General features: G+C 42.9%; 3 protein-coding genes and 1 long non-coding RNA gene across 9 annotated transcripts; 2 read left to right on the forward strand and 2 right to left on the reverse strand.

Moving 5' to 3' along the window:
• The first annotated feature begins 2,123 nt into the window (after positions 1 to 2,123).
• On the forward strand, positions 2,124 to 139,644 carry LOC133463220 (protein kinase C epsilon type-like). The gene is made up of 15 exons (XM_061744621.1): positions 2,124 to 3,495; positions 52,455 to 52,518; positions 60,233 to 60,398; positions 71,336 to 71,370; positions 72,019 to 72,104; positions 74,023 to 74,155; positions 74,236 to 74,378; positions 75,525 to 75,621; positions 75,692 to 75,978; positions 76,057 to 76,230; positions 114,867 to 115,021; positions 128,869 to 129,007; positions 131,434 to 131,622; positions 137,670 to 137,816; positions 137,943 to 139,644. Exons 1-15 carry the CDS (start codon positions 3,148 to 3,150, stop codon positions 138,087 to 138,089), a joined length of 2,310 nt encoding a protein of 769 aa, XP_061600605.1. The 5' UTR covers positions 2,124 to 3,147; the 3' UTR covers positions 138,090 to 139,644.
• Positions 139,645 to 149,878: 10,234 nt separating this feature from the next.
• Positions 149,879 to 216,642, forward strand: epas1b (endothelial PAS domain protein 1b). Its single transcript, XM_061744629.1, has 16 exons — positions 149,879 to 150,226; positions 177,232 to 177,428; positions 183,009 to 183,211; positions 185,514 to 185,601; positions 189,002 to 189,120; positions 190,574 to 190,776; positions 199,256 to 199,362; positions 204,987 to 205,134; positions 205,214 to 205,422; positions 206,180 to 206,394; positions 206,665 to 206,775; positions 207,470 to 207,969; positions 208,611 to 208,707; positions 208,866 to 208,953; positions 209,026 to 209,205; positions 210,323 to 216,642. The coding sequence occupies exons 1-16, from the start codon at positions 150,201 to 150,203 to the stop codon at positions 210,469 to 210,471; spliced, it is 2,640 nt and encodes an 879-aa protein (XP_061600613.1). The 5' UTR covers positions 149,879 to 150,200; the 3' UTR covers positions 210,472 to 216,642.
• Positions 216,643 to 255,322: 38,680 nt separating this feature from the next.
• LOC133463646 (uncharacterized) lies at positions 255,323 to 258,622 on the reverse strand. The gene is made up of 3 exons (XR_009784357.1): positions 258,020 to 258,622; positions 257,104 to 257,183; positions 255,323 to 256,930 (listed from the first exon to the last, which is right to left on the reverse strand). It is a non-coding gene; the product is annotated as an uncharacterized LOC133463646 (long non-coding RNA).
• Positions 258,623 to 260,489: 1,867 nt separating this feature from the next.
• On the reverse strand, positions 260,490 to 279,984 carry LOC133463927 (tenascin-like). 6 transcript variants are annotated; one of them, XM_061745713.1, is made up of 15 exons: positions 279,715 to 279,956; positions 279,565 to 279,607; positions 278,838 to 279,002; positions 278,431 to 278,655; positions 278,190 to 278,289; positions 273,606 to 273,844; positions 271,802 to 272,056; positions 271,044 to 271,301; positions 270,176 to 270,433; positions 269,479 to 269,919; positions 269,068 to 269,319; positions 266,368 to 266,622; positions 264,479 to 264,736; positions 262,604 to 262,858; positions 260,520 to 260,972 (listed from the first exon to the last, which is right to left on the reverse strand). In XM_061745713.1, exons 2-15 carry the CDS (start codon positions 279,596 to 279,598, stop codon positions 260,695 to 260,697), a joined length of 3,273 nt encoding a protein of 1,090 aa, XP_061601697.1. In that variant the 5' UTR covers positions 279,599 to 279,607; positions 279,715 to 279,956; the 3' UTR covers positions 260,520 to 260,694. The 6 variants fall into 6 exon arrangements, with proteins under 6 accessions (XP_061601701.1, XP_061601702.1, XP_061601699.1 ...); XM_061745714.1 differs by having other exon boundaries at positions 279,565 to 279,620; XM_061745715.1 differs by lacking the exon at positions 266,368 to 266,622 and having other exon boundaries at positions 260,519 to 260,972; positions 279,715 to 279,960.
• Positions 279,985 to 288,358: the final 8,374 nt, after the last annotated feature.

The following is a 288,358-nucleotide window of genomic DNA, read 5'->3' on the forward strand; positions in this document are numbered from 1 at the left end:
ACACTAACGACTGCACCTCAGGGGACTCTTCTGTGAAGCTCCTGAAGTACGCGGACGACACCACCGTCATCGGCCTGATCCGGGAAGGTGACGAGTCCGCGTACAGACGGGAGGTGGATCAGCTGGTCCTCTGGTGCGGTCGGAACCACCTGGAACTGAACCCGCTCAAGACTGTGGAGTTGACAGTGGACTTCAGGAAAAACCCACCGCCACTCCTCCCCCTCAACATCCTCAACAGCACCGTCTCCTCCACAGACTCCTTCAAGTTCCTGGGGTCCACCATCTCCCGGGACCTGAAGTGGTCCACCCACATCAACTCCATCAGGAAGAAGGCGCAGCAGAGGTTGTACTTCCTGCGGCAGCTCAGGAAGTTCAACCTGCCACAGCAGCTGCTGATCACTTTTTACACTGCCATCATCCAGTCTGTTCTCTGCTCTTCCATCACTGTCTGGTTTGCATCAGCCACCAAACTGGACAGGCACAGACTGCAACGGACCATCAGGACTGCAGAGAGGATAGTTGGGACTAACCTCCCATCTATCGACGACCTGTACCGGTCCAGGACCCGGAAACGGGCAGGTCGAATCTCTGCAGACCCCTCACACCCGGGACACAGCCTGTTCCAACTCCTCCCCTCTGGACGGCGCTACAGAGCTCTGTACGCCAAAACCTCCAGACACAGGGACAGTTTCTTCCCGCAAGCGGTTTCTCTGATGAACTCCCACAAATAATAAGTCTCAGAGTAACCAAACACGTGCAATAAAAATCATCCAGCACCCTCTTTAATAATCATGTCTGCCTCACTCTGCTGCACCTCTCACTTTTGTACTTCCTTTTGTATAATTTGTCTGTTAAAATTGTATATAGGTTATACTTATTCTTATTCTTATTTTTATTCAGAACTATCCTTCTTTTATCACTACCTCAAACTGCTGCACCTTAAAATGTTAAAATGTTTATACTGTAGATAGTAATACCACATTTGTTTATTGTTTATTTGTTTATTGTTTATTTTTTTACTACCAAAGAGCGAAATAACCGAATCAAATTCCTTGTTGGACAATGTTCGAACCTGGCCAATAAAGCTGATTCTGATTCTGATTCTAATAGTTGCTATACAATTGAATTGAAATTGATTTATACTTCGTCTATTCTTGGTTTCTTTCTCTCTGTTTTGCTCCTGCTCTACATCCTATTTGGGATCTTATTTCAGGTATTGGTTTGGCTTTGGATATATGGAATATCTATATTATATATATATATATATATATATGGAATATCTATATCATATATATGAAATAACAATAATAAATAACTCATAAGAAATAACCTTTAGTATGGAAATAATATGAATGGTAAAACAAGAAATCTCAACAGGCAATGCATATATATTTAATGCACTCCAAAAAAAATGTGTTGTTATTATTCTTTTTGATATAAAGGTGTGATTTCATAACTCTGTATTAGAGCATATTCTCTCCTGGCTTGACAAAGATAAAACCTTCACGAATGACATGTTTATGAAATGATCATGTCAGTATGTGTGTAACACACTCTCTGTGATGTGTGATGTTTGTTGTTGGATGAGTATTTTAGTAAAATGTACACCTCTGATTTCACGAAGATGATCTTGTACAGTTGGAAATCCCAGTCACTTCTCCTCGGGCATTTTTGCCTCTGGAGAAACACTCTGCTGCAGCAAATCATTCTGTACGTGTAAAGCAATTACAGTATCCAGTATATGTGCGTTAGAATGCAGAAAATCTAATTAGTATCTGTCACATGTTGCCTCTGCCCTCAGACAAACAGTCTGGTGCATCTTCCTCTGGTTGGGCTCAAAAGCAAAGAGGTTCCACTCCAGTGAAGGCAGACATAACATTGTGTTCTCACAACATAAACCCAAAAGAGAAATGATCATTCTGTAAAAATGTGTATGAGAGCAGATATTGAATGTTTCTAGGCTGCCTTTGAGGTATATTTGGTTTACAGTGCAGCCCAGAGCTGCACAGAGCTGTGATCACGAGGCTGCTGCTGGACACAGGTCTGCAGACATCTCTTTGACATTCCACTCATGCTTCATATATCCCTGCATTCATCCTTTACGCTCCCATCTTTTATGGACTTGGCAGTTGGCCTTTATTGAGTGGATGAATGCTCATAATATTTCTGCACCTGGACTTCCAGCAGAGGAGAGGGAGGACATCTGGCTCTCCTCCACATCCCCGCTGCCTTTTTCTGACTTTATTTCTGCAGGCTGCGTGTGTGAAAATGAAAATTGCACAGAGCCTAGACGTGTGATGGGGTTTAGCTGGAGCACTTGAAGTCCTCCCAGCCTGCTCTCTCTGGCGGGGCTGCGGCGCTCCCCCTCGTCTGTCAAATCTGACGTGTTTTTCGCATTTCCTGCACCAAGGAGACCTAGAGGGATGTCCACGGGAAGTTAGGCTCAACAACAACAGCAGCAGCAGCGGCAGCAGCAGCGGATGAGACCAGGCCCGGCGGCTGCTGGAGGCGCATTATTCCCGCATCCAGCCTCCCCGCCCCTGCTGCGGCTGCAGCGGCTCCAGCGCCCCGCCGCGCCGTCATCTCCGCGGAGCCGCCCGGAGCCTCCCGCCGCCCCGCCCCGAAGCTCCGCAGCACCGTGCACATGGAGGTGCAAACCATGACCCGGCGGCTCACATCTGGGGCTCTGGCTGGGAGGTGTTTCTGCTGAAGACGCGTGTTTTTTGCTCCGCGGCGTCCCGAGGACGATACCGGACCAGCGGTCGCTGCTCCGCCGCTCCCCGGCTGCAGCGCCGCCGCTCCCCGGCTGCGTCTCCGCCGCTCCCCGGCGCTCCTGCTCGGGGGTCCAGCTCTCTCCATAATATCAAGGATTTACTGTCAGGACTCCACATATGTGACTGGCTCCTCCACACTTGACTTGTTCCACCGGGACCAGCAGACCTGTTGGTTTGATTTTTTTAAAATTTGATTTATTTTATTTTTGCACATGTAAAAAAAAAACAACACTTCATGAGAAGTTTAAGAAAAAAAAAAACAACAAAACAACGAATTTCATCCTTTAAAACTTGCTATCTTGATTTACATGTGCCAAAAAAGGAGTAGTCCTGTGTAAAGTTATTTAGTCCTACTATACCCCCATCCCTGACCATGGTGGTCTTCAACGGGCTGCTGCGGATCCAGATCCGGGAGGCGGTGAGCCTGCAGCCCACGGCCTGGTCCCTGCGCCACGCCGTGGGCCCCAAGGCCCCCGGCTGCCAGCTGGACCCCTACATGGCCCTGAACGTGGACGACTCCCGCGTGGGCCAGACCTGCACCCGGACCAAGACCAACAGCCCTGCCTGGAACCACGAGTTCACCACGGAGGTGCGGGACGGCCGCAGCATCGAGCTGTCCGTCTTCCACGACGCGCCCATCGGGTACGACGACTTCGTGGCCAACTGCACCATCCAGTTCGAGGACATCCTGCACAGCGGCGGCCGGCGCTTCGAGGACTGGGTGAGTGGGAGAGACAGGTGGGGGGTCCTGCAGGGACCCGGGGACCAGGCCAATACCAATGCCGGTACCCGATACTGATACCCGATACTGATACTGATACCGATGCCCAATATTGATACCGATGTCCGATATTGATACCGATGCCCAATATTGATACAGATACCCGATATTGATACCGATGCCCAATATTGATACCGATGCCCAATATTGATACCGATACCCGATTCTGATACCGATGCCCAATATTGATTCCGATGCTCGATGCCCGATACCGGTACCGGTACCGGTACCAGCAGGGGTGGCTCCAAAACTGTTTCCTAGGGGGGGGGCCAGATGGGGCCACTTAAATTCTTGCGGTGGAACCAAAACTCTTATTAGGCTCAGAAATACTTAAAGAAACGCCTACTGATATGCATTTTGCCCAAATGATTTGGGATGAAACTGCCTAACTGACGATAGAATCTATGTGACCGGCAAGTGTTGTTTTGTTTTTTTTTATTTGAGGCCAGTGGGGTGGCCAGCAAATTTGTAGGGGGGGCCATGGCCACCCCTGGCCCCCCCTGGTGGCACCACTGGATACCGGTACCGATGCCCGATACCCGATACCAATACCCGATACCAATTACCGATACCTGATACTGGTACCCGATACCGGTACTAGTGTTGGTGTTAGAGACCTCAGGTCTGACTGGTGCAATACTCTCCTGATCACAGGCTCCCAGTAGGCGATGAAGGCGCCCCAGCCAGGCTGTTGTGACCCGTGAATGTGGCGACATTCCGTTTGGCCATTTGTGTGTTCCTTACCTCAAAAGTTGGGGAATTTTCAACTTTTGACACTTTGACGTGACCATCAGCCAATCACATAGCATCAACACAGTTCTCTAGTTCAGAGGAAATCGTAAACACAAAGGTGAGAAATTGTCAGTCAGTACGTCTACATAAAAACTAACAGAAAGTCCAATTTTGGCATTAATCCGACCAATAATGAAGTTTTAAAAGCCATGTTTACACCTTAGCTGGGCTGTAGTTGAACTGAACTGAAGCTCTTGAGATGGAGCTGTTAGTGCCAGAAAATGCTCCTAATCCGAGTTATTCCGGCATGTAACCCATATAACCCACGCTTGGCCGAGCTAGTGACTGTCCCGGGACTCTAGGTTCCGGACATGACAACACCATGAAATAACAATTGTGTTGATGGAGATTTGGTTGATTTTGGAACCAGCTCCTAGTGGACTGAACTGCAATTTTTCCTACTTCCTGGTGCGACTCAACCCACAAGTCAGAATGTTGGTGCTTTGAGAACATCCCTGGCGCCGCCCTGATGTGCATCAGATTACACTGTAGTCTGATAATGGTCAATGCTGTCTGTAGTCAGCATCAGTGTTGGTTGTGCGGCATGTTTCCATGCCGACCGGCCTGAAGTGAAGACCTTAAAAGCATGCCCGTATAACAAATGCATGTTTTGACCCAGAATTGTCCATTTCTTGGTCTATATTGTTTGTTCCTATCACTGGGGTTGTTGTAGTATGGGAAACCCTTGAAATGAACTGCTTTTTATTTTTTTTGTAAAGAGCTTGGGATTGCCTGTTGCATTGTGGGGCACGGTGGGCATGATCGTAGTTCTGGAAGTTGAAAACAGGCAAGTAAAAAGAAACAAAAAAATAGTGAAACATGGAAAGAAAATGAGTGAAGATAAGGAATTAGTTTAGCAATTTGAAGTTATCACTCAAAGCAAGAAATTGTTATATGGAGAAGCTTGAGCTTTTGAGCTGGAAGACGGTGGTGACCGGTGTTCCCGGTTATCACCACTGAGACAGCCGATGTCTGTTCTGACCTTGTATGTGCTGTGAGACCAAATACGGCCGAGCCGTTCAGGAGATACACATCTCTTGAGTCACAACTTAGAAATGAGTGGGCACAGGACTTTCAAGAAATTCACAGGAATTCAAGAAAAGGTATGTGGGGTCTAACACGTCTCAGCATTTACAGTCTGATTTTGAAGTGTCACACAGTTTGATGGCATAACCCGATGCGCGTACACAAAGGAGGAAACTGTAGTAAAGATGAATGACAAATCACAAGCGCCCACAGCTGTACTTCAGTTCTTTGAATCATGACATTGTTATGCAGGAGGGCTTCAAGTTAGCATGATAAACAACGGAAATTGTAAACACAGAGCAGTAACACACAGTTCCAGTCTACAAATGACACTACGATGTATGAAGACCTCAAACGAACGCACTAAACTGGCCCACAGGAAGTACAGTGTTGCTTTACATGTTTAAGTTTATATGTTCCAGGCATGAAAGCAGAAAAGATCTGTTTTGTTAAGTTGTGGCTACGTGAAGAACTGCTGCACTCAGCTGCACAACAGCATCTGACCATCTAATCATTATTTATCCAATTTATACAACCAAAGACAAATAGTCCCGGAAGATAAACAGACACGAAGCTACAGTACTCTCTACTGCTGATGTACAGACCTTAACACATAGTTCTCAAGAGCGCCATGTGGCGAGACACTGGAATCTCCATCTCTATGAACTTACTATAAAGCGTGATCAGATTTCTTAAGTCTTCATTGAACTCAGGTATTAAAGATAAAACAGTGCTAGTGGAAAAAGCGCTCACTAAAGATGTGAAATTACTGTTGTTTGGTGTTGACAGCTTAAGCACATTGTGTTTACCCATTATTGGGATTAACTTGACGTTTGGATTGTCAAATTGTAGGGGTTCACATACTTTTTCATGTCACCATGGCTTGGCGTGCATTGGAGCGAGGGTTTGGGGGTTTGAAGGGAATAGATCAGCATGGATGTATTCTGTCATCAAACCACGGTAATACCTGTTATATCTGGCCCCATTATACATAGATGCAACCAAAAAAAGGTCTTTCATTTGGACATATTTATCAATTAAAGCCATTTTGTGTACAAGTAAAACTTCCCTTTGTCTTGCAAATATCAGAAAGCTAATATCATTATGCAATGATTTAAACCTGTAAAAGGCTAAAATTCATAACGTTCATACCATTTTTGGGCCTCCCATCACTTATGACTGTGTGCCACTACCAGATGAAGTGCATTTGGTGCCGTGTCGAAGTCTGACGCCTCCCCAGTCTTGTTGTATTATCCACGTTTCAATGATACTGATCTTTATTTTACTATGTCTTCAAAATGCAAACATGAAATAAGGGTACCTGCCAATCTTGGACCGACATAGATTGAAAACAGTAAAAAAAATACCATTGCAAACATCTACACTCATCGGCCGCTGGTAGCAGGTGTGGCTGCTCAGTGTAGATGGGACCGTCTCCTCTTGATTTGGAGGGAGGTCAGGTGAAATACTGACTTTTGCTTGAGTCATTTTATACTGATCATTGTGTGGTTTCATTTTGGTAGATTTTATCTTGAGGGCGTTTTTTTTTTAGGCTTATACTGATTATTGAAAATTGATCTAATCGACAGTTACGTCAAGTGATGAAATCAATTTCAGTAGACCAGTTTGCAGACAAGAGTAAAGTGACAGGGATGAAACCAGCACCTACAAATCATGGTTCTCAACCTGAAAGGTGCGGCTGCTCAAAGTGACATGCACACCGAACACAAGGCTTTCCAGGCCTTAGAGTGCCTTGCATGTGATGGTAGAAGCTGATGGACTTTAGGCTCGATTAATGTTTAATCACTAACGATGCACTGATTTTCAATTTTTAATTTTCAGCTCATACCATTTTTTGTCCAAGAGGTTCAGTCAATCACTTACAAAATCATTTTTGCCACTTTTGCATTATTGAACATTGAGCTTTAAAAAAATAAAAATCACTGAACATGAATACAGTTTATTTTTTCTCCAAGTGCAGCATCTTCTGTCAGTCGAAATCCAAAATATAAAGATGCTCTCAATTCCTGGACAGTTGTTTAAAACCGAACTGGAAGAAGTTAGACTGTATCCCCCTTTATGCACCAATTTATTGATTGCTCTTTTCTTAACTCATTGTCATATTTGCACTTGGAAGCAAATGGAATCAAGTCCATCAGATAATTAAAGCTGAGCAGGTAGGCTTAACATGGACAATAAGGTGTCACCAGATGTTTAAATGTCCAGTCTCAGGAATGTTATGACTTTTTGCCCTTATAGTTTTCAGAGGCAGTAGATCAGAAAATGAATCCTTTCTGGTCATGAGCTGATCAGTTGTGCGACTTCAGTTCCGATGAGTTAATTTGCTGTCAACTCTTAGCTTGATAAGAGCTTGTGTACTTTCCATGCATTTTCTTGTCTGTGTATCAAGTAATCCCGTCCTCCTTGCCTAGCTCAGCATAGTGGCTGGAAGGGGATTGATACACCGTGTCACCATGAGGCGGAGTAGGACCCGGGTGCAGGAGAGACGAGGTTACAAGAGCTCCCGAAAAAAGTGATTTACTTTAAAACAAACAAAAACCAAAGTGCTGCTGAGCAGAATTTACAAACGAAGCAAAAGCTTGAATGTGACAAATCCAAAAGCGTGGAGCAGCTTGGAGCCAGGGAAAGACAAGACAAGATATACACAGAAGGCTTGACGAGACACAGGTGCACACAATCAGGGCAGATGGGAACAAGGGATGTCAAGACGTAACTGAAACACAAGGACACAGGGTTTCAAAATAAAACAGGAACTAAACACCAAACCTGTGACAAACTCAAAACCCTGAAACACAGAGTGACAAAACAAACTTCATTATCACTCCAAAATGTTGTTACTTACATGTTTTGACTTGCACATTCACATTGTGTATAAATATTTGATGCATACACATATAACGGGGCTATATTTTGGTGAAGCACCACTGCAGCACTCTTAAGCACGATTGGACTAGATAATAGAGTACAAATGTCTTTGTCAATTATGCATCATGATGGCTTTTATAACCATTTAATCGATGAACAACTGTCCTTGAGGTCGGCCTGGCGTGAAGTCAGCCCCCCAGGAGGCAGGATGTATTAGAGCTGAAAAGTCTTCCATGGTTGTGACACAGCGAGTTTGTTCTCTTCTCCAGATATGTCAAGCGTTGCCTCGATAGCAACACTGGTCCCATTCACTGCAGCAAAGAGATTCAATTTCTGTCTTATTATAGTCTTTTATATATTAAACTTGTGTGTTACCTGGCAACAGTGCTGCTGCAAGCAATCACTGTGCCCAGATAGAGGGCCTTTCACATAAAATACATCCTTATGTGTATGTATATATATATATATATATATATATATATATATATATATATATATATATATATATATATATATATATATATATATATATATATATATATATAATGTGTGTGTGTGTGTGTATGTGTATTCTATTTTTCTTTTGGGTCTAATTTACATTTTAATTTCTGCTGAAGCTGTATAAGCCTCAACATATATGAGAACATTTTGAAGTTTACAAAGAGTTTATGAATTAGTTGCTAGTAAATAGAAGGCTGTTGACATTAATGGAAGAATCAATAGTTGCAACCCTAGCAGCAGCTATAAAATATCTAATCTGGTCTTAGTTTCTAATCAGTGTAAAGCCACTTGATTGAAAGTGGGTCATCTATTCCTCAGATCTTTGTACCTGCCTTGCATCACTCCCAGGCACTCTAGGATAAACACGTCGTGACTTAAGTATTGTCAAATGTTACATCATCTGAGACAAAGAAGAACACCATTTCATTTCCTCGGAGCTAAACGGCTTGTGTAATTTCCTGGTGAGTAATGCTGCAGAAGGGTAGAGAAAGAAGTCTGTTGTGGGATGGTTTTTCATCATCTTCGAGTACTGAGCACAGAGACTCTATTTGAAGCCTTCGGACTGTCTCTGAAGCAAAAAATCCATCTCACACGCAAGTAAAACCATGGAGGATATCTGCCGATTTGTAATAATCAGTTACCATGATGAGGCGTGAATTTCCTGTACAACAATGGAAGTTATCATTCAGTTAACATCGTATCATGCATCGTTAAACTAACTTCCGTCTGAAGTCGGAAGTTTGAACTTCCAGATGTGTTCGATTTTACTTCGGTAGAAGTAAATTTACCTAAACTCTATAAAGTTTGAATGTTATGTGTAAATTTGACAGTTGTGACAGCTGAAGGGTTTAATTTTTACATTTTTATAGAATAAATAGAATTAAATTAAGTATAATATATTCATATTAAATATAAATATTCTATTATATATTATTAAATTAAGCATAATAGAATAAAGAATTTGTGATATTAAAATACAAGTAAAATCAAACAAATACATTGCGTCGTACAAGTATACAATAAAAGTATGGATGGAAACAAAGAAAAATAGAGGAACCATTTTCCATTGTTGAGTCCTCATGATGATGTGTTTGAAACAAGCGTGGGTAACTTCATTTTTCTCTCCACATTTTCTCATGAATGGTGTAGCGACCACGAACTTCTGACCCCGGGTCCAGATTTAAACACCCTTTCTTTTCTTCTTTAACTTTATCATTTTTTCTAGGCATTTTAACTTTTTCTAAGCCATGATTTAATAAAGGCTTTTTATATTTTTCTAACTTCTTGAGTGCCTTGGTTTTTCTAAATTGTTTTTGAATCTTTTGGATCCCCATGCCGAAGAGCACCTGAAGTATACTTTTTATACACCCAGCATCACTCCATGCGTTTGTAGTTACCCTTTCTTTTGGACTTTAACAATTTTTAATTGCGCTTATATTTAAGTTATTTATTAATTTTTTTTAAATGAATATTCTAGACTTATATCATATTGTCATTTTGAAGGTGGAGAATTCAGCCCATCCAAACGTTTAATGCATTTCAGTGAGTATCAGCTCTGGACGGAACACTGCATATTTGGAGATTTGCAATAAAGAAACCCACCAGTTCCATCTGAACAAGCACTGGGAGACTGTGGGAAGGAAAAACACTTTGTACCTGGGACGTACTTTTCGGCAGACCAGGGAGGTCCACCAACTGTGCTGAGTAGTTGAGGGGAAGAGGAAACAAATAGAGGAAGAAAGAGAGGAAACATATAGAGGCAGGCAAAACTTAAATACTATGAAGGAGGTTTAAAGTAGCATGAGGCTCCTTTTAAGAAATGAGACTCTCTAGCGCCACCCTTCGCCATGACGGCCGTTGGGGGTACTGCAGCCAACAGTGAAGCCGGCACGGGAGAACGGGGAGAACGTGCATGCAGCGTCATGTGACGTCACATCCGCAGGACAGCGCGGGAAAGTCGGCCCCAGCACTGCAGCACATTTTGCAGCACACAGCCTGTTCAAGGCAATGGAGAGATACACTAGAGTGCTCATTCTTTTTGGTTTGGAAATGCTTCATCTGACATTATTAATAGAAAACTTAAAACGTATACGAATTCTTTTCATAAATCCTGCCTCCATTCTGCCTCAAGCTCCTTTAACAGTATTACAAGATATATAAATATACTGTATATCTTACAATACCTGTATGATAGTCTATTGAAGGGCCATATATATATATATATATATATACACACAAACAACCAGACACACTCACACCTACGAGCAATTTAGAATCACCAATTAACCTACTACACATATTTTTGGACTGTGGGAGGAAGCCGGAGTACCCGGAGAAAACCCACGCAAGCACAGGAGGGGAGAACATGCAAACTCCACACAGAAAGACCCTGCCGGGCCAGGGAGTTGAACCAGGAACCTTCTCGCTGTGAGGCAACAGTGCTAACCACCAAGCCACCTATGATGTATATTGCTTCATAGGTGGTAGGTATAGGTATAGGTATAGTATACGGCCTAAAAATATCAGGATCTGAATTTTGGGCAGTATTTTTAGCTGTAATCAGAGGTGCTTGTTGGTTTGTAGTTACTGGCCAGTAACTGCAGACTGGAACAGATACCTTCGGGAAAAGCTAAGCACAAACTTTGATGAAAACACACAGAGATGGTGACCTGCACTGTGTGAACCCTGGGAAGTCTAGTTGCATCAGTGTGTAGATGCATGCAGGAGAGATTAAGAGGTGCTGCCTGAATGTGTGCGAATAGCTGATGGAGAAACTTACGGTGAAGTGCTTTAAGTGTGTATTCAAGGTTAAAAGCAGCTTTCTAAACGTGCTCCATTTTCCATTTAACCCTCCCCCCAAAAATCAATGAGCAGAAACGTGCTGATCAGTTCAAAACCGTTATACGACACAGTTGTGGCTGGATTGAACAACAGAATTGGGCCATCTTTGATGTATTAGTGTGCAAATGCTGGCACGGCTTTCTGCAATCTACACTTTCCTTGCTGACATCAGTGTCATGAAACTGGAACGGAATAAAGTTGAATTAGGACTCAGATCAAGGTAGTAAATGAAAGACACGGCTGGAACACAGGCTTTTATTATTGACTGTCTTCTGGCATCCGTTTCATTCTTTGATCCAGGGATATTGATCTCATGCAAAATTCAAATGTAACGCCATTAGAAATGTATCCCTCCCTGTCGGGTCCAGAGTCAACATGTAGGCTTCCAGTTATGAAGCCGATGCCTTCATGTCTTTTCACTGATTTCAGAAGTTGAGAATATGAAAATATAATGTTAGGCCACAATGAAACACTCAATTGATTAAGTGAAAGGAATTTTAGACCGTAAAACTAGATTTTACCAGTAGGTTGACTCAGAATAACAGAATAACAAAACCCTGATTCAATGTCATTTTTGATTTGTTTGGGGAATACATTTGTGTGTTGTACAAAAATATAACCTTTTGGAGTATGTTATCCGTCAAGAATAAAGATGTTCAAGTTACGTACAAAGTCACAAAACCATGACCACAAACATAATGTGCTGATTTTGAACATGATTGAAACGAATGTTTCAGGTTGCACCGTGACTGGTCCACCTGTCTGACCTCAAAACAAGTCTTCCAGGAAGACACTTCTCGCTGCGAGTCAGCGCAATGCTTGAGATGTTAATGTTGCACAAGTCCTCACTTTATCTACGTCACATAACACAGTATCTGGTTTGGCAAAGACACATGACAGCCTGTAAACTCAGGCTCGGTGAGAAGATAATTAGTCCATTACATTGTAGTCACTGGCTCGAGGCAACTTTCAGCAACTGCAGAGAAGAAATGAACAAAATATCACAATCCAAAAATCTGCTAGTGCGTCCTGCTCTAAAAACGTTCACAGTCAAAATTAAATCAGGAATATTGGACGTTTCCAATGGCAGATGTGTCATAGATTGAAACATTAACTCTTGCTGCAGCATGGTTTCCCATTTTGAGTAAATCTGTTGGAGTGCAGTTTAGATTAAATTTAAAGGTTTAAGAACTTTGGAAATCTGCCCCTTTACCACAACTTTGACACGTCACCTTTTCCACGTCTGCACGGTTTCTTGTCGGATTCTGGTTAAAAAACCAAAAGGCAATGTGCCATCTTAAGGGAGAACCCTCCCACAAAAAAACTGTTATATTTTGAATTTGACATCATAAAAAAACTAGTTGGGACCAGGGCAATGTTTACGACAGCATGTCAACCCTCAGTCCGTACATGTCTGGGAACTGATTAGAGCATTTGCAGGAGTTTAGTGGAGGACTCTTGTCAGATGTAGGATCTGGCTTGCTCAATATTCCTGAGATATCTTAGTTAGTTAGTTAGTTATCTTAGTTTTTTTTCCTGCAATGTTTTCACCCAAATCCTTTGAGCTGGTGAAATGTCTGGACTCAGGCAGACCAGCTCAGCATCTGGACTTTTCCATTGTGGAACTCTGATTTAGTGTTGCAGCATTGTTTTGCTGAAAGCTGCAAATACTTCTTTGATAAACAGGATCTGGACGATGTTGCTGTAAAACCCAAGCTGCCTGTTTGATAGGCACTTATTTTAACTAACTAAGCCAATGATTCACGATCAGGTGATTACTGGATGTAATACTTGTGACAGGCCTAGCTATACTCTGCTCATGCTGTTATTTTGAGTACAACTTCTCAACACCGACAGGAAGTGCGTCACCAGTTGTTGCTTGTGAGCATCGCGTTTGGGCCCTAGTCCATCACATGTGGACACTTAACTCTCTCTTTTTATTGGCTCATGTTGGTGTGCTGTTGGTATGTAGCTCCCCACTTTTGGTACACACAGTGATCCTTCTGTCCAAGGCAGAGGAGCACCACATCATCGAGATTTTTGCCTTGTTTAGTCATTTGCCAAGTTTTCCCATGCAGTAATCCCTGTTTTTTTGTGGGGGTTACGTTCCAAAAAGAACCTGTGATAAGTGAAATCTGCAAAGAAGCAACCTTTTTTTTTTACTATTATTATACAAGGCTTCAAATTGCGGAGATCAGCCCCGCCCCACCGCGACCCCATTAATTGGATCTGAATGGGAGAAAATGAAAAATGATTATGAAAAAAATACAATAAGTACAGTAGGACAAATTGTGACCGTTGTGTATTTCACTGCTCTTCTGAGCCGCTGCATCCTGACTCGCTCTGTAGCGTCTTTTTCTCGTTGTTGTCGCTCTTTTTTCTTCTGGGCAAAAATATTCTTATAAACGATTCATCAAAGGCTCCCGTTCTTGAGCTGCTGCTGAAGCTCATTGGCCGTTCTCAGCATTGTTGCTAAGCGACCAATGTTATTGACACAGGAAATGAAGAAGCGGGGAGACTGTTTAGCCAATCAGAATGCAGAACACGATGCACAATGTATATCCGTGAAGCAGCGAGACGTGAAAGGTGAACGGCGTTATAGCGAGGGATTACTGTATTCAACATTGTCCTTCAAAGAAAGGTTGAAGAAGAACGGAAGCTGTTTGAGTCCACACAGTCTAGAAACATTGACAGATCAACGTCAAGTAAGACCGTAACGCTATGTTGCGACATGTGCTTACCACTTTCAGCAGAAAGATGATGATACAGACCAAGCAGGTCACTTAGCACATGTACACACACCCACAAACAGACACACACAGAGTCATCTGAGTGAAGCTGCGGCCCAGAAATTTGAGCTCATCATTCAAGCATGAAGAACAATATGTAATAATATCAAAGTTGTTGCGTAACAGGTTGTGCAGAGAGCTCTGCAGGCTCAAAGTTGACTCATTGAGATTAGAGCCACTGCAACCACTTACTGAATGAGTTCCAGCGTATCAGGCAGGCAGTCGTTGACCATTAATGGGGGAACGGCCCTCTTGTGACTTTTGGCTGGGGTGTTGGGGGAAAATGTGCAGCCTGACGTCCATTTGGACACGAAAAGGAGATCAGATTCCCACATCTGTCAGGAATTTGAGTTCCCCTCTGAACAGTGATTTGACGTGTTGGCAGCAGCCTTGTTGGAACTTGTCATTGACGGGAGAAGCTGTGAGAAAGAAGCGAGTGTTTGGTGTGGCTGTGAAACGGGCGGCGACTGAGACTGACAGCCAGAAGACAAAGAGCGTGTTGAAGTTCGCTGTCTACTTTGAATGGCTGGATGAGGACGGGAGAGACGAGGGGAGGACGGCTGGTGGGTGAGGCGGCGGCGTTTGAGCTTGCCGCTGCTAACCAAGTCTGACAAACATTTTTCCTTTTTCACACCAACAAATATACATCATCACCCTCTTCTGTCAGTTATATGTTATGTTTATGGGATAAACTCACTATATATGACCGTAATACTTCTAATATTGGCGCCAAAATACCATTACCTGCATGTCTGAGCATGTTCATCTTTTTTTTTAATTAATCACCAGACCGTTGAAACTTGTTCTATTTTTATAGCCCAGCAGTAGGACTGAACAACTGATCGCGTTCAAATTAAAATGATCATTTTGAGTAATGAAGTGAGTAAACTGCACATTACGTTATACATATCTAACAAAGGCTCAACCCTAGCTGCTCGCTGGTTTACTGAGTCTGTCTTGTGTTACAGTCACACCAGTTAATCAAGAACGGACAGAAACGTGGAAGTGAGAAGCTTAACATTTCATTACAATCTCAGGAAAAATGGCCTCGTTTCAACCTAAACTCACACATGAAACATTAGTGCCAAAGAAAAGAGGAACTTCATCCGTATGGGAGTTTTTGGGATTTGATAACAGAGATGTGAGGCTGACAATGAGGTTGTGTGAAATGTGTTCCACTCACTTTGCCACGACACACAACACACAAGAATCTTTAACTATCGTGGCCAACACCGGGACTTATCTTTGCTAACACATAACAAAAAAGTGTTTAACAATGTTTTCACAAAGATTTACTATGAGTAGGTGTCCTATCTCCTGTCTCAAGCTTACTAGAGGTGTAATACAGGGCGAGTGTCTCTTTGTCCGCGAGAAACCTGGAGCCATCTGGAGTTACATGGCGTTATTAGGCTACAAAATTCCCCCTTGTGCAACCAGACGTGGTACATTCGGTGGTCTTTTCAGACCCGGGACATTGAGCGGTCTTTTCAGGACATCTAGCAGGCCTTATCGGTATTGATGCTCATCCAGCTTCATGTCCACAGCAGTGAGGGAGAGAGCCATTTGCTATTTGGACATGAGCCTTAATGCTTTACAACGTGCGGTTAAAGTCATTTTTATTTCCAGTTTCAAGTCATGTTGCCATGACATTGCCATTATCTGTGTCCTTAAAGGTTGGGTAGCGGAAGCATTTTGTGTTGAACTTACCTGATATTCTCTTCATACACCGATAGCAAAATGCTAAGTAAAGTCTGTCACATCAAACCGAAGAAGGTGAATCTCCTGCAGAAGCAACGGCGCTCTAAAAATGCTACTAAAGACTATCAAAGTCACTGTACCTTTGTCTCCAGTGAAAAGACGTCTGCTGTTGGGGGTTTTTGAAGGTGTAGCTTTGAGGGCAGATTGGAGGTAAGGTGGTTGTACCTTTTTAATTGATTTTTTTTCGAAATCCTGCTGAAATCTATCCAACTGTTGTTCATAAGGGGCTACGGCGTCCTTCTCGTGGGGGTTTTAGCGCACTTACAGTAAGGGTGTTCTGATGGTCAGCAGATATTCATCACGTTATTCAATAGATGTTCACTAAAAAGGAAAATAACTTTAGAGGAAAACACACATACTCAGAACAGGAGGTAAATCCGGTAACTAAAATGTATTTTGATTTATGGTGTCGTAATTTCCTGGTCAGGTCACACAAGAGTTAATCATATAAACAACACACCTTGTGCCGTGGCCATAGAAAATGAGATGGTACCCGTGTTCCTCCGTCTGCTCCTCCGTCTGCTCCTCCGTCTGCTCCTCCGTCTGCTCCTCCGTCTGCTCCTCCGTCTGCTCCTCTTGCTTTAACGCTCATGTCCAACGTAGAACTGGTGGAACTGCTGGTAGAGGAGGAGGTTTTATTTTCTGACCTCTTCATCGGCTCATTAGAAGTATCCAGACCAAGTTGTCTGGATGCAGGAACTTCCTTGCAAACACTCGTCCCTGATTTGGCACTTTTCCACTAGTACCTACTCCACTTAACTCATCTCAACTCGGCTCTACTCAACTCGGCCAAGTTTCTTTTCCGTAAGAATTCACACCTGGAGCAGAAGTAGGAGGTTGGAGCGAAGCTGCTGTGATGTATTTGATTATGTGATCTGAACAAAGAAGACAACAACAACACTAAAGGGATGATAGATGTGCTGCTGGGTCTGTGGCTTGTGTTCGATATCAAGTTAGAATGAGAGTGAGAGAAGCTTCAAGCGGCGATGCTTTTTAATTTTTTTAGTTTGTCTCGGTGCTGCTGAAAAGTCAGCTGGAGCTGCGATCAGCTATGAAGAGACAGAGCTCCTGGTAGATCTGGTCGTTCCTTATCTCCCGTCTAGATCCCTTGTTAATTCTCTCCTCAGCACCAGGTTTATGAACATCTGCACCTCAGAGTCGAATCACGAAACAGTTTTGTGCTGCCATTGCCTGTTTCGCTGATGTCACATCCTGACTCAGACGTCTGACTCCAACCCCCCGACCAATCGGTGGCCTGTAGTGTGATGATGTCAGATACAGCCGACTCAGCAGCTTAGAACCTCGGCAGAATAGATACAGAAAAAGTATCTACTCGGCACGTAGTGGAGAAGTGCAAAACCGAGTGGAGGCGAGCCGAGTCGGGCTGAGTAGGTACTAGTGGAAAAGCGACAATAGTCACACTCAGGTGAGAAGAGATACTTCACATGCATGGTTGTGTTTTAAAAACACCGGTAATGATGCTTCTGAGTCCTCTCTGCACCGCCTCACTGGCGGTCAGGGTAAAGTGTGTAATGTGAGCCGTGTTTTTCAAAGATCTCAACGCTGACTCGAGGCAAGCGTATGATGGATTCGACTGCCACAACTGTTTGTCTCATACACTGTGTAAAAATGCGTATTTAGCTGGTTGAGCCCTTTTTCCTGAGTGGGCATGCTTTGTTAATACTTCATACCGGGTACAATATTCTGGATGCAGGTTATCTGATCATTTTATTTCCTTCTCAGCATCATTTTTATTGTTAATTGTCCATCCATTATTATATTTGAGCATTTTTGCACTAAAGTTTTTACCACTTTGTTTTATTGTCGGTCCTTCATAAAACACTTTGAAAGCGTTCTGGTGTCGAGGATACAAGTGATGAAGCTTTTTATTCCCCCATTCAACTTCCTCCAAACAGATATGCAAGATATGCAATGCGATGGGGTTGGCGTCGTTGAATCTTTATTTCAAAAGTTGTCAGGCCAGGTCGGTACCTGGCTTCCTCAGCTAAGTTTTTGTAAAATGTGCAGAATGTGATTCTTAAATTGCCGTGTTGAGAGAGTGTGAGCATCCCTGGAAGACGACATATGCTTCCTTAAAATCTGGTGAATTTCTGCATTAAAGCTGCCGTCAAAGTGAGCTTTGCCAAGGGCACTGGTGCAACCCCCCGTACCGCCACAGAGCCTGGCCTTTGAACTTGTTGCTGGAACTGTCTGGATCGTCCTTTTTGTCTGTGGTCCGCACCGCACAGCTTTCCATATATTCCCCAAAAAAAGATGAGGAGTATTGATTCAGACTCACATCTCCACTGTGTGAGGCCCATCTCAGATTCCTCTGAGCCCAGAGAGGATCATTTGACAATATCAACATCATTACTCTTTTTTTCGTGCAGTTCTTAAGTAGCATTTGTAAACATTCTTCCGTATTGTAGTTTTTGAACTAGGTTTCTCAAAGCAATCCCTTGTCCGTGTGATTATATCAGCTGCTGGTGAATGCAGCACTGAGGGATGGGAGATCAGGGGGGGCAGTTTTGACTTGTGTTCCTGCCCTTCATGCACTAAGTTACTCCATATCCCTTAAAAGGGTTGATGATAAAATCCACTGTAAAAAGAGAAATATGCAATGTGAACGACGCAAATCCACTCCATTCTTCCTCAGAAGAATCCTACATTTAAAAATGTAAATGCTTATCTTTGGCATTTGTTGAAATCATCAGTTCTTTGTTCCTTTGAATCAGCATTTCTTTTTTTTTTATCAAATCATCGTTACACTTATGTTAACGTCACCTTTTTGAAACACCATTTTAGTTCCTGTGTCTCCATAACAGCCTCAGGTTGCCAGCATGTATTTATGTATAAAATATGTTAATAACTTTTATTTAAGCAGGTGGTTAACTGAGAACCAGTTCTCAATGATAATGCCGACCTGGCCAAGAGGCAGCATAAAACACAACACAAAAACGATGAGGACTTAAAAAACAGAAAAAAAGAACGTTGAAGGCCTGACATGGAAAAAAAGGATGAATATTAAGAAATTAAACGACTTTGATGAGTGACATTGGTGGAAAAAACAAAACAAAACAGCTTTTTTTATGCATTTTGTGAACTATCTCAACTTCTTTTGTTTTTAGGGCCCGAGCACTCACAGTGCGAAGGCCCTATTGTATCTGTAGGAATTTTCCTTGTTTTTTTTCCTTCTTCTGACGAAAGGAGGGCCTTTTTGCCCCCCTAAACATGCCACAAAATTCACCAAATTCTCCACGCAAGCCAGGACTGGTGAAAAATTTGATATTTCATGATTTGCATTAATGGGCGTGGCAAAATGGCTCAAATGCGCCCCCTAGAAAACTTTGTGCCTCAAGCCCCACAATACGGTATGACGTACATGCACGAAAATCAGTACACACCTGTATTGTGTCGCAACTTAAAGAAAAGTCTCTTGGCGCCATGGCCGAAACCGAACAGGAAGTCGGCCATTTTGAATTAATCGTGTAATTTTGGTGCAATTTTTGCCATTTCTAAAGCCGCTTCTTCTCCCGAACCGTAACGTGCACCCAGGTGACACGCATTACTTTTCTCTTTCAAAACCGTGGCGACGCTAGACGCCAAAAAGCCCTTTATCTGATTGGTCCATATTTGATAGTTCCTACTTTCTGCCATAATTTTTGAATGGTTTGATATAGAGAGTCGTGGCTGGTGTCATCCGATAAATGTCCAGGCCTGAAGAATCTACATGCGAGTCATACAAGCGCTTCCACTGCAGCCTGAACGTGCACAAGGGTGCGAGGGCCCGTTCATCGCTGCTTGCAGCTTTAATTTTTGTTTATTTTGGTCCTAAACTAATGGTACGCTGCAGTCCGCACCATCAAATACATTTTAATGAAAGGACAAAAACAAGCAGGAGCTGATGCGTGTCATAGCGGTGGTCTTGCAGCTTCGAGCTTGTTCCCAGCTGTGGTTTTGACACTGCTGGTGTGGCGGCGGCGATGCAACCACACTCCTGCCGGCGGTCTGAAGCGTCAATGAATACCGCTGACGCCGCCAGGAGAGGCATAAAGAACAGGGTTTGAGAGCCAGAAAACACCAGCTCAGCTCTGACTAACTGCTTAACAAGTGTGTGTTAATAAGGGCTCCGCGTGTGGCCGTCTGGACGGCTGCGTACAGTATGTCCAGTCATCTGAGGAATGCTGAGCACTCCGCCGCTGCACTCATGGATGTATTTAAGCCTTTGTTCTTGTGAAAAGACATTAAGGCCCTGAAAGGTCAATGCACACAAGCAGATGTTTGCACAATTTGGTCCCTGGTAGTGGTTTAGTATTGTACTCGCTGACACGGTCAGCCAGATTCCTCAGCAGCCTTCCAGCTATTTACTACAGAACGCAATTACAATGACAACAGTGAAGCCATTGAGGGAAAAAACTAAACAAAACACAAAAAACAAGCAAGCAGAGCAGCAATTTGAGTTTGTTGAAATTATTAAAAATCGGATTTGGGCTGGCAGTCTAAACATAGCTCTCATCTCCTCCGTCCCCCTGCCTGTGACCTGGATCAATCCCATTTCCTAAAATCCACCAGGATTTTCAGCTGGCCGATTCTTGCCTTTTTACCCTGAATGAATATTTCTCCAAGCCAGATATCTTATCCACTTTTACAGAAATGGTAATGACTGCGTTAAAAAACCTGTTTCTCATGTAACACAGCGAAACGCTGTGTTACATGAGAAACGCTATCTATTTTTTTTTATTATTATATTTTGTTTTCCTTTTAAATAATGAGTTGTGGGCTCACTTATAGTTGCTAAGCTCGGATGAGCCGATGCTGCCGAGTATCAGCTGCACGGACCGGAGCTTGGACATCTGTCGCTTTCAGCTCCACTAAATAAAAAAGAAACCAATGAAGGATGATGTTGAACTCTTCCTTTTTCAACAAAGTCTATGCCGAACAGAAAACATGACCCAACATGAGTTGGGTCATGAGTTCCCAGTGTTTCAATTCCTTGGAATCGTTTGCCTTTTTTGGAAACGATTCCCTTATTGATTTCAGTGGGCGCCAATGACGTCACCACGCACATGCGCATTCGCGCCCAGCAGGAAAACATGGGGACAAAGCGGCATAAACGCTCGAAAGTTTGGTTACATTTTACCAAAAAGGATGACAACAGGGCGACAATACTTGCAATGTGGACATTTCAACAAAGGGGGGAAACTGTTGGACTCGGCCGGCTGGTGCTTTTCTTCCGCATCCTGGTCGGATGCGCGGAGTCGGCGCAGCGCTCGGCGACGAGGACGAGCCGGGCGCTCCGGCGGACTACTAGTCTACCGCTAGCTTCTCCTTTCATCAAGGCAGGGAAGAGTACCAGGCCAGAATAGATGAATGTCACCAAGCAGTGACTAAGTTTGTGGTGTTGAACATGTTACTGGACATTCTTGTGTAATTGCCACAGAATCATTTGTTGTATTTAGTTAATTTCTACAGAAGAATATTTATTTTATATTAAATACATATTTTATATTACAAATAATTTTGTGGGGACCCCCTGGCACCATCGAGGAGCCCAAGGCTGGGGGCGTCTTAACACCTCACATGTATTTTTTTGTTCAAAGATACAAAACAAAGTTGATGCTAATCGACCTGTTTGTTCTCCTTCTTTCCAAATGAGAATCGATAAAAGAATTGATAAAGAATCGAATCGTTAAACAGAATCGAAAATGGAATCAGAATTGGAAAAATCTTATCAATTCCCATCCCTAATGATGGTACGTGTGATTACACTTGGATAACTTTAAGTAATTGTAGCAGAGTTAAAAGCATTGCCAGTTGTATTTACCTAAGAATAAATGTAGACATCCTTGTTGATCTTCTGGACGTGAAGTTCGCAACTTTACACAAAGCAGATGCTCCGTTATGTTTGGATTTAGGAAATGAAATAAAATAAACCCTGTCTTCTCATTACTGATGTCCTCTCTTACTAATAGGACAAGTGTAAACTTAACTAAATGTAAGCAACTTTAAGGTACACCTTAAATACACCCTGTATTTTAAAAGACTCCACGGTGCATTCAAGTGCTCCTCATAAACAGAGGTGTCAAGTAATGAAGTACAAATACTTGTTACCTTACTTAAGTAGAAATTTTGGTTATCTATACTTAGAGTAATTATTTTTCAGACGACTTTTTACATTTACTCCTTACATTTTCACGCAATTATCTGTACTTTTTACTCCTTACATTTTAAAAACAGCCTCGTTACTCTATTTCATTTCGGCCTTTAAAATAAAACTATCCAGTTAAATTGCTCCATCCGGATAGGGTGAATTTGGTTGTGGTTGTTTCAGATGTTCTTGTCCAGTTTTGTTCTTACATCCGTTCCCTCAGATTCCTGCAACTAAACTTGGATGTACATTCCAATAAAGGTTAGGATAAATGATAATATGCCTCTGAAGTTTGACTTTTTGCACCATTACAATACTTATAGGCAACTAGTCATCATATCTCCTGCTCTCTGAAACACATGTTAATGCTCAATAGTACACATATATGGTTCTTTAATATATTTGCATTATACTAAGATGCATTCATTTTCAATGGCTTTTGTCCTTAATGGCTTTTTTCCCCCTTACATTACTTTTACTTTTATACTTTAAGTAGTTTTGAAACCAGTACTTTTATACTTTTACTTGAGTAAAAAACTTGAGTTGATACTTCAACTTCTACAGGAGTATTTTTAAACTCTAGTATCTATACTTCTACCTGAGTCATGAATGTGAATACTTTTGACACCTCTGCTCATAAACTCTGACATCTGTTCTTAAATGGCCACACTGCTGTTTAACATTGAAACATGTATTTCACTGTTATGGTGAGTAAATGAAACCAAAGTGACGTGGTGTAAAATATCCACAAAACAACATTTAGTTGAACCGCCGTAAAGCCTGAGGTTGTTTTGTTTGGTGAAAACGATCTGGTCTTCATTCTCAGTAGCCGTTAGCCTCCCTCCCCGTCAGAATTCCTTCAGACTTCCAGACATCTGTGAATGCTGTCAGCTCCATGACGCTAACTGTGCATAAGTACTTGTTAAACGTGACACGAGCCCCTCCAGTGCCTGTAGCGTGGACTGACTCTGCTTAAGAAGCTGTCAGCGTTTTCAGTGCTGTCATGTTCTCGACTGTGTGTTAATCCTCCGGCAGAGCAGAGGACGAGAGCTCAGGCCGGCTCTCCGTTGACCCCCGTCTCCCAGCGGGCCGCGGTGGAGGGCTGTCTTCTGCAGGGGCCCAAGGAAATTTGTGTGTTTACGTGTGTGCCAGACTAAAAATAGAGACAGTGTGTTTTGAGTCACACGGTAGGCCCTACTTCCTGTTTTCACTGTCCAAGTTTACTTCCCAGAGAGGAAGAGAGGGGAAGAGGAAGAGAGGGATGGCTCTCCCCCCCAAAAGTCTTCCCTTATCCTTCACGTATCTGCCGCGTTGTCTCCACAGCAACAATACAGCACAGTATAGGCACACAGATCCGTGAGGAATGCATGATGAGGGAATAAACTACAGTTGACGAAAGCTTCTCTGCTTCTGCTTCTGTTCCTGTCAGCACCACTTAGCTCAAATAAACTCTTCACAGCAGCAGGAATGAGACCAGAAATATACTTGTGTGCCTCTGGATTGTTCTACGAGAGATGCATTCTCTTCATGCCTTTCCTCTGCTCACTCCTCCAATGACCTGACTGACACAAATATCCAAACATCTGATGCAGTTATTTATTTGGTCACTGCAAGCAGGGCTGCAACTTACGATTATTCTGATAGTCAATTAGGCATCGGCTATTGAAACGATCAGTCGACTAATCGGATTATGAATCTCATAATTATTAGATGGCTCCTATTTAAGTCTCAGCTTTGAAATTTAGCATGAGGTTGTTTAAGGGATGTGCTGATTAAAAGTAAAAGTCAAGAAAGATGGACTCTTCATTCAAAAATCTTTTAATGAACTTTGCTGCCAGTTGCCATGGTGTTGGATCAGCAGCTCCATATTGTTTACCTGGTGCTGAACTCTATTGCACTTATGTGCGTCTCAGCAGAGATAGGGAGGGAGGGTGATGCCTCACTCTGTTGAAATCTTCTTTTTTAAGCCAAACAGTGGCAAGGAAAAACTCCCCTTTAGGAGGGAAGAAACCTTGAGCAGGACCAGGCTCATAAGGGGGGACCCTCCTGCCGAGGGCCAGACTGGGGGTCGGGGACGTCAACAGCACAGCAGGCAGGTGGAAGCAGCAACGGGATGACCGGGGGTGGGGGCCGCAGGCCAGCATGCAGCTCCCGAAGCTCCGGCCCAATCATCAAGTCCCAGGTTAGGTGCAGGGTTGGGGTAAGGTTGAGAAGGGGCAGGGCCAGGGAGAGGAGTCTTGAGGGACAAACCTTCTCCCCCGCCTGACCGGGCCGTTACCCTGCCCCTCTCACTCCCAAGCTGCAGGTTCCGGTGTTGTGCATTCAGAGATGCTCTTTGCCACCGGCAGAGGATGCTGCACCATGTACAAAAGAGAAAAAAGAGGAAAAAAAGGGGGGGCCAGCACAAGAAACTACAGGAGCGACTCTAACACACTAGAGTTTACACTACCTAGAGATTTACCAACACCAGCTAGAGGTTTACTAAACATTAACTATAGGCTTTACTAAACAGAAAGGTTTTAAGTTTAGTTTTAAAGGTGGAGGTGGTGTCAGCCTCCTTAACCCAGATTGGAAGTTGGTTCCATAGTAATGGTGCCTGATAGCAGAACGCCCGCCCTCCAAATCTACATTTGGATACTCTAGGGACTACGAGTAAACCATCACTCCGAGAACGGAGAGCTCTGCCAGGAACATAAGGCACTATCAGGTCTTGCAAATAATGCAGAGCTGAGCCGTTTTGGGCTTTATACGCAAGTAATACAATTTTAAATTGGATTCTGAATTTTACGGGTAGCCAATGGAGCGACGCTAACACTGGAGAGACGTGGTCTCTCCTGCTAATTCCTGTCAGTACTCGGGCTGCTGCATTTTGGATCAGCTGGAGGATATTCAGCAAATTACTTGGACATCCTGCTAATAACACATTACAGTAATCTAGTCTAGAAGATACAAACGCATGAACTAGTTTTTCTGCATCACTCTGCGAGAGGATTTTCCTAATCTTTGCAATAATACGGAGATGAAAAATGTTATTTTACAAACCTGATTAACATATGATTTAAACGACAAATCCTGATCAAATCCTGATCGAAAACAACGGATCTGTGTTGCGGTTCCTGGGCCCTCGTATGGATCTAAACTAGTCCAAAAATCTTATCTTCTCTTAATAACGTGCTCCCCCTGGTAACTTGTAATAGTAAACCAATTCGTTTTTTACATATATTTCTTAGGTTTTTGGCTTTTTAGGACTTGTCTTCTCTGGACCCTTTGTTTACTATCCATTTCCGTAGCTACCATCATGTCTGCCACACCCCACAATCCAGTCCTAGTAAAGTGCTGCTTCAACATCCCAACACTGCAATATCCGTTTTCTTCTTCAAAGAGTGTTTCAGGAACTGTCAACTCAGAGCTACTCACAAGTGAGATGGTTGCCATGGATACGGTGCTTTCAAGCCCTGGTTTTTATTTATTTGCATTTGGGAAAGTAACAGCTACTGAATCTCCTATGAATTGTCCTTTACTGCTGCGTATCTCTGTCTTCACCCCGCTGGGTCGCTGACACTGAACCTTTCTGTTAGTCAGAATGAGGTCATTCAAATGTAAGTGATGGTATCAGGATTGATGTGAGAACATGAGGCAGGACAGACTCAGGACAGACTCAGGACAGACTCAGAGTAACAGAAATATAAATACAGGGGTACGATCATCGCTGAGAAGGAATGTAGAAGAGCAGAGCTTACGTTACAGGGCTAATGCGGTCCATAAATCATTACTGGACGCGTGGAGGTTGAGCGTCTGTGAAATGTCTGTAATGTAAATCACCGGTGAGCTCATCACAGCAGAATTAAGCTTCGTAAGGAGCCAGCTTCATTTCCTCACAAACAGGATGAGAAAAGCGAAAACACCCTCTTATTTCACTCACACATTGGACACAGAAGAGCCCCAGTTAAGCAAAAACCATCTCTCACTCTGAGTTTAGGTGATATACGTGTGCAATATAAATATTCTCGACCGAAGGTTTGTATTTGAACTTTTGGAGGTTATCAGTTCTGCTGGGGAATGCTCTTGATTGTGAAAAGATACACTTTTGCACGCTTTAAAACATGTAACCAGCAACATTTCTCCACTCAACTCATTGATTACACATCAAAGTGTCTTCTTCAGTCAGAGACTTGTACAGGTTTGCTCTTCAGACTGCTATCGAACATCGTTAGAACCTTCTAGAGTGACTGTCTTTATTGACTGGAGCTGAATGATAGGAGGACGTATACTTCCTGGATATTGATAAAACAATATAACGTGTTATAGTTAAACAAATGCTTAAGTATATGACATCAGCATCTTTCCGCCCTGCATAAATAAGCTGCTTTAACGCAGCGCTCGTGCTGCGAAGACATGCCAGTGATGCCCCGTTCATTCCAGCTCTACATTCACACGTGTCGAATGCGAATGGGGTGGATAGGACCCAGAAGCAGGAGACCAGGAGGCAGCAAAAACGTGTTTTATTAACTTAAAGGGGACCTATTATGCTTTAACATATATAAAGTGGTCTCCCCTCAGCCTGCCAACTCAGAGAAGGAGGAAAGAAACCAAATTCTGCAGTGTCTGTACAGCCGCCCGGATGAGCCGTGTGATGTGGATCTACGAGCCGTTCAGATTCTGCTCCCGTCGTTACGTAACCAAAATGCAAACCACGCCCACAACTATAAAACCGTGTAACTGCATGTGAGCGTCCGACTATCGTAGCACTGCGTGACATCGGACGCTCTCTGTCCATCTCCCTCCAGCAGCTGCCACTTTATTGAGGTTTTTGTAGTGAAATGAGGAGGAATCATAGAGATAACTTCTCATTTCAACTAACTGGATCAACCGTTCCTCATCCATGACTGTTTCCTACAGCGCTTTCAACCGGCTATCAACGCGAGCGGCAGTCCAATAGAAAATAAAGCAATGGAATTTATTTTGTTGCTGACGCTCGCTCGCATCGCATGCAGTTAGGACACAGTGTAATAATAACTCCGCCGGCCGGAGCTTCCGGCATTTTTTCGTAGCGGTGTATCACGTCATTCAGGCAGCCAATCAGCACAGAGCCTCATTATCATAGCCCCGCCCACTCAGAATCCTGCATAGATAATGAGGTTAGAGAATGGGAAGATAAAGACATGGCTCAGTGGCTGAATTTCTAATTTATTTAGCAAAAACAATCAAAAGCTTGTTTTTAAGACATTCAAGGCCTGTTTAAAATTGGTATTAGATGCCATAATAGGTCCCCTTTAAACAAAACCCAAAGCGCTGCTGAGCAGGATTGCAAAAAAACAGAATTGCACAAAACCATACCGGAAACATGGAGGGATGGAACAGTACGGAGCAGCAGGGAGCAAGGGAAAGACAAGACCAGATATACACAGAAGGGTTGACGAGACACAGGTGCACACAATCAAAAAGATGCTGAGTTGACGGGGCTCTGAAAGCAGCATCCAAACATTTTGGGTGACCAACAGCATTGTACAGTTTTTGGCTTGTATTTTTGCATCTCTGATTTGTGTCTACGCTATTAGCAGTTCTGTCTGCAGCAGTCGCCAACTGTCAATCAAAAGAAAGGTGATTCCTGTTGGATCAGACACACGATAATTCTTAAATTGAAACACGGAATAAGCAGAAAGACATAACGTAAAATTACAGCCCGACCTGGAATAGCACGAGGTGGTGGGCCAATGGTCGTGCAAAATTACTCCTGAACGTTAGTCATGTGCAAAGAAAAAACCTGTCTTGCATGGATAGCAACAAGGATACTCACACTCCTGCTTTGTGTGGGTTTAGGCAACACTATTTATTCATTTAATGACATTAAAGGCAGGTTATTGGCCAAAGATTGTCTGACCAACCTGTAACATCATTTGCCGTATCACAGACTCAGCATTTGGTTTGTTTCATCTTCTCAGGCTGGGGATATGGTTTAATTTTATTAATGCTAATGACTTTAGCCTTTTCCTCAGATGTCCAGTTCACTGTGGGGCAGCAATGTCAGGATGCAGGTTCTCCCTGCAGGACATTACATTGTAAAACATGTGACGCTCACATTCATGTCAGTATTTGGAATATTTTGATTGATCGGTATTTAGAGGTGATTGGAAACAGTGATGATGATCATGTATAAACCATAAAGATGCTAAATAATTAGGATTAGGCGATTCTTTAGAAAATGTGACAGGCCTCGCTGCCAGTGCATATCTTTACTTCTTACCTTTTTTTTCCATTCTCACACACTAACAGTCCTTATTTGCTTCTTCCAGTTGTGCATTTTCAGTTTATGATTCTTTTGAGTTTTTTTTTATTATTATTTTTCTTCAGCTCTCTAACATCCCTATTTTATGTTCCCAGTGATTTGGAGTATCAGACCTGTTCCTAGGTTTTTGCTTTTTTTGTCTGACACTTTTCACTCAGGTTGCCTTGTTGACTTACTACCCGTTTTCACCCTTTATGTGTTTTTATTTTTACTTTTTCCCCTTCATTTGTTCCCTGGTTTGAAACATTCCCACTTCAGTACCAGTGAAGGCATCGTTGAGGGTCAGCTTTTCATAATGCAGCAGTAAAGCTTCAATCGGCTAGTCCTGGTATTCAGGACATGAATCTGCCTCTTACTACCTGTAATGACCTCTTTTGTAACCACACCTATTTCTGTTGAAGAGAAAAAAAAACCCTGTTTCTGTCAGTTTCTCTCACCGGTTTAAATCAGTCGAGCCCCTGCTGGAATAAATCTGATGTCACATGGTACACTAGTTATAAATAAGCAACACTTTTAACACTAGCCTGATGGCAACAAGAGCTGAGGCAGGCTTGTGAAAAGTCCTACTTTTCTCACCGTTCATCCTTTATCTACCCAATCTTGTAAATAAAGGTGAAGCTGCTCTCTGGAAAGCGTTTGTCTTCAGCAGATGCTCCGTGGCTGCAGCATAAGCGGGGCTTTGTAGCCGTAGGTCTCTGAGGATACAGCCAACCACATGACTCCAACTTGACTAAATCTCATGTGATACTTCCAAAGCTTTGGGACAGCTCTGTTCTTGTGTGTGTGTGTGTGTGTGTGTGTGTGTGTGTGTGTGTGTGTGTGTGTGTGTGTGTGTGTGTGTGTGTGTGTGTGTGTGTGTCAGAGGAATGCATCTCAGTGTGATTCAGTTAAAATAGAGCTCATTGAGTTGCAGTTGACAACATGTGACATTAATGATCTTTGAACGAACCTCAGTCAGAGGTAGAGAAGAGGATCCAGATGTTCAGATACCTCATAACCTTCTTTCTGGTGGTCTTGTTGTTCAGGTTACTGCCCAAACAACAAAGTAAGCAAACCAAACAGAATATTCATATTACCTTGAACGGATGCAGGTTTCTTCTCTCCAAGTCTTCAAGTCTTCTCTCATCACAGCGACTGATAGACGTGCAGCTACAGCAGGGTAAAACAGACTCCAGTCACAAGCTAACATGAATGTCAGACCAAGCCACACATGCACACAGGAAACATGTCAATCTGATTGGCCTGACTTCTGTTGGGAGTTCACGTTTGATTCTATCAAAGTCCTTACAGAGAAGAACAGGTTAAAGTTGAAAGTGAGTCTGTAAATTGTATCAGATTCCCAGTTGGAATCATTTGGCTTATCCATCAATCCATCCACCCATTGATGGCTTCACTTGGAGGACAACTGGCCATTCCCAAGTCAACCAAGAGATAAAGTCTCCAGAAAACCATGGGTCTGCCATTAGGCCTCCTTCAGATGGGACTTCTCCAAAACACCTCCTGTGGTTTCTTTTGATGTTTAGGAATAATTATTTATTGAGTCTCCTCTAAATAATTGGACTCCTCAAAATAGTTCTTGGTCCTGCCACGCTTTTAAGAAAAATCATTTAGGCAGCATGTATTTGTAACCTTATTTTTTCAGGTAAAATCTACAGTTCATGACCATAGGTGGGAGTTGAAACGTAGACGAACTGCTCAGATTCCAGTTTCTACATTTAAATGACATGCCTTTCTTCAAACACCAGGTTTAGTTGTGGTGTTCCACAGGGCTCTGGACTGGGACCCATTCTGTTCTTTCTATATGCTTATATTACACGTTATTATCTGTTTCTACCTTTATGCCGGTGACACACAGTTCTATTTAGCTATAAAACCTGGGGAAACTGATCAGTTACTGAACTGACTGATTACCTTGGAAGCATACTGGGGAGACTTGGAAAACCTGTAACGATCTGCTTTTCATTTCAGAGAAAAATCATTTCTGAGATTGAACTACTGGATGGCTTTGCCTTGGTTTTCCAGTTTGGCTGTTGGAAACCTTGTCCTTATTTTTGATATGGCTTTGTATTTAAACAGCTCTCTAGAACAGCCGTTCTTTCATCTGCCTAATGGATTTCTAAATCTGTCAGTTGATCCAGAACCCTGCAGTCAGAGTACTGACAGATACAGCCAAGAGACACCACACTTCCACTATCTTGACACTTCTCTACACTGGCTGCCCATTAAAATTAGAAAGAGATTTAATATCACTTTTTAACAACATACAAACCCCTCAAAGGCCTAGCTTCAACTTATCTGAAAGATCTTATTGTTTGCTGAGCCCTGTTACCCAACAAGGGCTCATCAGTCTCAGGACGCAGGCCTGCTTGTGGTTCCCAGAATCTCTCAGAACGTGGTGGGAGGAAGTGTTTAGTTTTCAGGCTCTTCTGCTGTTAAACCAGCTGACACTTTGTGTACGGACACAAACTCTGCTTAAAATTAACCTCTTCCAGACATCTTATATTTCTTTCACAGAACTGTATATGCCATAATTGTTTGAATGTGCTTGTTTTCCTTCTTGTGCACTTTTAAGCATTTCATTTTTATTCTAACCTAATGTTCAAATAACATCAATCTAACTTTTGATGCTAATTAACATGACTTTAAATTAATTCTGAACTGTTCAAACATCCTCATTTCAAGTATCATGTATGAAAGGGCATACAAAGAGCTGCAAAGAGGACCAGCAGAGATCTGCTGGGACGCTAACTGTCGCTCGGGCTGACGTTCGCAGGGCCAGACGCCTTTCATCCTGAAATGATCCAATGATGTCTTAAACCACGCTGCAAATATGTTTACTTCTCCTGCAACGTTGGGCCTTTAGCGTGAAGGTCAATTAAGATCCACTTGCGTACCGCTGGGCCTTCACCTCATCACAGAGAAATGAAATCATCGCGGAAAAAAGCAACAGTGCAATGAATTGAAAGGGTTTAACAAGTGCACCACTCTGCAGAGATTTGATGTTGGGACTTCATGAAGGCCTACCATCTTTTGTTTTATTCCCGCCCACTTGAAATCAAGCTGTGATTGGTCGATTTGCCCGTCACTCTCCACACATAAACACATAGCTTGGCCTTCCCTGGGATTTGGGAAATCCTAACCAATGAATGAGTTAACCGGGCCTTAATAGAGACATGAACTTGACAGGAAACTTAATGTTAGAACATAGATGAGAGAAAATCTGTTAAATATATTGTATTAAATTAAATGAGGTAGAAATAAAAAAAATATTAATATTTTTTATTTAATACTTTATTATTATTACCATTATTATTATTATTATTACATTTATTATTATTTCTTATTTTTTTTTAGGCCTTCTCTGAAGGCGTAGAAGGCCCTGAAGGTTCCCCATTGGTTCCAAGCAGCTGTTCTTATTCCACGTTAGCTTCAACCCCAAAGTTGGATTGAGGTTTTTCTCACATTACCAGCTTTGGTCTGCTTAGAGCTAGAAATGTGTTCCCAGAGTTATTTGACAGGCTTTTTTTCCCTTTTTGTTGTTGGCCTGTTGAAGAATGGTAGACGCCTTGAGAATTGCACTCTGCAATGTGTCGCTCATGAAGAACTAACAGCCGTAACAGAAAGGTAACCCCTGCAGGGAAAAACGAAGCCAGCCAGAGCGAACACCCTCAGTTCCTCAGAAGGCTCGCCTCTCCTCCTTCAGCGCCTTGCAAGGGTTAAGGAGTAAATGGTCATCGAATGCTTCAGGTATGCGTGAGTCATTGCTAAGGGAGGATAAAACAATGATCAGTGTGTTTATATGTGTGATAGATACAAGGTATTCCAGAGACAAGAAGGAAGAGATATTGAAAACCCAAACCACAGAATAGGCTTGTGCTTGTGCACGTGTGAGACGATACATGTATGGTACCGTCTAAGAGGAAATCCAAGTGGAAGATGAGTGTGCATGTGAGTTTGAGCGTGTGTTCGAGTTGCAGAGTGGAAGCAGATGGCCGAGTGGGCGGTCTCTGCCGCTCCACGCCTGCTGAGACTGTTAGAGCGGTAAAGATGAGCATTAAGGAGGAGATGAGCATTTGGACGGCAGCTGCCCTGTCCTGAAAACTGTCATCTTCCCAGTCTGTTTTCACCTCTCCACCTGTGTCTCTGTCCACTCCAGTCCCTCTCTGCAGCCTCCGTCTCTCCAGCAGGGCTGCACATATTCACTTATCACATCCTTCATTCCATATCTGATTCTCCACGTCACTATTTGATTAAAATCAAAGCTTACTCGAAAACACTTCCCACTTGAAACATTTCTAATATTCAAGTCCACTACGTGTAAAGACTACGGGAGAGTATTAGGGCCAGGCAGGAGATAAATAAAAATAATATTTTAGAGGAGGAAGATTTTTTTTCATTATGCACTTAGAGAAAAATGTCGAAAATGTCGAGAAAAAAGTCGAAATGTTGAGAAAAAAGTTGAAATGTCGAGATTAATGTTGAAGTACAATTTCAAGAAAAAAGTCAAAATTTTGTGAATAAAGTTGAAATGTTGAGAAAAAAGGCAAAATTTTGACTTTATTCATGAAATTTCGACTTTATTTTCTAAAATAGTATTTCAACATTATTCTCGACATTTCGACTTTTTTCTTGAAGTGCACAATAAAAAGAAAAATCTTCCCCTCTCAAATATTTTTTCTCCTGCATGGCCCTAATACTCTTCCGTAAAAGACTGATTATATTTAAGGTTTTGTTTTTCAATACAGATGCTGTTGCATAAACATAATTCAGTGGACTGAGACTATTCATTTGCAGCAATACAGGTTCTTGTGCACTGCCACGCTTGTTGATCTGCAGAAGAAGATTTCTAAACAGGACTTCCTCCCATATCATTGCATCATTGAACATGCCGTTTATTAAACTGTTATTATCTGAAACACACTTAGTTCACTTGCTGTTCTGTTCTGTTCAGCTGTGGTGTCGAGGCGGCTTCGTCTCCCTGGCTGCCGTTGGTTGAGACTGATGTGTATCTTCACCTGTGGGAACCACAACCGACTCTTGCACACAGATGCACATTTGTGCAGATATTGGCAGAGGAGACTCAGACAGATGCAGACACATAGGGATTTTGCTGTCAGACTGTTCCTCTGGAAGCTTAAACGCCGCTTTTATTCCTTTACCTTCCTCTCCTTTAAATATAAATATAAAACCTCAGGGCTTTTCTCTCCGCTGCCGCAAGGCCAAGAGTTTAACGAGGAGCAGTTCTCCAGCCAGGACTGCAGAGCCATCCTTCATCCCTCGCTTCTCTTCCCTGAGGACATCTTTGGCTCTCACCTGCAGTTTCACTCCCGTGTGGCGAAACCACAAACCAACATCAGCATCGTTTTCAACATAACACCACATCTGCTTCTGCCACTTGATTCAAAACAGAGTGCAGAGGCCCTTTTCTTCTTCTTTTCTGAAATAACCAGAAAGACGAAGCAGAAAATGTTTAAAAAGCGCTGGTTTGCAGCAGCGGCTCCTCTACGCTCTCCTGCTCAGAGGGGCCGGATTGTTTAATTGGCATACTGCATTACAGAGAGAAATACGTCCACGTTCCCAGATATTGATTTGACCAAACGCAGAGTAAGGACGTTTTTCTGTCTTCAATTATTCAGGCCTCTGGTTGCTGTTTCAGCGTACAGCTACTGTGGATTCTGTCATAACTCAGACTTTTGACGGTCACATCCGGAGGCTAAAGGTCTCAAAAAATCCATCTTTTGTTCTGCTGCTTTTGAGTTTTAGTAATATAATTTAAGGAAGACTGTTGATATTTTTACGAGACCCAAAAGCTCTGTGGTAAATGGCTCGTTGTGAAGTTCTACTCCGTCACACCAAACAAACAAACAAAGACTTCATTCTGACAATCATTTAAGTGTCTTATAGTATTATACAGTAGTATTCTTAGCAGTTCATGACACAGAAAACAGTGTGTGCGCGGTGTGTGTGTGTTAGTGTGTGTGTGTGTGTGTGCTCCATTTGTCCTGATCTGCTCTAATAAGTCATTTTCTTCAACATTAAATATAAAAATGAACTAACTTGACGGAATGTCCGCTCTGAAGAATGATCCTCTCTTGACATGTTACTAAAGGGTTTCAGCTACAACACACGGGGTGGGGGGGTCTCGTAAAAGAAACAAGACTGTCGTTGAAGGTGGACCGCATGTTGCAATCTCACAGAGTTAAAACGTTCAAATGTTCCAGATCGTCTAGTTCAGGGGTCGGCAACCCGCGGCTCCAGAGCCGCATGCGGCTCTTTAGCGCCACCCTAGTGGCTCCTGGAGCTTTTTCAAAAATGTTTGACCTCTTTTTTTCTTCTTTTTTTTTCTTTCTTTTTTCTCTTCTTTTTTCTCTCCTTTTTTTCTTTCTTTTTCCTTTCCTTTTTAATCTCGACATTTCGACTTTTTTCTCAACATTTTGACTTTTTTCACAAAATTTTTACTATTTCCTCGATATTTCGACTTTTGTCTCAACATTTTGCGTTTTTTCTCGAAATGTTGGCTTTTTTTCCACATTTCCATTTTTTTTTCTCTCCTTTTTTTCTTTCTTTTTCCTTTCCTTTTTAATCTCGACATTTCGACTTTTTTCTCTAAATTTTGACTTTTTTCTTGACATTTCGACTTTTGTCTCAACATTTTGAGTTTTTTCTCGAAATGTTGGCTTTTTTTCCACATTTCCATTTTTTTCTCTTCTTTTTTTCTTTCTTTTTCCTTTCCTTTTTAATCTCGACATTTCGACTCTTTTCTCAACATTTCGACTCTTTTCTCGACATTTTGACTTTTTCTCAAGATTGTACTTCAACATTAATCATGACATTTCGACTTTTTTCTCGACATTTCAACTTTTTTCTCGACATTTCGACTTTTTTCTTGAAGTGCATAATGAAAAAAAAAAATCTTCCCCCAGTCATAACTAATATAGAAACATGCAGCATGTGTTGTCTTCATTCTAAGGCTTATACAAGACTTTTCATTTTTTGCGGCTCCAGACATATTTGTTTTTTGTGTTTTTGGTCCAATATGGCTCTTTCAACATTTTGGGTTGCCGACCCCTGGTCTAGTTGATGCAGATGTGATGCAGAAATATGAGCGTAGATCCGAAGTTTAGTTTAATTTCACATGCACGTTTACTGCTTTGGCATCAGAACTATGAAATGATACCTGACCTTGTATGGGTTTATGTTCGGTGTGTGTATTAAATCATAGGAGTCTGGACTCTCACAAGTGTAGCAGTGCGTGTGTGTGTGTGTGTCCGTGTGTGTGTGTGTGTGTGTGTGTGTGTGTGTGTGTGAGTGTGTGAGTGTGAGAGAGAGAGAGTCTGTGGGTCTGCAGTGTGTCACTCTCTGTCACCGAGAACAGATAAAACACAATGTCCTCTCTGTTCTCTCTCTGGCTTTGTCTCATTCTCACTGCAGCTCCTCCCTTGTGGAGTTTGAGTTTGGACGTGTGATCACATCCTCCATCACACCCTCCATCAATCACATCACATCCTCAGCAGAGTGATCTAGAGTCACATTCAAGGCCAATTATCTCATATAACCGACCCTGGACCCCAAACACACCCACAAGACGATGGCTGAAATAGAGCAGCTGTTGGAACGGTCCAGTGAAAGACCACTCTTCCACCTGACTGAACTGCTGTAGTGGCACCTTCAGAGAACCTCGTAGTAGCAATCTTGCTGCTACCGGGGGTCACCAGACAGGACAGCAGACACGGGGTTTAGTGCAGAAATGGTGATTTATTTACTTTTTCACCCAGACACACGTGCCAGGACTCAGCACCTTCAGCAGCTCTGTGTCCTCTCTGTAGAGCTCCGCTCTGGGTCATTCCTCTCTTGTCTCCAGGGCCTGCGCACTACTGAAATACACAGAGAGTGATTAAACACACCTGTGCACCGTCAGCTGTTCCAGCTGCATCACCTGTGCGCTGCTCCCCCGCACTCCCTCTCTCCCCTGCAGACTACGCCCCAATCCTGCACCCTGCCACACTCGTCTAAACAAATGTCTCCAGATTTTAACTGAAGAAAAGTAGGGCAAATGTCCCAATAATGCAGCCAATAAAACATTTCTGGAGAATACAGTCAACAAAACAAGCATATTTGGTTCAATTTGTGTCTAAACTTACCAGAACATACCAGAATGGTATCATGGATGTGTTTTACTGTACATGGTGACAGCTTCTAGTGATTCATGCTGGCCCCAAAATAAAGACCCTTCAGCAAGTCATGACTCCTGTCCACCCCTGCCAGCGTTGCTCAAACACACACACGCACGCACGCACACACACACACACACACACATACACACACACACACACACACACACACACACACACACACACACACACACACACACACACACACACACTCACACACACACACACACACACACACACACACACACACACACACACACACTCAGAGAGAGGGGAACATACCAGATGCAGATCCACACAAACTTGCTCTCAGTCTGTCAAGGTTGAAGAGAAAAAAACGTGACATCGGTGAATTTATTCTGTGTAGACACAAACAGACACAAAGTAGACACACACACACACACACACACATACACACATGCTGGATGTCATGGCTCTGATCGGCTGTAGTTATTTCCAGAGCGGCTCGGTCCCCGCTGTGTGGGTGAGAGCGGGGAGACGCTGCGGGGTCTGTGGGGTCTGGACACGAGCAGCCGCACTGAAGCGCCGCAGCAGGTCTGGCTCGGAACCAGTATGGGGGTCCGTGGGGATGGAGGCGTCTCCATCCCGGCAAGGGCGTAGAGCGCCGGTGCGGCTGGCAGTGCGCTGCGGTGCTGTGCAGGCTCTATTGCCACGGCGTAGGGTACGCGTGACGCGCACCATTCTGCATTGGTGTAACGCGGAACCATAAATCAGCCTTCAGTGTGTGCTCTGTGTGCTGTTCTGAACTTTTCTGTTGTCTCATTTTGCTGGGACGTTGGGTCCCTCCACCGAGACACAACTTTTGCAGTATGCGTTCTTTGTTGTGTCTAAAAATGATGCGCAGTGCCGACCCAATCAGAAACGGTACAGATATTCTGTGATATTTTTTTATATTTATAAAAAAATAGAATTATAAAAAATAAAGGAAATAACTTTGATTGGGTGGGCAGGATGCACGTTTGGGTGGTCACAGCCCACCCCTGCCCCCCCTAAAACCGGCCTCGCTTACAGGTGAATGAGACATGGGGTAGTTTTGTTGAAAATGTGCTGTCCAAAATGTCCTGGAAACCTCGACTCCTGCAAATGCGCGTTCCCCAAAGTTTGTGGGGGCGTGGCTTTGGACGGAGCGCTGACAGGAGGGGGAGGAGGGGGCGGGGCTTAGAGGAGGTGCTGTCATTACCCGATGTGAGTCACACATGCGCAGTCGCATTATGAATGTAAAATGATTGTAATGTAATGTTAAAAATGTGTTAGTTTATACCATTCCCAACTGAAAAAATATGTCGTCACGCCTCTACCCGCCTCTACCCGTTTTGTCCCCGTGTGTTTTTCCACATCCAGGGGAGAAGTGTGCAGGTTGGGGTGAAGCTGCTGTGACGTACTCGATTGCGCAACCGCTTTGTTCATGTCGGCGCTGATGAGAAATCAGCTGGAGCGGCTGAGAGTAAAACAGCCCGTCTACATCCCTTTTTAATTCTCTCCTCAGCCACCAGGTTTATGAACATCTGCACCTCAGAGTTGGATCACCAAACAGACGTTTTGCGCTTTATAATAAAATCACCGCGAAAAAACATGACAGATATATGCATCTTTCTCTATCTCTATATATTATTTTTATTGTCTAAATTTTTGGGGTAATATTAAACTAATGAAAATGGTGTCTTCTCATTCATCATTAATAGATGTTTGATGATGAATTAAGTAATATCAAAGGGAACTTTTACTTATTTCATTAAAATTCAGACCAAATAGGAAAAGCAATCATGTAAATAATAATATACCTAACTTATTGTGAGTAGTGTATATCAAAACAAGTGTGTGTTTAGATCTTGTCTATCAAGTCTGGCGACGTAACTGTAGTTTGTCCAAGCGACTGCGCATGTGTGACTCAAATCGGGTAGCGACTCACATCGGGTAATGACAGGTGCCACTTTCAAATCTTGCTAGCTCTCCAACATCAAGGATTATACCTTTAAAGGTATTGTGACATGAAAAACACATTTTTCTTGATTTTTTGTGTTTTGTTGGGTGTCTTGACATCAATTACACCCAAAAAACAACAAACTTTTAACATTCAGTGTATTGTGTGCTTTCTGGGATTTTCCGCATAACTGTGCAAAAACGGCGCATCTGGTTTGGTGGCGGAACGTGACGTCACGCCCCGCTGAATCACTGCCCCCTCCACCCAGCTCCCTGCCTCCTCTCCTCTCCAGCGCACCATAAAGGCTGATTTATGGTTCCGCGTTACATCGATACAGAGCCTACGGCGTAAGGTTACGCGGCGACGCGCACCATACGCTGAACCCTACGGCGTAGGCTCTGCGTCGATTTAACGCGGAACCATAAATCAGGCTTAACACGGAGCAGTTTAGAGCCTCTTTTGTTCTAATCACCGGAGGAAAACTGCTAAGAAGACCTGCGGCCACTGACTGGACTTAAGATAAGGGGACACTGCTGCTTGCATGCCTTTATTTTTATGATTGTTTGCTGTGGTTCGCCGTGCTGCTTCGCCTGTCGCTCCCGGCTTAACTCTCCGACGCCGCTGTGAGCGTATGGCTGGAGGAGGAGGAGGTTTGGAGGAGGAGCGGAGCAATGATTGACAGGAAAGGGAGAAAAGGAAGCATTTTTCACGGCGCAAAAAAACACTGTAATAAAAAGCCAGGAATAGAGTACTAGAGTGAATATTTTCTTGTTACACTCTTTTAGACACATTTGAGGGATGTTGGCCAAGACTTTTAATAGTGTTAAAAGCATGTTAAAAATGATGTCACAATACCTTTAAGGCCTCGTTCCTCTAAAATGCGGTGGAAAGGTTCTTTAGTCTTGCTGTGATTCAGAAACTAACTTCAATGTTAGCAGACATCGCTCCTGCTCCATTTCAAAGTGGGACAGTTAAACTCACCAACAGATCTGGTGGTGTTACTCATTTAACCACCTCTTTTCAAGGGCACATAAATGACCAATATCTTAATGCCAGTCTGTGAACAGACACTGATGAGTGACAACCTCTGACTCACACAAAGAAAAAGGTAAATCAGCATCGTGCTGCAGAATATTAATAGTTCAACATTTTAGCCCAACATCCATCGTACATGGCTCTTATGTAGGTTTTTCTTAAAGGGATTGTGACATGAAAAACACATTTTTCTTGATTTTTTGTTTTGTTGGGTGTCTTGACATCAATTACACCCAAAAAACAAGGAACTTTTAACATTCAGTGTATTGTGTGCTTTCTGTGATTTTCCGCATAACTATGCAAAAACGGCGCACCTGGTTTGGTGGCGGGCCGTTACGTAACGATCCGCTAAATCACCGCCCCCTCCACCCAGCTCCCTGTCTCCTCTCCTCTCCAGTGCACCATAAAGGCTGATTTATGGTTCCGCGTTACACCGACGCAGAGCCTACGGCATAGGGTTACGCGGCGACGCGCACCGTACGCTGAACCCTACGGCGTAAGCTCTGCGTCGATTTAACGCGGAACCATAAATGAGGCTTAACAAGGAGCTGTTTAGAGCGTCTTTTGTTCTAATCACCGGAGGAAAACTGCTAAGAAGACCCGCGGCCACTGACTGGACTTAAGATAAGGGGACAGTGCTGCTTGCATGCCTTTATTTTTATGATTGTTTGCTGTGGTTCGCCATGCTGCTTTTCCGTGCTTGCTTCGCCTGTCGCTCCCGGCTCCGACGCCGCTGTGAGCGTATGGCTGGAGGAGGAGGAGGTTTGGAGGAGGAGCGGAGCAATGATTGACAGGAAAGGGAGAAAAGGAAGCATTTTTCACGGCGCAAAAAATCACTGTAATAAAAAGCCAGGAAAAGAGTACTAGAGTTAAGTTTTTCTTGTTACACTCTTTTAGACACATTTGAGGGACGTTGGCCAAGACTTTTAATAGTGTTAAAAGCATGTTAAAAATGATGTCACAATACCTTTAACATGCTGGAACAAGCTTGTACTTTTATTCTGAAGTAGCAACGTTAGCACGGCTTGCTCTGAACACCTGTGTTGCATCTTCCTTTTTCTAAAAACCCAAATAATCCTGCAGGATGGATGTGCTGCTCCTCTTCTGGACAGAGTTTCAGCTGATTCAGCTCCAGACTGCTCCATCTGGGCCGGAGACTCGTTGCCTCACAACCCTGTCATAGCTCAAAATCGCGATAAATGTGATTAATCGTTCAGCCCTATTTCATTACAGGTTACATTTTTTTAATTTAAGACCTGCTAATCACCAAATCTTATTCTTTTATCACATATTTGAGTTGAAGGAGGACATAGCCTGATTTTTATAGAACTGTATTAAATGAACCCCTGTATATGGGGCATCTGTGGCCATATTTATTATCCACCAGCCCAGTTACATATGCAACAACTATTTTTAGTTTGTTTCCTGGGTGTACCAGAATCTCTGAAAGGGTTCAGTCTTCAGGCGATGCCAACAGAGCCATCTATTTTATTATCATTACTATTATTGATAATGACTTTAAGAGCACAGACTGATTCCATGTGATGCCTAAACTTTGTTAAGCATCAGTTACATCCATAGTGGCAGCTGGTTTACTGCTGCTTTTAACAAAAACAGTTTTACTGCCGGTAATGGTTTGTTTTCCTCGTGTAACCTTTATTCAGGCAGGAGAAGACGCTCAGCATGCAGTCGGGAGGAATAAACAGTTGTGACGTTTCAGCATTGAGCAGAGTGACTGATAATCTGGAGCTGCACAGTAATGACCAACACAACGCTCAAACACAACCACACAGGGAAATTAAATTGAAGGCTTTAACTCAATTTAGCACGTTTCCCTCCAGCCGGCCTCCTCCGCCCTGATCCATCACAGTGGTGTGTGTGTGTGTGTGTGTGTGTGTGTGTGTGTGTGTGTGTGTGTGTGTGTGCGTGTGTGCGTGTGTGCGTGTGTGCGTGTGTGCGTGTGTGCGTGCGTGCGTGCGTGCGTGCGTGCGTGCGTGCGTGCGTGCGTGCGTGCGTGCGTGCGTGCGTTGGGGTGTGTGTGTGTGTGTGTTGGGGTGGAGGTTGTTCTCAAAAAGGTATATGAATTTAATTTGACTGCCTGCACAGAATCCATCGCGCTGGTGTGAAGGTGCACACCGTGTTTGCTCTCACACGTGATGACGACCATGTGAGGTTGGACCTGCGTACACAGATATGCAGACTGTTGTCGTTATCAGGTGTGGCTGAATGCCCGGAGTGATTAGTGACTTCTGCAGGACAGACGAGGAATGTCCACTTGTGACGGCTCGTCGTCGGTGGGGATTGATTCATAGATTGTACAAAGTGCAGGAATTCTTTGATCCATCGTAAGATATGGATTGTGGGTTTACAACAGAACCAGGCTGAGATGTTGAGGTATCAGTGTTGAACGCTGGATGGGATAAACCCTTCCTGCTCCGAGCACACACACACATACAGACACACACACACACACACACACACACACACACACACACACACACACACACACACACACACACACACACACACACACACACACACACACACACACACACACACACACACACACACACACAGACCTTTTCCTTCCTTTCCTACTATATTTAGTGACGTCTGCACCTGCAGTCTGAGCAGCTCAGTGAGCAGCAGGGCCTCACAGGAAGGAGCTGATGTGATCCATGAAGTCACAGTAGTGGCCCAGGTTTCAGTAGTGACCTGATGGATCCGGACCTTGCAGGACTTCTCACCCGGGCTTCTGTTGACCTCAGCCCTCATCTGTGTTCAGGGAAGCTGCTGGACAGCAAGTCGAAGACTGAGAGGATCTCATTCAGTTTATGAAAGTCCAAAACAAAATCATCTTCCAGTCCTTATCGGTACAGGGAACTGGAAACAGCCATCATTTTAAAGGGGACCTATTATGGCATCTAATACCTATTTTAAACAGGCCTTGAATGTCTTAAAAACAAGCTTTTGATTGTTTTTGCTAAATAAATTAGAAATTCAGCCTCTGAGCCATGTCTTTATCTTCCCATTCTCTAACCTCATTATCTATGCAGGATTCTGAGTGGGCGGGGCTATGATAATGAGGCTCTGTGCTGATTGGCTGCCTGAATGACGTGTTGCACGGGAGGACACAAAGACAGAATACAGACATTTGTGTTGGTTTTTACAACCAACAACAGAGCAATTTGCATGTCTAGCTCGAACAGACACCAGATACACCGCTACGAAAAAATGGCGGAAGCTCTGGCCGGTGGAGTTGTTGTTGTTGTTCCGGCCAGAGTTAGTTGTGGGCGTGGTTTCACGTATCGGAGGCCAACCGATGTAAATCGCTCCTGTTGTTACGTAACGACGGGAGCAGAATCTTATTGGCTCGTAGAAGTCACATCACACTGGACGGCTCATCCGGGCGGCTGTACAGACACTGCAGAATTTGGTTGCTTTCCTCCTTCTCTGAGTTGGCAGGCTGAGGGGAGACCATTTTATATATGTTAAAGCAAGAAAAAACCTGTTTTTCATAATAGGTCCCCTTTAATATCGTAGCCTTGTCACGTCAACAAAAACAAAAAGGATTGGCAAAGAGTGGGCGGATGTGTTGGAGGAATTCAGCATAAAGACCAAAACAAAGTGTGAACAGAATGCAGAAGCATCTGAATTCTGTGGCGCTGTTGTTACAGATGTACGTTACAGTCGTGTAACTGTTCTCAGCAAAGCGTCTGCTCTCACCAGATCACTCTCCAGGAGATCAGCAGAGTTACGACACATGAATGAACTCACAAGTCCGTCACATGAGGATGGACTGCTGGGCGCTCTGATGCTCCCAGAATGCATCGCTCTGACCTCGTAGGGGTCGTGGACACCGGTGGACGCACACGTTACATCAGCCCTGCCATTCACACGTCGGCTCAGCGCGCTTCACAATAGGCTTTTGGCTTCCTGCATCACTCTTATCAGAGCTTTCTTCTTCCAATTTATATATTCTCACTTATTACCTCATGTTTTGGTTGTAAAGTATCTCATTTTTCATTAAATGAGTTCTGTCTGCCTGAAATACTTCCAGGGACTTCACTGCGCTCTGACTGTTTTTCTCTACTCTCTCATTCTGCTGCATCAGCAGACTGTTTTTTCTAAAGGGAATACAAATATATTTCTGTATATATGAATGCAGTGACTGCAATTTTTAATGGCCAGAGAAACATCTGAACTAGAAGGAATCTGTGTGCAGGCGACAGGGCTGTCTAGACTGGACACTTATGATCTTTGCTATCAGCTTAGTTCAAAGCATTTCTGATGGTATGGGGTTGCATTAGTGTCGGCGGCGCACGCAGCTTCCACATCTGGAAAGGCTCCATCAATGCTGAAAAGTTCATAGAGATTTCAGAGCGCCATCTGCTTCCATCCAGACATCTTCACTTTCAGGGAATATTTCCATATTTCAGCAAGACGATGCTAAACCCCACACTGCATCCATCACACCCAGGAGGAGAGTCCCGGTGCTGAGCTGATCATCATCTGGAGCATCATCATACCCAGCAATCAAGGTCCAGGACTAGGCCTGTGTTGAAAAAAAACGATTTTCCGGTTCTAAATCGATTCCCATATTAATTCCTAAAAATCAATTCGTATGTCTAAAGAGCAAAATTTTTTTTCATCATTACATTACAACTTTTGGTATTTTTTTGTTTATGCCCAAAAAAGGAATTTTTCGTTGGACACGAGAATAACTGGTGCCATGTTTTTGCCTTTAAATATGTTTAAAGTTATGAAAACATTAAAGTTTTCAGTTATAATTGCATAAATTGTCTATATTCCTTTGCTTTATATACTGTCTTGGGGTTACATTTGCAAAAAATGCTAAAAACCAAATTCTCAAAAATGGGAAAAATAAAACCAATTTCATACGTCCTCTGTTTCCTCCCTGGATCTGTTTGGTAATTCTACACGATGTTTCTGAAAGCAGTTCTATCAGCATTCTGGGAGTTGATTGGTCCTTACAGCATCATTAGCTGCAATACTTGCTGTTGAATCTCAATATAATACTAGTATTAATATGTTGCAGAACTACAAAGTCATATAATTCATGCAACAGCTGAAAAAACTGTTTTAATAAAACTAACCCAAATCAATATCGGAATCGAATCGAATCGGATCGAATCAAATCATGATAATCGATTCTGAATCTTAAAGGGGACCTATTATGGCATCTAATACCTATTTTAAACAGGCCTTGAATGTCTTAAAAACAAGCTTTTGATTGTTTTTGCTAAATAAATTAGAAATTCAGCCTCTGGGCCATGTCTTTATCTTCTCATTCTCTAACCGCATTATCTATGCAGGATTCTGAGTGGGCGGGGCTATGATAATGAGCTCTGTGCTGATTGGCTGCATGAGTGACACGATACATCGCTACGAAAAAATGGCGGAATCTCCGGCCGGCGGAGTTAGTTGTTGTTGGAGCAAAATCTTATTGGCTCGTAGATTCACATCACACTGGACGGATCATCCGGGCGGCTGTACAGACACTGCAGAATTTGGTTGCTTTCCTCCTTCTCTGAGTTGGCAGGGTGAGGGGAGACCACTTTATATATGTTAAAGCAAGAGAAAACCTGTTTTTCATAATAGGTCCCCTTTAAGAATTGGAATGGAATCGATTCTTGACATTTGAATGGATGACCAGCTCTTTGCAGGACTGTTGAGCAGCTGGAACCCTGTATGGGACTAGAACGGGCCAGCATCCCTCTCCCACACCTCCACCGGCCTCCTCACTCTCCACACGTTTACATGCAGTTGCTGCTCCACGGTTGCTCCTGCCATCAAATTCACAATGAGCTAATATTTTCCATGAAATGTAAAAATGTCTCCGTTTCAACATCTGACATGTGGTTTAAGTGCTGTCGGGAATAAAATCGGAGGTTATGAGATCTGCAGACGTTGCGACGTTGCATCTTTTCGGGAATCAACATCCACAACCGGAGCAGCACAGAGGGACGGCCGGAGATCCTTCGTGCTTTCTTTATCATAACCGCTAGCATCGATGTGGGTGTATCTGACCAGTGGGGACGGCCTTTCTCCAGGTTGTGTGGAGGTAAAGTTCTCCTGAGGAACCAGAGGAGAGTCTGTGGGTCTGCTGCACTTTGGGCCCTCTGCAATTAGTCCTGCAAACCTTTTCTTTTATATCGAAAACAACAAAAGTGGGAACATCTGAAGACGTCGTCATGCCAACAGACTTCTGCTGAAGTTTAATGTGAGAAAATGCTTCATCAGTTTTGTCAGCTCCCTGACAGATCCTCCTTGTGCCAGTGACAGCAAGGAGACCGTCCCTTTCTTTTACTGACAACAACAAAACAGCCCAAATTTCAAAGACCTTTATCTCCCGGTTTATTGTGTGTGAGCGGCTCTGCCGTTGCAGCAGAGCGGCTCCCTCCCTCCGTCAGATTCATGGCACTACTCTGCCTCCTCCATCCTCCTTCATCTCTCCCATCTGCCAACGACTTCCTTCCTTCCGTTCCGTCTACCAGAAAATGCAGATGGATGAGAAAATGATCTTGTTAAACCTCCAAACGTTCACTCCACCGTCCCAATGGAAGATGCCGATCGATTCCGATGAAATGAAAAGAAAAACAACCCAACTCCGGCTGTGAAATGATTCTCTTAACATCAGTGAGAAGTCATCTGGCGCGTTCCCCTCCCTCCCTCGGTTGGAACAAACTTTCTCTGTCCTCCCCCTCAGCCGGCTCTCTGCTTTCCATCTCTGACTGTGTACGTTTCCGAACCCACGCCTGCTCGGCTTGGCTGCGGCAGCTCTCGCTGCTGCTGCTGCTGCTGCTGCTGCTGCTGCTGCAGCAGCTTCCTAATGTGTGAGTGTGTGTGTGGAGGGGGGACGGTGGACGCCGTGGGAGGTAGAAACGGCTGCTGGAAACCCGGGCAACCCCTCGCCAGGTACCAGCTCCTCGCTCCTGAAACCCGTCTCCCTTCCTTCGTGTGTGTGTGTGTGTGTGTGTGTGTGTGTGTGTGTGTGTGTGTGTGTGTGTGTGTGTGTGTGTGTGTGTGTGTGTGTGTGTGTGTGTGTGTGTGGGTGTGCGACAGGAAATGTGTCAACCTTCACTGTGAGTCTCAAACCACACTTGTTTTTTCTCTCCAACTATCTCTCGTCTGCATGTTGCCACGTCACTGGTGTGAGAGCTACGGAAGAATATTAGGGCTAGGCAGGATAAAGATAAAAATAATATTTTAGAGGAGGAAGATTCTTTTTTCATTATGCACTTCGAGAAAAAAGTCGAAATGTTGAGAAAAAAGTCGAAATGTCGAGATTAATGTTGAAGTACAATTTCGAGAAAAAGTCAAAATGTCGAAAAAAAAAGTCGAAATGTCGAGAAAAAAGTCGAAATGACGAAAAAAAAGTTGAAATGTCGAGAAAAAAGGTGACATTTCGAGAATACAGTCAAACTTGTGAGACTATAACAAACAGCGCATGTGACTGTCTTTACAAAATGCCTCGTAGGCCTATAGATGAACTGGTGAAACTGTACTTCAGAATCGGCTTCAGTAACAAAGAAATTCAGTCTAAATTCTGTCAGTCACTCGGATTTGATGGGCCAGAGGAGACATTTTGACTTTATTCACGAAATTGTATTTCAACATTATTCTCGAAATTTCGACTTTATTCACGAAATTTCGACTTTATTCTTGAATTTATATTTCAACATTAATCTCGACATTTCGTCTTTTTTCTCGAAGTGCACAATAAAAAAAAATCTTCCCCTCTCAAATATTTTTTCTCCTGCATGGCCCTAATACTCCTGTCGGCGTGAGGAGATGCTGAAGCATCTACTGACCAAATTGGGGCCCTAAGCGAAAGGTTATTTGGAGGCCCCCCCGACCTCAAACCTCTCCCCATCCCAAATGTATCATTGCTACAAAAGGACCTAATAACAACATGCTATTTTACTTGACAACCCGTCAATAACAACAAATGTACGGTAGATAAAGTAGTTTGACTGTATGATTCAAATGAACAACCTGAAATAATAAATACATATTCAATAAAAAACTTAAAACTGAAATAGTAAGTCACAAATAGCGATCAATTACTCACCAAAAGAAAGTTACTTCCACCACCTCAATCCCCCACAAAAATCTGAAAGCAGGTCTCGCAGGTCTGAAATCAGAGCTAAACACACGTGTGCCTTTTACAGATGCACATTTATCTCATTAAAAATAGTCAAACTTCTTAACAATAGAAATTGATATAAAACTATAGCCAATTTATTATATATTGGCTAAAGTTTGTAGCTTATATACGATCGACTGGTCATTTTACCACCTTTTTTCAACAGAGGTTAATGCATAGGATGTTAACAAGGCGTTCAATAAATGTTCATCAGGGCCGTTGGAAAAACACAATTCCCTCAGTTTATACAGAAACTGGAGACAGATTCATATCTGAGTGGCAGCTCAGGTGTTTGTGCTACAAAGTTTTATTTCAACAACATCCCCACCTTCACGTGAAGCACGAGTTTCCTCGTGTTTTGCCTTTTTCCCTCTCTTGCTCCTGATTTGTGATGTCTTTTGGATGAAAAGTTGAAATCTCTGCAAGAGCCTGCCTGCACCCTTCTGATTGGTCAGATTTCAGGTGCTGCCAATCAATGCACGGCCAGATTACTCACCATTCAGGTCTCTTTTCTCCCCTCCTCCTCACGGTAGCGCATACACGCACCCATTACGCAAATGTGTTGCCGAGCAAATGCGTCCCCTCGCGCAAAATGCACTGTGCTGAAGTCACTCTCTTCCATGTGAGCGCTGCACAACGTTTCAGGAAGAGGGAAAACATCAGGCCACATACTGACGATCCAGATGTTTACAGTTTTTCTTGATTGCCTAAGCATGATTTTCAAAACAGGGCCCGTGGTTTCAAAACACTACACACAATTAGCACAACAACACACCAAATTAGCAAAACACTACAGATCCTTTGCAAAATTAAACACGCTTGTAAAAACTATACACTTCTTTTTAAAAACCACACTTTGTTACCATATGAAACAAACACGTTTCACATTACTATACTCTGTTTGCACGAGTTACACTCTGCTGTGATAAACCTAAAACCCTTTTAGCACTTCTACGTCCCTATGATTAGAGTAGGCTACTATCAACAAAGTACAAATATACAGTTTTTCTTGATCGTTTTGGCCCATTTTTCCATTCACAGTTTACTTTTTCAAAACAACTCACACAAAGCCCTTAACAGAAGCTGAAATAACCAAAACACTTTATGATGTTTGCAGAATGACACCACTTTCTCAAAACTTCCACACATCCATCAAAACCAAACTTTTCCATCAAAACCTAGAATTTTTTCTCAATTGAACATGTGTATTTTCTCATTTATTTACTGTAACGATGGATAACAAAATTGAAACCACAGCTATCAATATCAACTTTTGTTCAACACCCTCATAGTATTGACTATTTTACAACTGACAACATACTACAATTTGGGTTTTGTATTGAGCACTCTAACTTAGTTATATAACTTAGAAATATACTGTCACAGGGTATTTACAGTAAAATCAGAAAATGTGTATACAGTAAAATATTGTAGATCTGTTTTTGTATTGCTGAAGTTCCTGTCAACACCATTGATTTACATTTGTTCTACTGTGTACAAAATGGCAAGATTCTGACAGAAAAATATTTATTGCAGTACTTGTCATATGCACGTAATCAAAATGACAGGGTTCAATATGCAGTACAACAAAGGTCAATTGTCAAAGAAAGTACTGTAAATGAAACACAATGAAATGAAACCCTGTAAATATGAACAAAATAAAAATACAGGAAAATTACGCATTGTCGACACGGGCCTGACGATCAGGCCACATGTCCTCGTCCACGTCCTCCTCGATCCATGCTTGGTGTCAACTTCAAGCTATTGACCTCTTTGATAGGTTGAGGACTACTTGCTTTGTTTTGCAAAGAGAGTTCACACAGGTGCTGATCATTTTTAGAATTGAGAGAGTAGTTCCAATTAGCTGCTACAAAGTGTCTGCAATGTGTTGCCATGGTAAATCAGTTATGTTTTGTGTCTCTTTGTGAGAAGTGTGTTAACTGTTTTGAAAAGTGTATTACAGTAAAAGTCAAAGAAAATTGTGTGAAAGCAATGAGAAATAGTTAACCGATTGGCCAGAGAGGACTCTTGCTGTGCAAAGAAGGTGTGAGCATTAGATAAAGTTGACCCATGATGTGCAAAATGTGTCAAAGCAATCGAGAAAAACTGTAGTCTTTCTCTGACTCTTGTGCTTGGAGACCAATGAGCTCACCTGCTGCTTTCTATAGTGTAGATACACCTGATTGGTGTGTCTACATTTAAGCAAACAAGTGTTTGCACACCTGATGACTGTGTTGAACCAACTGGTTGGACGGTGTGCTAATTTGACAGTCAGTGCTTTGGTATTGCAAAGAAGTGACTTTATGATAGATTTTTGTGTCTAATGTCGGTTTAGTGTGTTTAGTGTTTTGAAAATCACTGTGTGTAGAGTTTTGCAACAAGTGTGAGGTTGACAATGTGCTTATAGTTGTGCAAATATGGGCTGATGTTTTGCTTCTTGAGTGTAAGGTTTTGCTAATAGTGTACTACTTTTAATTTTAGTGTGTAAGCAATCGAAAAAAACTGTAAGTAGACCCCGGCTATCAGAGTGGTTTCTTAATTTCCTCTCTTATTGCGTCATGGGGGACCTGTATGTCTTGCAACAAGGAGACCAGCTCTGTGTCCGTGTGTCCGTCACAGAGACATGCCGTTGGCAGCGGTGTGGAGGACACTTCCTGCTCCTGAGAGTTCTCCCACAGAGCGTTTAGTGTCCACCTTTTTACTTGATTAATTAGTTGTAAAAGGACGTGGGTGTTGGACACGCTGAATTCTGCTCATCCGAGTTCACCTGGAGAAGATGTCCCTATTTATCCACCTGGACCCCTGAAGGCAGCGACCCGTTGCTCGGCTGTTTTAGGATCCTCTGAGGCCATGTTTACACATAGCCGGGTATTTACAAAAATGGATATTTCCCCCTCTATGTTTTGAAAAATACCATCATTTACACGAACCAGCATAAATACGTTGTTAAGGTGCTATGAGCAGTCAAACCTACAGGGGGCAGTGTAACGAGAAGATAAAGTCATGCTAGCCAATCAAAATCCTGGAAAAAAAACATCAACAAATGACACGAGTAACTTCCAGTTACTTCCAAGATGAACGAGAGTCTTTCGTTTGGAGTGACAGAGAAGTGGAGTTACTTTTAAGTGTTACTTTAGAATATAAAACAAGTAAAATACAAGAAAATATTGACGGTGGCCAAACAAATTGTAAACACAGGTCGCACACATGACGTTGCACTGCAAAAACTTAAAATTGCTTTAAAGCAGCACAACGTAACTTTCAGCTTTTCTGAGTTTGGCCGGATCTTTTGGACAAAAGCGGTAGTGCTTTACCAGAAAGAACACTACATTTCCCATGAGCACCAGCGCGTACTGCCGGAAAACTCCTGTCCCGTCGCTGCATTTGTTTTGATAGAAGACGGGATGCTTTTCTGTTTCACCAAGTGAACAGACGGAACGCAAAAAAAAAGATGTTAAACTGCTGGAAAGGAACTGGAATTTACCGGGATACCTTAAACAAGGAAGCCAGGGAGCGGTATATGGAGAAAATAATGATTATTAACGGTCTGGATCCATATGAAATCACTACTGAAGAGCCATGTGTTTCAATAAATTAGTATAATAGTACAACATACAGTACATGTTTTGTATTACTCTTAATTTTCTTTTCTTTTTTTTCGACTGCTTTGAAGAGGCTCTGAGGCGTGAGCAATATAAGGGAAGGAGGGGGAAGTGACGTATGCCGTAAAGCAGTCAAAGCCGTAAAGATTTGTAGTTTTTTAGTGTGGCAGGGTTCCTACCATGCTCCTCAAAGTTACATAGTGCCAGTGGAGGCGATACAGACCCCTCAGACCATGACAGAGGTTCATTAAACCTGTTGGAAGTTGATGTACCATCACAATGACTCTGGAAATATGATATTAAGGTGGAAAAGTTACATAGTGCCGCTTTAAGTGTAATGAGATTTTTTTGACTACAAAGGAAAAATTTTAACTAGAAATAAGACAAATATTCTTGTTAAGATTTTGAGTTTTTGCAGTTTGGTGACGTTTCTGTCAAATAATGTGACGTTCTGAAGCCTAAATGTCCGTTTCCCTCCGTTTACAAGCAAACGTGAAGACGGAGTTTTTGCAAATCTCCACTTTGGCCGGAGTTTTCAGAAATGATGGTTTTTGGTGACTTTGAGCTTTGTTTTCCTGTAAACGAACGGCCAAAACGCATGAAAACGCCACCGTTTTTGCTACGTGTAAACGGGGCCTTAGAGGTCTAATCTCCACTTCCCCGTCATCTTTCTATACAGTACAGGGAACAGCCTACAGCTGCATACAGCTGTGAACTGCTGCACATGCGTCTTCATTTGTCTCCATTAGCAGGAACTGTGGGGACCGTCTGCAGGGCTGGGACCGGTCCCTGCCCTGGGTTTGGTACTTCAGTTGGGAAATGTTCTCAAGTTGACTGGGTTTAATCTTCATATTCACTGAAACTGGATTTTTTCCCCCCACATTACAGGATTTGAGCTCCTCATGATTTCTCTCTCCTCATCTGTCTCTGCATGTGTCCTCCCTGTGTGCAGATTGATCTGGAGCCAGAGGGGAAAGTCTACGTGGTGATCGACCTCTCGGGATCCTCCAGTGAAGGTAGGAGCACAGAAAACCAGAGACGTCACCAAGACGGATGGCTCTCAGCTCGGGTGCGAGAGCCGCTGAATAATCGTCCGAGTATTCGCTCAGACGGCGTGATATCCATCTGCTGGCGTGTCTGGGTTATCTGCTGATGAAGTCGTGGACAGGAAGCAGCGTCACTGCTGACGTCAACCCCTCAGCTCTTCTTAGTGTTCACTGCAGATAAATAACCACCTTCAAAAAGGCTTAAACCTGCGGCGAACGTCTGCACGAAGGTCCTAAAAATGCTGCAAAATACACAGTTACATAATTTCCCTGTGAAGGGAACGCTGGTCTCGTCACCGGCCACATTTAATCAAAGTGTGAATACAAAGCACAACTGTTTTCTGCAGATGTCAAACCACATTTCCTGTCTGCTCCAATTTCTTTGAAACACAGTTTTGTACTTTGTAAAAGACAGTTGTGATGAAGCGCTCATCATTTATTACATTTTAGTAGCAGTTTATGCTGCTAAAAGTGTGCACAGATATCAAATTAGAGTTCAAGTCCAGACAGATTAAATCACATGCCTGACTGTTTATTTTCTTCCTCCATTGTTGTTGCTGCAGAGAGATCGCTTTTATGGGTCAGAAAAAAAGCAAAAATGCATCTTATAAGTTGTAAACAGGCAGGAAGACTGGAAGAGGGGATTACTCTCGTGGAGCTATTACACCAATAATGATGGTTGAAGTGAGGAAAAGGGAAGATAGTGATGCAGTTTTACTGCAGCCTCGTTGCTCAGCGCTAACGTACGCTTAGGCCTGTGTTGAAAAAATACATTTTCCGATTCTAAATCGATTCTCATATTAATTCCTAAATATCGATTCGTATGTCTAAAGATCGATTTACATTTTTTTTTTTTTCATCGTTACAACTTTTGGTATTTTTTTGTTTATGCCCAAAAAAGGAATGTTTTCTTGCACACGAGAATAACTGGTGCCATGTTTTTGCCTTTAAATATGTTTAAAGGTATGAAAACTTTGGTTTTCAGTTATAATTGCATAAATTGTCTATATTTCATTACTTTATACACTGTCTTGGGGTTACATTTGCATAAAATGCTAAAAAACTAATTTTCAAAAGTTAAAAACCGAAAAACACAGAAAATGGAAAAAATAAAAATGGAATGTGGGAAAAAATAAAACTGATTTCATCCGTCTGTTTGCTGCCCTGGATCTGTTTGGTAATTCTGACCCATGATGTTTCCTAAAGCAGTTCTATCAGCATTCTGGGAGGTGATTGGTCCTTACAGCATCATTAGCTGCCAATACTTGCTGCTGAATCTCAATATAATACTAGTATTAATATGGTGCAGAACTACAGTCATGTAATTCATGCAGCTGAAAAAACAGTTTTAATAACACTAACCCAAATCGATATGATAATCAATCAAATCGATTCTTGATATTTGAATCAATCCCCAGCCCTGGTAGCGCTCCTTTCCTAGACAAGACTATTAATACACTTTATAAAAACCTCTCATCAGGAGCAGCAGAACGATGACAGACCGGGGTTGGTGGCTCTTTTTGTCACTTTGTTTTAGGAGTTTGGGTCAGAAGATGAGAAAGCGAAGTAAGAAGTGAGTCGTCTTTGTCGCGTCAGGACCGCATGTTTCCCGTGTGTCCGTGTGAATATGTGTAGTTATCCATGCGTGCTTCGCCGTGAGACTGGCGGCTGCGTTGTTCCTGCAGCTAGCCGGCTGCCGTCGGGCCTTTCCTGGTTACTTTGTCTGCTGCTAATACACCTGGCTTTGGACCTTTGGGTCGGCTGGTGATGTTTTCTGAATTCCTTTGCCATAAAATGAATTTTTTCCCCCTGCAATGGACACGAGTTTCATTTCAGGGACAGAAGGTGATGATTAAAACCAAAACCAACCAAAACCAGCCTGTGGCAGGGTGGAGGGGCAGCCACTCAGACGATTGGGCACACCTGTGCCCAATCAACCTCTCCACCCTGCCTGGCTACATAAGAAGTGGCTGCACACCAGCAAGAGCTCTGCTGGAGAAGGTTCTGCTGGTGCACGTGTGGCGGTGTGATTGAATAAAGGAGTTCCTGCACTAAACCCTGTGTCCTCTGTCCTGTCGGTCGGCCCCAGTGGCAACGAGCTTGCTACACAGCCCAACCTAATCACCATGGGGTCATGAGCCCCCGCCAGAGCGGAACCAGCATCCTCCCCCCTGGATCTGAGGACCAGTCAGACTGTCCTGTGGAGATCTGACGGATATGAATCCTTGTTACAGGATGAAATACTGATGAAATCCATCCTGATGGAACTGGAGTCCCGCTAACATTTATCCTGTCAGACTTTTTAAACGGACTTGAGCCGGTGCAGAAATGCATCTAAACTCTTTAAACCTGCTTCACCTCAGTAGGGGGGAATGAGCCTTTCACCAGGAGAATCAGAGAACCAGACAGAACCAGACAGAACCAAACAGAACCAGACAGAACTAGACAGAACCCGACTACGTTCTCATTGCATGAGTCACTTCCTTTTTTCTTTTTTTCTGATCTGATTGATCTTCTTCTGTCTTCCTGCTCATTTTTTTCAGTCCATTGCAGGGTGTTAGTGCGTGTGTGTGTGCGTGCATGTGTGTTAGTGCACGTGTGTGATTTGTTGAAGTGACAGTCATTACTTACATGTGTTTGCATAGCAGAGACACACGGACCTGAGTGCTGCAATCAACCTATTAGCTTCAGCACACACACACACACAAACGTACAGCCGTGATGATGAGCACAATGATAACTGTCGCTCTGTCGGGAGTTTTCTTAGAAAGCCCTCAAATCTTCTCACATCATATTTTGAGTTCCATTTCTACGTTGTGTGTTTTTCTCCATTGTTCCATCATTCACCGTCTTGCTGCACGTGTTGGTCCAAGAGAAGCAGCCTCCACGTGGACAAATGATGAAGGTCAAGCTCAAGGTCAGGCCCCCCCCCCCAGGGAGCAGCTGGTGTCACAGCCAGCAGAGCAGCCATGAAGGACATGAAGGACGTGAAGGACATAGGAGACATAAAACCCATAAAACAACCTTCATGAAGTGAAGAGTCAGGACCAAATGAAGCTCTACTGCAGAAAGAGAAGAAGGAGAAGAAGCTGAACACAGTTGCTCGGTCTGGGCCGTCGGGGGGGAACGCCTCGTCCTCCAACCGCGTCGGTGCTTAAGAGCATCTTTGATACGCACGAGTACACGCTGACGTTGGTCAGGTGTGGAGAGTTTACACATGTGCACGTCACATGGGGAGTTGCACATCTGTAAACGCTGAATGATGAAAACACATCCACACGCAGCAACGCAAATCTAATGCTGCAAATATCAGCTGATCCAGCTCCGGCGCTGGACTGGACCCACCGCTCAGACTGACCCGCCATCCAGACCATCCAGACCATCCAGACCATCCAGACCATCCAGACCATCCAGACCATCCAGACCATCCAGACTCGCCGCTCGCTGGAGAGAAATGGGGATTTGTGAAGGAAAACTACTCAGAACTGGGCTGTAAACACATAAGCATAACTAACACCCCGAGTACATGCCACCGAGGTGCATTCTGGGAGACTGTATCACCGTGTCGTCGGGTGTTGAACAGGCTGCAGAGGTCGGCCGTCTGTGAGGGCGGAGTCAGCCATCGCCTGTGATGTCACTCGCTGTAGCGTAACTCAGTAAGAACCTGAAGCTCTGGAAACCTTAAAGGGAATCTATTATGAAAAACAGGTTTTTTCTTGCTTTAACATATATAAAGTGGTCTCCCCTCAGCCTGCCAACTCAGAGAAGGAGGAAATAACCAAATTCTGCAGTGTCTGTACAGCCGCCCGGATGAGCCGTCCAGTGTGATGTGACTTCTACGAGCCGTTAAGATTCTGCTCCTGTCGTTACGTAACCAAAATGCAAACCACGCCCACAACTATAAAACCGTGTAACTGCATGAGCGTCCGACTATCGTAGCACTGCGTGACATCGGACGCTCTCTGTCCATCTCCCTCCAGCAGCTGCCACTTTATTGAGGTTTTTGTAGTGAAATGAGGAGGAATCAGAGAGATAACTTCTCATTTCAACTAACTGGATCAGTCGTTCCTCATCCGTGACCGTTTCCTACAGCGCTTTCAACCGGCTTTCAACGCGAGCAACAGGAAGAAAATAGAAGCAGGGCGTCCGACAAATGTTCAGCTCAGAACGGCGCACCGTGTCGCGCTGCGGCCAGTTAGGACAGTCCAATAGAAAATAAAGCAATGGAATTGATTTTGTTGCTGACGCTCGCTCGTATCGCATGCAGTTATGACATTATAACTCCGCCAGCCGGAACTTCCACCATTTTTTTGTAGCGGTGTATCGCGTCATTCAGGCAGCCAATCAGCACAGAGTCTCATTATCATAGCCCCGCCCACTCAGAATCCTGCATAGATAATGAGGTTAGAGAATGGGAGGATAAAGACATGGTTTAGAGGCTGAATTTCTAATTTATTTAGCAAAAACAATCAAAAGCTTGTTTTTAAGACATTCAAGGCCTGTTTAAAATAGGTATTAGATGCCATAATAGGTCCTCTTTAAAGATTTTGAGACTGGGACATCAGAAGGCAGGAACGTGTCCATCACCACCGCCGCTATGGCTGACACTGTTGCTAGGCAGCAGCTGTCAGTTGCTAGGCAGCGGGGGTTGGCGTACAGCTGACGGGGCTGAGGGACTGAGGTGTGTTTGAAAACACACCCGGGGACGTGAGGAATGAGAGGAGGAATCTCAGGTGATGGATGTCACCCCCAGCCCCCCCACACCCCGGGCTGGGGATTTCATTATCCACGGTCCTGCTACCCAACGAGCTGCCGGGGGGGTTTATGGGGGATCTAAACTTCAACTTTCAGGGTCTTTAAAGAACTGTCTCATGGCGGCCCAAAGTAAGGGACAGCTAGAGGGAAGGAAGTTTAAAATTGGGAACTTATAATAAAAGGAAAATGTGAAAATATGTGAACTGCCGGTCGGGAATTTGGACACACTTTCTCATTAAAGTCAGTGGGGGGAGTTTGTTCGGGCTCTTGACTGGTAGGAAACAAATTAAAAAGAAAATTAAAAGGGAAAAGGAAGAAAAAAAAAGCACAAACAAATGAATGTATTTAACTCTGCTGCCCGGACCGGTCCTTTGTACTGTTTTGTTTGTCAGTTTGTTTTTGTTTGTTTTCTAGTGTCCCCTCTTGTCCTGTACCTGTATGCATTTCTGTTTTGATACCTGTTTTGTATTTTTAAAAAAAGAAAAAAAATTCACAGAAATAATGTTTAATTTTATAATAATAGTAATATTTTTTTAAATCACCCAAAAAAATGGAATTTATAATTTACAGAAGTAGTGTGAAGTTTAAATAGAATAATAGAATTTCAGTTTGAGTTTAAGAAAAATAAAGTATTTTAGTTTAAGTCATTCATCAGAAATAGGCTGCAGTTTAAATATTTTACAATGATTGTGTCATGGTCTTTTGTGCAATTGCTTTTAATTCATGCAACTTCATTCCTTTAGCACACGTGTAAACTATTGCACCCTACACTGAAAGACCAGAGTTTGATTCTGCTGCACCTCTGCTGTACAACATCAAAAACACTGCTGTTGCACTGCAATGCCAAATTTAAAGCCGCCCTCCTAACCGCTGATGAATGACTCGTTGGTTTTGCAGAGGAAACCTGTTGATCCAAGGTGTTATCACCCCTTCAGCAGCTACATGGGTTGTTTTGAAAAATTGCGCTTCCCATAAAGCCCTGCCCTGCCCGGTGTGATTGGTTCGGTACGTTCTGTACCAGTGCCAACCCCATCACAGGACGCTGAATCTCACGCTAGCCAGGGCATCTGACAGGCAAAACTGCTGCTAAATCATTATGTGGAATATCATGGATTAATAAAGTCTTTCACTATGACACAACATTCACACAAAAAGTGTTTTATAACACTATGCATCATGGTGGATACACGTTATTGATTTGTTGCTTATAATGATCCAAGTCACAGAGTCAACTCTGCTGCTTCTCTGTTGAGAAAGAGAAATCCGGATTAAACCTCTCAGAATAAAGGGGTTCACCCAGTGGTCCAAGTTATTGGAATCTCCTGTAGCGCTGGGGATCGATTCAAATGTCATGAATCGATCCGATTCCAATTCTTAAGATTCAGAATTGATTATCACGACTTGATTCGATCCGATTCGATTCCGATATCGATTTGGGTTAGTGTTATTAAAACTGTTTTTTGAGCTGTTGCATGAATTATATGACTGTAGTTCTGCAACATATTACTACTAGTATTATATTGAGATTCAACAGCAAGTATTGCAGCTAATGATGCTGTAAGGACCAATCCGCTCCCAGAATGCTGATAGAACTGCTTTCAGAAACATCGTGGGGCAGAATTATCAAACAGATCCAGGGCAGCAAACAGAGGATGTATGAAATCGGTTTTATTTTTTCCCACATTCCGTTTAAATTTTTTGTCAATTTTTGGTCTATTTCGGTTTTAAATTTTTTTGAATTTGGTTTTTAGCATTTTATGCAAATGTAACCCCAAGACGGTATATAAAATAATGAAATATAGACAATTTATGCAATCATAACTGAACACTTTAATGTTTTCATACCTTTAAAAATACTTAAAGGCAAAAACATGGCACCAGTTATTCTCGTGTCCAATAAAACATTCCTTTTTTGGGCATAAACAAAAAAATACCAAAAGTTGTAATGTAATGATGAAAAAAAAAAAAAGATCTTTAGACATACGAATCGATTTTTAGGAACTAATATGAGAATTGATTTAGAATCGGAAAATCGATTTTTTTCAACACAGGCCTGATCTCCTATCTATCTCTTTACTTGTACAAGGTTAATTGCTCCTTAAACATCCCGTCACTTCCCAGCTCTTTCAGCTCTTCTGTCTCACGTGTTTCAGGTGGTTCGTGTGTGACGGTGTGTTTAATCAAAGCAGAGTTGACAGCCACTCAAAGCTCTGCTGTTTTGGTGGGAAACTCCTCAGTAATGAACCTGAAAGAGGCTGAAGCTTCAGCTCAGGTTCACAGATTTCCTGCAAGGACACGCTCAGCCAAGCCGCGGTGCTGTCGCCATCTAGCGGCTGCTCCGCGTCACTGCAGGTGCAGGTCACTACGTCATGTTGGCGAGTCATGATGCTGCTTTTTTACCTCCAAGCTGCAATATGGAAAAGCTTGGATTAAAATCTATTGTATAATGAAAAAAAAAAACATTTGATGTCAATGCAATTCATCCACAATTCTCTACAGCGAAGTCAATAATTAAATGCTCTGATGAACTCTCATCACTCATAGAGTCTCAGAGTAATCAATAATATTATTAATGAGAATAATGAGAATCAGAATAATCAGAATAACCATAATCATATGCTGTAACAATGCACCTTTCAATAACCATGTCTACCTCATACTGCTACACCTTTCACTTTTTTTAAATTGTATATATTTTAATAAGAGCTGGCATTTGCCTATTTGCCTATTTACTGTACAGTGAGCGAAAATAACCAAGTTTAATTCCATGTCTTGTTTGACCTGACTTGGCCAAATAAACATTCTGATTCTGATTCTGATTCTAAAAACCCCTTCTCTACAACCTTCGTACCTTTTTGCCTTGTGCTGTTTACTAAATCATCCGGTCCATACAATAGCTTGTGTGCTCTGTGTTTGTTCTTTGTCACAGCAACGATTTCCAGCGACAATGAGGAGCGGGTGTTTCGCCAGCGAATGCGCCCCCGGAAGCGGCAGGGCGCCGTCCGCCGGAGGGTCCACCAGGTCAACGGGCACAAGTTCATGGCCACATACCTGAGACAGCCCACCTACTGCTCCCACTGCAGGGACTTCATCTGGTCAGAACACACACCTGCACCTGCACTCACACACATGACAGGGGACAGGTGATCTGGCCGTAGATTTACCCTCCCTTAATGCAGCGTGTAATGCTCCCCAGGGAGCCTCTGGAGTGTGAGAGCTTGTGGCAAGAAATAAGTTGAAATCCTACACAAGATTTGAAAACAGCTCGGTGATCGTGTAACATGATGAGGAGCTGCCGATCTGAGCCTCACGATTAGAGACATGGCCCTGCAGGAGCGTCCACGCTGAGGAGATCACACATGCACCTGTCAGACCGGTGTCAGCCTGATATATAAATGTAAATGTACTTTATTTATATAGCCCTTTACAGCCACCTCTAGGTGAGCCAAAGTGCTTTACGGAATAAAACATACAGAAATACAACATACAATCATAAGACAGAGCAAAAAAATAAATAAATAGAATAAAAAGAATGAAAAAGTGTCACCACACTACTGGGTATTAAAAGCCATTCTAAATAAATAGGTTTTAAGCCTTGATTTAAAAAGGCCCAGGTCAGAGATAGACAGTGAAAGTAAAAACAGTGACAAGTACCAACAGAGTCATTTAAAAATGTATTTGTATTTGTGCTTTAAAATCAGACAATGAGACTAATGTGTTTAGCTTCAGGTCTTTTTGGAGGCGATTCCAAGCAAGTGGGGCAGAACAGCTGAAGGCTTTCTTCCCTAGATTGGTCCTTGCACTTGATATAGACAGCAGGATAGCATCATTTGATCTCAGGCTATAACTATTGATGGCTTTCAACTTAATCAGAGAACAAATGTAAAATGGAAGTTTACCTAATATAGCTTTGTATATGAACAGGTACCAATGATTAAGCCTCTGCCATGTCAGTGAAGGTAAGCCAGCCTTGGAGTACAGAATGCAATGATGGGTTAGAGGTTTACACTTTGTAACAAATCTCAGTGCACTATGATACACAGTGTCTAACATATGCAAGAACTGGGCAGGAGCATTCATATACAATAGATCACCATAACCCAAAATTGGTAAAAATGTCGCAGAGACCAGTCTCCTTCTGGCCTCAAAGGAGAAACATGCCTTGTTTCTGAAGTAAAACCCTATTTTTAGCCTCAGTTTTTTAAAAGGCTAAAAATAGGGTTTTACTTCAGAAACAAGGCATGTTGCAGGGGAATTGAAAAGGCTCGGTCACCCCAGCGCTTGAACTTTGACCTGGGAACTTCCAAAACACAGTTGGTTTGAGGATCTCAAAGCCCTGCCAGGCTCACGCACCGTTAAAAGCTCCGATAAATAGGGCGGGGCAAGGCCGTTGAGGGCTTTAAAAACAAACATTAAAAGTTTAAAATCAATTCTAAAATGGACAGGAAGCCAATGGAGTGAATAGAGGACCGGAGTAACGTGCTCACGTCTTTTAGTGTTAGTTAAAAGACAAGCAGCATTCTGCACTAGTTGAAGGCTAATAGAGGACTTGGAGACGCCAACATATACTGCATTACAATAGTCTAATCAAAAATCACACCCAGAGTTTTGACATAAGAACTGAAAGAAGACAAGGTGCCAAAGCTAGATATGGGCTCAGGGACAGTCGAGAAATGTGTTTGTGGCAAAGTTTGACATCACATATTGGATTATAGCAAAAAAAAGACGGTGACACGTCAGGTTATGGTATTTAACAGCACACAAGGGAAGCTAAAGCCACGAACACGGCAGCTTGTGAGCCGTTACCCAGCCTGCACTTCCTGATCCCAGAGACCTCAGAGTAAATGAAGAGAGAAAGGAAAGACTTGCCAGGCACAAGTCCTCCCTCTTGTTTGTTGTTAAGGAGGTGTCTGTCAAGGCTCGTTTCCTCAGCTGCACAAACAGCACCCAGACACTGTCAGGAAAACAGCAGTCTCTGTCCTGGACGTCTGCTTAACCTGCACCAACAGAACAACCACGATGAACATGTTGAGTGCACGTGTCATAAGGTGGACTAAGGCCCAGTCCTGTTCCTGCCCCTTTAGCCCTTCGCCCTTCTCTTACCAACACTCCTGAGAAAGGAGGGTCAATGGTTCGGGATGAAAACAATGCCCTTAGAAAGGCACAGGACCAGTGATTGCAACGTCTAGAATCCAACTCCAGATGTGGTAACCTTGTGTGCCGGATGTTTATTTGCTTCTGACAATGACACAACGCAGAAATGTACGTTTTCTGCGTACTCTAAAGTTTGAAGTGGGCTTCTGGAAGATCTCCATTAGCAACGCCACCCTTCCCCTTCATCCAAGTGAGAATCGGGACGCTGCCACCGCTCTGGTCAAATGCCGGGGTCGGGCTGAGCTGTAGGAATGGGACAGGCCCTAAATGATGAAGTCATGCACAAAAGCTACCAGACACCCTTTTGTTTGCTGTAAAAACATAATAAAATCACCTGACTTTATAAAATGCATTGTATGTGCAACAATAATATTAATTAAAGCTGCAAGCAGCGATGAACGGGCCCTCGCACTCACGTTCACCGCCCCCCATAAGCATATCAGAAATGACACCACCCACGACTCTCTATGTCAAACCATTCAAAAGTTATAGCAGAAAAAAGGAACAACCAATCAGAAGAAGGGGCGGGGCTAATTCAGGCCAATGAAGGTCAAGGACTCCATACAGAGTCTGATGACACCACCCACGACTCTCTATGTCAAACCATTCAAAAGTTATGGCAGAAAATCGGGACAACCAATCAGAAGAAGGGGCGGGGCTAATTCAGGCCAATTATGGTCAAGGACTCAATACCGAGTCCCATGACACCACCCACGACTCTTTATGTCAAACCATTCAAAAGTTATGGCAGAGAAAAGTATTCTAGGGGGCGCTGTTGAGCCATTTTGCCACGCCCATTAATGCAAACCATGAAATATCAAATTTATCACCAGGCCTGGCTTGTATGCAAAATTTGGTGACTTTTGGAGAACTATCAAATATGGACCAATCAGATGAAGGGGACGCGTGCTTTTTCGCGTCTAGCGTCGCCACGGTAACACTTTTGAAAGAGAAAAGTAATGTGCGTCGTCGCAGGACAGAGGACATTTTGATGTAAAAAAAACACAAAAATTGCTGACAAAAAATTTCGTCGTGCTGCCAGGCTCGAACTCTCCAACTCTGGCACCAAAGACCGCAATAATGAGGCTGAGCTATGTCTCAGCTATACCTTTTGTTTTGACTTACTGCCTTAGGACAGACCAACATAGCGATAAAATGTCTGGAACTTTTTTTTCCTAATTTTTGAAATATTTGTAAGGTATAAATATTAGTAAAACACTACTATTTTTATTACTTTTTCTGTAACCATTCCACCGAGGTTCTAACCGGGCTGAGCACGGGTCTATTTCTGACGTCACCATATTACAGGCAGCTGATTGGTCGGGGAGCAGGGCCGTCATCACCCTACTCGCCACTGATTGGTCGGGGGGCGGGGCCGTCATCACCCTACTCGCCACTGATTGGTCGGGGGCGGGGCCGTCATCACCCTACTCGCCACTGATTGGTCGGGGGGCGGGGCCAGCAGACGTTTGAATCAGGAAGCGGGACTCTCTATGTCAAACCATTCCAAAGTTGTAGCAGAAAATCGGGACAACCAATCAGAAGAAGGGGCGGGGCTAATTAAGGCCAACTAAGCTTAAGGACTCATTACAGAATCCCATGACACCACCCACGACTTCCTATGTCAAACCATTCAAAAGTTATGGCAGATAAAAGTATTCTAGGGGGGGCTGTTGAGCCGTTAGGCCACGCCCATTAATGCAAACCAAGAAATATCAAATTTATCGCCAAGTCTGTCTTGCATGCAAAATTTGGTGACTTTTGGAGAACTATCAAATATGGACCAATCACATGAAGGGGGGGGGCGCGCCTTTTGGCGTCTAGCGTCGCCACGGTAACACTTTTGAAAGAGAAAAGTAATGCGTGGTGTCGCAGGATGTAGACGCACATTTTGATGTATAACACACCTGGGTGCACGTTACGGTTCGGGCTGAATTAACTGCCGAAGGAATGGCATAAATTTCGCCAAAATTACACAATTTATTCAAAATGGCCGACATCCTGTTCGGTTTCGGCCATGGCTCCAAGAGACTTTTCTTTAAGTTGTGCCATGATACAGGTGTGTAGCGATTCTCGTGCATGTACGTCAAACCGTATTGTGGGGCTTGAGGCACAAAGTTTTCCGGGGGGCGCTGTTGAGCCATTTTGCCACGCCCATTAATGCAAACCATGAAATATCAAATTTATCTCCAGGCCTGGCTTGCGTGCCAAATTTGGTGCCTTTTGGGGAACTATCAAATATGGACCAATCAGGTGAAGGGGGGGTGCGCTTGTTGGTGTCTAGCGTCGCCACGGTAACACTTTTCAAAGAGAAAAGTAATGCATGTAGTCGCAGGATGGAGACGCACATTTTGATGTATAACACATCTGGGTTCACGATAAGGTTCGGGCTGAATTAACCCTCGAAGGAATAGCATATATTGCTCCAAAATTACGCAATTAATTCAGAATGTTCAAAATGGCCGACTTCCTGTTCGGTTTCGGCCATGGCGCCAAGAGACTTTTCTTTTAGTTGCGACATAATACAGGAGTGTACCGATTTTCGTTCATGTACGTCAAACCGTATTATGGGGCTTGAGGCACAAAGTTTTTTCTGTCGAACCAATCAAATGAAGGGTGGGCGCGCTTTTTGGCGTCTAGCGCCGCCACGGTAACGCTTTTGAAAGAGAAAAGTAATGCGTGTTGTCGCAGGATGGAGACGCACATTTTGATGTATAACACACTTGGGGGCACGTTACGGTTCGGGCTGAATTAACTTTCGAAGGAATGGCATAAATTTCGCCAAAATGACACGACTAATTCAAAATGGCCGACTTCCTGTTCGGTTTCGGGCATGACGCCAAGAGACTTTTCTTTCAGTTGCGCCATGATACAGGTGTGTACCGATTTTCGTGCATGTACGTCAAACCGTATCGTGGGGCTTGAGGCACAAAGTTTTCAAGGGGGCGCTGTTGAGCCATTTTGCCACGCCCATTAATGCAAACCATTAAATATCAAATTTTTCGCCAGGCCTGACTAGGGTGCAAAATTTGGTGACTTTTTGGGCATGTTAAGGGGGGCAAAAAGGCCTTCACTTTGTCAGGAAAATAATAATAATAATAATAATAATTAAAGCTGCAAGCAGCGATGAACGGGCCCTCGCACTCACGGCCGCCGCCCCCCATAAGCATATCAGAAATGACACCACCCACGGCTTCCTATGTCAAACCATTCAAAAGTTATAGCAGAAAAAAGGGACAACCAATCACAAGAAGGGGCGGGGCTAATTCAGGCCAATGAAGGTCAAGGACTCCATACAGAGTCTGATGACACCACCCACGACTCTCCATGTCAAACCATTCAAAAGTTATAGCAGGAAATAGGGACAACCAATCAAAAGAAGGGGCGGGGCTAATTTTCACCAATTATGGTCAAGGACTCAATACCGAGTCCCATGACACCACCCATGACTCTTTATGTCAAACCATTCAAAAGTTATGGCAGAGAAAAGTTTTCCGGGGGGTGCTGTTGAGCCGTTAGGCCACGCCCATTAATGCAAACCATGAAATATCAAATTTATCACCAGGCCTGGCTTGCATGCAAAATTTGGTGACTTTTGGAGAACCATCAAATATGGACCAATCAGATTAAGGGGGCACGCTTTTTGGCGTCTAGCATCGCCACGGTAACACTTTTGAAAGAGAAAAGTAATGCGCGTAGTCGCAAGATGGAGACGCACATTTTGAGGTATAAGTCACCTGGATGCACGTTACGGTTCGGGCCGTATTAATTGCCGAAGGAATGGCATTAATTGCGCCAAAATTACACAATTAATTCAAAATGGCCGACTTCCTGTTCAATTTCGGCCATGGCGCCAAGAGACTTTTCTTTAAGTTGCGACATGATACAGGTGTGTACCGATTTTCGTTCATGTACGTCAAACCGTATTATGGGGCTTGAGGCACAAAGTTTTTTCCCTCTGAACCAATCAGATGAAGGGTGGGCGCACTTTTTGGTGTCTAGCGTTGCCGCGGTAACGCTTTTAAATGAGAAAAGTAATGTGCGTCGTTGCAGGACAGGGACGCACATATTGATGTAGAAAAAAAAAAATTGATGACAAAAAAGTCTGGATACTGCGGGAATCGAACTCTGATCTCTGACTCCAAAGACGGGAACGCTCTGGCTGAGCTAACACTCAGCTTCTCATTTCTATTTGACCTACTGACTTAGTAGAGACCAACATATCGATATTTAGTAATGTAAGTCTGGAGCTGTTTTTTCTAATTTTTTTAAATATTTGTAAGTTATAAATATTAGTAAAACCCTACTATTTTAATTATTACTTTTTCTGTAACCATTCTGCCAAGGTTGTAACCGGGCTGAGCTGGGAATATTTCTGACGTCACCACATTACAGGGAGCTGATTGGTCGGGGGGCGGGGCCGTCATCACCCTACTCGCCACTGATTGGTCGGGGGGCGGGGCCGTCATCACCCTACTCGCCACTGATTGGTCGGGGGGCGGGGCCGTCATCACCCTACTCGCCACCGATTGGTCGGGGGGCGGGGCCGTCATCACCCTCCGCGCCACTGGTTGGTCGGGAGGCGGGGCCGTCATCACCCTACTCGCCACCGATTGGTCGGGGGGCGGGGCCGGCAGACGTTTGAATCAGGAAGCGGGAGTCAGCGCGAGAGCGACTGGCGGCTCGTGGCTTTTATTATAAAAAAGGGACAACCAATCAGAAGAAGGGGCGGGGCTAATTCAGGCCAAAGAAGCTCAAGGACTCATTGCAGAGTCCCTTGACACCACCTACGACTTCCTATGTCAAACCATTCAAAGTTTATAGCAGAAAAAAGGGACAACCAATCAGAAGAAGGGGCGGGGCTAATTCAGGCCAATGAAGGTCAAGGACTCCATACAGAATCTGATGACACCACCCACGACTCTGTATGTCAAACCATTCAAAAGTTATGGCAGAGAAAAGTATTCAAGGTGGCGCTGTTGAGCCGTTAGGCCACGCCCATTAATGCAAACCATGAAATATAAAATTTATCACCAGGCCTGGCTTGCATGCAAAATTTGGTGACTTTTGGAGAACTATCAAATATGGACCAATCACATGAAGGGGGGGCGCGCCTTTTGGCGTCTAGCGTCGCCACGGTAACACTTTTGAAAGAGAAAAGTAATGCGTGGTGTCGCAGGATGTAGACGCACATTTTGATGTATAACACACCTGGGTGCACGATACGGTTCGGGCTGAATTAACTCTCGAAGGAATGGCATAAATTTCGCCAAAATGACACAATTTATTCAAAATGGCCGACATCCTGTTCGGTTTTGGCCATGGCTCCAAGAGACTTTTCTTTAAGTTGTGCCATGATACAGGTGTGTAGCGATTTTCGTGCATGTACGTCAAACCGTATTGTGGGGCTTGAGGCACAAAGTTTTCCGGGGGGCGCTGTTGAGCCATTTTGCCACGCCCATTAATGCAAACCATGAAATATCAAATTTATCACCAGGCCTGGCTTGCATGCCAAATTTGGTGTCTTTTGGGGAACTATCAAATATGGACCAATCAGATGAAGGGGGGGTGCGCTTGTTGGCGTCTAGCGTCGCCACGGTAACACTTTCGAAAGAGAAAAGTAATGCGTGTAGTCGCAGGCTGGAGACGCACATTTTGATGTATAACACATCTGGGTTCACGATACGGTTCGGGCTGAATTAACTCTCGAAGAATGGCATATATTGCTCCAAAATTACGCAATTAATTCAGAATGTTCAAAATGGCCGACTTCCTGTTCGGTTTCGGCCATGGCGCCAAGAGACTTTTCTTTTAGTTGCGACATGATACAGGAGTGTACCAATTTTCGTTCATGTACGTCAAACCGTATTATGGGGCTTGAGGCGCAAAGTTTTTTCTGTCTGAACCAACCAGATGAAGGGTGGGCGCACTTTTTGGCGTCTAGCGTCGCCACGGTAACGCTTTTGAAAGAGAAAAGTAATGCGTGTGGTCGCAGGAGGGAGACGCACATTTTGATGTATAATACACGTGGGTGCACGTTACGGTTCGGGCTGAATTAACTGCCGAAGGAATGGCATAAATTGCGCCAAAGTGACACGATTAATTCAAAATGGCCGACTTCCTGTTTGGTTTCGGGCATGACGGCAAGAGACTTTTCTTTAAGTTGTCCCATGATACAGGTGTGTACCGATTTTCGTGCATGTACGTCAAACCGTATCGTGGGGCTTGAGGCACAAAGTTTTCAAGGGGGCGCTGTTGAGCCATTTTGCCACGCCCATTAATGCAAACCATTAAATATCAAATTTTTCGCCAGGCCTGACTTGGGTGCAAAATTTGGTGACTTTTTGGGCATGTTAAGGGGGGCAAAAAGGCCATCACTTTGTCAGAAGAAAAATAATAATAATAATAATAATAATAATAATAATAAAAATTCCTGCAAATACAATAGGGCCTTCGCACTGCAAGTGCTCGGGCCCTAATAATAATAATAAAAATTCCTGCAAATACAATAGGGCCTTCGCACTGCAAGTGCTCGGGCCCTAATAATAATAATCAGAATAATCAGAATAATCAGAATAATCAGAATAACCGCAATCATATGCTGCAATGCACCTTGCAATAACTATGTCTACCTCATACTGCTGCACCTTTCACTTTTTTTAAATTGTATATATGTTAATAAGAGCTCTCATTTGCCTATTTGCCTATTTACTGTACAGTGAGCGAAAATGAGCGAAAATAACCAAGTTTAATTCCACATGCAAATACATAAAACCTACTATGATATACAACTTTTTTTCACAATGCAGTTATTTATTTAACAAAAACTAGGAGCTCAATACTGAGTACCCCCTGTTGCCTCCAGAGAGGACTTATATTGATATTGATGAATTAGCAGTTTGCATTAAAGCATTACAGTGTATATTATTCCTAAAATGCCGGCTGTATCAGGTATTTTAGGAATAATAAAGATATCAACAAAAGTAATGATTGGTGATGATACCGACAATTATTTAGAAACTAGAAGACAAAATTGGGCTATTTTTAATTTCATGATATAACACACACTTCTAAAAATATGGGTCTTCTGTACCATTTCATATGTCAGGATTAAAGGGGTTAACACAGTGCTAAGAAGGAAAGACATAAGCCACGGTCTTAGAAGAGGCAGCTCAGTCTGGAAAGACTGAAGATCATTTCAGTGATCATTGTAGTGGCAAAAATCTAATGATGAGTTTTCTTTTAACACATTCAGTATAGGGCTGTTCGATTAATCGATTTTAAATCGTAATCGCGATTATGTAATTAGAACGATGTTAAAACGTGAAACTCGTAAAATCGATTTTTCCCTTTTTTTTTTTATCTTGTCTGCACACATATTAATGATTGATACCATATTAATGATTGATGGAAATACCTGTCAATACCTGCGACAAGTGCCCCATCGGAGAGGCTCTTTAGTGTAGGAGGGGGCGTAACATGCCACCGGGCATCCCTCAAGCCAGATGCGGTAGACCGGCTCGTGTTCCTTGCAAAAAACTTGCAAATGTGAATAGCAAATGTAATGACTGACATTACACACCTCTACCTCCTTCATGGGTTGCATTATTATTTAGCATGCAAAGACCCAGTTTAGTTTAATTAGAAAATGTCTTGTTTTATTTAATTGGAAATATAACTTACTGTATGTTTGCAAGTGCTGATTTGCTGATTTTTTTTTTTCCAGAGATAAAACTTTATATTTTATTATGTTTTTTAAAACTTTTTTTCAACTTATTTTACAGAGTTTTGCACTTTATTCATTCATTTTTTGTTTAATAAGAGCAATGGGGCAAATGTTCAATAAAAAAACTGCATATTTGAAATCATTTCTTTGCCTTTTGTCAATTCACAAAATAATCGTAATCGTAATCGAAAATCGGATTTTGAGAGAGGAAAATCGAGATTTTATTTTTGGGCAAAATCGAACAGCCCTAATTCAGTACATTCTTTCCTACTGTTTTGCCACATGGAAAGGCTTACGCAGTGTGTGTCAGACTCCCAGCTGTCCTTTAAATAATCCAAAGAGCGTTGTGATTCACTGATGATTAGACTTTATTGTAAAAATAACAAACTTTAAATAAAGATGCAATTAGAGTCCTTGAGTTTTAACCGTGGTTGTCAGAGGGTCCCATTCCCCTGCTGATCCTGAAGCTGCGGTCAATGACGGTTTCGCTGCTGTCCCTGCCTTTCCCGTCATACATCACACCACCAGCTTAAAGACTAGCACCTGAGGAGGGAGGAAGGCGCACACTTAATATTTTAACTTAAATTAATATTATAACTTAAATGCAGTTCCTACAATAATTTTAATCTAATTTTTAGTTATATACAACGAGAGATAGGAACAATAACTCATGACGTTGTAAAGTACAGTAAACATTCACAACAGTTGCTGGTCTCCCCATCAAATTTAACCCCAGGTCCGACCGTCCGATGTTCATCTACATCTCAGAGCCTCTCCGAGTGCCTCAAGTATTGAACTATGTGGGAGCACAGGAGGAAAAGCCTCCTGGTTGGTGGCGATGAATAGCTGCTGTGTGGAATCACAGCACTTGCAGAGCTTCTAAATGCTCCCTGATTCCTGCGCTGACCTGTGAAGTGCAGAGTCATGAACAGCCAGCTGTGTTTGTCTCCGCTCCCTCTGGGCTCCCCGCGGTTCGGGCCGTCCGAGGTGAAGCCACTTCAAAATGTTAGCTCATTCTGCTTGTGGGTCAGCTGTCATATTGTACAATAACCATGGCAACCAGCCGGTTCCTAAGGGCTGCTTTGCTTGTCTGTGCATGGTTACATGTGTGTGGGCACCACGGTGATGTCTGACTCCCGTCTCTCTCCGCAGGGGCGTCCTAGGGAAGCAGGGCTACCAGTGCCAAGGTAAGGCTTTAGTGTGGAGCAGCTCACATCTCCGTGGCCTCTTCTACTTGAAATAAAACATCAAATAAAAACTGGAAACCCCCACAAATCTATCTGACAGATTTTCAAGTGATTTCTTAAAAAACTTACTTGTTGTTTTTTTATTCATCTGCATGAAAAGACTGAAAACTGCAACAAGTTTGCAGAAAATTTGTTGGCAGGGACCAAACCAGGATTTCTGTGTCTAAATGGTCCAAAATATTGAGAGGAAGCTCAGTTAAAGAGGGCAAAAATATGTTTTTGTATGAAAATATTCTACTTTATTTCTCTGCAGGGTTTGCCAGTTTAATTTGAAGGAATATTTTTTAAATTTTTTTTATATATTTTTATCCCCTGATTTTTTTTCCCATTTTTATCACCAGTGCCCTTACTTAAGTCAGTGCTGGGTATTGCTCCCTCTACCATCCCCGGGAGGGCCCTGGGCACTGAACCCAGGACCTTCTCGCTGTAGGGTCGTGACCAGGCTGGAATATTCCTCAAGCTTAACATTTATTGCTCTTGCAAACATATTGCAGCTTACAGAACAGGAGAAAATAGCATGTGCATGTCTCAGTTCAGTAGTTATGATGTCCAACCGTGTGTGTGTGTGTGTGTGTGTTCCTCCTGCAGTGTGCACCTGCGTGGTCCACAAGCGCTGCCATGAGCTCATCATCACCAAGTGTGCGGGGATGAAGAAGGACGACACGGTGGTAGAGGTACCACATTCTGAATGCTCCCAGGAATTCTGTGTGGAGTCAATTCATTTATATCGCGTCTATTACAAAAGAAATTGTGTCTAGGATCTTTCCAGAGACCCAGAACATGACCCCCGAGCAATTATTACATAAACATAACATAAACACTGGCAGGTAAAAACTCCCCTAGTGGGAGAAAAACCTTAAGCCAAACAGTGGGAAGAAAAACTGAAACAGAAACCTGGACCAGGACCTGGATGTAGGCAGGCATCAACCATACATCTACACAGACAGGTGGAAGCAGCAGTGGGATGATCAGAGGGGGGACTGCAGATCAGGATGCAGCTTCTAAAGCTCTGGCCTGCAAACATGCACAGAAGAGAAAAGGAAGGGGCAGATGATGAGAGCAATGATGGTTATGAAATACTTATAATTAATAAATGAGAAAGGAAAGAGAAGCAGGGGTGATGGGCACCACTCAGTTGATCATGTCGGTGTCCCTCTGCATCGTAGCTCTATAGCAGCAAATCTAAGATGAAGTTATGTTTCAGACTAACATGGATGAAAAGTGTGAGCGCCAAAACACTACGACGAAAAACAGAAACCCGTCAAGCCACACAGGACGTCAACAGAAATCAGTTATACTTGTAGCTCCTACGGGAAAGTGTAGCCTGATGGCTCTGACTAGGATTCCTTGAACATGTCGGGTTCTGGTGCCCTCCAGGGCTCTGGAGCTGGTCATCAGCTGCTTGCTGACATCCTGACCCACCTCTGACCACCTCAGTGTCTGCTGTCTACATCTGTTTATATAGTCGTCCCTGTACTGCACCAGTTAGCCATTGTGTCTGTGTCTCTCCTTCCTCTGTTCTTCATTCTCTCTGCCTTTTCTCACTTTTCCTGCTCTGTCCAGCTGGTCTCCAACAAGACGGTTCCCCCTTATGATCCAGGTCCTGGTCCAGGTTTCTTCCCTCCTAAAGGGGAGTTTTTCTTGCCACTGTTTGACTTAAGGTTTTTCTCCCACTAGGGGAGTTTTTACCAGCCACTGTTTATGTTATGATCTAATCCCGATCACTTGAGTTTGAGTATCTGCCGATCCTGATTTTTCCCGATCCGATCACTTTTTTTGGCTCCCGATACATTTCTGATACTTTTTCCCGATTAGATACAATTTGGCAATGAATTAAAAAAAAAAAAGAGGAATAAAACTAAATTATCCCAAGTTTCATTTATTGTCCATTGGAGAACAACATGAACATATATTTCAACAAAGCATTTTGTGGCACTGGTGCCACAAAATGTAAAAACATGAAATAAACTTAAACAAAAAGTTCAGAATAGTGCAATCACAAAAATAAATAAATTTAACTTCAAAAGAGGTAGTTGAATGACATCCAGTCAAACTCACAAACACAAGAAAATTAAAATACTTTTTGGCTTAACCTTAGTGCAACATTCTGAATGGATGAAATGAATAGCAGCAGCTTAATGCAGCATGAACATACAATATATAACATTTCACAATTCAAACATGTAAACCATGTTAGTTTCGCTTTCTTCGCCGGCCGGAAGTGACCTTAAATGCAACGATATATAAAACGATTTAATATATATTAAAAACATTAATAACTAGGTATATCTCGATACTTTTTTTGCCGATACTGATGTTTTGAAAATACCGTGATCGGGCCCGGGATCGATCGGGAGGCCAATCGATCGGGACAACACTAATGTTTATGTAATAATTGCTCATAATAATTGGTCATGTTCTGGGTCTCTGGAAAGATCCTAGAGACAACTTCTGTTGTAATAGACGCTATATAAATTGAATTGAATTGGTCACCAGCTGGTCTGGTGTAAATGATCACTGATGCTATTCCAGTCAGCCCTGTCCTCCGGGCTCCTGCAGCTTGGTCTCACTGTCCTCTGGTGCTTCTTCCAGTCAGTGGGCTCTCAGAGGTTCAGCGTCAACGTCCCGCACAAGTTCAGCATCCACAACTTCAAGGTCCTGACATTCTGCGACCATTGCGGGTCGTTGCTGTGGGGGCTGCTGCGCCAGGGCCTCCAGTGTAAAGGTAGGGCAGAGCCACGCTCCGGGACGCCGTCTGTGTGAGCTCCCCCTGTAGCACGCCTCTCCTCTGTGTTTACGTTGCAGTGTGTAAAGTCAACGTGCACCGGCGCTGCGAGAGCAACGTGGCCCCCAACTGTGGCGTGGACGCCAGGGGCATCGCCAAAGTCCTCTCAGACCTGGGAGTCACGCCGGACAAGATCTCCAACAGCGCCCACAGACGGAAAAAGGTCTGGAGAACTTAGCAGAGCCACACTTTTTCACACTGCAAAAACTCAAAATCTTAACAAGAATATTTGTCTTATTTCTAGTTAAAATGTCTAATTTTTAGTCAAAAAATCTCATTACACTTAAATCAAAGACTCATCACTGGAAAAAAATAACAATTTTCACCTGTTTCAAGTAGATTTTCAGTTAAAATTCTCATTACAAGCAAAGTCTTGTTCCACTGACAGATTTTTCTACTTATTTCAAGTGAAAATTTACTTGAAACAGGTGAAAACGGTCAAATAACCAGTCATTTTTCTGGTAATGACTCTTGTTTTAAGTGTAATGAGATTTTTTGAGTAAAGATTTGACATTTTAACTAGAAATAAGACAAATATTCCTGGTAAGATTTTGAGTTTTTGCAGTGCAGCTTTCAGTCTCGTACTTTCAGATTTGGCTTTTCTGTCTAAATTACTAGCGCTGGGGGTCGATTCAAATGTCAAGAATCGATTCGATTCCGATTCTTAAGATTCAGAATCGATAATCACGCTTTGATTCGATCCGATTCGATTCCGATATCGATTTGGGTTAGTGTTATTAAAACTGTTTTTTCAGCTGTTGCATGAATTATATGACTGTAGTTCTGCAACATATTAATACTGGTATTATATTGAGACTAAACAGCAAGTATTGCAGCTAATGATGCTGTAAGGACCAATCACCTCCCAGAATGCTGATAGAACTGCTTTCAGAAACATCATGTGGGTCAGAATTATCAAACAGATCCAGGGAGGAAACAGAGACGGATGAAATCGGTTTCATTTTTTCCCATTTTTGAGAATTTGTTTTTTTTAACTGAAAACTTTAATGTTTTCATACCTCTAAACATATTTAAAGGCAAAAACATGGCACTAGTTATGCTCGTGTCCAACAAAACATTCCTTTTTTGGGCATATACCAAAAGTAATGTAATGATGGGGGGAAATTATTTTTTTTTTTAAATCGATCTTTAGACATACAAATTGATTTTTAGGAATTATATAAGAATCGATTTAGACTTGGAAAATAGATTTTTTTCAACACAGGCCTATAATTGACTGCTGTTTTTTAAAGACTAACTGTGACAGTAACATGTGTGCGTGGAGATGCTGATGGGCCTGTCTGAACAGCTCCCTCAGGCTCAGGACCCCCAGCAGCCGTCAGCAGAGACGCCTCAGCCCGAGGACGACCGCTCCAAGTCCGCCCCCACCTCCCCGTGTGACCAAGGTAAAGCCCGGAGCTGCAGAGCACCCCGGAGGAGGCCTCGGCAGCCCTTCTCATCTCTGTCTCTCTGCAGATGTGAAGGAGCTGGAGAACCTCCGCAAAGCTCTGTCCCTGGACCACCGCGGAGACGAGCACAAGCCCAAGCCTCTGCCGTCCTCGCCCTCCGTCCCCGCGGTGTCCAGCAACTCCCCCGGGGGAGGAGACGGGAGGGGAGGAGGGGACGGAAACGGCCACGGAGTGGCGGGAAAGGAAGGCCAGGAGAACGGAGATGTGAAAGGTCACAGCGCTCCGGAGGCCAAGAGGATGAACCTGCACGACTTCGTCTTCATCAAGGTTCTGGGGAAAGGCAGCTTTGGAAAGGTGGGCTCCCCTGGGACGCCTGGGGAAGTTGGGGGTGGGAGCGCTGCTCGGGTTCTGATCTCCGTGTCCCGGCACCAGGTGATGCTGGCGGAGCTGAGAGGCACGGACGAGGTCTACGCCGTCAAGGTGCTGAAGAAGGACGTGATCCTGCAGGACGACGACGTGGACTGCACCCTGACGGAGAAGAGGATCCTGGCCCTGGCCCGGAAACACCCGTACCTGACCCAGCTGTTCTGCTGCTTCCAGACCAAAGTAGGTACACACACACACACACACACACATATACACACACACACACACACACACACACACACACACACACACACACACACACACACACACACACACACACTCATGTTCTATAGGCACACAGCCAGATGATCCTCGACCCAAGGCAGACAATAACGTCTTGATGGTTATCCAACTATTGTGTGCTCGCGTCTCCAAGGTTGTGTGTGTGTGTGTGTGTGTGTGTGTGTGTGTGTGTGTGTGTGTGTGTGTGTGTGTGTGTGTGTGTGTGTGTGTGCGTGTGTGTGTGTGTGTGTGTGCGTGCTCAATGCCACCATACTTGTAATGTATGTGAACCAAGTCTGAACTTGCAACCTACTGTATGCAAACCCAAACCATGAACTCAGGCTGCTGTTGCACACGCTCGGGCACATGCACCATTTACAAAACAAGTCAGACCTTTCAGAGAAAAAGATCAAACTCTTAAGGACCAACACAGAAGTTATGAGCAGAAGCTCAAAGAGAGAGTTTCCCTCCATGGTCAGGACCTAACAGGATACATAGCGTCTGTTTGTACAATAAAAGTCAACTGTGATTCAGCAGACGCTTTGATGAGAACTGATTACAACGGGACCAATGGTTTACAGCTCGTCAATGTGACGCCTTCAGAAAATGTCTTTTTAATCAGAAAATGAACCAAAGGTGTGTTCTGACATCAGTCTACATCTGCAACATTACTGAATTACAAGGATACATGTCTGATTAAAGAGAAAGTGGATACTGGATGTAAAAGCTCTGGAAGAAATCACTTTTTCCAACATCCTGCACTCATTTCCCCTCAGTGGGTTTTGCTGTTGAAACTAACTTAAAATATTCAAAGAAAATGTTTAAAAAATCATAAACTCTGAGCAAAATCTTTGATTCACAACACTTTAGTTGGAGCTGCTGGTTTCTGAAAATGTCCTTGGGTTCAAACTCTCCTGGTACTGTGACATCACAGGCCCAGATAATTATCCAGGTTCTCCGTTACGCCTTTTCCACCAAACTGGTCCCAGGGCTGTTTCTGGGTTAGCCCTGAGTTTGGAACCGGGCTTTCTGTTTCCACAGACAAAGAACACACACATAAAAACACAAACACACACACACACACACACACACACACACACACACACACACACACACACACACACACACACACACACACACACACACACACACACACACACACACACACACACACACACACACATATACATATATATACATACACACATACACACACACACATAAACACACACCCCCCGGCACCACCAGGGGGCAGCACCACACCAGAGGTTGGAACATCCCTCTCTGAGGTCGACACACACATCAGGTCTGGGAATAACCAGTAGATGAACTGGGTTGATGGTTCTGATCCAACATGAATCTCTGACAGCACTGATGGCTCCAACCCCGACACACGTCAGCAGAAACCCGGTCCTGGAGAGAGACGCTTCCAGGTTTCACTTCTCAGGGCCAGATCGGTGTTCTGAGCCACTGCTGTGCGGCTCTGCCCCCATATCATGATGTCATGGTGTCCCAGGTACCGGTACCTTTGAGGGCTCGTTGAGCAGTGGTTCTGGGCCCGACCTTTACTCCCAATCAGAACCTTTATACAACATTGTGGCCTCTGAGGTAAAGAGACCCGAGTGTCCGGGGCCCATCTGTGTACCTTTGGGGCCCGTTGGGCTGATCTCATGTGTGTGCCGCTCCTCTCCGTGATCAGGAATATTTTCCTGAGCCGTGGTCAGGGACGTGCCTGCCAGCGCTCAGGGACAGATGTCCCACCTTCACCCTCACCCTGCTGTCGTCACCTCCACCTTCACACCAGGTATCCATCACCGCGCCTGACAGGCACAAAGGGCACCCGTGGGTGGGGCGGCCGGCCCTTCCAGGCCCGGGTTTTGTCTATCGTATGTTCCTATCAGGAAATATATTGCAGCTTTTACATGTGCATGTACGTTCTGTACAATGTGTGTGTGTGTGTGTGTGTGTGTGTGTGTGTGTGTGTGTGTGTGTGTGTGTGTTTTTATGGAAGCAACAGGCTACATTTAGTGTGGAGGTGAAGTGTTTTCAGAGCAGCTGGAGCCTGACGGTGCTGAGACGGAGACACAGGTGTTGACTGTTATCAGTCAGACCTCAACGGTGCTGAGGCTGGAAAGGTCGCTGACTCACGGGACGAGTCTTTGGAGTTGAGCTTGTTTGTTAAGAGAAGATCTTCCTTATTGGAGATGTCTCATGCTGGGTCAAAGCTCTCCACAGAGCAGTGAGACGAGCCTTTCCCCACGATGGGTGGTGGGTTGACAGTCCACCTGTCTCCTTCTGCAGGACGGTCCCCGTTGGACATCCTGCACATCTTTGAGCTCCCATCTAGATGCCAATATAGACGTTGATTACACTCAGTAACCTGCCACGGGAGGAGTACCAGTTGCACGAGGACGTGTGGAGATGCAGAGCGTAGAGCCATGCAGGACAGTGGTGAGGTGAGAGGTAGGCGTAACTGATGGGTTTCAGGTGGAAGTGGGACTGCAGCAAGGATAATCCCAAAGCGGTTTGTTGTTTGGCAGGATGATGGGTACGGATGAGGTCACATGGGAGTCTGCTTGGACTGGGAGGCGATCAGAATATTGGGGGCCGATCACTGATCACAGCATGAAATCCATAAATTCTTCAATATTGTTGTCTCATGTACACAACACTGACATTGTCTCATTATTTATCAACATTAGGAGATGAGAAAGTATCGTGAATTGACTGTTTTATTGCAGGCTGGAGTAATGTGCAATATTTCACCCTCTAGAGACTCTTAGAGACGACTTAGACTCATGTAGCCTACTAGTTTAAGCTTTCTTGTGGCAGTAATTACATGTACAACACAACATGTGCACCAACACAGACAACAGTAGATATGTCACTCTCTTAGAGTTGATACAAGTTGTAAACTAAACCTTAATTTTCCTGTGGAAAAAGGAATTAAATCCTAAAATAAAAATGAATTATGAAAGCTTAGCGATAGCATGTGAGGAAACTCTTGTGAGTTTCACACTCTTCACACTCTTCACACTCCTGCCAGCGTTGAACCAGCAGCAGTTGTTAAAACACGACCCCACAGACAGGAGTGCTGTCGTACGGCCACCAGCCTGCGGGGATCAGACCTGTGGAGAGCCGGTCACATGACGGCTCAGTAACCTGGGGCCTCGCTGTGGGTCCGTTCTCCTCACGTGGCTTTAGGTTTTAGAGGCTTTTTAAAGTCAACAAGTGGAAGGTGGATGGATGTGAAGCAGGGAAGCAGTGCTCTATTTATATGGTGCTTACTTTGTGATTTTGGCTTCATGTTGTTCCTCTCAGTTCTCCCCATAAGAGTACCTGATGCACACACACACACACACACACACACACACACACACACACACACACACCGGCTGTCAGGGCTGATTGCCGGCCTGTTCTTGGACGAAACAAAGGGACTGTGGCTCTTATATAACAGCTCTGATCCTTATCACAAACGTGATGTGTATTCCATATGTAGCGTGACCCCTCTGGCAGCACCTGCCCCCCCCCCCCCCCCCACTTCCCCTCACGCCACGCCCCCTTCCCCCACTTTTCTTGGAATGGTCCTGGGAGGTGGAGGCTAGTGCGGTAAACAACCCCGTCTATACGTACTGTATATACAGTAAGGAACAAAGAGCCTGCAGCTGCGTCACGCCCTGACTCTTATGTAACACGGAGGTCAGTCAGCCCCCCCCCACCAGGCATATAGCAGCCCAGAGGCTGATTAAAAGCACACAAATACACACACACACGGACATAACACCTAGAAGTGTTTGTGTGGGTGAGACATTTGTACCCACAATGATTCAGTAGCTTGCAGAATCTCCTTTAACGTGAAGTAACAATGTTTGAGATGACTTAGACTCGTGTGGCTTTCCTGTGGTGATACTGTAAATGTGTGTGCAACACAACATGTGCACCAACACAGACAACAGTAGACATGTCACTCTCTTAGAGTTGATACAAGTTGTAAACTAAACCTTAGTTTTCATCGTTTGTACCATCGTTTGTACCCACGATGATTCAGCAGCTTGCATAATCTCCTTTAACGTGAAGTAACGATGATTGGTCCCTCACTTGAGACCGGAGGAGCCCGGTCCTGCTCTTCTTTGAGGTGTTGCTTCAGCTCACTCAGCTCACCACAACATTTAGGCCAGGCTGACATCTTGAATCAGGCAAACTATCGCTGTCACGGATGGGGTTGTTTAGGACCCAGATGCAGGAGAGCGAGAGGCAGGAGTTCCAAAAAAACAGGGTTTATTTCACAGAAACCAAAAACCAAAGCGCTGCTTAGCAGGATCAAAAAACTAAACACATGGAAACACGGAGGGAGAAAACAGTACGGAACGACAAGGAGCAAGGGAAAGACAAGACCAGATATACACAAGGGGGTAACGAGACACAGGTGTGAACAATCAGGGCAGATGGAAGACAGGCGGGGCAGAACAGAAACACAAACTGAGGGGAAATGTCAACCACTGACATAACCCGCCCCTCAAGGGATAGATCCCAGATGTCCCCATGGACAGATCACCCAGGGCGGGTGGAGGGGGCCTGGTGGAGGGCCCAGGCCAACACACGGCCAAAGTTCCGGGGGCCGTCCTCGGGACCGGGCAGACCGGCGAGACAGCTCCGGGGGGTCGTCCACGAGGCCTAGGCTTGGGCCTTGGCGTGGGGCTTGGGCGACTTTGCTTGGGGCTTGAACTCTGACTTGGCAGGGGACCTTGACTTGGCGGGGGACCTTGACTTGTTGGGGGACCTTGACTTGACGGGGAACTCAGGATACGAGGAGCTGGCTGAGGGGGAACCCCGAGCCAGGTGTGTTCCCCGGAAGGGAGATTCCTCCTCCGGGTGCCGCCAACCAGGAATCGAAAGTTCTGCCTCCCGGTATACGTATTCCCAGAAGGCAAAACTTTTAAACAGCTGTGATTTCTTAGCAGCGCTACGATGAGGCGAAACAATAATCGATAGATTAGTGGACTACCTAAGTAGTCCCATAAGTAAAATACACAGAGTTCATTGATCTCTGGTCTTTCTACTATTGTCATTTAGCCAAAGCGACTTACATCTGAGAGAACAAACACAGAGGAGCAATCAGGGTTAAGGGCCTTGCTCAGGGGTTCATCTTGGTTACCTTCCAGGGCTTGAACCTAGCTCCTCCAGACCAAAGCCCACCTCTGTAGCCACTACACTAGTCTTTTGGTTTGGCTGGAAGAAGTCCCAGAAAATGAGGCGTCCCCCTCTGTGCTCGACTGTTGGCACGAGCTGACGAGCCGGTTTTGGTGTCCTCCCAACACTCTCTGGATTGCGACCAAACATTTCCAGTTTGGTCTCGTCCGCAGCTGTCTTCCTTCCAAGATGTCGGATACACCACCTCCCGTTTGCCTCCAGATGATTCCGGTGTACAGAGGAGTTCATTGTTTTGGAAAGGGGCACCTTTAAAGTTGGTACCTGCAGGCCTTCATCCTGCATGTGCAGCGCACCCTCCTGTGTTTGGACATGTTTCTGCACACACCGGCGCTGCTGGATGGCTGCAGGGCGCTGGAGTCTTCCGAGCTGTTTGCGTGTAAGTTTGCTACTTTTCTGAGGCCTAGGAAACACAGCTTTCAAGTTCACCATCAAATAAACACTAAAAAAGCTCTGGCATATTCTTATTTTAGTCTTTTATCAATGTAATTAAAGAAGATTGTGTTGATTGATGCCAATCCGTGCATATATTGGTGCGTTACGTGAAACATGAGCATGTTTTTAAATCGGCCCACTCCTTTGAAGGAGCCATTTTTTGCCCGATGACATCACTCGACTTAAAAGAGTCTTTGTACTTTGGGTGACCTATGTCCTACCTACAGCCTCCCTCCCTCCACGCTCCTCCTCCTCCTCCTCCTGCTCATTCTTCTTAATCGACTGTGGGATCGCGGCCGTTCCCCTATCGGCCCAATTACCGCAGAGAAATGTAAATAACATTATACAACAGCAACGCCGGGCCCCGTTCTGCAGCAGACACCGGGGCCGGGCAGGGGACCGACGCTGCCGAGGAAGACGAGACGCAAATAGAGAAAAGAGGGAAATGGGATGGGATTCAGAAAAACAGGGGAAACTGAATTGTGTTTTGTTTTTTCTCTCTCTTTGTGTTATTTTTGAAGTAAGTAAGAAAAAAAGAGATGATGAAAAGCAGAGGAGTGGGAGCTGAAAGGCACAGCGGGCGATATGGAGGAGAGGGAGTGTTTTTAATGAGCCGTAATCCGTGAACATCAGAGGGAGCAGACAACCAGACAGGTACACTAATGAAGCTTTGTTCTGGCGCGTTCAGGACGGGGAGAGACTGACGGACCAGGGAGGGACGGAGGGACGGACGGACAGCGAAGGGCAGGCTCAGTCAGAGGGCTTCAGGCTGAGAGCAGAAGGGAGTTACACCTCCTTCTTTATGAGAAAAACATCCATCCAGTCATCTTCATTTCAATTATTATGACATTTACGCCCACGAGGAGGAGAAACACCAGAGTGGAGAAAGATCCCAGTGCATCATGGGAGGTTCCCTAGCAGTCCAGGCCTCCGTCAGCACGACTCAAGGACGGGTCAAGGTCACCGGAGTCATCTAGGTAGAAACTTCAGGAAAGGGGAAGGTTTTAAGCTCAGTCTTAAAGAAGAATATTTAATTGATCCATCAATCCATCCATCCATCCATCCATCCATCCATCCATCCATCCATCCATCCATCCATCCATCCATCCATCCATCCATCCCTCATCCATCCATTCCTCCATCCATCCATCCATCCATCCATTCATCCATCCATGCATCCATCCATCCATCCATGCATCCATCCATCATCCATCCATCCATCCATCCATGCATCCACCCATCCCTCCATTCCTACATCCATCTTCCATCCATCCATCCATGCATCCATCCATCCATCCATCCATCCATCCCTCCATCCATCTTCCATCCATCCATCCATCCATCCATTCTTCCATGCATCCATCCATCCATGCATCCATCCATCCATGCATCCATCCATCTTCCATCCATCCATCCATCCATCCATTCTTCCATGCATCCATCCATCCATCCATCCATGCATCCATCATCCATCCATCCATCCATCCATCCATCCATCCATCCATCCAACCATCCATCCATCCATCCATCCATCCATCCATCCATCCATCCATCCATTCCTCCATCCATCCATCCATCCATCCATCCATCCAACCATCCATCCCTCCATCCATCCATCCATCCAACCATCCATCCATCCATCCATTCTTCCATCCATCCATCCATCCATCCATCCATCCCTCCATCCAGCTCCCTCTCGTCCTCCGTTTCCACTCTCATCCCCGTCCAGAGAGAACACACGTCTGAGTGAACAGTGTCATCAGACTCTGCGTTGCTAAGGGATGTAAAAACCTGCACACATCCTGACCTGAGCACACACAAAAATACACAAGAAAATAACCGGCCTGCTTTCTGCAAACTCAGACCCCACAAGCTTCTCGTTACTTCACTTGTTCGTGACCTTCCTGCTGGTCTGTTTCTTATCACATCAATTACTGTTTTGGTTTTTACCAAAGAGAATCAAGTGTTCTCTTTTGTTTGTGCAGGAAGTTCGGCTACGGTGATATAAAACACACATTGGACATCTCTCAAAGACTGTAATGAACTGCAGGGAAGAGAGTTTAGCATATGAGAACAATAAACATCTTCACTTCTACACATCAACCCATTACAGCCCATTTGGTCAAATATGTGTGTCAGGCCTGACCCAGTGAAGTTTTGCAGCTATTTTCATAGCTCCAGTCATTAGTTTAAAACTGCGTGTTGCAGGTAGGGCACACAAACACAATTTTGTAATTTCATACTTGACAGGGCCCTTATTGACATAATGCGTTCCTTAGACCTGAACATTTACTCAGACGTTTCCTTACGTAACCACCATCCAGCTGGCAGATCAGCGCGCGTTCATAGAAATCATTCCTGCTTTTATACGGGTTGTTTTTGAAGGAACTGCCACACATGATGACATATTTGTGATCTTTTCTATTTCTACTCCCGTACCTGAACATTTGCATTTTTACCTGTGCGTTCCCACAGTCACATGCAATAAATGTTCATGTCGTGCCTGGCAGAGGTTTGTGGGCAGGGGTGAGTGTGGGAGGGAGGTGCATTTGCCCCATGGTGTCTCATACAAAGCAGATGCAGTATATGTTGCACAAAATCAAGTTTCATGTAGTCATTTCGGCTTTAAAGAATCGTCCAGATGCAGCGTTTTCTGTGTATTGACAACAGCGCCCTCTGTGGTCAGACATAGCAATTACAGCTATGTCCTTATACATGATGGAAAATAAGTTGTCTCACTAGTAAGCAGACGTGGGTAGAGGAGCCAAAAATTGTACTCAAGTAAAAGTACTGTTACTTCAGAATAATATGACTCAAGTAGAAGTAAAAAGTAGTCATCCAAATAATTACTTGAGTAAAAGTAAAAAAGTAGTTGGTGAAAAAACTACAAGTACTGAGTAACTGTTGAGTAACGTCTGATTTATCTTTTTAACACAACCATTCAAACAGACAAAAGTACAAAATAATCATCTTCAGCCAAATTAAATCAATAAAATAATAAAATAAATTAAAATAAATAAAAAATAAATAAATAGCTTAAATCAAAATAATCTTAAAGTAAATTAAAGTACTTTAATAATAAAACAGAATAAAAAAATAAATTAAGCACAAGTAGCACAAAATGTCAAGCCTTTGTACTTTTCTTTTTTAACCAGCAGAACTAGAACAAGCCCATGAACTCATAGAAACTCTGTGTGTGTTTGAGTCTGTGTAAATGTGACAAAACATGCAAAAACAAACATTTTTCCCAAAGAATCACCCAGTGATGTCATGAGTACGCGTATGCGGATAAAAGGGATAAAAGAAAAGAGCTCAATGTAGCCTAATGTAGCGGAGTAAGAGGAACAGTTTCTTCTTCACAAATCTACTCAAGTAAAAGTAAAAAGTATAGAGATTCAAAACTACTTCTAAAAGTACAAAATTTCCCAAAACTTACTCAAGTAAATGTAATGGAGTAAATGTAACTCGTTACTACCCAGCTCTGCTAGTAAGTGGGGATATTATAAGTTTTAAATTCCCCGAACTGAATAAAACTAGTGATGACTGATAGTTTGTGCAGGTATTCTCTCTTTGAATCCAATTGAAAAGCTTTTCTCAAGTAGGCAGAATAGTGGACTGTTTCTATTCAGGCTGTTGGAGCCGAACAAATTCATTTCAACACTATTCAATTCAAATTCAAAATCACCTTATTCATCCCCGTAGGGAAATTGATTACGTAGTGTCTGATTTTGAATAATTATAAATACAGGGTCTGTGCTGGCTGTTTGAAGGGAGATTTAAGGGAACTGGAACTGTAAGATAACCAATGCTACTGACCGCGCCGACACAGGGATGTGTCTAACTTCAGCTTCAGCAGGACCCCTGCCGGCCACCGGACCACGTCTTCCAAGCATCTGTGCTTCCTTAAGACTCCCATTCAAAAAGCATCAGCTTCCTTTATGAATTACTAAGCTGTTACGTTCTTCTGTCATGGCGGTGTCCTCAGCTAGATCCAGTCCTGATCAGGGCATGTGAGCTCCTTCTGAAAGAAAAACATAATTAAACAGGCACCAGACTATTTTCTGAAGTCATGTTTCCAGGTTTAGCTCCTGGCTTTTGTCTAAATATGGAAACTCCTCCAATCCTGAACTGGAGGCTTCAAGACATCTGCTCCGTCCTCCGACTACATGACCTCTGGTCGCTGGCAGACATTGCCAATAATTAAAAGTAACTTTGCAAACACAACCAAACATCAAGTAGGTGACGCAATTAATTGATGTTAATATGGTGCTAATTAATGCTCAAGTTTACGTGAATCATCCACCTTTGTTTGAATATAAAGACGAAATGTACAATACATCCTCATCTCCTTTTGACTGCTCAGCTGTTGAGGGTTTGGTTTCATTATGTACAGAAAAATGAAGGTTAAACAGAAAACGGGATGAAAATCCAACGTTGTTGTGGTTAACCTTGATTTGACCTCTTAAGCTTGTACCTTTTTTGCTTCTGTTTTAGTCAGTTCAGCCAGTTTGATCCACCAGCCGAGGACCCAGAGGGGAGGATAGTTAGGACATTCCCTGTTTTATAGGCCACTGTATCATTGAAGATGCAGGTAATCCCTGCAGATCAGCAGGAGAGCAACAATGAGGTGATAAGCCCTCACGTTCTAGCGTCTGTCTGCAGATCATCCCCCCCCTGTTGGCCTGTATCGGCCCTGTGACCCTGTGGCCCTTCACAGGACTACTGTCTGCACCACACATCATTATCCTTCTTCACCTGCTCCAAATAACTTACAGAAGATACAGAAATAAGAAAAGTTCATACTTTTCAAGAAGATGAAATCAGGTGCTTATTATGGTCCGGTTGACGAAGACTGGACACTTCCAGCTGGAGGAGTCGCTGAACTTTTATCTGCTGTACGATCCAGCACATACAGCTGAATGTGTCTAGTTTCAGCGAATTTCCCCATTGAGGGAGAAATAAAGGACAATCTGATCTAATCTAATCTTTCACTGCTCAAACCTTCCTGGTGCACTTCAGCACGACTGGTAACGTCACATAACATTACCTCCCGTTACACGCACACAACATTGAGCCCTTTCGTGCACTTAAGGATGTGCGTTTGCAGGATTATTCTGTCTTGCTCGGGCCAGTACCGGCATGTAAAAGCCGCTACTGGCCAAGTGGTGGCAACTTCTATGTAAATGTTACAGAAGGCCAGCATGCACCTGCATGCACGCGCCTAACGAAAGCTCCGCTTACATTTATTATTATTATTAGGGCCCGAGCACTGACAGTGCGAAGGCCCTATTGTATCTGTAGGAATTTTTTCTTTCTTTCTTCTGACAAAAGGAGGTCCTTTTTGCCCCCCTAAATGTTCCCAAAAAGTCACCAAATTTTGCACGCAAGCCAGGCCTGGCGATAAATTTGATATTTCTTGCTTTGCATTAATGGGCGTGGCCTAATGGCTCAACAGCCCCCCTTGAAAACTTTTCTCTGCGATAACTTTTGAATGGTTTGAAATAAAGAGTTGTGGGTGGTGTCATCGGACTCGGTATTGAGTCCTTGACCATAATTGGTGAAAATTAGCCCCGCCCCTTCTTCTGATTGGTTGTCCCTTTTTTCTGCCATAACCTTTGAATGGTTTGACATAGGAAGTCATGAGTGGTGTCATTTCTGATATGCTTATGGGGGACGGTGGCCATGAGTGCAAGGGCCCGTTCATCGCTGCTTGCAGCTTTAATTAGGGCCCGAGCACTTGCAGTGCGAAGGCCCTATTGTATTTGCAGGAATTTTTATTATTAATATTATTATTATTTTTCTTCTGACAAAGTGATGGCCTTTTTGCCCCCCTTAACATGCCCAAAAAGTCACCAAATTTTGCACCCAAGTCAGGCCTGGCGAAAAATTTGATATTTAATGGTTTGCATTAATGGGCGTGGCAAAATGGCTCAACAGCGCCCCCTTGAAAACTTTGTGCCTCAAGCCCCACGATACGGTTTGACGTACATGCACGAACATCGGTACGCACCTGTATCATGGGACAACTTAAAGAAAAGTCTCTTGCCGTCATGCCCGAAACCGAACAGGAAGTCGGCCATTTTGAATTAATCGTGTCACTTTGGCGCAATTTATGCCATTCCTTCGGCAGTTAATTCAGCCCGAACCGTAACGTGCACCCAGGTGTGTTATACATCAAAATGTGCGTCTCCCTCCTGCGACCACACGCATTACTTTTCTCTTTCAAAAGCGTTACCGTGGCGACGCTAGACGCCAAAAAGCGCGCCCACCCTTCATCTGGTTGGTTCAGACAGAAAAAACTTTGCGCCTCAAGCCCCATAATACGGTTTGACGTACATGAACGAAAATTGGTACACTCCTGTATCATGTCGCAACTAAAAGAAAAGTCTCTTGGCGCCATGGCCGAAACCGAACAGGAAGTCGGCCATTTTGAACATTCTGAATTAATCGCGTAATTTTGGAGCAATATATGCCATTCCTTCGAGAATTAATTCAGCCCGAACCGTATCGTGAACCCAGATGTGTTATACATCAAAATGTGCGTCTCCATCCTGCGACTACACGCATTACTTTTCTCTTTGAAAAGTGTTACCGTGGCGACGCTAGACGCCAACAAGCGCACCCCCCCTTCATCTGATTGGTCCATATTTGATAGTTCCCCAAAAGGCACCAAATTTGGCATGCAAGCCAGGCCTGGCGATAAATTTGATATTTCATGGTTTGCATTAATGGGCATGGCAAAATGGCTCAACAGCGCCCCCCGGAAAACTTTGTGCCTCAAGCCCCACAATACGGTTTGACGTACATGCACGAAAATCGCTACACACCTGTATCATGGCACAACTTAAAGAAAAGTCTCTTGGAGCCATGGCCGAAACCGAACAGGATGTCGGCCATTTTGAATAAATTGTGTCATTTTGGCGAAATTTATGCCATTCCTTCGGCAGTTAATTCAGCCCGAACCGTAACGTGCCCCCAGGTGTGTTATACATCAAAATGTGCGTCTACATCGTGCGACTACACGCATTACTTTTCTCTTTCAAAAGTGTTACCGTGGCGACGCTAGACGCCAAAAGGCGCGCCCCCCCTTCATGTGATTGGTCCATATTTGATAGGTTCTCCAAAAGTCACCAAATTTTGCATGCAAGTCAGACTTGGCGATACATTTGATATTTCATGGTTTGCATTAATGGGCGTGGCCTAACGGCTCAACAGCGCCCCCTAGAATACTTTTATCTGCCATAACTTTTGAATGGTTTGACATAGGAAGTTGTGGGTGGTGTCATGGGACTCTGTAATGAGTCCTTAAGCTTCGTTGGCCTTAATTAGCCCCGCCCCTTCTTCTGATTGGTTGTCCCGATTTTCTGCTATAACTTTGGAATGGTTTAACATAGAGAGTCGTGGGTGGTGTCATGGGACTCTGTAATGAGTCCTTAAGCTTAGTTGGCTTTAATTAGCCCCGCCCCTTCTTCTGATTGGTTGTCCCGATTTTCTGCTATAACTTTGGAATGGTTTGACATAGGGAGTCGTGGGTGGGGTCATCAGATTCTTTATGGAGTCCTTGACCTTCATTGGCCTGAATTAGCCCCGCCCCTTCTTCTGATTGGTTGTCCCTTTTTTCTGCTATAACTTTTGAATGGTTTGACATAGGAAGTCGTGGGTGGTGTCATGGGACTCTGTAATGAGTCTTAAGCTTCGTTGGCCTTAATTAGCCCCGCCCCTTCTTCTGATTGGTTGTCCCGATTTTCTGCTATAACTTTGGAATGGTTTGACATAGAGAGTCGTGGGTGGTGTCATCAGATTCTGTATGGAGTCCTTGACCTTCATTGGCCTGAATTAGCCCCGCCCCTTCTTCTGATTGGTTGTCCCTTTTTTCTGCTATAACTTTTGAATGGTTTGACATAGGAAGTTGTGGGTGGTGTCTTTTCTGATATGCTTATGGGGGGCGGTGGCCGTGAGTGCGAGGGCCCGTTCATCGCTGCTTGCAGCTTTAATTATTATTATTATTTTCCTGACAAAGTGAAGGCCTTTTTGCCCCCCTTAACATGCCCAAAAAGTCACCAAATTTTGCACCCTAGTCAGGCCTGGCGAAAAATTTGATATTTAAAGGTTTGCATTAATGGGCGTGGCAAAATGGCTCAACAGCGCCCCCTTGAAAACTTTGTGCCTCAAGCCCCACGATACGGTTTGACGTACATGCACGAAAATCGGTACACACCTGTATCATGGGACAACTTAAACAAAAGTCTCTTGGGGTCATGCCCGAAACCGAACAGGATGTCGGCCATTTTGAATTAGTCATGTCATTTTGGCGAAATTTATGCCATTCCTTCGAAAGTTAATTCAGCCCGAACCGTAACGTGTCCCCAAGTGTGTTATACATCAAAATGTGCGTCTCCATCCTGCGACAACACGCATTACTTTTCTCTTTCAAAAGCGTTACCGTGGCGACGCTAGACGCCAAAAAGCGCGCCCACCCTTCATCTGATTGGTTCGACAGAAAAAACTTTGCGCCTCAAGCCCCAGAATACGGTTTGACGTACATGAACGAAAATCGGTACACACCTGTATCATGTCGCAACTAAAAGAAAAGTCTCTTGGCGCCATGGCCGAAACCGAACAGGAAGTCGGCCATTTTGAACATTCTGAATTAATTGCGTAATTTTGGAGCAATATATGCCATTCCTTCGAGAGTTAATTCAGCCCGAACCGTATCGTGAACCCAGATGTGTTATACATCAAAATGTGCGTCTCCATCCTGCGACTACACGCATTACTTTTCTCTTTCAAAAGTGTTACCGTGGCGACGCTAGACGCCAACAAGCGCACCCCCCCTTCATGTGATTGGTCCATATTTGATAGTTCTCCAAAAGTCACCAAATTTTGCATGTAAGCCAGACTTGGCGATACATTTGATATTTCATGGTTTGCATTAATGGGCGTGGCCTAACGGCTCAACAGCGCCCCCTATAATACTTTTCTCTGCCATAACTTTTGAATGGTTTGACATAGAGAGTTGTGGGTGGTGTCATGGGACTCTGTAATGAGTCCTTACGCTTCGTTGGCCTTAATTAGCCCCGCCCCTTCTTCTGATTGGTTGTCCCTTTTTTCTGCTATAACTTTTGAATGGTTTGACATAGGAAGTTGTGGGTGGTGTCATGGGATTCTGTAATGAGTCCTTAAGCTTCGTTGGCCTTAATTAGCCCTGCCCCTTCTTCTGATTGGTTGTCCCGATTTTCTGCTATAACTTTGGAATGGTTTGACATAGAGAGTCGTGGGTGGTGTCATCAGATTCTTTATGGAGCCCTTGACCTTCATTGGCTTAAATTAGCCCCGCCCCTTCTTCTGATTGGTTGTCCCTTTTTTCTGCTATAACTTTTGAATGGTTTGACATAGGAAGTCGTGGGTGGTGTCATGGGACTCTGTAATGAGTCCTTAAGCTTCGTTGGCCTTAATTAGCCCCGCCCCTTCTTCTGATTGGTTGTCCCTTTTTTCTGCTATAACTTTTGAATGGTTTGACATAGGAAGTCGTGGGTGGTGTCATTTCTGATACTTATGGGGGGCAGTGGCCGTGAGTGCGAGGGCCCGTTCATTGCTGCTTGCAGCTTTAATTAGGGCCCGAGCACCTTCAGTGCGAAGGCCCTATTGTATCTGTAGGAATTCTTCGCGTTATTATTATTATTATTAGGGCCCGAGCACCTTCAGTGCGAAGGCCCTATTGTATCTGTAGGAATTTTTTTTTTTCTTTTTCTTTTTCTTTTTCTTCTGACAAAAGGAAGGCCTTTTTGCCCCCCTAAACGTCCCCAAAAAGTCACCAAATTTTGCATACAAGTCAGGCCTGGCGAAAAATTTGATATTTAATGGTTTGCATTAATGGTCGTGGCAAAATGGCTCAACAGCGCCCCCCAGAAAACTTTGTGACTCAAGCCCCACAATACGGTTTGACGTACATGCACGAAAATCGCTACACACCTGTATCAGTACACAACTTAAAGAAAAGTCTCTTGGCGACATGGCCGAAACCGAACAGGAAGTCAGCCATTTTGAATTAATCGTGTCACTTTGGCGCAATTTATGCCATTCCTTCGGCAGTTAATTCAGCCCGAACCGTAACGTGCACCCAGGTGTGTTATACATCAAAATGTGCGTCTCCATCCTGCGACAACACGCATTACTTTTCTCTTTCAAAAGCGTTACCGTGGCGACGCTAGACGCCAAAAAGCGCGCCCACCCTTCATCTGATTGGTTCAGACAGAAAAAACTTTGCGCCTCAAGCCCCATAATACGCTTTGACGTACATGAACGAAAATCGGTACACACCTGTATCATGTCGCAACTTAAAGAAAAGTCTCTTGGCGCCATGGCCGAAACCGAACAGGAAGTCGGCCATTTTGAACATTCTGAATTAATCGCGTAATTTTGGAGCAATATGAGCCATTCCTTCGAGAGGTAATTCAGCCCGAACCGTATCGTGAACCCAGATGTGTTATACATCAAAATATGTGTCTCCATCCTGCGACTACACGCATTAGTTTTCTCTTTCGAAAGTGTTACCGTGGCGACGCTAGACGCCAACAAGCGCACCCCCCCTTCATCTGATTGGTCCATATTTGATAGTTCCCCAAAAGGCACCAAATTTGGCATGCAAGTCAGGCCTGGCGATAAATTTGATATTTCATGGTTTGCATTAATGGGCGTGGCAAAATGGCTTAACAGCGCCCCCCGGAAAACTTTGTGCCTCAAGCCCCACAATACGGTTTGACGTACATGCACGAAAATCGCTACACACCTGTATCATGGCACAGCTTAAAGAAAAGTCTCTTGGAGCCATGGCCGAAACCGAACAGGATGTCGGCCATTTTGAATTAGTCGTGTCATTTTGGCGAAATTTATGCCATTCCTTCGAAAGTTAATTCAGCCCGAACCGTAACGTGCCCCCAAGTGTGTTATACATCAAAATGTGCGTCTCCATCCTGCGACAACACGCATTACTTTTCTCTTTCAAAAGCGTTACCGTGGCGACGCTAGACGCCAAAAAGCGCGCCCACCCTTCATCTGATTGGTTCGACAGAAAAAACTTTGTGCCTCAAGCCCCATAATACGGTTTAACGTACATGAACGAAAATCGGTACACACCTGTATCATGTTGCAACTAAAAGAAAAGTCTCTTAGCGCCATAGCCGAAACCGAACAGGAAGTCGGCCATTTTGAACATTCTGAATTAATTGCGTAATTTTGGAGCAATATATGCCATTCATTCGAGAGTTAATTCAGCCCGAACCGTATCGTGCCCCCAGGTGTGTTATACATCAAAATGTGCGTCTACATCCTGCGACTACACGCATTACTTTTCTCTTTCAAAAGTGTTACCGTGGCGACGCTAGACGCCAACAAGCGCACCCCCCCTTCATCTGATTGGTCCATATTTGATAGCTCCCCAAAAGGCACCAAATTTGGCATGCAAGCCAGGCCTGGCGATAAATTTGATATTTCATGGTTTGCATTAATGGGCGTGGCAAAATGGCTCAACAGCGCCCCCTAGAAAACTTTGTGCCTCAAGCCCCACAATACGGTTTGACGTACATGCACGAAAATCGCTACACACCTGTATCATGGCACAACTTAAAGAAAAGTCTCTTGGAGCCATGGCCGAAACCGAACAGGATGTCGGCCATTTTGAATAGATTGTGTCATTTTGGCGAAATTTATGCCATTCCTTCGGCAGTTAATTCAGCCCGAACCGTAACGTGCCCCCAGGTGTGTTATACATCAAAATGTGCGTCTACATCCTGCGACACCACGCATTACTTTTCTCTTTCAAAAGTGTTACCGTGGCGACGCTAGACGCCAAAAGGCGCGCCCCCCCTTCATGTGATTGGTCCATATTTGATAGTTCTACAAAAGTCAACAAATTTTGCATGCAAGCCAGACTTGGCGATACATTTGATATTTCATGGTTTGCATTAATGGGCGTGGCCTAACGGCTCAACAGCGCCCCCTGCCATAACTTTTGAATGGTTTGACATAGAGAGTCCTGGGTGGTGTCATAAGATTCTGTATGGAGTCCTTGACCTTCATTGGCATGAATTAGCCCCGCCCCTTCTTGTCATTGGTTGTCCCTTTTTTCTGCTATAACATTTTAATTGTTTGACATAGGAAGTCGTGGGTGGTGTCATCAGATTCTTTATGGAGCCCTTGACCTTCATTGGCTTAAATTAGCCCCGCCCCTTCTTCTGATTGGCTGTCCCTTTTTTCTGCTATAACTTTTGAATGGTTTGACATAGGAAGTCGTGGGTGGTGTCATGGGACTCTGTAATTAGTCCTTAAGCTTCGTTGGCCTTAATTAGCCCCGCCCCTTCTTCTGATTGGTTGTCCCGATTTTCTGCTATAACTTTGGAATGGTTTGACATAGAGAGTCGTGGGTGGTGTCATCAGATTCTGTATGGAATCCTTGACCTTCATTGGCTTGAATTAGCCCCGCCCCTTCTTCTGATTGGTTGTCCCTTTTTTCTGCTATAACTTTTCAATGGTTTGACATAGGAAGTCGTGGGTGGTGTCATTTCTGATACTTATGGGGGGCGGTGGCCGTGAGTGCGAGGGCCCGTTCATCGCTGCTTGCAGCTTTAATTATTATTATTATTTTTCTGACGAAAGGAGGGCCTTTTTGCCCCCCTAAACGTGCCCAAAAAGTCACCAAATTTTGCACCCTAGTCAGGCCTGGCGAAAAATTTGATATTTAATGGTTTGCATTAATGGGCGTGGCAAAATGGCTCAACAGCGCCCCCTTGAAAACTTTGTGCCTCAAGCCCCACGATACGGTTTGACGTACATGCACGAAAATCGGTACACACCTGTATCATGGCGCAACTGAAAGAAAAGTCTCTTGGCGTCATGCCCGAAACCGAACAGGAAGTCGGCCATTTTGAATTAGTCGTGTCATTTTGGCGAAATTTATGCCATTCCTTCGAAAGTTAATTCAGCCCGAACCGTAACGTGCCCCCAAGTGTGTTATACATCAAAATGTGCGTCTCCATCCTGCGACAACACGCATTACTTTTCTCTTTCAAAAGCGTTACCGTGGCGGCGCTAGACGCCAAAAAGCGCGCCCACCCTTCATCTGATTGGTTCGACAGAAAAAACTTTGTGCCTCAAGCCCCATAATACGGTTTGACGTACATGAATGAAAATCGGTACACTCCTGTATTATGTCGCAACTAAAAGAAAAGTCTCTTGGCGCCATGGCCGAAACCGAACAGGAAGTCGGCCATTTTGAACATTCTGAATTAATTGCGTAATTTTGGAGCAATATATGCCATTCCTTCGAGAGTTAATTCAGCCCGAACCGTATCGTGAACCCAGATGTGTTATACATCAAAATGTGCGTCTCCATCCTGCGACTACACGCATTACTTTTCTCTTTGAAAAGTGTTACCGTGGCGACGCTAGACACCAACAAGCGCACCCCCCCTTCATCTGATTGGTCCATATTTGATAGTTCCCCAAAAGGCACCAAATTTGGCACGCAAGCCAGGCCTGGAGATAAATTTGATATTTCATGGTTTGCATTAATGGGCGTGGCAAAATGGCTCAACAGCGCCCCCCGGAAAACTTTGTGCCTCAAGCCCCACAATACGGTTTGACGTACATGCACGAGAATCGCTACACACCTGTATCATGGCACAACTTAAAGAAAAGTCTCTTGGAGCCATGGCCGAAACCGAACAGGATGTCGGCCATTTTGAATAAATTGTGTAATTTTGGCGAAATTTATGCCATTCCTTCGGCAGTTAATTCAGCCCGAACCGTAACGTGCACCCAGGTGTGTTATACATCAAAATGTGCATCTACATCCTGCGACACCACGCATTACTTTTCTCTTTCAAAAGTGTTACCGTGGCGACGCTAGACGCCAAAAGGCGCGCCCCCCCCTTCATGTGATTGGTCCATATTTGATAGTTCTCCAAAAGTCACCAAATTTTGCATGCAAGACAGACTTGGCGATAAATTTGATATTTCTTGGTTTGCATTAATGGGCGTGGCCTAACGGCTCAACAGCCCCCCCTAGAATACTTTTATCTGCCATAACTTTTGAATGGTTTGACATAGGAAGTCGTGGGTGGTGTCATGGGATTCTGTAATGAGTCCTTAAGCTTAGTTGGCCTTAATTAGCCCCGCCCCTTCTTCTGATTGGTTGTCCCGATTTTCTGCTATAACTTTTGAATGGTTTGACATAGAGAGTCGTGGGTGGTGTCATCAGATTCTTTATGGAGTCCTTGAACTTCATTGGCCTGAATTAGCCCCGCCCCTTCTTCTGATTGGTTGTCCTTTTTTTATAATAAAATTGCCGCGAGCCGCCAGTCGCTCTCGCGCTGACTCCCGCTTCCTGATTCAAACGTCTGCCGGCCCCGCCCCCTGACCAATCAGTGGCGAGTAGGGTGATGGCGGCCCCGCCCCCCGACCAATCAGTGGCGAGTAGGGTGATGACGGCCCCGCCCCCCGACCAATCAGCTCCCTGTAATGTGGTGACTTCAGAAATATTCCCGGCTCAGCCCGGTTACAACCTTGGCAGAATGGTTACAAAAAAAGTAATAATTTAAATAGTAAGGTTTTACTAATATTTATAACTTACAAATATTTAAAAAATTAGGAAAAAAAAGTTCCAGACATTTTATCGCTATGTTGGTCTGTCCTAACCCAGTAGGTCAAATAAAAGGAATAGCTGACACTTAGCTCAGCCAGATTATTGCGGTCTTTGCTGCCAGAGGTCGAGAGTTCAAGCCTGGCTTGATATGCCAAAATCTTTGTCAGCAATTTTTGTGTTTTTTTTACATCAAAATGTTCGTCTCTGTCCTGTGACGACGCACATTACTTTTCTCTTTCCCCTTCTTCTGATTGGTTGTCCCGATTTTCTGCCATAACTTTTGAATTTGAGTGGAGTTTGCGCGCGCAGCTCCCGCGGGGGGAGGGGCTGATGTTCAGCGCGGCCGCCATCTTGGTCGAGGCGCCGCATTGACTGCCTGAGAACGTCGGGCGTGGCCGCCATCTTGGATCGGTATCGCTTTAACTCTAAAGCGTTCACTTCTATTGTGGAAGGAGGTGTCTGCATAAGTAAAATAACTATAACTCACTTGATTTTCAACCGATTTTCACGCGGTTTGCTTTGTTACAAACGGCAGACATGTAGCTATGATACAGGATGCTTGATGTACGTTAAATATGCAAGCTTTCATGCTAAAATACGTTCTGCAGGTAGTCACACTTCAGGTATACACACACACACACACACACACACACACACACACTATATATATATATATATATATATATATATATATATATATATACACACACACACACACACACACACACAATATACACAATACAAAATACAGTATAGCATATTAATGAATGTATTAATATATTTGAATAACAGACATAACAAGCTTAAAAACAAAAAACATAACGGATGACAGCATACAATTGTCATAATGGAGAAAAAAAAGAAACATTTGGAAGGAGTGTGTGTGTGAGGAATTGTATATTAGTGTTATAAATTGAAATTATATAATAATGCAATCGCTATGATATATCATTTTACAATATAATACAGTCAAAAATATATGAAATGAAGCAACATACAATGCAATAATACAATATGCTATATTACTGGGTACGCTAATATGAAATAACAACATGTAATATAATATGGTATAATAGATTAATATAATATCATACATTCTGGACCATGAGATACAGCTGTACTGTATGATCGTCGTTCATTTGAGTGATCTGATTTTTTTTTTCATGGTTTGCATTAATGGGCGTGTCCTCACGGCTCAACAGCGCCCCCTAGAATACTTTTTTCTGCCATAACTTTTGAAAGGTTTGACATAGAGAGTCGTGGGTGGTGTCATGGGACTCGGCATTGAGTCCTTGACCATAATTGGTGACAATTAGCCCAGTCCCTTTTTCTGATTGGTTGTCCCTATTTTCTGCTATAACTTTTGAATGTTTTGACATAGAGAGTCGTGGGTGGTGTCATGGGACTCTGTAATGAGTCCTTGATCTTCTTTGCCCTGAATTAGCCCCGCCCCTTCTTCTGACTGGTCGTCCCTTTTTTCTGCTATAACTTTTGAAGGGTTTGACATAGGAAGTCGTGGGTGGTGTCATTTCTGATATGCTTATGGGGGGCGGTTGACGTGAGTGCGAGGGCCCGTTCATTGCTGCTTGCAGCTTTAATTAGGGCCCGAGCACTTGCAGTGCGAAGGCCCTATTGTAATTGCAGGAATTATTCTTCTTCTTCTTCTTATTGTTCTGACAAAAGGAAGGCCTTTTTGCCCCCCTGTACGTGCCCAAAAAGTCACCAAATTTTGCATGCAAGTCAGGCCTGGCGAAAAATTTTATATTTAAGGGTTTGCATTAATGGGCGTGGTAAAATGGCTCAACAGCGCCCCCTTGAAAACTTTGTGCCTCAAGCCCCACAATGCGGTTTGTCGTACATGCACGAAAATCGGTACACACCTGTATCATGGGGCAACTTAAAGAAAAGTCTCTGGGCGTCATGTCGAGAAACCGAACAGGAAGTCGGCCATTTTGAATTAATCGTGTCACTTTGGCGCAATTTATGCCATTCCTTCGGCAGTTAATACGGCCCGAACCGTAACGAGCACCCAGGTGTGTTATACATCAAAATGTGTGTCTACATCCTGTGACAACACGCATTACTTTTCTCTTTCAAAAGCGTTACCGTGGCGATGCTAGACGCCAAAAAGCGCGCCCACCCTTCATCTGGTTGGTTCAGACCGAAAAAACTTTGCGCCTCAAGCCCCAGAATACGGTGTGACGTACATGAACGAAAATCGGTACACACCTGTATCATGTCGCAACTTAAAGAAAAGTCTCTTGGCGCCATGGCCGAAACCGAACAGGAAGTCGGCCATTTTGAACATTCTGAATTAATCACGTAATTTTGGAGCAATATATGCCATTCCTTCGAGAATTAATACGGCCCGAACCGTATCGTGAACCCAGATGTGTTATACGTACAAATGTGCGTCTCCATCCTGCGACTACACGCATTACTTTTCTCTTTCAAAAGTGTTACCGTGGCGACGCTAGATGCCAAAAAGCGTGCCCCCCCTTCATCTGATTGGTCCATATTTGATAGTTCCCCAAAAGGCACCAAAATTGGCATGCAAGCCAGGCCTGGCGATAAATTTGATATTTCATGGTTTGCATTAATGGGCGTGGCAAAATGGCTCAACAGCGCCCCCCGGAAAACTTTGTGCCTCAAGCCCCACAATACGGTTTGACGTACATGCACGAAAATCGCTACACACCTGTATCATGGCACAACTTAAAGAAAAGTCTCTTGGAGCCATGGCCGAAACCGAACAGGATGTCGGCCATTTTGAATAAATTGTGTCATTTTGGCGAAATTTATGCCATTCCTTCGGCAGTTAATTCAGCCCGAACCGTAACGTGCACCCAGGTGTGTTATACATCAAAATGTGCGTCTACATCCTGCGACACCACGCATTACTTTTCTCTTTCAAAAGTGTTACCGTGGCGACGCTAGACGCCAAAAGGCGCACCCCCCCTTCATGTGATTGGTCCATATTTGATAGTTCTCCAAAAGTCACCAAATTTTGCATGCAAGCCAGATTTGGCGATAAATTTGATATTTCATGGTTTGCATTAATGGCCGTGGCTAACGGTTCAACAGCGCCCCCTAGAATACTTTTCTCTGCCATAACTTTTGAATGGTTTGACATAGAGAGTTATGGGTGGTGTCATGGGACTCTGTAATGAGTCCTTAAGCTTTGTTGGCCTTAATTAGCCCCGCCCCTTCTTCTGATTGGTTGTCCCGATTTTCTGCTATAACTTTTTAAGGCTTTGACATAGAGAGTCGTGGGTGTTGTCATTTCTGATATGCTTATGGGGGGCGGTGGACGTGAGTGCGAGGGCCCGTTCATCGCTGCTTGCAGCTTTAATTATTATTATTATTATTTTCCTGACAAAGTGAAGGCCTTTTTGCCCCCCTTAACATGCCCAAAAAGTCACCAAATTTTGCACCCTAGTCAGGCCTGGCGAAAAATTTGATATTTAAAGGTTTGCATTAATGGGCGTGGCAAAATGGCTCAACAGCGCCCCCTTGAAAACTTTGTGCCTCAAGCCCCACGATACGGTTTGACGTACATGCACGAAAATCGGTACACACCTGTATCATGGGACAACTTAAACAAAAGTCTCTTGGGGTCATGCCCGAAACCGAACAGGATGTCGGCCATTTTGAATTAGTCGTGTCATTTTGGCGAAATTTATGCCATTCCTTCGAAAGTTAATTCAGCCCGAACCGTAACGTGCCCCCAAGTGTGTTATACATCAAAATGTGCGTCTCCATCCTGCGACAACACGCATTACTTTTCTCTTTCAAAAGCGTTACCGTGGCGGCGCTAGACGCCAAAAAGCGCGCCCACCCTTCATCTGATTGGTTCGACAGAAAAAACTTTGTGCCTCAAGCCCCATAATACGGTTTGACGTACATGAACGAAAATCGGTACACACCTGTATCATGTCGCAACTAAAAGAAAAGTCTCTTGGCGCCATGGCCGAAACCGAACAGGAAGTCGGCCATTTTGAACATTCTGAATTAATTGCGTAATTTTGGAGCAATATATGCCATTCCTTCGAGAGTTAATTCAGCCCGAACCGTATCGTGAACCCAGATGTGTTATACATCAAAATGTGCGTCTCCATCCTGCGACTACACGCATTACTTTTCTCTTTCGAAAGTGTTACCGTGGCGACGCTAGACGCCAACAAGCGCACCCCCCCTTCATCTGATTGGTCCATATTTGATAGTTCCCCAAAAGGCACCAAATTTGGCACGCAAGCCAGGCCTGGCGATAAATTTGATATTTCATGGTTTGCATTAATGGGCGTGGCAAAATGGCTCAACAGCGCCCCCCGGAAAACTTTGTGCCTCAAGCCCCACAATACGGTTTGACGTACATGCACGAAAATCGCTACACACCTGTATCATGGCACAACTTAAAGAAAAGTCTCTTGGAGCCATGGCCGAAACCGAACAGGAAGTCGGCCATTTTGAATAAATTGTGTCATTTTGGCGAAATTTATGCCATTCCTTCGGCAGTTAATTCAGCCCGAACCGTAACGTGAACACAGATGTGTTATACATCAAAATATGTGTCTCCATCCTGCGACTACACGCATTACTTTTCTCTTTCGAAAGTGTTACCGTGGCGACGCTAGACGCCAACAAGCGCACCCCCCTTCATCTGATTGGTCCATATTTGATAGTTCCCCAAAAGTCACCAAATTTTGCATGCAACACAGACTTGGCGATAAATTTGATATTTCATGGTTTGCATTAATGGGCGTGGCAAAATGGCTCAACAGCGCCCCCTACAATACTTTTCTCTGCCATAACTTTTGAATGGTTTCACATAGAGAGTCGTGGGTGGTGTCATGGGACTCTGTAATGAGTCCTTAAGCTTCGTTGGCCTTAATTAGCCCCGCCCCTTCTTCTGATTGGTTGTCCCGATTTTTTGCTATAACTTTTGAATGGTTTGACATAGAGAGTCGTGGGTGGTGTCATCAGATTCTTTATGGAGTCCTTGAACTTCATTGGCCTGAATTAACCCCGCCCCTTCTTCTGATTGGTTGTCCTTTTTTTATAATAAAATTGCCGCGAGCCGCCATTCGCTCTCGCGCTGACTCCCGCTTCCTGATTCAAACGTCTGCCGGCCCCGCCCCCTGACCAATCAGTGGCGAGTAGGGTGATGGCGGCCCCGCCCCCCGACCAATCAGTGGCGAGTAGGGTGATGACGGCCCCGCCCCCCGACCAATCAGTGGCGAGTAGGGTGATGACGGCCCCGCCCCCCGACCAATCAGCTCCCTGTAATGTGGTGACTTCAGAAATATTCCCGGCTCAGCCCGGTTACAACCTTGGCAGAATGGTTACAGAAAAAGTAATAATTTAAATAGTAGGGTTTTACTAATATTTATAACTTACAAATATTTAAAAAATTAGGAAAAAAAAGTTCCAGACATTTTATCGCTATGTTGGTCTGTCCTAACCCAGTAGGTCAAATAAAAGGAATAGCTGAGACTTAGCTCAGCCAGATTATTGCGGTCTTTGCTGCCAGAGGTCGAGAGTTCAAGCCTGGCTTGATATGCCAAAATTTTTGTCAGCAATTTTTGTGTTTTTTTTTTACATCAAAATGTTCGTCTCTGTCCTGTGACGACGCACATTACTTTTCTCTTTCCCCTTCTTCTGATTGGTCGTCCCGATTTTCTGCCATAACTTTTGAATTTGAGTGGAGTTTGCGCGCGCAGCTCCCGCGGGGGGAGGGGCTGATGTTCAGCGCGGCCGCCATCTTGGTCGAGGCGCCGCATTGACTGCCTGAGAACGTCGGGCGTGGCCGCCATCTTGGATCGGTATCGCTTTAACTCTAGAGCGTTCACTTCTATTGTGGAAGGAGGTGTCTGCATAAGTAAAATAACTATAACTCACTTGATTTTCAACCGATTTTCACGCGGTTTGCTTTGTTACAAACGGCAGACATGTAGCTATGATACAGGATGCTTGATGTACGTTAAATATGCAAGCTTTCATGCTAAAATACGTTCTGCAGGTAGTCACACTTCAGGTATACACACACACACACACACACACACACACATATATATATATATATATATATATATATATATATATATATATATATATATATATATATATATATATATATATATATACACACACACACACACACACACACACACACACAATATACACAATACAAAATACAGTATAGCATATTAATGAATGTATTAATATATTTGAATAACAGACATAACAAGCTTAAAAACAAAAAACATAACGGATGACAGCATACAATTGTCATAATGGAGAAAAAAAAGAAACATTTGGAAGGAGTGTGTGTGTGAGGAATTGTATATTAGTGTTATAAATTGAAATTATATAATAATGCAATCGCTATGATATATAATTTTACAATATAATACAGTCAAAAATATATGAAATGAAGCAACATACAATGCAATAATACAATATGCTATATTACTGGGTACGCTAATATGAAATAACAACATGTAATATAATATGGTATAATAGATTAATATAATATCATACATTCTGGACCATGAGATACAGCTGTACTGTATGATCGTCGTTCATTTGAGTGATCTGATTTTTTTTTTCATGGTTTGCATTAATGGGCGTGTCCTCACGGCTCAACAGCGCCCCCTAGAATACTTTTTTCTGCCATAACTTTTGAAAGGTTTGACATAGAGAGTCGTGGGTGGTGTCATGGGACTCGGCATTGAGTCCTTGACCATAATTGGTGACAATTAGCCCAGTCCCTTTTTCTGATTGGTTGTCCCTATTTTCTGCTATAACTTTTGAATGTTTTGACATAGAGAGTCGTGGGTGGTGTCATGGGACTCTGTAATGAGTCCTTGATCTTCTTTGCCCTGAATTAGCCCCGCCCCTTCTTCTGACTGGTCGTCCCTTTTTTCTGCTATAACTTTTGAAGGGTTTGACATAGGAAGTCGTGGGTGGTGTCATTTCTGATATGCTTATGGGGGGCGGTTGACGTGAGTGCGAGGGCCCGTTCATTGCTGCTTGCAGCTTTAATTATTATTATAACCTTTATTTAACAAGGAAAAAAAAGTCTCATTGAGATTAAAAATCTCTTTTACAAGAGAGTCCTGGCCAAGTCACGCAGCAGCACAAACACAAAGTTGCACAAATAAACAATGACAAAACTTTTTAAAAACAAATCAGAAATACAGATCACGAACAAAATCAGCAGTCGAAACATCTACAGCCAGGTGTTTTTGCTTCCAAGTCTTTCAGAAGAACCTTAAAAGCATCAAGTGACACCAGATTATTCAATTTTTTATTCAAGATTTTCTGCAGCTCATTCCAAGCAGAGGGGCAGCAGAGCTGAAAGCCCTACTACCTGGTCCAGTACGAACCCTTGGTACAGTCAATAAAAATAAGTCCTGAGACCGAAGATTCTGACTCCCAGTGCTTTTTTGAGAGAGATACCTCCCCAAAAAAACTGGAAGCAGGACCAGATTGGCCTTATAAACAAAGACATGCCAAGGATAAAGTCTCCGGGTGGCCAGAGCAGACCGTCCGACTGTTTAGTTTACCGTTACCATGGCAACCTCAACACATAGGTGAAATGACATTTTCTGATTATGTTTTTTTTCTCTCAATATTCCAAGTTAATGTTTAATAAAAGCTAATTGTTTAGTAAAAAGAAAGGCCTCAGTGTCACTTCTGGGGATCAATGTCTGTAAATGATATGTAATTTTATCATTACTGCAGGTCCAGAGGTCATTTTAGTCCAGTGAGATTAGCACATAATGTGTTATTATTTACTTTAAGTTTACATAATTACTAAACCTGAAAAAAAACAAGCAGTATTTTAAATGATTTTGAATGTTATGTTACTCGTTCCACTGCAGCCATCTGGGATCAGATGAAAACATTTTTTTTTGACGTTTTGCACACGTTTTGCATGAAGATGCAGCAGAATATTTTTAGGAAGGATCCCCTTCACATTTTTTGGTTTCCGTATATTTGCTTCCTATTATTGTGACTCTTGTTTTAACTGCAGGGGTTTTTTTTAGGACAAACACATGCGATGTAGTCCCACGGCGACACATTAACACAACACAACATCCACCAGATAAAACATTTCCTGCTTCCATCACTAAACAAGAGTTCTTAAACTAAAACACACACACACAAAAAGAAAAGTCCCAAAGTTGGAGCCTTTGAACAGTCTTTGATTGTAAAGTTTACAACATTACCATTACCACGGTGACTGGACAGTGTGTGGATGTGAAGTAAAGCAAAGACAGACTGGTTGTGTTTAATGAAATGGCTCTGTGCTGGTTCCCTCTGTGTGGTAATGGCCGGCCGCCAGCTGGTAATGGCTCGTAATGTTCCGAGGAAAATAGGCCAGCAATTCACTTTCCCCCCCCCCCCCCCCTTTTTTTTTTGTACATGGACAAAAGTTCAAACCCCCAAGTTGTTTTCTGTTCTCGGTTTTGCCTGATTATGACAAATGTATTCATTGTAGGCCGGTGAAGCGTGCTCGTACTTTCAGGTGAGGAGAAGCAGGCCGTGACTCTCAGAAGCAAACGCAGATCCACAGACGATCCGGGAGGCTTTGCATAACCGAGCACCCACTACGTCACTGTTATCTAACTTATTCAATTCGATTAGTTGCACATTTTTGACCACTTAAACCCTTAAATTGCTTTTTGTGACTTGTACTCGATGAATATCCTCTGATTCGGCCGGTCACAACTCCACATCTGCAAACGCGGCCTCCTAAGAGGCCCAGACGTTTCCTTATCAGCTCAGCTTATCAGCGGGCCGCTTGGAGTTGAAAAACCTTTGTGTACATTTTTATTTCCACCTGGTCGGAGCTTTTAATTACAGTTAGCATTGAAACTGATGTTTTTTAAACCTGCTTTACTTCTTAACAGCAAATTACTTGCCACATAAACATAGAACAATAAACACTGCAGTCACTTCTGGACTCTGGACTGACTGTCCCGTGACAACAAATCTCTGCAAAATGAGAGTGATGACTAATGCAAACAAACACGGTTCACTGTCCTTCAGAATAAAAGCCTTGAAGGATTAGTGATTACACACAAATGTACAGTATGTGAGTTAATAAAATTAGATACAGAAGGAATTTATTATTCAAAACATAAATCAAACCATTACTAGAACTATTTCCTCATTTATTTTCCTTTCTTTTGTCGTTCCCCTCACTTCTTTTCTTGGCACTACTTCTTTCACTCTGAGCTTTTATTTTTCCATGGCGGTATGTGAACGTCTCTCCTCATTTTCTTCTGTCCTTCCTCCGGTTTTCTCTTGAATAATAAATATTAGAGCACATGAAGGGTGGTGTTTACCCGGCGGTGAAGCTGATGCTGCATTGCTGAAGCCACTACCACAGGTTGATCAGGGGGTAAAGACGTCCTGAAGATGCTCCTCCTCTCATTCTGCCCCCACTCTCCAGCTGTGCATTCACGATGGCAGAAAGGCGCCATATTCCCTCTCCCGCGTGTGCTTTCACAAAGCATGGTCACTTTCTGCAATCTAAAGACGATCTGGTCCCTCATGCCTCTGGTAAACCGGCAGTTTTATTCAGTCGGCGCTGAATAAAAGACAACGCTGAAAAAGCTCCAATAAAAAGTTGTTGCTACCTGGTTGTTCTGGTGAAATGCACCCGGCTCTGCTGGCATCAGGTCCTCAGTCACCGATGAGGTTTGCAATGCTTCAGTATGTCTGGTTTCACCTGGTGGGGGCTCCTGCAGGTGTATGAGCATGGCAGCAGGATTTCCTCAAATAGAGTACAGCGAAGGTACGACCAATGCAACATGGTAGGAAATTGGAGGGGCGTAAAAATGTACCCCTTTTCACCAAACCGGTTCCTGAGCTGGTTCTGGGCCAGTGCTGTATGGAGCCAAATCAAGGCCAAAAGTTTTGCTAATTTGAAAATAAAATTGTAATTGAAAAACTAAGATTTGAACCGGAAAATTCAAGTCTGACTGAAAAAAAGATCTGAAACTGAAATAAAAAATTTAAACTGTAAAAAAATAAGTTCATGATCAAAACTTGAATTTTCAGGTTCAAATCTTAGTTTTTCAATTACAATTTTATTTTCAAATTAGCTAAACTTTTGGCCTTGATTTGGCTCCATAGTGCTGGTGCTGGTTCACAACTCTTTCAACTAGGAACCAGCTGAGAACCGGTTTGTTTTTCATAGCTCGGGTGCTGAGGGGAGCCACGTCAGTTACGTCACTGCAAGCGTCAGTTACATCGCTGAGTTTGCATTGGCACGAACATTGAAGCAAAAACGAGGTATTTGCTCTAATACGGACTTGGTCCACGTAGCTCCTCCGTGGACCGTATCTCTAAAAGACAGGTTGTCTCCTCCTCAGACCACTGCTGCTTTGCTGCATCCATGTTAATTCGTCGCTTTTTGGAAAATGTCTCCGTCTCCCAGTCTTGCTCTCGCCGTTGGTCTTAACAACTCCACCCCCTCCGCTTACGTAAGCGGTTCTTTCCTCCAGCCCAGCAAAGAGTTGGTGCTACCTTGGAACCACTTTATCTAGCCCAGAGCCAGTTCTTTGTCTGTGGAAACAGAAAGCCCGGTTCCAATCTCAGCTCTGGCCCAGAAACAGCCCTGGAACTGGTTTGGTGGAAAAGGCGTAACGGAGAACGTGGATAATTATCTGGGCCTGCGATGTCACAGTACCAGGAGAGTTTGAACCCAAGGACATTTTCAGAAGTCAGCAGCTCCAACTAAAGTGTTGTGAATCCAAGATTTTGCTCAGAGTTTACGATTTTTTAAACATTTTCTTAGAATATTTTGTTATAGTTTCAACAGTAATACCCACTGAGGGAAAATGAGTGCAGGATGCTGGAAAAAGTGATTTTTTACATCCCGTATCCACTAAGCCTTGTAATTCAGTAATGTTGCAGATGTAGACTGATATCAGAACACACCTTTGGTTCATTTTCTGATTAAAAAGACATTTTCTGAAGGCGTCACATTGACGAGCTCTAAATCGTTACGGTTGTAATTGTTTCTCAGCAAAGCGTCTGCTGAATCAGTTGACTTTTATTTTTACAAACAGACGCTACGTATCCTGTTAGGTCCTGGTCATGGAGGAAAAACTCTCCCTTCGAGCTTCTGCTCATAACTTCTGTGTTGGTCCCTTAAGAGTTTGATCTTTTTCTCTGAAAGGTCTGACTTGTTGTTTTGTAAATGGTGCATGTGCCCGAGCGTGTGCAACAGCCTGAGTTCATGGTTTGGGTTTGCATACAGTAGGTTGCAAGTTCAGACTTGGTTCACATACATTACAAGTATGGTGGCATTGAGCAGGCACACACACACACACACACACACACACACACACACACACACACACACACAATCCTTGGAGACGCGAGCACACAATAGTTGGATAACCATCAAGACGTTATTGTCTGCCTTGGGTCGAGGATCATCTGGCTGTGTGCCTATAGAACATGAGTGTGTGTGTGTGTGTGTGTGTGTGTGTGTGTGTGTGTGTGTGTGTGTGTGTGTGTGTGTGTGTGTGTGTGTGTGTGTGTGTGTGTGTGTGTGTGTGTGTGTGTGTGTGTGTGTGTGTGTGTGTGTGAGCAGTGGGAAGCCTGTATCTGTACATTCGTAATTACAGTCAGGAAATGTTTATTCATGTTTGATTGGGTGGGACCAGCCGGGACTCTGAGTACATTTAAACAAACTATTTCAGCATCCTGTTTAAAGTGGCTTACAGGGGCAGCGGGTGGGGGTGAGGGGGGGTTCTGTGGTGGAGCATTGGCCGGTTATGTAACACACGATCCCGAAGCTCCTTTCAACTGATAGCAGAGGAAAGAAAGGAGTCTGCGGACGGCTTTAAAAATAAGCTGCAGAATGCCGTCGGAGCAGCCACGCGGACCTGATGAGTCAGGACCTGCAGGAAACGCTCAGATCGCCTCCCCGTCTGATTCCTCAGCTGGGCTCTGCTGTTCACTGAAGGTTCTTCCAAAACATGAAATCAAATTCACTGTTTCTATTTGTGTTGCTATTGGGCTGTTTCATGTCAGAACTTCCCCTTACCGGGTTTGTGATTTAGGTAAAACTGTTGATTATGAGTCGCGGTTTGAAACTGCTTTTATAATTTATAATATTCGCTTGTGTCATCTTTACAACTCCCAACTTGAGTTGTTTCAGTAATCCGAGAACTTCTACCTTTGATATTGACCTGCAAACCGAACTGTACCCCCCCGGAACTTCAGGCTTATCTCATCAATTAAATTTTCCTCTTAGGCTTCTGCTTATTTTAGATCATAAACCTGCATCACCTTAAGCTCAGTCCACTTGTCCACGCTAGCAAACTTGTCGTAGACCTAGAAACTTAAAGAGTAATGTAAGTAATGTTAAAAGCAGTGATAATGTGCTCTATGGTCACAAACCTTCGGATAAACTTGTGGAGTGAGAAACACTGAAACACAATAGGAACCCAAGGAATCCACTTCATGACATTCCATGTCCTTACTAGGGGTTTTGGTCCAGGGATTGGGTCGTCGAAGGCACCCTGCCATGACTGCCAGGCGCTCGCCTTCGAGCCCCAACCCCAGGCCTGGCTCCAGGGAGGGGCCCCGGTGACGCCAATTCGGGCGACATAACGGTCCCTGATTTTTTCCATACCATGATTGGCTTGTGAACCGCTCTTAGTCTGGCCCGTCACTGTTGTGCAACTCAGGTAGCTAAGCTGGTCAGTTATCGAAGGCTAATGATAATTCTATTAAAGAATTATTAATAATTAAGTTGACTATTTATCAAATTGAATTACCAAAATGATAATAATTCTCGTAGGGGCACCACCCCGGGGCCTTAATCCAGGGAAAAATGATAACTTCACAGCAGAAAATCAGTCTCAGATGATTAGGATTATCCTGCATAACAGTAAATCTTACTATCACTTACAGAATAACAATTGAAGGAGTGCAATTCGAGCTCTGGTTCTACTCAAACAATCAGTTTGTGACCAAATCTTGCATGAAATAACAACAACCACTCATTAAAAATCAATCAGAATTTATTTACATACGGGTATTAAAAAGATGTAAATAAATACCCAATAAATCCTGATGGCACACTACGTATTATAAAACCATTAATTAACTAGAAAAACAACAATCAATAAAAATGAAATGAAAGTTAAATGCATGGAATGGAAAAAAAAGAATCAAATGTAATAATAAACATGGTATCAACGAACATGTACGGTTCAACAACGTGGTCGCCAGCCGGTCCACATGTGTTTTGTGGATCTGGAGAAGGCATTTGACAGTGTATCTTGTGCCATTCTGTGGGGGTTCCTCAGTGAGTATGGAGTCCGGGGCCCTCTATTAAGGGCTGTCCAGTCTCTGTTACCCCTTTTACACCAAGCTGGTTCCAGGGCTGGATCTGGGCTAGAGCCAGACTTAGCACCAGTTCTTTGGTTTTACAAAGCCTAAGCACCGGCTCCTGGCTCTCAAAATTGGTGCTAGACAAGAACCAACTCTTCGCTGGTCTAGAGGAAAGAACCACGTTACGTTGGGAGCTACGTGCTTACGTCAAGGGCTGGGGGCGGGGCTGGGCGCGGTGTTACTGAACAACCAAAGCAGAGTAAACACGGAAGAGCGCCATTTTTAAACAACGGAGCGTTGAAGATGGCGGTTAAGTTAGCAGACTCTTTTATTATTACATCCATTTATTTAATAATGGATGTAAAACAGAAGCAGCAGTGGTCCGTGGAGGAGACAACCTGGCTCCTGGCGCTAGTTGTACCGGGAAATGGTGACGTACACAGACGTATACAAAGTAACGTGATGACGTGGCTCTCTGGCGAGCTGCTGGCCAGCACCAGCTTGTGTAAAAGCAAACGGTTCTCAACCGGTTCTTACTTAGAACCAACCGCGAACCGGCTCTAGCACCAGCATTAGCACCAGCCCTGGAACCAGTTTGGTGTAAAAGGGGTATCTATGATCGGAGCAGGAGTCTGGTTCGCATTGCCGGCAGTAGGTCAGACTTGTTCCCGGTGCATGTTGGACTCTGGCAGGGCTGCCCTTTGTCACCGGTTCTGTTCACAATTGTTATGGACAGGATTTCTAGGCGCAGCCAGGGGCCGGAGGGGATCCGGATTGGGAACCTCAGGATTTCATCTCTGCTTTTTGCAGATGATGTTGTCCTGTTGGCTTCATCAGACCGGGACTTTCAGCATGTGCTGGGGCGGTTTGAGGCCGAGTGCGACGCGGCAGCAATGGAGAAGTCCTGCCTCAGGTGGTTCAAGTATCTCCGGGTCTTGTTCACAAGTGAGGGAAAGATTGAGCGTGAGATTGACAGACGGATCGGTGCAGCGTCCATAGTTGGGGTCGGTGTACCGGACCATCGTGGTGAAGAAAGAGTCGAAAGGGGAAGCTGATGATTTACCGGTCAATCTATGCTACAATCCTCACCTATGGTCATGTACTTTGGTTTATGACCGAAAGGAGATAATTGGGAATACAAGCGGACGTCTGGGAAGTGTCTGGGGTTAGGGAAGTCTGGGCATCGCTGCTAAGACTGCTGCCCGGTAACGTATGAGTGGAAGAAGATGGACGGATGGATGGATGGAGTCCACTTCACTTCACTTTATAAAATGTACTTTAATTTAACTGTAACTTAGTCAATAATTAATATTGCAAAATTTCAATTTGGATCTGAAATTGTGGGCAACACATGAAGTCACAACCTTGAGTCCTGCCTTTGTCCCTCTATTACAGACTCATTTGTTCAGTAAAGTGATTGGAGAGACTTATCAAGCTATGTCCTTACTGTAATGTGAAAGCATGTAAAAGGGAAGAAATGAGTGAGAAAACGGTGTGAAACGTGTCAGAGGGTTCTCAAACGGTGTTCTTCAGATTTTTTAATGCTCCCAGCTGCGTCCAAATTAGTAGGATTCCACGACTGTACGTCATCACGTACAGTAACGATATACATGAAGACATTAATCTCCATGAAGACTGAATGTGTGTTTTCACACCTCCGACGTCTTTGTGAAGGTCTACAAACCTTTCATGTACATCACGACAAGGGGGTTCCCCTTTGTTGAAGTCTATACACACACATCCACATGCAAACATACATGTAAACCTACAGTCTACACATGCACACATGCCTTTAGAGCAGTGTCTCCCAACCTGGGGGTGTGTGAAACTTTGTCTGCTTTGAGGATATGCAGTTGTAAAAATTATATTTGCGCATGTTAAATAAATAAAAAATAATAACACACCTAATGGAATATGTAATCCAAGTCTGTATAAACCCACGTAGTATTTTAAAAGGACTAAAATATATTTCAAATATATTTAAAATAATTGCTAAAAGTTATTTAGCAGGATAAAAACTTAAAAACTTATTATATCATTATTCAACAATTAATCATACTACTTCTCCAACAGGTTGTTAAAGGAAAAATGTTACAAATTTTTGCTCTCATATTAAAAGAGACATTTTTCAGACATTATTTTATGTCCTTGCAATTATTTTTTGTGCGTATTTTATACATTGGTGACACAAAATGAAGGTGAGATAGACAAAGTCATATGTATACAAGGTAAACCCAAAGAGAAATGTATCACAAAACATAATTAATGTTCATTTTTTCAATTAAAGATTTGTAACAAATCACTTTACTCTTTTGGTGCCAGTACGTACGGGTCGGGGGGACTGGCTGGTCTTAGACACAAGTAGGGGGGTAAAAAAGGAAGGAAAAACCACTAAACCACTGATTTAGAGCACATGTCATCCCAACAGCCAGCGGTGCAGAGTCTGAGTCACACTCTGACTCTGACCGACTGTTTTCTTATATATGCTGCTGTTTATATCACAGCTCTCTCTCTCTCTCTCTCTATCCACATACACGCTCTCTCTTATTTCCTATATGAAGAAAGTGAGCAGGGTTCCAGGAAGTTTGTTTTCTCCGGAGGTTTGGGAGAGCTTGCAGGGCGTCGCAGCAGCAGCAGTGTTTTCTGAGTGGGTGTCACAGGAAGGTCCAGTGAGGGGGGGACTATACGTGTTTGCCACTCATTCACACGGAGGAATGTCTGGTCATGGTTTCATGTGGCTGGAAATATTAAATGTAGTATTCTGTTGCTTTTGTGGAGAAAAATAAAAAAAACATTGTTTCCAAAGTCAATCTGCCTTCCAATGTTTCAATGAAAAGTTTTGATGTTAAAAAAACAAAACGATCAGAAATAATGTTTGATAGCAATCAAGATGTAATCTTAGGAATAAATGACATTTTCATAACAAATATTAAACTGGCATGTATAAGGTAAACAAAAAAGACCATTGCAGTATAAAATCATCTTAACAGCAACATTTCTGTTTAAGTACTTCCTGTTAAGCTGTATTTTTCTACGTCTACACTATGAATATTTGCTTAGTAGTGAAAGTCTTTGGAAAAACAAAGTACTTCTCTTCTGAACCATGTTTTACTCACATTCTCACCAACTTCTGCTCAAATACATTTAGTTCAATTCAGTTTCAATTACTTAGTTTAGAGAGAGTTCACAATGAAAGTCATCTTGAGGCAAAAAAACTGGTTTATTCAGGTTTATCCAGGTTTATCCAGACCATTTAACCACATTTAGCCCAGTTATACTCCGGTTTATTAGAATTCAGATGTGGAACCGGGTTGTTTCAGGCGAGGAGGCGCTGGGCTCTTCAGGGTATCATGCCACCCAAACCTGGATGTACCACAAAGCTCAGGGATGAGAAATATGATGCTAACATCCATGAGAGCTGCAGCTGGAAGCTGCTGAATCCTCTTAGGACATCCTCGGAGGAAGGATTTGCACAAGTCCAGTCTAGAAGTGAGATAAGGTTCTCCTTATTTTTACCATATTACCAAGGTGGAAGACGGTAATTCTGTTTCAATTGTGACTTAATGAAAAATCTCACAGTTTTATAAAATAAATTATACGATTTAATCAATTTCAAGACAGCAATAACAATGTACAAGGCACACAACCAGATGCTCCCACGCTGTGTCCTGGAGTTGTTCCAAGTGAGGGGAAGTAGCTACAACTTAAAGAGCATATTGCAGGTTAGAATTTTTTCAAAAATGATACCTGACCTTATGTGAAAATGACTATGTGAGAAGTTAATGTAGGATTTAATATGTTTTACAAGACATAAGGGCACGTATTCAGAGGAAAAAGTGGCTGATTTTAGCCAAGCTCGTACAAACGCTTTTTTTTCCGAACACCGCGTCATATGACGTCACACCAGGGAGCAGTCTCCACAGTTCTGCCCCATCTGACTGCCCAGACCCCGTACACACGTAGCCCCCTCCCGGGGGGCTGCGCCGCAGAGGCGGCCCGGAGGCCGGATGACCAGATGATCTACAGGTTTGGAATGCTTATGAATGTGGTCGAAAACGCAGATCTTCACCGCGCTCCCTGATGTCACGTCACTTCCGGTTCAACTTTTTCAGATGCGGAAGTAAAATACTCTCACAAAAACAACTCCGGAGGTCACTGTAGTATATATTTATGCGTATTTCAATGAAAATTCAGTTCCTACATTATTTTCCTACACATTGATTCACAGGGGTCTCCAACCTGCAATATGCTCTTTAAGGGGCTATGGTATTTTTGAGCAGAAATGGCCAAGAACAGTAGCTCAATTTACAAATTAAAAAAAAAGTATAAATCTAAAATAATAGATAAATATAGAATACTAGTATAAATTATCTTGATATTAAATATCCAACTGTCTAAATTATGCTGTCCTCAATCGTGAGTGACCACATTTATTTTCTTCTCTTCTTTGTTAATTTTCTTTGTTTTGTTTGTTTTTTTTTTCGTTTTCTTCTTATTTCTTTCTTTCTTCTTATTAATATCTTTTTTTCCTTTTCTGTAGTCTGCCTTTTGTTGAAAAGGATAGGCAAAATAAGCCATGAGGCTTCAGCCTATACCTTTTTGGTCTAAAAAAAAAAAATGTGTACATATATATATATATATATATATACCTGTGTGTATACATATACAGTGTGTATATGCAAACATCTTTAATGTAAATGACCGAAATAAACTAAACTAAACTAAAACCTCACAGTTGTACTAGATGCTTGTGGTCAAGCAGAAGCAGCGGTCCTGTTAACCTCCTAAGACGCGCTGCAGGCTTGTTTCCTGCTGCTGTTGCCCCGGTTACCAGGTTGAATATGATGACGTCCACACGTGTGTACGGCGGGTCTTTGGAGGTCAGACTCGCTCACCGTGGTGGTAATAAATAATAACTGTCCGTCTCCTCTCTGTGCAGGACCGGTTGTTCTTCGTGATGGAGTACGTGAACGGCGGCGACCTGATGTTCCAGATTCAGCGGTCCAGGAAGTTCGACGAGGCCCGGTCTCGTTTCTACGCCGCCGAGGTCACGTCGGCCCTGATGTTCCTGCACCGGCACGGCGTGGTTTATAGGTGAGCGCGCCGTTCCAGCTCCGGCGGGAGTCGTGGGAGGTCAGGCCGCTGTTGAGTGGACTTTAGTAGTAGATGGTCTCCATGAATCAGAGATGAACTCCACGTAAACAAGAGGTCACGGCTTTGCGTCGTGTGTCAGGAGTCTAAATTTAGAGGCTGCATTCACTGACCACAGGACATTTGAGCTTCCTCGGTGGAGAACATATCATTTATATAGTAGTTAGTGCTAGGACATGATTCATTGCTAGTGCAGCTCAGACGGTGCAGCTCAGATGATGCGGTGCTGCAGCGGTTTCGGTCAATCAGAGAAGTAAAACTCATCCTGCACAAACTGATATTTATTCTTGTACTTTATTTAATAACCAAGTATTTCCAAAGCTGAACTCCCACCATCCTGCGGTGCAAAGACAAACTCCATCCATGCAGCTGCTTGTCTGCATTTAACCCAGGGGTCGGCAACCCAAAATGGGGTCGGCAACCCAAAATGTTGAAAAACTAATATTTCTGGAGCCGCAAAATTTGAAAAGTCTTGTATCAGCCTTAGAATGAAGACAACACATGCTGCATGTATCTATATTAGTTAGAACTGGGGGAAGATTTTTTTTTCATTATGCACTTTGAGAAAAAAGTCGAAATGTCGAGAAAAAAGTTGAAAATGTCAAGATTAATGTTGAAGTACAATCTTGAGAAAAAAAGTCGAAATGTCGAGAAAAAAGTCGAAAAATTGAGAAAAAAGTCAAAATGTCGACAAAAAAGTCCAAATTTCGAGAAAAAAGTAAAAATGTTGAGATTAAAAAGGAAAGAAAAAAGGACGAAAAAAAGAGAAAAAAAGGAAAAAATAAGAAAAAAAGAGAAAAAAAAGGAAAAAAAAAGAAAAAAGAAGAAAAAAAGAGAAAAAAGGAAAAAAAAGAAGAAAAAAAGGAAAAAAAAGGTCAAACATTTTCTAAAAAGCTCCAGGGAGCCACTAGGGCTGCGCTAAAGAGCCGCATGCGGCTCCGCGGGTTGCCGACCCCTGATTTAACCCATGAAACTTCATAGCTTTTTAAAAATTTAAAAGCCTTAAAACTGGGAGACACAATGGCTCCTAAAGGGGTTTGAGTTGTTCAGTGTGACCCAGCGTGGGTTGCCGGCGTGAAACCCATGGGCCATGACGGCTCCCAGAGCTCCCAGAGCTCCCAGAGCTCCCAGAGCTCCCAGAGCCCCCAGAGCTCAGGCTGCAGAGCCTCTGCTGGTTCCAGTCCCTCAGGAAGTGTCCTGACACTGGGGCTAATTGCAGCACAAAGTGATGTTTGTCGCCAGCCGCTCGCCGCGCGTTCCTGCTCACATTCACAATGAAACGTATTTCTAAATATTGTCTTTGGTCATGAAACTCTGACTGGACCCGGGAGAGTCTCCGTCTGCACGTGGGGGCTGCAGTGACCTCACGGTCCCTCTGCCCCAGGTATTATCTGTCTGCGTGGACTTGCTCAGTCATAATATCATTGTGAGTCAGCCGCGAGCGCTCGGCTGAACCATAACACCATTGTGGGGGGCTCGGCCTGATTCCTCCCAAAATATCTGCAGATGAACAAATGTTTTTTCCTGACCGGTTTTCATCAAATGAAGGTTTAATGACATGTTTGGATTTTCTCATCGTGCACCGTGAGCGTGCGTCTGTGTGCGGCACATCTGTTTCCATGTTGGGAGGATGAATTATCACCACTGGGGTCTAGAAATATCTTCACTTTCCGGTAAAGGCCTTTGCGTTAAGGCTTTTTATCCTTTGTTTCCCCGAAACACCTCAAGTGGCTCCTCTTTGATCGGCCACCTTATAACGGCGGAGGGGGTTTCAGGTCCTGGAGACGAGCCAGACTAGGACCATTTAGACTTTGATGGAACTTGAAACAAGGAGGACAGTTTGGCCGGGCTTCCACCCGCGGGGCTGCAGATGGACCTGGTGGGACCACCGGTACGAGTTAAGTGCTATGTGAGCCTCAGCATCCCAACCCGGGATGGAAAATGAGACATTGTTCTCCTAAATGACAGAAAACAAGACCCTAAATATCCCACGTACATCTGCTGTGGTCACCATTAAAGTTGCTTTCGTCATCGAAAATTATGACTAAATATCGTCGTCAACGGACCCTCATCACCTGAGGAAAATGCTGGTCATGTGATGATAACGAAAATTAAATATATAATGCAATATTGTAGAGGAACAAAAACGAGACTAAAAGGTAGATTACAAATAAAAACTCTGCTAAAATGTGTCTTCATTTTCGTTGACCAAAACCAGACGAAATGTTCTAACAAAGATTCTTAATGTCCATGTTTTTTCAGTAGTTTCCTCTGGTTTAGTTCTGCTGGGTGACGTTAGTCCTCAATCCCAGTCGCTGCAGCGGGGAATCAGATCCAGAAGATGCAGCTGCAGAGTTAGAGGCTGATGCCGTTAACGCAGAGCTCTAGGTTCACGTTAATTAAAAACAAAGTTACATAGAGAAACGTGGGGATCTGCTCTAGGGGGGAGAAGAAGAAGATCCATCTTTGGATACTCTTTCCTACATAGACGTGGAAAAGACAACCCAATGTGTCGTTCAAAAAGACAAAGATGGGGAGAAATGCGGAAAAATAAATATGTTGTAAACTCAAATTAGAGTCTTCTGTATCTGGAATGAATGTATTATTGAGTCTATAAGGTAACAATAATATAATAACAAGATAACCTTGTTTGAATTGTAAAATAGGTTTGGATAAATACAATCTTTGACTAAAACTAGAGTAAAATGGTCCGGGACAATTCTGACTAAAATAAGAGTAAAATGCTCAGACTTTTAGTCGACTGAAACTTGACATGACTAAAAGGAGAATGAACGTGACTAAAATTAATAAAAACTAAAATGATAGCTTGACCAAAAGACTAGACTAAAACTAAAACTAAACTAAAATTAAAAACAGGCTGACAAAAACAACAATACTCTCCATCTTGTTAGAGCTGCGTTACATGTGATGGAGGAAGGTCAACTCCTCTACTTTTCCTGGGACTTTGTCCTGATTTTGTCCTGATTTTATGCTGATTCTCAATTTTTAACAGGTGATATAACAGTTGAAATGTCCTGATATCTCCCTCCATCTTGTCGCGTCTTGTTTTATGTGATTACAATATTGTCGATTCATTATTTTGATTTTCAGACAACATGAAATATAAACGCCAGCCGTCGCCTCAAACTAACAGCCCCAAGACAAATGAACGCCTGTCAGTTTTCTGGATAAAAGCCAAGCGCAACATGTCTGCTGTGATTCACCTGCCAGATATCAGCTTGGATGAATATTTGAAACTGTGAGCTGTAAGACAGTTAACGTAGGAACAAATGAAGACTGAAGTGTTAAAAAGACAACTTGTGTTAAAGATGGTACAAAAGTATAAAAATGTCAGTTGTGGGATGACGTGCAGGACCTTGTTGCAGGACTTTGTTGCAGGACTTTGTTGCAGGACTTTGCTGCAGGACTTTGCTGCAGGACTTTGCTGCAGGACTTTGCTACAGGACTTTGCTACAGGACTTTGCTACAGGACTTTGCTGCAGGACTTCGCTGCAGGCCAAGCTCTCGCATGCTGACAAGAGCGTGATGAAAGAGGCTTTTCACTGATTCATTCTTTCATAAAAACAGAAAAAAGCTGCAAAGATGACGGTGCAGTTTATGTTTTCGCAGCTTTTTTGTTACTATATAAAGGAGAAGGGGAGAAAAAGAGCAGCTGCAGATGTGCGGAGAAAAGCTATTTAAAGGAATGAAACTCAGAAAATAAAGCATCACATTATAAATGCTAAACATCCGTGAATTTGTTTTCATTTCTTGGTCTGGGGAAGTTTTGCAGCCGTGATCTCGGAGCAGCAGGTCCAGTCCTGCTGGCACCGGCGGACCGGGTTCATTGTTGTGTGACAATGGTCCCATTAATGAAGGAGGAGGGCCTTGCTTGGAACGTTTCAGCAGTGAGAATATCTCCATGTGGTTTTTTTCTTTCTTTCTTTGGTTGACAATTAAAGTCAAATTAGTCACAGAGTTACAATCAGAGAGCTTTATTGTTTATTGTTTTGTTTTGTTTTTTTTAACTGTTGCCTTTGGCTTCCCAATCGGGGTTTTAAAAGAAACTCGGCCCAGAGTCCATGTCTGGGTATGACACGCCCCTCTTTGTGACGTCATAAAGAGAGCACCAATGAAAACCCACACTGCAAAAACTCATTTCGGCACTTATTAAAATATTACTTTATGAATTTCAGTGAAAATAACTTAAAATACTGTGAATAAGATATAAATAACAACTAACACACCACTTTACACTGCAAAAACTCAAAATCTTACCAAGAATATTTATCTTATTTCTAGTCTCTAGTCTCATTTTTAGTCAAAAAATCTAATTCCACTTAAAACAAGACTCATTACCAGAAAAATAACTTTTTATTTGACAATTTTCACCTGTTTCAAGTACATTTTCACTTGAAATAAGTAGAAAAATCTGCCAGTGGAACAACATTTATTTTCTCATTACAAGCAAAAAAATCTTGTTCCACTGGCAGATTTTTCTACTTATTTTAAGTGAAAATCTACTTGAAACAGGTGAACATTTTAGTTTTTTCCAGTGATGAGTCTTGTTTTAAGTGTAATGAGATTTTTTTTTACTAAAAATGAGACATTTTAACTAGAAATAAGAAAAATATTCTTGTTAAGATTTTGAGTTTTTGCAGTGCAGCTTCCAAAACAACCAAGACAAAATGTAAAAGGTCCTTTAACACAAGTCTGTTTACAAGTGATGCTGTGTAGTTAAATGCACTGCAAAAACTTAAAATTTTAATAAGAATATTTGTCTTATTTCTAGTTAAAATGTCTCATTTTTAGTCAAAAAATCTCATTACACTTAAAACAAGACATCACTGGAAAAAACTAAAATGTTCACCTGTTTCAAGTAGATTCTCACTTAAAATAAGTAGAAAAATCTGCCAGTGGAACAAGATTCTTTTTGCTTGTAGGAGAAGATAAATCTTGTTCCACTGGCAGATTTTTCTACTTATTTCAAGTGAAAATGTACTTGAAACAGGTGAAAATTGTCAAATAAAAGTTATTTTTCTGGTAATGACTCTTGTTTTAAGTGTAATGAGATTTTTTGACTAAAAATGCGACATTTTAACTAGAAATAAGACAAATATTCCTGGTAACATTTTGATTCTGCAGTGTGACAACGTATCAAATGTTGAAACATTCGTTTTTGATCCTTTGACTTGCTGAAATAAGCAAGTCCTTCTATGGAGAAACGTCTGGAGCACCGATCCAGACCGTCTCCTGACCCCGGCGACGCTGGTTTGGATCTCGGTGTTTCTTTCCTCTGGAAAACCCGCCGGAGCTTCTGGATCCAATTAGCACTGAGGTCTGTTTTCTTTGCGTGTTACATCTTTGAGATGAAAACAGCTTTGGAGGATTCTTGAGCCCCCAACTCCTCCGCTCTTATTTCCCCCTCAGCTTTCGCCCCACATCTACCTGCCCTCCGTCATGAGGGGGTGTTTGTATTTTGCAGAGTTCCTACCGGCACCTGCAGGAGGAATCCAGCTGGCTGTGGAGCTTCCTAATGCGCTGAGTGCATTTGGCGTTTTCAGCCTCTGAGATTAATGGTTCAGGCTCTCAGCGGTGTTTTCTCAGTCACGCTGTTTCAACTGTGAATATTTCTTTGTCAGAGGCCGCAGGGGAAACACACACACACACACACACACACACACACACACATACTTGTGATTGCGTGTTAATTCATGATGGCTCAGTTGAGCGAGCTACCTGATCCGCTCTCCCTGCGCCGATGCCTGGCGCTCCCTCCTTCCTGGCCCACTTTGTTGTCCAGAGGAGGATGAACAAGTGCTTTGGGAACGTTGTGTCCCAGCTCCCCCCCTCCCTCCTGCAGCTCTGATGCTTGTCTCTGCTGCTGCCAGCGCCGGGCCACCAGCCCTCCTTCCACATGGAAACGGAGGAGCGCGCCGCGTGTTCCAGTCCTTTCAGCTCTGCTATGTGACCGAACGTGGCCCGGCGTGATGTGTGCAGGTGATACAGTTGACAGAGCAGGTTGGGACCGGTTTGGGGGCAGATGTCGGTCTGCGTAAACACACACACACACACACTGATGCAGCGGTTGTTGCACCGGTCGTGTGTCACATCAAGAGGTGTGTGTTTGAACCAAATCAAACTCTTAGTCTTTGTCTTGTCATTTCTCCGTCTGAACTAAACTGGATCTGCTTCGTACTTGTACTTGTACTTGTATTTGTGTTTGAGTTAAGGCTGGGATTGTCGTGGTATCAGATCTTCATGCGAGGTTATCGTGACCAAAAGAATTTGCGATAAGGTTCAACCACAATATCTATGGAAAATGAGAATAAATAAACAAATAAATCTATCTGCCCAAAGCATCTGTAACACTGTTGTATGTTCTGCAGTGTTGTTTTTGGCAGCCTGTTGCAATTTTAGTTTTAGTCTAGTCTTTGGGTCAATTTAGTTTTTATTCGTTTTAGTCACGTTCATACTCCTTTAGTCTTTTCAAGTTTCAGTCGACTAAAAGCCGGAGCATTTTAGTCTCGTTTTAGTCAAAGATTGTATTTAGCCAAACCCATTTTACAATTCAAACAAGGTTATCTTATTATTATATTGTTGTTACCTTATAGACTCAAGAATACATTCATTCCAGATAGTGGGAGAAAAGCCTTAAGCCAAACAGCGGCAACTAAAAACTCCCCTTTAGGAGGGAAGAAACCTTGAGCAGGACCAGGCTCATAAGGGGGGACCCTCCTGCTGAAGGCCAGACTGGGGGAGTCAGGGACCTCAGCAGCACACAGCAGGCAGGTGGAAGCAGCAACAGGATGATCAGAGGGGAGGGGGGGGGGGGGGCGTCAGTAGCACACAGCAAACATTCACGTAGGCAGGTGGAAGCAGCAATGGGATGACCGGGGATGGGGGGGGGGGGACTGGGGCCGCAGGCCAGAACGCAGCTCCCGAGGCTCCGGCCTGCAAACATGCACAAAAGAGAAAAAAGGGGGGCCGGCACAAGAAACTACAGGAACGTTGGACAAAAATGGATTAATTACAAATCAACTGAAATATTGCAAGCCTTTTATTATTTTAATATTGCTGATCATGGCTTACAGCTTAAGAAAACTCAAATATCCTATCTCAAAAAATTAGAATATTCTGGGAATCTTAATCTTAAACTGACAACCATAATCAGCAATATTAAAAAATAATAAAAGGCTTGCAATATTTCAGTTGATTTGTAATGAATCCAGAATGTATGACATTTTAGTTTTTTTAATTGCATTACAGAAAATAAAGAACTTTATCACAATATTCTAATTTTCTGAGACAGTCCTGTATAGTACCGTAACTCGGTAGATATCTCAGCAGCCAAATACACAGTCATCATGTGTGACTGCTTTAGTTTCTTCTCGTTCTCCTGCTGTTTCGAGGTTATTTTGGGATATTTTAGCCTACAGTCTTACACAAAGCTCCTTCAAATATTTGGGCCTCCCTGAACTGATATATGACATTTTTACAAACTCATGAAATGTGCTCATGCTTTTTATGTGGAACCCCCCCCCCCCCCCCCCCCCCCCCACTGAGGAGCTGGATATGCAGTGGGATCATGGTTTCACCTGAGTCCTGCTCTACATCCTTCTGCCATTTATGGTTTTACTTCCAGTATCTCAAACGTCTTTTCCTAAAGCTGCTCGTGATAACAGCTCTGGAGCAGTTATACGCATTTTAAAGCGTTCCAGGGCGACGGCGGAGTAAATAACATCCCGGTTTGTTTCAGCGTTTGTCGGTTCACAACTAATATAACACAAACAAACTAATACTGGAGCCCTGCAGTTTGCAGTTTGTTTATTTGGATATCTTCCCAGCCTGATCTGCGTCTCACGTAGAAATACACCAGCAGCAACGGTCTGAGTGTTTGTGTATTTGACCAGATGTGTGTTTGGATCACTTGGTCACCCAGGAGGAGGGATGGAGGGAAGGAGGGATGGAGGGATGGGAGGAAGATAGAGGGTGCGGGGTTAGCTGTCACGGAGCACAGGGGCTACCGTGGAGGACGTCATGGAAAAATCTTACCACGAAACACAGGAAATGCTCTCCGTCGCGCCTGATTGGCCTGTGTGTGTGTGTGTGTGTGTGTGTGTGTGTGTGTGTGCTCCTCGGTGCAGCAGAGCATCGTCTGTTTATTGACGGAGTTTATTGAGCGATATTAAAGCTCCTGCGATTCCCCTGGTGGTCACAGCACGCCGTCCCGCCACCGCCATCAGCCAGTGTCGCTATCTCTGCCCAGATCTGGGTTCTCTGCACAAACGGCTGCCATCCCTGCGTCTCTCACTTACCAGACCTCCCAGCTGCTGCTGCACGCCGCGCCCTGGGAACGTCGCATGTTTGGCGTCGACACGTTTCATCTGGCTCTCAACAGGCTGAACCACTTTTGGCCGTTCCCGGCTGCAGAAGCTCGGAGATGCTTGTCAGCTGGAGGATCTGCGGGAGCAGCTCAAGGCCCGCTGTTGATTGAATGTAGACGTTTGTAAAAGTTGTCAACAATATGCACGAGCTACGTCAGAGCGGTTGTACACGTGACCCACGGTTGGTCTGGATCGTGCAGGATCGCAGCACACACCCATACTGACACCTGTCATTGAAGGTTTTTGTAAGGGGGCTGACGTGTGTTGGGTTTGATGCCTGATTGTAAACTATAAGCAGAAACAGTTATCAAGCTAAAGGCAAGGCAAGGCAAGTTTATTAGTATAGCACAATTCAACACAAGGTCATTCAAATTGCTTTACATCAACATTAAAAGCAGCGAGACACAATTTAACAGTAAATAACAAATAAAATGATAAGAAAAGAGGTAAAATAATAAAAAGCACAAGTTGTTACAAAGTAAGGGCAGTAGAGTCCAGCAGGTACATCTCATTCTTACAATGGCAAGAATTACGTTTCTATACGGTCAAAACGTACAAAGACCGGGTCAAATACAGTATTACGAAAGTAATCTAACATTTAGTACGGTGAATTAAACCAATTCACCATACTAAACATCACTGAAGGCCCCAAAGCTGCACCGTAGTTGGAGCACGGCTTGTAGACGGCTCGTAGCACAGGTGCAGCTTCATGGACGGAGGCAGAACCTGTCAAGACCTACCAAAGACCTACCAAAACCCACCAAGACCTACCAAGACCCATAAAGACCTGCCAAGACCCACAAAAGACCCACCAAGACCTACCAAGACCTACCAAGACCCACCAAGATCTGCCAAGACCTACCAAGACCCACCAAGACCTATCAAGACCTGCCACGATCCGCCACGACCCGCCAAGTCCCGTCAAGACCCGCCAAGACCCAACAACACCCGCCAAGTCCCGCCACGACCCGCCAAGACCCAACAAGACCCAACAAGACCCAACAAGACCCAACAAGACCTGCCAAATCCCACCACGACCCGCCAAGTCCCGCCAAGACCTGCCAAGTCCCACCACTGAAGAAAAAACAAATGTATGAGAAAACCCAAGGGTCCGACGATTCACTCAGGTCACACATGATTGGCTGGTTTCAGACACGTGTTGCTTCCATGGGGTGGTTCATATATTTATTGCTTAGTGTGTGTAATTTGGGGAACATGGCAAAAGGAAAAGCTTCAGAATAAGATTCAACCTTTAATCAAAGTGGCGTCTCCACAGTGACGGGGCGGGGACCTGAGGACTCGGCAGCAGAGATGAGGCTGAAGCCCGGCAGGTTAAACCACAGACACAAACGGCGGAGCGGCGGCTTGAGGAGCCAGTTCAACTCCAAACGAAGCCCGCGGCAGCTCGCTCACAAACAATCCTGTCAATAAAGTTGCACAACTAACGCACGTGCAGTTCTGACGTCAGACATTTGCAGAAGGCAGATCTTACCCACTCATGCTTCACATTTCTGGGTGCATCTCAGATTATCCACTGCTGCTGACGTCCGTGTCTTCTCCCACCCATAATATCCTTCCATTAGCTCACCTAAACACCTGCAGCCACCTAATATCCGGCCTTGCAGCGCAGGTGATTTGTAATACAAGAATTAATGTCAGCAGCTGTTTAAGCTCAACCTGCGTTAGATTCATCCGTCTGTCTGACCTGCTGCAGGTTAACGTCCCAGGAGTGGCCCCGGGGTGGGGGGGGCTACGCAGGCGGGCGGACACGGAGTCCGCCGTCTAATCTGTCATCTGCAGAAACTCCGAACAAGTGCCGCTCTTTCCCATGTCAATGTGCCTTTTAGCAAGGCAGGGTCCCCCAGCTGCTCGGCAGCACAACGCGGGGTTGTTCTGGGCGGCCGCGAGAGATGGCCGTTGGAGATTTCAGGCAGAGTTGAGAAAAATGAGAGCAAACATGTCTCAGCTGCGTAAAAGCACTGAAAATGTTGTGAACTTGAACCTAAAAAGCGACATGAGTCAGCACATTTCTTCTCTCCTTCATTTCTTTTTGGCGGCCCAGCCTTCAGAGGCAGGGACAACCAGGAACTGATGGTGTTTGGTATTTGCCGTAACCTGACCTCAGCGTGACCTACCAAACCAGAACCTGCGATGACGCTCACACCGTCCTACCAGTTGCTCTTGTTTACGGCTCCTTCTGCAGACGCTGTTACCCATCTGAAAAGAGCTGTAAACGAGGTAAACCACTTGTTTGGAAGCCGGCCGTGCAGCTCTACTGCTCGTGAGGAGTCCCGTTGTTCATACACTGGGTGGCTGAGGAGATAATTCAAAAGGGATCAGCAGCGCCAAGATGAGTTAAAAAAATTTAAAAGCGTTGCTGCTTGAAGCTTCTTTCACTCTCATGTCACGGAAGGGGTTGTTTAGGACCCAGATGCAGGAGAGCGAGAGGCCAGAGTTCAGCAAAAACAGGGTTTATTTTAAAAAAAGCGAGAACCAAAAACGCTCCAGAGCAGGATTAAAAAAAAACACAAGAGCAAAAAAACGAAAACTTGGCAGGACACATGGAGGAAGGAAACAGTACGGAACGACAAGGAGCAAAGGAAAGACAAGACCAGATATACACAAGGGGGTAATGAGACACAGGTGTGAACAATCAGGGCAGATGGAAGACAGGCGGGGCAGAACAGAAACACAAACTGGGGGAAATGTCACACACTGACATCTCATTTTTTAACTTGATATTGAACACAAGCCACAGACCCAGCAGCACATCTATCATCTCCTCCAGGTTCTACATCTTTAGTGTTGTTGTCTTCTTCATTTAGATACACAATCAAATACGTCACAGCAGCTTTACTCCAACCTCCTACTTCTGCTCCAGGTGCTGAATTGTTATGGAAAAGAAACCAAGTTGGGATGAGTAGAGCCGAGTAGGTGCTAGTGGAAAAGCGCCATTTGTGAGCGTGAGAGCGGACACTCCAGAGTTTAGTCAAAGCAGCACGAACAGGAAGCAGATGACGCTCTGCAGGCTGGAGTCCGAGCCGCCGCTTCGTACCAGTAATCAGACATCTCACATTTGATCTGGAATTCAATTAACGGAATTGACCCAATCATTTATGTAACATGTTTTCATGGGGGGGGGTTCAGCGTTTGGTTGTACTCAGCCTGTCGCTGACATTTTCTTCCCATTGGTCCTAAATTACCGCGTTAGAAATCCCCGTCGACCAAACACGTGACGGAAGAGAAAACCTTTTCATCGTCAGATCACGGCAGCCCAAACACCCCACCCGCTTATTTTTTGTATTTTTTTGTATTTTTGGTGCTTAAGAAAACAGAACACTTGCATAAGCGCTCGGCTTCAGAAACGTACACGCTCCGTCTCCTCGCCCGCTTGTCGGGGCGGCTGCGTTTTCTGGAAACTCCTCAGGCTCAATGGCTGCAGGGGCCGCGGCCGGGAGATGTTGACATTTTTGTTGCAGCCAACCATCAAACTGAGAGCGGCCGCATTCACGGGCAGCCCTGCCGTCTGTCAGCGCCGCGGCTCTTATCTCTGACTGCTCCCTGTCTCTTCCTTTCTTTCCTCTTTGTGTCGTTCTCCCGCTCAGACCTCCACTTTCTCTCCGGCAGCTCTGATCCCCGTGTACGTTTCACCTGGAGAGCCCGGGAGGTTTGGGAAGGACTTGACTTATTACTGCAATAACTAAAGAAAGGTGTTGAAGTTTGGGGAAATGCCTGTAAAACATATATTCAGTCAATTTTCATTTTGCAAAAAAGAGCCATAAGAATAATCAGTATAAAACGATATAGAGATTCAACAAATCCATTATTCCTTCAGTTAAAATTGTTGAAATTTCATGAACTAGTAGACTATAGTATTCTGCAAATTATGTTTAAAGCTCATAAAAAAAACTTAACCAATTAACATTCAGAAAAGATTCGAAAAAAGAGAAAGCAAGTATAACTTTAAAAAACCAAGATTCAGGACTAAATTGATGGAATGTTGTGTTTCAGTGAAAGAAATCAGTTTATGGAACAATCTGAACAAAGAAACCAAAGATTCCAAATCAAACATTACATTCAAAAGAACAATTAAAGCCAATATGTTAACGACATATAATGATAAATGTTAGTTAAGTTTGATTGACATACCCATAGCCGGCGGCTATTTGATTTTATTTTAGTATTTTTTTATTTACTTAGTTGTTGCTTTTTTAATTTTTAATTTACGTTCTTTGTAATTTGACTTCTTGGAAAAAAGGGGCAGAGTAAATAAGATTATTCTTCTTCCTCCCTCCTTTCATTCATGGGTTAGGAATGTTTGTGTTTGTGTTGAGTTGTTTGTTGTATTATTTTGAATGAAATAAAGAATAAAAATAAATAAATAAAAGATTCAATCCTTTATTGACTTTAACATGTTGCATTTACATACAAATGTAATTCCCACTCTCTTGCCTTCATATGTATACGGTACATCTTTAGATTCTGGAAAATGACCTTGTGCATAGACGCACATTTAACAGACAACAAACAAAAAAAACAAGGGACACCTCTGAACACAACAACAGCAATATTGTTAGCAATATTTATGGTTGATCATATTATTTTTAGGTACTTCAATTTTGCATTGAATTTCAGGTGAAATGGCTTTGAGATTTGGCCACTGCAGAGAGCCACATTAATAAGATTCCCCAGATTCATCCATCAGATGATCCAAATGAGTAAATGAGAGGCCCCCAAACACCGTCAAATAATGCCTGTTTGCCCTTTATCGTGTTCTTAATTTTTTCAAGTGGCATGGTGGAAGAAAGTTCTGAGATCTATTTTCCTGTACTCGGCCCGCAGATGTTTTTCCATGAGGGCTATTACTCTTTTCGCTAATAAAAGGCATACTGTATGTCTATACGAATTTGGTATTTTCGTGTAATTTTATGTTTAGCTGCGTATATACCTAGTGTAATAATCTTTGGGTCAAGGGGTATTTGTATGGAGAAGTATACCTTGAATACACAAGATCCATCTTGATTAAAATGAAACATTCAGAGCAAATGAGCCCAAGACTTTATCTTCTTCAGTTAGGCCTTCCTTTGTACGTTTTGACCGTATAGAAACGTAATTCTCGTCAGTTGTGTGAAATAAGACCTGGAAACAGACATTGTGGCATAGAATTGTCAAATTGGTTTAATTCACCGTACGAATTGTTACAGATTACTTTTGTAATACTGTATTTGACCCGGTCTTTGTACGTTTTGACCGTATAGAAACTTGTCATTGAAGAATGAGATGTACCTGCTGTACTCTACTGCCCTTACTTCCTAACAACTTGGGCTTTTTATTATTTTTCCTCTTTTCTTATCATTTTATTTCATTTTATTTGTTACTTACTGTTTAATTCCTCCTCTGCAGAGACCTGAAGCTGGACAACATCCTGCTGGACGCAGAGGGACATTGCAAGCTGGCCGACTTCGGGATGTGCAAGGAGGGAATCCTGGACGGAGTCACCACCACCACCTTCTGCGGGACGCCGGATTACATCGCACCGGAGGTAACCAACCGAACGGGGATTTCCCCCAACGTTCTGGCACAAACACAGCTCAGTAGCGTCTTCCTGAGGGCCGACGTTACACAAGGGCGTGTTGGCGGCAGGTCTGTTCCCTCACCTGTCTGCTCAGGTCCAACTGTGCTGTCTCCATCCAGCTGTGGGAGAGACAAGACACATTTGCTATTATATGTATTAATTCTTTGATTTATTAATACTTTGGATGGTATATTTATTATTTAGTGATTATTATTGTTTTTTTTATGTTATTGATTTATTGTTCTGCTGTTTTATTTATTCGTTGATTTGATTTGATATCAAATCAAATTTATAATTAAAGCTGCAAGCAGCGATGAACAGGACCTTGCACTCATGTCCACCGTGCCCCCCCCCCCCCCGGGTTCCCCCCTCATTCCTAGGCCAATAATACTATAAAAAGTGCCTTTGCTGTTCACATAAAACTCAACTTATCATTATAAGCATATCAGAAATGACACCATCCACAACTCTCTATGTCAATCCATTCAAAAGTTATGGCAGAAAATAGGAACTATGAAATATCAACCAATCAGAAGAAGGGGCGGGGCTAATTTGCACCAATTATGTCCAAGGACTCAAAACCATGTCCCTTGACACCACCCACGACTCTCTATGTCAAACCATTCAAAGGTTATGGCAGAAACTAGGAACTATCAGATATGGACCAATCAGATGAAGGGGGGGCACGCTTTTTGGCTCCTTTCGTCACCACGGTAACGCGGCATTAACGGCTGAAGAAATGGCATAAATTGCGCCAAAATTACACGATTAATTCAAAATGGCCGACTTCCTGTTGGGTTTCGGCCATGGCGCCAAGAGACTTTTCTTTAAGTTGCGACATGATACAGGTGTGTACCGATTTTCGTGCATGTACGTCAAACCGTATTGTGGGGCTTGAGGCACAAAGTTTTCTAGGGGGCGCTGTTGAGCCATTAGGCCACCATTAAACATCAAATTTTTCGCCAGGCCTGGCTTGCGTGCAAAATTTGGGGTACGTTTAGGAGGGCAAAAAGGCCCTCATTTTGTCTGAAGCTTGACAGTATGTAGAGATGACATCACCATTTACCGACAAGAGAGTTAAAAAAAAAGAAAATCCAGCTACTGAGTCCTCAATAGATTTATGGGAACATTTCCAGTAGATAACTTAGAACTTTTAACATTATTTTGCATTCAATGAGAGAAGTTTTTGATAATAGTTTTCGACGGCAGCACCTGGTTGTCATAAAGGTTGTTTCACTTCCACGTTGGCTTCACTTCTCCGTCCTGGAGTCAGATCCATATCAGAACACAAACACACTTGTGTTTTCTTGGACAGAAACTAGTATTTATGAAGGAAAAAGGAGAAGTAAGAATGTGCCGTGCTCAGTGGTAGTGACGGGTTCAGATCCCTGTAGGCCTCACCTGGGGATGTGAACACTCATCATCGTTTTCAGATTGATCCGCTTGACTTGCACCAGATGATAGTTGGTTTCCACCTGTCAATCATGCTGCAGACGCCTCCCCCTACGACTACGACACGGATCACTGGTGGTAAACGAGGCGGGGAACACTGGTCCTCCTTCCCTCCCAGGCCTGCTGGGAGTCACGGCCTCTGCTTTCAATCACTACAACTGATCACTTTCTGTTCCTGTTCATGTTCAAATGAAACTGACAACCATTTTTAGCCATTTGATGACAAAGGTGTCAGTTTCACATTTAGTGAAAGGTTAAATTGATTGTCATGTTTGTTTGGTTGTATGATGCAGTGTTTTATATGCAAATATCCACATCTGTTCTCGTGCATGTGCATAACTTTTCTAAAAGAAAGCAACAAAGATTTTAGTTTTCTTTAAATCCTTGTAAACAGTCTCCAGACTCAGTCCTGGTGCAGTACATGGATTCAGCAGGTTCAGAAAAGAATCAGCTTCGCCCCGAGGCATCTATTGTTATCCTGCATGTTTTTTATTATTTTTTTTTTTTCATTTTCCGGACAGATTTCGGTTCGCATTTCAGAGGACCCAGGCGAATCATATATCAAAACGTGTGTCTCGGTCAGGAATAGTGTTCCATGACTTTTGGTGTTGAAATTCCCATTTTTCCCAAAGTTATTCCCAAAAGACGGCCAAAAAACCCCATTTAAAGTGGATGGGAGGACATGAAAAAAAAAAAATCACCTTTTTTCTGAGTCAACTAACTCTCTCATACCTGCACGTAGAAATGTGATTCAAACTTCAAAACGGAGGAACACTTCTGTTCTCTCCAAAACACCAAACAGTTTTTTCCTAAGATGTAGACTTTTCAAAATATGAGCACACAAGCGAGGACTTGAAATCACTTTTTTCTAGCGGGTTCAGACAGTGATGGTGGAAGCAGTGTTTCTGTGTTTTCTGACCAATCCAACCTCCTCCGTTCAGATCCTGCAGGAGCTGGACTACGGCCCGTCGGTGGACTGGTGGGCGCTGGGCGTGCTGATGTACGAGATGATGGCAGGACAGCCCCCGTTTGAAGCCGACAACGAGGACGACCTGTTTGAGTCCATTCTCCACGACGACGTCCTCTACCCGGTGTGGCTCAGCAAGGAGGCCGTGTCCATCCTGAGAGCGGTCAGTCAGCCCCTCGGCCCAACCCTGTTCTCTGGAACCGGAGAACCCGGTTCCAGCGCAGCATCTGCTCGGTTTAATCCAGATAAAAGCTTTTAATGACTTCAACATGGAGGGGAAGTTGGAGCAGAGCAGCATCAGGTCACTCTTCTCAGTTTCTGCTCCTCTGATGTTTTAATCTCGTTAGGTGATGTTCGCCGATGCAACTCTGTGGGCTTCATGCATTTTGTTACCATAGTTACCATAGGTGCCATAGTTACCATGGGGACCATAGGGGCCATAGGTGCCATAGTTACCACAGTTACCATAGGGACCATAGTTACCATAGGTACCATAGGGACCATAGTTACCATAGGTACCATAGGGACCATAGTTACCATAGGTACCATAGGGACCATAGTTACCATAGGGACCATAGTTACCATAGGGACCATAGTTACCATAGGGACCATAGTTACCATAGTTACCATAGGGACCATAGTTACCATAGGGACCATAGTTACCATAGGGACCATAGTTACCATAGGTACCATAGTTACCATAGTTACCATAGGGACCATAGTTACCATAGGTACCATAGGTACCACAGTTACCATAGGGACCATAGTTACCATAGGTACCACAGTTACCATAGGTACCACAGTTACCATAGGTACCACAGTTACCATAGGTACCACAGTTACCATAGTTGCCATAGTTACCACAGGGACCATAGTTACCATAGGGACCCTAGGTGCCGTAGTTACCATAGGGACCATAGTTACCATAGGGACCATAGTTACCATAGGGACCATAGGTACCACAGTTACCATAGGGACCATAGTTACCATAGGTACCACAGTTACCATAGTTGCCATAGTTACCACAGGGACCATAGTTACCATAGGGACCATAGGTGCCATAGTTACCATAGGGACCATAGTTACCATAGGGACCATAGTTACCATAGGGACCATAGTTACCATAGGGACCATAGGTACCACAGTTACCATAGGGACCATAGTTACCATAGTTACCATAGGTACCATAGGTACCACAGTTACCATAGGGACCATAGTTACCATAGGTACCACAGTTACCATAGGTACCACAGTTACCATAGGTACCACAGTTACCATAGGTACCACAGTTACCATAGGTACCACAGTTACCATAGTTGCCATAGTTACCACAGGGACCATAGTTACCATAGGTACCACAGTTACCATAGTTGCCATAGTTACCATAGGGACCATAGTTACCATAGGGACCATAGTTACCATAGGTACCATAGGTACCACAGTTACCATAGGGACCATAGTTACCATAGTTACCATAGTTACCATAGGTACCATAGGTACCACAGTTACCATAGGGACCATAGTTACCATAGGTACCACATTTACCATAGTTGCCATAGTTACCATAGGGACCATAGTTACCATAGGGACCATAGGTACCACAGTTACCATAGGGACCATAGTTACCATAGGTACCACAGTTACCATAGTTGCCATAGTTACCACAGGGACCATAGTTACCATAGGTACCACAGTTACCATAGTTGCCATAGTTACCATAGGGACCATAGTTACCATAGGTACCACAGTTACCACAGGGACCATAGTTACCATAGGGACCATAGTTACTATAGGTACCATGGTTACCATAGTTACCATAGTTACCATAGGGACCATAGTTACCATAGGTACCACAGTTACCATAGGTACCACAGTTACCATAGGTACCACAGTTACCATAGTTGCCATAGTTACCACAGGGACCATAGTTACCATAGGTACCACAGTTACCATAGTTGCCATAGTTACCATAGGGACCATAGTTACCATAGGTACCACAGTTACCACAGGGACCATAGTTACCATAGGGACCATAGTTACTATAGGTACCATGGTTACCATAGTTACCATAGTTACCATAGGGGCCATAGTTACCATAGGTACCATAGGTGCCATAGTTACCATAGTTACCATAGGTACCATAGTTACCATAGTTACCATAGGGACCATAGTTACCATAGGTACCATGGTTACCATAGTTACCATAGTTACCATAGGTACCATAGTTGCCACAGGGACCATAGTTACCATAGTTACCATAGGGACCATAGTTACCATAGGGACCACAGTTACCATAGGGACCATAGTTACCATAGGGACCATAGTTACCATAGGTGCCATAGGGACCATAGGTACCATCGTTACCTTAGTTACCATAGTTGCCATAGTTATCATAGGTATCACAGTTGGAATGATTTTCAGTATTAGTGTGTGACACTGTCACTACGTCTGACTGCGTTTTTAGCCTGGAGTGGATGCACTTTGCGTGAGTTTAAACGTTACAAAGCTCTAGAAGCCTATGAGCGGCGACATGATGGAGCTGAGTTAAAGTCAACCACCGTTTCTGACTCAATTTTTAAACTAAAGACGTTATGAAGCTTCCGAAAGCATCGAGTCGGAATCTGTTTAATGAACTCTCTGAGTCAGAGGTGTCGGGGTTCGTCAGCCTGGCTGCAGCAGCTCTGCAGCAGCAGCTCTGAGGCTGAACCACCACCGCACCGCTTCCACTCCTCTTCTCCACTCTCAGTGGTGGAGTGGGCTTTTGCTGATTCAAAATAATCTGGCAGACGTTTTCGTCTCTCGCTATCGGTCGTCCGGTTTCTCTGCGTTTGTCACATGTGAGAGAGGATGCAGCTTTTTTCTCAGAGTCATTTGTTGATCCACGTTTCCTGTTCTCCCGCTGGAAGAACGTCAGATAATTCCTTGTCTTTCACTTTCATCTGAGTGTGTTTGTGTTTTTTTTGTTGGCGTGTGTATTTAACGAAGCTTGTTCACTTGTGTATTTGACTGTGCAATGTTTCCATCACAAGCCCCGAGTTTACCTTGGCTGATGCTGCAGTTTGACTGCAAAGCCTTGTGGGAAAGCGTGTGTGTTTATGTTGGAGGACGTGTTGGACTTTGACCAGTCACTTGACTGGAAGCCTGGACTCTTATTGGTCAAGTGGTCCAGCTGAAGGACTGGCGGGTCACGTGAGCGTCCCCTCCCGGCCCGGAGTGACGTCAGAGCGTCGTGTTGACGGCGTTAAAGCACATGAAAACGCCCTCCACTGCGGTCGCAGAGAATCCTGCAGCAGGTTTATGGACATTTCTTCCTTTAACTTCTACAAGTCAGCCAATGTTTCACACACGCGTCTTCAACACCGTCAACAGACACAGTGGCTCAAAAATCAGCACATTAGTCCATGGGCCAGACCAGATATCAGCACCACTCAAGGTGACGAAACTTGCTTATCATTTTTGAAAAGATCCATGTCTGTAGATGATATTTTGGTATGATAACCCTTCCTGAGTGGCAGCTGGATCAGAGTTATCAGCTCATGAAGTTCAGAAAATTACATTTTAGATGCTGCTGCATATCCTGGTTTAGACTCATGTACAGGATATCTGTTAATGTTTCACTATATTGTATTTGGTATCATTTTAAGCATCCATTCAAGCTAAGATGTGAATCTTTCTGACCAACATCGAGGTCACTGCAGCTCTTTAAACTATAAACAACACACATTTTTACAAAATTTTTGCCTATACTATCTTTTATCCCTGTGTCATCTAGGAACAACAGAGACACAAAATACAAAAATTGGAATACTCATAGGAGCATAAGGATTCAGGAAATGTATCACATCTTAGCTTGAATGAATGCTTTAAAGGTCCTCTTTAAAATGATACCAAAGACAATATTGTGAAATATTGACAGATATCCTGTACATGCACTGCAAAAACTCAAAATCTTACCAGTAATATTTGTCTTATTTCTAGTTAAAATGTCCCATTTTTAGTCAAAAAATCTTATTACGTTGTTACCAGAAAAATAACTTGTTAATTGACAATTTTCACCTGTTTCAAGTACATTTTCACTTGAAATAAGTAGAAAAAACTGCCAGTGGAACAAGATTTATCTTCTCATTACAAGCAAAAACATCTTGTCCCACTGGCAGATTTTTCTACTTATTCTAAGTGAAAATCTACTTGAAACAGGTGAAAATTGTAGTTTTTTCCAGTGATGAGTCTTGTTTTAAGTGTAATGGGATTTATTTGGACTAAAAATGAGACATTTTAACTAGAAATAAGATAAATATTCTTGTTAAGATTTTGAGTTTTTGCAGTGTGAGTCTAAACCAGGATATGCAGCAGCATCTAAAATGTAATTTTCTGAACGGGGTTTTAACTTCATGAGCTGATAACTCTGATACAGCTGCCACTCAGGAAGGGTTATCATACCAAAATATCATCTACAGACATGGATCTTTTCAAAAGTTATAAGCAAGTTTGGTCACCTTGAGTGGTGCTGACCAGTGAAATTTTGGGCTCTGGCCCGTGGACTACATGGACTTTTTGTCGTTTAGACGTTTAGGACCCAGGAGACGCTGATATAAAACAGTACAGACGTTCCTGTACAAACAGTCCTTTTTAATGGCCTGTCTGACCTGTGTTTTATTGTCGGCTGCTCATCCACACGATTCCTTAACTGGAATTGCATTTCAGGGTCTTTTTAAAGGATTCAAATATCAGTTCATATCCAGATTGAGCTCGGCCTTAGATTAATGGCCGTTTGGCTGCAAAGGTTTCGTCAGTTCTACCTCAGGCTCCTCTCATCCAGCAACAGACGTGGGGTTGTTACAACTCTGGGATTCCTCCAAGTTTCACATTCTTTTGCATACAGACGCTAGAAAGGTGTCGGCGTTAATCAGCGTCAGATTAAATCAGTGGGAGCTGTTGACAGATGTGAGTGGAAGTCTGGGTAAATAGAAGCTCAGGTGAACGAGAGCACTTGACATAATTGCCCTGCGTCATTGTTTGTTTAGCTCAACGCCAGCCGAAAGCGTCTGCTTGCGCTTGAGTGACGGATCACGAGTAAGTGTGAGGCGCTTTGCTGGTCTGGAGCGTTCAGGGGCGCTGACACGTGACCAAGGAGACAAGACATCAGCGCAGATCTTATGGCCCTTTTCCACCAGTACCTACTCGGCTCAGCTTGACTCATCTCGGCCTGGTTTCTTTTCCATAACAATTGAGAGTGAAGCTGCTGTGACGTATTTGATTGTGTATCTAAATGAAGAAGACAACAACACTAGAGATGTAGAACCTGGAGGAGATGATATACAGGACTGTCTCAGAAAACAAGAATATTGTGATAAAGTTCTTTATTTTCTGTAATGCAATAAAATAACAAAAATGTCATACATTCTGGATTCATTACAAATCAACTGAAATATTGCAAGCCTTTTATTATTTTAATATTGCTGATTATGGTTTACAGTTTAAGATTAAGATTCACAGAATATTCACATTTTTTGAAATAGGATATTTGAGTTTTCTTAAGCTGTAAGCCATGAGTACAATTTCGAGAAAAAAGTCGAAATGTTGAGAAAAAAAAACGGATTTTGTGAATAAAGTTGAAATGTTGAGAAAAAGGCAAAATTTCGACTTTATTCTTGAAATTGTATTTCAACATTAATTTCAACTTTTTTATCGACAATTTCGAGAAAAAAGTCGAAATGTTGAGAAAAAAGTCCAAATTTGATGATGATATTGATTTGAAACACATATCATACATATGCAGTTGCATAACTTCAGAAACATACCCTTACGTTACACAGTCACTCTCCTTACTGGGTTTGATGGGCCAGAGGAAACATTTCTACTTTATTCACGAAATTGTATTTCAACTTTATTCACGAAATTCCGACTTTATTCTTGAAATTGTATTTCAAAATTATTCTCGACATTTTGACTTTTTTGTCGAAAGAGAATCTTCCCATCTCAAATATTTTTTCTCCTGCCTGGCCCTAATACTCTTCCGTAGCTCTGCAAATTCTTGAAATGTCTTGTTTAAACCAGAGTCTGGTCTGAGGGAGGGATTAGCGCCGCCCATCCCCATCACATAGGGAGGTTTCACATCACCACTAAATCTAGTCTGTCCATTTAATCCAAAGATGAGAAATAAAGTGCTCTTTCTTCCCTTTGTCTCGTCATTCTTTCGCCACTTCTCAGTTCATGACGAAGAGTCCGGCCAAGCGTCTGGGCTGCGTGGCGGCTCAGGGTCTGGAGGAGGCCATCAAAGTCCACTCCTTCTTCAGAGAGATCGACTGGACGCTGCTGGAGCAGAAGAAGGTCAAGCCGCCGTTCAAACCTCGCATCGTGAGTCCACACGCACCGCAGGAAGGAACACAGACACGCTTGTTCCCAAACTCTGGTACCAGAGGTGATTCTCCTGATGCTGCTGCCCGACCGTCACACGGCACTCTGTTGTTTCTTTTCTTGCAGAAAACCAAAAGGGACGTGAACAACTTTGACCAGGATTTCACCCGTGAAGAGCCGGTTCTGACGCCCGTGGAGGACAGCCTCATCAAGCAGATCAACCAGGATGAGTTCAAAGGATTCTCCTACTTTGGGGATGAGACTGCAGCTTAGGCCCCGCCCACCACACCACACAACCCCTCCAAAACAAAAAAACCCCACAATATCTAAACGAACACAAGCCCCTCGACTGTCCTGCTTCCCGACTACTCCAGGAGTTATACTAGCCCCCCTGCGTTTGTCCTGGACCCGTGTGCTGTTGCTTCAGCAGCATGTCTGACTGCAGGTGGAGAACCAGGCAACGCTGTCAGCGTGTGTGTGTGTGTGTGTGTGTTAGTGTGTGTGTGTGTGTGTTAGTGTGTGTGTGTTAGTGTGTGTGAGGCGGAGAGAGAGCGCGCGTGCATGTGCTGTTGCAGAGTCTCCCACAATGTGCTGTATCCTATCCGTCTGTGCATTTCAAGAATGTCCTTTCTTCCTTAAACATGTATGTGAATGGAAAAACTCATGGAACCGATGATTGTATGTAAAGATAGGAAACAAAAAGTCTCGAAAAAGTACTTGATTCACCATGAAAAGAGAAGCCGGGATGAGGCACCTTTTACTTTTCAGAAGAAGGAGGCTCCATCGCTCCATCATTTATCTCTCACCCTCTGATTCCAGTTCTTCATTTAAAGCCAAATGGTACCGTTAGACCAATAGTAGCTCTGCACTGGGAGCGTTCAGCTGTCCAGCGAGCCTTTCTCAATCTGACGTGATGCTCGAGGCTCGTTTGATGAAGTGAAGCAACCGCCCGAGACCTGAGTTATCATCCAAGCCCTTTAAGAAGTCTGTTTATTTTAGTTCAGGGGGTAAATCTTGACAGGTGGCCTGTACCGCGGAGCAGGGCTCGCGTCTTGCCCGAGTGTATCGCCATGGCAACCTTTGCTTGAAGCCCAAACCGGTCTGGATAAGGGAGGTCTGAGGGATACACTACAACAGCTCCAGTTTCCCAGGTCTGCACATGCCTGTTCACAGCAGGCGGTTTCAGAGGGCGGAGTCAGGTGTTCCAGATGTTTGGCAGGGAAATCAGTGTCACAACTTGACGCGTCCCTCTTCAGGGGAGCAACGCAGGCAGTGGTCTGATGATAAACACGAGGATATTGGAATAGATAGATAATTATCCTCTAATCTGAGTCTGTCATGTCACATTGAACCCACCCACTGAGAGACATTTTCTTACACTTCAGCAGCCCCTAACTAAGAGTGCTTTCAGACCTGTGGCCCGTTTGTTTTGTTCCGATTCAGGGGATAAATCGATACAGTTGTTTCGTTTTTCATTTCTGGCATTTGTGTTCACAAGGCAACCGTCTGCAGCGGTTCAAAGCTGTTAACAAATGCCATGAGAACAAACTGTTCTCTCATTGGTCAGAAATTAACACGAAGGAGTTTCCTCTTCCGCACCCCGGGAAAAACAACAACTACACTGCAAAAACTCAAAATCTTACCAGGAATATTTGTCATATTTCTAGTTAAAATGTCTCATTTTTAGTCAAAAAATCTCATTACACTTAAAACAAGAGTCATTACCAGAAAAATAACTTGTTATTTGACAATTTTCACCTGTGTCAAGTAAATTTTCACTTGAAATAAGTAGGAAAATCTGCCAGTGGAACAAGATTTATCTTCTCATTACAAGCAAAAAAATCTTGTTCCACTGGCAGATTTTTCTACTTATTTTAAGTGAAAATCTACTTGAAACAGGTGAAAATTGTTGTTTTTTCCAGTGATGAGTCTTGTTTTAAGTGTAATGTGTTTTTTTTTAGACATTTTAACTATAAATAAGACAAATATTCTTGTTAAGATTTTGAGTTTTTGCAGTGTATGGAGCATCGTAAGCGAGTGTGGCTAGTTTGTTTGTCGGTTGCTGTGTGGATTATGTTCTCACTGCAAACGAACCGCTCCAGGTCTGGAATGGAAGCGAGCAGAGACCACCTCTCCTAGGAGAGGTTCACATATACCAAACAAACCGATCTTTATGGGGAAACGCTCCCTCCAAACGGGACAGGTGTGACAGCACCCTAAGTGACAGCATCCTGTCAAGTAAAAGCAATGTCTCCCGACTGAACGCTCCACAAACCAGGTCCTGTGTGTCTTATCTAGCCTTCTTCAAATGGCTTGGAAACATATTTATGTCCAATGATTGTGTAAAGACATTGAGGAGGTTTAACGAGGGGGCGGTGGTGACACTGATGAGCCTGTCAGACCCATTTCCAGCCGGGTGGGACCACCGGGGTGGACTAATCGCTCCGCTGATCGCTGACACGCCTGAGTGTGCTGAGTCTGCTCCGTGGTACAGGCCCCCGGAGGACCCCTGACGGGTGAAAGGCCTGTGTGTGTGCGTGTGTGTGTGTGTGTGCGTGCAGTAACTGTGATCCGTTAACGTACTGGACCTGCAGTCTCCAGCAGGGCCGACCCAGCGCTGACTCAGCAGGCGGTCCTGCAGCCCCGGAGGAGAACGTGTGGACTGGTGTAACTGAATAAGGTGTTAAACTGAATGTATTTGCTCTGCGGCGTGTTTGCACCTGCGAGGAGCGTCTCCATGTCCTCATCATGTGTTGTTTTGATATTTAAAGCATCTTCCTGTGTTCTTTAATATGAAGTGTGTTTACTGGATTGTCTTCTCATCACCGTCTGTAGAGTCTGTGTGAGTTTTCAGTGATGTTCACCATGATCAGACCCTCCTCCTCCTCCTCCTCCTGTACCGAACTGAAAGGATTCCAGATATCTCCGTGTGCAATATTCCCAAAGAGTTTGGATTGTTTTAGCCGCCTCGGTGTGTTTCCGCTGCTTCCTTTCCCTCTGAACTCTGGCGTTCCTGCCTGCGAGTGAGAATCACTGGTCAGGATCAGCCGTGGATCACTTCCATGTGCAAACGTCCTGCTGTTAATACGATGTTGTTGAGCATCCACAGCCGGTACTGTGAAGTACTGTAGCAATGACGCGGTTTGCACCCGGTAGCACTTCTGCCACGATAGATTCAATGGAAAGAAATGTATTAAAAATAGATTTCTGTACTTCCAAAAACGACTGCAACAGCAACAGTAGCGAGAATATGGGTGCAGAATATCCTCATGCTTCCACCGGAGTGAGCTGGAGCCAGGTGTGACTCGGGAGGAAGTTCATTCTTCAGAAGTGACTTTAGTCGTCTGAGTCGTCAGCGCTTCATCCATGCAATTCAGACTTTAACAGAGATTTTGTTTCTGTAATTCGTTCTCTTCTTTCCCTTTCTTCAGGGGAAACGATGAGAAGGATTTAAAGTATTTAAAAAAAAGACAACTTAACAAATATACTAATGAAATAATTCAAGTTGATTGGGAAATAAATCCTGAAAAATACAGATTGGTTTTATTTTTCATTTTTAAGATGACATTTTACTTAAAAAAACTGCACTTCGAGAAAAAAGTCGAAATGTCGAGAAAAAAGTCGAAATGTCGTTTTGTGTTGACGTCACATCAGTCACAGAGCAGATGATGAAGCACTGACATGCGCAGTATCAGTGGCCGCTGAAAACGATTGGCAGCATGGATAATGATACGACCCCTAATCAGTAGGAGCCGTACAGTATTGGAGTTCCCTTATCGCTTCCCATTTGGAAAAAAAGGACAACAATGAGGCAAATGGCGTTAATATGATGGGGAGTGTTGACTAGTTAATTAGTTACCTGCAGTATTATTAGCCAAGGACATGCTAATGTTGCTGATGCTGCTGGAAAACGCAACATTCCTTGACCATTATTGCTGCTGTGTGCGCAAACATTTTTGCATGTTGGTAGCATTTCCTCCCTTTGACGAAATATTCACTTAGCAAGTATTGCAAGTTTCCCTGTTGTCCTCTTTTTTACTGAAATAATAACCAGACTTTCGTAGGTCTGTATCGCTTGGGCGCCATGTCTACTATCGACTGCTGGCTTATGCACGATAGGCAACATGTGTGATGACGTCATTTATGCTCACTGGAATCCAACAGGGAATCGTTTGAAAAAAATGCAAACGATTCGAAGGAATTTAAACACTGGGAACCGGTTCTGAACAAGAACCGGTTCTCGATTCCCATCCCAACACTGCAAAACCTCAAAATCTTACCAGGAATATTTGTCTTATTTCTAGTTAAAATGTCTCATTTTTAGTCAAAAAAATCTCATTACACTTAAAACAAGAGTCATTACCAGAAAAATAACTTTTCACCTGTTTCAAGTAAATTTTCACTTGAAATAAGTAGAAAAATCTGCCAGTGGGACAAGATTTATCTTTCATTACAAGCAAAAAAATCTTGTTCCACTGGCAGATTTTTCTACTTTTTTTAAGGGAAAATCTACTTGAAAGAGGTGAAAATTGTTGTTTTTTCCAGTGATTTTCTTGTTTTAAGTGTAATGAGATTTTTTGACTAAAAATTAAACATTTTAACTAAAAATAAGACAAATATTCTTGTTAAGATTTTGAGTTTTTGGAGTGTACTGAGGAGTCCATCAGAGGGGTGTTCACACCTGGTATTAAAATCTGCACCCAATTGCAGCTTGCAAACACTGACTGTGTCTTTAGGTGTTGAATGTGAAGTAGTTAGGTGTAACTGGCGAGGAAAAAAAAAGGAGCGAGAAATAAGAAAAGGAAAGCGCCGTTAGCATGAAGGAGAAGCGGAATGACAGAGGGGTAAAATATGGTCTTTGTGTGCAAAATCAAAGACATCACGACTTAAACCAGTGACAGCAGCTCATTAGCCGGTCCCTGTATCAGCCCAGGACGGTTTCATGTCCAGATCACGAGGACCGCGTGCACACAGGTGTCCTGTCCCCTTCAGAAACATCCGCAGCGGTCAGAACGTGATGGGATCTGGCATCAGCGCCGGCCACTCGGGATCAGGTTTTAACGGGGTGGGATATTTAAAAGGGCACCTTATCTGAGAGCACCAATCCCCACCGAGACAGCTGCAGGGTCAGAAGGTGGAGTAGCACCAGCAGACGTCAACACAGGCAGCAGTCGGCTCCCAGCTGTACAGATAAGAAAAAGCATTTCAACCTGAAATGACTGAGCAGTGATGTAAACGGCTAAAATAGGACAGAAGTGAAGTCCTAGTGAAGACAGATGTGGGAGCAGCAGCGTTTCCTCCACTGAATGAAAGCAGGAGACCCGACGTCACATTTACGCCTCCCAGCATGCTCGGCTCCTCCTCTTCCTCCTCTTCCCCTTCTCATGTCTCCTGTCGCATATTTGTTTAGTCTTTAATTTGAAAATGTCAAGTTGTTTGTCCCACTACGACCCAAAAAAAGGACACCATGTCCCAGAAGTCCTCCACTCCAGATGTCACATGCCGTGTCCAACAAAAACATCTCCCATGCAAGAAGCTTGAGTTTCACATCAGCGGCGGCTGGACGGAGTTGGACAGAGTTTCCAGCAGTGTTACCAGAGTTTCCAGCGGTGTTACCAGAGTTTCCTGCAGTGTTACCAGAGTTTCCAGCAGTGTTACCAGAGTTTCCAGCGGTGTTACCAGAGTTTCCAGCAGTGTTACCAGAGTTTCCAGCAGTGTTACCAGAGTTTCCAGCGGTGTTACGACGGCTAACGTTTTCTCCCTCGGGTCGTTTGCAGTGTTAGCGTTTGTATCAGGGTGTTTCCGGTCCCTGTGTTTGTGAAGCTTCGTCCGCTGACCTGTGGGTTTCCTTCAGTTATCTCCACGCTCTTCATATTTGTTTAGGTTGTTGTTTTTTTTTTGGTGCCAAATGTACTGTATTTTTAAAGGATGTGAAGGTGTATTTTAATTTTGAAATGAATTAAATATGGTGTCAGACTGAAGCTCCTTTTTGTGTCACGAGTCCTTTCTTTTTTTCTTTTTTTTTTCCCAACTTTGTCATTAAACCGCCACGTGGCGGTTTGGGTGAGTTAACCGTCAGTAATCTCGTCCATCTGAAGTATTTGAGCATCGGTGTGAGAGGACAGCGTGGGATGCCAGAAGCTTATCAGTGTCTTCGATTCTGAAAAATGTGGCTCGTCCTGCTCCTGAAGATGCTTGAAGAGAAGCGATGACGCAGGCTGTGCTGCTTTGGTTCTGGTGGTAACCTTCAAATAAAGAGTCACGTTTCCACAAATAGCTTGAATGAATACACTAAAGTTCAGTACTTTTGAGTATTTTGTGTCAAGTACCTTAATGGGAAATCAGGAGCTCCGTGAGCCGAGGGTTGCCAACTGTCCCTTGAAAAACTGAATCGTCCCGTATTTATAAACTATTGAGCTGAAAAGGGACACACTTTGTCCCGTATTACTGTGAGAGTCAAAAAATAGTCATAAAATGCCAATGGAAAATGGCATTGAGCTGTTGAGTTCATAAGTTATTGTTTTTTGTTTTACTACAACTGTATCTACAGTCATGGCCTTTGAGGCACAAATATGTTTACAAGTTTTCTACAGACTTTCTGTTTGTACTTTTGTTATTGCACTAAAAATGTGCACAATTACAGGATGGATGTTCTGCTTTCTTTCTATTGTTTTATATTAATTTATACAATTATACAATTTATACAACTTAGTTAATTTAACTATTTTAAGTTAAGCAGGACAGGTTTCTGTTCTGTTTAAGTATCTTTCTGTTTAAGAAAGATACTTATTTTATTCAGTTCATTTTTTTATTTTGTATTAAAGTGAATTGCTGGATAATAATTTGTTTTCCATGTGTTCATGGCATTCAAAAATATGCATCTAATTCAATTCAGGTTCGAGTTAAATAGTTAAAAAATTGTGAAATGATTTTTTTTTCACAAAAAAAGCAGCAAAAAAACAAAGGGTGATGAGGTGTTCCTTATTTATTTTTCAGGGAGTTGGCAGCCCTAAGTGAGCCACACCAGGAGGGATTTCCCGTTGACAGGTTGAGATGAACACTTTGGGCCTAAAGAGTACAAACTGGTTTTTGCTCACTTAAGGCTGTCGACAGGTGACAGGTAAGAAAACACAGGTGAAGCTGCACTGAACACATCCCAGGGTGATCCACTCTGCTTTCATGATTACAAAAGGACTCTGACATCAGCCGTGGAGACATGTCGGATCACGAATCGCAGAATTAAAGGCCTGTTTTTCCCAAGCTCAACTGGATCATCGTGTTTACGTTTGTTCCAGCTCTCAAGTCTACTTGAGATTTCAGTCAGAAATCCCAGCCCTGTGATGTTTCTCCGGCCCGAGACGTCCCGACTGACCCCCAACAAACGTAAACCCGTGTCAATAAGAGAGAACACTCTGATTTTTGAAGGTTTTTACTTTTAAGCCGACCCGGCGCTTGAACGTTGGGGGTGAAGATGGTATGACGATGCTGTCACTTACCAAATAAACTCCTGTAAAGAAACCATTCATGCAGTTGAAACCGTCAAGTTTAATTGATGACAGTTTGGACCTAGTTTGCTTAAACACATTGCACCGTTTAGCCGAAGGCTATTTCTTTTTTTTCTCCCAATTTCCATTTGAATAAGTGTCCTCTTGTGTCAATAACAGTTCCAACGCTGTCAGGCCAACACATCATGGTTGAGAGAGATTCTCGTCATGGAGGATGTGGTGCTGGCTCTCGGGCTGCAGGAGGGATTTAAAGAGACGATGCTGCTCATTTCGTTACAATTTTTGATCATTTGGTGCTGCAGAAGTGTCTTTATTTGCACTCTGGTGACTGTAGAGGCTGCTAGTCCTCCTGCTGTCACCTTCAGTTGAGACCATGCACGATTTGATCAACTTCAACACTAAAATTGGAAGTTGCAACCTTTAAATCAGGGCCAGAGTGAATCTCATGTGAATGTAATTGTGCTGCATCAGAAACGAGGACGGGGCCAAAATAAAGGCTGCTGGAGCTCTGGTCAAGAGCCACTGAGGGCTGATCCGACTGCTTCCCCTGCAGCTCCTCCCCTGAACCTGAACTGTACACAAACAACCAACAACAAGCCATGGGATCTATTGTCTTTTTCTTTCTCTGGCATTGTGCCGACAGTAGCCCTTATTGACAGTACTGAGAGAGGATATGAGGAGAGAGAGGAGGGAAAGACGCGCAGCAAACATAGGCTGGGGTCATAGGACGTATAAGAAGAGCTGGACAAACCTCTCATCCCCTTAAGGGATTAGTGTCCATACTGGTTCTACTGGACCTCAGTGCTGCTTTTGACACTGTAGATCAGCATCTTACTGCACAGGTTAGAGCATGTTGTTGGGATTGAAGGGACAGCTCTATGTTGGTTTAAATCATATCTATCTGACAGGTTCCAGTTTGTTCATGTACATGAGGTTTCTTCAGAACAGTCAAGGGTCTGTTATGGTGTTCCGCAGGGTTCAGTGCTAGGGCCAATCTTGTTCAGTTTATACATGCAGCCGTTGGGAAGTATAATCCAGAATCACGGCATACACTTTCATTGTTATGCTGATGATACGCAGCTCTATTTGTCTATGAAGCCGGATGAAACAGAACCGTTGGTTAAACTTCAGGCATGTCTTAGGGACATCAAGGACTGGATGTCCGGAAATGTTTTGCTTCTAAATTCAGATAAAACAGAGGTTATTATTCTTGGTCCAGAGCATTTTAGGAAGGGATTAGATGGTGTTGCGATGGCTTCCAGTGCAACTGTGAGAAACCTTGGTGTTCTTTTCAATCAGGATTTGTTGTTTAAACCATATATTAATCAGGTTTGTAAAATAGCATTTTTCCATCTACGTAATATCCATAATATCGCAAAGATTAGGAAAATCCTCTCGCAGAAAAACTAGTTCATGCGTTTGTATGCAATAATGCAATAATCATGTCTGCCTCACTCTGCTACACCTCTCACTTTTTTGTATTTTTTGTATAATTTTTTGTATAATTTGTTTTGTATAATTGTATATATGTTATTTTATTCAGAGCTGTCATTTTTTCTCTACCTCAAACTGCTGCACCATAGATGTTTATGTTTATATGTATATATAGATGTTTATGTATATATGTCAACAAGTACCACATTTGTTTATTTGTTTATTTACTGCCTAAAGAGCTAAATAACCGGAGTCAAATTCCTTGTTGGACAATGTTCGAACCTGGCCAATAAAGATGATTCTGATTCTGATTGTATCTTCTAGACTGTAATGTGTTATTAGCAGGATGTCCAAGTAATTTGCTGAATAGGCTCCAGCTGATCCAGAATGCAGCAGCGCGAGTGCTGACAGGAATCAGCAGGAGAGACCACGTCTCTCCAGTGTTAGCGTTGGCTACCCGTATACAATTTAAAATGTTATTACTTGCGTCTAAAGCCCAAAACGGCTTAGCTCCGCGATATTTGCAAGACCTGATAGTGCCTTATGTTCCTGGCAGAGCTCTCCGTTCTCAGAGTGCAGGTTTACTCGTAGTTCCTAGAGTATCTAAATGTAGATTTGGAGGGCGGGCGTTCTGCTATCAGGCACCATTACTATGGAACCAACTTACAATCTGGGTTAAGGAGGCTGACACCACCTCCACCTTCAAAATCAAACTTGAAATGTTTCTGATTAGTGAAGCCTTTAGTTAGTGTTAGTAAATCTCTAGTTACTGTTAGTAAACCTCTAGGTAGTGTCAACTGTAGTGTGTTAGAGTCAGTAGTCATAGCTGCAGCTATAGAACAAGATTATAATAGTTAGTCTCAAACATAGCTTGGTGGTAGATATGCTGCTATAGCTGCAAGGGGGACCGACATGATCCACTGAGTGGTACCCCTCACCCTTCCCTTCTCCTATTGCATTTTCTATTTATTATAAGTAGCCTACAGTATATCATTGCCATCATTTTTGTCCATCTTCTGTTGTAATAGACGCTATATAAATAAAACTGAATTAAATTGAATTGAATTCATACTGTGAGATGCCAATCGATTGGAAATGGGCGGCCCAACTGGCCCATGTCCAACCTGTGATGCTAGCCCATGTTACCTTACATCAACATGGATCAGAATCTGTCAGTCCATCCACATTTAAGATGAACAACGAGAATTGCAGAATTAAAACTAATATGGGTGGAAATCCAGTCGAGTTAACGATGTTAACGAGCCGACGCTAAACGATAGCAGCACCGGAGGAACCGCCACAGCTGAAGCCGCCTCCTTCAGCCTCGACATGGTGCCCACCCAAAACCTTTATCTCTGTAGAGTTAATGGCACAACAGGCCATGTTATCTTCACAAGAAAAAATATTTTGCTCTGTAAGTTCACCAGGCAGGAGTAGTAGCTAAGTAGTAGCTAAGTAATGATTAAGTAGCTGCAGTGATGATGAGTCTATCGAGACCAAAACGGGTTTTTGAAACAGGGTGTAAATATGTTTAGTGATGCTGCAAGCTTGAACATCTCAACATGGAGGTGGAGGGAGATTGGGTCATGTTTGGAGCCCGCCCCTAGTGGTCGGGGAAGGAACTGTTTTGGTAGGACGTAGTCCCTCGGCTGGGGCTCAAACCTGGGCTGAAGCCTCTGTACACGGGGCTGCCCGGTTAAAAAAGTGACTCTGCTCCGTCAGGTCGTCATTCACATCTTTATTCATAACCTACAAGCTGTTGACGTGAAGCCGCAGTGCAGCTGTCACCAAAAACACCAAGCGCTTTAATATGCATAATATTTGTGACTTTATATAAGTTGACTTGATGGGGTTATAAAAACTGATCAACTTTACAAATGTTATGGAGGTGAAATCAGAGACTATTTCCCAGGCTGTACATTCACACTTGTGTGTTTAAAGATGAGAGTGAATGTAATATGAATAAGTATGACAGGTTAGCAGATGCTGAGTCAGCGAGGGTCTGCTCGGGCCTGCTCGTTGCACCTATTTGCAACAGGGTGCCACAACAAACAGGAAAAAGAAGCTTCAAAACAACTCCTCAAAAATCCTGGGGGGGCTGTCAGTGTTTATGACGTCTACGAGGAAAACTGGACATTGCACCTTGGTCTGAAGGCACCGTGGCCCTCAAAATGATGTGTACATGTAAATGCTCAAGTGCAAAGTGGAATACAGTCCATCACAGCAACATCTAAACCCCCCCGACACAACAGCTACAATAAGTATCTTGTGAATCTAATTTGAGGCCACAAAATGCTAATATGTGGCCATAAAATGTGAATCAAACTTTTCGCCACAATTTAGTTGTTTATTTTTTGTTATTAAACTTTTTTATTAAAGAAATAAAGTCAGCCATACAGGATTTACATCACCACATTATCAATCGGGCATTGTTTTTCATAAAAAAAAGGGAGAAAAAAAGGGAGGAGAAGGAAAAAAATCAAAAAATCAATCAATCAATGAATAAGTAAAACAAATCATCAACCAAAATCCGATGTACAGTCAATCCAAGACTAATACCAAGTAAATAGATAAATCAAGAAGAAATCAAAAAGAAGATGCATCTGTAAGGGGACAGCAAAAAAGGGACCTTCACTTCCGTCTCTCTTTTCTCTCTTTTTAAAGCTTATTTTACCTTTAATTTAAGAAAAAGCCTTTTATTGCTTTATGGCCTATTTAAAATGTGTTAGTTATGAAGGAGGAGAATTAATCCTTGTGTGGTCAGATTGTGCAGGGACGGGCCCGGGGCCCCCACCCGCCTCTCCCGGGCCCCCACCTGCCTGTTCCGGCCCGGGGCCCCCCCACCGGCCTCTCCCGGGCCCCCACCTGCCTGTCCCGGGCTCCCGCTTGCCTCTCTCCCCACCTGACTCTCCCGAGGCCCCCGCCCGCCTGTCCCGGCCCGGGGTCCCCCACCTGCAGAAACTCGCAGGTAGCAGCGCTCCGCGGAGGGGGCGTGGCCACCGGGCCGGGGGGCGGGGCCCCGCCATCGGGGCTCAGCCAATCAGCAGCCCGGCCGGGCCAGAGGGCGGGGCCCCCGCCGCGGGGCTCAGCCAATCAGCGGGCCGGCCGCCACCAGGTCAGGCAGCAGCGGCTCCTGCGGGAGGAACAGCTCGGACCAGCGACCAGCGTCGGTCGGCGACAGCAGCGTTACCTTGCAGCCGCCTGGAGCGTCTTTCTCCGCGGGCGAGAGGCTGTACGATCCTCGGCAGTGTTCTGAGACTGTACGGCCCCCACCGAGTCCTCACCGAGTCAGCCGGGACCGGCTTATGGACTATAAGTGACCCAGAAAACCTTGCTCTGACCAGCGGCACTTTCTGCTTGATTTTATTAAGAAGTCTGGACTCTGAAGTTGGACATAACTTCGACCGTCGGGGACTTTGCAGCCGTGATTAAAACAGCAGGAGACATGACAGCGGACAAGGACAAGAAGAGGTAGGACATGACACTTGTGGCTGTTATTGGGGACCTGCAGACCTGCAGGTCTGTAAGTCTGCAGGTCTGCAGGGATTCCGAGTCTGATGCGACCGTCAAACTCACTTTACTAGGCTGTCATAACGTATTATAAAACTATTATTCATTTATTTCTACACAACATTTAAATTAGATTAGGTTAGATTATCCTTTATTTCTCCCTCAATGGGGAAACCCACTTTGTGCAGCAGCAGTACACTCAACACACACATGCACATGCAAGAAAGGGGTAAAAAAGTAAAAAATATATAATTACGAAATATAAACAGTATATACATTGGAATGAAAATAAAAATGCGAATAAACCCCCATTTAATGGCTTGCTAAAAAGTCCTATAAACGCACCATTAACTTATCTGAAATCTATATCTGTATGTATGTATATCTATATATCTATATCTATGTGTGTATATATATATATATATATATATATATATATATATATATATATATATATATATATATATATATATATATATATATATATATAATGTGTGTGTATATTATAGTAGCTGTGGTCTCTCAGCCTAAAACTTGGCCTTTCTGCAAATTCACACGAAGCCGCAGGAAAAGTGCGTGCAGGGCTCTGCAGGCTGCGTAATCACACAGCTCAGGGTGTTTGTGAACCCATGATGGTGAAACATGAATAATGAGAGCACCTCCAGGAGTTTTTGGGGTCGTCCAGAAGGAGGACGTGATCCTCCCAGGACAGAATCCACACTATTGACCCCTGACCTGTTTTTCCCAGCATGTCTAAATGGGCCAATCACTGTGGCAGATATCACATATGCCTGCTCGGGAAATTTCCAGAACAGCAGGTATCTCTGCTTGGCAGCGCGATTTCCTCCGGAGGAGATTACGGCAGCCACGTAATAAACCCAGAACTCAAATCTGCTGCATGCATGGATGATGTCCCCGTGTCATGTGTCCCTATCAGCTCCATTGTGCCGCCTCAGCATCTGCAGAGGGCCGGTCTGGTCTCGGGGTGTCGGGGTTGTCATCTGTTCACCGGGGGGCCACCAGGCCTCAGGACACCTGTCGGAAAGATGAACATCTCTGTGGAAAAATCCTTTACTCATCCACCTTCTTTCTACTCAGTCAGGCGGCTTAAGACGGAGAGAATCACTGAACTCAAACGTGGTTTATGTAAGATGAGGGGGAAAATGAGTATTTAATTTACACGCCACTTAGAGATGAAAACTGATTTCAGTCAGCTGGCTTCTGCCTGACGCCGTCTCGTCTGTCCAGTCCACGCCCGGGGCTCTCTGCTGCTCCTAAACACACCAACAGAGCAGGGTTTGAAACCCTGGAGGTCCCAGGGTGGCTGATCGGTGGGGAGAGACCAGCGGAGAGATACAGATGACTCCAGGGGAAGGAGTCAGGCGAGCATTTCCTCGCCGCTTCCACTGGAAACCCATCAGCCATTTTAGGGAAGGGGAGCTCAAGGGAGTGTGTGTGAGTGTGTGTGTGTGTTTGCCTTTGTGTCACACAGTAGCTCATTGTCGCTGCTGCAGCCTGGAAGTCATAATTGCTCTGATAAGTTGTGTGATTCCTGACAAACGTTTGCTCAGTTCAGACGAAGGGTTTCAGGTCACTCTCCTTCCCGCTGATGTAACGGGAACGGCCCGCGGGAATGTCTTTCATGTGGGGAGTTCAGAACTCAGAGCGGCGTTTCGGCACCAGCGGGCCAGAGTCATGGCTTGTGTGAACTTTCCACCAAATCACTGGTTGAATCTGCATCTTTATTGATGCTTGATTCTTGTTTTTTTTCACTCACACAGAGCCTGAAAACCCCTGACTAGTGTCTAGTGAATGTGTGTGAGAGGCAACTCCGTATACACACATCAAAGCCTTATGGTGAGGCGTTAGTCACCGCAGCTCGTCTTCAGTTAGTTGTTATTCTACCTGATCTAATCTAGCAACAAGTTCTGCAGTGGCATTTGTTGCTTTGCCTCAGAAGTTTCAGAAGACAAAGAAAATAAAAAATAAGTAAAGCAAGCAGACGTTGATGCTGGACGGGCCTGCAGGTTGTACATGTGAACTGAATCCCCCCCCCCGGTCTGGATTTAATCTGCCAGCCTAAGAAGGAAAAAGTGAATGTGACTAATGTTAAATTTGAAAACTGATGAATGACTTCCTGAAGCAAGATAACGACTAATCAAAGCTCGGACAAAGCTCATTTCATTTCATTTATTTAGCATAAATTCCTATAAAAACAGTGCATGGAGGGAACGAAGCCCAAAGGGCTTGTACAGAGTTCAGCTCCCATCAACAACTGGGATGAAATAACAAAGATAATGTACAACAAATTATAAATATAAACGTAAAAGAGAACTTGGATACAAGGTCTGGATTACATTAAAGATAAAGACATTGAAGGTTAAGACAGAATAAGATGTTTTTTTAATAACTTTCTGAAGGAGGTAAAAGATAATGTTGACTTCAGCGACACATTCAAGTCATTCCAGAGTTTTTTCTAAATGTAATATTAACTTGGTGACTTGATGTTTGACAGAAAGGTAAATGAAGATTGCCACTGTGTCTAGTTGGATATGAATTAAAATCAGATGAAAAAGTAAAAAAACTGCTGGAAAGTGACAGGAAGATCTTGTTTTCTATTGATAAACTTATGCACAAACAAGCATGAGTGAAAAACATTAAGTTTATGAAGGATAATAGTGAATATTTTATAGAAAGAGGTGCAGATGGTTCGTGTCTACCAGACTGAGAAATCGGTCTTAAGAATCTTTTTTGGATTATCAGTAATTTGTTGAGAAATTACATGTTTCTGTCACTCGTGCAGAACCCGGGCGGTCGCTGCTGTTTGAAATCCAGGTAAAAAGGAAAAGTTTTAAATTTGCGAGTCAAACTTGGCTCTCACGTCCCAAATCTTTGTCTTATACGGGGACTTTTGTAATTTATATTTGAGCTGACATTTTGTGTTGCGTTTGTGTTTAAACTTACAGATGAAGTAACAGATGAACTGTGAGAGTTTTTAAAGTTTTATTGAATCATATTTATCTCAAATATCAGTGTTATTATAGATTTGGTTGACAGGATTTGACTTTTGATTGTTTTTCATGGAACGTGTTGGAGTCCAGTTTCATTAACTTTAAAAGGAAAACAAATTCTTGATTGATTTATAGGTTGATTGATTTGCATGTGTCATTAGAGAAAAACTAAGATCATCTAACAACAACGTACCCAAACAAATGAAATGTCCCAACACAAGCAGGTCACATGACTTGTGACTGAGGTTGTAGTTTCAGCCCGCAGTGGGATGTGTAATGACACTCCCTAAGAATAATCAAAACAGATTTTCTTTCTTAAGTACATCTTAAAAACCGTCCTTGGTGCCTTTATTCTCTGAGCACTGTCACGTACTGTATTTTCAGACTCCTCTAGTTGTGATTGACAGCAAAGTAAAAAACGGTCCTGCATGGAAGTTCAGCAGGTTTTGATTGGTTGTCCTGTGTCCCAGCGGCTGTCGGACTGGGATGATCGGTTTCCGGGTCTGAGGCCCGAAAGCCTCCACTGATCACTGAAACGCCGTTACTGAGCGGTTTGTTCAGCGGCGGGCGGTTTGTCACAGCTGCGGCGCATCAGCAGGGCAGACTCCGCTCATGTCGCGTTGGCGCTCGTGACACGGTTGATGGCTCCTCTTATTTTTATGTCCCAGCTGACTGGCACCAGGAATAAGCCGGAGGTGTCTGAGGAAGCCCTCTGGCTCCTCTCAACATGTGATTGCACTGGAAACAATGTCCAAAGGTCAGAGTCCGGGGCGGTTGCCAGGCAGATGTACGTTGCAGCGGCTGCAACGTTGGGGGGACGATGAATTTGGGATCTGACGGTGCAAAACTGCAACAAAGCTAGATAAGTGAGAGCTGGATCAATCGGGGGGGGGGGGGGGGGATTACGTAAAGAGTGAGAATCTCGAGTGTTCAAGAAGTTAGAAAAGGTTGTGATGAAGAAAGCAGCAGCTCCTTGCAAAGATGTCCCACCTACTGGACCGACTGTGGTCCCCTGTAGACTTTGGCCCTCATGTGTTTGACGGGCCGATGGAACTCGGGTGTAGAGCATTGATTTGTGGGTTTTATCAAATCAGTTGGGCCTCGCCGCCTTCGTGTCTCGCTGCGTTGGGTGAAGTCACGCGAGGGCAGGTGGGAGGACGAGGACGAGGACAGAGCAGTAAAACGGGACTGATGAGGGGAACCCTTGATGCCACTGGCGTCCACTCAGCGTTGGACATTCACAGCCCGGTTGGGACCACGAGAAGTAGGGCTGGGTATCAATTAAAATGTCAAGAATCGATTCGATTCCGATTCTTAATATTCAGAATCGATTATCATGATTCGATCGATTCGATATTGATGTGGGTTAGTGTTATTTAAAATGTTTTATGAGCTCTTGCCTGAATTATATGACTGTAAAATAACTAGTGAAATAATAATTTCACAATAATTATTGTGAAATAACTAAGAAATAAATAACTCAAACAGGCCTTTCAATATCCATTTAAAGTGCAAAAAAGAAAGAAATTGCAACAGTTCATGCAGTAAACAAATCATTTTAGCTTATTTAATTTATTCTGTCACCACGCACACATATGAAGCACCTGGCATTTTTCAGAATTGTCATGACAAACTGTTTGTCCGACTACTGGGATTAAAGTTCACCTGGCGAAAATGATGAAAAAAAATTAATAAATCGATCTTTAGACATAAGAATCGATTTTTAAGAATTAATATGAGAATCGATTTAGAATCGTAAAAATCAATTTTTTCAACACAGGCCTAGCGAGAAGCACTGGAGACTGGCGATTGACGACAGACGTGTCTCTGCAACTCATATTGAACTGTTGTGAGTTTGTGTGTTTGTCATTTATGACCTGCGCCACCGTGAGACGTCACCAGTGCAGCCGTTGCCAGGCGACAAACACCAAACCCCATGATGTACATGCTAACCTGGGGCGGTTTAGGCCACACCCTACCTACACCCTACACCCTACACCCCACCCACACCCTCTGCCACACCTACGCATTTTCAGCTGATTAAAAAAAAATGTTTTTAATGAATCTTCACCAAATTTATTTGAACTTAAACCATATACTTTTATCTTTGTTTATCAATTCCTCAATTCTTCTCAAAACACCAAGGCCACAGTCTAAAAGGTCAGCGACCTTTGGAGATTGTTCGGCGTAAAAAATATCCGGCCCAGAATCCAGAGCGAGGACTGCTGTTAAGAGAGTCTTGCTGTATATTTCCTGAATTTAAAGCCCCCACCCCCCGAGGCCTTTCATGGAAGGAAGTTCACGGCCGCAGAGGTCTTGGGGAATGCTTCGGCTCTTCCTTGTTATTAATTGCTTTGTTTAGAGGTTGTGATGGATTTGGAATTTCCCATGGGGGATCTGGTTTGACGGCGTAGGAGAATCAGGTCCGAGGTGAACCTTGTCACAGATATCAAGTCCTGGGCTGACTTTATTGCCTCACCTAAAGAATCGTTGCTCCACAATAAAGACCTGTAAGTCAGATTCAGCCGTCTATTCATCTGATGAATAGAATTAGAATCTGAATTTACACCCATATTTAACTTATGTAAATACTTAATCTCATTGCAATTTGACTTGTGAATGTAGCTGCTGTCCGAAATTTTGTTGTATACTGTACAACGCTAATAAAGCTTCTTATTCTCTTATTTTTATTCTTGATGTTTACCTCCATTTTGGTTTATTTTCAGTTGGTGATCTGATTAAACAAACGGCTGCTCTCCAGGCCACTTGGGTTTGCGTGTCAGGTCTTAGCGTGGGTGGTTAAAAACCTTTGTATTTGGGAGCTTAAACAAGTGTAAACAAGCGAGAGGAAGACGAGGACAGGAGGACGGGCCGAGACAAACACAACAGACGGCAGCGGAGGAGCACGGAGAGTCTGGCTTTTAAGCACGGCAGTGATTTCAGGCGCAGATACGCTTGTTCCTCGGCCGACTGATCCTGTGGACCAAACGTCGGCGCTGACAGAAGGGGAAAAGACAAACTGAAAGTTTTATCTGCTGCCCGTGAACCGCAGAGGACTTTATACTTCTGTGGTCTGTGCATATTCAGAAGGAGGCTGCCTGCCAGCAGCAATGTCCCGGATCAGAGAGCGTTTAAAGAGCTCTGACAGACTTTAAAAGCAAGCGTGGCTCTCGGTGGCTTTAATCTTCCGTTTTATACGTTCCTCTGTCGCATCATTGCATAACGCTGCCGTTTTATTGACCGTTTCAGCTGTTTCTGCTGTTTTTCACCATAAACCAACAACACTGATACTCATCAACGTGGGACGACTGTTGTCTTTGGCGCTCGTCATCGGCCATTAAATCATGAGTCATATGGAGAGAGAATCCTCTTTCACTTCTCAGATCAGGACATAATAAAAGGACAACAAAAATACCATTCGGTCCTTATCAGGTCTTAGATTGATGCGAGGGGGGGCCTCAGAACAACAGCATGTGACTGATGACACTGTGTCAGTATTTATTTAAGTTAAACTGTAGAAGAAGTGGGTCAGAGATAAATGACTCCAGAACCGCTGCAAGCAGCGATTATCGTCGTAATCAGTCGCTCACATCTCAGTTTGAGTCCATTCTTCCTTGTAACGTGGCTCCAGTCCATCACGGTTGGCAGGTATTTGTTGACTCACAGCGTTTTTTTCGTCTCCCACGACAACATTTGTCACGTTCAGGTCTGGACTTTGACTCGGCCTTTGCGAACGCTCCGATCCTCGTCCCCTTCGGTCTTTGCTGGTGTTTTTGGAGCATTGTCCTCATTTCTCGAGCTAAATCCAGCCAGCTTTGGTAAATGAAGACGAGCCCTGATCATCACCCCTCCACCGCCGTGCTCAGCAGCTGGTACGAGGCGTTGCTGTCCGTTATGATCAGGGATCTCCGCTTTGGTCTCATCGCCTCAAGATGAACTTTATTGTGCTGTCAGCACGGCTGTGAACTGACCTGGGCGAAATTTATTGGACGCCCACTCAGAAGATCGGGAGGAATTCGTTTTTTCAAAACACACTGTTTTTGTGTTTGGCCTCTTTTTTATTTATTTACTTTTGTTTGTTCAGATAAGTTTGCAACATGTGGTAGCATGCCCCTGATTGTTAAGGAGTGGTTGTAAAACAGTTATGTAAGGCTGCAGGATTGCCAGACACAAACGTAGATAACATGTCCGAAGACTTCGCTGAAATTACCAGCACAAATGAAAGTGTGTGTCTTGGTTTTACATGGATCTTTGGTCAAACCTGAGGCCCCTGGCTTCCTGTTTGGCCCTCAGGCCTTCAGGGGAAACAGCAGGAGAGGAGGGGAGGTGGTCTGGGAAACCTCTCTGCATCTTTCCTTTGTTATTTTTATCATTTTCACCTGCCCACGACTCCCCCCTACTCAGCCTTTTCCGCCTTTGTTTTTCTGTTGTTGTTTTTGTTTCATCCGCGTGTCTCATGGTCATCCTGGACTCCCTACGGCGCGCTTTGCCCTCCTCACGCTGTTGTTGTTCCTCCCCTGCTCCTCGGGACCAGTACGTTCTCCTCTCCTCCTCCAGAACTCTGTCTCCTTGCCATTTCCTTTTTCCCGTCCGCCAGCTCCCCTTCTTCCTCTTCCTCTGCTACTGAACGGGCCCGGCTCCACAGTCCGCTGTGTGTCACCTGGCGTAGCTCCATGTCCCCTCCCCTCCCCCCGTTTTTGCCTCCAGGGCGACCGTGACGAGCCCGGAGTGGAAGCTGGAGAAGGAGAAGCTGTTTGCAGAAGGGCGTGTGCCGCTGTAATTAAAACAATTCCCCCAAATCCTAAGAAATCAGTGCAACCCAGTGATTATTTACCGGAGCGGCGGGCCAAGCAAAGGCCTCTCCCCTGGTTCCTCCGGACCGTGTTCAGCGGGTGAATGTGGCCACTTTTAGCCCGAACAGCCCGACGATTGGAGACACCTGTATCCCAATTGCCCTTAATAGCTGGGAGGGAATATGTAAAAAATCATAAAGATTGTTCACTTTTTGATATTTGGCATGGTGTTAGGTTTGGACATAAGGTTTTCAAAAAACACCCCAAACAAATTGTGACGCCCCCTAGTGGCCGGTTTGCAGAAATTCAAATTGGCTCCCGCCAAAACGACCAAAGGTCATATCTCAGCTTCTCTTAGTCCTAGTTTGTTGAATATTGTCACTTTTTCTACTTTTTTGGTGCTAGGAATTCAATTCTGGGATAAATCTCCTATTTCAAGATCATGTTGAAGGTCAAATTTAATTTTCAAGGTCATTTCTTGCCCAAAAAACTCCATATCTCGAGAATTAAGTCACATAGAAAGATTATAGAGGGCTCTAGTTCCCTAATTTCACCCCCAAGGAATGCAATTTTCTGTTTATTGGACAGGTCACTATCGCTGTAGTATCAATAATCTGATTGGGTGAGAACAGTGGCCTTCATTCAGGCTTAAGATGAACAGAAACTCGGAACTAAGACACAGTGAAAGAATAGGATTTTGTTAAAATAACACACAAAAAACATCAGCTGTGCATATTTAAACCCGATTAACACCTACAATGCTTCCTCTATCGCCTCGCTTATTGATTCATTTGGAATTTCCTGCAAACCGGCCACTACGGGGGACGTCCCAATTTGTTTGTGGTGGTTTTTGCAAACCTTATGTCCATAACTAACACCATGCAGAATATCAAAAACTCACCAAGAGCACGATTGTCATGAATTCCCTCCCAGCTACAAGAGCTGCCTTGAATGTTTCCAGCGCAGCTCTGCATGCGTGTGTGTTTGAACATGAAGCGGTGAAAAAGCCTGCGCACGTGTCCTCGCACTTCAGAGACGCAGGCCCTGAGAGCGAGCACACAGAAGGCCTTTCATATCCTAACCCTCCGCCCGCCGTGGCCCCGCGTGGCCCCCGCGGGCCTCGCTCCAGCTGTCAATCAGCGGGACGGGGCGACGCTTCCGACAAAAGCGAGGTCAAGAGGGAGCGGCGACGCCCCGCAGGATCAAACCAAGACAGTCCTGACGGGTTTACATGACCACGTTAAAATGTAACCCTTTTTTAAGGAGGAGTGAAGCTGCTTACACTTTCCAGGAATGTTCAGTCTCTCTGTCCTGCGTGCTGAGAGGAAGCTGGGAGAGTTTGTCTTCCCGTTTGTCCCTTGTGCATGTCAGACCTTCACCTTCAGCCTCCGTTTTGTCTTCATCTCTTAGCTGTTTTTCTGCTAAGTGAACTTGTTGCCCCAAAGAAATCTTTATCTGGTCTACGTCTCTGATTTGGACCAATGTGCTGACACAGGCCGGAGATTATTATTAATATTTCTTATCTCGTATTAGTTACACCCTGTAATATCTTTACTTTTAGCTGTTGCAAACAGAAACCTGGACTTCAGACTGAAATATTTGAAATTTGACGAGTCATTCCTGCTTCCACTTCCACAACCTGAGAAGTTTCTGTAAAACATGAACAACCCTGGACTATTAGGTTTGGGACTGATTTGCATAATATTCGTTTGGACCCTCTTACAAATTAGTGAGTTCTTTTTTTTTTATTTTTATCTTTTATTTGGAAAAGCCTTGATTTCACAAATGCAGATTTACATAGAGTCCAAATCACTTCAAGTAAGTTAACATAACATTGGCATGACATTTTGTAGAACTTCTGATGTCCAGTTTGCCTCCTGGCTCTTCCCAGAATTTTCTTTATAAAATATTTACATGGAGCATGGAAAGCTTCTCATCTTAAATATTACATACAGAAAATTACACACAAAGCAGAGAATGAGTAAAGATCAAAATATGATATTACAAAACACATTTTGATCCCACTCCTTATTTTTGTCAAGTTAGCAAAAGTAAGAATAAGAATAGTTTTATGTACTCAGTCCACTTAGAACACATCTGCTAAAATATCTCCTTTTCCATTTTTAGAGAGAAAGACAAATTTTCCATTACATCACAAATGAGTAAATTCAACACAGACTTGCATCCCGAGCTGGGGCTTTTTGATCAACATTGACAGAAAGGGTTTAAATAATAATAATAATGATGATGAAACATTGAAATGTGGCAGCGTCCGTGCGCTGGTGTGCGACCCGTCCATGTTTGGCTGTTTTTCCCTCGTTCAAGGCCGAGTCTCGCCTGACCTCATCTTTCTGAGGCGGCAGGTGGCGCTCTGCAGGTTCACAGCACAAATCTGACGGCTCATTTGGTTCCAGATACTAAAAAAGCAGGGTGTGTTAATTGATCTCATTTAACGTGTTTAATAAAATAAAGAAACATGAGATGAAACAAGTGGTTCCAGGAGGCGCGGGCTCTTTACGCCGGCGGCTGCTGTCTGGTGATGTGGGTCGGCCGGCTGAGCATGTGAGGCTCCGTCTCTCCCGCTGGCTGCTGCAACGTCGTCCGTGCAGCTCGTTTGATATTCTGCAGGACGGTCGGCTCAGCTGGACCTGGACCAGCCCCGGCCCCGGCAGAACCAGCACCACCTGTGGTCTCACTCCCACTCCCTCTCTCCCTGAGCCTCTTTCAATCAGCCAGTCTATCCCGGCCATCAGCGCGGTGTGGGCTGTGTGTGTGTGTGTGTGTGTGTGTGTGTGTGTGTGTGTGTGTGTGTGTGTGTGTGTGTGTGTGTGTGTGTGTGTGTGTGTGTGTGTGTGTGTGTGTGTGTGTGTGTGTGTGTGTGTGTGTGTGTGTGTGTGTGTGTGTGTGTGTGTGTGTGTGTTTGCCTCTTTCATGGACTATCAGAATCATCAGCAATCTCCTGCATCGTTCTTCCCCTGATTGAGCCAAAGTCGGGGCCCACGTCTGGGATAGCTGTTTGTTCGTTTGTGTGTGTGTGTGTGTGTGTGTAAGTGTGTGTGTGTTTGGCTGTGTTTCCAGAACTCTATGTTCTTGAGGATCACAGATTAGCCAGTACTGTATTGTTGCTCTGTGTTTGTGTTCGGCCAGGCGCCACAACTACAGGAAGACCCACTGTAAGCAAGGAAAGGTGTGTGTGTGTGTGTGTGTGTTACTGTGTGTGTGTGTGTGTGTGTAATGGGTGTGGGCAGAATGTTGGCCATTTCCAACCTTTAGCCACCTCCATATCGGGAAGTAACATGTTTAATTCTCCATTAAACAACCTTTAAAAAAAGCAGAAAAAAAAGCAAATGTGTTTTTGTTCAGTTTAAAGGAGCAGTCCACCGTTTTGGAAAACCCATCTGCGTGAGGAGAATTTGTTTAATGTTGTTTAGTTTTAGCGTGGGCAGACAAATGTTACAAGACCTGCAAAGGTCATCGCCAGCCGGCACCACGCAGAGATATTTTGAAGGCGTACTTTTTCGCGCAGCGAGCATCCCGAGCTCTCGCTGCTTTCAGCAACGATACGGATCTCCAAACAGGCGAGCTGTTCCTTTAAGAGTGGGGTTGAGGGGGGGTCAAATGTTCAGGTTTCAGTCCATGTCAATGAAATCTGTACATCTGTTCTCAGTGAGAGTGATGGAAATGACAACAAGCTGATTAGAACATTTTTAGTTGCAGAGCAGAGGAGCAAATGATCCATGGAGAGCTGCTCTGGAGACGCACACGGCCTCGCACCTGCTCTGGTTACAGGATCTGTTTCCTATAAGCACCGCTCTCCTTGTTATCACAACAATCACATGCACAGGACCTGTTTTCTGTGCATTTGTCTGCACGCTTTTTGTGTGTTTGCGAGGATGCGTGACCGCTCCGCCGAAACCTGAACAGACTGTCTCCATGTGCGATGACAAAGATGTCAGCGGAGCGAGGAAATGTTACAAGTGTGTGATTAATGTCCTCTGATCGTAGTCTTTAAAGAGCGAAGCTGAAAACTGATGCCTGTCAGAGAAGTGACTCCGTCAGTGTCGATTAAATCTGTGGAAACCAGGAAAGGAGGATTTGTTTTAGTTAAATTATCCACTTTCCCTTCGGGGCTGATAAAGAATTATTGAACTGAATTTTGTTTAAGATGGGAAACAAGACTTGTCTGAGTCACCGTAGTTTACCTTTATGTGCTCGAAAATATTAGATGCCAGCTCCAATGACTAATTCTGTTTCCAACGGCAACAACATTCTTGTATGGCAGCTTTTAAATCCAAAGATGGATTTAAAATAGTCACTTTCGCAACATATATGTGACGTAGTTGTTTTCTGATGATTTAACAATATTTACACACCATGTTGAAAATGTGAACAAGGCTTTGATCTGATATTTGTGACAAGCCCGGTATTCAGAAAGCTCCTCAGAAATGTTCGATACGCCACAACTGAGTTTTTGGGAGTTTCCACGGCAGCAACTCTCCTTTCTGCGCTAAATTTAGAAATGGATCAAAATGTTCTGTCCATCAGCTGTTTGTAAAGTGCAGCTTAAACCGGGCAACTAAAAACAAGAAAAACATGCATATAAGGTTTCTCACAGCATCATTATTATTCTAATAATCATTATTATTGTTATTTTGGTGAAGCATGTCCTCAGCTGAACCACAAGTGTTTTTTGTCTTAATTAAATTGAGTAATTTATCAGCACAGCAGGTCCAGATGAATGTCTTTGACTGATTTTCAAGCTTTTTGATTTATTTGATTTATTTGATTTATTTTTTTTATAAAGGCCAGACATCTGTGATACGAGGAACCTGCTTTGTTGTTGTTGTTATTCCTCTGACATTTCTCAGTTAACTTGCACTAAACGGTCTAAATATAAATCTGGGAATCCAATCAATCCAAAAAATTGACATAATTAAAACAAAATCAGTGAAGTTTTTCTAGTTGGTGTCATAACAGCCCTGAAAGAGGACATTTATCAGGCCAAAGGCCAAATAATGTGCGTATCTTTCTATTTTTGAGTCAGATGAAATAGAAGAAGAGTAAAGAGATCCGCTTGTTTTCTGGTGAGCGTTATCTGTGCTATCAAAGGCAGTCTGATAGTTTTCTCTTTTTTTTCTCTTTCTCTTTTCTTTTTTTTTTTTACTGAGCAGGAATTGATTTAAATGTGTCATAATGACCAATCAAAGGTACAGTATAATAGAGACTAGAAGTATGAAATTATGGGATGTAAGAATGTAAAAAAAAGTATTTTCTCCCCGCCGTTGGCCTGAATAGTGACTACAAGTCAGGGCCGGGCGATATGACCTCAAGTCAATATCCCCATAAATTGCGCACTTTTACCTCGATAACAATAAATAAATACACAATGTCTCTTGTAAACAAATATAAATAAAACTAAAAAAGAATTGCAAATAAACACTGCCATGTGAAAGGTAGCCAATGTTTTATATCTTTTTAACCAATACTTTTAAATAGTGCCATGGTCCGTGTGCAAAAATCTAAGTGTTAAAATTAAAGTATAAAAAGTATCGCAGCAACGTCAGTGCTTCTTCGTTTGAACCATCAGCCATTTTTTGGGGTTTTCCTTCTCGGTCAGACTGGACGGGTGCACGTTGTACATTGTCTTAAAGGGGAATGTAAATCAGCACACAGTCAAAACAGACAAAAAGACTACATTTCTTTTTTTTTTTTATCAAAACACCGAATTTACAGACATGGGAAAATCGGTCATGGCAGTGAATGTGGGTAACATTGTGTGCATTTTCCTAGCTGAGGTGGTTCAGAGTTTGGAGGACATCCTGTATCTTCTGATTACGTTTGGACTAGAGAGATATGGATGAAAGTCAGAGAGGAAAAAACCTGGGGCTTTACATGACAGCAAACAGGTACAAAATGGACGGCAGAACAGCCGGGATGATAAACGAGCCTGCTACCAGCACCAGTGGCCACCGCGTGAGAAATTCTTCATTTCAGCCCCCCCCCCCCTGCCCTCCACGGCCCACCCGCTCTGCCTACGGTCATGACTCAACAAAGTGCATTTTTGCCTAATTATTCTTGCAGAAAAAGGAAAACAACATGTTTGTTGAGTCATTGAACCCTTATCAAATGACCAAAACAGAGTTCTTTAAACATTAAAAACATGTCGTATCTATTTATTCTGTGAGACGCTTTAAATAGAAATAGATTGTAATAGAATATAAATAGTTTTTTTTAAGTGATCTTTCTTCTATTTGCATGAAAAATGATGCAGCCTGAGATAATACTGAACAACACACACTTTATCTGCTCACGTTAGCATGCAGATCCCAAACAGATGAGTCCTTGTGCAGAGCGCTGCAGGGGAAACCTGCGTTAACCGTCTCATCGCTGCCGCCAGAGACGAGCAGGCACAATATGCTTCCCTGTGTTGTCGGCTCTGCTTTTGTCGAGGTTTTAGCCGGATTAAGAGGTGTTCTTAAGTTTGCGTCACCGATGTTGCATGCGATCGTCTGTGCACATGTGTCTCCTAAAGCTCCGGCAGCATCCGCTGATTGACAGGTTAATCAGACACGCAGTGAGGAAAGTGATAGAAATAGCTGGAAGGTGTGCGGTGAAAGGGGAAAAACAAAAGTGCAGTGAGGGCGTGGAGGTGAGCTGCTGTCACACCACCCTCTGTCCGTTTACTTTCCTTCATCCAGGAGTCAAGCTTAAAGAAAATAAAAAAACTTCTGGCTCGGCTGCATTGTTCCAGTCCAAAGCAACCGGTTGGAACATTAAATGACGTTGACTGATGGCTGCAGGAGCCGATGTTTAAACCTGAGTAACACCTGCTGAAGGTGGTTAATTTTAAATCAGAGATTATGTTTAGGATATCCAACTGTAAAACATTAAGGGACTGATAATTGCATGTAAAAAGGTAAACGGTGACTAAAGGGCTTTGGAAACAGTTGTAATTAAATTGTCCGGGACTGTTAAGGATGATATAAAACTATCAAAAAACATTTCTGTTAGTTACTTTATTAAATTATGTTTTCATCACCGAGCGAGAGGAGAATGAGCGTAAAAACTGCCATAAATGCCACATAGAAGAAGAGTTATGTTCAGCATGCAGTGTACTCTTTGGTCATATATGCTGTTTTGTTTTAAGGTTCTCTTATTAGTTTTTAAATCTCTTAACGGTCTCGGGTCTTCTTATCTGTCTGATCTGCTTTTACCCTATAAACCCTGGCGGACCCTGAGGTCCTCCGGCACCGGCCTTTTAATCATTCCCAAAGTTAGAAGTTTTATGTAAAGCGTTTTTATTTGTATGAAAAGCGCTAAACAAATAAAGATTGATTTGATTTGATTGTTTGTCAGAGCAGGCAAGGCCGTGTGAAGCATCCCCATCCAAGAAGCAAAGGCATGATGAGCTGAAACACTGGTGTGTATTCTCAGCCAAGCAGGTCATGGTGACCCTAAAAAGCTTGAACGGAAGACAAGACCCTTTTTTTTTTTCTTGCCTCTTGATGACCCGGTCTTTCACAACCATTTCAATCCCGGTTCAAGAGACCAAAACAGCTTGCACGCCGTCCGTGTACGTTTGAAGAAACACCCATAGGAGAGACAGGAGGGGTCAGCGATTTACTTGATTGGCCCAGTTACACCCATCAGTCAATTAGAGGTGAAGGAACCTTTTCAAGGAGAAAAAAAGTAAAAGTGGAAGCGGGAAAAAAGGAGCCCAGTTACTAACTTCTCAAGCTTGGATAAAAAGTTTAGAGAATTTTCCAGAAAGCTGAAGGCAGACAATAATAATTAACACTAGCCTGTAGCATCTTCATAGATAAAACTCAGTTTTTCAGCTGCTGCTTCTTTGGGTTTAGGTATTACAAAACTACTCGGCCTGGTTGAAGCACGACACGTCTATGTGGTTAGGTTGTGGCATTAAGAACCACTTTGTGATATTCAGGAATTAAACTATTATTTTGTGAGGTTTGTTAGTTAAAAAAATGTTTTGGCATTAGAAGACAGTTTAGGTTTGTGCAAGTTTACGCATAAAACTATTTGGTTATATTGTGGCATAGAACTATTTGATTAGATTTAGGCTTAAAATTAGCACCTGGTTGGTTTAGGCTTAAAACTATTTGGTTAAGTTTAGGGTTAAAACTATTTGGTTAGGTTTAGGCTTAAACCTATTTGGTTGGATTAAGGCTTAAAACTATTTGGTTAGATTTAGGGTTAAAACTATTTGGTTAGGTTTAGACTTGAAACTACAGTATTTGGTTAGGTTTAGTCCTAAAACTATTTGGTCAGGTTTAGGCTTAAAACTATTTGGTTAGGTTTAGGCCTAAAACTATTTGGTTAGGTTTAGGCCTAAAACTATTTGGTAAGGTTTAGGCTCAAAACTATTTGGTTAGGTTTAGGCTTAAACTATTTTGTTGGGTTTAGGCTTAAAATTATTTGGTTAGGTTTAGGCATAAAACTATTTGGTTAGGTTTAGACTTGAAACTACAGTATTTGGTTAGGTTTAGTCCTAAAACTATTTGGTCAGGTTTAGGCTTAAAACTATTTGGTTAGGTTTAGGCTTAAAAGTATTTGGTTAGGTTTAGGCTTAAAAGTATTTGGTTAGTTTGTGGCATATAACTAATTGATTAGATTTAGGTTTACAAGTATTTGGTTAGGTTTATGCTTAAAACTATTTGGTTAGGTTTAGGCCTTGAATTACTACCTAGCTACATTTAGGAAAACATATTTTAAATCAAGACATGATTGTCTCATCCTTTATCTTCCGCCAAATGTTCTTCGTTAGGACCAGTAGCTTTTTATAGAAAACATAGCAACTAATGTACTGAATAAGTGGGACTCCATACCCACACTGGTGGTGGTCACAGTTAATCTGAAAAGTGCAGTATCTGCTTCCTGCTCCGTTCTGGATTGCTGCGATGATTCAGCACCTGGTTGAAACTGCCACCAGTGCTCCACTTTCAGTGTGAGTCAGGCTGCACTCGCTGTGTGTTTGCGTGTTTACATTTGTGTGTTACGTGGACATGTGACTGCTGTGGTTTAGAGTGACGGCCTTACTTCTCTCACTGAGGTTTCAGAATGCCAGGTATGTGTTTTCTACCTGCCTCACCGTTTTTTGTTTTCTTTTTTTAAATACGACACTTTACCTGTTGTAATACCTGAATCTGACATCACAACATCCTTTTTTTTTTTATCTGAACTGAAGTGACAACAACAAAAATCCGAGCGGTTGAGTGCAAATATCCTTCCAGGACCGCCCATTAATGTTTGCGTGAGTGCAGGATGATTAAAATAGCCGGCAGCCCGCATCTCCTCGGCCTGGGTCGCTATTCTCACGAGTCTAAAAGCAGCGTTGCGATTTGCCAGTGAATCACAGGCGGAACAAAGAATGTTATCTCCCCTTCATATCATTGCCTGACAGGAGCGGGGATTCGTGTGATGTTTTCATTTCAGAAGCTGCTGTGTTTTCATAATGCAGCGCGCTGGGCTGCGTTCTGCGTTTCATTTCGGCGTCCAGTGAAACCTCTGACATTGGAGTGGAGGCTCGTTCCTCTGCACCGTTCAGAGGTGACCTCGCTGCATACTTCTGTGTTGTGATTACATGCTTGGGTCAGGCCAAAGTGGCAGAAACCTGTGGCATGTCTGACATGTGGCTTGTTCATGTCCTTTAGCGTTTTGTAGCCAGAGGGCAGGAGAGCAGTCCATGCCAGGATCAGCTGAGAGAGCACGAGGGACAGCAGAGTGTAAATACTCATAAGACTGTTTACTGCTCACACGGCTCTAGCTGGCTGCAGTTGAAAGGTTGTGTCACTGTATGTTTGCACGAGACACAGAAGCTCAGTAGTGTTGGCATGGATATGAATGACTGGCTCAACGTTACAATAATTATAAATGTAACATGGGCTCACGTGAGCTTCACAAAGTGGTAACACTGATTAGATTCGAAGCAAATCGCCATCAGGCTTCATTAAAATGTAGGCTTTGATTCCAACTCTTATGACAAAAGCCTCCGGGACGTGTCACAATGTTTCTGAAGCCTCCATTTTTCCCCGTACTGCACCACCCCATGTTGTAAATTATCAGGTCCAGGAAGCTGGCTAGAAATGCGCTGTCCATATGTCAATCAAAGTTAACCGTGAATCCTTCGGCCGATCGACGCCGGAGGAGCTATGGAGTTGTTAACGTTAGCCATTACCCAAATTCAGAAATGAGCGCTGTATTTAGCCCTGACGGCCTTAACACAAGCTGCTGGCTGCTCGGCTAAGCTGGCCTCCAATCAAAAGTGTACGCCCCGTATTATTCATATATCTATAGCTTTGTTTAAGTTTACCTGCTACAGAAAAATGGAAGTGGAAAGTCGATGAATGACAACTTTTGTTCTCATTCATCGACTTTCAAGGAACCCTCTAGTGTCCAGTTGTGGAATTACAGACAGACACAAACGACAGCAATCAAGCCTAAACTGTTGGGTTGGGCTGCATTTTTGCTCCTCAGAAACATTAACTTGGTTTTGTGACAGAAGGAGACGTGTTTTTTTGTTATTTTTTTGTCAGTGAAGCTAGTTTTATGGGGTGGAGTCAGATACTTGACCCCAAAGACACAACAACTCATGGACTTTCAGAACCAATTCCTGGGGTTTTCTGGGTTTTGAAACTTGGATACTTTATCTGTAAAGGATTTATTGCAGCATAGGTTTTCTCAGATATTTCAAACAGAAGTGTAAGAATTTCACCTGCAAGTTTCGCACAACGCTGATTTGACATCCACTGGGTTCCCTTGTGCTTTCACTCTTGTTCCATATATCCCCAAGAAATGTTTTTGTTTTCTTGATTGGATATCAGAGCTTGATGGGGATATTGTGGTTTTTCAGACAGTCGGACCATCGAGGAGGAGTTCAACAATATGACAGTAGAAACTGTTCAGTGGACGGATGAACAACGACTGAACAATGTCTCATGTTTCTTGTTTCATCACAGAGAAATCCCCATGAACCTTTCACGTTTTTTGGGGATATTTGATCAGTGTCCAGCGACTTTATTGCAGCGATGCCCGAGTGCGACTGGAGCAGTAGCTGCTGATCTCAGATTGATGAGCAGAGTATTTTCCACATGGTTAGAGTACGTGAACCCGGTGCTCTCTGCAGCCAGACTGTTGTGTCTTGTCAAATGTGTGTTAAATATGTTTGCACAGCACCTTTCTGTCAGACATCACAAACTGCATCACAATAAGACAAAAATGGACAAAGTAGCAACACAAAAGCAAGTTTGAACAGATCCCTTGAGGGTAGGGCTTTTCTGTTTTGTTTTGTTTTGTAAGTTGTACTTTGTGGAAGAAGTCCAGATCATGAGACCTGATTGACGACAAACAAATGTTTGAACCAAATGCAAAGAAACTGAGACACAATACAGCGACACCTTCAAAGGCAGCATGTATTTATTTCAAAACATTTTTTTTTTGAAAAGTGCCCCAAAATGAGTCCTGTGGCGTTTTCTTCTGCTCAGTCATTTCAGCACTAAGTTGGACTCACAATCGCCGGAGCAGGATGAATGTGGAAACAGGCTTCATCTTTTACGGCCTGCGAGTCAAAGTGCACCAATGTTCTCCTTCAGCACAAAGATTTTTGCCCATTTTAGGTCATTTTAGGTCTGAATTTTTTTTTCCAGAGATTGTCTGTTACAGTATTTGTGTCATGGGTTGTTGTTTCAGTCGGATTCTCTTTGTCGTTGCTCCTTCATGGCCGACGCTGTCCTTCAGAAGCCATCTCTGAACTTAAAACTGAATAATTACAAAGAAGATGATGTAAGTGCTGGAGTCGATTTTTAAACTTTTTTTTTTTTTTCCTGATTTGGACATCTGGGTTTCTGCGATCTCTGCCTGCTCCTGTTGATCTTTGCTGCCCCTAGCCAGCGGCATCCACGTGAGGGATTTAGGAATGTGGAATATGCACTGAAAGGTTAAAGAATGGCGAAGGAAAGGAGGCAGCGGCTGAAGAAAGGGAGGAAAGATGGGCCATGAGGAAAGGAAGTGGACATTTTTCAAATTTCACCTGAGTAAGAGCTCTCCTGACTCCTGACCTCTGCTGTGTTCGCTCGCTGGGTGTGACCGAGGGGGTCACCTAGTGCAACAGAAGCTCGGTGCCCTGCCGAAGCGCTACGACCGCCATTGTTTCATATCCTGAAACAGTCTGCCGGGACCTGCAACAACAATGGTCCCAGACAATCAAACAGGGGAACCAGACACACACGTTTCACGCTCTCTCACGTTCGTGTCCAGTAGCCGCTGGAGAGGAGCTCTTCCAGTTGACTTGAGCGGGTGTACAGTGGCAGTGGGTCACTGTCTGCTGGCTCATCATTGTCAGTTGGGGTTAATGAGTTTAAGCCTCAGCCAGACGAGCAGGGAGACGCACTGGATGAGATAAGATAATGGAGCTTCTGTACTCTGCCTTTCCTGTTATATCTGCGCTATCTTCTTGCTGTGCGTCTGTATGTTGAATCGCGTCGCGTTTGCATTTCTGCGGACTCTGCATCATTGTGGTCTGATTATTATAGAGCTGTGTATAATCCCTTCATCACAACTTGGATTTGTCACATGATCTTTAAGCTGAAAGTTTGAGTAAACGGGGAGGAAAGCCTGATAATAGAGAAGCACATGGCCGCCACCTCCGGTTGCTCCGGTCTGGACCAAGCTGAAGGACAAGCAGTCGTCCATGGGAGAGGTGGCGATGAGACGACTACCTGAGCTCTCGAACCGAGGGCCAAGCCAATGTCAGAGACACCAGCTTCAACACAACACATTTGAAAGATGACAAAAAGCCGCCATATTCTCTAAAGTGCTAGATTCAAAGAGAAGAATATAAAACTAGAGGCTATTTTTAGGCTGACTTAAAATAAACCCCAGGTACCACGGTTGGGTATTTTATCATCAACCCATTGGCGTTTTATTGATCCCGTTCAATAAAAGAGCTATAAATCCTGATTGCAGCAGCGTCCGTGGGTACTCGCAGGTAGACAGCAGCTCTTGTTTACGACAACCGGCAATAAATCAATATTTAGATGTTTGTTTTGAAGGAAAACAAGATAAACACTTAAATTTGTGTCCTTTGTGCACCGTGGTCCTCTGAAGAAACTTTACTAGAGAGAAGGCATGAAGCGGTTCTGTGTGTGCGGACAAGTAAAAGCCCAGGTCCGGCTCCAGGTCCGGCTCCAGGTCCGGCTCCAGGTCCAGCACCAGGCTCACGTCAGCCCGCGGGTGGGGTCAGTTTGCTTTACATCATCAATACTGAGCATACTGCGTTTCCGTAATGCAGCCTCAGCAACATCTCTTCAATGTCGGGATGCTGATAATATTGTGATTTTTGGCCCAAAATCGAGAGAATCTCCTCGCTGCTGAATCCAGAAGCTGAATTTAATCTATAATGAGTCAAAAGAATCCTTTTTTTTTATTTTCTACCACATTTGTGACTTTCTAAATTCAGAGTTTCTGACATACTATATCCGTGTAAATTTAAAACTATCCAGATCACACAGATGTAACGTTGTTGTTGTCGTCTAGCAGCAGGGTGGAGCCGTGGGTGCGCGTGGGCAGAAAGACTCATCTGTGTTTGCGATCACGTGTTTCTGATGAAAACAAAAACCCAGGAATATCAAATCGTTTGACTGCATCTCTGGACTCGGTATTTCATCATCAGTTATGTTGCCTGGCACCTTTCTTATCTGTGGGTTGGAAGTGTCGACCACAACGCCGGTGCCTAGGGGGCCTCGCTGCGTGTGCGCGGCTGCACATCAACTCCAGGAAGGGTTTTCTTCTGTCTGACGGCTAAAATGTTTGCCGGGGTTTTTTTTTGTTTTGCCCGGGTGCATATTTTTATTTTGCAGCCCTGCATGTGGGCCGGTCTGATAAAGTGCACCGTGTCACCGCTGAGGGCGGGCATGTGGAGTTCAGCCGGGCCGCACCGCGTCTGCTGCGCTTTTCAACGTTATCTTTGGACTGAGAGCCTGCAGACAGATCAGAGGTTGGGAAGCTCTTTGTTCAGGGCGGTGTTTTCAACCTCGAGCTGTTTTCACAGCGATGAGTCTTCTCAAGGCGGCGTGTGACTCCACCTCAGGGGTGTTGGGCAGAGCTGGACATGGGTCCGTCCAGGATCCGGTCCTAGAAATGAAATTCCCATTTTTTGTAGCTTTTTGTGGGTGTTTGTTCATTCATCAACCTTTCAGTGTCTAACATTTGAAAAAATAATATTCATACTCGCTTGAGTTTTTATCATTTGTCCATCAAAGTAAAATACTCGATCTAAAAGGAGACACAGATTCCTGATGGAGTTGGGAATCACCCGCGTGTGCATTTGTTCACAACTGGCATTTGAAAAACAAATTTGTCCATATCAGATGGAGTGGGACTGAGATCTGCAGCCCATTCAAAGTTCTGGAAAGTTTTTCTTCACATCTCCACCACCTTTGTGTTTCCAGCAGAACAGCAGGAACTCATTCCTCAACGTCCCTAAACAGAACAAAAGTGAAGCGTGGGAGAAAGATCAGAATCTCCAGGTGATGCAGGAGTCTTGTTTCATCCCCTTTAATACGTTTGTGGGTTTCAGTGTCACGATACCTGGAAGGAGGGAATGTGAAGCTGCAGTGGCGTCTTGGTCTGGATGAGGCGTTTCCCTGCGCTGTCCTCCCGCGGTGTGCTGGTGACACTGTTCAGGGCCGAGACAACAGGTCCAGGATGCTGAAGCACAAGTGTTTAGGTGCTGGTACCATGGGCCGATGCACAAGGCGTACCACGGGCCGATGTAAGGGGGGTACCATGGACCGATGCACAAGGCGTACCATGGGCCGATGTAAGGGGGGTACCATGGACCGATGCACAAGGCGTACCATGGGCCGATGCAAGGGGGGTACCATGGACCAATGTAAGGGGGGTACCTTGGATGCAAGGGGGGTACCATGGGCCGATGCAAGGGGGTACCATGGATGCAAGGGGGGTACCATGGGCCGATGCAAGGGGGGTACCATGGACGGATGCAAAGGGGGTACCATGGATGCAAGGGGGGTACCAAAGACCAATGTAAGGGGAGTACCATGGATGCGAGGGGGGTACCAAGGACCAATGTAAGGGGAGTACCATGGATGCAAGGGGGGTACCAAGGACCAATGTAAGGGGAGTACCATGGATGCAAGGGGGGTACCATGGGCCGATGCAAGGGGGTACCATGGACCGATACATGGAGCGTTCCATGGACCGATGCAAGGGGGGTACCATGGATGTAAGGGGCGTACCATGGGCCGATGCAAGGGGGGTACCATGGGCCGATGCAAGGGGGTACCATGGATGTAAGGGGCGTACCATGGACCGATGCAAGGGGGGTACCATGGGCCGTGCAAAGGGGGTACCATGGATGTAAGGGGCGTACCATGGGCCGATGCAAGGGGGTACCATGGAACGATGTAAGGGGGGTACCATGGACCGATGTAAGGGGGGTACCATGGACCGATGTAAGGGGGGTACCATGGGCCGATGTAAGGGGGGTACCATGGGCCGATGCAAGGGGGGTACCATGGGCCGATGCAAGGGGGGTACCATGGAACGATGTAAGGGTGGTACCATGGACCGATGTAAGGGGGGTACCATGGAACGATGCAAGGGGGGTACCATGGATCGATGCAAGGGGTTACCATGGATGCAAGGGGGTACCATGGATGAACCATGCTCCTCAGCCCCTGTGTGAAGTTATAAACTCCTCCTTTCTGCTGAGTTTTACAAAAATCAGTGTCTATATTCCTATTTCTTTTCATTATCTACTCCAAGTAGACACAATAATGTACATGAATCAGTGGAACCATCTCAGATTTGTAGATTGGGTTCTCTGCTGTCGCAGCTGTGTGTCTCCATGTTGGCACGTTTGGCTCCTCCAAAATCCTGAAACGCCACATTTCCTGAAATAAAAACGAACGTCAGACTTCGTCATCGCGGAATCGTAACCTGGAGCGTGGCACGTAGATACTGGTGGTGTTTCCTGGTCGTCCACGTATTCCCGCGTCATCCCCCGTCGTGCCTGACAGACGTGCAAAACACAGCGCTCAGATCTTTCCATATCAGGAATTTGCCTCGTGTTTGTCAACAAATGTTAAGTTTCGTGTCGGGTTTCCGAGGGAGACGACGTTCAACAGCACGGCTGGCCTGGGTGATGAACAAAACATGCTCTTTATTGGTCTGAGAGGTTTTGGCAGCAGGAGGAGGACCCACTCGGTGTTTAGGTGCAAGTCGCGGTGTTAAATGAGCTGTTGCTGTCAGCTGCAGGTTTCTGCATGTTGGAAAGGATGAAGCGGCAGAAGCCCAACAGGTTGACTGTGGGTTCAGTTACGCGTCTTCATCCAGCAGCGTGCACGTATGGCCTCTACATGGTCCTGCTCATTGTTGCCCATAATTTCCCCAGATGCTGCCGCCTGTGTCACACAGAGCAGCTCAAAGTGCCGTAATACGATTAACAGCCTCGGTCCAAACCTCCGCGTGTGATTCCCAGCGCGGTTGGCTGCTCTGCCTGGATCAAACGCTCCCCTTCAGGCCTGTTTGAGTCTTCTTTCATGGTACAGAACCAGAAAAATAGACTTCTCCCCCTGACTCCTTTCTCAGTGACCTCGATGACGAGACTCACAGATTGCAGTTGGAACATGTTTTTCTCTCTGTGACGTCCCCGCCGTAGCTCAGATATGCCCTCAAAAACACAACGGCATTAGGATGAGGAAATTAAAATAATCACCTGTCTTTCCGCGGCCGTCTGTTTTTAGCGCTTCTTTTTACAGACAAATTGCCACCTATTAGGGCTGATTCACTGCGACTGGAGCGTCACGTAGCGTCCTCCTGTTTCCAAAGTTCAGATTTTGCTCAATAGTTGTTTCTCAATCCAAATCAAAGTGGACAAATTGTACAAATAAACAGACACAAAGCAGATCCAGCAGCCTCGTCTGTGGCGGTTGTTTTCTCGCCATTATCTGTGAGTGCTTTGATAAATGTCCTGTGCTTCATGCCAATGTTTGTTGAGTGTAGATTATAAATATTTAGTTGTAAATAGGCATTAAAGTGCAGATCTAACCCTTAAAAACAAGCAGAGCATGAATAAACATGTTTATTTCATGTATTAATTCAGACACTTACTTTACTAATGTCATATATCAGGCTCTTTGTTATACTTTGGCGGCATTTAACCCCTTTTAGAAATTCAGATTGACTTAAATCCTGTCTGGAAGGATTAGATGAAGGGGGTCATGTTTGCGGGTCTCTGAGTGGCTCGGCGTTGCGTTAACATCACAGTCGTGATGACGGTCCTCACTGAGGGAAATGGCTCCGTGCCGAACTCTGGCTCTTGTGTTTTATCTTTACTCCGTGTGCAAATGATTCCATCGTACTGGAACACTTTCATGGCTCCAACCTGCCAAACCACCTTCCCTCCTACGATCCCGTTGATGTCCTGCTTCCTCCCCGACGGGGAAGTCCCCGCTAAAGGTGATGCTGTTGTGTTGACCCAAAACAAAGTCAGAAAACCTCTGAATGGTGGAGTTTTATGAATGTTTACTGATATTTTAGTGTTGACGGTCTGAACCGCCGAAAAACAAACACATGAAGTGCAGTTTTTCTGAGCTTTGATTGGAACCACATGTTGAAATTGTTTCAAATCTGATTTCAAGGAAAAGCAAGTTTATTTGTATAGCACAATTCAACACAAGGAAATTCAAAGTGCTTTACATCAACATTAAAAGCGGCAAGACACAATTAATCAGTAAACAACAAATAAAATGATAAGAAAAGAGGTAAAATAAGAAAAAGCAAAAGTTATTAAAAAGTAAGGGCAGTAGAGTACAGCAGGTACATCTCATTCTTAAAATGGCAAGAATTACGTTTCTATACGGTCAAAACGTACAAAAACCGGGTCAAATACAGTATTACAAAAGTAATCTGTAATAATTCGTACGGTGAATTAAACCAATTTGACAATTCTATCCCACAATGCCTGTTTCCAGGTCTTATTTCACACAACTGAGGAGAATTAAGTTTTTATACGGTCAAAACGTACAAAGACCGGCTCAAATACAGTATTACAAAGTAATCTATACTGATTCGTGCGGTGAATTCTACGTCACAATGCCTGCATTCAGGGCTTATCCATCACTAGTGTAACTGCGCGGTTTTCAAAAATCATAAGTTTTTAATTTAAGTATTTAAATTAAGTGTTTAAATTTCAGTCAGATTCGTCTGCCTGAACTGCTCTGCTCACTCAAATAGGACAAACGACACAAACCACGGCCTGGTCTACCAGAACGGCCGATGTGACGGAGGATTCCTACTTTAGCCGGACTCAGGACAGAGATTGGGTGGTGATCAGATTCACTGAAAGTCAGATTTTTTTTGGGGGGGGGGGGGCAGAGTGAACCTCAGTACTCGGTACTCGCGTAAAAACCCGTCAGGCGGCGATTCTTAAGATTCAGAATCGATTATCAAGATTTGATTCGATTCGATTCCGATATTGATTTGGGTTAATGTTATTAAAACTGTTTTTTGAACTGTTGCCTGAATTATATGACTGTAGTTGCAACATATTAATACTAGTATTATATTGAGCTTCAACAGCAAGTATTGCAGCTAATGATGCTGTAAGGACCAATCACCTCCCAGAATGCTGATAGAACTGCTTTCAGAAACATCGTGTGGGTCAGAATTACCAAAAAGATCCAGGGCAGCAAACAGAGGAACTATGAAATTTTCCCATTTATGAGAATTTGGTTTTTACTGTAACATTTTATACAAATGTAACCCCAAGACAGTACAGTATATAAAGTAATGAAATATAGACAATTTATGCAATTATAACTGAAAACTTTAAAGTTTTCATGCCTTTCAATATATTTAAAGGCAAAAACATGGCACTAATTATGCTTATGTCCAACAAAACATTCCTTTTTTGGGCATAAACAAAAAAATACCAAAAAAGATTTCCTCTGCAGTGAAGAACGGGCCGTTTTACGCCGTGACCCCGTTTTGCGTTCCAGTGCATCAGGCTGTGAATCTCTGGTGTGACCACGGACCAGTATCCGTGGTCACGCATGATTGAAACGCTCTGGTTCTGCATGAAGGTATAACAGCTTTCCCTTGTGTGTCCGCCTCTGTGCAGGAGCAGCTCGGAGCGCCGCAAGGAGAAGTCTCGGGACGCGGCGCGATGCAGGCGCAGCAAAGAGACGGAGGTGTTCTACGAGCTGGCCCACCAGCTGCCCCTGGCCCACAGCGTCAGCGCACACCTGGACAAGGCCTCCATCATGAGGCTGGCCATCAGCTTCCTGCGCACGCGCAAGCTGCTGGCCAGTAACACCGGTAAGAACACCCGGGGGGGTCTGCATAGATATATATATATCCTCATGGAGCTGCTGCGATACGTCAACGTCGCCGCCATATTGGATGTGGAAAGACTGCGCTGTAAACTAATACAAGTAAATGGACTTATTTTCATAAAGCGCCTTTCTACAAAGAAATGTAGGTTTTACGTCTCATTTATTCATTCACACACGCACTAATATACTTGGGAAACAGTTAGGCACCAAATATAATATATTTCATTTTCTCAGATGGCAAAAATAAGAACTTTATTGATCCCACATAGGAGTAATTCATGTTATATCAGCTATAGAGAACAAGGTAGTGCCGAAAAACAATATATATCCCCCCTCACAAAAATAAGAAAAATAGAGAAACATATTTTCTCATCAACAAAATTTTTTTTTTAATTTTTCAAATAACAAAATAACATATTTGAACCATTTTCAGACATTAACATAACTGAAAAAATTTGAAAAATGGTTCAAATATGTTATTTTGTTACTTGAAAAATGTAAAATATGTTTATATAAACAATATAAACTGTGATGGACTGGTGACCTGTCCAGGGTGTAACCCCTGCCTCTCACCTAAAATGAGCTGGGATAGGCTCCAGCAGACCCCCGTGACCCTGCAAGGGATAAAGCGGGTATAGAAAATGGATGGATGGATGTTTATATAAAATATGCTTTGTTGATGAGAAAATATGTTTCTCTACTTTTATTATTTTTGTGAGGGGGGATATATATTGTTTTTCGGCCCTACCTTGTTCTCTATAGCTGATATAACATGAATTACTCCTATGTGGGATCAATAAAGTTCTTATTTTTGCCATCTGAGAAAATTAAATATATTATATTTGGTGCCTAACTATTTCCCAAGTATATTAGTGCGTGTGTGAATGAATAAATAAGACGTAAAATGTACATTTCTTTGTAGAAAGGCGCTTTATGAAAATAAGTCCATTTACTTGTATTAGTTTACAGCGCAGTCTTGAACATGCAATATGGCGGCGACGTTGACGTATCGCAGCAGCGGGCAAAGTTTGTGGTACGAACAAACCTGCGGGCAGGTGCAGACCGCAGCGTGGGCTCTGGGAAAAGGAAAAAGGACAAATTCAAATTCCAGCAGGTTCTTTGGCACGTTAGTGCACTTGTGTGTGTGTGTGTGTGTGTGTGTGTGTGTGTGTGTGTGTGTGTGTGTGTGTGTGTGTGTGTGTGTGTGTGTGTGTGTGGCTTATTGTCTAGCTAAGTAGGAAGGCCTGAGTCGGCCTCGCCTCCCTCCTGGTTTTAGTTAAAATTAGAAGTGGAGGAAGCTGGACAAAGCAGCAGACCCATTGTTCGTCCTCTGCGTCGGTGTCTCAGGGAGATCAGACACCCACAGAATGAAACAAGTGCAACGTCAGCGGTGAAACGCTGCAACCTGTCACAAGACGGCTGTTTGTTTTCCTTAAGCAGAGCCACAAAAGAGTTTCTGAGTGGGGTTAAAACGGGAGACGAGGGTGTTGACGGACGACCTTCATCCCCGACACCTGAACCCTGTCAAACATCCTCCCCAGCTTTTATTCTCTCGTGCCATATTTCTCATCTTAACTTAACTCTGGCCTGGGTGGGAGTCGGATCCAGCGAAGCGAGCCGTGAAAATAAGAGATGGACAAAAAAAGAAATGTAATTCCTTAAAGATATAAAAAGAAATTTCTGAAATGTGTCACTTTTAAACCTTTTATTTCAGGATTCATTTTGTACACATTAATCATTTATGACATATCTATGATGGTGTATTTGTTTATTGAGATGTTGATTCATAAGGCACACACGCGTTTTCCTGTGAATCATGCTCGGGAAGCCGATCTCGTGCGGCACTCGACAAAAACTGGCAGCTCAACAATTATTACAGTAACAAGCTGTCAGGCGGCAGGAAAATGTTTTGATGAATAAGAGCTTGTCCATAAATCTTTGTGCTGCTCTGTAACTGTGAGGAAACGGGGATGCTTCTCCAAACAACGACGGCCGATGCGTCCCAGGTCTTTCAGCTTCTCATTGATCCAGGGGTTAACCTGTGGTTCATCGCAGGTGAGATTAGCAGGGGTGGCAGAAGTCAAATCAAATCAAATCAAACTTTATTTGTTTGGCGCTTTTGATACAATATAAAAAGGACGACCCCCTGCAGGCCAGAGTCACTCCAGCATGGAGGCTCCCCATGAGGAAACACTGGAGATAAAAGCTACAAGAATCTTCCTTCTTCTTTTCATAATTTCTTTTGTGTTAATTCCGATATTCATTCTTATACCACAAGGCACAAAGATGATTTTAATTTACCGTTTTGTAGAACATGTAAACATCAATCTTTCCCCCACTTGTGGAATTCACTCAATAAATCTCTTAAATCATCACCATCCTTGCCAATATTCAAAAAACATTTAAAGAACTTTCTTATTGTTTCATCTTTGTAGTGTTCATTATTTGATCTGAGTTACATTTTCTTTTGTGTTTTTTTGTTTTTTTTACTTCCCCTTGTGTAGCTTTTGTTTTTTATTCATATATGGAAAGGATTCTATATAAGCCACCAGGCTTCTTCCTTTCATTGCATATTATTTCATTGTTTTTTTCATTTTTTGTTCAATTTGTCTTATATTGCTAAATAAATAAACTAAACTAAATAAACTAAACTAAACTAAGAAAGCACGATAAGATAGGCTACCAGGTTAAAGTACACACTAAAAGAGTTTAAAAGTATAACATAAAATCCAAAAGTTGGTCTAGAAAGCAAAACCTGCTAAAACAAACACAAGTACAACTTAAAACCATAAGACCTCTGGTTAAAACAACAAGAACAGCCAGTTAAAACAAGGGTATACAAGCAAGACTAAAAGCAATCAGCTAAAAGCCAATTTAAGAAGGTGAGTCTTGTACAAGTGTATATTTGAACAAGTCAACATGTGGATTTGCTGCAAAATTGGGATCAATAGACCTCAAAATGGCTTTAAAGCCAAAGAAGAAATCCTGTGATGACATCATGAGCGGGTCTCTCCTAAACGAGGCCGGTTTGAGAGTTCATTCAGAAACAGGAGGTGGTGAAGTTTCCGCCTCAGAAGCTCCTGAACTCAACACCAGGCAGGACGGCTGGTGTTGTTAAACGCATCGCTTAGTTTCCTCAACTTCCAGTGGAGTAAGACACCTGAAGCATGTAGGCAGGAGGAGGAGAGGGAGGATGGATGGATGGATGGATGGATGGATGGATGGATGGATGGATGGATGGAGAGAAGCAGGACTCGGGGAACAGGACTCGGAAGAGGAGGAGTGTAGGTAATGAGGGTGGGAAAGCGGGCGGGGAGGAGAGAGCAGGGAGACAGAGATGCAGCAGCAGATAGTGGTTATCGAGCCGGTCTGATTGCTGCGTGATGGAGGGAGAGATGGAGAGGAAGCTCAGAGCTCTGCCCATCGTTGGGCTGCTGCTGGCATTATCCCTGCCAGCCATAACAGCCCCGCGCCGTGGCGCCACACACACGCACACGCGCCCCACACACACACACACACACACACACACACGCTCCATATGGAAACTCCTGTTATGCAACCTGGGCTCAGGTTAACGGCGAGGAGCTCCTCCACGTCAGCAGATCCACATACACAAGCTCAAACTCTCAAATGATTCTGTTTCTACTCCCAAAATATAGTTTTCACATAAATTCCCCCTTTTTTTTTTGGGCTGCGGGAGAATGTTATGACTTTTCATGGTTTGTTTAGTCTAAAATAACCAGATTCACCTCATTATTGCTTCTGTCGTGTTTGTTTATGAAGGAACAGAAACACCGGAGGAGTTTAACAACAAGTAAAACAAATGAGGGGGAAAAATGAAAATATGAAACTATTTTTTTTTAAATACGGTTATAATAAAATATGATAAACATGAAAAATATACATGAAAATAAATAACAACTGGAAAATAAAACCCTGTAAGTTTTGGAATGAACCAAATAAAAGAGAAAAAAACACTAAGTAAAGATGATTTGAAGTGTGTTGAGGAGAATTTAGGGAGTTTTCCTTTCTTCTTTTTATTTTTTTAAGGCTGACTTCCCCCAGTGAGGAAATTAAATTAAAAAGTCGCGTTATTAGTTTTAAATCGTTGCTCTACTTTAAATCAAATGAGCAGTTTTTTTTTAGTTTTTTTTTTTATACTTTATATTTTGTCTTTTTCAAGTTTCACAGAAAGGAAAGAGAAAAAATAATACAAATAAATAAAAAAAAAATTATAGTAACAATTATAACATCAAAACTTCCTGGGGGAAATGTAATATTTTGCCATTCTTTTCTTTCCCTTCTTTAAGGGCATGGCTGGGATTTGACCTTAAATGTAGACCATTTTTGCCACTTTTGAGCAAAGTCCCTTCCTCTAATTCTCAAGCAAAAAGTAAATTTTATATTATTGTGTATATTTCTTCAAAATGAGCAGTTTTACATATTGTGATTAATTCTTTTAACAGCGTGATGTAACATCCTCGTGGTCTGCAGATAAAGTGTTGCATAAATGGAGGGGGAGTCTGAGCCGCGGTGCTGTCCATCTTAAATCATGTGATTTTAAGAGCTGCGAGTCGAAGCGTAACTAATCATCTGGCCTCTTGCTGCGGTAGGAAATCTGTCTGTTTTCTTATTGCTTTTGTTATGAATTCTCACATGGAAAACATGAAACACGAGCCTCCGTCCCCGAAGCTCAGATCAGGGAGCAGATGATGTTATCGAGGTTTCCTGACGGTTGCGTTGGGAGTTACACACCCTGGCGTTTGTCCTTTCATGTGTTCTGGTAAGAGAGCCGGCCACGGCTTCACCCCCCCCACGGTCCCCGGTTCTGCTGCAGCTGCCCGTCGGGCCCCGGCCCCGTCCCGGCCCCGGCTCTGGTCGTCATTATTCCCAAACCAGGCCGCTTATGCAACCAAAGAACAACACGGAGAAGAAAAGTTCAGCTGGGGCCAAGTGGCTGGTAATCACAGCTAAGTATGTAGGCCAAAGGTGCCACCGGTCCCTGCTCGGGGCCCCTGGGGGCTCCCCAGCCAGCCGGGGCCCATGAGAACGAGCTCTGCTCTCCCAAGGGAAGCCGGCGCTGACTGGGCCCGGCTCCAAACCGGGTCCCCAGGCCTCGCCGGGGGCCTTGAGAACTGTTCCCTCTTATCTGAGGGAAGCACGGCGGAGGAACTGCAAGCTTCCCTCCCTCCCTCCACCCCACCGACTACTGGGCTTTGTTCAGCACGACACACACACACACACACACATGCACACACGCGCACATGCACAGCGATGTGAGCTGGGGTCAGCTCGGTGCTGCAAGTGTTTTCTGTTATCTCTGAAACGAGACCTCGTGGACAGACTGGAGTCTCTGTATGTAAATGTTTGGATACTGCGCCGAGTGTATTTGAACATAGTTATGCCCCGAAAGTGGCCGGCTATCATGAGAGCGTGTGCGGTTTGGGTGTAATTTGCCACGGCGGAGGATGGGGAGCGGCCCGGGGTTTGCTCGCTCTGATGCCTGCACTGATTTGACAGCTTATTTACATGCTGTCTTGCTGTCTTGCTGTCTCTGTTCCAGCCTCCAGCAGCAGCAGCAGCAGCAGCAGCAGCAGCAGCGGCAGCAGCAGCAGCTCCAGCAGCAGCAGTAGCAGCGGAGAGGAGGACGCACACATGGACAACCTGTACCTGAAGTCTCTGGAGGGCTTCGTCACCGTGGTGACCTCCGACGGGGACATTGTCTTCCTGTCCGAGAACATCAACAAGTTCATGGGCCTCACACAGGTACGGTGTGAGGACACGTGAGCCGTACAGTACAAGATCCCAGAGATGAATACAGAGCTTTACAAGGTGGAAACTAAAGTTGCTTTCATCAACGAAAATTATGACTAAATATCGTCGTCAACGAACCCTCATCACCTGAGGAAAACGAGACAGGACACAACCAAAATGCTGGTCATGTGACGATAACGATAATTAAATATATAATGCAATATCGAATAAAAACGAGACTAAAATGTAGATCACAAAATAAAAACTCCTCACGTCCTCAATCCCAGTCGCTGCAGCGGGGAATCATATCCAGAAGATGCAGCTGCAGAGTTAGAGGCTGATGCCGTTAACGCAGAGCTCTAGGTTCACGTCAGTTAAAAACAAAGTTACATAGAGAAACGTGGGGATCTGCTCTGGGGCTGGAGAAGGAGAAGAACCATCTTTGATACACTTTACTACTTAGACGTGGAAAAGAAAACCCAATGTGTCGTTGAAAAAGAAAAAGACGGGGTGAAATGCGGAAAAATAAATATATTGTAAACTCAAATTAGAGTCTTCTGTATCTGGAATGAATGTATTCTTGAGTCTATAAGGTAACAATAATATAATAATAAGAAAACCTTGTTTGAATTGTAAAATGGGTTTGGCTAAATACAATATTTGACTAAAACTAGACTAAAATGCTCAGACTTTTAGTTGACTGAAACTTGACACGACTAAAAGTAGAATGAACGTGACTAAAACTAATAAAAACTAAAATGATAGCTTGACCCAAAGACTAGATTAAAACTAAAATTGAAACAGGCTGACAAAAACAACATTAGTGGAAACACTAACTAGAAAAAACTCCCGTCCGCGCTGACGTAGGACATGAAGCTCTGGCCTTCAAGGACGCACGCGCAGCAGATGCTTCACCTGAAAGTTTGAGTTTGTCAGTGACAGAAACATCGTTCACATGCAGAAACACGAGCACTAAAGAAAGATGTTCAGAGAAAAGGACTGAACTATCTGTAGATGGTGAGAAACAGAAGCCACAACCCGGTTTATCCGAGGAAACGTCGACCCGGGTCTCCCTAAGTGTTCCTGACCCGGACTCCACGTCCAGTTTTAAGGACTTGTGACTTGTGACAATGTTATTGCGTTCACTACATCACGTTTGCACGGATATGTTTTAATGTAAACTCTCTGGTTTGTTCCTCTTGTCCCTCCGATGCTCTGATCAACATGAATGAACGTTGCGACACTCGGACTTTGCGATGGGCCGCACTAATCGGGACATTTGCTCCTCTGGCGTCTGTCCTGCTCTGTGAAAATAATCGATTTCCTTATGTAACCAGCCGGACCGGCGGGGAGAGGGGCATTAAGCGAGGCAGACAGGGCAGAGACAGGGATGTAAACCGGCGCTCGCTCAAGCCTGCCGTGTTTGTGTGAAAAGCCGTGGTGTGTGTTCCGAGGCAGCGGCATCCAGCTCTAAACACAATCAACATTTTTGTTTTCTCCCCGGCACCGACTTCAAAAGTAAATCATCTGAGAGAGGAAGTTTACTGTAAATTATGGAGCCCCCCCCCCTTTTTTGTTTCTGCGGCGGCCGTGAGTTTCTGTTATCGTGTTAAAACGATCCGTGTTTCGGACTCTGACACAATTCAGAGTTTTGGTTGTGGAGGAGTTTGTGACTCATCGACCACGAAAGACAAGTTGCAAAACAGAAGGGTAGTTAGAGGAGGGGGTTTATTCTAGCTATTTATAGGCCCATGTTACTCTGTAAATGATTGATAGAGTGAATTATATTTAAACAAAAAATGCAGAGTTTAAAATGGGAATTAAAAAAAGAGAAAAGGTCCAATGATACGGAAAAGTATCAGGGCCAGCAGGAGAAAAATAAAAATAATATTTTAGAGGAGGAAGATTTTTTTTTCATTATCCACTTCGAGAAAAAAGTCGAAAATGTTGAGAAAAAAGTTGAAATTTTGTGAATAAAGTTGAAATGTTGAGAAAAAAGTCGAAATGTTGAGCAAAAAATTGAAATGCCGAGAAAAAAGTAGAAATTTTGTGATTAAAGTTGAAATGTTGAGAAAAAAGACAAAATTTCGACTTTATTCTTGAAATTGTATTTCAACATTAATCTCGACATTTCAACTTTTTTCTCAAACTTGTATTTCAACATTAATCTCGAGTGCACAATAAAAAATACTAATACTCTTCCTTACAATGAATACATAAATTACAAACAAAAAAAAAATCCAGATTATTATTTGTGTCCCTCTCGTCATCTCAGGCTGGAAGTTTGATTCCTTCTTCCCTTTGATTTTTCCAGGTTGAACTCACCGGTCACAGCATCTTTGACTTCACCCATCCATGTGACCACGATGAGATCAGAGAGAACCTCAGCCTGAAGGCCTCAGGTCAGTCCTAGTCCTCCGTCAGCCGGAGCCCACATCGCTGCTTCACTCGTGACGTTTAGAAACAAATCCTCATAAACACACCAGTCAGACGTCCCGCCATAACATATGGCTATGGGAAAAGTTCAAACCTGTTGAAATGCAAAATTCAGTCCAAACACTGCAAAAACTCAAAATCTTATTTCTAGTTAAAATGTCTCATTTTCGTAAAAAAATCTCATTACACTTAAAACAAGACTCATCACTGGAAAAAAAAACAACAATTTACACCTGTTTCAAGTAGATTTTCCCTTAAAATAAGTAGAAAAATCTGCCAGTGGAACAAGATTTTTTTGCTTGTAATGACAAGATAAATCTTGTCCCAGTAGCAGATTTTTCTACTTATTTCAAATGAAAATTTACTTGAAACAGGTGGAAATTGTCAAATAAGTTATTTTTCTGGTGACCACTCTTGTTTTAAGTGTAATGAGATTTTTTGACTAAAAATTAGACATTTTAACTAGAAATAAGACAAATATTCCTGGTAAGATTTTGAGTTTTTGCAGTGAACTCTAAGAGTCAAAGTATCTTCTTTTTCATGGAAAACAGACATTCATTTGGTTTTATTTTGTGTAAGAAATATAACTTCTAACTATAACTAGTTCCACATTATGATTTTGCAAAACGTGACTTAAAAACAAAATCCTGTAATTGAGGGGATGAACGTGACTCATCATGAAACTGCACTGGACAATGAGATAGTACTGAAGTTTGGTGCCGGTCCAACGAAACACAACAAATAACACACATCACAAAACAAGGAAACGTCTATAAATGAATCCCTGAAGAAAAACAAGCCATTTTTCCGCCGTCTTTGATGACGAGGGTGCATCGGGCGAAGAACCGGAGGAGATGATGGTCATTAACTCTGCAGTAAATACACAGGAGGACGCTGACAATCAGGACACGCTTGTCATCCCCTCTGGAAAAAGAAAGTTTGGAACTGATGGAGACATTTTTTTAAGCTGATAATACATCTTGGCACCAAAAAAAAAGTCTTAAAATCTTTATTTGGGAAAGACATGATCCACTTAAGTGCTCCGCCCTGCGAAGCCGACCTTTCAGCAGCTGCAGGAGGAAGACGGGGCCTGATTTATGAGGAAAACTGTGCCTCAAAAGTCATGACCTTCTGTGTTCACAGGTGGTGCAACAAAGTACAAAGGTTTATAGGAGAGAAAAAAACACAAATTTAAGCAATTCAATAATTTTTTTTTAGTTAATTTTTAGTTTTAAGCATCTGTTTTTTGTTTGACCACCTTAGAAGTGCAGGATCTGGCCTCTGGCCTTCTGTCCTGGACGCATCTTAGGGGTTTAGTCCATGCATAGAGGAATAATTTACGCATGCGCTCTTAAATTCTATAGAAAAGCAGACACGGATCTCAAAAATGGCAAAAAGTCAGAATCTTAACAAGAATATTTGTCTTATTTCTAGTTAAAATGTCTAATTTTTAGTCAAAAAAATCTCATTACACTTAAAACATCACTGGAAAAAACAACAATTTTCACCTGTTTCAAGTAGATTTTCACTTAAAAAACACCTGCCAGTGAACAAGATTTTTTTGCTTGTAATAAGAAGATAAATCTTGTCCCACTGGCAGATTTTTCTACTTATTTCAAGTGAAAATTTCCTTGAAACAGGTGAAAATTGTTAGGGTTATTTTTCTGGTAATGACTCTTGTTTTAAGTGTAATGCGATTTTTTGACTAAAAATTTGACATTTTAACTAGAAATAAGACAAATATGCCTGGTAAGATTTTGAATTTTTGCAGTGTGGTCTTTGCGGCTGCAAAGACGTCAGCGAGCCACGACCACGACTGAATGTACTCGATTGTCCAAAGTGATCGGATATTCACTTCAAAACTTTTTTTGTTTTGCATTCTTGGAAATCCGTCCAGAGTTGCAGAGTTGCTGAGCTCTGGACCTCCATAAACCGTAGGATGTTATCTGAAGCTCTGTGTGTAACGGACAGAAGGCCAGAGGCCAGATCCTGGAGAAGAAGAGGAGCTGATCTTCTGCCCGCCGTCAGGCCCTTTATTTGTCTGAAAACACGAGCGTTCCGCTGAGGCGAAGCGTTCAGTCTAATAGGAGAATGTAACTTTCCCCCGCACACACACACTCGCTGAGCTGTGGCTGATAGCTTATCAGCAGAACAATGTTGTGATTTATTTTATTTTCTATTTCTGTTGATAGTCCCGCTCCGCTACACACTCTGACATATTTAAATGCGGCGTTGCGGCTCAAAGAGGCGTTTGACGCGCCGCTGCGTTTAATCCGGGGTAACCTTACACAGATAAATCCACACCGGTGGGTGTGGACGCTGACGGGAGAAGAGCTTCCACACTCGGAGCTCGACCTCCGGCCTCGTGATGTAACAGCTCCACCTGATTCCACGTCCTCCATGAGTGTTTTCCAAGATGAGGGGAGCACCAACTTTGACTACTCCGAGTGACACGAAGCCACTGTTTCAGTTTCAGTCCAGTTCGGTCTGAGTGAGAATGAAAGTTAAAAGAAAAAGAAAGGCCAGGTCTTAGTTTGGTTTTCACTGAATCTCTCCCGTAACCTAAGGGCAACACAAACCACGGACAATTTTAAAAGAGGACTAAAAACCTTCTTTTTAGCAAAGTATTTTATCACTAAACAATGCTGTTGTTTTTTTCCCCTAGTTGCTGTTTTTAATTGTTTTATTCTCTTTTCTGCCATGTCTTGACTTTTTATCCTTTTTATCTCTTATCTTGATTTTATTATTTCTGTTTCCTTTTAATTATCAAACTGTATCACTTTGAGATTTTTAGTAATGTAAAGTGCATTATAAATAAAATGTATTATCATTATTATTATTATTATTATTATTATTATTATTATTATTATTATTATTATTATTATTATTATTATTATTATTATTGTAACCAACGCTCATCTGAAACAGGGGCACGTGACACTGAATGTATCTAAAAAGAAAGTAAATAATAACGACGGCTCAGTCGGACCCTGATAACATCAGAAAACGATCAATTCAAGTGATCGCAGCTAACGGTGTTTCTGCCGGTTTGTGATTGGTTCTCCAGTTTGGCTGTTTTATCCTAATTTTAATATCTGCAGATTTTTGTCAATGTACTTATATGTTGACTTGCAGGAGGTTGAGTTTTTTTTCTTCCCTGTATGACTTTATATTCAAATGATTATTATATAATTAATAATAAATACATCATTAATATTACACATATAATTATATATAAGTAATGTTTTTAGAGGCAAAGCTTGTCAATTTTAAAGGACTTTAAAGAGCTGAACGGTCCTCTCTTCACCTCCTCAGCTGTAACTCTGTACCACGGCAGTAATCCGGGGTTTGTTCTTCACCTTACAGGAAGCGGCTTCGGTAAGAAAGGCAAAGAGCTGAGCACGGAGCGCGACTTCTTCATGAGGATGAAGTGCACGGTGACCAACAGAGGACGCACCGTCAACCTGAAGTCGGCCAGCTGGAAGGTACGGCCACATCTGCAACATCTGCAAACGTCTTGCACCCGCGCCGCAGCCAGCTGGCTCCTAAAACCATGAGGGATTCAGACAGTTTGCAGCCCCCCCTCCGATGGAAAACATGCCCATATTTCTGCTGTGTGGCAGGACACATCCCGGGCAAAACCCTCGCACGATGCATTTTTATTAATTCCAGCTCCTCAGCCGTCTCTTGATAAGACTTGTAGATATGTGCACTCTGAATGCCCCACATCCAGACTTGCCTTTTGCATAGCGCGGCAGATTAGGAGGGGTCAAATTAGCTCATGCAAAAAAAAAGAAAAGAAAAGAAAGAAGAGAAGAAAAACCCCTTTTAGCGATGAAAAATGTCTAGTCATGTTTCAGGAATTTTAACAACTTCAAGAGCAGGAACATTTTTCTTCCAGCGTCTCTAATAAAATACGATTAAAATAAAAGCACCAAGTCAAAACAGGCTCATTAAATCTAGACGTGTAGGTGGCGAGACGCCCGCCACCCCGCGGCTGATTGGTTGATTGATTTAAACCTTCATTGTCCCCTCTGGGGAACATCAGTTGTCAAACTGCTCATGACATTTAAAAAGTGCATCATGTGCAGATAAAAGTCCCAAGTCAGTTAGCCTATTTTTTTAGTGCGTCCAAAACATTAGTACGTACTCAATAGTATGATCTATCCATACTCATTCTGGAGAAATGTATTAGTGTGGATTGCTGGACACTAGCTAAGTAGAAACTTCCCACAATGCAATGCAGCGGCGTTTGGTTGCTAAGTGCTGCGCAGATACTTAGCAACCAACAGAAATGGAAGATACCGTTACCGGTACCAAGCAAAGCTGCAGCAGCAGCACCATCACGCTACCATTCAAATGTGAGTAATTAGGTGTGATTTCGCTTTGTTTTCCATAAGATATTAACCCGATGAGTTCATCATTTATCACAGGAGAAACGTCATCTTATTTGGGCCAGGATGAACGGGAAAAGAGCGGAGCGGAGCTGCTACTGCTGCTGTGACAGGAGTTGTTACCATGGTAACAACTCCCCCTCCCAACGGCGGGAAGTGCCGTGTGGCTCTGAGTAGTACGTCCCAATTAATGCATGCTACTGATATTTACTCAAAATGTGTGCCGAACTTAAGTATACTTTTTGAGTACCGGTACATATTATTTAGTATGGCTTTTCGGGCGCACCGATTCTCATTATCCTGTAACAAACACTAAACGACACCAGCCTTCTCAGGAAAAACATCCTGCTCTGGCCCGTCCTGATAAGAGCCTCGGTGTGGTCGGTCCAGTCCAGTTTGTTGTTAATACGTCCCCCCAGGTACCTGTAGGAGTCCACTCCTCCAACCTCCACTCCCATGATGGTGATGGGGGCCGAGCTCCCTCTCTTCCTCCTGAAACCCAGCTGGGTCTGTGTCTGAAGGGAGTATCTCTCCTCCCCTGCAGGTGCTGCACTGCACCGGCCACCTGAAGATGTACGACGGCTGCCCCTCCCGGGTGCTGTGCGGCTACAAGGAGCCGCCGCTCACCTGCGCCGTCTTGATGTGCGAGCCCATCCCGCACCCGTCCAACATCGACACGCCGCTGGACAGCAAGACCTTCCTGAGCCGGCACAGCATGGACATGAAGTTCACCTACTGCGACGACAAGTAGGCACATGCACCAGTCACGACGCGTTAACAAAGCCTTTCTCCTGGAACACAGGGATTTACCTGAGCACAATCACTCATTTCTTTTTTTGAAATGTTCCGTTTATTTGAAAAAGCGATTGTTTCCATATACAGTATTACATTCACTCCTTGGACCATTGTCTTTCTCCTCTTGGGCAAGGTGGATCAAAAAAAAAAATGAAAAAAACAAAAGTCCAAGTGTCTTTGATCATGATGCTTTTCCAAGATACTGGGTAATTTATCTCACAGCTCTTTCCCATCACCATTTAAAAACTTACCAGCTGCAATCATGATGTACGGGTCCTTCATGAGTGTCAACAGAGGCGTCCCCTTCTGGCTCTGTGTGTAAAGCATAAGAAAACAGCTTATTCATATTTATGTACATATATAATGCTCAAGAAAAAGCCCAAATCCAACAGCTTTCCTAAAAGAATCCTTGTTATACCACTAGAAGTGTGTACCCTTCTTGTGTTTGTAAAGAATTTACATTTAATTTGGGATAAACTCAGTCAAATACATTTCATTTCCTGATACATTAAGGCAAAACAACATGTTATGAATCCAGTAGAGTTTGTGTAACATGAACAACAGAACTGGGGAGCTCTTTTCTCATTATCGTCACATCTTCACAAGATGAAAAAGAAATAAAGTACAGTATTAGAGTGGTATCAGGTGTAGAGAGCAGGTCAAATAAAGTCAGATCTTGCAGGCTTCATGTACTCAGTCCTTTTACAATCACTATTTCCACTATTGTTTCATCTGAAAAGTTCAAGCCGACCTCTTTAAGCTTAAGTTTGACCCTTCTATCTTATCATGACATCAGCATGAAACACTGGAGCAGACTGGTGCCTCGTGGCTGACGGGTGTCAGACGGAGAATGATCATCTGACCAGTCAAAGCACGCTGGCGTTCACGGCCGACGGCGTCTTCACGGCGCAGGAACTAAAAATGGAGCCTTTTAGACGGGAGGAGGGGAGGAGGAGGCAGAAATGTTCTGTCTCTTTAACTTTAAGCATCTAAACCATTATAATAACCCCTATAATAAAGTTATGACAGCATAGATGAGAATATAAACTAGATACGCGTGACCGGTATTAATACAATGACATTCCTGTCATGTCATGATCAGTTGCAGGTATAAAACTTGGATTCAGATTCGGATCATTTTAAGTTGTTTGTGAATATGAGCAGAGAAAATCCCAGATTTAAAGTCATTTAAAGTGTACTGTCTCCACTCCAAGCCCAACACTCTTCCAGTCATGTAACAATAGAAAGGAGTGACAGCTCCTTATTATTGCTTGAGCCTTTTATGATTGATGCACCCTTTTGAGAAATGCCAACGGCTCCTGTTTCCAAGCCAAGCGTTTTAAAACATCGAAAACATCCTGTGAGAGTTAATTTCAACATCATCACTTTTTAAATGTGTGAAACTGGAACGGACTTAAAGCCAAATGGTTCCCTTCACGCCGCCGGGCCTTCAGCGCAGCTCGGCGCTGCAGCCGCTTCACGCCTCGGACCGCTGCCAGTTAAAACACAGCTATTAGCACCAAAGAAAACACACAAAGAAAGGCTTTTTGACTTATTGCTGTGTGTTGACGGATCCGTTTGACTTGGCAGGGAGGTTGGCATGGAGTAAAAGCCAGAGACGGAGCATTAATACTTTAATAGGATGTTGTCACGACATGGCCGCAGCTCACAGATGGAAGTGTAGGCGGCCGCACAAACACGCCCGCCGGAGCCGTCCGTCACCGTCTGTCATCGTCTGTCATCGTCTGTCATCGTGCCACTGGAACGACGCGCAGATGCTTCAGTCTGGCATCTGCGTGTCGCTGTACACATGCGATATTTAGACCTCCAAAGAACTGATTTGTTTGTAACTCTCTGCTCCAGGTGCCACGAGGAGAGGAAACTCTCTCAGCCTGGAGTTGCACAATCCCCACACGCAGACCTGTAATCTTATCAAGCTGCTCATGCGGGACAAAGGTTTCTTATGGGGCAAAGGACGAGACCGCAGGACAAACAAGGACCCATTTTCATTTAGGCTTGTGGGTGCAGTGTGATGGCAGCCCAGATCTCCTCTCCAATTACGCAAATGAGTCCTGGGCTCATTAGAGGAGGGACAGCCCGGAGCAGGGCCAAACAAACACTTCTACACTAAAAGAGGAGAATAAATAATTAATAATTAATAATAATAATAATAATAATAATAATAATAATAATAATAATAATAAACTTAATTTATATAGCACCTTTCTTAACAAAGTTACAAAGTGCTTCCCAAGAACAATAAAATACATGAAGATAAAAATACAGTGCATAGTGGATAAGAACATAAGACAGCAATATCCAAGTCTTAAATAATAACAATATTCACACCACAATAAAAGCTTTTCTTTTTTTTTGTTTTTTGTTTTCTTTTTTTTAAATATTTTTATTAGGGGGTAAGGCACAGTAGAACAGGAATCAATTGTACATTTACATTGAGTATCATATTATTTCTGTATGTCAATCTACAATATATACTGTAGGATATTTGACACCATAAAAATACTGTGCATCTCGATGGAATTAGAAAAAGATATACAGTCTACCACCTAGGATGTTTTTCTTGATTTAAGAACAGAACATTACACAATTCAATGAAAATAATGATAGATAAATAACTGAAAATTATTTTAAGTAATAATTAATTATTAAAGCTACACAGTATAAATTAAAAAATAGATGAATAAAAAGGGGGAAAAAAAAAAACTAAGGAAAAGTAAACAAATAAAAGCTTTTCTAAAAAGGAATGTTTTTAGTAAAGATGTAAAAGCAGTGGGGGATTTAGCTGACCTGATCTCAGCAGGTAAAGAGTTCCAAAGTTTGGGCGCCCAGACTGCAAAAGCTCCATCACCTTTGGTCCCAAGTCGGCCCTAAGAACGATCAGATCTACCTGCTGATCTGAGTGAGGCCCTGGCAGGTAGGGGGTTAAAAGTTCTTTACAATAACTAGGGGCATGGTTATTAAGGGCCTTAAAAGTCAGCAATAAAATGTTAAAATCAATGTGATATTGAACAGGAAGTGGAGTGATATGTTCAAAGTCTGTTGGATCGAGTCTTGGACAAGTGGCAACAAGCTCCAGCTCTCCCGTTTCCACAGTTTCACACACACTTTTATTTTCAAGCTTTTCTGTGAGAAAAGCGCTGGCAGCTCCGTGGAAGTCATGAGGTCAGGCCGGCTCGTCTCTCTCCGTCCCTGACGGACGGCTTTTCAATCAGGATGTTCAAAAGAGTTTCTTGTACGTCTCTATTTACACAAGATCAGTCTTGTTTTTAACTTTTTTTAATCATTTCAAAGTAAGTGGGTCTGACAGCACATTTCCCAAACCTGGAACTTGATGCATCTGTACTTTATGAAAGCAAGTCCCATCAGGAGACGTTAAGCTGCAACCTGCTCAGTCGTCTCCGTTTCTCTGGGTCTGGTTCCCCGTCAGCTGAGAGCAAGATCCCCCGGTACAGAACGTACCAGCCCGGTGTCAAAGGGGCGGCAGCACCGGGCTTTACCCTGGAGCCACGGCTCAGAAGAACTGAGCTCCCTGCAGAATATTTGACATCACCAGCGTGTGTTTAACAGCCGTACCCACAATCCTCCTCACCTGCACTCTGTTATGGACATCTGTCGTTGATAGCAGTCGGATTATCGCTCCGACTGCGTCTCAAACGCTGTTTGTCTGATTGATTATCGCCTATCCAAAGTTATACAAACCAAATAAACATCTAATGCTCAGTATTGATGAGGAAAACAATCAGGGTGGAAATAATTTCTGTTTAACTTCTGTGTGTTGCTGTTGGTTGTTCCTCATCACCCAGTAACCTGCCATAGAGGTAAATAATGTTTTTTTTATTTCATTTCATTCATTAGGTCCTGAGCACTGACAGTGCGAAGGCCCTATTGTATCTGTAGGAAATTTTTTTTTCTCGTTTTTATTTGTCCGACGAAATGAGGGCCTTTTTCTCCCCCCTAAACGTGCCCCAAAAGTCACCAAATTTTGCATGCAAGCCAGGCCTGGCGAAAAATTAGATATTTAATGGTTTACATTAATGGGCGTGGCCTAATGGCTCAACAGCGCCCCCTAGAAAACTTCATACCTCAAGCCCCACAATACGGTTTGACGTACATGCACGAAAATCGGTACACACCTGTATCATGTCGCAACTTAAAGAAAAGTCTCTTGGCGCCATGGACGAAACCGAACAGGAAGTCGGCCATTTTGAATTAATCGAGTAATTTTGCTGCAATTTATGCCATTGCTTCGGCCACTTCTTCGCCCGAACCGTAACGTGCACCCAGGTGTGTTATACATCAAAATGTGCGTCTCCATCCTGCGACGATGCACATTATTTTTCTCAGTCAAAATCGTTACCGTGGCAACGATAGACGCTAAAAAGCGCGCCCCACCTTTATCTGATTGGTCCATATTTGATAGTTCCTACTTTCTGCCATAACTTTTGAATCGTTTGATATAAAGACTCGTGGGTGGTGTCCTTGACCATAATTGGTGCAAATTAGCCCCTTCTTCTGATTTGTCGATATTTGATAGTCCCTATTCTCTGCCATAACCTTTGAATGGGTTGTGATAAAGACATGTGGGTGGTGTCATCCTCTAAATGTCCAGGCCTGAAGAATCTACATGCAAGTCATACAAGCTTCCACTGCAGCCTGAACGTGCACAAGGGTGCGAGGGCCCGTTCATCGCTGCTTGCAGCTTTAATTTCATTTGACTTCACTTTGGTGGTGCAGCACTTTACTTGATTTCCCCTCACTGCTACAGCGCCCTCGTACCTCAAAAGACAGCTGCAAGAGCAGGCATCACAGCTGGATTTTATTTCTTTTAATCCACCCAATCTTTAGCCACTATTTATATTTTTACCTGTCCATTTTTGTACAAGTATAGAGGGCTGTATTTGTTAATAGTAGCAAAAAAATCATTTTTTAAGATCGAGCTGGTTTAGTCCCAGTTTACTGCCCCCAATAAAAACCACATTGTTGTTGTTGGAATAGCAGTAATTCATTTCAGTGTCCATCCAGACTATTTTCTGCCTGGAGTTTACGTTGGCAGCAGCGCAGAGAGACATTACCACCGAACACTGAAGTATCTGTTCATGCATCACAAGTCATATTGTCATTGAAGTTTTCAACAGCCATGTTTCATGCTGCAGACTCTTCCCAACATCATCTGTTAAACATTAAAGAACTGTCAGTTATCGTGGTTGGCAAGAAAACCATAATTGCATGTTCAGTAAAAACCTCACTTGTTTTAAAGGATGAAAGTGGGAAAGGATTTAAACTTGGACGTAAACACAGAAGTCGAGGAAGGTCTTCTCTCTTTTTTTTTTAAATCGCCTCTGGGCTCATTTTTATGTACAAGACTCATGATAACATTTTCTGGGAAAATCTAAGGAATGCAGTGTTTACACTCACCCCAGTGCCCATGCGGCCAAACGGGAACGAGATTGACATTTGGGAGAAAACTTGGATCAACATTAGAAGCAGAGTTACTTCATGGAAACACAACATCACTCGTGCAGTTTTGAATTTTAGTTTTAGTTTGTGGTATCCAAAGCTATTAAATGTGACCAGAATGTTTTTTCCTCTCCGGACACCTTACGGCGATGACTTTTAAATGTGCTGTTATTGTTCTGCTGCTGCTACCTCACTTACATTGTTACTGTTGCTGATACAGCGCCCGACGGGCGTCGCCAATCAGCAGCACGTCTGCAGATTCCTGCAGGTTTCTGGGTGAGGAAGTACATGAGCAGCATGGATGCAAACACTTTTCTCCTCATACCTGCACATTTTACTTTTTGTTCTATTTTTTGTATTTTTTTTTTTTTTAACTTTGTTTATTAAGATCTTCAATTTTTCATAAAGACATGTACAAAAAACAAAGACAAAAAACAAGATTATGGTCATCATCTACTGTAGGTAGAGGCAGAACATACATGAACTTCAATATAAAACATGGTATGTACAATAAAGGAAGTGATACCCTCAGCAAAATGTAAAGTCCGAGCACAAAGTATGATAACAACAACAAAACAAAAAAGAAAAGACTAATAAGACTAATAACAAGTAGGCACCGTCACACATGACGCATGGAGATCAGAAGAAATGAAGCATGGTGGTTTTTTGAATTGGTAGGCAGGATTCAATGATTATGCACTGCAAAAATCTTACCAGGAATATTTGTCTTATTTGAATTTCTAGTTAAAATGTCTCATTTTTAGTCAAGAAATCTCATTACACTTAAAACAAGAGTCATCACCAGAAAAATAAGTTGTTATTTTACAATTTTCACCTGTTTCAAGTAAATTTTCACATGAAATAAGTAGAAAAATCTGCCAGGAGAACAAGATTTATCTTCTCATTACAAGCAAAAAAATCTTGTTGCACTGGCAGATTTTTCTACTTATTTTAAGTGAAAATATACTTTTATTGTTTTTTTCAGTGACGAGTCTTGTTTTAAGTGTAATGAGAGTAATGAGTGTAATTTTTTTGACTAAAAATGAGAAATTTTAACTAGAAATAAGACAAATATTCTTGTTAAGATTTTGAGTTTTTGCAGTGTGGGACTGCAGACATTTGGATATTATCTTTAATGTGTTTCAGGAAAGGGTTCCACAATTTAGAAAAGATTTTAGCAGAGCCTCTCATGGAATGCTTTATTTTCTCTAGTTTCAAAAAATAGAGTAAATCCCTTATCCAGTGGGTAAAGGTGGGTTAGGGTTAGCTGCCTCCTTCCTTCAGCAGAGTGGCGAAAGCAACGCAGTCGGCCTCTGGCTTTGAATGTACAATTGTGTCTGGGGGAACGCTGAAGATGGCTATAGATGGGCACGGAGAAATTAATTTATTAAAGCAATCAGAAATTGTTCTAAAAATAAGAGACCAACATTCTTCAAGTTCAACATGACCGGAACATGCGTGTGCATGAGTGGCAGGCATTAACTTGCAGCGATTGCAAGTTGTTTGTTCCATTTTTACCAATAATCCCTGTCTTTAATTAGATCTTTCCTTTTAGTTTTTCCCCTCTTAAGATGCTCCTCTCATCTTCACTCAGTCATTCATCCTTCATCCCTCCGTCCCTCTCTTCCTCTGCTCTGAGACGCGCAGCTGTCCGGGTTACGCAACCAGGGCACGGACTGCAGCACAGTTTCACACAAAAGTGAAAGGGAAGGAAAAAACAGAGAAAAGGGTGCATGAAACATCCTCATCCAGACGTGGTCCATCTTCATTTAGCGGTGGCTTGACTCAAATTTATCTGCACTTGTCCTGTTTTACATTCCACAAGAATTCTGGGAATCTTGGGAGTTTTTGTGCAGCTGAGCCTGATGCCAACGGAGGCGGCGAGAAATGCAGCCGTGGTCGACATTTGATGAAAAGAGACTCCTGAGAGATTGGAGTTAAATCAGAGCAGATTTAGATGTGTTTGAGTCACATTTGTACATTTATATGACAGCGGTTTAAATCAAGTTGCACGAAGGTGAATGGTGTTCTTTCTGTCTACAAGTGGAGTAACTAACATGACATTTACTCCCAACAGCTGCGTTATTTCCCTGCTGAACCGTCAGCGCTGCAGACTGATTCAGCAGGCGCGAACAAAGAGACATTTCCACCCGATTCCAGTTCAGCCGGGGGAACTTTTGCTTTCCTTGTGCGAGTTTGTCCTCACTTCTTCAGTTTTCTTCTTCGTTATAGTTAGTGCGTGTCTGTACGGGGCAGGATGGAACTTCATGACTCAGTCGTCATGTAGAGGCCAGTTTGAGGAAACACCATCTCTTCTCTTGTGTCAGTTTGATCAAAGTGATGAAAACTAAAACATTTACTATCAGTGTGGATTTTTTTCCCTCCTTTAAGACAACTTATCACTCTTTATTTCAGTTAACCCCTTGTTTTTCTTTCCCTTGTTTGAGTGGACTTCTGCCTCGGCTCCGGGGGTCATTTCCTGTTGAGGGTTTGGATCCTGTTCTCGTGCCCTTTGGCCTGACGATCTGATTTACAGCAGGGCTGAAATTAAGCCACATTTAGAAGAGAATAAATCACTCCATGGGGTGTTACGACCCGAAAACGCATCTGAATGTGTCTTCTTGGTGATCACGGTACTATCCTCCTGTCATTTTTCCCGACCTCCTACATTGATGCACTTGAAGGGATCTGGAGAGAAATAATCGCCTTTTCAAAAAAAAAAAGGGACAACATTTGGCCTGCAACAAAATCCTCATTAACGCGGTGAACTCGTGATGAAATTGATGGAAAGAGATTAGCAGTTCTCAGAAGCAGAGAGTGTGAACAGTTCTCATTTTTGGACGACGATCCAACTCCGTCTGATTCCCAAATCATCTGTGACGCCTTTTGAAGTGCAGAGACGGTAATTAAAGAAAAGTGCAGATGAATAAACCTGATTAAATGTGTGTTTCAGGGTGACCGAGCTGATGGGCTACGCTCCCGAGGACCTGCTGGGTCGCTCCGTCTACGACTTCTACCACGCCCTGGACTCCGACAGCATCACCAAGAGCCACCACAACCGTGAGTCACACCTGCACATGCACACCGACGCCTTACATTACTTTATTTAAAGAGATTAAGATTTATGTTGGTAAAAAGCGAGGCTGCTGCAGATGTGCCCCCATCTGCAGTACCGCTGATGGCCACCAGGGCTGCATCCTCGTTTTATGTAGTCCAAAAAAAATTGCTTTTTTCTGTGTGTTTTTTTAATAGTGATCTGATATACTTTAATTGCTGTCATCAACAGGATGGCAATGCTACGGAAGAGTATTAGGGCCATGCAGGAGAAAAAATATTTGAGAGGGGAAGATTTTTTATTATTGTGCACTTCGAGAAAAAAGGCCAAATGTCGAGATTAATGTTGAAATACAATTTGTAGAAAAAAGTTGAAATGTTGAAATACAATATCAAGAATAAAGTCGAAATTTCGCTTTTTTCTCAACATTTCAACTTTATTCACAAAATTTTGACTTTTTTCTCATTTCAACTTTTTTCTTGAAATTGTACATCAACATTAATTTCGACATTTCAACTTTTTTCTCAACATTTTGACTTTGTTCTCGAAATTGTACTTCAACATTAACTTCGACATTTCGACTTTTTTCTCGACATTTCAACTTTTTTCTCACCATTTTGACTTTTTCTCGAAGTGCATAATGAAAAAAAAATCTACCTCCTCTAAAATATTATTTTTATTTTTCTCCTGCCTGGCCCAAATACTCAAATACTGATTACCTCACTTGTGGCCCTTGACTGTTTACATGTAGAATTTGAATTGTGAGTAAACTGATGAGGGAAAGTTACTGCTAAAATAAGCCAATCAAATCCTTTTCCACAGCACTGGGGACACTTGGGGCTCAAACAACCACACAACTGGAGTTACATCCAGTAACTACCGTCTGTTAGGAGACACACTTGTTAAGTACTAAATGATACAGATGCTGTTTTGAAGTAGAGACTGGAGGGTGATAAACCAGTTCTGATTGTTCTCACAGACTCCATTTCTGTGAAATTGTGTTTATAGCAAATATAAACAATCAGATGCAGGGCATCACAGCGTTTATACTTTCACAGATGAATCATTTAACTGTGACATTACTGAGACAAGACGGATTGTGCAACTGTAAGCCTTGGGTTACAACTAAGTGTTCGGTGCCGCGGACGTCAGGTTGTTTTCTGTGATTATTTTTAGCTTCTACAGATATGTGCAGCTTTACATCCACCTCTGGCCGCATGCATGTCTGCTTCCCTTTGTGTGTTTGCAGAGCAGGGGCAGGGTATTAAGATGCATTTTATCAAATTAAGCGAAGCCGCTGATGGCCTTATGAGGTTTGCACACATCTGGTGTCGCAGACACAAACACAGCGGACGGGGGACCAGGTGGCCGCTATTACAACCTAATGACGCTGTTGTTGTGTGTTTGTGGGCAGACGAGGCTCCAGAGTGTCATGGCTATTCTCTCCCCTGACACCGCTGTGTCATTAGGCCCTAAAGCCTCGCCAGCAGAATAACACACGTGTGTGTGTGTGTGTGTGTGTGTGTGTGTGTGTGTGTGTGTGTGTGTGTGTGTGTGTGTGTGTGTGTGTGTGTGTGTGTGTGTGTGTGTGTGTGTGTGTGTGTGTGTGTGTGTGTGTGTGTGTGTGCGTGTGTGTGTGTGTGTGTGTGTGTACGCTGCAGAAAATCACCCGGAGAAACTCTCTTGTCAGATCAAACGTGACTCATTCCTTCTACAAAGTTGTTTAATTTGATATCTTACTTTGCCTGGAATTTAGGGCTGGGGATCGATTCAAATGTCAAGATTCGATTCGATTCAGATTCTTAAGATTCAGAATCGATTATCAAGATTTGATTCGATTCCGATATCGATTTGGGTTAGTGTTATTAAAACTGTTTTTTGAGTTGTTGCATGAATTATATGACTGTAGTTATGCAAAATATTACTACTAGTATAATATTGAGATTCAACAGCAAGTATTGCAGCTAATGATGCTGTAAGGACCAATCACCTCCCAGAATGCTGATAGAACTGCTTTCAGAAACATCGTGGGTCAGAATTACCAAACAGATCCAGGGAGGAAACAGAGACGGATGAAATCGGTTTAATTTTTTCCCACATTCCGTTTTTATTTGTTCCATTTTCGGTCTATTTTGGTTTTTAATTTTTGAGCATTTGGTTTTTAGCATTTTTTGCAAATGTAACCCCAAGACAGTATATAAAGTAATGAAATATAGACAATTTATGCAATTATAACTGAACACTTTAATGTTTTCATACCTTTAAACATATTTAAAGGCAAAAACATGGCACCAGTTATTCTCGTGTCCAATAAAACATTCCTTTTTTGGGGATAAACAAAAGAATAACCAAAAGTTGTAATGTAATGATGAAAAAAAATAAATAAAAAAAAATAAATAAAAGAAAATAAAAGAAATCGATCTTTAGACATATGAATCGATTTTTAGGAATCAATATGAGAATTGATTTAGAATTGCGAAATCGATTTTCCTACTGGAATTGATTTAATTAATTTCAATCAACCTTTATAATGCAACACTGCCGTGTTGTTTCCTAAATGAAAGCGTTCTCAGGAGTTTGACACCGACGTCTGCAGGACGTCCGCGTGTGAGGGATTTACTGCCAGCTCCGTTCTTCGTAGTAGCTGGATGGAAAGTTTATCTTGTTGACTCGTCTCGTTTGACCTTGAAGACTTGTAAAACAAAAGAGGAAGCAGCAGTGAGTTTCTTGTAGTTTCATGCCACTTTAAATGTAGATTGACCACAAAGTGGACAAAAAAACAACGACAAATAAAACACTGCGATCGGGGAAGATTTTTTTTTGTGTTTCTTTTCTCTGCTTTTAATTCATCCGTATCTGCAGACTTTAGATGGCCGAAAATTACTGAGATAAAGGGCTCTCTATCTGGATGTCTCAAACACACACACACACACACACACACACACACACACACACACACACACACACACACACACACTGAGCTCTCACGCCCAACGTGACCAGCCTGTTGATCGGCACACACTATTTGCCGTTTGCTGCTAGTATGTAATGTTTCCCCAAATTTCCTTTCTTTTGCTCTCTAACACACACGCACACAGACACACACACACACACACACACGCACACGCACACACACACACACACACACACACACACACACACACAGTGTCACTGGCCTAATGTACATGTACGACCAGCCCTGCTCTTTCCCACGCCAGCGGTGAACTCTGGACAGCAGCCAGCACATCTCCTCCTCAGCTCAGTCAAACATCCAGCCTGTCCTGCTCACACACGTCTGGCTCATCTGGAAGCCTTTTCTCTAAATAAATGTGTGAATACCAAGCATCTAAATAGAAACGTAAAAACAAAAACAAGCAGAGGAATCCAGCCAGGTGAACCTCCGACTGCACGTTGGAACTCAGTTCCTTTCGACGGGATCTGAGTCCGGCGGCTCCGGCGGACTGAAACGCTCCGGTTTTCAGGAGCGTTTCTTCCCCTTCCCCAGAACCGGATGGTAACAGGAACCTAGGGCTGGGCGATTTTGGACAAAAATAAAATCCCGATTTTTTTTCTCTGAAAACACGATTTTCGATTTCGATTTTTTTTGGTAAAACTACAAAAGACAATGGAATAAATTGTTTCAAATATATAAAATATTTATTTTTGAAGAAAAATAGCAAACAAATGTCCCTATTGGGAATGAAGTGCAATTGAAAGATACTGTAAGAGTTTAGTAAAGTGACAACATTTACAATTTTCTTGACCAAACAAAGATGACTAGACGAGCTCTGTCTGTAATGCAGCCAGCTGCAAAAAAGGAAAATCGATTTTCCGATTTTCCTATTTTTAACATCGATTGTGATTAATAAATCCGATTTAGATTTAAAATCGATTAATCGCACAGCCCTACAGGAACCCGTCATAATTATTACTCCTCAATGAGGACAATCCCTGCGAGCCACCTAAGAGTTTTTCGTGTGTTACCCAACACCTGAAACTGGGCCAGATCCTGAATTTTGATAGCTTTAGTTCAAGTAGGATGCATTTGACATCACACTCCGGAAAAGAACAAGGAATCTAAGATTAATGGAGACAAAGTCATGGACCTAATAAGGGTCTGTCCTTGGCAGAGTTGGATACACGCAGACATATTGTCCCAAGAGACTCTCTGCTAGATCCAGGTCCATCGGAGGTTCTGCAGATCCTTACAAATGGTCAAATGGAGCTTTGCCTAAACCTGGACAACTGGACTCTGATCAATGTCCCATTCTGGGTTCTGGCTGGGTTCAAGCTGAACTGAACCCAGCCGGGTCCTTGTGCCCTTCACCCGGGGCCTGACTGCTTACCAGAAACGTAGAAAAGTGCTGCAGGTAAAACCCAGCAGTTAGAAACGTTAGCAGGGAGGGGGAGGAGGAAGGGGCGGTCTGTGGAACCATCTGCAAAATCCATCCCTTCTTTTTTAAAGATTTGTTTATTCAAAAATCCTGTACAACATTGCTCACAGTAGAGTACAATACAAATATCTTTTTTCATTTTTATAACCCAAACAAAATGTAACATCTCTCTCTCTCTCCTATATATACTGTATATATTAGAATATATATTTATATATATATATATATATATATATATATATATATATATATATATATATATATATATATATATATATATATTAGGGCTGTCAAAGTTAACGTGTTAACTTAACGTCCTCTTAACGGCGACAATTTTTTTAACACTCGATTAAAGTGCAGGATTAAAAAAATAAAAAAAAAGCGAATCATATAATTTCTGGCTGTCGACGGTACCTGTAGCTTGAGGAAAAGTATGGTGAACTGAAAGGTGGAAAATGAAAAGGGACTTTTGAACGGCTAGTTCACTTTCAAAAAGATGCAGATGGTTCGCTGGACAAGACTAAAGTTATTTGCATGTACTGTCGATTTGAAATGAATTACCATCGAAGTACGTCGAGTCTCAAATACCAGAGAGCGCGCGCCGCGTCGTTGTTAACAGTATTAAAAACATTTAAAAAATAGTAACATATTACAAAAAAAACTAAAAACTGCAATAAACTATATTACCCCAAAATAAATAAAATAAAATAATAAATAAACTAGAAAAAACTGCCCCTCCCTCCCCTACATACCCACATACAGTCCCCTTAACCACCCCAAACCACACACGCGCGCGCACACACACACACACACACACACACACACACACACACACACACACACACACACACACACACACACACACACACACACACACACACACACACACACACACTGGCTGGGGATGGACCTCGTGGCTAGTAGCTCAACAGGAAGGCAAATTCAAGGACCAAGAAAGCCATTCCACTAGCATGAGAGGATGGTACAGACTGGAAAACTAGTACTTGATGGTTCAATCAGTAGAAGCTGCACTAGCTCGTTGACATGGTTTATAAAGGGCTGCCATATGTCATAGAATTTCTTCATTGAGCCCCTTGTGAGAACTTCAGGCCACCTTGATTCTGGATTTACAGTCATTTCCACGTCCTACATGGAGACATGATGTCCCATGATGCTGTGCTGCTGTGATCATCTCAAACAGCTCTGTTTCCTCTCTGTCTCCTCCGTCTCCTCAGTGTGCAGCAAGGGTCAGGCCGTGAGCGGCCGCTACCGCATGCTGGCCAAGAGCGGCGGCTACGTCTGGGTGGAGACCCAGGGAACCGTCATCTACAACAGCCGCAACTCCCAGCCGCAGTGCATCGTGTGCGTCAACTACGTCCTCAGGTGAGCAGGGACTCCCGCCACGCCCCCGGCCGTTAAAACCGCTCCTTCCTTCCTCACCGGGTCCTCCTCCGTCCTGCAGTGACATCGAGGAGAAGGCGGTGATTCTGTCCACAGAGCAGACGGAGCCTCTGTTCAAGCCTCGGCACATGAGCAGCTTCTTCAGCGCGGGAGGCGTGGGCCTGAGCGGAGAGCCCGGGGACTCCCTCTTCACCTCCCTCAAGGAGGAGCCCGAGGACCTGGCTCAGCTGGCTCCCACTCCAGGGGACACCATCATCTCCCTCGACTTCGGTCAGTATTCACCTCGTCTTCCCCTCAGACGGCTCCTCAGTAGAGGGCTGCGTTGGGATTGGGTCCTGCCTGTTAACGTAAACCTGTTGGGAGTGGGCGGTTTGAACTTTGCTGCGGGCGGCTAAAAAAAACACTGCAGGATCGGGATGTAGCTTGCACTGCAACAACTCAAAATCTTTGTCTTATTTCTAGTTAAAATTTCTAATTTTTAGTCAAACAATCTAATTACACTTAAAACAAGACTCGTCACTGGAAAAAACAACAATTTTCACCTGTTTCAAGTAGATTTTCACTTAAAATAAGTAGAAAAATCTGCCAGTGGAACAAGATTTTTTTGCTTGTAATGAGAAGAGAAATCTTGTCCCACCGGCAGATTTTTCTACTTATTTCAAGTGAAAATTTAGTTGAAACAGGTGAAAATTGTCAAATAACAAGTTATTTTTCTGGTAATGACTCTTGTTTTAAGTGTAATGAGATTTTTGCGACAAAAAATGAGACATTTTAACTAGAAATAAGACAAATATTCCTGGTAAGATTTTGAGTTTTTCAATTTTCCATTCTTTTTCAATGTTTGAACCCAAATTATTAGTTTTGTTTTGTTAGTTTTGTTTCTTTATTTATGTTGTATTATGTTGTATCCAAATGGACCGAAATAAAAAACTCAAAATCCCTAAAAAAAAAAATGTTTAGCAGTGAAGAAAGCAGTCTCTGCTCCACAGCCCTCATCTTCCCCTCTAACGTCATCTCCTCCCGACAGGTTGCCCTCAGTTTGACGAGCGCGAGCCGCCGGCCTTCCCCTCGGTGTCTGCGTCATCCATCGTGCCCCCGGGCCCCTCGTCCTGGGCCGGCGAGGCCCACAAGCCGGCCCCGGCGGCCGTCCCGGCGGAGAGGGTGAACATGGCCGGTGCCTTCAGCGTGCAGCAGAACCAGCCCCCGGGCAGCAGCACCCCGAGCCTGAGCAGCTGCTCCACGGTGAGAACCCCAGCCCGAGCCCGAGCCCGGCTGGTGCACTGATTCATTAGTCCAGCCGCTGGCTAATTGCATTTATTTCCCAGTTTATTCTTCTGGTGTTCAGTGAGGTCACCAAAAGTGGGCAAAGCGTGTGAGAAACCCGGGGGTGGATGTTTGGACGGGGCAGGCCGTTAGCTGTGAATGGGCCTTTGTCAAAACTCTTGTCCCTTCCTTTGTTTGTGTTGTTGTTCCTCTCCTCCGCTCATCCCGGTTCTTCTCCTGGCCCTGCAGCCCAGCAGCCCCGGAGATTACTACAGCTCAGTGGAGAGCGACCTGAAGGTGGAGCTCACCGAGAAGCTGTTTGCTCTGGACACGGAGGGAGACAGCGCTGCCAGCACCGAGGTGTGTGTGTGTGTGTGTGTGTGTGTGTGTGTGTGTGTGTGTGCGTGTGCGTGTGCGTGTGCGTGTGCGTGTGCGTGTGCGTGCGCGTGCGTGTGCGCGTCCGTGTGTGTGTGTGTGTGTGTGTGCGTGCATGCTAAATTTGCTTCCGTCAACGAAAATTATGACTAAATATCGTCGTCAACGAAGCTTTATCACCTGAGGAAAATGACCAAATGAGACAGAATGTTACAACAAAGATCCTTAACATCCATGTTTTTTCTTTCTAAGTTAAAATGTCTCATTTTTAGTCAAAAAATCTCATTACACTTAATACAAGACTCATCACTGGAAAAAACAACAATTTTCACCTGTTTCAAGTAGATTTTCACTTAAAATAAGTAGAAAAATCTGCCAGTGGAACAAGATTTTTTTGCTTGTAATGAGAAGATAAATCTTGTTCTACTGGCAGATTTTTCTACTTATTTCAAGTGAAAATTTACTTGAAACAGGTGAAAATTGTCAAATAACAAGTTATTTTTCTGGTAATGACTCTTGTTTGTAAGTGTAATGCTAAAGTGTAATACTAAAAATTTGACATTTTAACTAGAAATAAGACAGATATTCCTGGTAAGATTTTGAGTTTTTGCAGTGCCAAATCAAAGAATCTTTTTTTCTAAATGTTCCATCCTGATTAACTGTGTGGACCCTTTTCCAGAGGGACCTCAGTGACCTGGACCTGGAGACGCTGGCTCCCTACATCCCCATGGACGGCGAGGACTTCCAGCTGAACCCCATCATCCCGGACTCCAAGCCCCTGGAGGGGCGTCCCGCTGGGCCCCTGGGCGGCAGCGGCAGCCTGGACACGCAGCAGAGCTTCAGCAACATCGCCAGCCTGTTCCAGCCGCTGTCCCCGGCCCCGCCGGCCCCCGGCCACTACCAGCAGCAGCCGCAGCCAGCCTGGGCCGCCGGCGAGCGCAGGGGCGCGGGCCCCGCCTCGGTGGACGCCTGCGGGAGGCCCTACGGGCCCATGGGCCACATGCAGAGCCGCCCGTACCAGAGCCCGGCCAGCACCCCCCTGTCCTCTTTGCAGTGGCCTCCAGATCCCCTGATAACCTACCAGCAGCAGCTGCCCGGCAAGCCCTACCTGCTGGAGCAGGGAGGGGAGGACCGGCCCTCCTGCCAGCAGAACATGTCCCACCTTGTGCACAAACAGAGGTAACCAGCAACCTGGGGAAATAAAAGACTTTAATTGTGGATTCTGTTAATATAAATGTGTTAATATCAGTCTACCTCATACACATCCTACCTGCTCTTTTTGCACAGTTTTTCCTTCTTTCCCGTACTGCACTACTATTTGTTTTTCATTCCAATGTATATACTGTATATATTTTCGTAATTATATATTTTTTTACTTTTTTTACCCTTTCGCTGCATGTGTGTTTTGGGTACGGAAGAGTATTAGGGCCATGCATGAGAATTTTTTTTTTTATCAAGAAAAAAATCGAAATGTCGAGATTTATGTTGAAATACAATTTCAAGAATAAAGTCGAATTTTCGTGAATAAAGTTGAAATTTCACCTTTTTTCTCAACATTTCAACTTTTTTCACGAAATTGTACTTCAACATTATTCTCAACATTTTGACTTTTTTCTCGACATTTCGACTTTTTTCTCCAAGTGCAAAATCTTCCTCCTCTAAAATATTATTTTTATTTTTCTCCTACCTGGCCCTAATACTCTTCCGTAGTTGAGTGTACTGGTGCAGCACAAAGTAAATTTCCCCATTGAGGGAGAAATAAAGGACAATCTTATCTTATCTTATCTTATTTTATCTTATCTTATCTGTGTTACGCGCAGGTCCATGGACAATTTTGTACAAGCTTACAAAGACATGAGTCCAGCCAGAGTGGCTTTGGCCAACAACATCAAGCGCTCCTTCAACCAGATGGCTGTGGTGAGTTTCTCTCAAATGCTGTTGGAGGTTCCTCCTGAACGGGTTCTCGTACGCGGAACCTCAAAGCTACAATACATTACATTGACTTGACCATCAGTGTCCAGTTATAAATAATTAGTGCTGTCAATATAAATCCATGCATGTGTGTGTTTTTCCAGGGTGAGAGCAGGGCAAGCGAGTTCATGTGGAAGAAGATCCGGAGTGAGACCTGCATGGACCGGTCCCTCAGCACGGGCTCCCTGAGCGGTGAGTTTCCTCCCCGCCACTCCTCCTCCCGCCCGTCAGTGGTGTCTCTAACGCCTGGGCTTCTCCTCACAGAGTCAGGCAGAGCCAGGATGATGCCAGGCGGCATGTCTTCATCTCTAAGCTCCCTGCAGCAACACAGGAAGTCTCAGTATCCAGGAAATGGGATAAGTGGAGACGATGGAAAACCTTTTCTCCAAAAGAGTTGCAGCTATAACAACAGCTACAACATGCAACCTTCTAACAAGACACAGGGTGAGTTTGAACTCATCCACAGGGCTGTTATCTACGGAAGCGTATTGCATTCACTTAAGAAAAAAAAAATCTGCTGTTTTTCTGAATTAACAAAATAATTATCTCAGAATTCCGAGAAAAGTTTTAATGAAAAAAAAATTATTCTGCAGTGCATGCAAACATGTTCCGCCTGTCCAGTTTAATCCAGTTTTATTTTACTTTTGGTTTGAAACATTGGGAGATACTCTTGTCTTTAAGTTATATACAGTAGATGGTATTGTTATTAGTTTGTCGACTTTGTTCAGACGGAAGGTGGAACATGTTTGCTTCCATGAACTCGAGCTCTGTAGCACCCTATAATGTAATAATTTCCTATAATGTAATAATTTCCTGAAAATGTAATAAAATTTGCACTTGACTCAATCGAAAATGTAATAAAACCCAATAATGTAATAACTTCACCAATAATGTAATAAAATATCCTGACTGATATTGTAATAACATTTTTACCGATAATGTAATACCTTATTACATTATTGGGAATATATTACATGGCACTCAAAGTCTGCAATTTAACCCAATAGTCATTCTGGTGTTTCACATACAGTGTATATAACATTCTTAGATTCTTAAAACACAAAATGTAGAACTCTGGACTGAAAATGAACATATATATTACATTATTTGTCAAGTATTACATTATCAGTTTTGGAGAAAAAAAAAAAAGACCCACCTGAAAATGTAATAAATTCCCAATAATGTAATAAGGTATTACATTATTGGTAAAAATGTTATTACAACATCAGTCATGATATTTTTATTACATTATTGGTGAAGTTATTACATTATTGGATTTTATTACATTTTTGATTGAGTTAAGTGCAAATTTTATTACATTTTCAGGAAATTATTACATTATAGGGTGCTACAAGCTCTCAAGTGAATGACAGCTTCTTGCAAGTTGAGGTATCTCGTTAATTCAGAAAAAAGAGCAGATTGTTTTTTTTTCTCAAGTGAATGCAATTCGCTTCCGTAGTAATCACTGTTCATGTCCCATTAGTTTCCAGTGCACCCCAGTTGTTTAAAATACATTTCTATATTGATAAAGTTTAATAACTCCTCCCCTCTCGTCCTGCAGGTCTCAGCTGTCTGCTGGGCCCGTCTTTTGAGCCCTCCTGTTTGCCCGAGTTGACCCGTTACGACTGCGAGGTCAACGTGCCGCTCCAGGGGAACCTGCACCTCCTGCAGGGCTGTGACCTCCTGCGAGCCCTGGACCAGGCCACCTAGACCCCCCCCCCATCCAACGCCTGACACAGACCTGGACTCGCTCCCAGCCCGGAGCCTCAACCTGCAGCCCGTGACTTAAGTCTTTCTTCACCTCTGTACCTCTAGGTGCTCCGAGAGCAAGCCCAAGGCTTAGCGACCTGTAGATCACGGTATTCACGACCACATCCTGCCTTACTTAGCCCCCCACACTCTGTCTCCCGTCCTTTTCTCTAGTCCTCTACCCCCAAACCTGCAGCGATATCAGGGTCCAGCTCCTTCCACCCTCCGTGCCCTCCAAGCACGCGACTTCAATCAGATGCAGGTTGACCACCAGAGTAGAGCTGCCCGGCCTCGAGCCAGCCACATCCGACGACCCGCACACTTCACATATACAGAAAACAACAAAAAATGGGTCACTGGTTGTAAAAAATAAAAGGTCAATGCTGGATTCAGATTATGTCACACTGGGTTTGGTGTCGGTGCTGATGTGGAAGAGGCCGGTGGTCGTGCGGAGAGGCTCCGCCCCCAGCCCCGCCCCCTGATGAGGCTCCGCCCCCAGCCCCACCCCCTGATGAGGCCCCGCCCCCAGCCCCGCCCTCTCTCTGCCCGCCAGGAGAGCATATTATTCCACCTACACATTAACACATTAATTTTGTGCACGTGACCAGTGATTGGCGTCCGTTCTGGTCGAAGCCTCAAGCCAGAGCTGGGTATCATGAGCTGGTTCTGACCTGGAGCCATTTCCAAAAAACAAGCCAATGAATCTCGTCAGAGCACGCTCTCTTATCGGATTCTGCCTATCGATTCCCAAAGATGATTATTATTATTATTATTGTTTTTTTTAAATCACTGCAGTGCAATACGGAGGACTGGAGCACTTTAAAGAGCGGCTAAACGTGAGGACGGGGCCAACGCGAATCGTTTTTAGCTCTCTACACGAGAATTATAAAACTTCCCTTTTCTCCTCTTTCCAACCGGATATTAATGTTTAAACCTTAGAGGCCAGAAAGGGATGCAATTATTAATTTATTGTGGCAAACCGACATTTGACAGATATATTCTTCGTCTTTTAAACACCTCTTTATTAACCCAAATTCAGTATTTCCCTTTTTGATTGTATGATAAACTGTTATATAAATGTATAAAGATCTGCTCTGAGACTTCTTCTGACTTGATTACGGTGATGAATCAGTAAAATGATACCCGGCCTGCAGCTCGAGCCTTTTCTCTTTTTCTACATGCAGACATTTGGGTCGCTATGACGACATCTGCTCTGTTAAACGTTCATGTGAACGAGAGTTCTCACATCTGGATCACAGCAGCGTTAGATCCACACGCTTCACATGTTCATTTTAGCCGTCATAAAACAGTCTGCTTGTTACTGAAATGACACTTTTCATCATTCAACTTTTTGTGGGTTTTAAAGAAAAATGTACATTTAACTCTACCGGACACTTTCTTTCACTTTTCTTGGTTCTTCAGCCAGTCAGATTATTTTTATCTGTGTCTTTCTCACAGACACGAGTAGTAAAGTATATACTGTAGTACATGTACTCCACAGTAATCTGAATACTATTATTCTTCCCTCTATTTTGATCTCATCTGTCTGTCTTCAGTTAGATTTAGCAGCTTTTACGACGACGGGGTGATTTTTTCTCTGTGCAGTTTATCACTTGAGCTGATGCTAAATAAAGGAAGCTCGAGTTAATGTACCAAACTAGTAACTGAGAGAAGGACGCGGCCTGCAGAGACGGAGCGTTTCTACGCGTTACGGGCTCGTGCCCGAGCACGGCGAGCCGGTGGTGTGCACAGATCAGCAGGGGGGCGCGTGCACGCGTTTCAACGACCTCTGTCTAACGCCGCTGGGACGCTTTTACTTCCGCTGAATTTTTCTCCCCTTCCGGACAGATTTTTCGCCACATTCAGTGTTGTGCATCAGCCTCCTCCATTAATCACCCCCCGGAGGCTAATCGGGTCGCTGGCAGCTTTGCAAACCTTTTCCGACTTTGCCCCATTAGAGGAAATGTCTGCAGCAAATGCCTAAATTTAACAGATATATTAAAGATCCAAATCAAATCTGCTGGTCCGTTACTGGCTATTCTGTTTACTGCTCTCCATAAGATTTTGCACAGAAACATCTTTACAATCCTTTTATCATCCAAAAGCCATAATTAAGCAGTTTACAATTATACAAAACACCAGAAATCCAAGTTTCTATGTTGCAAAGTCTGAAATACACACTTTTAAGCAACTTAATGCTTTAATACTAAGTCTTACAGCGCTTCATAGATGCAGCGCCTGCCTGGAACGGTGGTAGAAACTGCCTGGATATAAGCTGCAATGTAAAGAATGCAGGATTTGCTCTGAAGCAGACTGGGCTGATTAGAGTCAAACCCAGGGGCTCCGGGGATAACCCAGAGACCCCTGGACTGGAAAAGACCCTTCAGAGCAAAAAGATCCCGGCAGACAATGGAGGTCCCCCCCACGACGGCCTTGTGCTCACCACGGCGACACAGCAGGGGTCAGACGTCGCTCTCTCCATCAGACATTTGTACATAACAGCGGCCGGTGAAGTCGCCTGAAAAGTAGAGTTTGGCTGTTTTTTTTTCTCCCCCTTTCGGGATCGTAGGACAAGGCCAGTTTTTCTTAACTCGCAGACGGAGTGGCTGCCGATACCAGAGTGCTTTATAACGGGACGTTAACGGTCCTCACACATCGTAGATCAAGAGTAGACTCAGTGAAATACACTTTACACCGTTCTTCTCTACTTCTGTACTCTGGATACTTTTTCTTAATTCCACTCTTTTTCAAGGTAAATGTCTTTGTGTGGTGACCACTTTTGAGTATGAACTATTGAGCTTTGTATACATACACATTGTGTACTTAAAAAACGACAACTAATGTGGAACATAGTGTTTTTAGTGTCTATGTGTCCTGGTACTTTGGCCTCCGTGTAGATGCTGGTAGATTCTCTTCCTCCCACTGCCGTCTCTGTCTCGTGGTGGCTGTTTTTAATTCTGTCTCCTTTCCTCTCTCTTTATCCTCAAGTATCTGAATCTGTCGGCTGGCCAGTACTGTTGTTGTTCTTGCTTTAAAAAGAAACAGGAGAAGAAAAAAAAGAAAAAAAAAAGTGAAATATTAGTTTTCTACGTTTTCAGATATGTAGCATTTTGAGTATTGTAAGGAAGGTGAAGCTGCCACGTAATCGCATAGTTTTCAAGTTGCATATATACAAGCAATGGTGCTTCATAGACCATGTATGTCTCATTTTTGGAACTTATTTCAATGTCTTGGATCCACTAACACTGTATTTTGATGTTCTGCTTTATTCTGTGCTAACGTTTGCATTTGAATCCATACAATGTGCCTTATCATGACTTTACAAACTCAGCATACCGAGTTCACCCTTCAAGTGCACAGTTTGTTCACTCCAACCCGTAGGTGACATCCCAAACTTTGGGGGCTGTTATTAAAAAAAGAAATCCCAACAGTTATCAAAGTTATCGTCCAAATCCTCCCTTTTTGTTTGTAGCTTTAATTTATAAGAATTCGGTTTTCAAAAGATAGAAGCAGAAACATCATAGTAACGACGAAGGTCAAATCTTCTGAGATGATTGGAAAGCGCTCAGAAACGTTGGGATGATTTTTGATAATAACCCTGGAGGTTTTCTGCGTAGCGGTTCCTTCACAGCTTCCTCTCGTGTCCTTTTAGCTCCCAGTAAAGCTGCAGCGGACGAGAAGCCTCTCGGCCGCTTGCACAACCCTGTTGGAACGCGTTTTTGAACTTCTGGTGATGACGAGTTGAACTGAGTGTGAAGTTTGTAAGGAAACGGATTCTCCCAGCTCATCGCGTGACCCAACGGTCCGTCTGCTGATGAAGCTGCTTGAGGGTTTTTTAGAAAAAGCGAGAGATTATTTGACTGCAAAGTAAATGCCGAGGTCTGTTTTATTCTACAGTTTGACTTAAAAATGTGCAGTAGCCCTTGTGCCGCAATATTGGGGGGGGGGGGGGCGGATGACGAAAGGTATTGTAAAGACTTTTAAAACAGTACGTAGTTTCTCAAGTCTGTGGCCCGGGACTTAAGAATGTGCACTTTACAGGCAGCGACTTCTGCAAGCTGGTCTCTACTTCAAAGGAAACGGACGTTTATAGCCTGCAATTTTAATTGAGTTCTAGTACGAAGCAAATTAAATCTCTTTACGCCAGAAAATAAAGCAAAGACACTCATTTAGTATATTTTAAACTCTCATAAGCTTTGTTCAAAAAACTTGTTCTGCATGAATAATATCTAATGGATTAGCTGCTTAACCTCAATCAAATCAAATATAATCGCACAAAGTTCACTAGTGGCCGTTCTGTGTCTCCTCACACCCGATGTGTTTGAGGCACAGAAGATACGTTTGGACCAAAGGGTTGGGGGTTGGAGGGCTAAAATATCAATCTGGAACTGTCTCTGTCCCTCCTTCTGGTTTTTAATGAGCTAATGTTAAAAATATAACCATAGAAAAGACAGATTATCAATGTTTACGGGTGTGTTTTGGGTTTTTTTAATGGCGTGTCACCTGGATCTGGAGCAGGAACTCAGACAAGTTCCTGCTCTGAAGTAGGAGCTTAAAAAAACTGCAGCAGAAAAGCCCAAACAAAATCATCTCCATATTTGACGCGTCTTATAAAAAGGAAACAAAAACACTGGTGGCCATCGTTCCCATGAGGGATGAAGTTTATTTGAATGTCCTTGCGACTTTTGTTAAGTCTCCTAAAGCCAACGTTACCCGAGTTTGGTGCCAGGAGTCGCCCCCCCCCCAACATCTAAGAGCCACTATTCAAAGCAGACGAGATGGCTAACAAACACCCTGGAAAAACAAGTCTTTACTGGCGGTCCTACTCCACTGCAGACATTTTGGATGTATTTTTTAGCTGATACTTGTCTGGTTGTTGCTGCCACATCAGCTGGCCAGGCAACATCAATAAGCTATTCTATTTAAAAACAAGTCGATCTGTGCAAATCCTGACAATTTGGTATAAAAGCCAGAGTACGTACCTAAAATAATCCAGACGTGTCAGAAACAGCAGTGTCGGGGTCAAGTGACGCGTCACAGAGACTTCCTGCTCAGCCTGCCCACTGATGCACGAGTCCGTACCGTCCTCTTCACACCGCACTCCTGTTTCTCTGCACTCCCTTTTACCAAAATGTATCTTCTTTAGACGAGGTGTTTTTAGTTTTTTAGGGTGGGGTGGGGTAAAGTAAAAGGTTCGTCATATTTCAAAAGTACACAAAAACAACTGCCAAGGATGCTAATACTATGTTTAGGATTATGTTTAGTCTTTCGAGATTTTTTTTTTTAGAAACGGAGAAAAGAAATTAAAAAAAAGCACCTTACTACATGCAAAAGCATGATTTTAAATTTGCAATGAAAATAAATAAAAGTGCAATATTATCTAACTATTAATATGTCATAGACCAAAGACGGGCTACGAACGCGCGGGAACTGAGCACAGCGGGAAAAGAACGGCACCTAAGATGGATTTTTTTCTTTTTTCGAAGTGAATTGATACGATTTCAAAACGAGTTGCCTTAAAGCATGTGAGAAGGTTGGATCAATGAAAGTAGATTTAAAACCTTAATTGAGACAGAAGTCCTACCTCCTTTTAAGTAAGCTGTGGGTCAAGAGAAGAGAGTTCTTGTAAAAGCCAAGAAATTTAGCAAAAAAGCGAAACGGGTGTTCACAATTTAGAGAAAATAGTCATTTGTGACTGGGACCAGGCGCGGCGCCGGTGCTCCGATTAACTGTAGAAGACTCATCAGCTGAATTAATGCGCAACACACTGTGCTGCTTGAAGGGTTTTTCCCCCCAACAAAGCTCAAGTAATGAATCTTTCAGGAGCAAATCCACTTACTCACCGCGCTTCCTCTCTTGAGACGATATCTGCATTTTATCTTTTGTGTACCAACAGGGTTTTTGTTATTCCTTATGGGATCCATGTTCAGCTACGTGTATTCTGTTATTGTCGATGTCAGAGTAAAGTTATATTAGCTAATTCCAATTTTTTAATATGCTCAAATTCATATTGATCTATTATTATTATTATATATTGTTATCATTGTTATTACTATATGGGGACTTTAACCCGATAAGAAGTTTGTGTTTCTGCACTGATATCTTATTAAAGCATACTGATCTTACCCCACATCCCCGGCTCTGTCTTTTATTTCATTGTTTTTTTCTTTTCCTTTATTCTACATGTTTTTGATCAGAGTCATATTTCTGGCATGGGATAATTATAAAATGTCAGATTATGTACTAGTGTGTTTGTGTGTTTACCATCAATTTCTACCAGCATCATTATTTTGTAAAAATGTTTCCTGTAGCGCCTCTTAAAGCTGTTAACAGAATAGAAAGGTCAGGATTTTTAATGGTCGCTCCAAATTATGCAAAGACAAGGTCAAACATTTGATCAATAATTAAATGGTTTTACTCACTTAAGAAGAGACCCACATATATATTTTCTAGTGTGCATGATAAATCATCCTCACTGTACACTGTTTTACCCCAAATCCTGCTTTTGAGTCTCCTTCATTCAGCATAAAGCATATACTTGCACAAGTTGGAGTGTTAAGTATTCCATGTATTCATTATTTGTTCAACAAAAAAAAAAATCAGTCATCAAATCATAATATTCCACTGTTATGGTTTATTCTTTTACTTATTTTAACTTTCTGTTTGTTTTCCTAAGATGACCCAACGCAGTCGGCTATGTCAAGCCCATAACTTAGCTGGTTTGATCCATAATTTTCACCAGGATTTTTCAGGTCTGGTACCTTCTTAAAAGAACTTCAGAGATATAACTCTTTTTTCAAACATCGAAAAAGGAAACTGAAACAAGCAATAATTTTTGAAGGCAGCAAACAGCTTCAGTTTTTTGCAGGTATCGTGAGATCTCTGCCTGAAGACACACAAGCTTTAAAGTGGGTGTTCACATGGGTGGATATACACAGTTCCTTTCCAAACATGGACCCGGCACAGGTCCTCCAAGTGAGGGCCGCGGCCATTGCCTGCTCCAACCCAGAGTCTGTGAGGGAGGGGCTGCTGATAAGAGGGGGGTGCCAGGAAGGCGTTGAATATGGGGAGAGGGGGGTGTGTCAGTGTGTGTGTGAGAGTCTGTGACGCGATAAGTCCAAGAACCTTCGCCCAGAGTGCAGACAGTTCTGGGAGGGGGATCCTCAGGTGTTTGTGAGAGAGGGGGAGGGTTAAGTTGGGTGCAGAGCGTCATGTTTACATTCCTCCAGGGAGATTGTGACGAAGAGGCCTGCCAAGCCACTCCATTGAGGCCAAATCAAATCAACAATTTGCAGGCAGCTCAGTAATTTTCCGTCTGCCTTTTCAGTCTTCTGGTTCCTCAATAAACTCCGATCAGACGAATTTGTGATCAATTAATTCCGGCCAAGCTGAGCTCACAGCTTCTCCATGTTGTTATCCATCTTGTTGATGAGCTCAAAGACCCCCGCCAGCCTGCGGTTCTGCTCGAGAATCGCATCCAGCTTACGGGCCTGCTCCCCCAGCGTAAAAGTCAGAGCGCTGATCGCTTTGCTTGATCCATCCGCCACGTCCGGCAGCCTGGAAAAGTGGCTAAAGGAGGCCGCCGACGACTTACGCATTTGTCGATACATCAGGAAACCCCCACCTCCGATCAAGGAGATAATCAGGAGAAATCCTGCAATCATAAATCCAAATATGTAGGCATCTTCTGCATCCTCGACTGACAATATTTCCATACACAACGGCTTCCACGCCTTGTACCACGCCAATGGCATCTTTACAGGCCTTAACAAGAAATCAATCAGGCAGTTGCAGCTGATCCAGAACACTCCCGCCAGAGTCCTTACAAACACCAGGAAACTGGACCACATTACACCGGTCATGAAATCACTACACTGGCTTCCAGAGTTTAAAATCTTACTGCTGGTCTACAAAGACCTGAATGGTCTTGGATCAAAAAACATGGTTGATCTGTTAGTTCCCTATGAAGCTCCCAGACCCCTGAGGTTCATCTGGATCTGTTAGTTCCTATGAAGCTCCCAGACCCCTGAGGTTCATCTGGATCTGTTAGTTCCCTATGAAGCTCCCAGACCCCTGAGGTTCATCTGGATCTGGTTTGTTGTGTGTCCCAAGAACCAGAACCAAACAAGGTGAGGCAGCGTTCAGTTATTCTGCTCCTCACCGGTGGAACAAACTTCCTGTAGACCTGAGGTCTGCTCCAACTGTAGATCCTTTAAATCAGGATAAAAACATTACTGTTTACTGAAGTATACTCTTAAATTAAATACTCACCTGCTGGACTCTACTGCCCTTACTTTTAACAACTTTTGCTTTTTATTATTTGACCTGTTTTCTTATTTTATTTCATTTTATTTGTTATTTACTGTTTAATTGTGTCTTGCCGCTTTTAATGTTGATGTAAAGCACTTTGAATTACCTTGTGTTAAATTGTGCTATACAAATAAACTTGCTTTGCCTTGTATGTATGAAACGAGGAACCGCACGTTCTGGAGTAAAAAAATCATGCAAGACAAACCAACATCCCATGCTGCCAAAAAGACCAGGGAGGCCTTGGCTGCTAAGGGCGTAAAGGAAGAAGAAAAAACAGCAGTGCGACCAGCATCGTCCCCTAACCTCGACCTCACTGAGACTTGTGCATCCTTAACAGGAAGCTCTGATAAGTTTACCTCACATCTCCTCAGAGGAAACGCATGCAGAAACATGTTTATAAAAATAGCTTTTATTTGATCAAAGTCTCATCCAAGAAACAACTACAAAACCTTTAATCCTTAAGAAACTACTGGGTGTTTTGAAACACTTTCATTTAAATCCCTGCACTTCAAGTTCCTTAGCAAGAAGAACCATCGTCATCTTTGGTAGTTTTGTTGAATAAAATCCAGATTACAGTGTAATTGTGAAGGAATGATAAATCCTACGTCCTGCCAACCATACAGACTATTCAGAGGCAATAAGACACAGAATATTCATAATTTCTGATAACATGGACATGGACATTCTTCGCAGTCTATGATCACCCAACAGCAGGAGCTTTTTTGGGAGTTTGAAAACTTAGCTTCCTCGCTGAAGATGCTGCAAGCTGAATATTTATAAGCTTCGGGCTGAAGTTTCAGCTTTAAAAATAATTTAAAAAAAGATACATTTAAGCAGATAAAAAGTCATGAGTTGATGTCAGGTCTTTGGAAACTGTTTAATCGGTTAGCCACCATTATCCATCTTCACTTCCCAGTTCAGACGGATAATGACCCTAAACGGGCAGCAGGCGCGTTTTTTCGAAGGCAAAGACGAGGGGTATTTGCCAGAGACTGCGTCACATGGCTGACCTCCGGAGTCCGTGGGTTCAGGCCTCAGGTAGTCATCAAGTGGAAGGGGTTTAAAACAGCTATTAAAACTGATGGTTATGTTAGAAATGAACTTGCTTGTCAGCCTCTGAACATGGCTGCACTTTGCCTAAAATGGCCATCATTTCTAAATATTGACCATGTTTATTTTCAAATCCTTCAAAATGGTGTATGAAAAAAAAACAGTCAAAGAGTCTGTCATTGTCCAGATAATTGCAGACCCAACTATATGCTCTTGTAGTCTGAAACTAAGGCATTTTAATGCCACACACGCATTATTGGTATTGAACGCATCATGCCTTCTTGTGTTATATTGTGGATGAAAAACTGCAGGTAAACACCCAAAAGGAGGGTTTTCTCACAATTAAACGTCACTATTTACTGAAATTCTTCATAAGCCTCCTCTGCATTTTACATCTTAGATGGTGAAGCTACTCTTTAGAGGTGTTTACCAGATTACTTGAATGTCCACAAGTCTGATCATGGCTGTGGGTGGATTGTATTGTTGTAGTTGGGCTACAGCCATACAGCATTCAGTTTGACACCATTTGGCTGCGTCTAACAGCTTAATTGGAGAACATTGTGTTACAGCCTGTTCTCGGTCTCTGCTCCCTCCCTGCTCTCTGCACAAACGCGTGTGTGTGTGTGTGTGTCTGACATCCACCTTTGTGAGGACAATTTGAAATCAAGCAGGCCTGTAAAATAAGGTGGGGGTTGCCTCTCTATTCTTTGATACCTTGTTGTTTTTTTACTCGCACTAGATTTGGTTAAAGGGCTAGTCTTTAGGAGTGACAGATGAGGTGAAGCATTTCATTGCAATAGATTAGATATGAGATGAGCATTTGAATTCAACCTGTGATGCACAGCAGCAGCTGCTGGTGTGTTACACGCCGCCAGCGTTTACTTAAACACAAATAAATAAATGAAGCCCAAATGGGTGTGTGTTATAAACCCAACGCCCTCCTGCTTCCACAGCATTGAAGACGGCAGGTATTTCAGCCAGGTGCTGCTGATGTACAGGTAGGAAACTCTGCCAGCGCTTCTGTTTTTATAGTTTGTCAGTCGAGAGCATTCAGTTATGTGTTAATACAAAAAACAACGATATCAGCAACCTACGGAGTCTTAGGAGTACCTGCTGTTCCTGGTATGGACCAAAATACTCCATATTCTTCAGATGAACCAAAACAAAATTGAAGTAGTTGTTTTGGACCAAAAGAAGAGCATTTAACAGTCGGCTTAAACCACTGATGAGACCCGAACTCTGGGCGTAGTCATGGACTCAGACCTGGAGCTTCAGGAAAAATATTAAAACAATTACAAGCCTTCTATCACCTGAAGAAACTCTCCAGGGTCAAAGATCTGATGTCTCAGCAGGACCTTCAAAAACTCATCCATGTGTTTATCTTCAGCCAAATGGATAACTGCAACAGTGTTTTCACCTAAAAAGTCAATCAGACAGCTGATCCAGAATGCTGCTGCCTGAGTTCTCAACAGAACTAAGAAAGTGGTCCACATTACTCCGGTTCTGGGATCTTCACAATGGCTCCCTGTTCCTCAGAGAATAGACTTTAAAATGCCTCTGTTAGTTTATAAATCACTGAATAGTTTAGGACCCAAATACATCAGAGACTTAATGTTGCCATAGCAACCATCCAGAGCTCTCAGGTGTTCTGGTTCAGGTCTGCTCTGTGTCCCCAGAATCAGACCCAAACCTGGAGAAGCAGCATTCAGTTTCTATGCTGCATGGTAACTGCTAAATTAATTACTCTGACAAATGTACGTTTTCCAAGACTTTACTCACTACTCGTACAAACACTACAACTGCCCTGCACTTACACACTCCCAAGATACCATTCAGAAAAGTATCACATAACAAACTCCCCTTTTCTCTTTAAAGAAAAAAACATGCAAAGAAAATATTACCCTTTTTCAATGGCTTTAACATATAACCAGGTTTAAAGTTTCAACTTTAATAACTAGAGTAGAACAGTAGCTTTTTAAATGGCTTTAACATTTAACCAGGTTTAAAGTTTCAACTCTGATAACTAGAGTAGAACAGTAGAGAAAAGGTCTTTACTTTTTTTCATTTAGCTTTTAAGCTGCCACACACCTTCGCCGAGAGCCCTCAGCAGATCGAGTGCAGACGTTCCCTTCTTGGTTAAGCAGTCAGCGAGTTGCTCCTTAGTTGTTGACCACATGATCTGCTGAATAGTCCCAGAGCTGATAAGTTCCTTGATGCCACTGACTTCCAGTCTGAGTCCTTTCTCTGTGACTGATTTGGTGGATTTGATAGCATCAATAAGAGAGTGGTTGTCTGTTACACACACAATAGGTAAAGTGTTGCGTGTAAAGTCACCTGTGGTGAGTTCTGAATAGAGTTTAGCTAAGAAGCATTCAGAAAAGTATTGCATAACACTGCACAGATCTGGAACAAACTTCCAGAAAACTGCAGGAAGCTGAAACCCTCAGTTCCTTTTAATAGAGGTTAAAACCCACCTGTTTACAGCTTTAGTACTCAATTGTACTCTGGTTTAAGTCTAACTTTTCTTATTCTGGCACTGCACTTTTTTATTCCACTTTTAGTATTGTATTCAGTAAAGCACCTTGAACTGCCTTGTTGCTGGAATGTGCTACAAACAAACTTACCTTGAGTCATTCATGAGCTGGTGAACCCTGGGCATCCATACATTTTATACATTTATTATACATTTAAAAATCAAGCCGTTGCGGTATTATTTGAGACGAGAGCCACGAGCCACAAAGAGCTGCCAAAAACACTTGACACTTACCAGGAGAGGAATATAAAAGAACACTGAAGGCACTGAATGTACCTTTGAACACTAACAAACCGTCAGGGAGCGCAGAAAAGGTTGCAACACAAAGGTATTGCAAAGATCAGGACGACTCTCTTGTTGATGAGATCAAATCTGTTTAGACTACGTATGAACAGGTCCCGGGTCATCTGGACCACTCCTTTGGAAAGACAGGACCAGTTTTGGACATAATGGTTCTGACCAGGGTTTTTTTTTGCTAAGGCTGCTTAGTTTTTACCAAAACACCTCAAATGGATGGTCAAGCACGGTGGTGTGCTGGTGGAGTGATGGTCTGGGGGTCCTTGCTATCCAACTCGTCCGCACATCAGAGTTCCCTAAAATCAGACGTGAAGCCATCTAAAGCTTGGAGTAAACTGGATCATGAAGCTCCAGGTCTTACAATCGTCCCATCCAAGGCTGTGCAGCCACAACACTTCAACAAAAAGTCTGTCTTTAAAAAACAGTCGGTAATTCAGAAGTTTTAATACCCATGAAATCAAGAATTGTTAAAAGTGGTTCAATTTAGGCCCTGTTTACACGTAGCAAAAACGGTGGCGTTTTCATGCATTTTGGCTGTTTGTTTACACAAAAACGAAGCTCAAAGTCACCAAAAACGATCATTTTCTGAAAACTCCGGCCAAAGTGGAGATTTGCAAAAACTCAGTTTTCACGTTTGCTTGTAAACGGAGGGAAACGGACATTTAGTCTTCAGAACGTCACATTATGTAACAGAAACGTCACCACACTGCAAATACTCAAAATCTTAACAAGAATATTGGTCTTATTTCTAGTTAAAATGTTTCATTGTTAGTCAAAAAAATCTCATTACACTTAAAATAAGACTCATCACTGGAAAAAAGTGAAAATTTACTTGAAACAGGTGAAAATTGTGAAATAACAAGTTATTTATCCGGTGATGACTCTTGTTTTAAGTGTAATGAGATTTTTTGACTAAAAATGAGACGTTTAATCTAGAAATAAGACAAATATTCCTGGTAAGATTTTGAGTTTTTGCAGTGCAGCGTCATGTGTGCAACCTGTGTTTACAATTTGTTTGGCCACTGTCAATATTTTCTTGTATTTTACCTGTTTTATATTCTAAAGTCACACTTAAAAGTAACTCCACTTCTCTGTCACTCCAAACGAAAGACATTCGTTCATTTTGGAAGTAACTGTAACTGTTTACAAGTTGCTCGTGTCATTTGTTGACGTTTTTTTCCAGGATTTTGATTGGCTAGCATGAATTTCTGCTTCTCGTTACACTGCCCCCTGTAGGTTTGGCTGCTCATAGCACCATAATAGAGTATTTATACGGGTTTGTGTAAATGGTATAAATGGTATAAATGGTAAGTGGTATTTTTCAAAACGTAGAGGGAGAAATATCCGTTTTTGTAAATACACGGCTATGTGTAAACATGGTCTAAGACTATATTTTTCTTTTCTTTTATTTAATTACATTATCTACCCACAATAAACGGTCTGAGAAATGGTTTGATGAAAGTCTGCTCTGCTTCCCTGTTGTGTGGAAAACAAGTTTCAAAGCTTTAGCTCCACCTTTGTTGTTGTGCTTGATGTTTTTGTGTTGTATTGTGACGCACATCCTCTATTTGACTTGGACAGAACGACGGATCGACACGTGACTCAAAACTGGCACATAACAGATTCAGTCTTTGTGTCTCCCACCTTACGCCTCTCAGGTGCCGCCGGGTCCGCCGTGGTCAGGACGCCGAGGAAAACACAAAGCTGCGACCAGGATGAGGAGAAGGTGATCATAACAGTGACGGACCTGTTGCAAAAATCCTGACGAATACCAAACTCACCAAAAGGAGCTGATCTCTAATGTAATATTTACTATGAAACTACTAGTATGGATGAGAAGAAGTCGGGTTTGTATGAAGAAGTCATTACCACAGCGACCTCTACGAACAGAAAACACTGCGGGTAAAATAGTTTCACTCCACCTTCAGACACCGAGGCAAAGAGTTGCAGGACAGTCAGAGAAAAAGTTCTGCAACCATGGTTGATCCAAGTGCTCTATACGCTTCAAAAGTAAAGTTAAACTGAAAAATATACATGTAATTAATGCAAATCAAAAGAATTGCAGAAAAATAACATAGTGAGAAGATGTTCAAGGTCGGCTTCAAGTGGGGAACAACAAAGATTTGAATGTTGACCAGTGTTGTGCAAGTTCATACTTCTCATGAACTAGTTCAAAGTTCAGTTCACATAGTTTAAAAAGGAATAGTTCAAGTTCATAGTTCAACATTTTCACTTTGAAGTGGGTCAAATTCAGTTCATTTCAATATTTTTAGGTGAGAAGTACGAATGAAACACCCCCCTATCCTAAAACTGTTCACTGTATACAATCATGTATTTTCCTAGTGGCTTTTCAACTTTACTCAGAGGCTGTAAATCTCCAACATTGTACAGTAGTCAGTTATCAATGTTTCTACCTGTTGCAGGTAAATCAACCCCCTGAAGGCTGCAGGTGTGACTGGGTTCGTTTGGGGCTGTTGGGTCTTCTTGGTCTTTCCTGATGACTTTGTTTAATTGTCGAGGACTTGCAGATATTTTCTCACACTGGACGGATGCTTTAACTCCATATGACATTTAAAATTTGAAGTTGACGAGACGTTCAGACTTGTTTTCTCAGCGCAGGTGGACATAATTTGCACAGAAAGGTTAGATTTTTCCAGTTTGTGATCTGCAGATCTGAACAAGTTCACGTTCAAGTTCTTTATATGCAAATATGTTGCGTTCAGTTGAACGTTCTCACAGAAATGAACGTGTTCAATGAACGTGTCCATTTGAACTCGTTCATGCACAACACTGACCACAGGTGGACCAGTTCTCATCTGAACAGAAAGGATGAGGATGAAATGATGCTGGTCGAGGATGAAAAAGCAGAGTCCTCTCTCTCCGAGTCCCGCTCTGACAGCAAACTTCATCTTGTTTCACATGCTGTGTAACAACTGTTGAAGTGTTTTTTTTTACCCCAGGGGTCTTTCTGAAGTTCTCACCATTCCAGGAAGTTCCCTCTCTCCTGTGCCTACACCTCGGGGACCGGGACTGATTGCAGTCCATGAGCTGCTTTTATAGGGTTTATTTTAGTTCCTGCTTCAGTCTCAGACCTGCTACAGATACAACTGTACGGTCCAACACGCAGAACAAATAGTTGGACCACAGTGGGAGACCAGAGCGGGATTTGTTCAACCTACTAGAACCAACAAAATATGGGGAAATGGAGAAATACAGGGTTTACTGAGCTGATATGCAACAGAGAAAAGATGACATGGAGCAGTGTTTCTCAATCCTGGTCCTCGTGGGCCCCTGTCCTGCATGTTTTAGATGCTACCCTGCTTCAGCACTCCGTGATAAAAGTACCTGTGTCATCAACAGAGCTGTGCAGACCTTGATGACAAGCTGATGAGGACCTTTAATTAGAATCAGGTGTGTTGGTGCAGGAAAACATCTAAAACATGCAGGACAGGGGCCCACAAGGACCAGGATTGAGAAGCACTGACATGGAGACATGTCCTTCAGAAATTGTCACGGAGTGTGTTGGTTGAGGACCCAGAAGCAGGAGAGCGTCAGGCAGGAGTTCCAAAAACAGGGTTTATTAACACAAAACAAAACCAAAAGCGCTGCTTAGCAGGATCAAAAAAAGGACCAGGATCATGAATAACAAAACTGACGACAAGAACATGGAGGGAGCAACAGTACGGACCGACAGGGAGCAAGGGAAAGACAAGACTAGATATACACAGGGGATAACGAGACACAGGTGCGAACAATCAGGGCAGATGGAAAACAGGCGGGGCAGAACAGAAACACAAACTGGGGGAAATGTCAAACTCTGACAAAAATCTCCCCAGAACAGTTTTGTCCCAGTAATGAACTACAGTATAATAACATAACCTGTGTAGAAACAATATCTTCAGTTCGAGATGATAAACCAAGTAACTGCTGTCATTATAAAAGCCATCTTTGCAACATTTGGCCAGTTTTAGCACAGTGCACCGTGCTTTTATCACGTTAGATTACTGTAATGCACTTTATGTTGTGGTTTGCCAGAAGTCAACTTGACTCTCTCCAACTTGATTGTCTCCCCGTTTGTTTACGCGTTGTTTAAAAAGTATCTGTCCAACCTACTTAGCCATCCACTCCTCCACGATCAGTTACTTTTAGTTGTTTCTAAGAGCAAGAGGAAGCTCAGATCCGCTCCTAAAACATGTATTTTTTCATTATGGCTTTTAACTCAGTTGTACGGAAGAGTATCAGGGCCAGGCAGGAGAAAAATGGATAAAAATATTTGAGAGGGGAAGATTTTTTTTTCATTATGCACTTCGAGAAAAAAATCAAAAATTTGTGAATAATGTTTTGATTGATGATTTGAAACACATAAATGTTGAAGTACAATCTCGAGAAAAAAGTCGAAATGTTGAGAAAAAAGTCAAAATGTCAATTCTTCCGTACAGTTGAGATCTTGGCTTTACCATTTTATGTTTTTACATACCCGTATCTTTAATTTTGTGATGTTTTTTTGTGAACCCATGTTTGTGTTCAGCACTTTGGTCAACTGTGTTGCTTGTAAAGTTTTTTATCTAAAAGCGTTGAGTTTTCACCGGGGCCCAGGATAGCTAATTTGGCACAACGTCTACAGAGGCTATCGCCCTTGTGCAAGCGGCGAAGGTCTGAATCCCGGCCTGTTGCTCTTTGCTACGTGTCTTCTCCCCTCTGTACACCCAGGTTTCCCGTCTAGCCGCTCTCAAACTAAAGGCCACTGGAGCCACAGAGAAAAAAGAAGTTCTCACCATTCCAGGAAGTTCCCTTTCTTCTGTGTCCACACCTCAGGAACCATGACAGACTGTTGTAATGACACACAAGCTCAGGCCTCTGCTGCTGGCAACACTAACACCAAGGTCACCATTGATACATGGGTCATTTCAATAAAAAAATATTTTATTTATAGCTGGATTAAAAAAGAAACCCCACAATTTCAATAGAAAAAACAAAAAAAACACCCCACAAAAGCAAAACCTGTCAATCCCAAGAGCAATGGGACAAATCGTTGGCAGAGGCCATCACAGTGTTGTGCCAACACATCCTGGCAGCAGCGCTGTCTGCTTATCAGCTTTAATACAGTCAACTTTTTAGTTTATCTTGCACTTCTTCCTTCTTTGCACAAAGACAGGAACCCAAACTTTTTGGACAGGCGTATATATACACACACGCTCAAAAAAAGAACTGTGGCCCATTCATAGAAATGCAGGTACACACACACACACACACACACACACACACACACACACACACACACACACACACACACACACACACACACACACACACACACACACACACACACACACCTTACATCCCTTTGTTCCAACTTTTTTTTCCAAGCCCTTTGTTTCCTTCAAGCAGGGAGTCAAGAAAAAACAAAAATGCAAAAAAACAAAAAAAAAACATGGACGTAAAATGGGAGGAACCGGTAACTCCGGTGAACCGACTTCCTCTCGTTTCAGGGTTCCGAGCCACTGCTTCAACCAATGTTGGCTGCAGAACAATTAACACAGAGCCAAAACTTCCCAAAATCTCCCAAACAATAGCCACGAGTTCTCTCTTCATTATTTTATGGCTCTGAAACAATGCGTGCAATATTGAGCCTATGAACAACAACAACAACAACAACAACACTCACGGCACACAGAGTAACACGGCTTCCCAATGACACCAATGTGTAATAATACCCATTTTACGTTTGTGTATAAAATCATATCAAAAAAGGTCATACTTAGGCAGAAATATTTAGAAACCCTAAAAAGGAATTGCTGTGTGCTGTCAATATAAATACTTGATGGTTGGTCCAGGCGGAGCACGGAAATGAGTGGATGGTCTTTCTTAGCCATCTCACTTCATTCCGATATATTAAAGAGGTCGCAATCATAACATTTTAGTGGACAACTGTCACACAAATAACAATTTAACTATTCGTGATGAATTCTACACCTAGTGATAACTTTACAAGAAAATGGCTGCTATAAAAGAATGAAAAGCCATTTGCTGGAAATGAAAAGTTTTAAAGAACACCCAACAAGCAGATTTGCTACATTATTAAAAAGGGAATAACAGAATAGAAGTACATCATGTTGTGATCGAATTCAATCACGCCGGGTTCTTTAATTGAGCTGGAAAAGGTAAATAAAAAGACACAAGACTGGGATAGAATTAAAGTAGGCCTCATGAGTGAGATCGGCAGAGCAGAGCAGCGCTCCTGCAGCCTGCTTGGTCAATCGTCCCGCCAGATCTGCCGGTCTCTGTCTTGAGAACACATTTTATTACACTTGAGAAAGGGGTGGCTTGGGGCCCCCCTTAGTTTATTGCTGGGGGCCTCTCTTATCTCGTGCCTGTTACAGCATGGTACTTTCAGTGAAAAGACAGAAGAATGCACCTTAGTTTCAATACAGACACATTTAGTTAATCAGCACATGCAGTTTACATATTCAGTTTGATTTTAAACTATTCTTTATATAATCAATCATAACAATCCCCCTTTTGATCTCTAATCAGAGATCACCCTATGTAACTTCTTTCTTCTTTATTGTTCCTCTTCAGGAGTCAGAGGTCGACTATTCTGATCACCCGGTGGACCCTGCTCAGGGGATTATTCTGCCCCTTTCTTGAGAGCTAAGGTCTTTTATAAACGCTGCTGATCCAGCCGGATCTGGGGTCCTAATCTTCGTGGGGGGGTCCGGTGTTGCCCACTGCGATCGTTGACACCACGTGTCACCTTTCCTGTGGAGTCGGATGACGTGGGAGGTCCGTTCTGGGTCCTGTCCACCTTGGCTCCGACCACTGTCTCCTGATGACTCACAGGGGAACCCATTCTGTCTGTGAGGTCCGTGTCTGTCCGTCCGTGTCCGACCTGTTTGGAGTAAGCAGATACCAAACTTTGCAGTTCGGAGAAGTGAGCTTTCTGACCAAATTGTTATTCGTCAGTAGGGATGGGAATCGAGAACCGGTTCTTGTTGAGAACCGGTTCCCAGTGTTTCAATTCCTTGGAATCGTTTGCCTTTTTCCCAAACGATTCCCTTATCGATTCCAGTGGGCGCGAATGACGTCACCAAGCACGTTGCGCAGCGTGCGCATTTGCGCCCAGCAGGAAAACACGGGGACAAAGCGGCATAAACGCTGGGAAGTTTGGTTACATTTTACCAAAAAGGATGACAACAGGGCGACAATTCTTGCAATGTGGACATTTCAACAGAGGGGGGAAACTGTTAGGACTCAGCCGGCTGATCCGCTGAGAGCGCGGAGTCAGCCTGCATGTGGTAAGGCTGATTTATGGTTCCGCGTTACACCAACGCAGAGCCTACGGCGTAGGGTACGCGGCAACACGCACCGTACGGCGCGCGTCGCCGCGTACCATACGCCGTAGGCTCTGCGTCGATTTAACGCGGAACCATAAATCATGCTTTAGAAGAGCTGAGCTCCGACGGACAGCGGAGCTCCTGACACAGCTGCAGCTGATCAGCTCATCTATGGAGAGTTAAAGAGCTTCTACCGTTAGATTCTCCTTTCATCAAGGCAGGAAGAGTATCAGGCCATAATAGATGAATGTCACCAAGCAGGGACTAAGTTTGTGGTGTTGAACATGTTACTGGACATTCTTGTGTAATTGCCACAAAATAATTTGTTGTTTTTCGTTAATTTCTACAGAAGAATATTTATTTTATTATTATTATTTTATATTAAATACATATTTTACTGTATATTACAAATCATTTTGTGGGGACCCCCTGGCACCATCGAGGAGCCTAAGGCTGGGGGCATCTTAAGACCTCATTATATTTTTTTTGTTCAAAGATATAAAAGTTCTATATCTTTGAACAAAAAAGATCGGAGAAACAAAGAAATTGAAACAAAGAAACAATTTTAGTATCAACTTTGTTTTATTAAAACAAAGTTGATACTAAAATTGTTTCTTTTTAGTATTTTAGTATCAACTTTGTTTTATTAAAACAAAGTTGATACTAAAATTGTTTCTTCTCCTTTTTTCCAAATGAGAATCGATAAGAGAATCGATAAAGAATCGAATCGATAAGCAGAATCGATAAGAGAATCGGAATCGAAAAAATCTTATCAATTCCCATCCCTATTCGTCAGTCTCCTTCAAGTAGGGCGCATTCTGCGGCCCTAGAAAAAATTGTCCAGTCTGTAGTTTGTACGGGTCAGTCCGTGGCCCGCGTTCACCCATGTCATTTTTGTCTGTGCACAGATTTTTGCCAATTTAGTCTTCATATTCGCATGTCCCATCCAGCGTTTCCCAAACGCCTTCCTGATGTCACCCACTACACAATACTCAACTCCAGATTATTCAATACATTATCCTACAATTTCCTACAGATAGGTGTGGAGCAATAATTGCTTATTCATGAACATTACTGATTTCTTTCCCTTTGGGCACTGTATGTACACCCACTTCAACAATCCAGACATGCAAATTACTCTGTGAAATCCTTTACGCGTTGAGGGGATACTTAGTATTGTCCACACGATTAACATTTCCTTTATAGAAAAAGTGACATTTCTACGTAACAAAAAGTAAAAATCATTCACTCACATGAAACTACGGCATATTTGCCCCAAAATACTGGTTGATGATCAAATTAATTATTACAATAACTGAAAAACATATTCCTTCTTATTAAGCTCCTCCGTAGTTCACTGTTGAATGTTACATAAAGACATATCTTCGTACAGAATAAAGTTGAAAATTATCTGCCTCCGGGGCTAAACACTGACATGTTTTCCTGGAATGTTCAATGAAACAACCTTTCTTGTATCACATAACAACAGCCATGTGATTCAAAATCTCCTTAACAATGAGCTTTCTAAGGTGGATATTTGGATCAAAAATGAACAAAACCTCTATTAATATTAATAAACAAATTATATATCATTCAGTTGCAATAAAGAACAAAAGAATACGGAAAATCTGGCCTTTCAGATCAAAATAAATGATAAAGAAATAAAGAAAGTAAACTCTACAAAGTTCCTTGGAGTCCTCATTGATGACTGTCTAAACTCTAATCGTCATATAGATCACTTTTGCAAAACTAAATATCTAAGAATCCAAAAAATGTCGGTCTGCTTTTCAAAGCGAGACACCTGCTTCCACGCTCTGCTCTTCTTATTCTTTATCAACCTTTGTTTGGACAACATCTAAATTCCTATACTATTATTTACTGTAATACTTATCCCAGCTCTCTAAAAAATTTTGACCTTTTACCAAAAAGAAAAATTACTCGTGCCATCTCCTGGACTGAATTTAATTCATCTACTCGCCATCCGTTTGCCGTTCTGGTATTCTTTACCTTAAAGAATAAAACTACTCCCATAATGCTTGTACAATATATCAGGTGGTCTCAGGTTTAACTCTACTCATTCCAATCTCCGTTTCCCATCTCAAGGCCACTTACTATTTATCTTTCTTATTAAGAGCTGTCTATACCATGTCTACCTCTATACTGTTACACCTTTCACTTTTTTAATTGTATATATTTTAATACGTACCACACTTTTATCTACCGTACATTTATTATTTACTGTTGCTTCTTTTAAATCTGAGTGGAAAGCGAAATAACTGGAGTCAAATTCCTTGGGAAATGTTCAAACTTGACTAATAAATCTGATTCTGATTCAGATTCTAATTCCTTCAATCCTTCTAGCATCTACTGTTACCCATATTTCGTCTTCCTCGTTTACTATCGCATATGCTAATTGTAACCCTTCGTTCCAGTATCTAAAACCGTATCCGTCTACAAACAAATTAATCGCTTTGTCAAATGGTGTTTTCACTAAGTCTTCCCTGACTTTATCGTCACAAACGATTCTTTGCATGCACTTGTGTGGTTTTCCCCTATGATATCCTTCGTGTGTATACGAAATATTTGATGCTTCATTTTCTTAATTTCTTTTTGATTAATTTCTTTTAACTGCTACATGCTGTATACATGTAGGGTCGTGTTTACACGTCACATAATTACCAACCTTACTCCCCCTTTTGAAACAGGATCACTTGTTGATGATCCTGTTACAGAAAAACTCTAAATCCTGACGCCTAGTTGTTTCACCATGTCGTACAAATATTGGGTGGTGATAATAATTTTGCTTTGGAGGCTTTAAATCTTTAGCCTGATGGCCTAGACGCAAAGCCAATGACACATGAGGGCAAGCCTTTTGATAATTTCATACCACCTTAGTCGTGTCATAATGTGAGTGCAAGGCATCATGTTACCATTAGGTGTATCGTAAAATAATGTGATATGTAAAGGATTGGGGGAACAAGCGTAAGGACACCAGGTGTCGACTCAGGAGCGCCACTGTTGATAGGCCGTATATCGGGCCAGGAGTAACCGATGTTTCTGGTTCAAACAAAGTCCAACATACTGTACTGCTGCAGCCAGACCTGGCTGAGGAGATAACATGCAATGTCCACTCAGATGGTTGACTGTCTCCGTGTCCCCCGTCCAGAAAGGTCAGAGTCAAACCATCGGGACCACACTGAATCATCACCCCCAACATGATCAGTTGGTCTGTCCCCATCAGGTCACAGGGAGCTTGTGTGACACGAGGAAAAAATGTCTCAGGGTTTGCGCCCCACCCTCATCCTGAGGGGGCATGTGAATGGTAAAGTCTGTTTTTTCTCCAAAGCAGCCAGTCCCTTGGTGTCTCTTTGTGGGACGTGTCTCTCCTGGGTCTCTATGGCAACCCCCTCGCCAAACCCCCCGGGCCCCTCCTTGTCCACCCATCCCTCTATGGTATGTGGTAGTGGAGGTTGGGTGCTCAAGGTGGTTCATAAAATTTGTGTGTGTTTAATGCCTGATTTTACTACCAGTACCTCTTGGCTTGACCTCACCCCACTGACCCTGCGCCTGGCGCTGAAAGTTTCCCCTCTTTTTTTTTTGTTTCTGTTTCACCCGACATGTTTACGACATGGTTTAGTGAAGACTGCTCTGTCCGTACCCCTAAATTCCTTCGTTATCTTTTCCAACCCTCTTGTCTTATCCTAGTGGCTTTTCAGTTTTCACTCCTTTAAATTCCCTAGTAAACTTTTCTTGCGTCCTTAGGCTTCTTTCTCGTTCATATTAATCCAAATTTATTTAAAAAGTCCTTGATTCACTAATGGAGGACTAACTAATGCTTGTCAATAGAAAATAATCTTATAAAATCTACCAAAATATACTAACAGATATAATAAGACCTAACCGCAGGTTATTTATAAAAAGTTATTACATGAAAATAAACACAATATAAAAGGAAACTTGAGTTATCCTGAACAACCTACCGGTAATTAAACAAGGATAATGGTGTGAATCAGAACATAAAGCAAACTATTATAGACAAGCCCTACTCATATTTATTTTTCCTCTCTCAACAACAGTTACAGTAAACAGAAAGTGACAAACCCTGTTCAAAAATGTAAAAGTAAATTATCCACTGACTGTCCTAATATTAATAACCGTAGTATAGTCCTAAATAACATTGTAAAACCACTAACCCATATCTGTAATTTATCATTTCGATCTGGTCCTTTTCCTAAATAAAATAAAACTTGCAAAAGCACTTCCACTTCCCAAAAAATGAGAGTAACCTCAACTATACAAATTACAGACAGAATTACATCATCCCACTATCACAGGTTCCAAAATCTGTATTCATCAACACTTTATATCAACTAAGACGTTAATATCACTTGAAAGTTAAGGAATGTGAGCCGCCCCTAACCAATTCACCACATTTCACTAAGGGGGGGCGCTCCAGTACACAGACAAACGTTCTTGACCTAAACAAACAAACTCCCAAAAAGTCCTCTCTCGAAGCTCATCAAATAAAAAAGTCTTCTTTATTAGACACAGAATGCATCATTTAAGGAAGCTCATTGTTAATGTTATCTTAAAAAAATGTCAACAGAGAAGCTGAAGCTCATGTATTTTTAACAGATAAAAAGTCTCCTTTATAGACACAGAATGTATCATTTAAAGAAGCTCATTGTTCATATTATTTTAACCAAGTCAACAGAGAGAGGCTCATATGAATTTAAACCTTTACTTCTTAACATATTATCTTATAATATCCAAATATATTCTAAAATTTGTCACCTATTCAACCCCTAAATAAGATTATTATCAGCATAATCTCTAGCTTTTTTAAAGCATTACTTGGTTATCTGTGCTGCCGAAAGACCCAAACAGCCCCTCCTCCTTCCATCGGAGCAACAGTCTGCATCTCTGCTTCTCTGCATCTCCAAGCACCATAAAATCTGATCAGATCTGAACGATCAGAGCAGGTCATGATCTGACAGAGGACTTTTACGACCATGGCATCTGAACCTGCAACTTTTCTGTCTAACCAATCTCCGATTTTAAAACCAACTACGAAGTCAATTAAATCATACTTTTCTTTCTCTTAAAATGACAGAATATATCTACAAAGTTCCATGAACATACAATACACAAAGGCACACACACACATTATCTCTCACATGTCTCTCTCCCTCTCTCTCACACACATACACACGCAGTCTCTGTCTCTGTCACACACACATACACACATACACACACCAGCACACACGTAAATGCAGGCGCTTCACCCACAAGCGCAGCCCCTCCTTTCTCATAGCCAGGCCAGCAGTTTCTGGTGAATTTTTTACATATAATTCACAATCTTACCATCTATATTTCTATTTTTCAGGCTCATGTCAACTTAGGTCTTATAATATCTTCACAAAGCCAAATACCCTCAACATTTAAAGTTTCTCGGGCATTTTAAACCTCTCTACAGTTTCCAAAATCCTATTCCATCCTCCATGCATACCATCAACTTTTCTTTTCAAAGTTTCTTTGGCAGCTCTTAGAATTCGGGGGGTCTCAAATCCCTGGACTCTAACCAAGCAAATCCGTAGTGCCCGTCGGTACTACGGTGGGGCAGCCATGCCCGAGACTTTCAAAAATGCCAAATGGCCTAAAACCATGACAATTTTGGGGCCTCTAACCCTTAATAAATACCGCATTCCTCTTAATTTCTATATATTTCCTCTCTATTTCTATTCCAGCCCTGTCCTTTCTTCATTAAATTTAGCAGTTGTCATTCCTTAAATTTAGCAGTTATTAAATTCAGCCGTTATCATTCCTTAAATTTAGCAGTTATTAAATTCAGCCGTTATCATTCCTTAAATTTAGCAGTTCTTAAATTCAGCCGTTATCATTCCTTAAATTTAGCAGTTCTTAAATTCAGCAGCTGGGTGTTTACTTAAGACTTTGGACACGGTCTTGATTTGAGTATATCCAATGCAGATAAACGGTCTGCTTACCCTGAATTTGCCGCGCGGGCCGTGTCCTCGCCTTTTTCCGCAACCAGCTGTTTTTTTTTTTTTTTCATAATTACCTCTTTCCTGTTTCTCAATCCCGGACGACGCCCCCAAATTGTTGTGATCGAATTCAATCACGCCGGGTTCTTTAATTGAGCTGGAAAAGGTAAATAAAAAGACACAAGACTGGGATAGAATTAAAGTAGGCCTCATGAGTGAGATCGGCAGAGCAGAGCAGCGCTCCTGCAGCCTGCTTGGTCAATCGTCCCGCCAGATCTGCCGGTCTCTGTCTTGAGAACACATTTTATTACACTTGAGAAAGGGGTGGCTTGGGGCCCCCCTTAGTTTATTGCTGGGGGCCTCTCTTATCTCGTGCCTGTTACAGCATGGTACTTTCAGTGAAAAGACAGAAGAATGCACCTTAGTTTCAATACAGACACATTTAGTTAATCAGCACATGCAGTTTACATATTCAGTTTGATTTTAAACTATTCTTTATATAATCAATCATAACAATCACCTCCGTCAGTCTCTCCCAGCTGTTTACATAGAGTAAATGAAAACTTAAGATCAGATTGCAAATGTGATCATAATTATTTGAACAAAATTAAGATTGAATTAAGGGTAACTGGAACAGGCCTGTCTTGTTTTTTTTTTTTTTCAATATTATTCATTGGCATGTTGGCGGATAATTTTTTACGTTTTGCAGCCCTAGCAAGAGCGCTTGTTACCATCTGTTAAAATATTCAGCCATTAATGTCCACTTCAATCATCGGAGAAGGTCACAGCAAACTGCCATGGCCAATCGACGATTAAAGATAACTGATCAAAAAGGTTTCAATCTGAGCAATAAAGCGTGCGTCATGATTTCACAGCAGTTACCTACAACACACACCAAAACACCTAAAATCCACTGAAAACTGTAAGATTAACAGATTTAAAGTTTAATACGTTGGTGTGGCAGGGTGGAGTAGCTTCAGCCACTAAGGTTGACGGGACACAGGTGTGTCCCATCAACCTGAGTGGCTGCAGCTGCAAACAGACTTCCAGTTCTGCTGCCTTGTAGACTGATGTATTGATCAGTACCTGAGCAGCTCCGCTTCGGCCTAAACTACCTCCACTCCATGATCATCAGTGGGAGCCATTTAAGTGCTGATGAATTACTGTGATATCAAACTTGGCTGTGGAAGCACGTCTGCAGGGCGGACAGTGGGTGTAATAATACAACCTTCCATTCATTAAGAGCACGAGTAATAACCAGCAGAAGCTGAAGGTCATGTTCCAACGTGACTAGGGTTGCCAACTCCCTGAAAAATAAATAAGGGACACCTCATCGGCAGGGCCGGCCGCCCGATGGCCTTCACCCTTCCTGGCGTGGAGAATTTCTTTCGCCCTTTTTTGTGAGTGAAACGATTTTTTTTTTACTATTTGACTCAAACCTGAATTGAATTAGATGCATATTTTTGAATGCCATGAACACATGGAAAACAAATTATTATCCAGCAATTCACTTTAATACAAAATAACAAAATTAACTGAATAAAATAAGTATCTTTATTAAACAGAAACCTGTCCTGCTTAACTTAAAATTGTATAAATTAATATAAAACAATAGAAGAAAGCAGAACATCCATTCTGTAATAGTGCACATTTTTAGTGCAATAACAAAAGTGCAAATGGGAAGTCTGTAGAAAATTGTAAACATATTTGTGCCTCAAAGGCCATGACTGTAGCTACAGTTGTAGTAAAACAGAACAAAATAACTTATGCAACAGCTCAATGCCATTTTCCATTGGCATTTTATGACTATTTTTTGACTCTCACAGTAATACGGGACAAAGTGCGTCCCTTTTCAGCTCAATAGTTTATAAATACGGGACGATTCCGTTTTTCAAGGGATGGTTGGCAACCCTAAATGTGACACTTAACGCTACAGTTCAAACCAGAAACTACTGCTGTGTCTCTACTGAGAAACACCACGCAGGAAAATGTCTCTGCTGCATCATGCTGCGATCTGCTGTGTCGTTTTTCAGAGTTTCAGTCTTCCACCCAACTTCACCCGCGTCTGTCCTTTGGGACTGCACGTCTCAGGACAGTTGTCCAATGAGCTGCTCCGAGGACACGTTGTTTACCCGTGTGATTTGGTCCCAAGGCATGAAGCCGCTGGAGCTGAGGCCGAGAACCCCCTCCTATCCCACCATCCTGCCCCAGATCATGTCACACCCGTAAACAAACACCAACTTTCCCATGTTAAGAGTCAGACTGGCTTGGATTGTGTGAGGGAAACAGAAGCATCATTTGTAAACATAATCTGGAGAATTCCCAAGAAAGATTTTAACATGATTTATCTGACACTTGGCAACTGGATCGTAGCCTAAATAGAAAAACACCTTGCTGAAAACACCATGACATTTACAGTCCCCAGAGAAGACTGTGGTGATCTTGCAGACCTTTGACCTCTTCACTCCACATTCAGGCCTAAATTCGATCGCAGCAGCACGGCCACTGAGCTGAAATTTGCTGAGCATGCTCGTGTTCCCCAAAGGATGCACCATTTATATTTTGGACACCTCTAACTCCTCTAGGAATTTTGTTTTGTAGCTTTAAACTCTGAAACTGAACATCGCCTTTAAAAAAAACTAAAATAAAAAGGTTAGCCCTGCAGCTGCGTTCCAGAGCCGTCGCACTGATGTGCAGTGTCGACTAAGGCAAATGTAGAGATAAAATGTAAAATTGTACTTATTTTTATGGTTTTCATTTTGCTGTTTAGTCCAAACTGGTGACCACATTGGTTCTGAAGCTCCATGGCTCATCTGTGATGTAACTAGTCCCCAACGTTTTTCTCGGGGGAGCACATGCACTTGGTGAGCAAACCAGTAACAGAATAAGAATAAAGATTTCGGCAGAACAAATTTTAACCACTGAAATAATTAGAAACAGAAACTTTATTGGAAGTTCTTTGCGATTTTTGATGGCTCATGATATAATGTACTGAGTGAAATCAGTAAATAAATAATAATAATAAACCCAATGCAAGGCGAGTCAGTCAGTGTTAAAAGGAATATTCCCGAGGTGGGAAGAAAAAAAATAACTCCATTATCAGATGGTAAGGACTATAAATGTTCATTCGGTATATAACTATGTGAACTGAGTGAGAATATGTGTTGAATGCAAAATTTCAACTAATGTTAGCACAGAGGATTATAAACCCACAATATGTATTAAAAAAAACTAAACAAATTGCAACTTTAAGCCTGGATAGGGTCCCAACAGACAAATCATGGTCATTTTAACTTTGCATGTGTACAAAAAGTGTACAAGTGAGGACTGTTTGTATGGGACTGTCTATTATAAAGTCCAAAAATCAGAAGAGCTCCCCAGAGTGATCCTTTAAGCCATAATCACTACACAACAGTCTTCAAAGTGGACACATGTTTTCGTGTTTGGTGCTGTGAGTATCACTGTTCAACATTTGATTTTACTCAAAGAAAAAAAACATACAGCGAAGAAAGACCCCTTAAATTAACTGGGTTTCTGTATTTATTTTCCATAAAATGAGATCTGAACTTCATCCAAGTCACAGTAATAGACAAATGCAATATGCTGATAACACAACAACTACTATAGTTTCATGTTAGTGGTTTTTTAACAAATGCTAATTGGTGTCAGTAGTTTGCACACCTGGAAATCAATTAATGGGATACACTTTTAAAAAGGAGATCTGACAACACGTAGTCGAGTATCTACAGAAGACTGGCAAGAGATACAAAGGTATTTCAAAACGCTGAAACATCAACCAGTCCGTTGTTAAGTCTATAAATGGAGACAGTTTAACAGCAGGGCTGCTTTTCCTAGAAGTGGGCCCTCGTCTAAGATAGCACAGACACAATCCAATGAGATGAAGGAGTCTAGAGAAGAAGTCTAGAGTGACAGCTAAAATGTGTGAAGACGTCACTGAAACTTGAAACCTGTCCATTCATGAGTCCACCACACATGAAAGACATGGAAACCGTCCACAACAGAGCAAGCTTCTGCTTGCTAAAGACAGCTTTACCGTCCAGAGGTGGGTAGAGATAGTAGCCAAAAATTGTAATTGTAAAGTACAATTACTTCAGAATATGACTCAAGTAGAAGTAAAAAGTAGTCATCCAAATAATTACTTGAGTAAAAGTACAAAAGTACTTGATGAAAAAACTACTCAAGTACTGAGTAACTGTTGAGTAACGTCTGATTTATTTTTTTAACACAACCATTCAAACAGACAAAAGTACAAAATAATCATCTTCAGGCAAATTAAATCAATAAAATAATAAAATAAATTAAAATTAATAAAAAATAAAAATAGCTTAAATTAAAATAATCTTAAAGTAAATTCAAGTACTTTAATAAATAATAAAATAAATAAAATAATAACAGAATAAAAAAATAAATTAAGCATAAGTAGCACAAAATTTCAAGCCTTTGTACTTTTCTTTTTTAACCAGGCAGAACTAGAACAAACATGAACTCATAGAAACTCTGTGTGTGTTTGAGTCTGTGTAAATGTGACAAAACATGCAAAAACAAACATTTTTCCCAAACAATCACTCAGTGATGTCATGAGATTGACGCGTACGTGGATAAAAGGAATAAAAGAAAAGTAACAGCTCAACGTAGCCTAATGTAGCGGAGTAAGAGGAACAGTTTCTTCTTCACAATCTACTCAAGTAAAAGTAAAAAGTATAGTGATTCAAAACTACTCCTAAAAGTACAAAATATCCCAAAACTTACTCAAGTAAATGTAACGGAGTAAATGTAACTTGTTACTACCCAGCTCTGTTACCGTCACTGGGCTCTCTTTGCTGCGTCAGGCCCAGGACAACATCGCCAACAGATTCCATTGGATTCCAGATTTGACTAACTATTCTACATACATCCTGAATATCCTGTCTGCTACCTGAAGCTCAGTAAATGTTTCAGCAGAACAGGGGAAGTAAATCCACCTCAGAACGGCCACAGAAAAAGACCTTCACACAGCAGTTCATGACGGACTCAACATCCACATTTTATACCAAACTATTGAAGAGAACCAGCAAATCCTCTCATCGTACATGTCCTGTTCACAAATGGGGGAAGCAAACTCAGACAGACCTTTAATCTTAAAAAAAAAGCTTCTGTTCTGTCTGAACCTGAAGCTGAGTAAAGTGGATTCAGCCATTTCTAGAAAGACGTGTAGTGCAGATCCTCACAGATCAGCAGAAAATAATCAGGACTGTGGTTGTCCTTTTAATTCAGTTTTTACAGCGAACTAATGTGGTTATTTCTTCTAATGGTTTCGCCCAACAAAAGAAACAATTCTTGGAGTAATTATTCTTGCAATGAACCATTATCAAAATGCCAGCTGCAATGGATCCCAAATATTTTGCAAGTTCTTTTTATGTGATAAAGTAACACAATGGATATCTGACATATCTTAAACAGAAGAATTGAATGTCCAGAGTCTCCCATTCTTTGTGTTCTGTGGGAATACATTTAGTCAGCATTCATACAACGCCTGGCCAAATCAAGCCTTCCCGGCCCAGAACTTTGTTATCGGCAACTGTTTAGATCTGGGAAGACAAAGAGCTTATGTAATGATTACTCCATCAGTCAAGAGTTTGACCCTTTCAGATCCCGTTTGGGCTCGATCAGGAAAACAGCCTAAAATAAACCTTTTGATGGGATGAAGTGGCAAAGGGGTCAGCAACAGAAGTAAGCAGAAAGGAGTACATCTGTCACAGATGCAAATATACAAATTCTGTCTAAATAATGAATTCAGTGGTCAGGACACAGAGATAGAGCCCTAACGTTTATCTTTTCTGTTCCTGTTCCCCAGTTATGTAAGAGCTGCACGAACAGGCAACAATAGAGTCCTCAGCAGAGACTCGCTGATACCACAAGTGATGAACGGAGACAAATGGTTAGATTTATTGACATGGCAGAATTCTTTTAGTAAATTCAAAAAGCATAACATTTTTTTTTAAACAAAAGAAAAACAACTCAGCCATTGTTATTTGAATTTGGAAATTTCTGCCATTTGTTGATCCGTGCAAGATCCTAACATAAAAATAATAAACACGTGGGAAATTAAAATACATCAACACTTTGAATACAATTCGCCCTGAATTACTTACATTTTTAAAACCCTTTTCAACCAGACGCAGGAAGGTAACAACGATGATACAACTGTAGACCCCTAATCTTTTTAAGGGCCCGAGCAGCAAAAGAAAACTTTCTACAACTGTATAACACTAAAAGTGATGCAGAAAAAGCACCATTTTAGCAAAAGTGTAAGTGTAGAACATAAATAATAGAGTGTATTTTTAGAACTACAATTAAGTTTCACCTATATGCTATTAATCAGTTAAAAAACAACAACAAAAACCCTCCACTAATATCAGCTGGTGGTGAGACAGAGCAGTCCTGCACTCATTCTGTTTCAGTAGATCTGAATTGATCCGATGGTTACCGTCTCCTTTGAGATTAGGGGCGTGGTGGATCTGCTGGAGTCTATCTCAGTATCTCTGCTGTCTTTTGGCAAAAAAAAAGGTAGGAGCACACCCTGAACAGGTCAGAAGTCCATCAAAGGTGTATATCAGGGGTCGGTAACCCAAAATGTTGAAAGAGCCATATTGGACCAAAAACACCAAAAACAAATATATCTGGAGCCGCAAAAAATGAAAAGTCTTGTATAAGCCTTAGAATTAATGAAGGCAACACATGTATCTATGTTAGTATAACTGGGTCCTCGGCTGCAAATGTAGCATGCTAATGTCTTTCCACATGACTCTTTTTGTTATTGGACAACTTCTCGCTACAGAGCAAACATTCAGGCAATGAATGCAAATGATTCGCTCCAAGAAACGTTGACTCCTCTACGGAAGAGTAGGAGAAAAAATATTTGAGACGGGAAGATTTTTTTGTATTGTGCACTTCGAGAAAGAAGTCGAAATGTTGAGAAAAAAGTCGAAATTTCGAGATTAATGTTGAAATACAATTTCAAGAATAAAGTCGAAATTTCGCCTTTTTTTTTTTTTCAACATTTCAACTTTATTCACGAAATGTTAACTTTTTTCTCATCATTTCGACTTTTTCTCGAAATTTTGACTTTTTTTTCGACATTTAAACTTTTTTCTTGACATTTCGACATTTTTCTCAAAGTGCACAATAAAAAAAAATCTTCCCTTCTCAAATATTTTTTCTCCTGCATGGCCCTAATACTCTTCCGTACAAATCTTCGTTAACAGAAATGTTGAAATGTAATATTTATTCTACACATTTTGACAGCATTGGAAAATGTTAAGGATGTTTGTCATGTCATGTTTGTCCTCCTACAGAAACCATGTGAAAACAAAAAATATATTTCCCTCCCCCATCTATTTCCATTTTAAAACATTTTTGAAAAAGCTCCAGGGAGCCACTAGGGCATCGCTAAAGAGCCGCGGGTTGCCGACCCCTGATCTATATGGACGCTGTAGTCCTTAAGAAACCCACAAAAACCTCTGAATGGAAGGAGAAAAAACTTTTACATTTCAGAGAAAAGAATCCTGCAGAGGTTGGAACAACCAAAGGAAAATGTGACGGGGACCAACAGCCTGTTTCTTCTGCAACTTATGAAATCCCAGCCTGGATACCGGGTCGTACAGCCTTCTGTCGAGATGATTACTGGGATCAAGATGATCCAGATGATACAGATGTGCAGATGGAGCACGGCTGACCATTCAAAATAACCCGAACTTGGCCACCTAAACTGGTAATTAAAAACAACTATCAACTCAATTTATTTATTATTATTATTTATATAGCGTCTATTACGACACAAATTGTCTCTAGGATCTTTCCAGAGACCAGAACATGACCCCCAAGCAATTATTATATAAACATAACATAAACACTGGCAGGTAAAAACTCCCCTAGTGGGAGAAAAACCTTAAGCCAAACAGTAGCAAGGAAAACTCCCCTTTAGGAGTAAGAATACTTGAGCAGGACCTGGATCATAAGGGGGGAACCTCCTGCTGAAGACCAGCTGGACAGAGCAGCTGTAGGACATTAGAGCGTTCAACACATTTATTTAAACTTCCACAATTAAAAAGAACATTTGAAAAACTACAAACAATTTCCACCTCACATTTTGTTTCCATTTGCGTGTGTGTGTGTGTGTGTGTGTGGGTGTGGGTGTGCGTGTGTGTGTTTGTGTGTTCAGGGTGTGTGTATATTTTGTGTGCATGCATCATTTATGCATCCAGCTGCATTCTTTAACAGCTGGTTGCAGTCATATTTTACACCAACAGAAAATGCTGAAAAAAAGTCATCCTTGTGGTGATGGATTTGGGTTATGGGTTGGGAGTGAGTGAGTTAAACTTTTCAACTTCCTACAACAAAAGACTGATGCGCCCACAGCCATGTCTGTCTGTCCACAGTGAAACAGAAATGAAACAGTCACCGTCTCAAACTTTACATGAGACTCCCGCCTAAAGGCTTTATCCCCCCACCTGTCCTGGACACGGCTCTGATGACAAAGATAACAGGCTGCTGAACATCCAGATCCAGACGTTCAACTACTAAGATGTTACTCTGGGTTAATTTCAGGAGAAACTCCACTCTAGAGTCACCAAGGCTTTTTTCTGCCCTGACTCTTTTACGTCACTACTCAGGTTTAAAAAGGCGTTTACCTGCTGGTCCCGGTGCCTGAATGCAAGAGCCTTTTTTTGGAAAGGCGTAAAATCTGGTAACCTCGTTTTACCGCCTCCTGAGGTGGAGTAAGAGGCGTGAAAAAGAAGAGACTGGTCATGTACGCTGGTGAGGAAGACCCAGACGCTTCCCGCTGCACTGAAAAAACTGAAAAAAAAGAATATTTGTCTTAATTCTAGTTAAAATGTCTCATTTTTAGTTAAAAAAAATCTCATTACACTTAAAACAAGACTCATCACTGGAAAAAACAACAATTTTCACCTGTTTCAAGTAGATTTTCACTTAAAATAAGTAGAAAAATCTGCCAGTGGAACAAGATTTTTTTGCTTGTAATGAGAAGATAAATCTTGTCCCACTGGCAGATTTTTCTACTTATTTCAAGTGAAAATTTACTTGAAACAGAATGAAACAAAATTGTCAAATAAGTTATTTTTCTGGTAACGACTCTTGTTTTAAATGTAATGAGATTTTTTGACTAAAAATTAGACATTTTAACTTTAAAATAAGACAAATATTCCTGGTAAGATTTTGAGTTTTTGCAGAGAAGGCCAATGGAGTTAAACTGGTTTTACTTTCACAGAAATGTTCCAGAACGCCAGTATGCAAGCGCCTAGACACACTTAATAAAATAAATAAAATACATTTTTCCCTTAGTAATCTCACAATGGGGAAATTCTTTCTCTGCATTTAACCCATTTTTTAGTCGCAGTGGTCTGCCACGCAATGGCACGACGCCCAGGGAGCAGTAAGGGTTAAGGCCTTGCTCAGGGGCCCAAAGTGCTTGACCTCGGTTGCAACCCAGGGGCTTGAACCCTCTGTAACCACTAGGCTACCACTCCCCATAAACTCTGCAAATAAACTCTTCTGAAGCCTGAAACTTTAGTTGTGCTAGTGCAGCAGCAAAAAACACAAAACTAGAGATATCAAATGCTCAGACTCACTCTTTTCTGCTCACACATTCTCTCCTCGTTCATTGTGAAAGTCAGTTGTTGCAGTGTGACGTGTACTCTAGCGTTTACCTGCCGTTTCAGTTTCCAGCTGTTGCGGTCTCCCACACTTACTGTCAGCAAAAGCTGCCCAAAGTAGCTCTGGACGCCAGACCTGACTGTCCCTTGGGACAACTTACTCACACTTCAACCAAAGATAAGAACTATGACACTATGAAGTGATGGCCATTATGGCACAGTGAACTGAGAGAGTAATGATGGATTAGAAACGAGACAAAAAAGCGCGACTAAGCAGGAGATCAAACAAGAGTAAATCTCACTATAAAAACAGACATCCACCTCTGAACTAAAAATTGCCTAAAAGTTGCTTTGTGTCACTTTAAATGCTTTTGAAAAGCAAGATAAACTACTCATCTGGAATAACTTATAGCAGCCAGATTTTGTGAGCCAGCGAGATCAAACATCTACCGACAGGAACAAAGGGAAGAAATGAAATGCTGGAAATACTCAACCAATCAGAAATGTTAAGCGCTCAACGTCCCACCCTGAAGGTTCCTGTTATTCTCAGAAGTACTTGTACTCTACCGGGGCTGTTTGAGGCTGACATTTCTTCCCTGGAACATTTTAAAATATTACATGCGACACAGTACACGGTGTGGGCTGCATACTAGTACAGTAGCCGGAACGAGTAGTACATCAAATGCAGTAAAAGCTATGTGACGCGCCAGACTGAGCCTCCTGCTATTTACAAAAGCTCCACACCAAGTTTAAACTCCATGATCTGTGAGAAAGGCAGAGTCAGGGTTCATTGCTGATCATATCTACATCTGGGACTGTGTTTATCTTTATACGTTTTATATTCACAAGTCCTACCATTCAGAGCCAACTGACGACAAGCAACACACACACTAGTACTTCTTAAACCCGTGATACTGTACTTGCATGCTGGGCTAAATTAAACTAATCCTTGATTATTTGACATTTTCAGTTCCCCTGAAGAACTAATATACTGTGCATATGTCGTTTACAGAAGAAGACTTCTTCCGTGTCCAAACAAAAGAAGAAAATTGGGAAACTTCCTTACATGGGGCAACATTTTCTGATCTCCGCGACGACCTTTTGACCTGCGTCTGTCTGCCTCCTCCAACCTCCCAGCAACCTCCAGGGCACTTCCTGTGTGCAGAGGAAGCCCACAAACATATGGCAGAGACAGCTTTTCATCCTCTAGCGTGTGTGTGTGCGCGTGTGTGGTGTGTGTGTGTGTGTGTGTGTGTGTGTGTGTGTGTGTGTGTGTGTGTGTGTGTGTGTGTGTGTGTGTGTGTGTGTGTGTGTGTGTGTGTGTGTGTGGTTGTGGTTGTGTGTTCAAGTGAAAGCCGCAGACTGTGCAGGCTGTAGCTTCCACAGGGTAAACATCAGCTTTCTCATGAGAACGTTTCTTCTCAGATCTTTCCGGAGCGTGTGTGTGTGTGTGTGTGTGTGTGTGTGTGTGTGTGTGTGCGTGTTTGTGCTTGTGTGTTTGTGTGTGTGTAGCTCTATACTCAGAATTGCAACTTCTATGAAGAAGGTTGTGTCTGGGGCTCTGGTTTGCATCTTCTCAGAAGTTCAAAGCGTTTGGAGGTTTGTGCTTCGAAGGAAGACGAGCGTCTCAGCAAAGGTAACTTTTCAGTTTCAAGTGGAGGTTTTTGTCGTCAACCTGACCTGCTCTGAGGTGGGTTAGGTTTCAAGATAAAGGATCAAAGCACAAGTTGAACCGCCGTCTCCTGTCTCATCAGTTCTTTTAGAAAATGAAAAGATACGGGTGAAAGAGTCACTGAGAAGCATTTTAGCAGAAGGGAAAGATGACGTTCTTAAAGATGATTCACAAGCCTGCCTTCATTGGCAGGTCTAAAACATTGTTTTTATTCTTTACCCCCCATTTCATCACATAAAATGATGGATCTACATCCATGGCCACATCCACCTTACGTTAGATTCTACTGACTAGTTTTTTCCAGTCATCTATCATCTGATATTTTTGCATCTCAGAGCAACAATATGTAAAAACATTTAGTGCCTACCTAAAAACTTAAAAGACATGAGCAGTTTTTCACAAACTGGCAGCATTTGATGCTCCTGGAATAAGAACAGGCTGGTTTCCCCCAATTACTTATGGATTCTTGATGTTATTTCAGACCAGTTAATTTTTTCTGCAGGAGCAAGATCTCTTGAAGCGGTCATGGATCGCTTTACTCAGCTGACCAGTTTTCGCCAAAGAACCATAAATACTAAAGTGAAAAGGCTTTTTTGCTGTATAAGAAAGGGATGCCTGCGTATTTTTAGTTCCGAAATTACATATTTTGCCAATTTTCAATTGCATGTTCAAAACAGAATATTAACTTCTAATTATTTTTTACACCAAGACTGCGGCAGATCGCATGTCAGTTTCTCTGTAACTGCATATCTAAAAAGAATAAAATAAAAAACGGCTCCAGGTTCCTATGCTGAGCCATTTTTACATATAAAAAAAAAATGAATGGTAACACCACAGCATAATGTTAATGATTAAAGGTTGCTAAATCTTTCTGCTACACATCTTGTCATATACTGTAGAGGTAGATAGTACAACAAAGCACCGGTGCCAGGGACCACAGGGTTTTCCTCTTTGGGGTTTTCCTCTCCCACTCAGTGGTCAGGCAGCCAGTTTCTCCAAAGCTGGGCATACACTGTGCGATATTTTAAATCGTTTGATTCAGCCCCATCTCAAACTGCACGATTAGATTGCTGAGTTCAAAAGTTCACAGCCTACGATTTATGGTCTCACACTGTACGACCCGATGCTCTGATGCTCCGTCTGCTCACACTATACGATCATAATCCTCCCGTCGGACTTCTGTTACTGGAGCTGCAACGTCAAAAAGAAGAGGAAGAGGAGGAACCCGGAAGTGGGAGACACCGAAGATGCTCAGTAAAAACAAACACGCTGCCTTAGCAATTTGTTCCATTCTGTGTGGCGATAAATGAAAAAAGATTAGACAGCGTCGTGATTGGACAAGGAATTGGCTGGGCAGACGTGGGAAATGCAGTCTTTTTTTCTGCTATTAAAACATGATTTGTAATGTGAATTTGCAACACTTTAAACTACAAATAATAGTTTTTGACGTGACATCAGAGATTGCGCATGCTCTCTGCGAAAGGATGAGTCCAATCGGGTCGTAGCTGGTTCAACTGTGATTCCTTCACGAGGAGCGACCAGGATTTCAAACACATTTGATTTTCTTGCGAGCACACGATTCATGATCGGGAGCTCGTCGTGAGGTGTTACTCTCTCGTCATTACCTCACGTTTACTGCACGAGGAACGACCAGCGATTGGGGCGAAATCTGGCCCGATCCAAAAAATAATCGCACGACTGGAAAATCGGTTCAAAACGAGCCGACAATCGCACAGTGTCTGCCCGGCTTAACCGGGGTGTCCTTGATGTTGAGAAACAAGCAGACACTTCATCATCGAGCCGCCTGAATGGCCTCAAATGTGTTCCGCTGCAGGACGACTAACTTAGCGCTGATGTTATTTGGTATCGTCTTTGTCAGGGTAGAAAGAGCAAGTAGTCTTGGAGCGATGCATGCTCCCCTCAGCCCTCATCTCATTACCGAGTGTGTCTGGATTACATGAAGAAACAGAAGGATTTGTGGCACAAAAGATTTGTGGTCAGTTCTTCAAGAAGTGTAGAACAGGCTACCAGGAAGTTCCTTCAAAATCTGTCAACAACTGAAGAATTGAAAGATTTGAAGGCAGAGTGATCAGCAAGATGTTTCACATTTTTCTCCTGTTAGCTCATGCAAATGCATTAAACATTGAAACATTGTTCAAGGTTGCTTGGATTTGATCATTTCTGCCTATTCACCATTTTTTGTAGATCGTAATTTTGATGTCTTCAGCTACATCTTAAAAGTGGAAAAAACAGGAAAAATAAACAACGACCAAAGTAAGGAAAGGCCTTTAGAGAGTAAGCGTGTGCAAACTTTAGTCTGGTAATAGATGCAATTTGATTTGAGTGTGGATTTAATCAAAGCTCCTTAATAACAGCCGACACCGAAGTGTGACGACAGCACAGATAAGATCCGCTTCAACACATGAAATTAACATTCCTCTTGTTTGCACATTTGATTGTTTAGTCTTGAGTTATTCTTATTATTTCTTCTCTTTGACTTTTAATATTCCCTCCGCATTTTCCCTTTGTGGGGGTTACCGCAGTCAGTCACGGTGTATATTGATTTGGTATCAGTTATTTTTATTGGGATCCCCTTGCTGAGCCAACCCTCCTCACTGATGTGGTGCTATAACTGGGGTTCAGTGTCCAGACACATAAAAGGACTGGGGATTGGACCAACAACCTTCCCAGTGGAGGAGAGTCAACTCTACCCAAAACGTCCACACAAACCATTTTAAATGTTACTCAGCTATGTGGAAAAGTCAGGCACTTATTTTGAACCCTTTCATCATTCTCACTCCTCGTTCATTTATTCAACAGGTGAATTTCGGCGTGAATTCTGCCATTACCTGCTTCAAGTTGCTGGACGGCCTTTCCCTTTCAAATGGAGCTGTGGCTCCATCTGCTGGCTGATCAGTGTACTGCAGCCACTGCTCTGAGGCTCCTCAGATGAACTGCAGCGAAAACCAACCCTAACACACACATTAAATTATACTGATTATCAGAAAAGACTAATGGAGATGTAAGTAAAGGTCTAGTTCCTCTAAAACTCTGCAACTGATGTTGTTGTTTATTAAAATATCCAATTAAGACGAAATGCGAGAGACAGTTAAAGATGAACATGACTTGTCATTCAATTTAAAGGCTTCCTGTATTTTATAATATTTTTATGTAATAATAAAGGTTTCATAATCATCAACTTAGACACGAGAATCAACTTAGACAGACCTCTTTACATTGTATTTGAAGAATTCCTAGATTTCATGTTATTTGTATGAAAAATGTTTTTGTTTTTTTAATTTTTAGAAAATTATTCTAATACATTTTTCACATCAGGAGACTGGGTGGCTCCATAACTAAGCCAAATCATTATATTACTGCGGACAAATAAGATGCCTCTTTCCACTGTATTTGAATATGTTTTTAGTTTTATATTATGGATGCTATTGAGTTAATTTACTAAAACAAAACAAAAAACTGCGTTAACATGGTTTGATTCATTCAGTTGGTAATTTATTGATGCTCCTTAAACTTACATTTAAATACACCGCAGAGTGAAAGCACATGGGTAATCTGATAACGGGCAATTATCTAGAAATAATACTAGCCTAATTATAAATACATGAAACCAGTGGTAAATTGGACTTCCGTGAGGTTGTTAGGGCTTGTCTCACCTGTAAATACCTCAGACTCCACCTCAGGCTCTGCTTTCACCAAAACGCCGTCCTCGGGACTGGGCAGACCGGCGAGACAGTTCCGGGGGGGTCGTCCACGAGGCCTAGGCTTGGGCCTTGGCGTGGGGCCTGGACGACTTGGAGGGGAACTTGAACCTGGCTGCGGGGGAACCCGGGTCCGTGGCGCTGGCTGTGGGGGGTCCGGGACCATCACCGGAGCAGGGGCTGATGCGGCCGGGACCACCACCGGAAGAGAATGTCTGAATGCTCCTGGGGCCCACACCGAGCCAGGCGTGTTCCCCGGTAGGGGGATTCCAGCTCATCCGGGGAGTCCAGCTCATCCGGGTGCCGCCAACCAGGAATTGAGAGTTCTGCCTCCCGGTACACGTAGTCCCAGAAGGCGAAACTCTCTCCTGCTGGGTCCATGCTGGTGGTTCCGTTCCGTCATGGAGTGGTAGGATGAGGACCCAGATGCAGGAGAGCGAGAGGCAGGAGTTCCAAAAAAGGTTTATTCCACAAAAGCAAAAGAACAAAAAACGCTGCAGAGCAGGATCAAACCAAGAACCAGGATCATGAATAACAAAACTACGGGACAACATGGAGGGAGCAAACAGTACGGAACCACAAGGAGAAAGGGAAAGACAAGACCAGATATACACAAGGGGGTAACGAGACACAGGTCTGAACAATCCAGTTCAGTTGGAAGACAGGCGGGGCAGAACAGAAACACAAACTGGGGGAAATGTCAAACACTGACAGAGCTTACGGCGTAGGATACACGGGGACGCAAACGTACGGTTAAATCAGTACCCTGTGGACCGGCACTCAAACCTCGAGTTCCGACGCCGCCGACAACCTACAGGGCATCTCAAAGTAAGAGGCTTGTGTCTTGGCAGAGTTAGTTTGAAGCAGTTAGTGTTGATTGTGTTTAGCGACGGTCGTTACGTTTGTTGAGTGAGCCCTCACTACCGAAGCGTTTCGGGCTCCTGTTTCCCATCAAAAGTTCAGAGCGAGGGTAGTGGGTTCAACCCCAGACACTAGCTCCTGAGTGGAGAGCAGCAGAACGATAAAGGTACCGGTGGTGAGAGATCACGCCAGGCGTGATTATGTTCTTTTTTATTCTTGTGTAGTGTGCCGACGGTCTGTCATGCAGACCAGCGGGAGTTACGTGTGTATTATATTGTGACCGTTTTCCTTTCCTTCTCACTAACCCACACGGACATGTTAGTACCTAGACCATCAGGCCTCTGAAACTTTCAGTATCTGGGTGGAGAAACCTCCCGTAGTTTTGAATTACGCGAGACTCAGTCACCACGTGACTTTGTCAGCCATCTTTTCTTTTGCCACACCACATGTATGAACAGCCATCGTCACGCACGCACGCACGCACGCACGCACGCACGCACGCACGCACGCACACAATATGAAGTTAGTGTTAATGTTTAGTTAGTTGTTTAGGCATAGGAATTCATCCCATATGTTGTTTCACTATCTTTTAACACTTGTGTAAATAAATTCTGATTAATTTGAATGAGAAAAGTTGTTTGTTTATTTTATGCATATTTGTCACAGCTGCTGGTTGCAAAGGTCTGTGCCTGGACTCCTTCCTTCACTGTTATTCTGTAACGCCACCCCTTGCAACAGGCTGGAACGTATGGAATAACAGCTACTTTGAGACTGATTTTGCTGATAGTTATTATTTTCCTGATAAGTCAGGTGGTGCCCCGTTTTCATTAATTCATTTTGATAAGTAATCTACTTTATTAAAAGGGGTGTAACGATACACTAATCTCACGATACGGTACCATACACGATATTGAGGTCACGATAACGATACGATATTATAGCTGTATTTTTTAACAACCTTGAATGAGGAACATATGACTGGAAAAATTGTCTTTTATTTGAAAGACACAAAATACAAAACAATGCTGTGCATTTGCCCTATTGTTACAGTTTGTAATGCTTTATAACTGTTTAAGTTTTAAAGAGAAAGCCAGGCCAACCATTTTCCACAAACTGACCTAAAAGTAAATGTCAGGTTTGCATTATGCATCTTCAGTTTCATACAAGTACAAATATTTTGCCACAATCTGAATAGTTTCTCTCATGTATGATTTGGCTTTTTTCTTTTCCAGAAATTTTACAAAAAAATTAAATAAATAAATAAATAAAACTAAATAAATACCTACAATTTTACATCATAAAAAAGATTGATTCATGCTCACCTTATAAGTGTAAGAGGAGATTTATTTTTGTTAAGAAGGTTATTTTGGTAATTCAGGGTTCATTATTTTATAAATATATTCTTTATATTCTGATGTAAATCAGGGACTATAATTACACTAGTCAGTTTGTCTGTAGTGGTTAGTCTGTTTTAGATTGGGCGGAGTGATACGCCACAGTACGGCACTAGCTGCTGTGTTGATGTTCGCGTGGTCGGATGCGCGTTACTAGTCAACACAATAGATTAATATTAAGAATACAATATCGCGATACAGTTTGTCACCTCCACGACACGTATCATGACGTTTTTGTATCGCAAAATTTCGTGTCACGTTATATTGTTACACCCCTATTTATGAATTATTACTAATTATCGAAAGACAATTATTAATAAATCTATAACTGAACCAGCACCCCCTTTGTGGCACAACATAAATGGTGCCCCGTGTGAGGCTTTTAATATACCAGCTTTGTGTCAAATCTGTAAAATAACCCAATTTTAATTTTGAAAAAACCCAAACTTTTTATAATTTTTTTAAAATCTTATCCTGTGCCCCGTTTTGATTAATTCATTTTGACAACTCAATTTGATAAGTAATCTACTTTATTAATTAATAATTATCAACTCTTTAATTACTGAACCAGCACCCCCTTTGTGGCACAACAAGGAAAAACGAATTCAAGTGTTTGTATCTTCTATACTCGATAAAACAAAGCTGTGATCAGATTCCAATTACACTTGCGGTCAAATGTTACGTTGAGATGAAGACAAAAAAACTACATCTGGGCCCAAGATGGTTGGTAAATATCCAATTGGATACTTTCCCAGATTTGTGTTTTATTCGTTTGATATAAATGACAAAAAGCCAATCAAATGAATCCTTTCATTTCAAAGGTCATTTAAAACATTTTAAAAGAAAAAATGAAAAAAAAAAAAACACGAATGAAATACATTCTCAGATTAAAAATGATGTCCTTAAATGTATTTATATAAACGTTAATGACTGAAGCAACATAAAAACATTTTAGTACAGGCCACCAGTCTAGGATCAATTAGCCAAGGGTTATTAGCATATTTTTGGGATATACGAGGAAGCCCAAGTCAGAATGAGCTTTAGTGATCAGTCTCTGTTTTAAACTATATAGGCATGACCTCTTGCTGATAAAACTAGAGCCCGAGCAGACATGGTAAAAACTGCCCATAGAAAGGCCCCAAGAAAGATTTGAACCAGGAATTCTTAGCTATGAGGCCACAACATTAGCTGTGCACATTTCACCTGGGAATAACAAGTTAGTGCTTTACATCAGGGGTTCCCAACCTTTTTTGTGCCAAGGACCAGCAGAAGTATAAACAAAAAGCTCAGGGACCGGTTGACAATTTATGTCAATTTTAATAAACATTTTAGAAAAAAACAATGCATTTTAAAATGCAGGCTATCATCAGCGACGTTAGCTGATGTTGTGGCCTTTAAAACTTGCTTCTGCAAATCTAAGTCACGTTTTTTCCTTCCACTGGTTTGTCTTTGAGAGAAGGATGTTTTGTATTTAAGTGTCTTTGAAGCTTGGATGGCTTCTTTTGCTTCGTTGGCGAGCGTTTCTCCACATAAAATACAAAGTGTGTTTGGCGCCTCCAAATCGCCCGTTGCAACAAATCCGTATTTTATATACATAATGTCGTACTTGCGATTAAAGCTTTTGCTTTTCTTTTTGGTAGGATTTTCCACTTGTTCATCACTATTTCTTTTACTCGAACAACTAGTAAAGAAACGGCTCATGGAGATTTGCTGAGGTCCGCTCATCTCTGCAGCTGACTGAACCTAACCTGCATACAGCACCTGTGCATTGCACTGTTCAGTCCGGTCGGGTACCAGAACTTATTGTCCGCCAAGCCATGACAGGGCTGCCACTCAAAGAAACACATTTCGACAAGTTTTGGATGAAATTAAATGACAAAAAAATGCAAAAATTGTTTTCTTAAATTTAGTATGAGGTTGCTTTAATTATGTGGCAAATGATAATAAACACAAGAAAGATGGGTACTTCAATGAAAAATAGATATTTTATTCAACTTTGCTGCTGTCATTCATGCAGGGAGACACCTAAAACATGCTGGATAGGTCTTTCCAGGACCGGAGTTGGAGACCCCTGTATTATGCTCTTATTTATTCATGTAATAATATACAGGTGGAGGTCGGAAAATTTGAATATATTGCAAAACTTCATTCGTAGTAAATTCAACTTAAGGTGAAACAAATATTATTTCCCACTACATGCAAAGTGAGATATTTCAAGCCTTTGTTATAATTTTGGTGATTATGGCTCACAGTTTATGAAACCCCAAATAAAAAATCTCAAAAAATTTGAATATATTATGAAATCATTAAACAATTCAATCATCAAAATTATAACAAATAAAGGATTAACACATATTGCTTTGCCTGTAATGAGACTATGTACTGTAATATACATGTATTACGTGGTCTGTCCATCTCCCGACGAATATTTAATTCTCTGCGCATTAATTCTGCACCTTCATCAATTGTGTCTTCATCAAAAGGACATGCCATGTTCGTGACAATGGACTTCTAAAATACTGACTCCGTTTTTAATGACAGACGGCAGAACTTCGCCAAAACTCGCCTGCTGACTGAATGAATGAGGAAATCAAATGTGCGTGCGGCTCTGAAAGAGGCGGAGACGCAGAGAAACTCCAGGTTCATTCATATAAACCTGGTCCAGGTTAGGTTCAGAGAGTCTATTACTACGGTAACTGACCGAGAGCTTAAGTTACCTCTCTTTGTGAAACAGGCTAGAGTTACCTCTCTTTCTCTGGTTTGAGTTACCTCCCTTTGTGAAACGGAAAACTCAGTTTCCCTCATTTCAGGGTTAACAGACGGACCCCTGCTCATCATTGATCAGCATCTGCAGCATTGATCAGTGAGCGCAGTCGTCTGGTGCGGGGAGACGCAAAAAAGAAAAAAAAAAAAAAAAACTGCGCTGACACGCCGCTCTGGGCAGAGATTGTATGAGGTGAAGTGAAGTGAGATGCCTCACTCCATTGGGAAAAAACCGTCTGGTGACAATTGCCGACAATTTTGATTATCGCTTTTTGTCGACAACGTCGTTGCAGCCCTAATTATGATCGGAACACAAGCCATTCCACGGCCCGGTAGTAACGGCTCTACGGACCGGTACCGGTCCGGGGACCGGGGGTTGGGAATCACGGCTTTACATCATCGTTTTGTGCCTCTGAGGAACAGATTAGTGAGAAAACCTTTATGTAAATGCTTACTTTGCTTAAACACAACCAGTTCTCATTTCCACACTACCCTTTTTCCTGAAAGTCAAAGATGACTTCAGGGGGAATCAAACACTCATATTTTGGTCGTGGAACTAATTTCCCTCAAATCTGGTTGTAACAACTCCGGCATAAAGAATACATACACATTCCCCAAATAATTTGATTCTTTTCCAGGAAATAAAGACTTCACGAGAAAAGACTAAACATCTTTAAAAATAAAAACATACAGTATGCTTTGCAGATTTATTCCACTCCACTTGGATCTTGACTTTCTTCCACTGGTGTTATGGTTGAACAGAACAAACTTTTATGGATATAGGTTTTGAAAATCCGTATCGTCTGAAGAGCTAGATTTTACAGAAAAAACAACACACACACACACACACACACACACACACACACACACACACACACACACACACACACACACACAATATATAAATGTTAGAAGTGGATTATTATTACTTGGATGTTTAAGTATAATGTTAAAAACATGAAGCGAAGCACACGCTGGTCTCACCTCTGCCATCAAGTCCTCAATCTCTGATTCTGACATTTTAGTCAGTGACTTTAATCGCAAATCCAGTCCAAGGACGTTGTCTGTTGAAACATATCACATTAAAAACGTCATGTTAAATATTGCTTTTATAAATCGCTGAATAAATGAATGCTTTAATCGTGGAAAAAATAAAAATAAAAAGATAATTAATTGATAATAATATGGAGGAAATGTATTAAAAATAAACATTAAATATACTGAATGCGATGGAAATGTTATTTTCAATCACAATGAGTAGTTACAAAGAAATGTTATGAAAATGTGTGAAGTGGATTCACTGCGGTCAAATTCTGAATTTCTTCAGTGACACAGATATGGTAATGTGTCGTGGATGAATTGTCTTGCAACATATCAATTATCGCAGCATTGCTGTATCGTGATATCATTATCGTTAGCAAATGATTGTGATAGTATCATAGTGTGAGGTACCTGGTGATACCCAGCCCTAGTATTTAGCTATATTTAGCTATAAGAATTCTTGGTCTGTTGTAATTTTCATGCTGTCAATTGTTCTGTGTCACTCGCTATCTGGAGCCATATTTCAGTCTTACTCGAATATTTATGTAATATGTTTAGAGGTATTAGCTACTTTTTTCCACGACAATTACTCTTAACCGGCAAACTAAAAATATACGTTTGATTATGATTAAACTTTACCCATTGATCAAGATGCAAGTATTAAGCCTTTGAGACCTTGGAAATAAAGGTTTGGTGAACAGAGATGCATCTTTGAACCCTTGCCATCAGTGTAGTCCACCAATACCCCCTGGTGGGCCATGCCCTCCAAAAGAAGAGAAAAACTAACTCCCAGGTCTTAAGGTAACAAGTATAACCAAAAAAAGTGAACAAAAAGGAAGATAACGGTCCATGTACTTACCGGGTCCTTTACGTGTTGGTCAGAGTAGTTTTGGCCAGATTATGTTTTTTGACATGTAAATAAGAAAATGTCAGGGTGAACTGATGTTTTTTCAGCATTTCTTATTCTAACATGTACAGTACCCTGCATCAAACTTAAAACTTGTATTACATGATGAGAGAATATGCATTACATTTTGACTATATGGGGGGAGGGGGCATCTTTCCAGTAGATGAGAGAAACAACTGTCTAGTAGTCAATCAAACTGCAAATGAGAACAGGTGTTTGTCAGGGTTTGACACTTCCCCCCCAGTGTTTGTAACTTTCAGTTCTGTCTTGCCCCGCCTGTGTCCCATCGGCCCTGATTGTGTCCGCACCTGTGTCTCGTCTTGTCTCGTTATCCCTTCAGTATATCTCGTCTTGTCATTCCTTGGTTCCCTGTCGGTCCGTACTGTGTCTTCCTCCATGTCTCCTCGTACCTTTTTCTTGATCCTGGTTTTTTGTTCATCCTGCTTTGCAGCGCCTTGTTTTGCCTTTTTGGAATAAACCCCTTGTTTTTGAGAACTACTGCCTCCAGCCTCCCTCTGTCTCCTGCACTTGGGTCCTAAAACAACCTAACCATGACAGAACGGACCGACCAGGTGGACCCAGCGGGAGAGTACCTCACCATGTTGGACTTCCTCTGCCGTGAAGCGGCTAAAAACGTGCGTGAGTGTTGGGACCCCTTTTGGGGAACACGCCTGGCTCTGGGTGGGCCCAGGAGCCTGCAGAGGCAACGGCGTCAGCGCCAGCCCCAACCTGTCCCTGTTCCTGTGGTGGTCCCGGACGCACCTCTCCACGTTCCTGTGGTGGTCCCGGACGCACCTCTCCGCGTTCCTGTGGTGGTCCCGGACGCACCTCTCCACGTTCCTGTGGTGGTCCCGGACGCACGTCCCCACGTTCCTGTGGTGGTCCCGGACGCATCAGCCCCTCCTCCGGTGATGGTTCCGGACCCCCCTCAGCCAGCTCCGAGGACTCGTGTCCCCCCCCAGCCGGCTCCGAGGACTCGTGTCCCCCCCCAGCCGGCTCCGAGGACTCGTGTTCCCCCCCAGCCGGCTCCGAGGACTCGTGTCCCCCCCCAGCTGGCTCCGAGGACTCGTGTTCCCCCCCAGCCGGCTCCGAGGACTCGTGTCCCCCCCCAGCTGGCTCCGAGGACCCGTGCCCCCCCCCAGCCAGCTCCGAGGACCCGTGTTCCCCCCCAGCCCGCCCTGGATGTGGACTGTGGGGACATCTGGGATCTGTCCCTTGAGGGGGGGGCCAGCGCCCCGAACCCGGGTACCCCCGCAGCCGGCACCTCGGACCCGGGTACCCCCGCAGCCGGCACCTCGGACCCGGGTACCCCCGCAGCCGGCACCTCGGACCCGGGTACCCCCGCAGCCAGCGCCACGGACCCGGGTCCCCACTCGGGCAGCTCCGGGGATCCTCTGCCCCCCGACGCCGCCCCCCCGCATCCTGTCTGCTCCTGTTCCGGCTCCCCGCATCCTGTCTGCTCCTGTTCCGGCTCCCCGCATCCTGTCTGCTCCTGTTCCGGCTCCCCGCATCCTGTCTGCTCCGGTTCCGGCTCCCCGCATCCTGTCTGCTCCGGTTCCGGCCCCCCGCATCCTGTCTGCCCCGGTTCCGGCCCCCCGCATCCTGTCTGCCCCGGTTCCGGCCCCCCGCATCCTGTCTGCCCCGGTTCCGGCCCCCCGCATCCTGTCTGCCCCGGTTCCGGCCCCCTGCATCCTGTCAGCCCCGACTCCGGCTCCTGAGGCGGTCCCGCAGCCCTCTGTTCCTGAGGCGGTCCCGCAGCCCTCTGTTCCTGAGGCGGTCCCGCAGCCCTCTGTTCCTGAGGCGGTCCCGCAGCCCTCTGTTCCTGAGGCGGTCCCGCAGCCCTCTGTTCCTGAGGCGGTCCCGCAGCCCTCTGTTCCTGAGGCGGTTCCGCAGCCCTCTGTTCCTGAGGCGGTCCCGCAGCCCTCTGTTCCTGAGGCGGTCCCGCAGCCCTCTGTTCCTGAGGCGGTTCCGCAGCCCTCTGTTCCTGAGGCGGTTCCGCAGCCCTCTGTTCCTGAGGCGGTCCCGCAGCCCTCTGTTCCTGAGGCGGTCCCAGAGCCCCGTCAGGTTCCCGAGCCCCGTCAGGAATCCCCGTCACGCCCCCCGCCAAGACCCAGGCCTAGGCCTTGGGGGCGCCCCCCCGAGCTCTCTCGCTGGTCTGCTCGGTCCCGAGGGCGGCCCCCGGAGCTTTGGCCGTGTTTGGCCTGGGCCCTCCTCCAGGCCCCCTCCGCCCACCCTGGGTTAGGACTCTGGGGACATCTGGGATCTGTCCCTTGAGGGGGGGGTACTGTCAGGGTTTGACACTTCCCCCCCAGTGTTTGTAACTTTCAGTTCTGTCTTGCCCCGCCTGTGTCCCATCGGCCCTGATTGTGTCCGCACCTGTGTCTCGTCTTGTCTCGTTATCCCTTCAGTATATCTTGTCTTGTCATTCCTTGGTTCCCTGTCGTCCGTACTGTGTCTTCCTCCATGTCTCCTCGTACCTTTTTCTTGATCCTGGTTTTTTGTTCATCCTGCTTTGCAGCGCCTTGTTTTGCCTTTTTGGAATAAACCCCTTGTTTTTGAGAACTACTGCCTCCAGCCTCCCTCTGTCTCCTGCACTTGGGTCCTAAAACAACCTAACCATGACAGTGTTAACAGGTAAATATCTTACCAGTAGCTGCAGTGATGTTGACTCCAGTACTTCTGAGGTTCTCAAACACAGAGAAGAGAGTGAACGTGTACTGAGTTTGTGCAGTGAGAGATGAGACTGTGTGAGTTACTGGTCCGTCTCCATCTGGTGCACTGATGTTTGTCTCTGTACCATTAAACTGGAGGACAAAGCTGATGTTGCTGTTTATTTTAGTCCACTGCAGAGTGATGCTGGTCTCATTGTGGTCAGATGATCTGAAGCCTTTTGCATTCAAAGGAGCTTTGACAGAAGGAAACAAATAAAAAAAAACAAAAAAACATTTGAGTCAAAGAATAACAACAAAAAACAGATGGTATAACCAGAGACGTTCTATAAACGAGACAGCCCACTACGGTTCGGTTTCCTGTATCTGTGTCACGTGGGTTTCCCCACTCCCCCGCCCCTTTAGGAGACTAACAGCAAAGATCCTCTATACAGAAGATGGCGCATTACCGTTACTGCCAATGGTATGAAATGGTATACACTTCCTGTCTCCTAAGTGGGCGTGGTCGCCCCTCTCCCCACATCGTTTTGGAACATACAACACTAGATACAGTACAACTTTCTTCCAAAAAGACTTAAATAATAACAATAACAGTATTATTAAGCAAAGAAGCAAGTTTTATTTTAGTTTTAAACTTCATTTTATCCGATGGGAAAACGACTTTGCCAGTTCTGCAGTGACCAACGACTTTGAGGAGAGCTATGTATTATTATTATATTATATTATTAGCTATGAGAGCCAAATCTCGCGAGAGTGTGTTGCTCAGACAGAGACAGGTCTCAAACAAAGTTCATTTTCTCCTAATTTGTCGGTCTGAAAATTGCCATTTTGGTGTCAGAATGTTCAGAAGGTTTGTGGCTTTTGAAAAATGGGTCCCATATTTGCTTAGGTTACTATGGGGCGAAAGGAATTGGTAATAATCTGTGCTCACGTTCACTTTTCCCATAGGACTCAATAGACTCAGGAGCTGCTGTTAGTCTCCTAAAGGGGCGGGGCAGTGGGGAAACCCACGTGACACAGATACAGGAAACCCAACCTTAGTGGGCTGTCTCGTTTATAGAACGTCTCTGCTAACAGCAGCTCTTGAGTCTATTGATTGAAAAGTCTTTTTGGAAGGGAAAAAAAGAATATTAGACTGATCCGATGATTTTGTACCGGGTTGATATGATAGACATTAAAGTAGCAGATAAAAAAAACGAGCGGCAAAATAAAGCGCAAATATTAAAGTTGTACTGTATCTCGTTCACAACACTTCCAAAACGATGTGGGGAGAGGGGCGACCACGCCCACTTAGGAGACAGGAAGTGTATACCATTTCATACCATTGGCAGAAACGGTAATGTGTTATCTTTTGTATAGAGTATCTTTGGTATAAGAGATCCCTGAGGACACAAATTTTTAAAAAAAGAAAAGAAATTGAGATATTTGCTTGCCTGGCCTAAAATTGACACCGTTCAGGGTAGTTTGTACTGTATTTAAACAATTAGGGATGACATCCATCCATCTTCTATACCAGTCTCACCCTTTGCAGGGTCACAGGGGTCTGCTGGAGCCTATCCCAGCTCATTAGAGGTGAGAAACAGGGGTACAGCCTGGACAGGACGCCAGTTTATCGCAGGGCAGCGATGACATTATTTAATCAATTATCAATAACTAATAATTGGAAATGTTGTTGATAAAGTAGATTCAATCATTTACAAGCACTGAATTGTACTGTCCTGAAGCTACCAGCAGAGGGCACAATTCACCTGGGTTCAAATTATTTGTTCAGATGGAAGAAAGAGGTGAAAAAAACAGGAACATTAACAACTGTCTCATAAGCAATCAAACTGCAAGTGTTAACAAGTGTTAGAAATAAATATCTTACCAGTCACCGCAGTGATGTTGACTCCAGTACTTCTGAGGTTCTCAAACACAGAGAAGAGAGTGAACGTGTATTGAGTTGCAGCAGAGAGAGATGAGACTATGTGAGTTACTGGTCCGTCTCCATCCGGTGCTCTGATGTTTGTCTCTGCACCATTGAACTGGAGGACAAAGCTGATGTCGTTTACTTTATCCCACTGCAGATTGATGCTGGAGTCAAGTTGTGTTAATGGTCTGAAGCCTTCTGGGTTTTGAGGAGCTGAGACAGAAATAGAAACCAACAAAGTAAGTTTAACCATCTGTTTAGTTTATTCATGTCCATCCGTTTTGCAAATTTCTACGGAGCCCCTAAAGGGACACGGATTTTTTTTATATATATAATGAGTTTTACCCGTGCGCGTAAAACCTTTAAGTGAGCATGTAAAGTTGTTTACTTGCAAGCAAAGTGGTAATGTCCTTATAATGAAGTCCCAGGTTAAAATATAGCTCAGCTAAATCCTGTAATGTCAGAGCAGGGAGCAACTGGATGGCTCCAGTTCAAGCAAAACTCATTGTTTTTAACTTGTTTTTACGCGCACACGTAGAACAACTTTTAAGGCGGGAATATACTCTACGCAGGTGGCTGCGTACTCTGCGTACGTGTCTGTTCGTCTCCCTGCGTACCTCGCGCTGACCTCGCGTACCACCCGAGTAGAGCCCGTCATACCGGTGGTGACCGATAGGGGGCAGTAAGCAGAGCAACAGTTGGAAAAGCTACTTATATTAAGTAGCAGAAGTAGTAGCAGCAGCAGCAGCAGCGGTAGCAGATTAGAAAAACGAACAAGTTTACAGGACAATATTGCATGATGTAGGAGATTATAACATCGTGTGAATGTGTTTGAGTGTGTATGAATGTTGGTGGTGGTCGGAGGGGCCGTTTGGCGCGACATGGCAGCCACTCTTCCGTCAGTCTGCAGGGCAGCTGCGGCTACAGACGGAGCTACCGGGAGGATGTGTGTGAATGAATAATTATCTCTGTAAAGCTCTGGGTGCCTTGAAGGAGCTATATAAAACCACAGCATTATTATTATTATTATTGTTCCTGAGGCGGTCCCGCAGCCCTCTGTTCCTGAGGCGGTTCCGCAGCCCTCTGTTCCTGAGGCGGTCCCGCAGCCCTCTGTTCCTGAGGCGGTCCCGCAGCCCTCTGTTCCTGAGGCGGTTCCGCAGCCCTCTGTTCCTGAGGCGGTTCCGCAGCCCTCTGTTCCTGAGGCGGTCCCGCAGCCCTCTGTTCCTGAGGCGGTCCCAGAGCCCCGTCAGGTTCCCGAGCCCCGTCAGGAATCCCCGTCACGCCCCCCGCCAAGACCCAGGCCTAGGCCTTGGGGGCGCCCCCCCGAGCTCTCTCGCTGGTCTGCTCGGTCCCGAGGGCGGCCCCCGGAGCTTTGGCCGTGTTTGGCCTGGGCCCTCCTCCAGGCCCCCTCCGCCCACCCTGGGTTAGGACTCTGGGGACATCTGGGATCTGTCCCTTGAGGGGGGGGTACTGTCAGGGTTTGACACTTCCCCCCCAGTGTTTGTAACTTTCAGTTCTGTCTTGCCCCGCCTGTGTCCCATCGGCCCTGATTGTGTCCGCACCTGTGTCTCGTCTTGTCTCGTTATCCCTTCAGTATATCTTGTCTTGTCATTCCTTGGTTCCCTGTCGTCCGTACTGTGTCTTCCTCCATGTCTCCTCGTACCTTTTTCTTGATCCTGGTTTTTTGTTCATCCTGCTTTGCAGCGCCTTGTTTTGCCTTTTTGGAATAAACCCCTTGTTTTTGAGAACTACTGCCTCCAGCCTCCCTCTGTCTCCTGCACTTGGGTCCTAAAACAACCTAACCATGACAGTGTTAACAGGTAAATATCTTACCAGTAGCTGCAGTGATGTTGACTCCAGTACTTCTGAGGTTCTCAAACACAGAGAAGAGAGTGAACGTGTACTGAGTTTGTGCAGTGAGAGATGAGACTGTGTGAGTTACTGGTCCGTCTCCATCTGGTGCACTGATGTTTGTCTCTGTACCATTAAACTGGAGGACAAAGCTGATGTTGCTGTTTATTTTAGTCCACTGCAGAGTGATGCTGGTCTCATTGTGGTCAGATGATCTGAAGCCTTTTGCATTCAAAGGAGCTTTGACAGAAGGAAACAAATAAAAAAAAACAAAAAAACATTTGAGTCAAAGAATAACAACAAAAAACAGATGGTATAACCAGAGACGTTCTATAAACGAGACAGCCCACTACGGTTCGGTTTCCTGTATCTGTGTCACGTGGGTTTCCCCACTCCCCCGCCCCTTTAGGAGACTAACAGCAAAGATCCTCTATACAGAAGATGGCGCATTACCGTTACTGCCAATGGTATGAAATGGTATACACTTCCTGTCTCCTAAGTGGGCGTGGTCGCCCCTCTCCCCACATCGTTTTGGAACATACAACACTAGATACAGTACAACTTTCTTCCAAAAAGACTTAAATAATAACAATAACAGTATTATTAAGCAAAGAAGCAAGTTTTATTTTAGTTTTAAACTTCATTTTATCCGATGGGAAAACGACTTTGCCAGTTCTGCAGTGACCAACGACTTTGAGGAGAGCTATGTATTATTATTATATTATATTATTAGCTATGAGAGCCAAATCTCGCGAGAGTGTGTTGCTCAGACAGAGACAGGTCTCAAACAAAGTTCATTTTCTCCTAATTTGTCGGTCTGAAAATTGCCATTTTGGTGTCAGAATGTTCAGAAGGTTTGTGGCTTTTGAAAAATGGGTCCCATATTTGCTTAGGTTACTATGGGGCGAAAGGAATTGGTAATAATCTGTGCTCACGTTCACTTTTCCCATAGGACTCAATAGACTCAGGAGCTGCTGTTAGTCTCCTAAAGGGGCGGGGCAGTGGGGAAACCCACGTGACACAGATACAGGAAACCCAACCTTAGTGGGCTGTCTCGTTTATAGAACGTCTCTGCTAACAGCAGCTCTTGAGTCTATTGATTGAAAAGTCTTTTTGGAAGGGAAAAAAAGAATATTAGACTGATCCGATGATTTTGTACCGGGTTGATATGATAGACATTAAAGTAGCAGATAAAAAAAACGAGCGGCAAAATAAAGCGCAAATATTAAAGTTGTACTGTATCTCGTTCACAACACTTCCAAAACGATGTGGGGAGAGGGGCGACCACGCCCACTTAGGAGACAGGAAGTGTATACCATTTCATACCATTGGCAGAAACGGTAATGTGTTATCTTTTGTATAGAGTATCTTTGGTATAAGAGATCCCTGAGGACACAAATTTTTAAAAAAAGAAAAGAAATTGAGATATTTGCTTGCCTGGCCTAAAATTGACACCGTTCAGGGTAGTTTGTACTGTATTTAAACAATTAGGGATGACATCCATCCATCTTCTATACCAGTCTCACCCTTTGCAGGGTCACAGGGGTCTGCTGGAGCCTATCCCAGCTCATTAGAGGTGAGAAACAGGGGTACAGCCTGGACAGGACGCCAGTTTATCGCAGGGCAGCGATGACATTATTTAATCAATTATCAATAACTAATAATTGGAAATGTTGTTGATAAAGTAGATTCAATCATTTACAAGCACTGAATTGTACTGTCCTGAAGCTACCAGCAGAGGGCACAATTCACCTGGGTTCAAATTATTTGTTCAGATGGAAGAAAGAGGTGAAAAAAACAGGAACATTAACAACTGTCTCATAAGCAATCAAACTGCAAGTGTTAACAAGTGTTAGAAATAAATATCTTACCAGTCACCGCAGTGATGTTGACTCCAGTACTTCTGAGGTTCTCAAACACAGAGAAGAGAGTGAACGTGTATTGAGTTGCAGCAGAGAGAGATGAGACTATGTGAGTTACTGGTCCGTCTCCATCCGGTGCTCTGATGTTTGTCTCTGCACCATTGAACTGGAGGACAAAGCTGATGTCGTTTACTTTATCCCACTGCAGATTGATGCTGGAGTCAAGTTGTGTTAATGGTCTGAAGCCTTCTGGGTTTTGAGGAGCTGAGACAGAAATAGAAACCAACAAAGTAAGTTTAACCATCTGTTTAGTTTATTCATGTCCATCCGTTTTGCAAATTTCTACGGAGCCCCTAAAGGGACACGGATTTTTTTTATATATATAATGAGTTTTACCCGTGCGCGTAAAACCTTTAAGTGAGCATGTAAAGTTGTTTACTTGCAAGCAAAGTGGTAATGTCCTTATAATGAAGTCCCAGGTTAAAATATAGCTCAGCTAAATCCTGTAATGTCAGAGCAGGGAGCAACTGGATGGCTCCAGTTCAAGCAAAACTCATTGTTTTTAACTTGTTTTTACGCGCACACGTAGAACAACTTTTAAGGCGGGAATATACTCTACGCAGGTGGCTGCGTACTCTGCGTACGTGTCTGTTCGTCTCCCTGCGTACCTCGCGCTGACCTCGCGTACCACCCGAGTAGAGCCCGTCATACCGGTGGTGACCGATAGGGGGCAGTAAGCAGAGCAACAGTTGGAAAAGCTACTTATATTAAGTAGCAGAAGTAGTAGCAGCAGCAGCAGCAGCGGTAGCAGATTAGAAAAACGAACAAGTTTACAGGACAATATTGCATGATGTAGGAGATTATAACATCGTGTGAATGTGTTTGAGTGTGTATGAATGTTGGTGGTGGTCGGAGGGGCCGTTTGGCGCGACATGGCAGCCACTCTTCCGTCAGTCTGCAGGGCAGCTGCGGCTACAGACGGAGCTACCGGGAGGATGTGTGTGAATGAATAATTATCTCTGTAAAGCTCTGGGTGCCTTGAAGGAGCTATATAAAACCACAGCATTATTATTATTATTATTACTCTTTATTAATTTGTATTACTTATTTATATTACTTTTTTACCCCCTCCCCTGTGTGTGTTTGTGTGTGTACTTCTGCTACGTGAGTTTCCCCGTTGAGGGACTAATAAAGGACTATTTTATCTTATCTTATTATTATTGCTTATTATCAAAAATGGATAGTCTGTCCAGACTAATTTATCCGGCATTCTCCTTACCCATCTCAACAAGAATGACGAAACAATAAATCCAGTTAATTTTAAGTTCATATGGAGAAGTAGATGTCAATATATAAGAAAGATTGACATGGTAAAAAACTATGATGATGTTGAATGTGATCGATTTCAATATTATGAATGGTGTCTTGAAACTGAAATAGTTACAATCTTTCCTTATAAATAGACATTCCATCTGATTTATTGTTCCTAATATGATTCCAAGTCATTCATTCATTCATTTGCAAGTCATTCAATAGTATTTTTATTGAAAAACAGAGTATTTAAAATAAAATAAGTCCCGTCAATTGACTCCTGGCTCCCGGCTCCGCTTCCTCCCGGCTCCGCGGCTCGGCGCGTACCTCCGCCGGGGCTCGGCGGCCGGGGCTCGGCGGCCGGGGCTCGGCGGCCGGGGCTCGGCGGCCGGGGCTCGGCGGCCGGGGCTCGGGGCTCGGCGGCCGGGGCTCGGGGCTCGGCGGCCGGGGCTCGGGGCTCGGCGGGGGCTCCGGCATATTTTACCGGACAAAGTCCGGCAATTACCGGACAACGGAAACCCTGAGGGGAACCTGCATGGGGAACTTTCTCCAGGGGAGAGCAGCAGTGCCAGCCGGGATCAGACTGGGAACAGCGATACTAGCGGCCAGAGCGAGAACTGCAGGTCGCGTACGCGTTCAGTGTCTTTTTGAGAACGTGCACGTCGACGCGTCAAATGTACGCAGGATACGCAGGATACGCGTGACGTGACGTCACACGTATCCTGCGTCGCGCGTACGCGTTCTGAACGGCAAGTATATACGGCCCTTTAGGCGCTCACTTATAAGTTTTGCGAGAGCGCGTGAAACTTTTTAGTGAGTGCATTAACATTTTACGTGCTCACGTAAACAGCTTTACTTGCTCACTTAAAGGTTTCACGCACGCGCGTGAAACTCATTATATATATAAAAAAAATATGTGTCCCTTTAGGGGCTCCGTAAATTTTCTCTTTAGAAAATCAAGGTGTTGACCCCCAACTTTCATGCTGTCACGTGTCGTTGACTCTTCACAACATGGATCATTACTGTTCTTATACATTTGTATTGCAACCAACAAAGTCATTAACTTCTTCCTTCAATAAACATGTGATGTATACCCCCAACAACACCTGCAATGTCCCATTTTAATTTCTCCTTTCACAAAATGAATCTCATCAACTAAATATGATTTTAAAATTAAAGTGCAGGCTTACGTTCTGGCCAAGTTTTCTTTCATTGGGGCATTTGAGAAGTCCACAGAGGGTGAAAGGAATAAGTCAGATATTCAAGTTGCCTCTTTCCCCCACGCCTTAAGTTTATTTTGAACTAGCTATGATCTACTGAAGTAAGCAAGTTTATAAATGATGACTACAGTAATGCATTTTTAATATGTGGGACTCTTTAAAAAAGAAAAGATCTTACCAGTAACAGCTTTTAGTTCGATTCCGCTCCTTGTATTGTTCTCAAACACAGAGAAGAAAATGAACGTGTATTGAGTTGCAGCAGTGAGAGATGAGACTGTGTGAGTTACTGGTCCGTCTCCATCTGGTACGCTGATGTTTGTCTCTGTACCATTAAACTGGAGGACAAAGCTGAGACTATTGTTCACGATGTCCCACTGCAGAGTGATGCTGGTCTCATTCTGCTCTAAAGATCTGAAAATGTTTTGAGGAGCTGAAATGAAAGAAACATTTTTTTTAAGCAGTATTCTTTTATCCGTATATATTTTTTTGAAGTTTTCAGGATAAAAAGGTATCCAACGTAAAATAAATTTCATTTGAAAAGAAAACTATAAAATGTATGAAAATGTGGTTAGGAAAAAGGGAGCAGTACCTGCACAATACCCAACGTAGAGTGTGGGTGGCCGCACAAGTTTGTAGACGTAGTAGTATCCATAGCAGCGTTTGACCTGGATGGTGTGTGAGGGATAATAGCAGCAGGAACTAATCCAGGCACTACACACAGTGCGACTTTCAATTTCATTTGACTGTGTAGGATGAGGTTCTGTGATCCACAAAGGAACAAGAGTTCCACATCTGTATGCTTCAATGCATCTATCAGGCATCTCAGCACTGGTTTGCCCCAGAAACAAGCGATACCATCCTTGCCAGTTAATGTACCGGTCCCAATGAAAAGTCCAATGTCTGTTGTTTATTGAACGCCACTCATCATTGAGTACAGTGTAGGTCTCACAGGGGTCGATACACTGTGGTTTCCCATTTGTACTGATGCAGTCCGTACCAGAAGGACAAACTAGCTGTGCACAGCTGGGACCTTCAGAAGAAAGAAAAGAAAAGACTTGCAATCCTCTGTTACATATATCTGTCAGTTAAATTTGACTTTAACTGCCAATGCAGACATTAGGACTTTTGAAAAGGCACACATGTAGTGTGACAGCTGAACTCGGTATCAGCTATCACATGTTAAAACAGATGATCGCTTCCTGTTTCTGCCGAGTTAAAGTATACAAACCCTTTAACAATATACTGTAATGAGATGTTACACTGAGGAAGAGATATTTTTATCTTACCAGTCACCGCAGTGATGTTGACTCCAGTACTTCTGACGTTCTCAAACACAGAGAAGAGAGTGAACGTGTATTGAGTTGCAGCAGAGAGAGATGAGACTGTGTGAGTTACTGGTCCGTCTCCATCTGGTGCTCTGATGTTTGTCTCTGCACCATTGAACTGGAGGACAAAGCTGATGTCGTTGTTCACTTTATCCCACTGCAAAGTGACGCTAGAGTCAAGTTGTGTTAATGGTCTGAAGCCTTCTGGGTTTTGAGGAGCTGAGACAGAAATATAAACCAACAAATTAAGTTTAACCATCTGTTTAGTTTATTCATGTCCATCTGTTTTTGCAAATTTCATCTTTAAATCAATCAATGTGTTGACCCCCAACTTTCATTCTGTCACGTGTCGTTGACTCTTCACAACATGGATCATTACTGTGCTTATACATTTGTATTGCAACCAACAAAATCATTAACTTCCTTACTTCAATAAACATGTGATGTATACCCCCAACAACACCTGCAATGTCCCATTTTAATTCCTCCCTTCACAAAATGAATCTCATTGACTAAATATGATTTTAAAATGAAAGTGCAGGCCTACGTTTTCTTTCATTGGGGCATTTGAGAAGTCTGCAGAGGCTGAAACCAATTAGTCAGATTTTCAAGTTTCCTTTTTTCCCCCCATGTCATAAGTTTATTTTGAACTAGCTATGATCAGTCAGCACACACAGCGTCCCCGGCGAGATTTGAACCCAGGCCCTTCTAGCTGTGAGACAGATGCACTACTACACACACACACAAAACACTTTTTTTTTTTCTAATTTGATTTGATCTCTATTACTACTGGATAGTGGGTAAATGCCAAAGAAGCAAAACATCTTACCAGTGGCAGCTGTTAGTTGTACGCCACTGCTACTGACGTTCTCAAACACAGAGAAGAGAGTGAACGTGTATTGAGTTGCAGCAGAGAGCGATGAGATGGTGTGATTTACTGGTCCATCTCCATCTGGTGCTCTGATGTTTGTTTCTGTACCATTAAACTGGAGGACAAAGCTGATGTTGTTGTTTACTTTATCCCACTGCAAAGTGATGCTGGAGTCAACTTGTGTTAATGGTCTGAAGCCTTCTGGGTTTTGAGGAGCTGAGACAGAAATATAAACCAACAAAGTAAGTTTAACCATCTGTTTAGTTTATTCATGTCCATCTGTTTTTGCAAATTTCATCTTTAAATCAATCAATGTGTTGACCCCCAACTTTCATTCTGTCACGTGTCGTTGACTCTTCACAACATGGATCATTACTGTTCTTATACATTTGTCTTGCAACCAACAAAATCATTAACTTCTTCTTTCAATAAACATGTGATCTATACCCCCAACAACACCTGCAATGTCCCATTTTAATTCCTCCCTTCACTAAATGAATCTCATCAACTAAATATGATTTTAAAATTAAAGTGCAGGCCTACGTTTTCTTTCATTGGGGCATTTGAGAAGTCTGCAGAGGCTGAAACCAATTAGTCAGATTTTCAAGTTTCCTCTTTTCCCCCATGCCATAAGTTTTTTTTTTTTTTTTCTAATTTGATTTGATCTCCATTACTACTGGATAGTGGGTAAATGCCAAAGAAGCAAAACATCTTACCAGTGGCAGCTGTTAGTTGTACGCCACTGCTACTGACGTTTTTAAACACAGAGAAGAGAGTGAACGTGTATTGAGTTGCAGCAGAGAGAGATGAGATGGTGTGAGTTACTGGTCCGTCTCCATCTGGTGCTCTGATGTTTGTCTCTGCACCATTGAACTGGAGGACAAAGCTGATGTTGTCATTTACTTTAGTCCACTGCAAAGTGATGCTGTCATTTTGTGATGATGCTACGAAGACATCTGCATTGGGAGGAACTGAGACAGAAAAGAAGCAGTTAAAAAGAACATATTATAACCAAATTAGTATCAAATATTTACAAGATATATGATATCTCCTCTCTGCTGTGGAAAGAACCCGGGATTATGGGGAACGTCACGAGGTGCTGGCTAGATATAGTCGAGTTATAGATACGTCAGCAATCCTCAAACTTGGTGGTGGAATCCTGAGGTAAATGGGGGACCTCAGGCTGAATAAGTCCTATCAAGCTTGGTCATCTTTTTCTTTTATTAGTAGCTAGAGGGGCTACTATTTTCCTATGGGAAGGAGGGTCTGGTGCACATTATTATTTACATCTCCTACCTGGCAGATTTTAAAGTCGATATGGGCTCTAAAATGCTCCAACATGGGAACAGGGGGGGTTGTTAGAGAATGGGACTGATGTGATGTGGGGATAACATTCTAGAAATAATATGACCTGTGAGTTCAAGACCATTTAAAGTTAATTGAGGGATTTTGTGGTAAAATAAGAGATGATACAATGATCATGATGAGATGTGACCAAATCGTAAACCAGCATGGAAGTTGGGGGTGGATGATGGACAGAGGCGGAGGGTCATGTTGTTTATACATGTTGTGAAGCAGAGTGTGGTGTGAGGCATGACACTCAAGGTATTTACCTAAACAGAGGGAGGGATAGCAAAGTTATCAATGGATAATGAAAAACTGTCAGAGATGGACTGTGTGGATCTAGTGGCAGCAAGTAGAAAACGTTTATTGCTGTTAAATTTGAGGAAGTTGTGGGGGAAAAAAGAGGTGTGGTAGTACAGGTAGAACTGGCTATCATCTTGGCTCTTGTCCAGTTCTTTTTTAGGGAAAATGTTTCCTATTGGCAGTCGTTCAAACACATCTACCATGCACATCGTCTCTATAACTGCCTTGTCACCAACTTTATAATCTGATCTGATGGGCTCTGATTGGTTTAAGGTGCTGGCGCCATCCACTTCTGGGCAGACTGGTTACTGCTGGTAAGATTAGTAAACTGTGTCATAAAAAAAAAAAAAAAAAAAAAACATTCTATGTTATATATTAAATTGTTTATATATTAAGATGCATATATATACTTAAAGTTTTTACCAAACTTGGTATGAACCATTAATATATATGCAGACAAAAAAAAAAAAAGGTTAGCAAATTGTTGGAAACTATAAACCTTCCTAGAGTGATGGCCACAACAATCAATCCTCCAAGATCTGTCATAATTGCTTTCCTCATGAGGATTGTGTTAATTTCCACCTGAGTGGTCCAGGAAAGCAATATACTAAAACCTCTGCTTTTATAGTCCCCTCGCTTGCTGATAATCAGTGGAAACAGTTGGCACTGTACATATATGTTCCTCTATGCATCAATTTAGTGTTGGCTGACTTGCACAACAATACGTGTGGAAACGATGCAATATATGAGAATTGATATTTGTTGATGATTACATTTATGTTATGTTTTGCACATAGTTTATATGTTCATCACTAGCCTTGTTTCAACCATGAATCACTGCAATATTTGGCAGCAGATAGTTAAAGACGTTACCTGTTATGTAACAGATGGAAGGGAAGGTGAGACTGCAGTCTTCATCTGACCATCGTCCTGAGTCACTGAATCCTGCAGCGATACACTGTTCTGCGTTTGAGTTTGGTTGACCAGTGACCCAGTGTTGGAACAGCGAGTGGCTCCCATCAGACCACTGTCTCTGGCCATACAGACCAATCCACACATTAGCGCCATTTGCCAGGTTTGTAATGATGGTATTTTCAGTTTGATTTCGTATACTGAGGGGACAAAAACATCAAAAAAACAGTTTATAGCTTGTTTAAAAACATTCAACCATCAATGGAACGTTAAAAATCGTTCAAAAGGCTTTACAGTCGATTTTAGAAATCATGACAAAGGAACTTATCGCATCATCACATCTGATGACGTTGAATGCAGACACACAGTAATGTTTTCGGTTTCTGCAATTAGGAAAAGAGGACTATGTTTTAAAGGGCAGCACGGTGGCTTAGTGGTTAGCACTGTTGCCTCACAGCAAGAAGGTCCCCGGTTCGACTCCCAGGCCCAGCAGGACCTTTCTGTGTGGAGTTTGCATGTTCTCCCCATGTTTGTGTGGGTTCCCTCCGGTTACTCCGGTTTCCTCCCACAGATGCTAGGTTAATTGGTGATTCTAAATTGCCCGTAGGTGTGTGTGGCCCTGCGATGGACTGGTGACCTGTCCAGGGTGTAACCCCCGCCTCTCGCCTGAAATGAGATAGGCTCCAGCAGACCCCCGTGACCCTGCAAAGGATAAAGCGGGTATAGATAATGGATGGATGTTGTGTTATGTTTTAGCAGTTTGTGTCCAATAAGAGTTGATTTCCCAGAACGTTATGGCTTGGTGGGGAAACAATACTAAAATGTGTGTGTGTGTGTGTGTGTGTGTGTGTGTGTGTCTTTGATACACACACATGCTTGTATTATACTAAAAGGATACCAAAAATGTAATGTATTATTTAAGTTTGTTTGTTGTAACCAGATTTTTAGAAAATTACTTTTGACTAAACCATAAACTCTAAACATTTTTCAATTAAGTATTTTAATAAGCCTCCTTGTTTGCATTTCATCACAGTGAAAAACAACCACTGATATATATATAATAATAATAATTAATAATAATAATTTTTTCCCTTAGAGTCCCACAATGGGGAAATTATTTTTCTCTGCATTTGCAGTGGTCGCCATGCAAAGGGCACGGCGCCCGGGGAGCAGTAAGGGTTAAGGGCCTTGCTCAGGGGCCCAAGGTGGTTGACTTTTGGTTGCAATCTGATGCAATATACAAGTTATATAAAATAAATTGACACATTAAGAACATACAAACTGATATCTCACATTTTGCTAAATATTAAAATCAGTCTAAGATTGCATCCCCACTTAAAATGTGATTTAACCCTTAAACAGGCATCATGCACCAGGAGATACAATGTCTTTAACATCCTGTAGGGGGCTTGATTGGAAGTTTTCACCAATTAACTTATCATTTATCAAAAGTCTTGTCTTGTGTTAGTATGTAGGTCACATGATTAGGTTCAGGTTATCTGTCATCGTTTAGTCAGCCTGATCAGAAATCAACATGGCCGCCAGTGGTGCAGGACCTGCTTCCCAGGGGGTAAGTAATTAAATATTAATCATAGTTATTTTCAATAAAACAATAATATAAATTCATAAAACTAATTATGACTGTTGTCATAATGTGCTAATGAAGAAAAAATGTTCTAACTGTGTTTGTAGTGTTATTTAGCAACTTTTGAAATGTATGTATCCCACAAGATACGTTGCCAGATTAGGGGTAGAAATGGTAGAAAGTTGGTCAATGTGTATTATTCAAGATTTAGTTTAAAACTGCTAGATGTGTTAATATTCACTGCAAAAACAGATATTATCATGTACATGTATGTACATTATGACAGTATAACCATATATTTTGTTCTATATATTTTCCTGCAGGGCATGACAGTTAGCTCTTTTTATGGCAAGGCGGGTACAAAAATGAGAGAGAGGAGAGTGATTGAGGAGATCCCTGCAAGCTCTTCAGACTCAGACTCAGACTCAGTCAGTGGTGAAGATGAGGAAGTCATTTTCAGGCAGCAAGAGATAGCGGCAGCAAGTGAGGATAGTTCTACTGAGGAGGAGGAGGAGACGGATCAAAAGTCCAAAAAAGCCAAGGGATTCAGGTGACAGCTAGGGACACTTACATGTGCGATCTTGCAGAAACCTCTTAAGTGCAAACCATAATAATTGTATGTAATTATGTAATATCTGATGTGAAAAACGCAAACCTATTGTATGGTCGTAATAATTACTGAACTTGGAATGCTAACCAGCTAACTTCAGTCTGTACTTGCTTCTTATACAGTACGGCTTTGTCCACACAGCATTGCACAGTTGTACACAATGCATGCCTGCACAATGTACATGTTGTGTTTTGTTTGTATTTTGGGTTTTGGATTTATAAGAATATTGTGTGTAGTTCATCATAAGGGAGAGATTAGTATCTGGGGTACTTACAAATATTGACAAAGTAAGAAGTTAACTAATTTCATAACTGTGCACGTACTACCTCTCTGTGTTTTTTTTCACAGCTGGCGGAAGAAGAGGTTTGAGCACCAGTCAACAGCAACTGCCAGTGAATTCAGAGCACCTGATGAGCTGTATCCTCCTCGTAGCTACTTTGCCCGTTTTTTTGATGACGATCTGTTTCAGCATATTGCTGAACAGACAAATCTCTACAGTTGTCAACAAATTGGAGCCAGCATTAACACCACTTTGGAAGAGCTCAAGTCATTTGTTGGCATTAAGCTAATCATGGGAGTGGTAAGAATGCCATCTATGGATGATTATTGGGCAGAAGGCACACGTTATCCCAAAATAGCTGATGTGATGCCGGTAAAAAGGTTTAAATGCCTCTCAAGATTCATCCACTTTCAGGATAATGAAACATCGAACCCTGCCCAGGATCGGCTCTGCAAAGTCACACCAGTGCTGGAGCATGTAAGGAAGAAATGTCTGGAAATTGATAGCGAGAACCAGTTCTCCATAGACGAGATGATGGTCCCTTACAAGGGAACAAAGGCTGGGTCTCTCCGACAATATCTTCCAAGCAAACCTCACCATTGGGGTATCAAGATCTTTGTTGGAGCAGGTGTTTCTGGGATAGTGTATGATTTCCTCACATACACTGGAAAGAGCACATTTGGCATAGCACAGGGTCCTGTCAAAGAAATTGGAGTTGGAGCCAATGTTGTTGTTCAACTCTGCAAGACCATCAGGAACCCCTCAGAGTGTGTGGTCTATTTTGACAACTTTTTCACCTCTCTACCACTCATTGTGCACCTGAAGGAGTCCTTTGGCTTGCGAAGTCTGGGAACCATCCGCAAGAACAGGCTAAAGGGATGCATCCTTGAGGATGACCGTGCTCTGCTGAGGCAAGGAAGGGGCAGCTATGACTACAGGTTGGATAATGAGGCAGAAGTGGCTGTTGTAAAATGGGTTGACAACAAAGCAGTCACTCTAGCTAGCTCCTGTGCTGCTGTAAGCCCTCTTAAAGAAGTCAGACGATTCTCCAGAGAGAAGAGAAGAAGAGTTGGTGTTCCTTGCCCAAACATTGTGTCCCAATACAATGTCCACATGGGAGGAGTTGACCTTGCTAACATGATGGTGGCCTTGTACCGCACCCCTGCAAAATCACACCGGTGGTACATGTGCCTCTTTTGGCAAATGGCTGATATAGCCATCAACAATGGATGGCTGCTCTATCGCCGAGATGCCAAAAGCCTTGGTATGCAAAAGCACAAAAAGCTGAAGACATTCAGGTTGGAGGTTGCAGATGCCCTTATCAACGGTGGAAAGAAGAAGGGAAGGCCCTCCAAGGGAAGGGAGGAGGATGTGCCCAGTCCCACCAGGTGCATCCAAAGACCAACAACCCCAAGACCTGTGGCTGATGTCCGCTATGATCAAGTGGATCACTTCCCGGTTTTCATTGACAAGGGAAGGTGCAGGTTTTGCTCAGATGGACAGACAACAATCTACTGTCAGAAATGTGGTGTTTGCCTGTGCATCGTCACTGGGAAAAGCCCACGCAACTGCTTCCAAATATTTCACAAAAAGTGAATAAAGAGAGGAAGTGAGAGGCATTGTAGTTAATTTTTATGTGCCTTGTCCTTTTTAAATCAGTTTTGTTTTTACGTTACTTTTTATGCACCAAAAGATGATGCAAGATGTTCCTGTTGGAGGTTTCATTGGTAAAACTGAAAGAAATCAATTTTAAAATTAGTATGTATGATGTAAATGACAACAATGTATAATATATGTTCATCAAATTAAACATTGAAATGTTTACCATTTTGACTCCGTTTATACCTTAATAGGGCAACGTATCTTGGGAGATACAACTCATAAAATCTTTAATATACAAAAAAAAAAAAATTTAATTGTGGAAATGTTTTACTTAGGGGCAAATGAGATAAGTAGTGACATTAAATTATTTTTTACAACTCATTTTCCACTCCTGCCTGTTTAAGGGTTAATGAATAGAATACGTTTAAAAAAAAGAAGTCTATATGCCTTCATTAGTGTGCACAGTACCTGACTAAATCTACATAGTTCTCCCTGCAGTATTTCTGGGAGTCAGTCCAGTTGAGTGAAATGCCAGGAATAACAAAGGACGCGGCGTAATTTACTGTTCCTGCAAATACACATTTAAAAGTAATGAACGGCAGAATTAAATAACACCAGAAGAAATAAAGGCCAAATTATTAAGCTGTTTTAATACATCAGGATTCATTAGGATAAATTGTTACTGGAAATATCATGAAAAAAAACTCACCATTGTAGCATACGAAAAGTCTATTCCTCTTGCAGACATTGTCATTCCATAAGCCGGAGGATCCACTAACAAGTTCGCCGCAGTACTCACTTCCATCGACATTGTTGGGCTCGTGAGAAAACCAGTTTCTAAAAGCAGTCTCCCCTTCACCATAGAAGCTGCTGTCATTTATAGACCATCTCCAACTGTTTTCCCAATCATCAAAAAGTCCTATCCAAGCCTTGCCTATTGAAAGAAATGGTCAGAATGGAGAGGAGCGTTTTCCAAAGCTGCCTGACCCAAAACTGTATTTCTTTTAAATGCTTTTCTGTGTTCATGGCAAAATTTATTCAAATCCTGGTCGTCGCTTTGGGAATTTAAAGCTTACAGTATGTTTCAAAAGTACAAATCTACCATTGAGGACTCACCAGTAAAGTTTGATGTGTTTACAATAGCGAGATCAGCTGTCTTTTCTATGGTGGCCAGGTCCGTGTAATCACGTCTGCAGAGACTCTGAGCATCTGTCCAGTTCAGCTGCGTGTTCACAAAGTAGTACTGACGAGTCTGGGCCAAGGCAGCCCTGAACACTGCCCCTGGAAATGAAAACATGCCTGTGATATTTCTGTTTATTTATCTTTTAACCTGTACTGTTTTTGCACTAATTATTTTACAGTGTATATGAAAAGCTACAGCGGTTATGATGGTACTTGAGCGTAGTAACTAACAAAAAAAAATTCAAACAAGACATCTGATTATGTTTGTCATCTATGTAAAGTTTACTGTGAGAAGATTGTTCCTCCTAGTGTTTGTAAGTAAGTGTTTCTGACACTTTAGAAAAATCTCCAGATCAACACCATTTTTATATTCATGTATCGATGATTTTATCTTCTCTTGGCTGGACTAATGAACTCCCAGTCCAACGTTCATAAACATCCTACCTGCTTTTGTTGCACTGCTTTTCTTTCTTTCCCATACTGCACTACTTTTTATTTTTCATTCCAAAAAAAAAATCTATTAAAAAAATCTGTTGAACTGATTCAAATGTTTAAATTACCCCTGGACAGAAAAGTGTGTTTCTATGCAGCATTAATAAAAAGCAGTTTAACAGCGAGTAAAACAAAAACAAAACCAATTAAGAATAAAATAGGGACTAACCTGTTAGCACAAAGACAATCAGCCTGAGATCCATGACTCAAATCTTTGAAAAGATGCTTAATGTTAAATCTGTATAAAATGCTCACGTTGAAATTTTGAAAATAAATCACATCCGTAAAATATTGCATTAGCAGTACAGATTGCACTCACCATTCAAATTTCAAACTCTTCCTTGAAACTAAACCACATCCCAGAAGTCTTGAATGTTAACTGATGTCCACTTGTTCTCGTTGTTTTAATTTTGTTAGGGCACAGATGCAGTACATGATGATAGAGAATAAAAATGTGATCCAGCCTGTTTTACTGTTTTAGAAGAAATAGTGGCACAGATATGTATCATACGGTAAGTTAATCAAAAATCTAAGAAAATGAAGAAAAACTGGGGGTTAAGATCGTCATCGTCTTCCTCTTGCTCCTTACATAGATCCATAAATAAGATTGAGTAACTACAATGGACCACGGAGAGAGTTGATGTATAAACACTGCTGGAGTTGCCCGAACTAGCTCCCTGAGGGCTGCCTTAGTAGTCCTGATGAGTTTACATTCACCTCAAGCTGTTAACTCACTTGTAATTTTGAGAAGCTCTCTAGAAATAAAGAAAAAATACTGTTTCTCCATTTCTGTTTTTTGCTTAAATCAAAGAAGTACACGTTCTGAACTGTACTACTCCAAGTATAAAAATAAAAAGTAACCTTTTCACTTAGCCCAAAAACTCCTTAAAGGAGACCTATTATTGCATTTAATGTTTATTTTAAACAGGCCTTGCCCTTGAATGTCTTAAAAAAAATCAAAAGCTTGTTTTTTCTACATAAATCAGAAATTCAGCCGGTGCGCCATGTCTCTAGTTTTACCGCTTTTAACCTCCTATTCTGTGAGGGATTCTGAGGGGCGGGGAGGCTATGATAATGAGGCTCTGTGCTGATTGGCTGCCTGAATGACGTGTAGGAGGGGAGGGAACAAAGCCTCTCTCCGGGAAGAAGAGCAGCAGCTGCATAAACTATTAATCCGTGTTCCATGCGATGCGATCGAACTTCAGTGACAAAATCAATTCCATTGCTTTGTTTTTTTTGTATTGGACTGTCCTAACTGGCCGCGAGTTTAACGGTTTCAGTGTGGACAGAGAGCGTCCGATGTCACGCAGCCTGACGCGATAGTCGGACGCTCTCATGCAGTTATGACACGGTGTAAACGGATCTTAAAGCCTGAATTACGGTTCTACGTTAAAATCGACGCATACCCTACGCCGTAGGCTCTGCGTTGGTGAAACGCGGAACCATAAATCAGCCTTTAGTTACCTGAAGAGGGAAAAGTTTGTTTGTTACCAGATTTTTAGAAAATTACTTTTGACTAGACCATAAACTCTAAACATTTTTCAATTAAGTATTTTAATAAGCCTCCTTGTTTGCATTTCATCCCAGTGAAAAACAACCACTGCACTGACAAATGATGTGATAGAAAAATAAATAAATAAATCCCTGCACTGGTCCTAAAAAAATCCCACGTGTGATGTATATATACAAGTTATATAAAATAAATTGACACATTAAGAGCATACAAACTGATATCTCACATTTTGCAAAATATTAAAATCAGTCTAAGATTACATCCCCATTTAAAATGTGATTTAATGAATAGAATACGTTAAAAAAAAAAGAAGTCTATGTGCCTTCATTAGTGTGCACAGTACCTGACTAAATCTACATAGTTCTCCCTGCAGTATTTCTGGGAGTCAGTCCAGTTGAGTGAAATGCCAGGAATAACAAAGGACGCAGCGTAATTTACTGTTCCTGCAAATACACATTTAAAAGTAATGAACGGCAGAATTAAATAACACCAGAAGAAATAAGCTCCTCAGTGGCAGGGCACCGGGGGTGGATGAGATTCGCCCTGAGTACCTCAAGTCTCTGGATGTCGTAGGGCTGTCTTGGTTGACAGGCCTCTGCGACATTGCATGGAGGAAGGGGACAGTACCACTGGAGTGGCAAACCGGGGTGGTGGTCCCTCTGTTTAAAAAGGGGGGCCGGAGAGTGTGTTCCAACTATAGGGGGATCACACTTCTCAGCCTCCCCGGGAAAGTCTACGCCAGGTTACTGGAGAGGAGAATACGGTCGATAGTTGAACCTCAACCAGGAACAATGCGGTTTTCGTCCCGGTCGTGGAACACTGGACCAGCTCTACACCCTCCGCAGGGTGCTCGAGGGTTCATGGGAATTTGCCCAACCAGTCTACATGTGCTTTGTGGAGGGGCCGGAGGGGATCCGGTTTGGGAACCTCAGGATTTCATCTCTGCTTTTTGCGGATGATGTTGTCCTGTTGGCTTCTTCGAAGCTGGAGGAAGTGTCTGGGGTGAAGGAAGTCTGGGCATCCCTGCTGAGGCTGCTGCCCCCGCGACCCGGGAACCGACAAGCGGAAGAAGATGAGTGAGTGAGTTATATATATATATATATATATATATATATATAAATAAATAAATCGACGCGTACCGCGCCGCACCGCGCCGTAGGCTCTGCGTTGGTGAAACGCGGAAATCAGCCTTTAGTTACCTGACCGGGTCACCTCGTCTTCACACAGGAAGATTTAATTGAATTCTAAACAGGTACACCACAGTTATTTACTGATTCCTCATCATTTCATTTCTTATGTTACAAGACAAATGAATCATGTAAACTGTAAATAAATCAAAACACTGAAGGTTCACAAATGGCAACTTTATTGTTAAAAAAAATAAAAGAACATAAGTTGTATATAAATAACATGTATGCACTATTGCTGGCTCAAGGAAGGACCGTGCGTCTTCTGAAGGTGTCGTTGAAGCTTCAGGTGCTTGGAAGATCTGAAACCATAAACAGAAAAAAAATGTATTACGGTACTAATAGAGCTCGTTAACATGGAGTAACACCGGAGCTAAGCTAAATACTTAGCCCATGCAAAGATCATACTTGTAAACAAATATAAATAACATAAAAAATGAACGTCACTTACTGCTGACTGGCTGTATGCAGTTGCCGGGTCCGTACTGTTGTTACTGATCCTTTTATGAGGGTAAGTATCGATGCAAAACCTAATTTCTACTGTCCCACGCTGTGGAAACAGCCACCGCTTCTGAACAATGGCGGAAGCTGCAGCATAGTTTGCATTTTGGTGACGTAACGAAAATGCACAAATCTGAACGGCTCGTAAAAGACTCATGACACTGGAAGGAACCTCTGGGCGGGGTGAACAGACCCCGCAGAATTTTGTTGCTTTCCTCCTTCTCTGAGTTGGCAGGGTGAGGGGAGACCACTTTCATGTGCGGATTAATGCACAGGCTTCCCTAGGCTGCAGCCTAGGGGCCCCAGGTGTGGAGGGGCCCTTGGATTGGTCAGACTATTTTTTTGAAATGTAAATACACTACAATGGTGTAAAAAAAAAAGTGAACTCTATTGGTCCGTGGGGTGATAAACAAACAAAAAAGCACTGATTGGGCAAACATGGGTCACTTCTATCCAATCAGCTCATTGATTTGATTTGTCGTTCTTCCGTCACAATGCTGTCGCCTGTCAATCTGAAGGCTGATTTATAGTTCCGCGTTACACCGACGCAGAGCCTACGGCATAGGGTACGCGGCGTCGCACACCGTACGATTTAACCCGGAACCATAAATCAGCCTTTACAGCGTCAAAATGTCCGACAAGAAACTCAGTGGCGCTCAGAAAAGTAAAGTGCAGCGGGAGAAAGAAAAAAGGGGACAAGCAATTATTAATGAAGATTCCAAAGCTAACAGGGTATTTTAAGTCTGGTGGTTGTCAATGACAACAAGAAAAAAACAAGCAGATGAGACAACTGAACCGGGCCGTGACAGGTTCAGAGGACGGAGACTACAGTCTGTGTTTCCAAATGTTGATATAGCACTGACTCTTTTTGACTTTACCTGTTACCAATGCCAGTGGGGAGCGTTCATTTTCAAACTTGGACTTGTGAAGAATAAACTGAGATCCACAATGGGCCAAAACAGACTCAATCACCGTCTTTGATGAGCATTGAGAGTGATATTCTTAGAAAACTGGATTTTACCAGCCTCATCAAAGACTTCTGTTACACATGGCACAAAATTACTTTTTTCTGGGAGAACATGATGCATAAGGGGGGCCCCAGAGAAAAAATAGCCTAGGGGCCCATGGCTACCTTAATCCTCCTCTGACCACTTTATATATGTTAAAGCAAGAAAAAATGTGTTTTTCATAATAATAGGTCCCCTTTAAAAGATGCACAAAGAAAAGTCTACAATTATTCGCTCAAAAGGTTCCCCCCACAAGTCACTATTCCTCTGCTGGAAGAAGGTGATGTTTCACACTGGTCTGGAAGAAGATAAGGTCGTTACAGCGACTTAGTGAAGCAAACTTAATGTAGGAGAAAATGTGTTTTATTTTGATAAAATATAATATTGTTGTGCATACAGTGGAAAGTCAAATTCGATTTTCACATGTTGTGTTCCAAAAGCATCCATTGAAAAGATAGGTTACAGTTTGCAGCTGCATTTGGGCACAAAAATCTTAATTTTGAAGACTTTGTCCTTTGATCTGATGAGAGTAAATTTGAACTGTTTGGTCATAAATGTCATTGTTATGTTTGGAGCTAAAAGGTGAGCTAAACGCCTCAAAACACCACCCGAATGGTGACTAATTGGGATGTCAGGATTGTGTTCTTGGGCTCGTTTGCTGCAGGAAGAACTGGTGAACTTCACAAAATAGATCCCATCATAAAAGGAAGAAGATTATGAGGCTTTGTTGAAGCAATGTCATCAGCAAAACAGTTCAAGTTGGGCATGGACGGGTCTTCTAAATGGACATTGTCCCCAAGCATACTTGTGCTTGTTTCCATTAGCGGGGGTTAGTGCAGGAACTGAAACACCTGATCCCCTCCTTGGTCCTTTCAGCAACTGTGTCTCCATTTCAGTTTTGGAGCTGGTAGGATCAGCTCACATGATCTGAACAATCCACAGCACTAAATGGCAGTAATGCACCACTATCCTGGTTTGCTGGATGCAATTTTGCTGCAATGTAAGTGTAACACAGATAACCCAACACTTATATCACCTTGCAATAAGCTTGACTACTGTATTAATTAAAACACAGAAACCTTTTATTTCAAAGGAACAAGAAATATTGAATTCACATCTGTTATTCCAAATAATAATTCCTCAATAAAAAATAATAAGAAAAGCAAGTGTCCCTTCACAGCAGCAATCTGCTGTCGCAATGTCTCTTTGTGGTAGCGGTCTGCCGTTTAATGTCACTGTCTGTTAAAGTCCGATCCGTCCAAATGTATTCAGTCCGTAGTGTACGTGTGTGCTACCCGGGTAGTGTGTGTTTTGCGCGCATTCTGGTTCAGAGATCTCAAGGGCTTATCTGTTTCGGGAGCAAAGCCTCTGCGATGCAGATAGCAAAGGGTGCTGGGTGCCTCCTATCCTGCCCTGGCCATGGACAGAAACCCTGGTCGCTGATCAACGCTGTCTTACCAAGATGTAGACCAACAAAAAAAAACAACCTGCCATTGCAGAGAATAAAATCAATATTAATCACTGTACAGTATTTTATCTCTTTCTTCAAATCACAGTGTAACTTTAAATACTGACCAAATTCAGAAATAAATAATGAATTACATATTGTGAGCACTGGATCTATATCACAGTCAGCATTTACGTGTTCAACAATATTAAATTAAACATGTTACACAAATCTTGTATCTCTTTTCATCTTACTCACAAATAACATACTTTGATTTTGCAAAGTACCTTTTTACAGCTTTAATCGTTGCAACATGGACTGCAATTTACTGTATACCATATGGAAACAACAAAAAACATTATACTATATGTGCACAACTTATGGGCATCAAAACCACATACAGTACAAAATAATACTTCACTCTGCCTCATGGTGATGAGGGAGGAAAAACAAACATGGCGTCCCGTCATGACGCAGTAAAATTAAAGTTACTCTCTTCAAAATAACCCCACTTCCATTAAACCAAAATCGGCTTAATCTTACAAAAATAATATGTCTATAATGTTTCCACTTGACTCTGATTGGTTTTTGGTTATAAAACATGTTCAACATCGGTAAAATAATAGATTAACTCATCCGTTTCAGTAACTAGAAACATAACGTGCTACAGCTTATTTGCATACTAAATTGATACACTCACCGGAGTTCACGTCGAGTCTAACTCAAAACAAAAACAAATCCTCCGGACAAAACAATCTTACATCTTCCCTTTGGCAATCAGGAACAAACTTGGAGTCTTAGAAAACTTATGAAAACAAATGAAATAAAGTAGTATTCATCAGCCGACAAAGTTCGTTTTTATCTAGTCTTGTTAACTCAGGCTAGACTCTTCTTCTGCGTGCATCAGTACGCAAAAACGGTACACAAAACAAAACGTATACACAAGGCGCCATCTAGCGGTCATTTTGTAAAACCACAATCCTTGTGAAAAAACGCAGTTATCTTATAGATTCACTCATGTGAGATGAATAAACAAAGTATGAAGGATGATAAAACAAAATAAAATAAAATAAAATGAACTTAACCCATTGTTCAACTTTATGTGGGTTACATAAGAAAGCAAAAATGCAAATGAAGCTACATAAAGCCTCTCCATAGAAGCCCTGCCCCCCCCAAAAAACGAAAACAAAACAAAATTGTCCAGAATTGTGTGCATCCGGAATCATGAAGATTTTACTTTTATTTTATGTCCAGATACTGATTGAATTCACAATGAAAAGTAAAAAAGAGGGTTTTTTGTGCAAGAATTTGGATTTGTGGATGTGGAATTTTGCAAGGATAATCCGCAAATTAATAATAAATGTTTCTTTTGGCTTTGTTCTAATCGTTACATGGTCAAAAACACCAAACAACACATCCTTCCAAAATAATTTGAAATCAGTTTCAATGCTTTCAGACACAAAATTACACATATCTCTCCAAAAAGTTTGAACAAAGAGGCACAGCCAGAATAAGTGAGTCATTGTTTCCCAATTTGCAGAACAAAAAGTACATTTTGAATAAATATTTCTTTTGAATCTTTTTACAATGTGATCATTTGTAGGATAGAATGTATGAATTAACTTAAATTAAATTTCTTTAACTTTGTTTGTCACCAGGTATTGGTTGGGTGAGAGCCAGACCTTTTTCCAGTTAATATTTTCTACATATTTATTACAATATGGGATCACGTATGGAACTGCAGAGATATCCCTTTTAGCACGGTGGCTTGGTGGTTAGCACTGTTGCCTCATAGCAAGAAGGTTCCCGGTTCGACTCCCAGGCCCGGCAGGGTCTTTCTGTGTAGAGTTTGCATGTTCTCCCCGTGCTTGCGTGGGTTTCCTCCGGTTACTCCGGCTTCCTCCCACAGTCCAAAAACATGCATAGTAGGTTGATTGATGATTCTAAATTGCCCGTAGGTGTGAGTGTGAGTGTGTCTGGTTGGGTGTTTATATGTGTCCCTGTGATGGACTGGTGACCTGTCCAGGGTGTAACTCCTGCCTCTCACCGGAAAATAGCTGGGATAGGCTCCAGCAGACCCCGTGACCCTGCAAGGATAAAGCGGGTATAGATAATGCCCTAACTCAACCATTACACCAAGCTGCAACTAGAGTCAACCCAACTCAACCTTTTGGGATGTTTTTCAAAAGAAGACCAGAGCTAAGATTTTATATAGTCAACGTCAGAATAACGGTTATTTGTCTTCCGGCAGCTTTATAAAGCGAGCTGAAATGATTAATGGAAATGTAAGTAAAGGTCTAGTTCCTCTAAAACTCTGCAGCTGATGTTGTTGTTTATTAAAATATCCAATTAAGACGAAATGCGAGAGACAGTTAAAGATGAACATGACTCTTTTCATTCAATTTACTGTAAAGGGTTCCTGTATTTTATAATATTTTTATGTAATAATAAAGGATTCATAATCATGTAGCCCCCCCCCCAACAATTCCCCCACCATGTGACCTAATAACTCCAAGCCTAAAATGATTTGTGGATTGACGAGAATTAACTTAGACAGACCTCTTTACATTGTATTTGAATAATTCCTAGATTTCATGTTATTTGTATGAAAAAGTTTTTTTTTATTTTTAGAAAATTATTCTAATACATTTTTCACATCAGGTGACTGGGTTACTCCATAACTAAGCCAAATCATTATATTACTGTGGACAAATAAGATGCCTCTTTCCACTGTATTTGAATACGTTTTTACTTTTATATTATGGATGCTATTGAGTTAATTTACAAAAACAAATCAAAAAACTGCATTAACATGGTTTGATTAATTCAGTTGGTAATTTATTGATGCTCCTTAAACTTACATTTAAATACACCGCAGAGTGAAAGCACATGGGTAATCTGATAACGGGGAATTATTTAGAAATAATACTATCCTAATTATAAATACATGAAACCAGTGGTAAGTTGGACTTCCGTGAGGTTGTTAGGGCTTGTCTCACTTGTAAGTACCTCAGACTCCACCTCAGAATCCTTTCACCAAAACGCTGCCGACCATATCCAGACTTGAGATGTTATTTAACTGGGATAAACTGGGAGGTCGGAGGCCCTAAACTGTCAAACCGCTCTCTAAAACAACAAACCACCACCTCAGCACGCTGAAAATAAGTACATGCAATTCTCTCTCAGTTGCACCGGATTAGTGACGTCACTAACCCAAACTGACCAATTAAAGCAACCCTTTTCTACAGTTTTTTTTAATTGACTGATTTCTTGCCATATATGTTTTATTTAATTTAGGACCGTTACAG

This window comes from Cololabis saira, chromosome 17, assembly GCF_033807715.1.
Source record: "Cololabis saira isolate AMF1-May2022 chromosome 17, fColSai1.1, whole genome shotgun sequence".
NCBI classification, from domain to species: domain Eukaryota; kingdom Metazoa; phylum Chordata; class Actinopteri; order Beloniformes; family Belonidae; genus Cololabis; species Cololabis saira.

Excerpts from the sequence above, each read along its gene's own strand:
- LOC133463220 (XM_061744621.1), top strand. The coding sequence starts at position 3,148 with ATGGTGGTCTTCAACGGGCTGCTGCGGATCCAGATCCGGGAGGCGGTG. Across the intron at positions 75,622-75,691 it reads CACCTCCCCGTGTGACCAAG|ATGTGAAGGAGCTGGAGAAC; the intron begins GTAAAGCCCGGA and ends GTCTCTCTGCAG. Across the intron at positions 129,008-131,433 it reads CGGATTACATCGCACCGGAG|ATCCTGCAGGAGCTGGACTA; the intron begins GTAACCAACCGA and ends TCCTCCGTTCAG.
- epas1b (XM_061744629.1), top strand. The coding sequence starts at position 150,201 with ATGACAGCGGACAAGGACAAGAAGAG. Across the intron at positions 189,121-190,573 it reads TGAAGTCGGCCAGCTGGAAG|GTGCTGCACTGCACCGGCCA; the intron begins GTACGGCCACAT and ends CCTCCCCTGCAG. Across the intron at positions 190,777-199,255 it reads TTCACCTACTGCGACGACAA|GGTGACCGAGCTGATGGGCT; the intron begins GTAGGCACATGC and ends TGTGTGTTTCAG.
- LOC133463927 (XM_061745713.1), bottom strand. The coding sequence starts at position 279,598 with ATGGATCTCAGGCTGATTGTCTTTGTGCTAACAG. Across the intron at positions 270,434-271,043 it reads ACAACTAACAGCTGCCACTG|CTCCTCAAAACCCAGAAGGC; the intron begins GTAAGATGTTTT and ends TTTCTGTCTCAG. Across the intron at positions 266,623-269,067 it reads CGAACTAAAAGCTGTTACTG|CTCCTCAAAACCCAGAAGGC; the intron begins GTAAGATCTTTT and ends TTTCTGTCTCAG.